Raw genomic sequence first — 288,358 nt, forward strand, 5'->3', positions numbered from 1 at the left:
TAAGACAATCGTGGTACTACTAAAAAATGATTTAAAATGAGTGAAGATACAGCATACGTTGCTGCATATAAACTAAAGTGGAAATTAAGTTCAAGTATAGAAAAAAGTTATCGAAATTGACACAAAAAGTTAACACAAGACCACCAGTTTAAAAGCAGCAACTGCTGGATTTTCCAAATTTGCGTATGGAATCATCACTTTGGTAATATTTAAATAATTTAATTTCACTTTCATTCATTCTTTCTTTTATATAATTAACTTACCTTATTCATAAAGTGTCAAAACAAAAATTCTACTGTTTGAACTTAACACTATATAAAAATGATCGCTGTAGAGATTTTTAATATAAGAGATGTCCTCATGTAGAGATGGAACGATGTGAAAATAATCTTCTGTTGAGTTGTTGCGATGGTAAAATTTATCTGTAGAGTTGATTCGAGTAGGGAAAAACTTTGTGAGGTTTTATAATGCAGAGAAATTCTCTGTAGGGAATGCAATACACCCAAATTACACGACGCCTAAAAATTTTTTTTTCTTTTTCAAAACGATAAATAATAAAAAAAAAAAATATTTTGAAAAATTGCACCTATAGTTTTTTCAATTTTCTACATATGTATATTTTTAGTTTTTTTTTTTTTTTTTTTCCATAATTGATTTGTTGAAAAAAAATCCAAAAATTTTTTATTGTCTGTCAATTTCAGTATCACAATAAGAATACAAATAAAAATAAAAAATTTTCAATAACAAAAAATAATGTTCATCAACATCAATAATGAATTATTTAATATAAATAAGTAAATATCTTTGATTATATATGTAAAATAATTTCAATGCGCATTACCACAAATAAAGAAATAGTAAACATGTTATTGACCAGCAATTACACTTACTCACAAAATTCACCATAAATGGAGAATATATTATTTATATTTCTATTCTATTGTCTTTTTAATTCTTTATCTATATCTCATTATAATTATTATTGTTACATATGCATACATAAGTGTAACATTTAATTGTTTTGTTCATGAATTTAACTATCTACAAATTTCATGCATTAGCATTTTTTTTTTAAATATTACAGTGACTTATTGAATCATGGGCGTGATATTTATAAACTTTCGTTGAAACATTTACATAAAGTATATAACTTATTTAATTATTAACTTGTTTTTATTTATTTATAATTTATTAGTATAATAGTAAAATATATATAATATAATTTACATAAATCATTCGTTGTCTACTTAAGACACTTATACAATTAAAATAATATTCACAATAAACAAATATAATTGTTAACTATTTAAATTAAATTATATATTATTTTAATAATTGAATCACTTAAATAATAATAAAAATAAAACGAAAGAAAAATATAATTATTTACATATTAATGATATTTGGTTATCAGAACCTTGTCATATTTATAATTTATATCATTGAGACATAATATAAAATATATATATATATATATATATATATATATATATATATTTACAAATAATTTTTTTATTTATTGTTATATAACATAATTATTTGAATATTGTTTAAGATAAAAATAAAATTTACTATTATTTTTATTTATCTTAAACAATTTAATAAAAGTTACGGCCCAGCCGTGACAACTAAAATTTATTTATCAATATCCGTTGATAAGATTCATATTGTAAATGTGGAGGGCTTCGGTATGAGAAAATTTATTTATTTAATTATGTAAATATTATTCTGTCAAATGACGTTAAAATACGGCAGGTATTTTTAACTATTTATTTATTTATTTTTTTTTTATTAACTGCTCTCGAAAATAATGAGAGAACACTAATTAAATTCATACGAAGATCCATTTTTTATTTAGCTATTAACAATTTAAATTTATAGTAACGGACAATAAGTGCAATTATTTTTTTAATTATTAAATTATTTTATTTTGTCTCATCCTGTTCCATTGGTTCTTCGGAAACTTCACGGGAATGTTCTGGCGTTTTTCTGCAATTTTATAAATTTACAAATTATAAATAAATAAATGAATGTAATAAAATAAGAATTTTATATTTATAATTATAATAATTACGTTAAATTTGTTGGCTGTTGCATCGACAATGAAGCCATTGCCGATACAGTATCTGTTTCATCATGTTCTTTTTGACTTGCTTGTACAGCACTCATTGCTGCTGTATGGGCGGCAAGTTTAACACATGGCCAATGTAACATCTGTAACAATACAAATAAATTTATTTATTTAAGTAATCATGATAAATAATAATAATATTTTTTTAAAACTAATTAAATAAAATTATTGATTGCCAGTATGGAAATAAAATATTTACTTTAATAAAGTAACTGATTATCAGTCTTCCGACCAGTGTCTAACTGTCCCTCTTATAGATTTTATTAATAAAATAATTTTAAGATAAATAATTAAAACAGTTTTATTTGCATATTTTTCTATTTTTATGCTATTATATATATTTAAAATTTTTATTTTATTATAATTGTCCAATTATTCTGTAAAGGATCATATTTGTTATAAACAAAAAAAAATTTTATAATAGATTTGTTATTTTGAATCGCGAAATAAGTAAAAAAATAAAATAGATTTTGCAGAAAAATAGAGTATCATTATTTTAATTTTATGATGGAATTCTACCACTTGCTATTGTTGGATATGAAACGACCCGAGTTTCGACGATAATTATTTAATTAGCTAATGTCTCATGAACTCAATCAAAATTAATAACCTATTGATTTATTTCTATTCTTATAATACAATCCTAAATATTTTATATAGTTTATCCATCAATTATTGATATAATCATCTATTATTAAGGTTTATCTACATTCATATATTAATATTTCAATATTTTCCTACTATCATATTTTTTTTTATTAATAAATCCCTATTAAATATCTGTAATTCACCTTTCAATGATCGCTTGGATTATGAGATACTTTAGACATTTTATTTTTAAAATTAATATAATTATATTTTTTGTATGCGCTGCTTGGGTGTCAAAATATTATTCAAATTATAAACTGAGTAAGATCACGGCAAGGGGACCCCCCCCCACTTTCTACTTGATCATGAAAATTAAGTCTATGTATTTTTTTCTTTTGTAGTCACTATGAAAAATTAAACCCTCAAACGATTTTTCAGAATTTTCATTTTAACAACAATTTTTTTTACAATAAAGATTTTGAGTACTTTTAATTAAAAAATAGATTCCAAAACAACCGTTAAAGATAACTTAATGAAATTTTCAGGATTTATTATCAAATATCTATAGTTCATAAAAATATTAATAGCTTAAAATTCTTTGTTTATTATTCTATTGTTAATTAACTTTTAAGTAAGCAAATGAAAATTTCATTGCCAAGTTTTTTTTCATGGTTTACATGCGTTATTTATTAAAGTTTAAGATCCCAAAAGAAAAATCGTTTGAGGGTTTAATTTTTATAGTGACTACATAAGAAAAACATACATAGACTTAATTTTCATGATCAAGTGGAAAATGGGGGGTCCCCTTGACGTGATCTTACTCAACTTATAAAATTTATTATTTAAAAAATCACTTCACGTACGAAGTAAAGAGGGAGTTTATTTTTTTTTTAGTGGAGTGATAGAACTTAATTTTGAGTTAAAATCTATAAGTTCAATTTATTTATTCATATTTAGATCCATCATATTTAATATTCCTAATTTTATGGGAAAGATGGACAAAAATATTGTCATAGTTATGTGGAAGCGACTGGAGCAATTATGCTGACCCTTTGTTTTCATATATTTCATATATTTGACTTTGATGAATATGCAAAACGTCTAATTTTGTTAAATGGTATTTTTGTTTTTACATACTTGTATATTATTAATAGTAGTATATATCTAATTGTTATCTATGTGGCTATATTAGAATTTTTTTTGAAAGATGGAATCATTGTAACAATGTGCAGCTTATGAAAAAATTTTAGAGGTCAAGTTGTTTATTTAGTATTTTTAAATAAATATTCTATCATGTCGTATCCTACACGCAGACTCGCGCATTCTAATGTGTCGTATCTCATATTCGTATAGGTTTAGTCACGCTTAACATTTGTAATTTTAAGTTAATTTTAAGGAAGCAATTCACGACATAAGTAAGAAGGTAATGATGCATAATTTTTGATTCTTCTTACAACATATATATGAAAATAAATTTGTAGGTTATACCAATGTAAGCATAATACAAATAATTTTTCTTTGCCGACCGTGAAACGTTTTTATCGCCTCCTGAAAAATTTCCCAAATGTGGAAGACGACGTATTAAAATGGGAGTATATTATACTAGATTTAATACTAACATCTGTAATAATATACATGTAGTAGTTTGTAAATTTGGTTCTCATTGTAGAGCCCTGAAGAAGTCAGCAATGTTAACGAAACGTTAACGATAAAATAAAAAAGTTTTACAAGACTTATTTGTCCATCTTTCTCATAAAATCACGAATATTTAATTCACTATAGATTCAAAGTTCAAAAATTCAATTAGACAATTTAATTTTTTTTTAAAATCAGTGTGTCAGATATTTCCAAAAAAATTTATAAATTCCCTTAAATTTGAAATTCCCCGTCAACATTTCTATAAAAAAAATTTTTTTTTTTTTCACAATTTACAAATTTTATAAGTACTAAATAAATAAATGAAGCTACTGGCTATTACGTTTTTTTTCTATCAAAAATTTATCATAAAATATTTTACTGAATTTATCAAATCCTATGTTTTTCATATTACTAAAATGATATAATAATAATTTAAAAAATTACCTGAATAGCAATAGTTTTTTGTAAAGTATCAATGGCATTTTGACATGGTACCCTCGTAAGTTCTTCATCACGTATCGGTGTTGGTTCATCACCTAACAATGCCCTGACACATTCCTGTGCAGAATCACAAATAGCAGCAAGATCATAACCACCCTCTAATGCAAGTATGACTTTGCCATCAGCAAGCTCTAATAAATACTGTGTCATTCTTCCAAAACACGCTGGACTGACGTTGTATCCACCCAATGGCGGTGGATGTCCAGTCGCAGCATCGAAACCCGCTGATACAATGACAACATCTGGATTAAATTCCTTGGCTATTGGCATAACTATTGTACGAAATGCCGCTAAATATTCAGCATCACCCATCGGCGGATTTAGTACACCAGACCATGATATATTGACATTGTAACCAAGTCCATCACCAACACCACACTCTGTTGATCCACCGGTTCCGGGAAAGAAATTTCCATCGTCATGACGATGGATTGACAAATAAAGCACGCGTGGGTCATCGTAAAACATTTGCTGCGTTCCATTACCATGATGTACGTCCTACAAATACAAATATATATATATATATATATACATATGTTATTGATAAAACTTTAACTTAAATTATAAATACAGTCCAGTGTTAAGTAACGTAAATAATGAAATAACAAATAAATATTTACCCAGTCTAAAATAAGAATTTTCCTAGTATTTAATTTTTGTTGCAAAAGTTTAGCGGCTATAGCAACCGAATTAAAAAAACAAAAGCCCATGGCCTGATTTGGCTCGGCATGATGACCTGGCGGCCTGACAACTGCGAACCCATTTTTTATGTCACCCATTGCCGCTTTGAAGGCCAAGTCAACAACACAACCGACAGCCATTCGAGCCGCGGGTGCAGTATGAAGGTCATTCCACGTAGTATCTGAGTCAACACCCACACCACCGCACGGTAATCGTACAAAATTTTTAATTGGCAGCGGTGATAACTTTGATAGATCTAATTTTTGTCGATTTAGTGGATTTGTACCTACATTATATCAATGATAATAATTAATAATTAATATTTAAAAATGTATTTTAGTGAAAAATAAAATTGTAGTACCAAATAAAAGGGTGTGAGCTTCACTATGGCAGGTTTGAATTTCTTCTAATGTGGCTTTACGCGAACGAATACGATCGCAACGTTGCAGTAATCCAGTCTCAGATAGTCTAGCCCATACACTCTGCAGTCGTCCTCCATGTTCTGGATGACCTCTTACTGTTTCGCCACACACACACGCGTGTTTAAGCATCAGTGGATCGTAGGCCAGTCCCGTGGTAGGTCGGTGAGGTGAACCACGAGCAAACACATCTCCACCAGTACCCTGAGGTCCTGTTACACACGATTAATTATTCATTAACTTGTCAAACATTAATCAATAAAATTTATATTTATACTAAAAAAATTAAATACGGTACAACATATTTCCATTTTCATCTTTCATTACAACACACATGAATAAACTTAATGCCCTCGTGACATTAAAAATTGTATACCTAAGTGAACAAGCGGACTCGACAGCGCCCTGGACAGTGGCCGAGCAGATTGTGAATTTCTGGTGCCAACATAGGCCGGACTTTCGTTAACTTGTAGCGTATGGCGCATCATAAGATCCCGTTGCTGCTGAAGAAATTGTTCGCGATCACGTTGTTGTTTAGATATTTCACTCTCCTCCTGGATTTCCTTCTTTCCCGTGAGATCTATCACCTCAGACTCCTCGGTTTCTGGCGCCTCGTCCAGCTGATTGGCTTGCCCGCCACTGCGTGATACCACTCGGGTCAGTACTGTTTGACGTATCTGTTGCTTCAAATAATTGTGAGCCTGCTGTTGATCGTGTAATTGCTTTTCAGCGAGATACTCTTCGTAGTGAGTCGTCGGAGGTGCTATTATACCGCCTTGGAGCATCGGATGACCTAGAGGTAGAGGTGCTGACTGTGTTCTACCTGTTGGACAAATGAATTATTTGAATTAATTGTTATAAATTTATGTGCATATTAATTAACGCGGGTGTAGGGTCTTGGAAGATTTATAAATGTTTTAAAAAATTTTTTTTTCTAATTTATTATAATTGCTGTTGTTGTTGTTGTTGCTGTTGTTGCTGTCTCAGTCTTAGTTGTCTGTCTTCCAAGAGTTGACACGTACGAAGGTGATAATGAAGAGTGAACATACTACCTAAAGGCCGGTGACCAGCCTTATGAAGTCTTGCGTGAGCTACTTGAGTATCCGTTATTGGGGAATTATGATAGACTGTATGCTGTCGACTTCCTTGTTGTTCCAAATTTTGCATTTGCTTATGAATATATGACGGCTCGCCCTCAATGACTGTTAGTGATGGATAAAATGGCAGGGTTCCAGGTAACATTTCTCCTGTTAATGGCATACCTAGTCGTGCTGTAAATGCTGCACGGACTTCGGCTTCTGATACTGGCGCTAGTTTTGATCCACTCTGAAGTGTTAAATTATTTATTTTTTATTTGGTATTTTTGAGGTTTATTTATTTAGTACTTACGGAAGAAGAACTAGATGATGGTACATGAGGTCTGCCTAATGATATATTCGGCATTGATGGTGAACTAAATAATGATAGATCTGAAAGACTTCCTTGTTGACTACTACTTGTTAGAGGTCCTCCGTACTGTATATTTTCATTTTCCTGGTTTAATATTATCAAGTAATTATTTATCATTATAAAAATTATAATAGGATTATTTATTAAGTACACGGTAAAAAAAAAATTATTAAAAAGTAGACATTCTCGCGCTGAAATAATATATTACACATCAAGGTAGGAAAATAGGACATTTCAACCCACGTGTATAATTGGGACATCTTACAAACACGCGAATTGAGACATTTTACCTTCTTCCGTAGTGTGTATACTATTTTTTACCAGACCTATACCTGAAAGTTTAAATTTCTGCCTCTGTTTGTGAGAAAGAACGACGCATGCGCTAATTTATATCATTTGTTTTCTCATAAAAAAATTAACGATTTTCTTCCCTCTACACAGGGCAGGAATTTAAATTTCCAGATGCAGATCTGATGAAAAATTTCATGCACACCACGGAGGAAAGTAGGACATGCCGATCCGTGTATTTGCCACCTAGCCTTTGCCTCGGGTGGGCAAATACTCATGCGGATTGGAATGTTCGATTTTCTTCCCTCGGTGTGTAATGTACTATTATTAAAAATTTTACAAGAAATACTTTATTAGCTGAAGAAAAATAATCTTAGCAAATAGAACATTAGCTTGACTCAAGTAATTTTGGTTGGAATAAAAAAATTTATTGAAAATTTAAATTAAACACTTTTTTCATCGATGAATTAATTTCTTTGAAATAAGAAACGAATAATTTATTGACCCAAGAGTAGTGTTTTTTTTTTTTCACGGTTATATTAATATAATTTATGTATTTCATATTTAAAAACTTTATTGGAGTTAAGGAAATATTTGAGATTGAAAGAAAAGTTTAAAAAATTAAACTATATCAATACATCAATTGTATATGAAATAATATAAAATTACATATATAAATTAATGAACATGTATTTGAACATGTAAAAACTGTATATAGCGCCATCGAAAATTTTACTGCGATATAATATTACATATTTTCCAATATATTTTTTATGATATATTTGTATTATCTTTTTTTCATGTGAGTATATATAGATAACAATTAATAAAGTTAATTTTATCAATAAGATAAATTACCTCTTGAATTGGAGTATTACTACCAGCAGTTGGACTCGCTTGGGAATTGTTTCCTGTTGGCGGTGAATTAGGCCCGGATTCAGAATTTGAACCTGAGTCTATTAAATAATAATATAAATTAATAATCATCATAATTTAATGACTATATATTTATTAATTAATATCAAGAGTATAATATTATAAAATATATTGTATTTAAATTCGAATAAAAAAATTTTTTAATAGATACTTTATAAAATAATTTATTAGAAAAAAAATAAAATAATTGACTTTATATAAATTATAAGTAATTTTGAAAAATTTAAGTTAAAATAAAAACTGTTAATTGATTTCGTGCAGTTATTAAAACATCAAAAAAAAAAAATTCAAATCAATCAAATTAAATTCAAACTAATGCACAATTAAAAAATGAAAAACTGTTAGTTTATAATTAAAAAATAATGAATAATTGAATGTAAATAAAAATATAATGGATAAAAAAAAGTAATGTAAAATAAATAAAATGAAAATTTATTGGGATAAAGTGATAAATAGAAAATATATATATCTATATATATAAATTTAATATTATTTATATTGTTAAAATAATAATGATTATTATATAAATAAATATTTATAGTGCTTTTGGCATGGAAGAGATGAGGATAAATTAGTATTGGGACGTACTTGCGAGGAGTGACTTCCGCTTGAGATGCGACAGGAGTCGATCCTTCCGACGTGCCGTAAGGGGTGAATTTCGTGTCGCTGCCATGTTCCGCTCCATCACACGTTGTTTAAGTCGCACCTTGAGCAAGTTTGGCTCCGAGGCTGGCCAATTCAGCCGGTGTTAGTTATAAGATTTTATAAGATTTTTTAAATGTGGGGAAAATACCGAATATTTGCTATACGTTGTGTATTCGACACACAACTAGCATTATAATTATTTTCAAAATTTTTTGTTGGATTTATATTATATTAAAATAATTTAAACAAAGTGCACAGACGCTTAACAAATACATCGTCACAACTTATAAATTTATTTTTAGTTATTGTTTACTTTCAGAAACACGTGGTTTTTTTGACAATAAAAAAAATCATAATAATAATGAATATTAATTTTTTTATGGTCAATAATTATAAAAGTAAACAATAAGTATATTTTTAATTTGTCATCAAATATATAAATTTAATTGAATTTTTATTTACTTTGCAATTTTCAAATAAATTTTATATAGTTACGAATATAAATAAATAAATAGAAAAATATTACTTTTGAATTTAAAAGTAAATTTTTTGTAAAGGAAATAATTTTTCGTTTAAATAAATAATAAAAAATTAAGTTATGACGACGTTAAGATCATGCTTTAGTAGGCAATCTACTAGCACACAAACTGCTCGACGAAAAGAAAAAAAAAAATGAAATATATATCACTCAGTAAAAACTAAGCATTTAAAATATAATAATCAATACCTGTTTTGCGTAAAGGAAAATCATCACCGAATTTTTCCTGTAGCATTTGAGGCATTCGATAAGGATGTGAAGCATTCGTTGAACTACTAGATTCAGATTGCGACTGTATCCTATTAAATAAATAAATAATTATTTATAAACTTGTGTAGTTATATAGTTAAAAAAAAAGAGAAATTAAAAATAAGTTTATAAATATTTAAACTGAGTTGTAATATAAATACAAGTTATAAAACAGTGTTGAGTTGAAGTAAAGACAGACAATTTAACGATTTAAAGCCAGTGGTTATTGCATAGGGAAGGACAGGAAAATATCCTCGACCACGAGACTGCTCGTCAGTGCTAAATGAATAACTGGGCCAGGTTGTGCTATTATCGTTACACCGACGAGGCTTACAGCCGTGCAAATACGTCCAGTAAAATAGCTGTTACTATATGGCCTCGATATAAACTAAAACTACTTTAAAATTTACCCACTTCAATTGTCCTCGATAACGATTTATTATTTATCAACACATATATTTATATATATTTATTTACTTAAGGATATAATGATAAATGTTGATATCAATCATTTCTCTCCAGCTGGTTTCAATATCTATATTTTTTATTCTTTTGAAAACTATTGATATTTAAATTATTCAACAATAATAGTAATAATAATAACGACAATAATAATGGTAATTATTATTATTATTATAATTAATTAAAATTTTTAATTTACTTTGACAGTATAGATAATATAGGATCACACCAAAAAACGGCACACCTGTGATAGATTGCGCCAAGTACACGTTCAAATTGCAATAATATATTTACTATTCTACAAAAATATTTGAAATCACTAAATAATGCCAAGTTAAGATGTAACATTCTGTGATAAAACAGTTGATAGATCGGTTCAATTGATATACAAGTACTTAATACAAAAAAGAAATTGGTAAAAAAGACAGAAATCATTAAAATATCAAGTATTTGGAATTTTTTTTAATTAAAAAAGAAAAAAAAATTTTTTAGAAAATATACAAATGAAAAAAAAAATTAGTTGAACGTACTTGGTGTGCGTTATTAAAGCGAAATAAGTAAATCATCTGATTGTAAAACATTTACAAATTATGACATAACAAGTTTTTTGCGTTAACGCACACCAAGTACGTTCAACTAATTTTTTTTTTCATTTGTATATTTCCTAAAAAATTTTTTTTTCTTTTTTAATTAAAAAAAATTCCAAATACTTGATATTTTAATGATTTCTGTCTTTTTTACCAATTTCTTTTTTGTATTAAGTACTTGTATATCAATTGAACCGATCTATCAACTGTTTTATTGCAGAATGTTACATCTTAACTTGGCATTATTTAGTGATTTAAAATATTTTTGTAGAATAGTAAATATATTATTGCAATTTGAACGTGTACTTGGCGCAATCTATTACAGCTGTGCTGTTTTTGGTGTGATTTCAAATCTTTTTGTAAAGGCATTATATATATGTATATATATATTAGGGTGTTTCAAAATAAACATTTCTTTTTTTTTTTAAAGTCTTATGGTCTTAAAAGTTAGTCTTAGGTATTAGAAAAATCCTCCCAAGAGAGTAGCTTAAAAGCTCAATCCTGCTAACAGCTCAATCAATATTAATTTTCTCTTTTGAATTACGTGTAAAAAAATTTTTTTCGAAAATCAAAGTACGTGGTCTTGTAGCAAATTAAATTCTCTTAAAAAAAGCCTTTTGAGTGTTTTCTTTGTACAACTAACAGAAAAAATGTTATGAAGCTTGAAACAATAGTGAATTGAAAAACTTAACGTAAAGATAATTTCCGGATTTTATTACGTGTACAAGTTTATATGGTGAATCTATATGCTATGTATAATCAGTAAGGTGTTTTAAAAAGATTTCTGAAATCTTACTTATTTTTCGTAATAATTTCGAAAGAAAAATATTTTTTTTAAGAATTAAAAAATTTTTTTCTTTCTGTATTTTTAATTTAAAAAAAAAAGTTCTGTTCTGAAAGTAAGGAAAATTTTTCCAATGTGTTCCAAAAAAAATTGACAGATAACATTAGTTCAGAAGAAAAAACCTAAATTTCTATTTAAAAACTGTTTAATATAATGGAAACATGAAGTAATATTATTTAATATAGTTTAAAGCTTCATAAATTTTTTTTTGTTAGCTCTCCGGAGAAAAGAATCAGAAGCTTTTTTATAGAAAATTTAATTTCCTACAGAACTGTGTGCTTCGATTTTCGAAAAAAAAAATTTTTAATACTTTTATTTTTAAAAAGCAAACAAAAAATTTTTTTTTATATGCAATTTGAATGGAAAAATAAGTATTCGTTGAGCTCTTAGTAGAATTGAGATTTCGAGCTGCTCTCTTGGGAGGATTTTTTTTATACCTAAGACTAACTTTTGAGACCATAAGAAAAAAAATTTTTTTTTCTGAAACACCCTAATATATATATACATTCGAGGATTCTAATCTAATCACGTATTAACAAAATTTCGTATTGGGAAATTACCCTTGAGTAAACGTGATTATATGTATAGACCGAGTTACTGATATTATATTTCGGATCAGTTTTTCAAACCGAGCTTATTATTAATCCGGGTTAAAATTATTGTTACTAGCATGTCTATGTATTATTAATAACATCACTTTAATTCAAACTCGGATTACAACGAACCCAGTTTGAAAAAACTGGTCCTTAATAAAGTCTGCTTAACAAATGCTAAGAACAAAGTAATTATACGTATATTCTAAAATATATATTGATGAAAATGTTTAAAATTTATTGTGTATACTCATGTGCTAAGACACAAAAATATACATACATACTAAAATATATATTGATGAAAATATACACAATTCATCAAAAATTTGAGATTTATAAATTTATCAAAATTATCAAAAACGGCGCAAGCAAAAATTTAGAAATTTAAAAATGATAACTCAAATATTAAGCTCCAAGATTTCTCATGGAATTGGTAGAGAATGATGAAAGATTTATAAAGAAATAGTTAAATAACAGATATAATTTATATTTATCTATTATTAATCAATTTAAATACGAGAGAGGTTAAACAGGCATATGACACCGGTATAGAGACACCGGTCGACTCGCGCCGCCACGTTCGCGCATATGTATATATATGTGTTTGAACGTGTACTTGGCGCGAGACACGACCGTGTCTCCGGATTTACATAAATAATGTTTGATAAACAAATTAAAAACGATGGAAAAATTTATGTATTATTCTATAAATATTATATAATAATTTTAAAAAATTGGAACGTTAATTTAATTAGTTAATTATTTGTTTACTTAATCGATAAAAAATAATAAATAATGTGGCAATGGGTAGGAAGTCACGTAGATAGCGATGAAAATTCCAGAAGCAATTCGAAGAAAATATATATCCCCTTAGAATTTGTTGAGTTGCATTTCAATCAATTTTACCAAATATATACTTGTATTGAGACAACGAATAACAATTGGAAAAAAAAAAGTAAAAAAAAAAATTTATACATTAGTCATTTACCTGAGCCCGAGGTTATTGACTTTTTATGTGTTAAAACTATAAATTTTTTTGGTATTTGCCATTAAATAAAACACCAAAGTCACGTAAAATCGTGAAAATTTTTTAGTTTTTTTTTTTGGTTTTTCAATAAAAAAAAGTTAAATATTAAAACTTACCAACTTCTGTATCCAGGTGTACCAGGGACAGCTCCATTAGCCGCTGCTGCAGCTTCTCTCTGTTTTTTATTAACGAGAAAACTCTGTAAATAAAAAAATATTAAGCCATTAATCATTTTTTTCTTTTTTTTTTTTTAAGTTAATTAATAAAATAAATAAGTGGTAATTTGATAAATAGTTACCTGCAGGCGTAATTTGACCTCCGTAGAAGCAATTGCGCTGTGATCATGTTTGTCTTTTTTTCTTAACGCCTCGATCCTCTCTTTTTCCCTCATTTGATCCTCGATCTGTTTCTGCTGCTCCCAGAGCTACGATAAAATCAATAGGTGCCTTAAAAAATATGAAATATAATATTGTTTTTATAATTACGTTTATCGCAATTAAAAACATTAAGTCGAAACCAATTTTTTTTTATCAAATAAAACGAATACTAATTTTAAATAGATTCAATCACCCGAATCATACGATATTTAATCAAATATATTTAACATTATATATTATAATATAATTATGTTTAATTAATAGATAATTAATAATTTTATTACACTTGCGCTATTATAAGTAATTGAGTTACGTATAATTTTATGAATTCATATATTAATTTAATAATAATAATTATTATAAATTATATAATAATTTAATGTATTACTAGTATAACAAATAATAAGACTGCAAGTACCACTAATACTTTTTTTTTTTCATTTATAAATTAATAATGTCTTATTTTAACATTTTTATACCATTAAAAAATTACGACAGAATTTGATAAAAATTATTAACATAAATGAAAAAAATAATTGTACGAGTAATTTATGTAATATGTTAATTAAATATCAATAAACTTAGTTCATAATATATATATATATTTAAAATTTTATTTCATTATTAACTCAATACCTATCTAAGGAATTTAGTTTCGTTAGATATTTAAACTAACAGTGAATTTTAATTACACACTTGTCTACATAAAATTTAACTGAGAAATGATAAAAATGAATGCGTAGTAATATTTAAGTTATATTATTTATTTACAATTGCTTAATAAATTTATAAATTATTATTGTTATTATAGTAAAAATATTTTTAAAAAAATAAGTGAATTTTTTTATTTGATACTGTGTTATATACTTTTATTTATTTTCTGAGTAACATAAAAAAAGAAGAATAAAGAATAATATAATTAAGTGGAGTAGTTAAATTTAGCTGTAGCGATTGTAACGAAAGTTTTGATTGGTGTGGTAAAATTTTATTAATTTAAGTAGAAAGGCTATCCGCCACTTGTAAATGGAAGTGAATACGTTGTCTGTAATAAATTAGCAAGCAAGAAGAGATCTCGAAGAACATTAACGCAGCTGGCGCCTCTCACCCATTTACACACATTCAATACATACATATGTATATATATATATATTTATATATTTATGTATATATAACACAACTACTATAATCCATTCTGTACTTTTCCACTGTAGTGTGTAACATTTGTTACGTTATGAGACTTACAAGCTTTAATTATTTATTCCTATAAAATCTCCCTATATACAATTGATCTAGTCGAAGGAAGTTACCATCTATACTTATGTACATAAGTATAAATATATATGCATGAAAGCACGAATATAGAGTAAAAGAAAAAATTTATGTATATTGTTTTACTGTTCGTACAATAAATAAAAAAAATATTTAAAATATTTATAAGTGTAAGAAAAGTTTTATATCATAAAATCAAAATCATGTCTTCAGACATGAAGACCAGATATATGAAACTATTTTTAGGTCAATGAATTCATTAAAAAACACTTGTGGGGAATGAAAATTTATGAATTATAATGATCTACCGTCAACCATATACGATGGTACTTTTCCACGTTCGCGAGAATGTTAAACGATAAAAGTGCATTAACCCTTATTTCCTCGTCTTTTGATCATTCTGTTAAATATTCATGTTTATAACTTACAAATGTCTATAAATTTTATTTTATGCCATACTTAGTTATTTAATTTTTATATTATGACATATAATTTTAAATAATAAACAATTAAATTCGCTTAAAATATTTTTTGTGTTTAAATTAATTGACATTTTAGATTAGAAGGTAAAAAAATTTTGCCGTGAAAATTTTTCGTGATTAATAAATACCACACACATATACACATAGACACTTGTATAATAACAGAATATATATGTATGAAGAGACGCAATTTGCGAATCTATAGAGTAACTATATGATACACTAGCTTAGAGACATTGATGTATGTATAATTCAACAGGCTTAATAACGAATGCACGACTTTGCACATCACCAACAATATGTGCTTTACTGTCACCATGTGCCTCCGCACCTTTGTACTTTTATTTTAATTTATATTTTTTTTCTATATAGTTTTTTATTCTCTTTTTTTTTCACATTTTTATCGGCCACGTTTTTACTTTTCCTGTTTGTTGATTCGCGTGTCGACGTGCCTACTCAATACTTTGACAGTTCTGTAGATTATTCATGAATTCTATAAATAGTTACAGAGAAAGTTCATTCGGACTATTCATTCCCATATTAAATTTTATCAATGTTTTTTCATTATTTATTTCATTTTGTGAAAGCTAAAAAAAAATTCCAATTATACTATATATATTTGTTAATACAATTTTATTATGTTTTAAAATAGTAAAATAATCATTTCTCTCCTAGTTATGTTTATTGATCTATAACATGAAATTTAAAACGCATTAAAATATAAATAGAATGTTATATAACATCATTAAAAAAAATTTTATCAACGTACAACATTTTGAAATTATTGGTAATTAAGCTAATTGGTGACAATTTTTTAGAATTATATTATTAATCTTGTAACTGATTCAATAAATTATAATACAAAAAATTATTGCTAAATTTCGATTGTACACGAAGAAAACGAGTCTTGAAAATATTATAATATTTAATATATATTTTAGTAAAAAACACTAATGCGAATGAATAGTTGCATTATTTTTATTATTTATTACCAAATATACAGTAAAAATCACAAAATGGTAATTAAGACTATGTTTTTATCGAAAAAATTGCTATATTATTACTATTTTACTGATATTTTTTATTGATAAAATATCATATTATATAATGAAGATATTCAATTATTACTAAACGATACACTGTGAAAAATTCCCATTAAATTTTACTATGGGTGCATTGTAACCCCAGACCATAAGAAAACTGATACAAAATTTACAAGTGTCCCATAGTAAACGTATGCGCATAGGTCCCAATTGTGTCGTCTGCGCATAGCGTTTACTATGGGATACTTGTAAATTTTGTACCAGTTTTCTTATGGTCCGGTGTTACAATACGCCCATAGTAAAATTTGTTGGAAATTTTTCACAGTGTAAGTAACACATTTCATTATACAATATAATGATTTACATTTTGTAAAAATACAAAAATGAATTAAAAGTTTGTGTGAAATACTATACAACATGAAAAATTTACTATTTGTATAGTAATTTCTGTAAATCAGATGAATAGTGTAGTATTAAGTATTATACAGCAAATAAAAATTACTAAAATGTTTGTAATTGTTCGAAAGTAGATCGATGAAATTAACAATTAGTAGAGATAGTGTATAAGAACATGTATACATATTCGGTGACTTTTGTTCAAAGGAGACGTTGGACCGGCAGACTGAGGACAGGATTCGTACGCGAGAGATTAGGGTTCGAATCTCGGTCAAGTCAAAATGAATTTTAAATATAGAAATTGACACTAATTCTAATACACTGGCCATAAATAATAACAATAATAATAATAATAATAATAATAATAATAATAATAATAATAATAAAAAGTTGAAAAACTCTAATCAAAATTTTATTCAATTCTAAAATAGTAAAATTTACTAAACTGAATAATAAAATCTTACTATATGTTGGATAATAAGTTTCACTAAACTTATAGTCAAGTTTACTGATTCAGTTTATATTTATTGGCATACTCAAATATAAAAAATTACTAAATACAAAGAAAAATTTAATTCTCAAGATAGTAAAAATTGCACAATGTCATTCACGTTATAATCCTAATTAAAAATTCCGATTACAACTGCTGAATTTCGATTGAATCTGATTGATTCCGATTGAGATCCGATAAACTTTCAATCGGAATTCATTGGTTTCAATCAGAGTTTTTAATCAGGGAAGTTTACAATACAAATTTAGTAATTTTAACTCATATTTTTAAGTAGAGTTCCCTGCATTTTTTTCCATGTGGAAAAATTTATGAAGTTTCTCTCACTTACCATGTGAATAATATATAGATATGGGGTGAAACTTTTTAGTTCTGTTATGAGCTTTTAAGAACTACAGTTAACTATTGGCGAAAAAATTAAAAATTTATACAGACTAAATTAGAGGAGCCTCACTACTTGAAAAATTTTGCTACGATTCATTTATGAATCGATGAGATCTGTGATTTATCACAAGGCTCAATTTTAAATATATGAGAGTCTAAATTTTACTGATACTGATACTCCGTATCTTCAATGATTGAATCGGATTTTCTTTTTATTGTTATCTAGAGAATCTCAAATTTCATTAAATTCTAAACATTTCAATTTTAATTTTAAAATCCACAACGTGCTATTTTTTATTTTAATCTTACATTAATTTCTTTTTTTAAATATCTTCTATTTAATTGAAGCTTTTTTTTTTCTTAAATGTAAATAAGAAATTTTAATATCCGATTTCTGAAGAAATAGAAGTTTAAATATTTAAACTGAGATTTAAAAATTTTCTTTAACTTCTATTTTCATACATGAATATATTAAAAAAAATATAAATTATGTTCAATAAAATCAACATAAAAAAGTAGTGTAAGTACTTGAGATATTCACTGCAAAAAATAATGCATATGTGAAAAAGCACATCAACACTCATGATAATATTATAGTCTAAGATCGATAAAACCGTTTACACGTGCTACACGCGACTCGTGATTCAATAATATAAGAGACGTACAAATTTTTTTTTTTATTTATAAACTATAAGCTAACTGTATAATAGAAATATTGATCGAAAAAAATTTCCTCGTTAAATATATTTTCGATAAAAATGTTTTTGTTTTGAATAATAAAATATATTTTAAAAATTCTATTACTACAGTAAATATTGAGTAAAAATATTTTAATTTCCATTTATGTATAAAAATATAAATTTTAATCATTAAAAATAACACGTGTCGAAAAAAAATTATCTACACCTGTGCAATTAAACATTTTGTATGCATATTAAAATAATAACATAAAATTTTATTTATTTTCATATTATTTAAGTTAATAAATTCAATTTGACACATATGTTATTTAATTATCGTGTACAATCTTTATTTATTATTATATTTTTTATTATTATTATTTTTTAAGTATATTTATAAATTATAATCGAGTAATATCAAACAGATAAAATTATTTTTTAAATTAAAATTTTATTAATTTTTCATTATTATTGTAATTGTAATATTAATAATGTATGCACAGAAAATAAAAATTCCCGACTGAAGGTAAATACTCTTGATTCAAGAAAATTTTATTGAAAACTTCAATTTTCTTGGATAAAGTTGAAATTTCTTTTCCCGTGTAAAAAAAAAATTGTTGAAAAAGGTAAAAAAAGTGTTGACTATTGTAAACATTAAAACATGATACAATGATGAACCTTTTTTAAACGAATTTCAAACCTCTGATAATACACAGAAAATAACAATTGACTCAATACTACAAATCAACATTTTTCAGTGAAAAATACGTTCAGGAAAAATTAATTTTGAACTATTTCTGAACGTTTTCCGTTTAAGCATATCTAAATAACACAAGGATATTTATTGATTTTTTTCTTGAATTTTTAAAAGTTTAAAAAAAGTTCTTCTTTGTGTCACGTTTTGAAGTTTAGAATAGTCAACACTTTTTTAACTTTTATTTAACAATTTTTTTTACCCGAGCCGATCAAAAAAAAATTTCTTGCCTCAAGAAAATCGTGATTTGATTTCCGAAAACGTTTGTTTTCCAAAATATTTTCTTGACTCAAGATAACTTTTTTTTCTGTGTAATTATTATTAACTTTTAGTAAAAAAAAAAATTTGTTAATAGATTTATCATCGTATTATTAATATATAAATATCGTGTAAGCTAAATATAATTGTTTGATAAAAGTATTTAGGTCAACATGAAAAATAGAGGCGATCATTATATAAAATTTTTAAGGATTTCACGATAACGTCCGAAAATAATAATAATAATGAGTGTGAATGTAGTGGACAACAGACAAATTTAAAATTATTAATAGAGTAAATAATTAATAAAATTAAATTAAAAAAAAAAGCGTATTTAAAAAATTTTGAAATTAATAATTGCATTTTTTATAAATATTATTTTTTTAATTATCTACTCTATTTATTGATAATTTTAAATTTGTCTTATGTTTACTATATTCACACTCATTAATAATAAGCATTATAATCAAAATAATAATAATAATTATTATGATTATTAATATTGTTATTATTAATGTTAAAAGCTTTGAAAATTAATAACTAGTTAACATTATTAATGAGCATTAAATAAAGGTAATTATTACAATTTAAATAAATATAAAAAAAAATAAAAGACTATTTTTCTAAAGCTGGTCGAAAAAATAAAACATCAATGTCCGTAAATGTAATTTTATCAACTTCCTGTTTGATTGACGTATATATATATATACGTGTCATGAATTAATTGACAACAAAGGTCCTTATTCGATTAACCAATAACCCTGACCTAATCAAATATTCAAACATATATTTAAATATTTAAAAAAATAATTATTGTGTATTGCACTTCAAGTTAAATAAATATTAAAATAAGTAGAAAAATATTTTTTGATAAAATAAATAATAATTTTTCTTCTAGATTGTATAGATCATCAGTGATAGATAAAATAATAACAATAATAAAAGTAGTCAACATGTCTAGTAGAGTTAACGTAACGGTATTAGTATTTTATAAATAGAAATATAAACGAGAAAGGTCGTACAGGATAAACATGAGTATGTATCTATTGGTAATTACGGATCGTTTTTTTTTTTTGTTATTTTATTACCATCTCTTTTTCTCATATGTCTTTTACTACCGTAATCGGTGACTTACGGAATATTCCAATGAACTTTCGACGCACGAGCTAAAATGTAATGTAATATAGTATAAGACACTGTAATTATTCTTCATTGTTCTATTAATAGACTAGAAATAAATAAAAAAATTAAGGTCAATAATAATTATAGATTTCAATCTAGATATAAGACTCATTTTATAATATTTATCTGTTTCTTTCACTATTTTCTCTATTAACGATACATTTAGTCCTGATTAATTCCATAAAATCTCCTGTGTACAATTATATAATTTGATTAAAATATCGCATCGATGAAATTGCGACCAATTTGATTAAAATTTTTTTTTTCAATAAAAAACTAAATAGTGTTGGGTAAAATATAAAAGTAATACAAATGAAACTAATACCTTCAATTGATGTAATTGATGTTCATGTACCTCAGCAAGATGTCGCTCTTGTGCTTGGTATTGCTGCCGCAGTATTTGCTGCTGGAGCTGATGATGCTGCTGTAGCTGGAACCAAACCCAGATACCTCAAGGGTAATGTTCTACCTTCACCTTCTACTTTTTTCCATTAAAGCTTTTCATTTACATATTTATCGCTCCCAATCATTTTTATGTATTTTTTTTTCCTTTTTTATCTACTCTAATCACTATCGATGTCAATTTATTAGTACGTGAATATTTTAAAGATTAATTTATTTTTTCGTTACTGTATTTATTTATACTTTTTATATAAATAGTGTCTTGGTTAAGTTACAAATCCTTAGTCTCAATTAGATATTTCTAAAGGAAGTGTGTGGGCAATGAGACGAGACGAGTGACCAAACTGTTGCTACAATTGAACACGTCCGCAGTGTAATGAGTCAAATTTATCTTGCTTTTTTTTACATTTATCTATTTGTGGGCATGGTTTTTACCGGTATAGGGCAGCTACTTAATACCCTACTCTATATATATATATATATATATATATATATATATATATATATATATATATATATATATATATAAATTTACCGAGTTGACACGTAAAAAAATGCTGGAGTTAAATTTACCACACTAAACTAGTAATAATTGAACTACACTTTGTGGTCATTGTATTGACAAATGGAGTAGCATAAAATGACACTTACAAGATTAATCTCTACTGAAATAGTTCTATTTACTATTCGACTGGGGTAAAAATTTGTAGGCTCAGTAACTACTCACTGTAGTATGGAAAACTCAACCTGTGATTTCTGTAACCACACAATTTTATAAGAATTTGTTGGTATTACTATTTTATAAGTACGCAGTATCACTCAATTTATACAATCTACTCCAATGTGGGGTATAATGACTGACAAACGAAAACAACAGCGCCACCTTCAACTCTTTTACCCCACTGTGTGGTTGTAATAGCTCCACAATTGTAGTTATAATTACTACATCTTTAACCCTTCAGCACTCCCGTGTTTTTGAGTGTCTCGCTTACACTACAGCGACATCTCATAATTTGAATAACATCCTATGAACAAAATGCTCATAACGAGAGTGCTGATGGGTTAAATGTGTGAATTATAATCTTACGTGCTTGTATTTTATATCAACAAAAATTAAATAGTCAATGAAATTATGTTAGCAATACAAGAATTAATTTATCATAAAAATAATTCTAAATGAAAAATCAATATCATGACGTATAGAAAAAAAAAATCTACTTTAGAAATTTTGTGCGTGTGTCGTTTCGAATTAATTATTTACAAATCTATTTTAATACATTCAAAGTCTTTGTACGAATAATATGGTATGAATTTAAAAATTTTTAAATACCATGAAAAATAATAAAAATCTATTAATATATATCTGATAAATAAATAAACGGTAAAAAATTTGAAACTATGATGTGGAGTAGTAAGAATCACAGCTGTCATTTACCAAGAAGTTGTTTTAATCAACGGCTAGTAGATGTTACTACAGCTTGTGTACCACAATAGGCTACTAGTAATTGCTAAATGCGTAGTGATCCTACACTGTAAAAAATTTCGATGTAAAACTGGACCCAGAGAACTTTACACGGTTGTGTAGTGTGAAATAACGGTGTAAAATTATCTCGGTGTAAATTTTCCATCCTTGTAATTTTAAAACGGTGGAATCTACTTTTTCTACACCATTCCGTGTAACTCGTAATTTTGATTAATGAGCAACAAACGATCGTTGAATATTTTTAATTACTTAATCAATAACTACATTAATTTTATTTAGATATTGAATAGTATTTTTAACATTTAAATATTTTTATGGTTCATTTGCTTAACGCAAAATTATTATGAGTTATACATTTACACATTGGGCGGTATAAAAATTTCAAATTCACATCGCTGACATTCTTATACTGAATTTGGTGTAATTTTCACACTATATTTTTTACACCGAGGCATTTACACTACACCGGGTCCAAAAATTTTTTTTACAGTGTATATATTAATAGTCAGTGTAGTATATATGTCCAAAATAGTGGTAAATTCAACTACACCTTTTTTTACATGCATTTTTATTTATTGTTGTTATTAAGAAATGCCCTGTAAAAAATTGGGAGTGAATTCGAAGCAATTACGGATTTAATTTCAATTCGAATTCACTCCGTCACTCGAAATTTTAGAAAAAATTACTTCGCAAACGAAGTAAATAGGGAGTTTATTTTTTCAGAGGAGTGTTTTGGATTTAATTAATATGCGCATTCACTCCGATTTGGAGTTTTAATATTAAAATAAACTCCCTTTAGAAGTGAATTTTACTCCAAGGGAATTAAATAAATAAACAGTCATCCGCTCCGCATTCACTCCGGATGTAATCCGCGTTCACTCCGCCAATTTTTTACAGTCTAACAATAAATTAATTACAATTAATTATTATAAAAAACAAAAGATTATTTTTATTTGTGATACTATATAGTATTAATATTTTTTTTTTAATTTAATTTTTAAAAAATGAGTTGAAGATAATTTATAAATTTTAAATATGTCTTTAATAATTATAATTATTAAAAACATGTTTATGTTTATAATTACATAATATAAATTTTTACAACATAACCGGTTTTTAAAATATTATTTAAATATCTTTACGCAATGAGAAAAAAAAATGATTAATACCTTGTTGTGATCGTTATTATTGAAAAACAAGTTAAAAATAAAATAAAATAAAACTTAATTATTTGCCACTGTAATATTTTAAATAGCCATTAAATTATTAACTTTTGTATTCATTACGTGATGGTTTTGTTGAATACAAAATATAAAAAGAAAATTAATAGATGTCCGGTTAGTTTTTCCGCTTATGACGGCATGATTAATAGGTATGACATTTGAACTATCATTAGATTTATATTAATTATATTTTAATAAGCGCGATGTTTATCTAATTTTTAAATTTGTTTATAAAATAACATATAAATTGTTTAATAATTTATTGTCTGTAATTGGAATTATTTTTTATTTATAAAAAGAAAATTAAATGAAATTTAATAAACATTAAAGCATTTGAAATAATATAACATCGTCTAGTTTAAAAGCAGAGCTTAAAATCAATGCAATTTAATCCATCGTCCTTGAACTTGGCCATGAAACTTCAGATCCACGTGTTTGGATCGAAACTCACTTGAAATTGCAGTTGAATTCCAGTAACAAAGTTAAATCGCGTGCACGAAATGCAATCTGGGACGAGCAAATATAATCTACGAGTTTTCAACTAGATTACTAATAATAAACTTTATTATTTCCTACATGATATCGTATTAATTCAAAATTTTCATCATAATTTCATTTTTTTATTATGCGTACTGTAAAAAAATTTCAGACTGAATGTGGAGCGAATGATGTTTTATTTATTTTATCCCCTCTGAGTAAAATTTACTTTGAAAGGAAATTTATTTTAACATTATAATTCCAGGTCGGAGAATGAGTGCAATATAAAATGAAATTCACATCAATCCAAAATGACTGAAAGAAAAAAAAAATTCCTATTCAACCCATAAGCGAAGTAATTTTTATCTAAACTCTGGAACTCCGAGTGAGACAGCGAATTTAAATTTAAATGAAATATCAGTATTTACCTTGAACTCACTCCCGATTTTTTACAGTGTATACTTTATTGGCTCTATAATAAATTACTTTTCTAAAAGAAATTTGATATAATTCACATGTTCATAAATAATTTTTAATATTTTAATATTAATTTTATAGTTTTAATTATTTTACTGAAAGATAAATTTTTTCGTACATATAATTAATATTTCTAATGAGAATTTAGCAATAATTCTGTTTTTCATTATCTTATTAAATTTTTAAAATTTAATTTCTAAATTATGTAATTAGTATAATGACGATTGCAATGTCCATAAAATTTCAAAATTTGATTTCTTTAAATTTTATGCTGTTGTCTAGGTTTTCAATAAAATATTTATAGCCCTATAAATTAAATTAATCCCATAAATTTCGATTATTGGACGGTCTGTAAATTAATCAGACCTCGAATTCTAATTATATAAATAGACTAGAAGACACTAAAAGTATTGATGTATTATTTTTTAAGAAAGTCCGATTGCTACTCATGGAAATGTTAAAAGAAAATTATTAGTTTGAGTGAAAAAAATTCATTTTTAAAATTACCGCCTATTTTTTAAATTTCCCGCTAAGAAAATTAACAATTTTTGAGAAATTTGGGAAGTTATTGTTTTAACTCCAATTTTAAAAAATTGAGTTTTCATCAGATGTCGATATTTGAAGGTTTTTAGGATGCTATTCTGACATTTTCAGAGAAATGCGCGCGTGTGTGTAAGCCTCTCATTTTTTAAAATAAATTAATCGATCTGGATGATCCTTGTGGTATTTGAAGGAGCCCGTTTGAACTGAGATTTCGCGCGAATTTGAAATCATTTAATCGAATAGATTCTGAAATATTTAAGAAATATGGAAAAAAAAAAATTTTTTTTTATTTTTCTTGAATATTTTGAAAACCATTCGATGGATCAATTTCAAAATCTAATCTGCTCAACGATCCTCATTGATTATTTTCCATCTATCGAATTCTCTTCTGTATTGTTGAACTCAAAGAGCTCGAGCATGTACTGACGATAATGTTTTCGAGCTCCTTAAGATCGAAAACAGCGGAAAATTTCAAGGTTGGCCCACAGAGCCAACCGTCTTTCAGATTTTTTTTATTAGTATATTATTTTATTAATCTATAAATTCTATAGAGACATATGAGAAATAAAGATATCGACTTTGGATGAATTGTAAACATGTAGTGATTACCAAAAAAAAAAAGTTAATATGATGAAATATACTCAATAAAATAAAAAATAAAGTTTATCATAAAATTTAAAATTCAAGTCCAGTAAAATCACGTCGACTGTTTGACAATATCGTCTGCGCGCGCATTAGAGTGATATTTGTTTTACACTGTTATTTATAATGGGTCAATTTTTATTTTCTTAATTTTTTTTAGGAATATATATGTTTGGTGATAAGATTGTTTCTGTAAAATAAGTAAATATTTAAGATAAATAATTTGAAAATGTCGGGAATTAATATTATGATAAAAATACAATGTTGTCAGTTTTAATCCAATTATAATAGTAAACGTCAAATTAAGCTATAAATTTAATTATTTTTTTTTTTTAATTACATTTAATTTAAGTAACTTTAGCCTATAAAAATAATACTATACGCTCCAAAAATAAGTATTTAAACATTACTTAAATAAATTTTTTTGATCCGCGTAATCAACTGACGGTTTTAAATCCAACAATAGTTGAGAAAATAAACTATAATAACTTCAGAATAAAGAAATTAATAGCAAAAGGATCAGTAATAAATACAATTTCTGTACAAATTAATTAAAAAATTATAAAAATAATTGTTTTAAACTTAAAAATATATAAAACGAAATCTGGAGCGATTTATTACTCGTTTAACTCAAATCTAACGAAATGTTCAGAAATAATTATGTATAAATTCGCTATTTGACAAGGAAATTTTATATGACCAGATCTAGATGTATATCGATAGATTTAATTTTTTTCTCATGAGTCCTGTCCAGATACAAAATTTAATGGTGAAAAAAACTCAAATGTATTTTTAAGAAGAGGTCCAATTTATCCTGTTTTGTAAAAGTTACTAATTTAAAATACAAAGAAAAATTTTATTTCCAATAAAAATAATTTTCGTTACTACTAAATTTTTTAAAGATACGTAATTTTAATTAATTCATGTGTAGTAAGTGGGCCTCTTGAGAAACGATGGCAAATTATTTTTAATTAAAATTAATTTATTAGACTCACTCAGAGTTCCAAAGTAAAGCTTAAAAATAAATAACTCCACATACGGAGTAAATAGGGAGTTTTATTTTCAGTGAAGTGATTTGGATTTTATTTCATTCCGCATCTATTCCGATCTGGAGTTTTAATCTTAAATAAACTCCCCTTTAAAGTAAATTCCATTCCGAGAGGATTAAATTGTAAATAAAAAATCAACTGCTCCAAATTCACTCCGTATTTCACCCGCGTTCATTCTGCAAATTTGATGCAATGTAAAATCATCAAATAAATTATATTTATTATTTTCTTAAAAACTATGATAATCTGACATTTAATCAAATTTTCTTATTACACTACAAGTGTTCAATTGATGCCAAAAGAATACTCAAGAATATTTTTTGTCATTTTAGAGACTAAATTTTTTTAATCAGATATTCTGTAAGTTTTAAAAAAAGGGGTACCGTCAACACTATGGCAAATTGTTCCTGAAGATCGAAACGATTTTCGCGTAACGGAAAAAAAGATTCGAAAGCAAAAAATCTAATGGCTGACTAGATTTTTTAAATGTGTTCGCAGATAGATGCTGGTATGTCAGCCGAAAATTTGAGACCACCCCCAACTTCCGAAACTGCCCTTTAAGCAGTGGAATCATATAATTTTTTTTCATTTTCGTTATGCAAAAAACGTTCCGATCTTCAGGTACATAGCAAATTATTTTTTATTCAATATTTTGTTCATCAGATTTAAGTAAAATCAATCAAATTATAATTAATTTCATTAACAATAATAATCAGGATTTAAAAATATGTAAAAAAAAAAAACATTTTAATTTAAATATTAAATACGATTAATTACAAATTTATAAGTATCGTAAATAATTATATTATTAATGTAAATATTACTTTAACAGCTTCAATTAAATGATTTAATGTTAAAGAAATCGATAAAAATTGATAAAAATATTTAAATTAAAATGATTTATTAATAAAAATATGGTATATATAGATATATGTATCATAAATATCTTTACATTACCTCAAGAATTTTTTGCTGGAGCGCGTGATTATGCAAATTCTGTGGGTCGGCGGTGGAGACATGATAAGCACCGGAAGTGAGGGTTGCCGTAGCGCCCCCAGCGGCCAGGTCACGTGGTCGCGACATCGGCGAACCCGGCGTGTCCCTCGCCATGTCTACACATACGATACACATGTCCGGTAAACCTGGTGCTATGTACACAGGTGAGGCACGCACAGTTTTAGAATTATACGGACTAAATGCACTTCCGTGATCGACTGACACCTTCATATTTTTATTATTATTTTTTTTTCTACTTTGTTTTGCTCAATTATCAATTATTAAACTTTAAACTTATTTTCTTATTGAAAAATATATCACGTGTATTTCAAACTCAACCACTAATCACAATTATTTTTTTTTTTTATTACTTTTATTATCTTATTTTTTAATTATTTTTGACGATGATATAATAAAAATATATGTATAGAATGTGTAATAAATTTTATTACTTGAAAAAAAAAAAAAAAAAAAAAAAAACGTACTAATGAAACAATAATAGTTAAATATACCCAAGTATTATATTAACTGACGATAAAATATTTTTTTATTTTCAGCCTATCATTATTTATAATTTATTTTTTTTAATTTTATTACGATAACAACAAATACGTTTTATTTATAAAAACAAAAAAAAATATTGAACCTTTGTATGTCACATTGTTATAAAAATAAATATTGATAATTAACTGATATCGATCACAAAAAATCCATATCTCGTTATCACTTAAAATTCAGTCTGTTGTTAAATAATTAAATTAAAATGTCTGAATGTATGACAGGAAATAAATTATTAAATAACTTTTGAATAAAAATATTAATGTGTCTGGGACACTGTTGGAAAATATTTAAATGTTTGTTAATGTCATTTAATTTCACTTCACTTAATAATTATCAAGATCAATAATAAAATAATAAATTTATCTATTAGTTTAACAGTGTACTTGTTTTAGTAAACAATGAACGAAGACTTTAATCTAAAAAAGTTAATTAATTCACTTAGCATAAAATTATCTTTATTCTCTTTAGTCTTTATATTTATGTAGATATGTTTAACGAAGTCATGTATAAATTTAGATCACTGGCAAAGTTGTTATGAGAGTAAATTAAGAAACAAAGAGAAGAAATAATTTAATGATATAGAAGAAAAACAACATTTTTAAAAACTACGTAATGTTTAGTTCTTTTTATGAAGACTACAACGAAGATAATTCTTGTCTCGACAACTCAAGTCATGGTTTTGAATCTTCAATCATATATACATATATATAAATATAATGTATATATCCTTATTTCATGTAAGTGTAGGTGGTTATGTTTGTTGATATCCAAGAGGAAAAGAAGAAGGGGAAGAAGAAGAAGAAAAAAGAGTGGGAGAGAAGGAAATTAAATAGATTGTGACAAGAGAATAAAGTACATTACATACAAAGCAAATTATAAAGAGTAGAGCCTCATTGCAATAATATTCGTTTACTATTATATTTTTATTGTATATTTTCGACAATTGTATTTTATATAGACAGTTAGTGATCAACTAGGCCAATTATTAAAAGATCCCCGGTGATTAAAATTTAAATTACTATTGTGCTTCACTACACTATTAGTTATCTATTAGTTAAATATCACGATTTTTGATAAAGTTTAATGATGTAATTGTTTATTATCTTTCAAATAAATTTTTTATGATGTGTATGTTGCTATAAGTCTTTATTTTTTACAATTTATTAATAAGAAAACAGCGAATTTAATGCTTACGAATCAACTGTCGAGTTGTGACTGACTGATTCTACGGCGCAACTGATAATTCTTTGTAAATAATTCTTAGAAGTTAAGCGTGAGGCGATAGTGGGGAGTTGTCAAGTAAGAGTAGGGGAGATAACAAATTTTTAATTTTAAATAATTACTGTGATAATAATAATAATATTTATGTAAACGAATAGAGAAAAATAATGGAAATAGTGATACATATTTCGTAATTTTATTTTGAAATAAATTCACATGGTTAGTTTTTTAGATAACAATTTTTTGGCTTTTTATACATTTATAGTCTTCGTTTATTGGGTTATAACTGGATTTTATGTGTTCGATGATTAAATGACCAATGTTGTTAACTAAAGATAATTAACGATAGTTTTTTGTGGTGATGAAATAAAATTGATAAAATTTATTAATAGCTACGGGATAGATTAAAAGTCTCATTTTTATTAAATTATTTTTTTCCGTAATTTAAAAGGTTTCCGTAACCAAATAAATAAAGTAATGAAAAAATTATAATTATTTATAATTTTGATTATATTTTATTGCGTAAAAATAATAAATTTATAATTGATGTTTCGTAATTTAAACAAAGTTGATAATTATCAAATACAAAAATAAAAATTAATTTAACAATCAGTCGAGTGAAAAAAATACTTAAATATATTTCTATATTGAAGTTCAATAAACTATAAGTAATTTTTATGTACATAAAAACTTATCAAAAGATATATATATATATATATATATATATATATATATATATATATATATATATATATATATATATAATGTAATTCAACATAATGATAAACTATTATATATTTTTTATTGCGTTCAAATATTTTTAGACTCCTATAAAAATAATAACATTTATTTCTTTTTATTTTCCAGTTATCTGTTTCCTAAAAACCGATTGTGCCTCAGATAGATTAAAAACTATACATTTATATATGTACACAGAAAAAATAATTGACCTGATTCAAGGGAAATATTCTTGAACCCAGAATATTACTTTGAAAAATTCCATTTTTTTTTGCTTCAATAATTTATTTCTTGGCTCAAGGAATTTCAGGATCTTAAATCAAGATTTGTATACTTGGTTCAAAAGTACATTTTGTTTCACAAAATAAATCTAGATTTAGCTTAGTTAGCTTAGTTAGCTAACTCCCAAACCAAGTAACAGATTTACTTGGGTGAAGTAAAAATTTTGACGTCAGGTGGTCCCTTGATGAGTACAGCGTATTTGTTTGTTTTTCTCGGTTAGTTGTAGTTAGTTTTGAATTGCAAGTTCACAATTTGAACATCAAAACATAAACCTTGCCGTTTCAAATTATTTTTGTTTAATGTATATAAATATGAACAAAGTTCGTTATCATAATACCTAACGTAGTAAATAATTACTGTGTTCAAACTTTGAAGATTTTCACAGTAAATGTACTTAATTGTTGATGCTTATTTACTAGGTAACCTTAAATTTACTATTATTGAAAATGTGCTCATTAAACAAAAATATTATTTAAATTTTTAGTATAAATAAATTTTTTTTTTAAATAAAAATATGCATTCAACTTCCAAATAAAAAATTATTATGAGCAACTATTGTAGTAATAAACTGGTTAATCATTTTAAAAAATATATTTGTATATTTCTGGATCGAGTAAAGAACATCCTGATTCAAAAAATGTGCCATACTCAAACTAGGTATCATCCTGAGTCAATATTATCTGCTTTAAACCAAGAGAAAGAACATTCTTGGGAGAAATAAATATGCATCTTGTTTGAAAACAAAAAACGCTTCTTTCAAGAGTAAAATTTTTGAGAGAAAAATTTTTATTGTCCATTGAAGAGTAATAATTTATTTATTCAAGATTAAATTTTTTTTTAATTAAATAGTTCAGATGTTTTGAAAGAAAAATAATATTTTGAAGAAAATATTTTACTTGAACCAAGTTAATTTTTTTTTTCTGTGTATATATTCAATTGTAATAAATTTATAAAATTTCAAATCTACTCACCCTTTTGGGGCAGGTGCGTAAAGGCAGACGTGATTTCGACGTTTCTATAGCTCACGTCTTCTGGAACAAATTTTGAAACAAATTACTTTTTGATTATTTTTCGTATACATTTATTTTTTTGGCATTATAATCATACACAATATAAAAGTCATGAACTTGAGGATTTTTCATGTGACGTAGTTGTTGTGATAAAAAATAAAGTTTGACTCATCACGAATTAATTTCGACGTTGATGACTTGTTGAATAAAATCTATATATACATATGTATACCTATAAATTTTATTTATTTTGCTGGCGTCATCTTATTGAAATCTTAATAAAAAATTTATATTCTGTAAAATTTTAATTCATAAGAAAAGTTTTTTTTGTTTAAGTAAATAACAATATCATTATTTTTTAAATTTATTGTTATTTTGATTTTGTTAATTCTAAAAAAAAATCTTAACAAAAATATAAATAAAATAATAATCACCTATCAAATAAACAATAAAATTTTTTTTCAGGTCATTAGCTTATATTATTTTTTTTCTCTCGCATACAAGCATTTACGTCATAGATATCATGCGAAACAATAATTGATTTAATCACAACATAAATTCCATTCTTTTATAACCAATAAAACAATATATATATATATATATATATATATTAGTGTAATTAATTGATTAAAAAATTGTTAAAAAACTATAGTTATATTAAATAATCAACGAACATCTTGACATCTAAATCGAGCGTTAGCTAAATCCTATCTCTTAAATTAAGTACACAAATTAAATAAAAAATCAGGAAGATTTTTTAAATTTTTATATGACGATTAAAATATTAAAAGTAAATTATAACTTTTTTTTACTTCATCTGAATTTATAAGTGTCGAAAAAATTAATTGACTTATTTTAAATATAAAATGATTGTTAGAAAATAACAAAACAATTAAATTTTTTAAATAAATAACTAATAACTATACATTTTATCAGTTATTTAATAGTAAAAAACCGGTCAGATTTATAATTCAAATCTAAAATACATATAAACGTACATATATAAATATTTAAATATATATATATATATAGATATTTATATATACACATACAAATTCTCATCTCTATTCTGTCGTATTTACAATGAGATAAACGAGCAAACTTGTGTGTCCACCTCTATATCTTTATATCATACTCTCCCATTGGTTTAAAGTCATCCGGGATCTATTTTAAGACCGAAGGTTATTTGTAGTAGTATACGATTTAAAAAAAGCATGTATCAGAATATTCATCATATGTCCTTGATATGACAATGTATTTTCTTTTAATCATTACTATTATGTCAACCATCGATTACATTTTTATATCAAACACTTATTTTTATATCAAAACACTGTCATATATCACGTGCTTTAGAAAAAAAAAAATTTTTGAAAAAATTAAATCAATTAGATCTAATAATAATAATAATTGAAATATTAAATATTGTAAACAACTACAACACGAGTATTTTTAAACTCAAGTTTATTTAAAAAATAACTTTTATGTATTTTATATAAAACATAATATAATTACTTATCATCGAGTTAACGACCAATAATAAGTATGAATAAAGAAAAATATATGATGATAACAACATCTAAGAGGAAAAATTATCTTTATATGAAATACTGTAAAGTAGTAGCTGTGTTTATAGTGAGATGCTAATTGTATATATATATATATATATATATATATATATATATATATATTTAAAATGGAAAATATATAACGAAATTTTATTGATAGTTAAGTCGTAGCCATACAGTCTGCGTTTTTTAGTTGAGATTTTTTTATTTTTGAATGCAAGATTTACAAATATCTTTAATTTAAAGTTATTTAATCTACTTAAGAGAGTGAAACAGATGATTTTCAAATGAACCGTTTTCATAGATAAAGGCCCAAATAATTAGATAAAATATGTCATTCGATGCGTAAAGTTATTATTTATTGAATGAAATGCTTCCGGTTCGGAAATTTCAGTTTATATCTGAGAACGGCTTATTTGAAATTTCCATTTGCTAATGTAAGTGCAACAAGGATCATTTCGTTTGTTCACATGTGTGTGAGAAAGAGAATAGATGGTAAACCCTCTTAAGGAAAAAAATTAGTTATTATGCGGATTTTTTTTTTTAATTCTCGCATTCTATAAGTGAATATATATGCACAATATACGTATATATTAATCACCATAAAGTTTAATTTAATTTACTCTAAAGTCCTAAAGTCAACAAATTGCAATTTTATATTCCCCCCGTGATGATTATAAAAAATTTATAATCGCCGCAGCTATAGTATTTAAAAAACATTCTTGTCGCCGCAACACCACCGCACCATAGCTGAGACACCAAAAATAATAATCATTGATTTTGGATAATATATAAAATAAAACTTCCAAATCAAACAAATACAACAATATTCTTAATTTTCATTTTTTTTTATTCTCGGAAATTTTAGTTGTAATTTTACATAAAAAAAATTTAATTTAATGAAATTTGATCAACTTTCAGAAATTTTATTTTTCAACTTTTTTAAAGGGTACCCTATTTTGCCCGCCAAAAATAAAAATTTTATTTATTAACGGCAGCTAAAAATTTTGTCTATTTACCTTGAATATCATTAAAAACAAAAAGATATGGCGTATTTTAGTCATCGAAAACTTAGTTTCCATAGGTAACCCCTTTTGCCCCTCCCTCCCCTATACATAAGTAATGAACTAATAAGTTTCACTATATTTATTATTCGCGTACTTCATTAATATTTAATTAATATTTTATGAAATATTTTTATTTATGAAATTTATTCTAGTGAAAATGAAAAATTTATTTATATTTTATTATAGAGTAAGTTGTATAAAAATTCAAATCAAAAATAAAAAATTATTCATTTAATAAATAAAAAATAAATTTTAAAAAACAGTGAACATTGACAAATAATAAAAAAAGCTTCATTTCACGTCAATGATTAATTATTAGTTAAATTACTGATTAAATTGACTTATAACATTTTATTTTAAACTAGGAAAATATTTCCAATGATTTAATATTACTACACATAGTCAGGGAATTTTCGAATTGTTTGACTGGAGTACCTGGAAAAGTCAGGGAATTTCAATCTAAAAAATATGTGGTCACCATGTAAATAGTAAATAAGACAAAAATATTATTTCCACTTATTTTTTATTAATTTTATTTGGTTAATTAAAACTATGACTTAAAAAATGAAATGAGTAAACTGAAGTGACACGTAAGCAAATGAGAGTAATAAGGCTGCAAATGATCATTAAATATAACTGACACTGGATAGAAACAATTGTGTTTCTGCCTAAAAGGGAAGAAACGCGCATGTTTCTGCCCGCTGTATGAAGGTATTTGTGAATTACGAATTCAGTAGCAGTTGTTTGCAGCATCAGCTTGAAATTATCTTGTTTCGACTGGCTGTAGACATTAAAACTTTAAGTTTCGATGCTGGTATCATAAAAAATAAATTTTACTACAAAATGACAGTATACATATGAGTATGACGAAAAATATGAATATTCTATACTCATAAAAGATTATCATTTGAATTAAGTTATTGAAATGATGGATGAGATCACCAGATTTCGAAATACATGCTTATCCATTTTATAAATCCCTTCTTTATCATTATTATCATTCAACAGACAAATAATTATCAATATACAAAATATATTCATAAATACTATTAATAAAAAATAAATGTGATAAAATACTAATGATTTTTAATAACTACAGGCAGAAAAGCATGAGATAAAAAAATAAATAAATAATAAAAATGTAAAATAATTATTACTGATAAAAATAAATGAGGATGAGTCTATTTATTTATAATTAAAAATAAATTGACCTTAATTAGTGTTACATTATTTAGATAAAAAAAAAGTTAAATTACTGAATATGAATGAATAATGAAATATTTAAATAAAAAACAATTAAAATGATTATTTAAGTTTATTATATCAGAAATATTGTCTTAACAGGATAGCTGGATAAAGAGAAAGAATAAGTCTTGATGAGACAAAAGAAAAATGAAAAAAAGGATGGGAAGATGAAATAAAGGAGGCCGCGTACCGCAGAATTGCTGAGGAACGCGACAGCGACGGCGGCGCCCACACGATGGAAGGAAATTGAGGGAGCAAGCGAGTAACCGAGTAGGTGAGTGAGTAGAGTGGAGGTCAGTGTACGGCGCATTCTTTCGAGTCAAGTCCAAGGCTACGAGATGAGAGGAGGATCCGGCTGCTTCAGTGCTTCAGTCCTCTTCTTCGATGATACCTCTTATACTTCAATTTTTAACAATTTTTTTTTTCTTTGGTATGATTCTTCCACTTCACTCTCGAAATGTACTTCTCCAACTTCCTATTATCTTAAAAGTTTCTTCGATCTCTTATAAAGTAAAATTATACTTTATCATTTATTTAAAAAAAAAAAAAAAATTTAATTATTTTAAAAACAATCATAAAGATAATTGTAAAAATAGTATAACTGATGATTAATAAAACTTATCAAAAATTTTTTAGATAAATATGTTTAAAAAAATATATATTTTATTATTTTTATTGATAAAAAATTTTTGAGGTAAAAGACCCATTATCCGCTCACTTTTCATTCGAGTGAGATTAAGCTACTCAATATAAATTGCTAATTGACATGAAAAATCATTTTCTTTTTTTTAGAATTATTTTTGGTACACTGCAAAAAATTTGCGGAGTGAATGCAGAGCGGATGACTGTTTATTTATTTAATCTCCTTAGAATGAAATTTACTCCGAAAGGAAATTTATTTTACTATTAAAACTCCGAATCGGAGTGAATGTGGACTTAAGTAAAATTCAGACCACTCCGAGATCACTCCGCTGAAAAGACAAACTTCCTATTTACTCCGTAAGCAAAGTGATTTTTTTATGAAGCTCCGAAACTCCCATTAACGGAGTGAATTTAGATTTAAATAAAATCCATAATCACTCCGAATTCAATCCCGATTTTTTACAGTGTACTTTTAAATACTAAAATAAAATTATACTTTAAAACGGTATGGTGTAAAAATAAAGCCGGACCATAGTGGTCACCTGACGGAAATTGAAATAAACACATGCAAAAGTTACTATGATAATATAGTCAAATTTACAGTGGTTTTAGTAATTTGGAGCATAATCGTTATCAATTTTACACAGAAAAAAAAAGATTTTTTGGCACAAGAAAAATTTTGCATTGTGAAAAGAAAACATAAATTTTTTTACGACTAGAAAAAATTTCTGGGCTTAAGTATTTCGTTTTTAATTCAAAATGCAAATTTTCTTAGAGCAAATAAAAATTTTCTTGAGGCGAGTAAAAAGTTTTTGCGTCATGAAATCTTTTTTCTGTGTACTATGGCCATAGTAATTTTTTGATATATTTATATTAATTTCTGCAAGTGGCCAACATAGTCCGGTTTTACTATGACAACATAAAATTTCAAACGAAAATAATATAATCTAGTATTTTTCGTGGTTAGCGTAAACAAAAGTCTGTCTAATTATTCATTCGTATAATCTGGATTTAATATCTATTTAATTAAACAAATTTTAACTCGTACGTATCCATGAAACATTTTTAAAATAAAATATTTAGAAAATTTGATTAATAATTAAGTGTAATATTAAATGTTGATGCAAAATTAGTCGATCAATTATTGGTTATGTTGTAACATGTGAAAATGTTTAAAGTCATACCACAAGTCATTACTAGGAAATGTAAAATAAAAATAAAATTAATAAAAGCTACAACGGTTAAAAGATAACTAAATAAAAAAAAAAATTTGTAAAGGGTGTATTGAAAGATAAAGTAAGAGAGAAAGAGATAGAGATGAATTGCAATGTAGAGGACCAAGATTTTCGTAGAACCCGTGGGTTTCGTCGATGATTGATATTACGGCATTCCTCGGGGCACGCAGACCTTTCAAGTCTTTTTTCTGTACTTCTTCGTGCCGAAGAAGAAGGAACAAGAAGTGGAGAAGACAGACAAGAATAAAAATATTTTTATATCTGTTCTATATTACATATAACTTTCAATGTCGATCCGCGGGAACGCGTTAAAACTTTTCTGGTACGATAACTTTATCGTAAAGTGTCATTAATAAATTGTTGAGTTTGATATAGAACTTGAGTTTAAGTGTTAAATTTATTAAATTTAAATAAGATGTTTTTGAAATGAAAATAATATAATATATTAAATAATAGTAAACAGTGTGATATATTTATTTACGTTGATAAGACGAAAAATTAAGTATTATTATTTTGGCTCTGATATCTATAGCCGCTGGTTTATATTGACGATAAATTCGAGTTATATATTTTTTTTATTTTATTTAAATTATTTATATTCACAATATTATTATAAATTTGGAATTTATGTAATTATTAAAAATATTTAATATGTATGTATGTATAAATTATTTTTTTGATATTATACTTTATCGCTAATTTAATTATTTTTGATAATAACGAATAACTATCAATATCGAATTATCTGAATAGTAAAAAAAAATGCTAGACTAGAATATAAAAAAATAATACTTAAGTCATTAGTAGAAATAATAGCTTTTAATTTTTCAATTAAAGTATTATTTGGTTGAAATAATATTATTTAATTGTCCACACATACACACACACACATATATATGCATTCATAAGGTCATATTTTCTTCTTATCTACATTTATTCCGAGCTCAAGAATATACAGACAAATTAAAACATTGTTATTTATTTAATATAAAATTTTGTTATTATATTTTGAATTATCTTTATGAAATGTCTATTTATAAAACATTAATGTTTTTGTTCATCAAAAATAAACTCAAATAAATTTTAATTTAAAATTCCAGTGGTTATAAAAATTAATTCATATAAATATTTATTTATAATTTAACGACGATTGGTTTTTAATATATAAATAAATAAATATGTAGTTTCAAATAAACATAATACTCAGGGATATTGAATAAGTATTATAATATATATATATATATAAAGAATAATTTTCAACCAAATTTGTACACGCAGCTAAGGAAAATAATAGGTATGGTTTGGAAGAAGGTATTTGAAGCTGTCGTATAAAATGGCTTGACTTTCTTCTGAGAGGCGTAGCCATCGCCAGTAATTTCGAGACACTCTCGTTCTTGCGGCTATTTTTCTATATACCTTTATTCCGGATTACTTGTTCTTCTTCTTCTTTTTCTTCTTCTTCTTCTTCTTCTTCTTCTTCTTCTTCTTCTTCTTCTTCTTCTTCTTTAGCTTCATCTTATTGTACACCTCAAACGTGAAGCGTTATGAGTGTGTTCTACACTTTTTTCAAAATTATTCACCAATTTTCTCAAAACTTGACTATTTGAGTTGTCTAGAGTTTATCGATTTAAATTATTGATATAAAAATATGATATAATAGTAAAAATAAATATTCTCATGAATAATTCAGATATTATTATGAAAATTGTGATTATTGTTCTCATCCATTTTAATTATATTTAATAATTAATTTAATATTAATATTAATATAATAATAATTAATTTAAACATTTTAAAAACTTAACATCTTGAATTTTTACGGTCCAAATTAGCGATACAATTATTCAATATTGTGAAAATTCTTGAGGGTTTCCCTTATATTTTACTACATTTATCATATAATTAGTGAGAAAATACTTAAATTTGAAAATTATAATAAATAATAATGTTAAATTATAAAGATTTCAATAATCATTTCTTTTTAATTTGATCAATTATTAGTCAATAAAAATGAATTAAGGTTAGAATAATTTTTTTGTTTCAATTTTTGTATTTATGATGATGTTATAACACCATTATTGCTGACGGAGAAAAAAAAATTTCGGGAGCACAAATACTATTATTTTAGTTGCGATGTAAAGGTCAATTTATTATAACGTGTGTGTAAAAAAAATGTAATCCGATGTTCAATTACAGTATTAACTATTGATGTGTATGTCTATATTTGTATTTAAGACAACACAATATACCAGAATCACTTTGAAACATAACATTTTTGATGACCACTATTCAAATATTATTGTGAAATCTATAAAAACTCAATAAATATTGAAAAAATTTGATTTTCATGTGAATTTTGACACACGGAGAAAAATGTAGGTCCAAATTAAATATTAATTACAATCACAATGAAAAATTTGCTATCTCAAATAAAAAATTACAATCCATATAAAAAATTACGATCACTAGTAGAAAAATAGTTTTTTATTTCAATTATTACTATCTAGATTGTAATTTTCATTTATCATAATAATTACAACAAAGCTTCGTTAAATTTTCATTTGGAAAAAATAAGTATTTATTTATTCATATAAAAATAGTTCAATGTTACAAAAAGTAGAAATTGTTTTCAGAATTATTAAAAGTTAGTACATTAGTCGCAATTTTTGTTACGTAGTTGTTAAATATTACATCTCCAATGTAATTCTGCGTAGGTTACTGTACATTTTAGAATGTCGGTAAGATAAATTGCTACTCCGAGAGATAATATTACTATTTGAGATTGTAAAAATTACTCGCCAAAATACATCTTTCACAAAACGCGTAAATTAATATTTACTAAAAACAACAGTAAAAATAATTGGTACATTTTAGATTTTATTTGTCGCAAGTAAATTTTATTTTGAATGCCGTAATTTTGATAATCAATAGAAATTATTATTCCAAATAATATGTTGTAATTTTTACTTTGAGTTTTCTACAAGTTTTGATTTTTTTTAAAGTTTCAAACTTCTCAGATTGTAATTTTTTTTTTCCAAATTGAGTAAAAATTCTTATTTTTTTTCTCCGTGCAGTCGATAAAGTAGAAAATTTTAAATATATCGACTTGAAAAACAAAATTAAATTTAAATTCATAAAATTTATATTATTATATATAAATTTGAATTTACATATAAATTATATAAGCAGTATTATTGGTTTACTAAAATTAAAATTTTTATTTTCTCATTCATTCGCAGACACTCATTTTATATTGAATTCTTTATCCCTATATCATGCGCCCTTGTTCCTTATTCTCGTTTCTCTCTACTCGTGGTCTTTTGATTCGACCTCCAACTCAAGTTGCACGTGCTTGGCTTGCTTGTCGGTTACAATCGAGCGATAGCAAACATACCGCAAATTCAAGGGCAACTTAAGAATCGACCGAATACGAACGAGACTGTTTGCCGACAACTTGTGTTATATATATATATATATATATAATTTTATACAGCAACAATTTTGTGCATAGTTGGGAAAAAAATTAAACCCATTTAATTTAAATAATCGTTAAAAGAAAATCAATAATTTTATTTAAGTTATTCATATAATGTTTTCTGTCGTAAATATATATTTATATATCAATAATATATAGTGTAGTCTCTGCATATCTACATTCAATTAATGTTATTTTTGAATTCGACGTACTTGTCTCCAGATATTGAGGCCACTAGGTTTTTTTTATGTAAACAAATAATGTGTTAAACTTGCTAAAATATCATTTTAAATAAATCGGAGTTTTAAAAAAATATTATTTTTTACCCTCATGAGGTGAACTTCAGTAAGGTGAAAAACCTAATTTCAGATTAGGGACTAGTATACTAGATCGGGTATTAGGTCTTTTATCTTGTAAGTTTTATAAATTCATTAGTTTCTCAACTTCCGTACGAAAAAATATATATCCCGGCAAAATAGTATACATATATCCGGCTTATATCTTTAGTATTGCTGTATGTATGCTATTTTGCCGGCAAAAATTCCTGGATATATCTTTTTTCGTACAGGTTCCCGCTAAGAAAATTGAAAATTTAAAAAAAAAAGGCAAATTATTGGCTTAGGTCCGATTTTCGGAAACTGTGTTTAGAACAGACCTAGTTCACGTTCATTTTATTCAATTAAGTACTATCTTGAATGTGAAAATCGACTGCGTAATGAAAAATTTGTAAACATCTTTATGAAAATTTAAATTTAAAAATAAAAGGGAAGTTATTGGTTTCGGTCCGATTTTCAAAAATCGAGTTTTCATCAGATATCGACGTTTTGAGGTCCTAGGAAGCTATTCTGACTATTCTCGGGTGGGCGTCCGTGTGTGTGTGTGACTTTTTTTTGTCCGACGATATCTTTGGAACGTCAACCGATTTGAACGTACTTGGTGGCAATCGAAAGGGTTCACCGAGACTTAGAACTGATTAGAGTATGGAGTCGATCGATCTCCGAGTTTGAAAATTGCGCAGGAAGTTTTGGGGTTGGCCAACAAAGTCAACCGTATTTTAGATTTTTTTTTTAAATCTATCAAATAATTAATGCTCAGTAATTTAATGTAATTGAATCTGAATTTTTTTCTCTTGAATACTGTATTTTTCAAATAAAAATTAAATATCCAAAATCTCAAGAGATAATTTTTATTATAAACTATTACATTAATACTTTAATACGTAATATATCTATTATTTGATTTAGAAAACCATATTTCAAACTTTGACAATAGATCAATAAAACAATAATGAATAAAAAAATTAATTATAAATTTTTACTATCATATTTATTTAGTATCATTTTATAAAATATTTAAGAAAATAAAAATTAATTTATGTAGTGTTAGTTTTGTTGAGGTCAATGAACTCAGTGATAAGATATATTTTTGATAATATCTTATAAGTGTTAAATAGCATATCTACATAATATTTTATAGAATACATACATGCATATATATAGATATATTATTCAAACAAAAAAGAGGAATGAATATGTGACAGCGGAAACTATTAAAAGAATAAAATGGAACGATCGAGTAATACTGTAAGCTATAATATGTCTGTATAAAACAATGATAAAAACGATCACTGTGATATGGATTAAATTATTCAGAAAGTATTCATGGGATGGATAGATTGGTTGATATTATTAGAGCATCGGATTCTCGGTACAAGTTTGTAGAGTAATGAAGTTACGTAAATAATAAATCACCTGACGGGTTTCAAATGACGATATTAATAAATCCAACGCTGTCATATTAAAAAAAAAAAATGTGACCTCTTACATATACGTTTTTTTTAATGTATACACATATATTTATTTAATATTAAAATAGATCGAATAAAAAAATCTGGAAAACAGTTGACCCTGTTGGCCAACCTCAAAACTTCTCACTGTTTTCGAGCTTGGAAAGCTCAAAAACGTTATTATTGGTAAGCTTTTGAGCTCTTCGAGCTCAGAAAATAGCTGGACCAAAAATATACACATTTCGCTGAAAAAAAGTAAATTTTGTTCGACGATATCTTCGAAACAAATCAACGAATTTGCATATGCTTTCCGGCAATCGAAAGAGCTTGTTGAGACTTAGATTTGATCAAAATGAGAAACGAATCAGCTGAGGGATTTGCGAATTATGCAACAAAAACTTAAAAAAAAAAATTGTTTAATTTTCATTTTTCGTATAGCTTGTGAACTATTCGATCGATCGACTCCAAAATCTACTCAGTTATAAGTCTTGGCGAGCCCTTTCGATTGCCACTATGAACGTTCAAATCGGTTAATTTGTTCTAACGATGTCTTCGAACAAAAAAAGTTTACACACATATATAGAGGGGGGGGGGGGGGCTTAAGCCATTGATTATTTTGTATGGCTTTCAATCTATAGGTCAACCAAATTTAGTCCTTTTTTAAGAAAATCCATTAAGGTTTTACTAAAACTCAAAAAGAAAAATTTTTTTTGGGGCACAACGGCTCCTCTCTAAAAAAAATCTTAAACTTTTTTTTTTCTTTTTTATTGAAAGAAAAGATTTTAACCGTAAATATACTATTTCCATACCTTTACAATCCCATGGTCATCAAATTTATTAGAAAAAAAAATTTATTTAGCTAATATAACCAGTTTTATTGAAATTTTTATTATTTTATTTTAACCAAAATATAATCTGTTGACCTAAAAGATCTTTAATCAATAAATTTTTCAAATTCATTTTACATATAGTTCAGAAGAGAAAAAAAATTCTGAAGCAAATTATTTTTTGGTGGTCCATTTTGCCCCAGATATCGCAAAATCAGCTTAAAATATCTTTAAAACATCAGGGGTATCATGATATGACTGCAAATGGGGAAAAAAAATGGTTACACAATTTTTGAGGGGGCCACCATGCCCCAGGGGGTCGTAGCGCCCCGGTCTTCCCTACACGCGGATGTCCATCCGGAAATGGAATAGCTTCCTAAGAACTCTAAACATCGAGATACGATGAAAACTCGATTTTCGAAAATCGGACCGAAACAAATAACTTCCTTTTTTGAAAATATTCAATATTCATAGCGGGAAGATAAAAATATTAAAAAATTTTTTCAATGGACTTAGCATTTTTTAATTTTATAAAATTATGATAATGGAAACAATTAGATAATAGTATTTCATTTTTAAAACAGTTATTCTTTTTAAGAATGAAGTTATATTACTAAAAAATTTTACATTTCTAACTAGTTTGTTAAATAACTATTTCAACTTGACAATTACTTTAAATTACAAATAATGACAATCAGTTAATTACTGTTTTAACAATTTAAAAAAGTTTCCTTACCTCTATAATTACTTTCTGACACGTGCATATTTTTATCATTTTAAATACTTTAATAGTCCACAAATGGAAAATTACTTTAAAAAAATATTAATGAAAAAAAAAAAAAAAGATAATAACAAATGACATAATAAATTAGATAATATTTAAGTTATCGCAATTTTGAATTCAGTAAATTCATTTCAATTATATGTAAAATTAATAAAGTTTAGAATCGTAAATAAATAAAATATATTTTGAATAAATTAAATAATATAAATCTTGTTGATAATGATAAATAAATGGTAAAAAAAAAATGGATAAAGATTGGCATTTGGATTTTATCAGAAAATATATCACAAAAAAAAACGGGATCTTGCTGCTTTACACCACTCGGAAGAGCCATTAATCAGTTGTCGACGATAACATTCCAATAAATCGGCAGTAATGCAATATATATTGCGGTCGCGCTTGTCGATTTACAACGTGTGGGCGCAATCACGTTATACACAATACAGTTGAGAGAAAACCGCATACTCGGTCGAGCCCCTATACTCCATCTCTTACTCTGTTATTGGCACTTTAACTTATTAACATGACTAAACACGATAAAAAACATAAAAACTATTTATCTATATATATGTATATACCTTGAGAAAATAGTAGCCGAGGGTTATGGGCGTTTTTATTCTTTACTTAGTGACTCAAATAAATATAACAAGATTGTTACTACATTAAAGAGATTGAGTAGCTCAATCAACGAATCATCAAGTGAGGCAAGTTAGAATGACACATATTATTATTGTTATTATTTATATTACAAATAATAAACTATTTTAAACAGTTTAAAGCTATGTTACTTTTGTTTTGTAACTTTACGAACAACATGAATCGATCCATTTTTGTAAAGAATTGAATTTCATATCAGATCTCCCTAGTCAATTTAAAAAAAAAGTTTGGAATATACAAAAGTGCATGCCTTAAGCATTCATGTCATTGATACTTAAGTGAGTTGGAAGTTTATTACATATACAACAATTTTTCATGGAAAACCTTTATATTATTTTGAATTTTAACATTTTTTTTTGTATCGACTGTTAAGGAGGTTCGACCGACACTAGTGAGTCAAAGTAGTGTTTGAATTTTTTTATTTTCTAAATTCTCCTAATACTTATGAAAATTCATTATTTTAATTTATAATAGCATAGCGAATTCATAAATTAATAATTATTAGTTATTTAATTTAAAAAAGTAATTAAATTACTTGGTTATTTTTGACTCATATGATTTGATAAAAAGATTCGGCAACAGCGCGTTCTAACTTCTTACACATCGATATTCAAATTAAAGCGGGAAAAATTTATTTCTAATCTCGTTTCTCTTATTAATGTATTTCTATCTTTGTTTTTTGTCTCAGCTGCTTCCACGACGTTGTCAAACGCTCAATAATATGTATCTCTGTTGAAGAACGAGATTAAATAATAAAGTTTAACTTGAATTATTTAAATAATTACAACGGTAACAATATATCGTTAGAATCTTATCATATTCCAAAAATATTCAAGTTTATGGCATGTGGCTTTTTATTTCTTAGACTTAGGAGTTTAATAATGAAAATAATCGAACAAGTTATGACGGAAGCTTGTCCGCCATAAGAGCCTGTGTATAAGAACTTTGAAAACGTCATTTTTAAATCTTTTTTTCTAAAAAACTAGACGGTGGATCATATTCAAATTTTGTCAATACATAGATAAAGTACTTCTTTACATGTGTACTAAGTTTCAAATCTTAAAGTTGGAAAATCCTTTTTACATTAGATTCGGTCGAACCTCCTTAATTAAAAAAAAATTAGATTATAAGTTTTTAAATAGCTTGCCATTTTACCTAAGAAATGCCAGCTGTTAGTTTGTATACTTCAGTATAGGTATATATTCCGTGTCATCTATCGATACTATCGAAAAATAATCGATACATAGAAAACGATAAGTAAAAAAAATACAAATAATCTTGGCCATCTTGGGTATATTTACTCTTGAACTAAATGTATATTTAAAAAAATAAGTAATATAGCTGCTCAAAGGGTAAAAATTGTCGTGTGATGCCTATCTGAAAATATTAATTATAATCAAACCATAAGATATTCAGTTGTCATTTTCAAAAGGGGTTATTACATTAACTATACAAAGATATTAAAAAATAAAAAAATTTCGCTGGAAAATTATAATATTCTCAGAAGTTATAGTGCTTACTATAGCCCATGGTTCCTAAGGAAATTAAAGGCTATAAGTCACTAAAAACAGATATTTTATAGAAAAATCGTAATTAGTCGACTTAAAAACGTATAAAATCTGTTCTTTAATCATTTCTCTTTGTAAGAATACATTTTTAACTTCCCGATAAGAAAATTATTAATTTTAAAAAATTCGGGAAGTTATTGGTTTCACCCCGACTTTCGAAAATTGAGTTTTCATCAGATGTCGACGTTTTGAGGTCCTAAGAAGCTATTCTGACTATTTTCAGAAGGATGTCCGATCGCCTGTATGTACGCGTGTGTGTGTGTGGTGGTGGGGGGCACTCGTGTGTGTGTATGGATGTAAATTTTTAATATCTTTTTAATGAACTGACCGATTAACATGTTTGAAGTAACAATCAAAAGAGTTTGTTTGCCGTCAATTTTTCTGAAAATTTCAAATCTGTCGATCAAATAGACTCTGAGATATGGAAGAAAAATAAAAAAAAAAAAATATTTTCAGTTTATTTCAAATTTTTTAGAAATAGCTCGATCGATCAATTCCAAAATCTAATCAGCACAAGAATTCCATGAAACACGTCGATTGCCGCCTCAACCATCTCAATTGGTTTATTCGTTCGAGAGAAATCGATCGAGAGAGAAATGGTGTAAAACAGTTTTCTTCGATTAACTTTGAAGCGATTCATCCGATCAATTCCAAAATTCGATCAGCTCTAGAACTCAATAAAACGCGTTGATTGCTGACTCAACTATCTCAATCGGTTAATTCGTTCGTAAGATATTGTAGGAAAAAGAAATGCTAACAACGGGTTTTTCCGAAAACAACGGTATACATCAGTATTTTCGAGCTCGACGAGCTCAAAAATGTATTCACAACAATATTTTCGAGCTCAAGGAACTCGAAAAATACGGGAAGTTTTGGGGCTGGCTCGCAAGGTAAGAAAAATCTTCCAATTTAATATAGTGGAAACCTGAACATGCAAACCTTCGCAATAAGACAATTTATTGATAAATTAAGAAAAATATAGATCACCCGAACTGGGAATCGAACCCAGCCTATGCCGGTATTGCGCCGAGTGCTCTACCATGTGAGCTATCCGACACTATACTATAAATTTTTTTTTTGGTCTCTAAGTAAGTTTCTCAAGTATCACCCCGGTCAAAAGTAGAACGTGATTCAGGCTTGCTTCACCTTATTTTCTTTTGAAGTTATCGATTTGTCGACGATTTTCCGATAAGATCTCGACTTTTTCAACTTAAATTTAATTTCTTCGACTTTTTGAATTTTTTTCATCTTAGTTTCAACTTACTTCAACTTATTGGTATTTTTTTGTCTTAGTTTGAACTTATTTGTCTTTACATCGAACACGATATTCATTCATCTTACTTTAGATTTGCTCAACCAAGTCAAAAGAAAGCAGTATTTATTAGTGTAAAATGTGTTTTTCGCGTTTCACTTTAGTTTCGACTTTTTCGCCTTACAATTTAAGTCGAATAAGTCTGAACCAAGTCAATTTCGACTTGATTTATACTTTTTCATCTCAAATTGTGTCTACGTAAGTCAGTTAAGTCTAAGCCAAAGCCAAAACTTAATATGTTTAATATCTTCGTAAAAAAAAGTCGAGTTTGTCTTGTGAAAAACGGCTCCAAATTTCGATTTGGTAAACCAAGTCAAAATCAAGTTCAATTTTTGACCCGAACAGATCTTAAAAAAAAAGTTTTCTTTTATTATAACACACTCTTACATATATATATAAAGATATAGACATCGATAATTTTCTATCCTCTCGAGTAGACATATCAAGCTTTAAATTATATATTAGCACTGATATATACGACAGTAACAGTAGGAACGGTCAATGACCGACAACTGAGTTTTATTTAATTCTTTGTCATACAAATATATGTGCAATGTATACAGAACATATATGTGAATTTATATTAAAAATAAAAATAATTAGGGCCTACACTAATTAAGATAATTGCGTCAAACATACCATGCGTTACATATACATATATATTATATACATAGAGTGTACAAACAGTCCGGATGTACGCACTTAGACCCTCATTTTATAAGTTATGTATGATTAAGATTAATTTTAATACCTCACGCTCTTATTTTATTTATAACTATTTAAATAAATTTTCGTGATGATTACAGTCATGAAAGCTCTATTTATTACTCGCGTTATACAAAAATAAACTATAAACAGGATACATGGTTTGTCATATAATTAAATTATAAATAAAAAAATAACCAATTTTGTATTTATTACTATTAATATGTATTAAAATTTTAAATACTTTCTTAAGTTTTAATTTTCCAAGTTTTATATACGATATTTAATTACTAAAATTTCGTTGATCGAATAAAATATATGACTAATTCAATATATATTCGATCAATATTTATTACTTGGCTTGGTGTTAATATTTAATGTAAATATAATTTTAAAAATTTTATACATCACATAAAACACATAAATGAATCACTTGAATTATAGATACTTAATAAAATTATGGAATAGTTAAATTTACAGAATATAACATTTAAATATTAATTCACAGAAAATTAAGTATCGTTTTATTCACTCAAACAATGAATCACCAGATAATATCATAAACAATTTAATCGTAATCCTATAACCTTACATATATATTATAATTATACTGCACTGATGTATTTTGCGGACTGTTTTTTAAATATTCAATTAACGTCAAAAGATAAATATCTATATAAGGATCTCAATTAATAATTATGACGTTTTTATAAATTATTTTAATGTTACGTTATAAATGAATCACATGTGTATTTATTTATAGAATAATGTGCTGGGAAATAATTAATAAGTTAATGTGTAGTATAAGCAATCATTCAAATTTTTTTAATATTTAATATTTATTAATAGATTTAATTTTTGTCTGACGGATTGAAAAATGTTTTTAGCATTGAATTTGACGTAAAAACTAAGAAAATTATATATATATATACATATATGAATTATTTTCTTATTAACATAGCATGGTAAATAAATAATAGATATGTATTATAATAACCTGATGGCTAATATATCAAGGAAATAACAATTTATATATTCAACAGTGGCTCATGTGTGTAAATACTTAAATGCAACTGGATGCTGCGTAATTGATAGCTTTAACACATACTCTACTGTTGGCTTTACTTATATAATCTGATGCTGGAATTTCAGTTAGATACCTTCGCTCTTTATTTTATTGTTGTTATTATTATAATATTCTGTCATGAATGTAATATAGATTTTTATGCTTGGTTAATACACGGAAAAAAGTATTTCTTTGTGCGAGAAATATTTTGCATTATGAATCGAAGAAAAAGTTTTTTTAGGAATAGAGAAAATTTCTTGGTATAAGAATTTCTCGCCCCAAAAATATTTTCATTTTCAATGCATAATGTAAAAATTTTTCGCGCCAAAAAATACTTTTTTCTGGGTATAAAGTAATACTGAAAAATTTATAAAATCATTCGAATAGTTTTCTGCATGTTACTAATACTTATTTATATAATTATTTCCTGATACCAGCATCGAAACTCAAAGTTTCAGTGTCTCGCCTGTGGTTCGGGCAGCCAACTTCACCCTAGTCTGGAATCGTCTTGTTTCATCTCTTGCCACACAATATACTATTAAAATTTTTTATTCGGTGTTCACTGCTCGAAATCATTGTACGTGATTTTAATAATTTTTTTAGTAAAATTTGAAAAAAATGTCCTAAATTTTGTAAAATATACTATTTAGATGAAAAATACAAATTTTTTTATATTCATCGATATTTTTTGTAATCTATTAAATTTTTCCGGCCTTTTCAATTGTACAAATTTATAAGGTATTAAATTTTTTATCAAAATCTGAATCAAGTCAAGTCTGTATGTCAAGTATCTTTTCAGTTGAAAATTCAATTTTTTTATTGAAGTACAATAAAATCATGAAATAAAACCTACACTTGAAAAAAAAATTTTTCCAATTTTTTACTGAAAGATTTAAAACAGTGTACAGGAAAAAAATGTTTTTACAAAATGGTAGTATATAAATATATGTATATATTTTTTTTTATTGTAAACTGAAACTTTTTCTGCTAGAGTAATGATGTAAGCAGAGTAATAATAAAAAGTACGTTATAATATGTACTATACAAGAAAAGTTTAACTTTAGTTTGCTTGTGATTTATAAACCAGGATCATAAGTAATGAATAATTGAATGAAAAAATCTGGGGAAAACGAAAAAGGGGTAAGCATGAACAGTCACGCAAATAATCATTGTGTTGGGTAGGGTCAAGGTAATATGAGTATAAAAGAAAAAAATGTAGTTAGAGAACAAGAGTAAAAGTTTTTTATTTAGTTTTTCTTATTCAACTCAACTCTTTATTTACCGCGCAACGAAATCACTGGTCAATATTGCTTTAAATATTTCAAGAAAAAAATTTTTTTTACCGCTAACAATTTAAAAATAGTTTAAGTCCCTTTGATATAACCTTGGCTAAATATATGAATTTATTCTATATATAATAAATTTTTTTTTAACTCTAAAATTTTATTTATAGATGTTAAAATATTTTATGAGTAATTCTGAGTAATATATTTTTATTTTTAAGTGCACATATATTTTGTGCTATATATAAGTCACTATTAACTTATAAAAATAGTATAATTTTAATGGGCTTGAAAAAAACAGTAAATAATTTTTTTTAAATTAATTGCAAAAAAAATTTTTTTGAATATTTTATAAAAAGAACTTTAAGCGTTAAGTTAATTATATTTGATTGTTAATTGTAGTGTATGAATAATCACAAAAATTAAAAATCATTATAACAAGTTCTAACAATAATAATAATGATCAAATATCATTCGACATAGATAACTGTTAAATCGTATTTCGTAACATTATCGGCAAGCGTCGTACTCCCTTTCGGTCCGGCTTTGTCTCTCTTTGTGACAGAATTAGAAACGTGGCAACTAAAAATACGATGGCTGGCGGCTAGAAGCCACCCTGCTTATTTCTGTCTTAGAACTTCCACGTGTTTAGAAACAGGCGTCGTTTTTTCTCTCATTTTCGTCTGCTAACACACTACATACTTATACTGTACAATAAATATGTATATATAACTATGCATTAACCGAGATATAAAATACATACGCATATAATTATATATACTCATGTCATGCAGTGGTAGTTTAATTTTAAAGACACCACGTTCCGAGTAATATAATAAACCCAGCACATGTTATTTTTTATAATAATAATAATAATAATAATAATAATAATAATAATAATAATAATAATAATATAAATAATTACTACAAATTATTTATAATTTTTGTGTTAGAGTTCATTTGTAAATTAACTTAAATTTTTTTAACCCAATTAAAATTTTTACCCCTTTAATGTTCAAAATTACTTTGATGATAAATTAATTTATATTACATTAAAACGTTAATTTATTTACGCGTATAAATAAAATTACCAACGTTTTAAATTTAAATAATAAAAGTTTTAAAAAAATATACGGATATATTTATAAGTAAATATTAATTAATAAAAATGAGTATTAATAAATAATTAAATAAAAAAAAAAGAATTTAGAAGCGTAGTATGGGGGTGGATAAATCTGGTGAGACAAAATCTTTTGGCTTAAGTTTGTATTTCTGGCCGGTGGCCGACTGCTAATATTAGATGGTTGGCTTCTATATATAATTTGACATTTGTGTACAGTAGCTCTTGAAACATGCTTGGGTATATCAGCGAAGGTGCTGACGGAAAACGAATTTGAAAAAGCAAAAAAAAAAAAAAAAAAAAACAAATAAATAAATAAAAATAAATTATTTATAAGAATAAGTTAAAAAAGAAAAATAAATAAAATGTAATATTTTTTAATGATAATTTTTTGATTAATATATGCAAAAATTAATGAGACAAATGATTGATTAATTAATCGTTAATCGTCATAATATTTTATATAATCTTAAGATATACTGTGTTGATAAGTATTATGTTGAATATAAATTGTACACGTGCTTAGATTCTTAAACGATTATTGTTGACATTTTCAAGTTTATATTTTGTGTATTTATACTTTAGATGATTTAATAACATGGTCAAGTGTCAAAATTTTAGACCGTATTTATAAATTTCAAATTATTAATGTTATAACTTTTGAATAGTTCAGTTTGTATTATAACTGTATTGCTATGATAATAAAGTAAAAAACAACAAAAATTATTTTCTCACGTACCTGAAGATCGCGAAGAACTGAGAGAACAATTTATTTGAGCCAAGTAAGATTTGTTTCAGGCAAAGAAATCCCATATTCAAATGAACCCAATTAGTATTTATTTGAGACAAAGATATGGTTCATTTGAATGAAATAGTGATTTGTTTATAGTTAACAAGTCTTTATTTGGAATTTTTTTCCAACCAAGATTTGTTAATTATAAACAAATATATATGAATGAAGTAAATGATTTATTCAGTCAAATAAATCTATTTATTTGGCTCAAATAAATTGTTCACTCAGTGCGGGACGTTTTTCGCGCAATGGAAAAAAAAAAGTTGGAAAGCAAAAAATCTATTGGATGACTGAATTTCTGGAATGTTTCGCATATAGATGCCGGTATATCAGCCGAAAATCTTGCCACCCCCAACCTTCGATACTACCCCTTCGTTCATATTTTTTTTGAAATCTAATAATTTTAAAACTAATAAATTTTATGACTTACTATTTGATGCAACTTATTGAAGTTTATTGATACAGTTTCAATTAAAAAAATTTTTTTTTAGCATTAAAAAAAAAACAGTCGAAATTGTATATTATTCATCTATTTATTGTTTTTAAATCAAAATATCTAAATAACTAAGCGTTAACATGAAAAAAAAAAAAAAATTACGAAAAAGTGAATTTATTTTCGAATAAAATTTGTAACAAAACTTTGGATTGTATAAAAATATATTTCAAACAAAAATTATAGCAAATTTAATTTACTACAAAAAAAGTATCTAAGATTATTAACGTATTTCTGTTAGTTTTAAAGTTACAGAGACAAATTCATTTTAAAATAACATATTATTTTCTTATTCCGAGTTGCAATTACGTTAAAATAATTAGACAACAAAAATATATATGTAAAATATATCAATGTCTAATGAAGCAACAAGGATACTGTTAGTAAAAATATACAAGAATAAGTAATTGATTTTTTTAAAAATAAATTTTATTATATAAATAAATGAATAAAAAGTTATTCATTTGCGAGATATCGATCTTCAATATTTTTTATTCCTCATATCTATTTAAAACTGATTTTATAAAATATTAAAATATCAATAATTGATTATAAAAGTTTTATTATTAAACTCAGTTAATGATAAACTTTATCCTATTGTGCAATATTTGCGTTGACATACACACACATGTTGGATAAGATTATGACTTACTCTAGAAATAGAATTTATAATCATGAATACGATTATTTATTTATTTTTTTTGTTTTTTTTTAACATTTCAAACAGCATACACTTTATGTATTCAATTTTTTTTCTTTGTTCTTTGATATTCAACGTATGTATTTTTGAAATGTCATCGTGACTTTGATAACTTTTATTTTTTTTTTATTGTCAATGCGTCAATGTTGAGTCTTCTATTAATAGCAACATTGCGCAATTATGATAAATCGAGTTTAAAAAAAAAAACCAATTAAAAAATTTTTGCATAAAAAAAAATGTATATCTACTCTTCATTATATAAATCAATAAAAACTCAATTAATTATTTTTTTTGTTTCCAAAGTTCAGTCTAAAATAAATCATAAAGTGACTGAATAATAAAAAAAAATTTTTGTTAATCACAAGATTCTGATTTATAAATCAAAAGTTATACCGTGAGCAATATGACACAGAATGGAGTACTGAGATAAAGAGAGGGAAGTGACATAGCTATTGTTATCCTTATCGATTGAGTTATTATTATCTAGACGACTGCATCTATCCTTAAGGCGTGTGGTGAAAAAATATTATACAGTAATAAACTTATGACTGTTGTCCAAGTCATAATCTAAAAAAGTTACGCAAGTTTACAACATACTACTGACGTGTAATATACAACAACTTTTACAAACATGATATATATGAGATATCAATTTATTCTTACAGGCGGTTGATTATTTTTAAACTATGACAATAACAATTAAATGCAATAGGCATTTACTTTATTAAATAAGAATTATAAAGTTTTTAATTTGATGTTTACATTAAAAATTATCATGATCACTAAATTTATTATCATAATTAATCAAAAATTAAAATACTATCGCTTGAGCTAATATAATCTTACGGCTCGAGAATTATATTAAATAATTATTTAGTTATTTAGATTTTATTAAAATTTTATTTTTTAAAAATCGGTCTATCGGTTGACCCTGCGGGCCAGCCCCAAAACTTCTCCTTGAGCTCGAAAATATTGTTGTGAATATATTTTCGAGCTCGAAAATACTGCTGTATGCTATTGTTTTAGGAAAAAACCGTTTTGTACCATTTTTTCTCTTACGATATCTTAAGAACGAATTAACCGATTGAGATAATTGAGGTGGCAATCGACGCGTTTTATTAAGTTCTAGAGCTGATCAAATTTTGAGATTGATCGGATGAGTCGCTTCAAAGTTAATCGATGAAAACCGTTTTACACCATTTCTTTCTCGATCGATTTCTCTCGAACGAATAAACCGATGGAGATAGTTGAGGCGGCAATCGACGTGTTTTATTGAATTGTTGTGCTGATTAGATTTTGGAATTGATCGATCGAGCCATTTCTGAAATATTTAAAAAAAACTGAAAAAAAAAAACATTTTTTTTTTGTTTTTCTTCCATATCTAAGAGTCTATTTGATCGACAGATTTGAAATTTACAGAAAAATTGACGGCAAACAAACTCTTTTGATTGTTACCTTAAACATGTTAATCGGTCAGTTCATTAAAAAGATATTAAAAATTTACATCCATATACACACGAGTGCCCCCCCCCCCCACACACACGCGTACATACAGGCACTCGGACATCCTTCTGAAAATAGTCAGAATAGCTTCTTAGGACCTCAAAACGTCGACATCCGATGAAAACTCGGTTTTCGAAAATCGGGGTGAAACTAATAACTTCCCGAATTTTTGAAAATGAATAGATTTCTTAGTGGGAAGTTAAAAAAAGTTGATTTCTGGTTAGAAATAAGTTCATTGAATAAAAATAATAATTTTTTAAGACAAAAATTTTTTTATTGATAATCAATGAAGTAAATTAACTAATTAAGAACATTTTTCTTGTTAAAAGTATTTTTTTTAATCATTTAGTATGTCTACTCCTAAAATATAAAAAAATTGAGTGTATTTGAATAGAATCAAATAATTTATGAAAATTATAACATTAAAAAATTTTTTAATTTTTTGATTCGAATGAAAGTACTTAATTTGTAACTCACATAATATCTAATTTGGGGAACAATATAAGGAATTTTAACATTCCAAACAATACATTTTATAATACATTTCATAAATTTTTAATGTTTAAGTTACAATTTTTAAAGTTCAAATATGAATTTTTCTTGCATAGACAAAAAAATTATAATTCTTGCATTTCTTTGCAATTCTTGCAAGTCTCTGCATTTTTTGCATAGATAAAAAATAGACAAAAAATATCTATTCTATAATTATTTACGTTTTAGTTATAAGTGAAAGAATTACTTTTTAGAATGATAGTATTTACTGAACACTTTATCATTATATAACTTTTCGTTTCTCAATTTATATAGATCATTCTTTTTCATGTACCATTAATTCAACCAGTGGAATACTTATCGCTCGTTTCCAGTGGCTATTTACTAATTTGCAGTGAATTTCGCTAATTACTTTTTTGAGAGTATGGAATAGAGTAGAGAAGTAGAATTTAAGAATTATTTTAATGTACCTGAAGATCAGAACGTTTTCCGCGCTACAAAAATGAAAAAAATTTATGTAATTCAACTGCTTAAGAGATAGTTCCAGAGCTCGGGGGTGGCCTAAGAATTGCCGCTGATATACCAGTATCTATATGCGAAACATTTCAGAAATTGAGTCATCCAGTCGATTTTTTACATTTCAATTTTTTGTTCATTGCACGAAAAATGTTCCGATCTTCAGATAATTAGTTGTAAAAATTTGAATTATTCGATTTATGCCTAATTTTCACTTACTCTCTAAACATGAATTAGTGAAAGCAAATGAATATTCACTAATTCCAAAAGCAAATCGATCTACTAATTTCAAAAAATGGTTCAATTGGCACTCAGAATTAGTGAATATTCACTTGCTTTCACTTATTCATGTTTAGAGAGTAATTATGTCAATAATTTGTGATCATTAAAGACTTGGTTTATTAAATTAACCTCTTTCTGGTTTAAAACTATACTAGGATATATTTAACAATAAATTAATGTCAAGAAAAAATACATACCTAATTGATTTGGATGGTGCATACTGGAAACACCATAGTCCAGGGCCATATGCCCTGCTTTAAATGTTTTTAACGTATTTTATAAAATTAGTGCACAAATCACATAAAATAATTATTTTTTCTTCACTAACTGTTATCTTTTGTTTCAATCTTATATTCACAACGCACTTTAATAATATTGTAAATACGACACTATAAATAAATGTTCTTTGTGAATTTAAAAATAATACTTAAGAAAAAAATTGTTTATCGATTTTTATGTAAATTGATAATAATTTATAAAAAGTTTATCCTCAATACTGTATTCTAATCACACCTTGTTTATGCATAGTAATTGCTGATATGTTTTTTTTATCCCTCGGAGCATCTATAAAAACAACAGCGAGATAAATATAACAACAAAATAATGGTAACTCTCTTCTAGAGCAGATCAAGTTTTGGAAGAAAATAAAAGATGATATGCGTGGGACTTGACGTCGTCGTCGAATTAATACATCTCGAAGGTCAGTTGTTTGTTTTTTTATAAACACATTTTTTTTTATTTTTTCATTTTTCATGTTTTTTATTTATGTTTTTATCAAGATATTTAAATTATTGATGTATGTATCCTTTATAAATATATACACGAAATGACAGAAGTAAAACGGTAAAAAGTTTATGTTAATAAAAAATAAAAGTCGTATTGAATTTATTTACCGTACAGCGGTTGTATAATACGCAAAGTTGATACAATGGAAATATCAATAATACTATTATGCAATGATATCAACATTATATTGAAAGCTATAGCTGTGATAGAGCAGTTACGACTTTACAGTTGAACACAATGAAATGAGTATTACTATACACATGGGAGCAGACCAATGACCGCGTAATAGGCGAATGTGACCAGAGACTAAGTCAATGCTTCAAGAAATTTAAAAAAAAAATACATATATATAACTTTTTTATCATTGTTATCATAAACTTTAACAGTCACTATTGATTATTAGTGATCTTTGCAGCATTCAAAATTAGAAATCCAGTAAAAGCCAAATTTTAAACAGCTGCTTTGTCATCCCACCTTTTATTAAATTATCGTTTATAGGAAAATAAATTTCTTCTCAAATTATGTTGAAAAAGTACCCGATTATCTGTCAGTATTCGACCTCACCTTTCTGTATATTGTATTTATTATTTTTACTAATTAAATTAATTATTGCATCCGTTATTCTGAACCCGTCGAATCATGAATTTATGAAAAGTAAGGGAAGGTTGATAACAGATATTTTGCTACAAGTTCACATACTTTAATTTTAACATTTTTTAAAACACTGTTTTAACAATAATTATATGCATCAAATTAAAATTTAATTATTCTAGAATCTACAAAAAAAATCATAACTTTTTACTGTCATACACTGTAATAAATTAGCGAAGAGGATATGGAGCGGATGACTGTTTATTTATTTGATCCCCTCAGAGTAAAATCTATTCCGAAGAGGAGTTTAATTTAATATTGAAAATCCGGTTCGGAGGTAAATTCATTCCTAAACGGAGTTTATTTTAATATTAAAACTCCAAATCGGAGTGAATGCAGATTGAGATAAAATCCAGATCACTCCGAAATCATTCAGTTAAAGAAAACAAATTCCTTATTTACTCCGTATACAGAGAAATTATTCTTGTTTGAAATGCTATGGTGTCAAAGAAATGTCGGATCATATTGGTCACCTATCGGAAATTGAAATAGACACATGTTAAAATTACTACGACCATACTGTAAAACTTCCAATGGTTACAGTAATTTGTGATCCCTGGTTGAAAATCCTAATTGAAAAGAATTGAAAAGCGATCAATCCATGGAAACTGTATATCTATATATACAAATGAAAGAATTGAAATTATTGAAAAGAATTCGAATTCCATCATTTTTAATGCTTTTTAATCAGTATTTTTAACCAGAGAAAATAAAAAATAATTAATAGTTGTCTCGTTAATATAAATAGAAAAAATAAAATAAATTATCGTGGAAAAGAAAAAAAATGATTTGTAGATTTAAAAAATATTAGCTGTTGAAACATATGTTCCTAAATTTACCCTTTATACTTTATACTATATATATCTTACTCTTTAAAATCTTCCTTTTGACCTCAATATTTTTATTTTTCTTGTTTAAATATAGCCAGTAATAAAAAAGTCTGCTAAAAAAAAAAGAAATAAATAAAACAGGAGATGAATAGAAAAAAATTTGAGTTAAATATTTTTATTATATAAAAAAAAAAACGAATTAATTTCGTTTTTAAATAAAAGCTACAGTATTAAAATTTATATTTTGAAATAATTATACTCATAATAGACATAATATGACAAGACAGTATGCTGGGGAATTCTATTCTTGGCTCCTAATTTCACGGTTCAATCTACATGTAATATGTGAGATATATATCTCTACGTATAACCCTTTACCTCGTCTACTCAACATCAATTCAACCCTTAATACCACGTTGAGAACATAACCTATTTGCAAGATATTGATCAGCTTTCCATATACTCGATTACCAGTTGATTATAACGTTATGTACAACACTAGTCTCTATACGTACTTGATGACGATCTAAATCACTAAATTACTCCTAGCTACTAGCCAAAATTCGTTACACATTCAAGCGATTAAACGACAATTAATGAGAACTTCTACCACTAGATGGCTCTATACATTCATAAATTATTTAGATTTCTCGCATGTGCTACTCATACAGATTAAATACTTATAAACTTTTGAAGCCGTAACTATCAGCATTGTGCTGGAACCCTGTCAGACAAAAGTTCGAGAGGGGAGAGTCTGCCTTCAGGCAACGTTCTCTTACTCATTCGGGGATGCCGGTGATTGTCTGGGAGTCTAAGGAGAAGTGGTTTCTTGCGATCAAGTCTTTAGCAGTCTATACATGTGATGATCCTCATCACATGTTTATATATGTATATAGTGCCCTAAAGCGTCTGCAAAATATTACACTCTGGAGGAGGGTCCGGGACGCGACTAGCCAATCGGTCAAGCGATATAATATTATTTTTTAGCCTTGTTAAATATTTCAGAATAATAATTTAGATAATTGGTATTTTATAAAATGTATCTCGAAAAAAAAATTTTTAATCCAAATTATTGATTGAAAAATGTTATTTTCACATCAACCATAAAATAGTCTTTAACTAAAAAAATTTTTTTATATTTTTAAATATAGATTTTAGGTCCTTCTAAATTTTTAATTCTATTCACCAACACTTTTATTAATGTGATCAGCAAATAAAATTTTTTTATGCATGATGCATTTAATCAAAATTTTAATTACGAAAACGTCTAAAAAAATTATGTATTTTAGTAATAAAAAATAATTTTATGTTTAAAATAATTTAACATACACATGAATGACAACAGCAAAAATTTTATTTTTTTATGGGAAAATTATTTATTGATTTGAGTTTAAATAAAATTTGCACAGCATTATTATTTGAAATTTCTTTGTTTAACCGTAAAATAAAAAATAATGAAAGTAATGTTCTTTAGTCACGCGTGCTTTACATTAACAATTTACTATAGTTATCTTTCTGTGATATTTAAAAAATATAAAGTAATGAATAACCATTTGAAATATTTAGTGGATAGTGAAGTAAATCTACATGTATTATATACGTGTATATTATCCATACGTTCCCTAACATAATCTTAGGGGTGAAGTTTTATATGCTTGTATGTTACTTCCAATCTGACTGACTTATGTCGTAGTTTATGTGATGTGTGACGTGGTGTATGTGTATATATGTGGATATATACTAAAGACCGATCGAACAAAACGAAACAAAAGACAGCCTTCAATTATTATATGTCGTGGTTGACTTATACGATATATATTACATATTTATAATTCATATATCACAGATATATAACCAATGGCATATATTTACAAAACCTACTTCCGCAATCACCCGATCCAATCCTCATATCAGTAATGTATATAAATACATAAATATAAATAAAATGTATAAATTTAAAGAGAATATTTTTGGTTGAAATAAATCAAGTAAACAGGAGACTTTTCGCCAATTCTTTTACCGTGTCTTATATGCAATTTTTTATCTCCACGAAATGGCACTTAACGAGCTGCTGGCGGACCACTTTTTCTACACGTATTCACCGCCCGGACGTTCCTTTACTCGTTGACTTGTTGTGCAAAAGAATACGAGGAAGACGAAAAAAATGAAAAGTAAAAAAAAAATTAAGAAACGATACTGAGATCACGAAATATTAAGAACGCAAAAAAAAAAAAAATAAGAATAATAATAATAATAATAATGGAGATGTTAATATATTCGTGGTGAAAATTTATAAATAAATTTCTCTAAACGGTTTATATTTATTGGTAAAAATTAAAAATTTCTATTTATATCTATAACTAGATTTATTAACGCGATAAAAGTGAAATCGAAATCCAAGGACGTGTATATAAAATTTTTGCCGTATATACTAAAAGATAAAAGTTAAATAAAAACAACGAATGGAAAATAACGAGGACTCTTTTATATCGGCTTTTTTTTGTTATTTTCTTTGGTATTTCAAGTTTTATATTTAGCATGATTTTGTTATTATTTATGTTATTATTATATTTTATAACGTTAAATTATATTTTTGGGATATTAAAGTCAACTTTGCGTAAAAACTTAACGCTTGGGAACCAATATATATGTTACCGCGATACTGGTCGAGTAATCAATTTTTTCTTGTTTTAATTAATCTATAAATAATTCCCCACAGTTCAGCGGTTGAGTCTTCGCCATTTACCTTCCCGCTAATTTATTCATTCGTAATTTAATTTGTATTTAATTTATTATTCATGAATATTAATTTTTCATCCAATATTTTTGATACTTGATAAAATTTTTTATTTTTTATTTCTAATTTGTTCTTACGCAAACATTATAATGCAAATGTCTTTAAATTTAATGAACAATAAGGAAAAATTAAAACACTTGTGGGTCAAAGAACGACATACAATAGGTATAACAAAATAGCTGCGACTTTAGTACAGAATTATACATGAACATCATAAATGCGCGTGACCGAATCGATATCGAAATGTTCTCCAACCGTTAAATCAAATCAAAAGAATCATACAATACTATAAAACTTGCTATCTTTTATACACATCCAATATTCTTACAGGCTTGCTGCTAAAAGACGCACATCTTTTAAAATACCAAATTTTAATAAATCCAACTTTGAGAAATCCTACATCGTAACAGTGATCAAGCTTTGGGATGAAATACCGAGTGATATTGTAAATTCTAGTAATTTAGAAGTCTTTAAAAGTAAAATGTTTAATTACTTCTTAAATCTAGAAAATTAGTTTGGACCTCACTTTGTTCTAGGTTGAGCCTTTCTATTACAATATTAAAATTATTAGTTTAATCGAATTAATCTATTGAAATCAAATCAAGTGAGCTCTGTCACGCTGTATTCCTTTGTAATATTTCAGTTTTTTACATTATTTTATATTATTTTATTGTATCTTAAATATTTACTGTTCCTTTGAAAGAAATATCCTACTATGTCCATATTATGTACTCACGTTTATAATACTATATAATTATTCGTATATAATCAATTTGTAATTGAAATTGCCATTTGGCCTGTGCTTTGGCATAAAATAAACAAAATCTAAATCTAAATCTAAATATTCATTTAGCACATATTTATCATTTACTATACACTTATTTACATCAGCTGTATCTTTAATATATTTTATCATGTACTAATATAAATGTATATATACTCCTTTTTTCTTTTGTTTATAATTAAAATGATATTGATAATTCGCGAGACTTTACATTCTCCAGAGGGCTATGACCTTATCTTTAATCACTCTACTATCTTGTAAATTAACAAAATTTAAAAATTCAAACAAGTACTAAGTAATTATAGTTCATAAAATTATCAACTAATCCTATCAACTTCAAATTTCAATAACAATTTTATATTTTTTAAAATTTATGTGATCCTGAAGTTTGCAGACAATTAATAATTAATCGATTTTTTATTTTTAACAAATTCAATTTGAGAAAAGACAAAATTAAACATATGCACATGTAAAAAATTAAAAAAACTATAGGTGCCATTTTTTAAAATAATTTTATTTCTATAATTTATCGTTTAAAAAAAAAATCCAAAAATTATTACCTCAGTTAATTTCAGTATCATAAAATTAATTAATATTTTTGAAAGAAAAAAAAGTAAAATAGTCAATTATTTTCTAGCTGATTTCATATTTTACTTCGAAATTTTTATTACAGTATATACATACACTGTAAAAAATCGGAAGGAAATTTACAGTGATTACGGTTTTTATTTTAATCCAGATTCACTCGTCACTCGGAGTTTTGAAAAAAAAAAAAAAAAAAAAAAAAATCACTCTGCTTCCGGAGTAAATAGGGAGTTTATTTTTTCATCTATAGTATATGTATTAAAAATTATCATTGAAAAGAATTTATAAATAATTATTTTACTAAATGTAAGTGGTAAAATATATAATCAATTTTGTATTTACACAGAATCCTAGTCTAAAATAATTTTTTGCGAAATTATTAGTTCAATTAATACGCGGCTGATAAAAAAAATAAATAAAAATGTATTTTTTCACTAAATATGAGTTATGTATTCACGAGTATAACAAAATAATTAGAAATAAGAAAACAAATGAACCAATGAGTATTTCAAAAGGGTAAAAAAAATCAACGGTTTGATTAGATGGGTACGCATTAGTGACATCTCGGGGAATATTGTCAACAATCAAAATTACAAGCCGTCGACACCGCGTCCTCGGCAATCCGCACAACAGGTGTTCGCGACGAAGCCATTTCCCTCAGTCCGTTTTAACGACCCACCGACGACGTTAAGCGAGGTCGCACGAGCCCCGGGACCGACGACCCCTTGTGTACTTATATTCGTTCACTCTTTATATTATTACATACTTTACTCTTACTTATGGCTACCTCATAATGTTGTATTGGTTTTTCATACATCACATAATATAATATTACATATACTTTTACAGTCAGTTCAAATATTTTTTAAATATTTAATAATTTTTCAATTAAGAAAATTGGTTTTGATATTTAATTTAAATTGAGACGAGTACTATCGATTTGAGTATAAAATATTAAAATATGTTTCTTCAACTGAATATCGCCAGAAATTTTAATAATTATTTTTTTCAGCGTAAAGCCACATGTGTTTAAAAATAGTATTTTAGAAATTAAATTCAGTCATTAGATAATTTAATTATATTGATATATTTTGTTATTTATATATTAAATATAAGTGATCCTGAAGTTAGAAGACAGTTAACAATTTTTGGAGTTTCTCTTTTCACTGAATTAATTACAAAAAAAGAAAAAAAAAAGAAAAGAATATGAATGTGTAGAAAATTAAAAAAACTACAGGTGCAATTTTTTGAAATATTTTTTTCTATAATTGATAGTTTCTAAAAAAAATCAAAAAATTATTAGACGCCAGCTAACTTGAGTATCGTACAATATGAGTGTGTATGTAACTGACAACTGGCAATTTTTTTTAATTTTAGAAAAACCAAGTAAAATGAAAGTATAGAATAAAAATTAAAAAATGCAAATTTAGATAATTGAGAAATCAGTGCATTTTTTAAAATTTCATTATTTAAATTTATTCATTTATTTGTTTAAAATTTAGAAATTGTCTCATGTTTGCTCTAAAACTATAAATAAGTAGAGTAAATAATTTAAAACGTAATATTTATAAAAAATGCACTCATTAATTTCAAAATTTTTAAATGCGCATTTTTTAAAATTTTATTTTAATAATTATTTACGCTATTTATTAATAATTTTAAATTTGTCTGATGTCTGCTACATTCACACTCATAAAATATAATATTTAGATTCATGAAAATAATTTTTTTATCATATCAATATATATATATATTAAAGAAAAGTGATTAATATATTTATTTTTTATGTATAAAAAAAAGTTAAATCGTAAATTGTTAAGAACGACCTTCCAAATATAATATTTCAACAACAAACGATGATTGCGCATGTACCGCGAGTCCCCTCATCATACAATTACTCTTTCAAAGACCAAGATTACTCTTAAGAATTCAAAGATGATGTTATAACTCGAGTATGTTAATAAATTAACGTCATTATATATTAAAACGAGGGAAATTTTACCTTGGACTCTGGTCTTGATCTAAAAAAAATAAATATCACACAGCATCCGAGTAAATAAACATAAATCTCACACAAATAAACATGAAATTATAAAATCAGCGTTTTAAATTTTTAAAATATCAACAAAACTTAAATTTTGCTATTTAAATCTCAAAACCAAAGAAAAATATATATATATATATATTCATCACTTAAGACATACGAGCACAATTGTCACGACTCGATCAATGATCAAATCACCCGATTGCAAACTGTCTTGACCAACAAAACTGTCATCAGTTGTTACATATATATATTTATATGTAAATATATATAAATATATCTTACACACTTTTACATCAACAGATACACGCGATAGTAAGATAACATATGTACGTCACATCAGTGTTAACACTTACACAAATTCACCGTACGAGTTATAAAGCGTCATTTCAAACTGACTCCGTTTTAATTTTTTATACCTTCTAATGGTAGCGACCATTAATAATCAATTAGAAATAAAATTAAATTAAATGATTGAGTGATTTATTGAATTATCGTTAAGATAATTATTGTTATTATTTATTACAATGAAAAAAAAAAATAGTAACGATAATAATAATAAAAAACGCGATATCAATAAGACGTAAATATAAACATTTCCATACGCGTGACGAACAAGAACTGAGGAGTCATATCTGTTTCTGGTAGAACTTTCGCGCCCCGACGATTAGAGCGCCACGGTACGGACGCGGTTGGTAACATTAAATATTCTATTTTTAGATGTTTCGCATTGTTGCGTCCACGTTGTGTATTATTTTGCTTGTGTATATTACATGAATCTATATAATACTACTCTACATATATGTACTACCTCTTTCCTTTCACCTCTTGCCACCTCTTACCTCTTTTCTACTCCGTTACGCCAGTATGCAATGTATGTGATGGTACTGTACAGTGGTTCTGTCGGTTACAATCAGGTCGTGTGCATGGTGTGCAAGTGGTTTTAAACAGAGGACACTATATTAAACATTATTATGATTTAACATGAAAGATTTAACAGAAATTACATAATAAGATTTTTTTAATGATAGGGGAAAACTTCTAAGAACTTGTTTTAGTATAGTTAAAGAGGCAAAACGAATCACCTAAAATTTCTTATTAATTAAAATTATGAAGGGCAGAATTTTTTTTATTTGTAAATAAAGCAACGCGAAAAAATTATCAATTAAATTAATTAGTTTAATTAGTTTAGTGTCATAATTTATAGTTAAAATAAATTTCATTTTGATAAGATTGAACCAAATAACAGATTTGTGATCGATTTTTTAACCTTTTCACCAATAATGGCAATAAATGTATCATCATGTTCTCATCTTCACATTTTTGAACGGCAAAGGTAAATTTTGTAGTTAAGTGATCTTTGTAACATATGCCTATAACATATGAAATATAGCCACCATGGTTTTTTATCATGTAGTAAGTAGATATATATATATATATATAAATAACATGCACGGCTTGAAAAATAATAAAAAATACGTGATTCACGAATCAGAGTTTTATTTTAGCATAAATATGGTCATTCTCTCTACCAGCCAAAGGGTTACAACTGCGGTTTCAAGTAACAAAATCTCAAAAATGATTGACCTTGTAAGCGAACCTCGAAACTTCCCGCTGTTTACGAGCTCAGAGAGCGCGGAAACGGTATTATAAATAAACTTTTCAGCTCTTCAAGCTCAAAAAACGCCTAGACAGAATGAACATAGATTTTGTTGAAAACAAGTAGTTTTTGTCCGACGATATATTTGAAACAAATCGACCGATTTTCACGTGCTCTAAGGGAATCAAAAGAGATTGTTGAGATTTAGATTTGATCCAACTAAGAAACAAATTGGTCGACTCACAAGTTATGTAGCAAAAAACCAAACATACACACACACGCTCGCGCGCGAGCGCGGACAAACAGATGGTCATCTCGAAATAGTGAAAATATAATACACTGTAAAAAATTTACAACAAATTTTACTATGGATGCATTGTAACACCGGACCATAAGAAAACTAATACAAAATTTACAAGTGTCCCATAGCAAACGGTATGCGCAGACGACACGATTGGGACCTATGCGCATACGTTTACTATAGTACACTTGTAAATTTTGTACCAGTTTTCTTATGGTCCGGGATTACAATGCAACCATAGTAAAATTTAATGGGAATTTTTCACAGTGTAGTTTCCTAGGACTTCAAAATGTCAACATCTGATGAAAACTCGATTTTTGAAAATTGGACTAAAACCAATAACTCCCTGTTTTAAAAAAATTTTCCATTTCCATAGCAGGAAGTTCAAAAAATATATAAGTAAATTTAATTTTATGAAATAAATTAGAATAAAAGAGATTATTTCAAGATTTATGGAGGCCGATTTCGCTCGGTGTTTAGATTTTTTTTATGATTAAGTCATATTGATACTTGATATTTATTTGGGGGCTAAAAATAAAACAGCAGAACTAGTAAAGTAATTCACACTATTGGCATTTCGTTCTCAAGATGCCCGTTTTGCTCCTCACTCCTCTCCTAATTATTATTATTATTATTATTATTATTATTATTATTATTATTATTATTATTATTATTATTATTATTCTTGTAATTATGGATAAAGTTGAAATAGAAGGTATTTTAATTATACTCGATGTTTCGTTAATGGCTTTGTTATTTTTTTTCTGAGTTAATGTTTTTGAAATTATTATTTTTCTGGTTTAATTCTGGGCACAAGTAAAGGAATCAATAATTTACTTCAGTGGTAGGAGTATAAATTTTAGAAGTCAAGATACCGAGATCAATAAAACGAAATTGTATTGAAAATATTTTAGTTAAGTTATCTATTAATAATATTTATTAATACTTTATAATAATAAAGTATCAATAAATATTATTAATAGATGTATTTATACAACAATGTAAATATGATGACGTGGTTGAAACAAAAATATATAGGTCATATAACTAATGACATTATATTTTTTTATTTGTTTATAGTGTTATCGGGCATCAATGTTTTTTTAATAATTTTTTTTCCATTTAGTCGTCATAGCTGAATATTATTACTGTGACAAAAAAATTATCAACGTTTATATTTTAAAATAATGATGAAATATATGTATTGTATGTTGTAACTTTTCATGCCTATACTGTATATCAATTATATATTTTAGATGATAAGTAATATTGTTTCAAGAGTTTGATAAATTTAAATATATGAAAATATAAAATATTTATGTTAAACCTATTATTACAATAATATTATTGTAAGCTATTATTTTCATTCAAATAAATTTTCTATAAAATGGTTTCTAATCAAATAAATTGTATTTTTATTTTTATCAAGTGTCAATTAATTAAAGGAGTTATTTTATAAATCAATTTTTCATCAATAAAAGATCACAACAAAATTTTCATCATATTCAATATAAATTTACTCAATAAAAAAATATTTAAATGTAAAGATGTTAAATGGACATAAAGTTGGTCAACAAATTTTTACGCAGTTGATAGCACCGACAGTTAACTGTTACCATTGCAAGTATAACAATTAGTTTATCGCGTTAATTTATTAATTATTTATTTTTTAATTTATAACACTTGTTAGTAAGTAAAAGAAATGTAAACTAGGCCTCTTGAAATATAAATATCAATATAATGTGAATTTTTAACTAATTTTATTTTATATCCTGAAAATATATCATAGTCATGAAAAAGATTTTAAATGGGAGTTAAAATGCGCTTTCAATTTTGTCACCTTCCTTCTCTACTTAAGAAAATAATTAAATGAAAAAAAAATTTCCATTAAGGGAGGGTGGGGGAGAGTGGGCCCCATGGGACAGATTGGGCCCCTCAAAATTTTCTATACGTCAATAAATTCAGACGGATAATAAGTTTATTGAAATTTCTTATAAAATGAGGGATAAAATAGACCACCAAAATTGATCATTAAATATAATTTATCAAGAAAGTTGAAGATAGGGGAGCCTGGGAAACGACGGCCCCTTTAAGCCGGTTTTTTCTTTTTGTGGCTTTTAACCATCATAATTGTTTATTTGCCGTCTATTTCGAATAAATCAGTCGAAATTTTGCAAAAAATCGAAAAAAAAAAACATTTTTTCTGGGTCACGACGGCCCCCTTCCTAGAAAATTATAAAAAAAAAATTTTTTTTATTTTCCGTCAAGTTATGATCTCTATAATGTTTTTATTATATTTTAGGTCAATAAGTTATATGTGGGGCAAAATGGACCATTCGAAAAAAATTGTAACAAGAAATAAACAACTTTGTAGTTACAAATTTTTTTCCGAGTGGTCCATTTTACCCCACATATCATATATTTGCCTAGAATATGATAAAAACATTACAGAGGTCATAACTTGACGGAAAATTTTAAAAAATCAATCTTTTACCTAATTTTTGAGAGGGGCCCACTCTGCCCGTGATTTTCGATTTTTTAATTTTAATCGACGCAGCATAATGAAGTGAAAATAAGTATCAAAGGTCTAAAAATAAGTAAACGCAATGAAAAAATTAATGATATTATAATTATTTATATTAAGGGGCCCACTCTGCCCCACCCCCCTACTAAATGTAATAAAAATAAATAAAAAAAAATTCTGCAATTGCTTCTATTATTCTATTGAATTCTAAAAATAATAAGTATGAAAAAATATTCCATTGTTTGGAAAAAAAGAAACATACAAAATAATATTATTGTAGTGGATTAAAAAAAAATGTTTATCGAAAAGTCTGTAGGATGTTTGCATATCCGAGATCATTACACCGGAAGTATATTTATCATAACCAGACAAGGATAAAAAACAAAGTCAAATTATTTATTCACACACATATATATCTACAATATATATATATATATATATATATATATATATATATATATATATATATATATATATATATTAGACTGAATCAAAAAAATTGATTATTTTTTTTTTCCCAAAAATTATACGGAAAATATCGTTCGAGATAACGAAAAAAAAATACTGTTAAAGTTTGAGCTCTCGATATTAATATGAACAACCACCTCATGGCAATTTTCGATTTGTCATTCAAACAACATAGGAAAATTTTTTTTTTTAAATTGGAATTTTATTACATACCAAGGAATCAGTGTATTGGAAAAATCAATAAGCCTTTTAGTTATTTGCATTTAAATGCTAATTCCTTCCGAGAAATCGTATTCTAGTCGATTTTATTTGCTTACTTTTGAATGCAAATAACGAAAAAACTTTAAAAAATTTCGGAAACTTTGTTGCAGATCATTTGTAGGAAATGAAATGATCTACAAAAAGGTCCTACAACATTTTAAGATAAGTCTGATAGTTTCGCCAAAAAAAGTCAAATAATACTCAAATATACTATGAATCCAAGTTTGACCCCGAATAACTTTTGAAAAATTAAATTTATCGAAAAATGATAAGAGACCTTTTCTGTAGGGCATCCAATTTTTAACAAAAATATTTATTAATTTTTCCGATACACTGATTCTTTGGTGAATGATAAAATTCCAAACTTTAAAAAAATTTTTTCCCTTGTTATTTAAAGAGAAATCGAAAATTGGCATGAGGTCGCGATTAATATTAATATTAAAAGCTGAAACTTTAACAAGTATTTTTTTTTTCGTCATCTTGAACAATAATTTCCATATAATTTTGAAAAAAAAATAGTCGATTTTTTTTAATCAGTCTAATATATATTATGGAGTATTAAATTGAATTGTACGACCAATTAAATAATTTATCAGTTACTAAACCCTTGTATTATAACGTAACTTATTAATTAATGATTACGCGTTATCGTATGCCATTGAAATAGAAAAGGGAGAACAACAAAAAAGGAAACAAGGAGAATAAACCATTGTCTTTGTTATTATAATGTAGGGTATAAAAATAGACTACTAACTCGATGTTTTTGCTCACGCTAACCTACGGACAATTACGTCCACGAAGAATGAACACCCCTAAAACGCCCCCTCATTGATCTGTTTTTCATGACATTGCTAAAGCTTCCTTTACTTTAGTCTACAATTTATTTAGGTTTAGTAAAGTCGACTAAGATACTTTTTTTCCATGATTTTTTTTGCAAATATGGTAATATAAATTATGACAGCCAGACTGTATTACATATTTTCATGTATATTTATATAAAAATTGTCTATGACAGTGAATATTATATAAAAATAAAGGTGCTAATGCAAAATTAAAAAAAAAAGCATTTAAGTACTTAAACAGTCTGTACACACATTAAAATTCTATTTATAACTCGCTCGATAAATAGCATTTATTTTTAGCAAGTAATTTACCTGTAGTAATTTATTCTCATGCTTCAATTCTTATAAGCCAAGAAATATTAATTTATTTTTGTTAAAACTTGTTCTGTCCTTCCTTTATTATTTTTTTAGTTATTGCTATTAACCCTATTACGCTTCCGTAACTCTTCAACATCAGACATCGGTAGAAAAACTTCACTTACCTGAAACAGAAAAAAAAATATATGGAATAATAATAAAAGAGGTTATTGTATGAGATAAAATAAATGTTGTTTGCTGGAGAGGGTAACTTTCACTTTCAGTTGTTTGAATTAAAAATGATAAATAAAATATAAATACGAGAGTTAATTTCAATAATTAATATGGATATTACTTAAATTAAGAATAATATAACATATAATTATATGTATTTATATCGTCAATAAGAATGATTGAATTATATTTAAAATAATTTTAGATATACATCTATTTTAAATCGTCAGTTAATTACGACTTTGTTATGTTACGTATCTACTATGGTTATTTAAAGGATACTATGTAAGACTATTTTAGTAAAAATAAGTTGCAAAACCGGTACATTGATAGGATAAAATTATCACATCAGTATTACGTTGGTGGTCATAATATAGTTATAAAATAAACTTGTTGTTATTTTCATTGATATTACATCATAATTTATAATTTATAAATTTAGTAAATTATGTATATTGATGTCAATATAATTTATAAATATAAATTGTTTTATTATTTATAGCGCTTTATTTATCGTATTATATTTATAGAAATTATTTTAAATCGCTTAAATTTTTTCGACGAGTTTAAAATAGTTATACAAAAAATTGTATGAACTAAAATATAGAATAAAAAAAAGTATATTATAAATGCATCAAAAGACGTCTGCTCTCAGCGTGAGGTCGTGGTAAAAATACTTAATACTCTTTGAAAAAAAATAACATAAAAAATTTCTGCGAGACTCACTTTTATGAAAAATAAGGGTGAGTTTTTATACTAAGTCGTTTAATAATGTTGAAAAAAAAATGTTTTTTTTTGCTACTGCGAATATTAAAGTAACCATCAAATTTTTACTATATTCAATATAAATCTACTCAAGAAAAAAACACTTAAGATATATATTTTTTTTAATTTCATCTAATTCAAAATGTATTTCACTACAAATCTTTTTTTTTTTTTTTTTTTTATTTTTATTTAATGCGAAGTATATAAGATATTGTTATAAATTTTTTTTTTATTTTGTTTTTTTAAGTATTAATCAATGCTTTAGTAATCAATTGTAAAATTGGAATATTAATTATAAGCATTTTAATCTAGTCATGTAATGTAGAGAAGTGCTGCGAGAAGTGCTTAGTTTCAGAAATCACCACTAAGTGGCGTATGAGCGCACAGACTTTTCCTTCTCAGACACGTCATCTACCTTTTAACAGACATTCAAATGAAAAATTTTTTAATTTTTTTTTTCTGTTTAAGCAATCCCGGTAAACATATGAGGAACTTGTATTATAAACTGCCGAATTTCATGGTGTAATTTGTTAACAGTGATTGAAAAGTACAATCCTCTAAATGCGAACCAGTGGCACACAGTTACGTGCTTGCCACCGGTGAAGCTTCGTACTTAAGCACAATGGGCCTAGACAGACCTACTCACATAGGTCTACATACATATATTAGATATTCATGATATTTGTAGTCGGTGGACGCCGAGTTATTAGCGGAAATCTACCGAGGGCCAAAATTTTAAAATTTTGTTTTAATAAAAACTTTGGTGATTTTTCAAAAATGAAATATGCAATAAGTTTTAAATATTTTTTGGCAATTATTAAATTCAAAATAACTAACTTTAAATAGAATAAAAAGATTTAGCAAAATTTATGTATGTAGATGTATATATAAATATAAAAAATGTATACGTAGACATTTTAACACACCGAAGAATATTTCAAAAATAGTGACGACCCATTCGAAAATATCAGATCTAAAAATACAGACAAAAATAAACGTCTGCACGTGTGAAAACATAAGCATTAATATTCACTGATGTTTGTGACGATGAAATTCAGGTTTTGAGTTTTTGCTACACATTAGAATAAAATCTAGTATATAATAAAAAAATTTTTATTTTATTATATAATAAATACATGTGCAAAAGTACATAAACAGTAAAAAGTATCAAGTGAGGTTTGTACTTGACAAAAATGCATATAATCTTATAATTTTTATATTAAATTATTGAAAATCGATTGAAAATTAAAAATAATTCAATAAATTATGAAATTTAAATATTGTAATTAATCATATAATATTTTTTAAAAGTGATATTTTATTATTTAGAATAAAAAAAAAATAAATGCAAAATGTTAATCTTTATTTATAGTATGCAAATACGATTAAAACCGTTCGTTACTTGATGTCTCGTTTGAAATCTAGGTCATTTGAGGTTACAGAAACTGAAATTTAAGTTTATGATTAATTTTCATTCTATTTTACATATATATATTTTTTTAATTGTTCCAGTGTACAGCTGTACGTATGGCCTTTTACACTTTTTGCCTTAATATCGCAACTGCATCCTTTTTTCTGCTTTCAATTTGCGACTGTGGCCCGACTTGTGCTTATACTATACTGTACCATTACGGTGATACCCCCCACCTTGGCTGTGGGAGTATAGGGGCAAGGTAAACCACAGAGAAAACCATTGTCAGTACAGTTCGGTTTGGGTGAGGCTCTAGTGATCGATAAAATTCTGAGTTTTACCGACCACTAGATCCTCATCCCGTGCCTAACGGTCAGAGACCTCCGTTCGAGTTTAACGCGTGGCTAAACGGTCACCCAGCTAAGTAGCAATCATGCTCGTTGCTGCTTAACTTGAGTGATCGCCCGAACCACACGAAAACCGACCGGCTGCCTCTGCCGCCATTCTATTTTATATTTATTTAATATGTATGTATATAAATATTATTTATTTAAAAATTAAATATTAAAGGACATATTCAGAGTGCTGCTGCAATTCCCGATATTAAGCTGAGAAAAGGGCGAAGTTTCAGGAGTCACCACTGAGTGGCGTATGAGCGCACAAGTTTTTTCCTCCTAAGACATATCATCTACCTTTTAACAGCCGTTCAAATAAACAATCTTTTTATTTATTTATTTTTTTTCATGTAAACAATCATGGTTAATATATGAACGAATTATATTACAAACTGCCAAGTTTCATGGTATAATTTGTTAATCGTGATTGAGAAGTACAATCCTCTAGGTGCGAACCAGTGGCACACAGTTACGTGCTCGTCACCGGTCAAGCTTCGTACTGTCTGACACTGGTTCGTACTTAAGGACAATGGGCCTAGACAGACCTACTCACATAAGTCTACATACATACATACATTAGATATTCATGATATTTGTAGTCGGTGGACGCCGAGTTATCAGCGGAAATCTACCGAGGGCCAATGCCTAGAATTGATGCACTTCTTTATTCTCCATGAGCGGGAGGTCGAACGTACGGACTCATCCGCATGAGTTCCTAGGTTTTTTGTAAATTGTCCACAACCATGGAGAATAAAAAGGCGTAATTTTCTGCTGTAGTACAGTATTGTACTAAAAGAAATTTAAATAATTAAGAGGGCTGCATAACTTGAATGGAGTATAACTGAGAGCTGCACAGTAAAACAATTTTGTAAAAATACATATAACTATGTGTTAGAACAACATTTGACAGAAATTTTTATGTAATTGTAATATTGTTTATTTGTGTAAAAAAAATTAAAAATGTTGATATTCTCTGTTACTGGTTCTAAAATTTTTACACATCCAAATGTTGCTTGAAAAACATCTAAAGTGTTAACTTAACATTTTTATTTGTGTTGTTTTGATACTTGTAAAAATGCGAAAAAATTTTTAACTGTGTGTTGTACACACTGACGACTTTAAAATTTTTAATGTTGTACTTTTAAATATTACGAGCTGCGAAAATTTGAGTGGCTTCACTATTTTATATCATACGAGATGAGACATTAGCGCTAAAGTATAAAGGGGAGGTTTGTCATGAACTTGACTTCACAGAGAGAAAGAACATCTGAGTATTAATAGTGTCACTTGCTTCGTCAAGCAACACATTTCATACAAGTTCAAATGCTTTCTTTGAGATGCGTTTAAAATTAGGATTTTCTCAAGATGTTAACATATGCACTTGTAACAGGGGTATTTATGTCATGTTTACGAATTTTATTTATTGACAGGTAAAGGCTCGAGATACTTGAATTCTAATCTGTCCGAATGTCACAGTAATAATTAAAGTAAATTATTATACTTTTTATTTTCAAATAATAGTCAACTTTTTTTTTAAATATAATATATACATTTGCTATCTTATACTAAGGAAATGAAACGCCTTTGATCACCACGATAGTGATCACAATTATTATCAGATCCTACAAAAAATTCTGTTCATTTTTATTTATTTATTTTTCATTTTGGACAATCATTTGATATGTTAAAAATGAGTAACCAATCAAAGTTTCAAAAATATGAAAAAATTCTACTTTCATAGCTTTTTTTTCTTATAAATATTTAATGTTATTAAATTATTATTCATATTTAACTTTCGACTTTACCTGTCAGATGACATTTTTAAAAAATATTTGCTGTATTGTCATAATCATTATGTGATTTGTATTAATAAGTGTAAAGTACAATATGAGAATCCAGTATTTTTTCAATTCAAAAAAAAAAAAAAAAACAAAAAAATTAAGAGTAATCATGAGTAAAATGGCAAGGAATTAATACATTTCTGTATTATGGCAGTAAAATACGCACTTTATTCCCCATGATAGCTGACGATTTAACCCTTTCCTGATAGTGTGAATCGAAATGAATCGGTGTGAGTTCTACGGGGGTAGCGCCAATCAAAGTTCGTTGTTAAGTCTGTGTGAGTGACGGTTTGATCGTAGTAGTGCATGCATGCGCCTCCTTCTACTATTTTTTCTGCTCTTTCTCTTCTCAACAGGCTAGCGCTCTCTTGCTTTAAGATGAAGACGTACGATCCAAATTGAGAGTAGAGACTCAAGGTCAACCGGGAAAGGGTAAAAAAAAACCTAGGAACTCGCCGGCATAAGATCGTACGTTTGTCCACCCGCACATGGCAAATAAAGGAAGTACATATGTCCTAGCCATTGGCCCTCGATAAATTTCCATTGATTACTTGACGTACATCCACAACAAATATCACACATATCGGTATACAGATATCATGATATCTGACGCATACCTACGTAAGGACTATTTACGTAGGTATGCCTAGGCTCATTGTAATTGTAATTACGGTTAACAAATTATAGCATGAAATTTTGCCGTTTATGATACAATTCGTGCACATGTTAACGGTGATTGTTTAAATGAGAAAAAAAAAATTGTTTATTTGAAGGGCTGTTAAAAGGTTGATGACATGTGTCTGAGGAGGAAAAGTTTGTGTGCTCATACGCCACTTAGCGGTGACTCCTAAAACTACGTTCTTTTCTCAACTCTTTTTGAGCTCAACTCTATAAAATCTTTCCTTCATTTTTAACTTCCGTATATTGGTTTCAACAACAAATGTCTTTTTTTTTGCATGCCCTGAACGCAAAGCGCTGAGGCCATGCTCTATACTCGCCTGAAAATGAAAATTTCGATTTCGTCATATTAAATTATTTCTAAATTTATAAATACACTTGAATGATACAAAAAAAAATTATACATTTTTACGTCAACTTATAACGATTTCTCTATAAATTTTCTGTTTTTAGTGACTTAGAGCGTTAAATTACTCGGTAGTCATGAGCTAGTAAACACTATAACTTCCGAAAAATATAATTTTTCAACTTAATTTTTTTTTAATATCTTCGTATAGTTGATGCGAAGATCCCTTTTGAAAATCGCAGCTAAATATCGTATGGTTTAATTATAATTCATATTTTTAGATAGGCATCACACGACAATTTTTACCCTTTGAGCAGCCATATTACTTATTTTTTTAAATATACATTTATTTCAAGAGTGAATATAGCCAAGATTATTTTTGTGTTTTTCGTTTACTTTTCGATTTTTATGTATCGATTATTTTTCGATAGTATTGATAGATGGCACGGGATATACCTATACTAAAGTATACATATTAGCAGCTGGCGTTTCTTAAGTAAAATGGCGGGCTATTTAAACACATAATCTAATTGTTTTTAATTAACAATCGATACAAAAAAATATGTTAAAATTCAAAATAATATAACGGTTTTCAATGAAAAATTGTCGTATGTGTAATAAACTTTTAACTCACTTAAGTATCATTCACATAAATGCTCAATGCATGCATTTTTGGATTTTTTAAACTTTTCACTTTAATACACAGTATATAAAATATTTAAAAAAAATTTTTTTTTTTACTTTGTCTTCTATAAGTATTAATCAATGCTGTATCAATCAATCGTCAAACTGGAATATTACTTGTAAGCGTTTTAATGTAGAGCTGAGAGTAATTAATATTAATTCCAAAAATATATCCGGCGCCAGTGAAATCGCGGGTAAGCAACGGACCAAGTAAACATCGTATAAATTGTCGACACTTTATTTCTAGCGTCAACTTAGCTCAGTTGAAGTCGTAAAATATAGATAAAAATGCTTATTTTCCCGTTGTTCTCTGCTGGTGAAAATCAATATAATGAATAAACTTATAGTTTGTATATTTTCTTATCAGTTTAATTTTTCGTAATGATAGAATCATCAAGAGTTTAAATCAATTGAGTTAGTTGTTTCTGATCAGAGTAAAAATAATAAGGTGGTAAAAATTTATTTTTACTTAATTAAATCTATATATACATAAATAAGACAAGATCAAAATAATTCATAAGAATAATTTGTTTGTGATATCTCATTTATTATATTTTCATCAATATTTGAGATTTCTTGTAAACAAAAACTTTTATCTGATTGTAAATAAAAAATAATTACAATAAAAACTTTAGTATTAAATTCTATCAAATATAAACCAAAAAAAAATTTTTTTTAATTCAATTAACCAACAGATATGAATTTATAAAGGCTATAATTAAGTAAACTCGAATAAAACTGAAGTCGCACAAAAACAAAAATGAAATTTTTAATTGATAGTCTAAACTGTCTGGTTGTCCGGAGACTTGTCAAATCCCATTTAGTTCAACAAGCAAAAAAAAAAAAAAAAAAAAATTAAAAACCTAAAAGTCAAGAGTAAGTGCAGTGACGCCCCTATATGGCGCCATTTTCTGACTCAGAGCGTCGAAGACCCTTGTTACAACTCGTTCAACCAAGAAGAGTACAAAGACAACGATGATGACAAGGACAAAAGCAATTCGCGTGGGATGAAACCACCGGAGATTATCAAGTGACTTAGGTGACTCAATTTCCTCCCGTATACTCTCTCTCTCTCTCTTTCGCACACACACACACACACGCACATTTCGAAATTTCCTTTTAATTAAAAGTTACTATTAATCTGACAGTCTTTATGCCACTCAATTACATCTGTTATTACTGTCATAAATTTAATAATATCTATTTTGGCTTTCATCCTAACAACACTTATTTGTCAATAACCGCAAAAATATTAATCGTATTTTTGTAGAAAATAAATGTTTGGAAAGTCCAAAAATGCACGCCTCAGATAATCATGTTGTAATATAAAAGCTAACCTTTAAAACAAAATAAATTTGAAAAAAAATAGAAGGAAGCTGACAACTGGTTCGGTTTTTTTCATAGGGGGCCCTAGTAGTACATACATGCGTAAAATAGATAGATGAGAGCGAGATGTATGCGAATGTAGATGTGGATAAAAAAGACAGTAAGACATATGGACGACAATTTTTAAGAAAAAATCTTATAAAATTTATCGATTTTTACTAATATGTTTTAAATGGGAAAGAGTTGGTTGCTGATATTCAATAAGGTTCATCCCAAGGATGAATGACAACTTCTACAACAAGAATTAGGTTGATTCATTGTTCTTCGCGGCTTAAATCCAGGCGACTCACAGACATACATCTTAAAAAACGTCACTATAATATACTTTTCAACTCAATTTTTCTTTAATTATGAACAATTACATTTAATAAATCGACCTTCGCATTAATCAAACTTTAAAGTTTCCACAAATCATTAATAAGTACACAATCAACTAATTTTTTGAGTTATTGAAATTACTTTATGCGAGCATTTTATGTAATGGTGGCTATTCGACTGTAAAGTGCACCTAAATGCTTCGCACTTGAGGTGTACAATATATATTATTTTTGGAACAAGAATAAACGGCAATATCATTGAATTCGACACATTAGCAATCCAATGTACTTTTGTTCAATTTAATTTGATTACATTCAGATCCATCAGAACTAGTTATCAATTAACTCATATTAGAAGAAATTGTGTGGGTATATAATAAGAAGAAATATTGAATATCGCTGTAGAATTAAACGTAATTGTAGTAGTTATACATGTATGACAGTGTACAAGTGCGCGGTAAATGCGTCAGATTCTACCACCAGCTGGTTGCCACCGAGGTTTATGAAGAATCATAAACGCGGGGTCGAGAGTTATATTTATAACTCGAGAAATTTTCGTAGGATGAACGGTAAGGAGATTTTAGAGGGTAGTTTTGATATAAATAGACTTCTCGAGTCATCTTATTGAATCTCTTTTGCTTCTCTTGCTATCGACTTTCCACTTTTTATACTTTTTCCTCATGACCTTTACGACAATTATTATTTAAGCCGATTATTGATTTTATTATTATAAATTTTACTTAAATAAACATAATCGACTTATTAAATTTTTTTTTATACACAAGTATACTATATAAAATCAATTTATTTTTTTTTACTATGAATACTTCACTCTCTTTATCGCACTAACGCCGTAAATAGCATCTGAGCCCACATTTTTACTTTAAATAAATAAATTACAATTAGATAATTAAATCATATTATTATAATAATTAATAAAATTAAATAATATAGAATTAATTTCGTAATTCTCTTTTTAACCAATTTAAACAATAAAAAAGCAGCCAGTTCCGATGGCATCCCTAACTTCATCTTTGAAAATTTACCCCCCAACATTATTCTTCACCCCATACTTTTCAATAATGCACTCGAATACTCATACTTTCCCAAACAATGGAAGGTAGCGAAAGTAGTAGCTCTGAAAAAAAATGACAAAGACAGCTCAGATCCTTCCAGCTACACGGAGAAAAAATTATAGTAACAGTTACAATATATTATGGGAATGGTTCCCATACTGCATGGTAACTGGTTTTTTTGAAATGTTGATTATAGGAACGGCACCCATATATATTATGGTAACCATTACCATATACGCTTAGGAACTGTTACAATGTGGTTATAGGATTGGTTCCTATTTGCTTATGGGAACTATTCCTATGAGTATGGTAATCATTACCATGATTCTTTCACATGCGATATGGGAACTGTTACCATAATGATAGGAATTGTTACCATATTTATGGAAACCTTCCCAAAAAGTATGGGTCTATATCCCATAATCCCAAGTAATCATTACCATAACGGTATGGGATGATATTTCATAAACGTACTAGGAACAGTTCCTTTAATTTTTTCTCTGTGTACAATCGATAAGCCTCCTACTGAACATAAATAAAATATATGTACTTATCAACAAAACAGTATTGAAGTTCTATAAGACGAGATTACGATACCTCTTTCCATACCCCCTAATAAAAACCATTTGAAACATGGTCCACTACAGATCCTTCCTAGTCTCTGATGGTAACAAAAGAGCAGTGGTCTCCCCAAATGACCCACCACTTTACATATCTGATAAAAAAAGCGGGAAGTTAACAAAATACTTGGTATAGTTCTTAGACGACACCAAATCTTTGTTTCAGCTCAAGAGATTTTTTCTTGACTCAATAACGTAACAGTCTTCACAAGAAAAAAATTTCGCGAATTATGAAAAAAATTTCTTGGTCCAAGAAAGTTTTTTCTTGGTTTAAAAAATTACTGTCTCAAACTAAGAAAATGATGTCTTCCGCAAATTAAATAATTCTTCGATTCAAATAATTTTTTGCTTCGATTATAAAATTTTGGTTGGTTCAAGAAATAAAGTTTAAAGACATTTTATTTTTTGCTTCAAGATTTTCTTTTTTTTTTGTTGTGTGGTGCGATGAAAAATTCAAGACTAAAAGCAAACTTTTATATAAACCTCTATAAACCTCTTGAGTCTTATGTCAATAATTGGCTCGGAAATTGTCTCAAAGGGATTTGCTAAATCTTCAAGAAATTGCAGTAGCTTATGTAGGGTGATCACTGAAGTTGACTTGCGCAATACTATTTTCATAAATTAATTTGAGTAAATAAATACTAAATCTTTGTTTGATAAATCTGTATCATATGAAATATGTTATTGGTCGTAATTGTATATACTGAAATTTAATTGAGGGAGTAGAGAGACTTTACACGTAATTTTTAAAAATTTAATATTAATGATGGGCTAGAATAAAACTGAGTAAAACAACCTGTCAGTTGTCAGTTAACTCCGAAATTTGGCAGAACGCATATGCTAGAAGTGATATTGTAGGATGGCTTCTGCGAGTAAATTTTGTTGTCTAACTGTGCCAAATTTTTTATTAGACTTGGTAATTGCCAGTTACTAAAAGCTCTGTTTCATTTCATAATATATAATTAATTTATGTTTACTGTAATTATTATAATTTTATTTTTACTACCTATTAATAATTTCATATAAGTATCTATCATAAATATTTTAATTGATCAATTAATTTTATGTGTTTGTTTTATTTCACAAAAATTCCAATTTCTTAATTGTACAGTTATATGATGATAATAATAATAATAACGATAATAATAATAGTGGTAGTAGTAGTATCAGTTAATTTAATTTTATTGAAATGTATTTTCAAGAAATCGATAAGAGGGTAGTTAATTGAAGATGAAGATTAAAACGAAAAAGAAATAACATAGGGTATATTAAGCAATTAAGTCTCATCAGTTGTCACCCGCTATCGTATTATACAGTAATACACTACAGACAACAAAATTAGCGCAGCACAATGAGTACCCGCCTTCGCATCAGAAAATAGATTTGGCGTATGATCAGAGTCAGGACTCGAATAGATTTTAGATATATGTTATGAATTTTATCTTTTCAATGTTGTATATTTTTTCTTTATGTCTTTTAAGACACGATAATTTCGCCCCTAAGACTGTTGCGTCATATTTTATTATATAAATATTTTAACGAAAGTGATACTTTATCTATAAATCTCAATATATACTCTTTTCTTCGTCTTTCTTTCACCGCTGTAACTTGTGGTGTGATTGTACTAGTTTAGGTGTGCTGTTAATTTAAAATGTGATTTATTAATTATAAGTTACATGTTCTTACAATATTTATATGTATATATATATTGTTTATACTCTTTATTGTTTAGATAGATATTCTACAACTTCCTGTGTCTTGTCTCGTCTCTTATTTATTCATCCTCTTCAGCTGTCGAAACAAATGCAATATCTTCTTGATAAAATTTCTCTCGGGATATTATATCATATTAATGTCAGCTCTTGAGATATTTTTATTTTTTATATTATTTTTTTTTTTAATAATAATAATAATAATAACGTCGTTTCAAAATTATAAATCGAATAAAATTCACTACGTCGCAATAATATTTTAATTTTATTTTTTATAAAAAAATATTTAGGTATATATTTGTATATTGAGTAATATTTGATGAATTAATTAAAAGAAAAAACGTAATAGACTTGTGACAAAAATTTAAACTTAAAGAATTAGTTAAGGTAATTCTTGGAAAACAGTAACTACGAAAATAAATGAGGTTGCCAAAAATATTTTCAAGGCTCATACTATTTTGTATACATTTTTATTTATTTTAATAATTCCACTGATGGCAAATCTAGAGTAGGCGTACGTGACTTAAATGAATGTGAAATATTTCAAGAAGACACTTGATTAATGGACTCTCTTAAAGAAATATCTCAAAATATTAAATAAATAATAATTAAAATTATTTTTATTTGATATTTCGTTTTATAAATATTACTTTAATAGTCAAGGTGATTTATCATCCACATATTTTTTTTGACAAATATTAACTCAACTTTTTTTTTTAAATTAACACTTCCGTGACTTTTACGTTTATTTTTTTTATTTTTCTATTACACTTTTTATTTATGGCTTCATAATTTGATCTATTTTGTTATGGTTCATTTAATCAATAATTTACTAAAGCAAAAATAATAATCAATAACAAGTTAAAAGCATATGGAATCGATATGCTGTTGATTTCAAGTCAAATAATAAATATAAATAATAATTATCGAATGTTATGTGATTTGATCTTATTCATAGATTATTTACTTCAATGAGATATAAATGGTGTATTGAAGCAAAAGACATATTGTAATTATACTTAAAATTTATAAATACTAAATAACGCATCTTATAATAAATTACAAGAAAAATTTTAGAATTTTTTGTCAAAAAAAGTTGTGATAAAATATAATTTTTAAATATTGTATTCATATATTTAAATGAAAAAAAATGCACTCTACTAATATATCGTATATATATTCCACAATAAATATTTCTATTTACTTCTCTATTCAGAAGTATAAAAAAATTTTTTTTTCCATGTCAAGATGAGTGGTTGATATTCAATTTATTCACAAGAACGAGTGTATGTAATTATCTGTACACAAAAAAAAAGAAATTCTGAGAGCAAGAAAGACTTTGCATCATGAAACGAAAACAAAAATTTCTTTAAGGCTAGAAAAAATTTTCCGTGTTAAGAAAATTTTTATTTTCAATACATATAATGCAAGAAATTTCTTAGGGTAAGTCAAAATTTTCTTGGGATGAGTAAAAATTGTTTGCTTCAAAAAATCCTTTTTTTTCTGTCTATGATTCGAAAAATACTGAAATTTAACTCAGTTGTTTTATTTATTAATATACTGAGAAGCCAAGAGATAAGGGTGATATGTATCAACATTCTTAATAAAAGAACTCGTTCATCGTGACCTGGGAGACTAGATTCTCGGCTCTTGCAGTCGGCGCGGCGACTGTGAATCCTCATTTTCTATTAATAGAGCATAATAGTGTCGTAATTTTATTACCACGTTGCTATGACATAAATATCGTAATTATTTCAATTAAATTAATTGAAACTATAGAATATTTATAACTTCCCGCTGTGAATATTGTAAATAAAAAAGTTATCGATTTTTCAAAATCGGGTTCTCAACTGATGTCTGTTTTTAAATCTTAGAAAATAAATTTTGCTATTTTAATAATGTGGGTGCGTGCACATAGAATTGAATGATGTGAACAAACATGTTTAGATGAGCTTTGCAATATTGAAAAAAGATTATTAGCCTTCAGGCGTGATCAAAATTCAAGATTAATTGATCAGATAAGTTATTAGTTTCTTTTGATTGCCGTTTAAATCATTCAAATCTGATTATTTTTTCAAGGTTTATTTTAAAAGAAAACTTAAATCGAAATTATTATTTTCTTTTTCTATTTAAAGAGTTTTAATATGCAATTATTTGATATAAATACATAATATGTTTTGAAATATCTTTGATGATAAATTATAATTTGAAAACGTCGCATATGCTATACCAGTTGCTGTATGATGTACTAAGTAACTCTTTAAATTTCCCGCTAAAATAGTACTATGCACACTCGCATACAACGTTGTCAGATTGTTTTGTTTCCAATCCACCGGCATGTATATTTTTTCATTTATTATTGAACTTTGCGTTGCTATATTTCAACATTGAGATTAGTTATTGAGATCAGTTCTACGCAAAAAACTTAAAAAAAAATTTTTTTGATTTTTATTTTTCGTATAACTTGTTAACTACATTACAAATCGACTCCAAAATCTAATCAAGTTTAAGTCTTGGCGAACCCTTTGGATTTCTACAAAAACGTTCAAATCGGTTAATTCGTTTCAAAGATATCGTCAGACAAAAAAAGTTTACACCCATACACGGACGCCCATCCGGAAATAGTCAGAATAGCTTCCTAGGACCTCAAAACATCGACATCTGATGAAAACATCAGACCGAAACTAATAACTTCCCTATTTGAAATTTTCATAGCGGGAAATTAAAAAATTTTGAATGTTTAGAACTGATTAATATAAGGAATTTTTCTTTAAATAACTAATAGGAATTCGAAAGTAGTTTGAAATTAATAGCAAATGGAAAAATCATAAAAAAAAGTAATGCTCAAAATTTTCCATATGATTTCATTTTGTTTTTTTATCATTCTATTATAATACATTCAATGAAAAAAAGAACGATCAATATCAGACTAATCTTATATTTATATATAAAATAAATATATATGTATGTATATATACATTTATAGAATTTTATGTGATTTGACAAGTGATAATACCCTGATGGGAAAAAAGTTATATTTTTGATTAAATCATCTATATATAAATAAATAATCAAATATCAACAATTCGCATATACACAGAAATCTAACAATATAAAATAAAAATAAATATTATTTGAGTCGCATGTGCATGTGTGCGTGTACTAATTCATTGGACATAAAACCTTGACCTTTAGGATCAAAAAGTTATAGTCAACTTGTAAAACTTCACTGCTAATTGTACACACTTTCATCATACTTGATAAAAGTTTTTTATTATTGAAACAAAAATTTACTGAGTATTGATTATTTAATATATTATAACTTATTAGAAATTTTAAGCTTAAGGTTTTTTTTTAATTGTTATTATTATTATTATTCGAAGGATAAATAATTTGAATCGGCTTTTATAAAATGAACGAGGTAACTTAAAAATCGTTCCGCGTCACGTCAAGAGCAAAAGTGAGGTCGACAAGGGTAGAAAAGGGGCAGTATAGTCATATAGTTATAAGTATATACGAGAGTGTTATATAAATAGAAGCGGTCAATGCTGCTATGGGAACACCGTTTTGCAGGATAGTATGAGAGTTAAACAGAGAAAAAAATTGAAATGTTGATGATAAAAAGTATGTTCAAATACGATTATATGAATTTTTGTTTATTTTATAAATTTTATTTTGTTGCTGTCATTAATTTAGGAAATTAAAAAATTTTAGTTATACAAAAAGTTTAATTTATTGACTAAAGTATTCTATAAGTAATGGAATAGTGAAAAAAATGGACAATAATGAATAATAGGTATGGAAATTCTTTAAAAAATTTAAAAAATATTTTTGATTTATATAACAATCATCATTTTGTAATTTATGTGACTGTAATAGTAATAGTCGCATTGATCAGTTAAAATAATATAGTTATAGCTTTAGGGTAATTATATTGATCGTAAGTCGAACCATATCTTTGTCGCAAAATAAATACGAATTGGGTTCATTCAAATATGAGATTTATTTGCCTGAAACAAATCTTATTTGGCTCAAATAAATTGTTCTCTCAGTGCAATCATAAGAAATAACGTGAAAAAAAAAAATTTTCCATATTTTTTTTTCTTTCAAAGGGTCCAAGGGTCATGGCAAATGTTTTCAGCTAAATCAAAATCTTGCTTTGAAATCTTTAATACATTCTCAACTGTCAATATAATAGTCTAGTATCGAATGCCGACGCTTCTACACTAATATCAGAAATCTATTGTTATCAAAGTAATCTTAAATACTTAATAATATTGAATTACGTTATCGCTAGGAGATGAAAAGACTGAGGAAAATTCGAACCGACCTCTATCATCCATACGAATACTCCCATCTATTGAAATATCGTAAGTGGCACATTCTTAAATTATGTCCTTAATTAAACTCGGATATGTCTTGATTCGAAAAGTTGACATGTTCCGTTTTTCATCAAAACCATTTACAACAATTGCAATTATTTCTTATGTAGGGTAGAAGATCTAATACCTGATCAGTGACTAGTAAAATTAGACCTTTCACCTTATATATTATAGATACATCTTTTTTTATATACTTTCAACGTTTACATAATAATAATAATTGACAAATAATTTACCAAAATGAGACGAATTTACTTATTTTGAATTAAAAGTTAATTTCATTATTATTCAATAATTGTTATAAGACTTTATTGCCTAATTTAGATTTATTCAGCTTCTTACCAATCATTACTTTCAAAATAAATAATAATTATCCAGTTTTTTTCTACTGTTTAATTGTAAGAAAGAGTTTACACACACACTCGGACATCATTCTGAAAATAGTCAGCATAGCTTCTTAGGACCTCAAAATAAAATGGACGTCTAAGAAAAAAAGTGGGATATTTAAAAACAATTTTAAATAATAAAAATTGAACTAAAAATAAAGAAATAAAATTTGGCTGTGAGAAGTAAAAGAAAAATTAGTGTACAACAAAAACGAGACAAAAAGTTTTGTTACGATAAAAAAATCTACAAGATTGAATTTACTTTGTAGCAAGCTGTCAAAAGTTATGAATAAGAAAAAAAGGTAAAAAAATATGTGCCACGTGACAAATCGCTTTCTTTCTCAATTAAACTAAAGGCCACAATATCGATCGAATCCTCATCGGAGGGTAAGATTCTCTCTTTTTCTGTAACCATGAGTCAGGTTTATTGGGTGTTAGCTAAGTTTTTTTTTTTTTACTTCCATATATATATTTATATATTTTTTATATATCAATTAATGTTTCGATTTTTCACATACCATCAATTTTTTTAATTTATTAACCAACTATCTATTTAATCATAATAAATTCATGACTTCATAATAATAATGAAAATAATAATTATACTTATGTTAAAATTAAAATATATTGTCCCTGTCTATACACTGTAAAAAAAACTGCTAACTGAACGCAGATTAAATCCAGAGTGAATGCGGAGTGGATGACTTTGTATTTATTTAATCCCCTTGGAATGAAATTTACTCCGAAGGGAAGTTTATTTTAATATTGAAAATCCGAATCGGAGTGAATGCAGATTTATGTAAAATTCAGACTCTATTCACTCCGTAACCCGACTAGAAATTCCAGTTAGGCTTGCTGAAAGACCAATTCGGACCGAATGAGGCTTTTCGAAATACGACAAGCCTGATTCGGACCTTATTCCGGCCTCATAATAAAAACCAAAATACGGCAAGCCGAATTCGAGCCTTATGGTTTGCATGAGGAAAACTAAAGCTCGAAATACCAAAAACATTCCAAACTTGGATGTTTTTGGGAAAAGGTGTGGCATGACGTCAGTTAGGAATACTTTTGGGATTCTGGACTGATATTTAATAATGATGACCAAATGCTAGCCAAATTTCGGTATGCCAAATCAGATAGTTATTAGGAAAGTGAATGGCTACGTTAACATCAGCGTTTCTGCAAAAATTGATACTGTCTTATGGTGGTTGCCAAAGGCTTGCTGAATTCTGGTTTGACAAACCAGAGCCCGACTAGAACTTCAGTGCGGCATGCCAAAGTACCAATTCGGGACAAATGAGGCTTTCTGAAATACAACAAACCTAATTTGAAAATTGTCCCATCCATACGAGGAAAACCGAAACTCGATATACCAAAACTTTTCCAAATTCGTTTGTCATTAGGAGTTTTTGGCAGGGCGTAAAAGTTCAGTGAATCTTTACAATTCCTAACCAAAATCGAATTTGGATGACTGAAGGTTTGTTAAAGTTAGGTATGCCAAATTCGGCTATTATTAGGAAAGTCTTCGTCATCGCCTACGTTAAGTATATCTTTGGAATTCCTAGCTGGGACCTAATAATATTTTAATACCATAACTAAACTTCCGAGCCACAATCGGTAGAGTAGCGTAGTAGTTAAAGTGTCGGTCTTTCGTGCGTAAGTCCCGGGTTCGAATCCCACCACAGCGGTCGTTAATAAGTTTCGCGTTTTTCCTCGAATTAAGAATTTTTAATTCGATTAGAAATTAAAGTAACATTAAATTGGAACATCTGATGATAAGCTGCTCTGTAAAAATAATTTCAAACGAAAAAAAAAAAAAAAAAAAAAAAAAATTTAAGTTAGTAGAACAAAATTAGATAATTACAGTCATACATGACAATATATTGCCAAGTTCTGTGTAGAATCATTTTTCACAGATTGATTACGTTTTTTCGGAGTGACTTCGGTTTCTGAATTTGCGCCGAATTCGGATTTCCTAATTATGCAGAGATTCGGAAGTGTGTTATTTTCGTGATGCGAGTCTCATGCAGTTGCCTCATTTGGCGCAAACTCGGAATTCGGCATGCCTAATCTGGAACTAATAAAAAACGAACTGAAATTTCTAGTCGGGAAGCGAAGTAATTTTTTCTGAAACTCCGGACACAACTATTACCATAATTTGAAAAACAAATACCAGTCATCAAGTTAGACATCAAATAATTGAAAAAAAAGAAAGCTTTTTTTAAGTCTTACATAAACTGCAACAAATTTAATACTAGTTGTTTTATTGGCTATTCTTTAATAATCCTATGAAATTATTCCATGAAAAAATTTAAAAAAAACATCAACATTCATTTATATTATTAAGTGCACGAAACATTTGTTACTACTGTATTAAAAACTGTCCTTGATTGTAATCATTTTTTTTTTTTTTAAATAAAGTACATGCTGCTGTTAAAAATACAATTATAACCTTTGAAATTTTCCAATGCAATTACTTTTATCATATTTATCTATCATAGTTGTTATATGACTAATATAAATATTGTGATGTCAGAATATCTAATGTCGGACATATCACGGATCTCACTACTCATCAGTACAGAAAAAAATAATACAACTTAAATTTAAAATTGTCTTTTTTTGAACAAATGATTGTAAAAAATATTATTAAAATTTTGATATAAAAAATTAATAATTATGAATGAGTCACAAGACATAATTACTGTTTGTTTCATTTTTCACAAGAATTTATATTGAATTTTAATACACCTAAAACGCGAAGTGTAAAACCTTGAAATATATTAAAGTGGAAATATGAAATAAATCGATGGAAAAAATTATTGATTTTCATAAATTTACATATATTTCATATGTACAGAACAGTAAATATATTCAGCTCTGCACTGGCTTTAAAATTTCCGCAATTTGTAATATAATATATTACCATAAAAAGAAGACGAGTATTAAAAAAAAAGTATACAGATACACGAAATTTGCAAGATTGGAGGTCGATATTTACTTTTATATTTATATGGAAATATTCGATTTAATTTTGAATTTTTAACGTTGATAAAATAATAATTTTCTATAAATAATTGAAAACAAAAAAAAGCCATAAATTTTGGGCTAGTTTTTATAATCCAAGTGCTTATCAGATGTCAACATTTTAAGATCTTGGAAAACTTTCTTAGATAGATTTAGACTTATATCATATTATGCAAAAGACATTGAGATGTGTAACTTATGATAAACTATGTAAACTAATCTGATTAAGCTACAAAAAAAAATAAATAAAAATTAATAATTTCTTTTTAAAGCTTTAATTGGCGTTTTAGTTGTGACTTATCGTAGGTTTTTGGAAAACTTGAGAAATTAGCTTTAAAGAACTATGCATAAAGTTTAAAAATATTCAGTAGCTTACGAGTAATTAAACTTTTAATGAAAAAACAAATTTTCACAGGTTAATTAGATGGAAAATTAAAATGAATATAACGACCTCTTAGAGTTGCTCTAGAGAGCCCGTCTTTTGGGAAGATTTTGTACTACCAACGTTTTAGGTGCTAAAAGCGGAAAAAAATTGAAATTTTTAAGAGATTTATCCAATTTCTGCAAGCGAAAATTTCTATTTTAAAAAGGCAAGTAGCAAAAATGCCATACTTGTGAGTCAAAAAGATGTTAAGTGTAATTTAATAATTTGTGTTTAGAATTTCTGCCATAAAATATTTGAACATTAATAACGTTCAAAAGTAACAGTGAAAAAATTACCTTATTGTTTTAAAAAAAAAATTCTGGAAATGCTGCGACTCGGTAATCGTCATTTTAAGCCTGTGAGTATTTATTTTAAATAATTATACGATTTGATGAGTCTAAAAAATTTTAATTCTAATAGAAAATGTTCATATTTATATAGTAAAACACACGAAAAAAAAATTTTAAATAATCACCCACTTATATATTTATTTACAGATATCAAATTTAAAGTGTATGATATTTGAAATAATAAATAGCATAAAAAAATGAATATTTATTCAAATATGGTAGTAAATTAATAATTAAGAAATATAGTAAAATGTATGAATAAACACCTGTTAAGAGTTGAAACATCTGGCAAACTTCCAAGTTAGTTCCGCCAGCTGACGAAGGTATTACTCGCTCAATTAACGATGACGACAAGAGATGAGAATTCATCTTATCTTCATAATTTCTTTTATTAAAATATGTATGTATATTTTTATAATTAATTATTTCTCCTACGTAAAATTTAAATATGACTCGTTAGCTTTTTAAATATTACCTTGTTATACACAAAAAATTACCAATGTTTTTTTAAAAACAACTATACTCAGAGAATGCAACGGTAATTTTTAAATCACAAATTCATAAAAAAATTACTGTAGCTATAGTATGCATGAAAACATTATGGAATTATGGTGAAATTTACCGATGACATGGAAACCAGAGGTTTTTAGATACCATTTGTTATTTCGTCTGGTAAACCAAGATTTGTCACTTGAGTGATGGTTGAACCTCGTCCCAAGACTGGCAAACCAAGATTTGACACTTGAGTGATGGCTGAACCTTGTCCCAAGACTGGCAAACCAAGGCTTGTCACTTGAATATTGGCTGAATCTTGGCCCGAGGCTGGCGAACCGAGGCTCGTCACTTGAACGTTGGTCGGATCTCGGACCAACCTTGGGAGGCCGAGCCTCGGTAGCCCAGTATTGTGCCAAGACCGGCCCCATTGTCAATATTTTTTTTCCTACAAGGGATGCTACATTAAAATATTTAGTAAAATATTGGTAAAACACACTGAGAACAAAAATACTTTTATTAAGAATATTTACTTGATACAAGAACATATATTCTTGATAATTTTCGAGAACATATACTTTTATCTCAAGAATTCGTAGAATTGATATAAATAATTTTTAATTCAAGTAAAGCTATTCTTTTGTTTACTCATAATATAATATCAAATTCATATAATAACAAAAATAAATTGAAATTTCTGAGTAAACTGAAACTTCTGAGTAAAAAAAAATTTATTTGTTAATGAATTATTTAAATAAAATCATTTTCAGCTAACCCAATACATTTAATACTCTCAAATCTCATGTATGTATTGGTAACATCATATTCAGTAGTACAGCTGATCTGAATAATCACGAAATTTTTGTTAACTACAGTTAGTACGTCTAATTATTCGCGTCGGTGCATTTCTAGAATATAAACTCTCGAGTAATGAGCTCTAGAACTTTAACAAACACTGATTAAACTTATCTTCCACTCTATCGCTATTTAACTCAGTATTTCTTTTACTTTTTCACTTTACAGGGCATAAAATTCAATGTTCAAACTGTATTTTCCATTAATTAAAAATATTATACTTAATCGATTTTTAAACTTTTAATGTACACAGGAAAAAAATTACTGTTGCTGAAACAGGAGGTAGCCATGTTGCAGCAACAGGATTAATACTGTTGTTGCGGCTTAATAGTAAAATATAGTTACACAGTAAAAAATTTTGCGTCATTGTGTCAAAAAACTTAGTGTTAAAAATTTTTACTGTGTGCTATACAATATACTATCGCGAACATGTAACAAAGTTTTTATGAAGAAATGTAAAGAGTAATTATGAAGTACTTATATAAATTTTTTTTCTATTCTTATAATTAATAATCATTGATAACAATTATCAAATAATTAATTAATTATCGAACAAGTAACAATTAATAATAAGAATAATAATAGTAATAAAGTTTTAATTAATTAAAATTTTGACAAATCTCTTGGCTATTTTACTGCGCATGCGCAACGGTATCCATGTGCTGCGACAGCTTAAAGCATGAATTTTTTAATTTTCCAAAGTTTTTAACTTCCCGCTAAGAAAATTATTAATATTCAAAAACTTGGGAAGTTATTGGTTTCACCGCAATTTTCGAAAATCGAGTTTTCATCAGATGTCGACGTTTCGAGGTCCTAGGAAGCTATGTTCAGATAGACATATATATATATATATATATATATATATATATATATATATATATATATATATGTGTGTGTGTGTGTGTGTGTGTGTGTAAACTTTTAATATCTTTTTAATGAACTGACCTATTAACATGTTTGAGGTGGCAATCAAAAAAGTTTGTTGGCCGTCAACTTTTCTGAAAATTTCAAATCGATCGATCAAATAGACTCTAGGATATCGAAGAAAAACAAAAAAAAAATTTTTTTTTTTATTAGCTTTTCCAAATTTTTGAGAAATGGCTCGGTCGATCAATTCCAAAATCTAATCAGTACAAGAATTCAATAAAACGCGTCGATTGCTGCCTCAATCATCTCAATCGGTTTATTCGTTCGAGAGAAATCAATCGAGAGAGAAATGGTGTAAAACAGTTTTCTTCGATTAACTTTGAAGCGATTCATCCGATCAATGCCAAAATCTGATCAGCTCTAGAACTCAATAAAACGCGTCGATTGCCGCTTTAACTATCTCAATCGGTTAATTTGTTCGTAAGATATCATGGGAGAAAGAAATGCTAAAAAACGGTTTTTTTCTAAAACAATAGCATACAACAGTATTTTCGAGCTCGAAAATGGATTCACAACAATGTTTTTGAGCTCAAGGAGCTCAAAAACTGCGGGAAGTTTTGGGGCCGGCCCGCAGGATCAACTAATAGACCGATTTTTTTTTCTTTTTTAAGCCCTTTAACATGATAATGCCACGGTTTTTGTTTTGTTTTTTTACTTACTCTCTGGCATGTAATTAATTATTATCGTTTATAGTTTAAAATTATACAAGGCTGCTCTATCTTCTTAGGGATTCCCCATTTAGATGTGTGCTACAAACAACTGCAATCAGCCACTATTGTATGATATTGGCAATACCGTAGCCAAATAGTCGTGATAGTATACATGTAATGCTACTTGCTCATTAATAAACAGTTTGAACTTTGAAAATATTAATATTCTGAGTCTCGTTATGATGGATAATATTTTTTAATATTATCGTCTATAACAGTGACTGCCAGTAGAATAAAGTACCATTGTAAGTGTTATATCACTTATTAATATATCTATTTAAAGAAGTATGAATATATTATAGACTGACGATGAACAGGTAAATGCGTAACACAACCGAGTATATACGCGGGGGTCTGCATAATCAAGTTTTTATATTAATAACTATATCGCGGATATACCTTTGTGGGCTTATATAAGAACAACATAATAAGTTGTTGTGCAACAATAATTCAATGTTTGTATCTTACATATGTATAAAATATTAAGGCTTAAGGATAATAGTAAAAATATGAACAAATTAATTAATACTGACAAGAGATCAATTAAATAATGATGGGAAGTATTGTGCATCAGTTATTAATATGGCTGTTAAAATTGAATAATAAATAATACGTGTTTATATTTATTACCTCTTTTATTAAATTATTATACATTTATTACTGCATTATACTATTGCAAGTGCTAATTATGAAAAAGTATTTTTAAAATAAATTATGATAAAAAAATTTTTATTGACTTTAATTTGAAAGCAGTAATTTCTATTTAATGATTAAATTTATGAATAATTATTTCTTGTATTTTGTTTTTTATGAAAAATAAAATTGTTTTTAATTAACAATAGAAATTTTATTCAAAATTTAGAAAAATATTTCTGAGGAAAAACTAAATATCTTAATCGGCGATTTGCACTGAAGAAGAATATGAACCTTTTTTGTGTGCTTTATTAATCATATAGACTTTTAGTCAAAAAATTGATCATTTTTCGGTTTTAAAACTGATCAAAGGTAAAATAACTGGTAAAAATGGTCAGAACACGATTATTCTCAAGAAATTGATATTTTAATGCAAATAACTAAAGATCATTGCTGAATTTCGAAAGATAGAAGATAATTTATTGGAAATAAAATGGTCTACAAAAAAAGTCCTACGACATTTTGTAATAAAACTGATATTTTCGTCAGGAACGTTAAATAATACTATTTACCATGAATTTAAATTTGACATTGAATAACTTTTGAAAGAGTAAACTTATCGAAAAATTATTAAATACCTTCTTTGTAGAGCTTTCAATTTCCAGCAAGAATATATATTGGTCTTTCAGATCTAATAATTAGCTGATGAGTTATAAAGTCCCAAATTGAAAAAAAAATTCCCCATGCTATTCAAATTCAAAATAAAAAATTTCAATCAAGGAGTACTCAATATTAATAGTAAGGGTTCAAATTGTAACAGAAGTATTCTTTTATTCTACTGAAACTTGTGAGTGTCCTTGAAGAAAAAAAAATAGTTGATTTCTTTGAATCAGTCTAATCAATATCGATGTCGGTACAAAAATCAATTATCACCGAACAAAAAAAATGTTTTTATAATAAAATTATAAAAAATCAAATTAAAATAAGATTATCGACCGACATTTAAAACTTACTTCAAAACTATCGATACAGTAACATGGGAATTCGTTATTTTATTCATCTTTTTCTTTTTTATTTTATTTAATTATTTCGTTTTTTCTAGATATTTTAAAATACGAAAACTCGATAGAAAACTAAAAATATCCAATAAATAAAAATCGAGCAAAAAATAGAGATTTACCAGCAAGTGTCTAGTTTTATTCGCTGATAGATAAACTATACTTACTTGACAGAACTTTTTTATATAATTTCAACAATTCTATTGTTATGTTTCAACTGGGAAAATAAAAATTGATTCCTTAGTATAGCATAATTAAAAATTTATAAACTAAAAATGAACATTTAGTTTCCCAAATTTTAGGCAAGGACAACCTTAATCTAATGACAACAAATATTCAGTATATTCGTCAGCATCACGAAAACTAATATTAAGGTTAAAAAAAAAAAAATAAACCATCAATCAATAACGTCTAAGAAAATAAATAGATAATTGAATAGAAGTGACAAATAAAACATGTTTTATCCTCCATTTATTCTGGGTGAGTCGCATTCGTTTTCTATTATGTTATTTTATTATACAAAACACAAAATTTATCAACAATAATTCAATTATTTTTATAATTTTTTTTTTAATTCTATTGCAAAATATTTAACCGAATCGTTCTATAGTATGATAAAACAAAGTATCAATATAAATAATAATAATAATAGATTTATACACAACAATCCGGAAACTTTGTCTTTTAAAAGAAACTACTTTACATACTTAAACAATGCCAAAAACATATGTCAGTTAGTACGGGACAAGTCGGACAGCTAATGTCTGTCAAATTATTTAAAATTAGTTGTACGCCTTATAATTGTGTAAATGAAAAATAAATATGATTCTATCCGGGTCAAAAATAAAACGATTCAGGCTCGCTTCACCCTATTTTCTTTTGAAGTTATTGATTCGCCGACAATTTTTTGATAACACCTCGAATTTTTCGACTTAAATTAAATTTTTGTCAACTTTCAGAACTTTTATCATCTTAATTTCAACTTATTCATCTCTACTTAGAGTATAACAGTCATTTACCTTACTTTAGACTTGATCAACCATCTCAAAAGCAAGCAGGATTTTTTACTGTCAAATGTGTTTTTCGCATTTTACCTTAGTTTTGACTTTTTTTCGTTTTATAATTCAAGTCGAATAAATCTAAACCAAGTCAATTTTGACTTGATTTAGGCTTTTTCGTCTTGAGCCAGTTAAGTCTAAACCGAGGCGAAAATTCGATGTATTTCATATCTCCGTCAATAAAAGTGGAGTTTGTCTTGTGAAAGAAGGCTCTAAATTTAGACTTGGTAAACTAAGTCTCAATTAAGTTTTATTTTTGACTCGGGTATCAATACAAAAAAAAATTAAAATTAAAGGATATATTTATTGCAGAGAATCAAATTCTGTGGACATTTAACCCATTTTCTGTGGTTTATATAAAAGTTCAATGTAAAAAACTACCTCTAATATGCAAAAGTTAATAAACTACCCTTTGATCGTTTAAATTAATTTTCTCTCTAATGGCCATCTTACAGCATAAAATAATTATATATCTGCTAAAAAAATATACCTCATAAAAAAAATAATAAATAAAGTATTTGGGTCAGATATATATTTGAAATATAATTTTCTAAGCTATATTAAAAACAATAAGTAAATAAATAATTTTGTTGATTTATCTAGAAAACGGTTTGCGTAATTCAGTTAAAATTTATCCTTGAGAATATTAAAAGTAGTTTATAAATAGAAAAAATGTAGGAAATAGTAACAAACATATTAATGATTTCTCTTATATGAGTCGTTAACTTCAGGATGACCACCAAGATTCAAGTTGGTTAGTAAATTCTATTTTAGTAAACAGCTCTCACGATTTTATCTGAGCAAAGGAATGTTTATTGTCGGCATAAATTAATTATATACAGTTCCAAATATATATTTCCGTAAATACGTAACTTCCTTTTCGGCGTAAAAAATAGATCAATGTCTTGAGAATATTATTTTATAATTAATTTTTTTTTCTTTGTTATTAAAATTTTTTTTTCTTGCTTATTTTTAAAGTATTTAATTACGGTAGATAGAAAAAAAAATATTTTCTTTTTTATTACAGTCTGGCTTCTTTTAAGAACAAACGGAAGTGGATTTAACGTTCAAGGACAAAATGATACAAATATATACGATACACCCACGGTAAAGCAATAAATGTCATTTAAAGAAGCCAAGATTATTTTATAAATGTTGTGTACATTACGAAGGCTAAAATTTTATTATATTCTATGTAAATGTACTGTAATAATTATTAAATAAACGTTTTTATTTATCGTAATAGTGAAATTTTTTTCTATTTTTAATATAAAAATTAAATAAGTTATAATGTACACTTTAATAATTATATATTATTTAATAAATTGCCTTGACTATTCGTTAAACAGCTAGCCAAGTCTAGACTTTTAAGACCTATGACTTTCACAATTAGTTGTCAAAACACACTAGATTCATTTACATGTCACAATCAATTGTCGTTATGGCAATTTGCCGAGGTAAGAGTTGGATTGCATATTTATTACCAAATGTGCTTTGGCTCTGGAATATCAACAAGATGAAAGTGTAGTAAAAATTTTTTAAAAGTTTAAATTCTATTTTTATTTATTTTTATCTCTATTTATATTCCGTAAATATCCGACGAAAATGAATAAATAGTTTTTCAGTGAATATAATTAAATATTACTTTTTACACGAAAAAAAGTTTTATAAAAATTCTTAAAATATATAGATATCCTAATGTATATTCAATTATGTAAAATTTATATTGGCACGGATGCTATTTTCACATTACGGATAATGTGAAGATAAAAGTTTTATTTTTACAAATCACTGATACTTTACAATGTGACATAATGATGATTTTTTATTAGAAGTTATATGAGTAATATAAAGTAAAACACGTGAATTTAAAAATGTGATGTCATTGTGACGTCAAATTTATGAGTTTTTTTTTTTTTTCGACGGAACTTTTAATTTATCTACAAGTTGAAGTACCAGAATTTTTTTTTTTTTTTTTTTCACGTTTTCACTTTCTAATCGTTCTACTGATTATAATTTTTCTCATATATATATATATATATATATATATATATATATATATATATATAAACTATTTTACTTTATAGGCACAATTGAAAAAAAAAATTATCTAGATTTGTTTTTAAAGTACTCAATTTTTCGATTTTTTAATTAAAATTTGAGTAAATTAAATTTAATTTTCAATTATATATACTTGCATAAAACCAATAACATACAGTTTGCTTTATCCATAAGAATATTTAACGATTTTTTTAGTAAACATAAATACTGAACAACTAGAAAAATTACTCAATGAAATTGTAAAAGAAAGATTATCCATTGCATAAAAAATGTACTTTTAGTTCTAAAACTGTCTTTATGTTTTGCAAATTTTTAAATAAAATTTGTAGAAAATTTACTACAGAGCAACGCGACGCTCATCCCGCATGAAAATAATGTATAGTTCTAAAGTATATTATAAAGTATAGTCATGTATACTTTCTATAAATGCGGTAAAGGATCTCATAAATGACTTATAACATGTGATACTTAGTTATTATAAATTTAAGATATAATTAATTATATAGTACACGGAGAAAAAAGTATAGTAAAAATTACAATACTACAGTAAAATTTACTAACAGATATGAAAAAATACATTCTGTATTGTAATTTTTATTAGACGTTTAGAACGAAATTTACTAGTTAGTAATAATTACATAATGAGGTATTAAAAATTACAATGCGTAATGTATTTTTTGCTATGACGATTATATTTTATACTATTTATATAGTAAATTTTACTATAAGTATTTTAAAATTTGGGTATAGTTTAGCTTATACAAAATTTATAAAATTCAAAGTATGTTAAGTTATAAATCTTACTTATACTGATAAAGTATAATCAAGTATATCAAAACGGCAAAAATAGTAGCATGGAAATATATTGAGAATTATGCATCGAAGTATATTTTATATAAACAATTATAATTTGAGGTATACTTTTCACCTATACACTTTTTTCATGCGCGATATAATTTTATCAAATAATATAACAAAAAATAATAATGGATATATTTCAAGAATTGTTCACTATTTTAACATGAAAATTTTTGTCACCGTTGCATTTTCTAAAAATGAATTCATGAATTTAAATAATATAAAAATATCACATTGAATTATCCATATATTGTTCAGAAACTTTGTTGTGTAATTTTAATCAAACTATTCCAAGTAATATTAATATCAAATAATAAAGCAAAATATATAAGTTATTTCTGGATGAATATTGAACAATTTATTTAATGAAGCAAATACGTGTAACGTTTTGATTGATAAAATTAAATATCAATTCATGTAAATAAGTATATAATTAAATGGAGATATAATAATAAATCAACATAATTCATACATTGCATTATCAAATACCATTGGACATACCAACAAAATTTAAGCTTTTAATTATTATGTCTCTTTAAACAATAGACATCAAGCTGACAATTAATGTAAATGCCAACAGATTGTCTCTCAGAAAGTCGTGCTCCAATAATCACCGAAAGGATGTTTGACTAGTCTCTTTTACAAAGCCTTTGCAAAAGGCTCAACATTGTAATTAATTATGCGTGGCATCTTCAAGCGTCAAGAGAGAATAGGCGGAGGCGTTTGATGAAATCTTAGAAGTGGTTTATTTTGAAAGCTTGGCACGACACTTCCGATTAATTATAGTTTTAGTGTATTTAGTGTGTCTTGCGCTATACCATCTCTATAGAACACTTCCCATTAAATATTTAACAATATATTTTTGTCAGCAATATGCTGAATCGTGGGAGAGTCCTGGTATACTTTCAAAATTTAACTTAAAGTTAAGTATAAAAGTATGCGCATATAACGTAATACATATGTTTAAATATATAGACATTTAGAATGTTTAAAAAAAAAATATTTTTTTTTTCTCGAAAATAGGTTCAAAAGTTTCATTGAGATTATAAAATACGTCTGTGAAAATGAGAGCTCTTAATATTAACGTTAAGAAGCTCCGTTTCGTACTTTTCTATTTTCCAGAAGAATAACATGGAAAAAAATTTGTTTGCGTCTTCTAATTTTTATAAGTAGCTAACGATGCGTCATAGAAAAATTTGCAAACATACAATGTAAGAAATCGAATGCTCTACAAAAAAAATTCCCTTATCATTTTTTGATAAATCCATCTGTTCAAAAGGTATTTGGACTTGAAGTTAAATTTATAATAAACATTAAGATCTTTTTACTTTTCCGGCGAAACTATCAGACTTATCACAAAATGTCATGAGATTTTCTTTGTAGACAATTTTATTCCTCACAAATTTTCATTTATAAAGTTTTTCCATATTCCACATTGTTTTCTAGCTCTTTTCATTTTAATGTCAAGCTATTCTAAAAAGTAGTATTCTGATCGGTTACAAGAGCTTGCCATTAAAATGAAAATAGTTAGAAAACAATGCGAATTCGAAAAAACTTTGTAGGGAGTAATTTGCAGGGAATAAAATTGTCTACAAAAAAGATGCCATGATATTTTGTGATAAGTCTGATAGTTTCGCCGGAAAAGTAAAAAGATCTCAAAATTTACTATAAATTTGACTTCAAGCCCAAAAGCTTTTGAACAGATGGATTTATCAAAAAATGGTAAGAGACTTTTTTTGGTCGAGCATTCAATTCTTTACATTGTATGTCTGCAAACTTTTCTACGACGCATCGTTAGCTACTTATAAAAATCAGAAGACGCAAAAAAAAAATCGGTCTACCGTCTTACCCTGCGGGCCAGCCCCAAAATTTCCCGCTCATTTTGAGCTCCTTGAGCTCGAAAATATTGTCAGGAAAACAGTTTCGAGCTCAAAAATATTTTTGTATGCCGTTATTTTCGAAAAAAAAAGTATTTTACCATTTCTTTCTCCCACGATATTTCATTGACAAATTATTTGATTTTCATGTTTGAAGTAGCAATCGACCCGTTTTAATAAAGTTTTAAGCCGATCATATTTTGAAATCGTTTGGTTTAGTTATTTTGAAGATATTTGCAAAAAACCGTTTTTTAACATGTCTTTTTTCCACGATTCTTTTTAGAAAAATAATCCGATTTTAATGGTTGAAGTTGCAATCGACACCTTTTACTAAATTTTTAAGCAGATCAGATTTTGGAATTGTTTTTTTCAGGTGTTTTAAAGATATTTGCAAAAAACCATTTTTTACCATTTCTATTTCCCACGATAACTCTAGAACGAATTATCCGATTGAGATGGCTAAGGGCGAAATCGACGCGTCTTATTAAGCCCGACAGCTGATCAGATTTTGAAGTCGATCGTTAGACTCGTTTCTGAGAAATCAATAAAAAACTAAAAAAAAAAAAATATTTTTTTCGTAATTCGCATAAATTTTCGAATCTACTTGATCAAATGATCTGAAATTTTCAGAAAAGTTGATGGCTAACAAGCTCACACACACACACACACACACACACACACACACACACACACACACACACACTCGGACATCATTCTGAAAATAGTCGGAATAGCTTCCTAGGACCTCAAAACATCGACATCTGATGAAATTTCGATTTTCGCAAATCGGGGTGAAAACAATTAAGCGGGAAGTTGAAAATTGTTCCATGTCATTCGTTTCGAAAATTGAAAAGTGCGAAATGAAACCTCTTAACGTTAATATTGAAAGCTCTAATTTTCACAGACGTATTTTACTATCTAAATGAAACTTTCGAACCTGTTTCCGAGAAAAAAAAAGATTTGTTTTTTTTTTCTAAACAACCCTAATAAACATAACATATGTAAGATATTGCATCAGCTTCTAAACCAGTAGTTAAATTCAATCATCTCTTTTAAGTTTAAACTTAGTCGTTACTACAAAATTCTTCTCTATCACTCTATAAACAAATTTATTTTCCCACCCAATTCCTTTCTAGTCTGTTGGCAGTGACAGGATCGTCTTCATTCATGTGAAAATACGTAAACAAAAATCCTAATTTTATCACAACTACCTACGTTTTAAACAAGCGTCATAGCCGCAACATCGGTCTTCAATTTATGTCTCACGTTATTTTATTTTAGTTTCTTATATTTTTCTCATGACGTTAAGAATTTTAAATTTGTTTATTTATATGCTTGAATACTTACGTATTAAGATTATTTATTAAACAAAAAAATTTAATATAATTTTTAAAATACTTAACAATCATGATCACTTTAACCAATAAGTTATACAACATCTCTTACGTTTGTTTTGTTGGCAGGATTTTGCACTTCTATTCATTCATGTAAAAACACGCCAACTAATGTGATATAGTTTAAGGAGCTTTTGTCTAATTTCGTCGACCAACACACTCACAAACATAATTTTGTACTTACTGATGTAGATACATATTTTACAACATACATAATTATATATGTGTTGACGATGCTCACAAAAAAAAAAAAAAAAACAAATGACAAACATATGGCTGCCACACGACCCGGCGACTTGGCCAATCCACAACACTATTTCATTCATATTATTATCTCGTCTAAATACAGAATTTTCTGGTCTCTGGTACACTAAATTTGTTATATTTATATTTGTTAGATAAATGTAGTTAATCTGCAATTATTTTGTCTGAGCTTCCAAAAATTAAAACCTTTAATTTTCATTTTATCTAATCTGAGGTAACCTATATTTAGTTATTGATATTTAAATTTCGTATATCTTTATATATGAATAGTTTGTTTTTGTACATTTCACACGCAAAACAGCGAATGTATTCTATGTACTCGCATAAAAATTTTTCACTGTCACTTTGGCTATGAAAGACATCTATAGTTAATTTGATACAATAAAATATTCCATAAAAGGTTCATTGATACACTGTAAAAAATCGAGAGTCAATTCCGAGTTATTACGGATTTTATTTAAATAAAATGACACTCAGAGTTCAAGGGAGTTTGTTTTCTAAGCGGACTAATTCTGGAATGAAGTAGATTTTATTTAAATTCGTATTCACTCCGATTTAGAGTTTCAATATTAACATAAACTCCCTTAAGTGAATTTCACTCTGAACCGGAGTTTCACAATTAAAACAATCTTTCCGTTAGAGTAAATTTCACTCCAAAGGGATGAAATAAATACACAGGCATCCACTCTGTATTCATTAGGCAAATTTTTTATAGTATATAAAAAGAACATTTTAATAAACTAGTCGGATGCAAAGTCAGGTCAATAAACTTTGATTTCCATGTAAAAAATTTAAATTAATTTTTAATTTTGACGTTGTCAGTTGGTTTATTTGTATGCACGTAAACACAATTAAGATCCAAGTCCGAAATTAACTGATTACTTAATTCTATTTGTATTGGATTTTAAGTCGCTTAATAAAATAAAACCTCAACAAAAACCAAGTAAACATTTCTCATTTAACAATAATAAATAAATTGATAAAATATTGACAGTTTCACTTGGTTACTTTACGTCTATTATTCTCTCTCTTTCTCTAACTTATATTAATGCACTCAGGATTCAAAGTAATTAAATTGATATCATTACGACAGTTATAAACAAGTTACAGTCGAAAAAATAAAACTTTTCAATTATAACATTAATTTATCGACTAAGAGAGTTTTAATATTTCATTTAATAAAATTAAATTTATGTCAAATACTTTTTATATAAATACTATATAAATTTTGAATTATTGTAGTATAAATGATTTATTTACTCACTTGGTTTTTTCAAAATTTTAAAATTAATTATAAAAAAATAATATTTAATTTTAGTTAAACCGCGGTAAATATAATTTTTATTTTTATAATTATTAAATAATTACAAAACTTTGGTTATTGTGCAAAAATATTGAAAAATTATTTTTATCTTACTTTATAACTATAAATAAATTATTGGTGCACTGTAAAAAATTTGCGGAGCGAACATCTATTAAATCCGAAGTGAATGGGAAGCAAATGACTGTTTATTTATTTAATCCCCTTGGAGTGAAATTCACTCCAAAGGGAAGTTAATTTTAATATTAAAATTCCGAATCGGAGTGAATGCGGATTAAAATAAAATCCAGACCACTTTGGAATCACTTCGCTCAAAAAACAAACTTCCTATTTACTTCGTAAGCAGAGTGATTTTTTCTGAAACTCCGAACACAACTACCATAATATAAAAAAATATATATATTCGATAACTCAATTGATTTTTACTAATTCTAAAATTTATAGTTGATATCTTTAAAAACTTTATTGTTAAATAAAATTATAGGAGATATATTTCCAGTAGTGCACTCACGCCGGTTTCATATACATACGAATATATACGTAATTTTTTTTTATCATGTTAATTTATTTAAATTTAGATCATCATTTAAAAAATATAAAATTATAAGGTTGTCGGTATTTATCACTAACATCATCAGAGTTGATCAAAAATTGTTATATAACTCATCTCAATCATATGTTGAAGAATTGGAACGCAGCAATACATTTCAGAGACCACATGCGGATATTTACGTACGACAACAATTACATTAGTGTTCTTTTTTATTTACTCACTGAAAAAAAATATACTGCTTTCAAGTACCTGAGTGTTTGAATCCTCCCGAGTAAATATTTATTTAATCATATAGTAAAAATATACTCTAACTAAGTAATATTTCCTTGATTTAAGAATTTTTATACTTATTTTAAGAAAATTCAAAAATTCGGGAAGTTATTGGTTTCACCCCGATTTTCGAAAATCGAGTTTTCATCAGATGTCGACGTTTTGAGGTCCTAGGAAGCTATTCCGACTATTTTCAGAATGATGTGTGTGTGTGTGTGTGTGTGTGTGTGTGTGTGTGTGTGTGTGTGTGTGTGTGTGTGTGTGTGTGTGTGTGTGTGTGTGTGTGTGTGTGTGTGTGTGTGTGTGTGTGTGTGTGTGTGTGTGTGTGTGTGTGTGTGTGTGTGTGTGTGTGTGTAAACTCTTTGTAACCTTTTAACTAATGAATCGATCTGGATGGTTGAGGCGACAATCGAAAGAGCTTGTTGGCCATCAACTTTCCTGAAAATTTTACATCATTTGATTCAGTAGACTCAAAAATATATGCGAATTACGAAAAAAATAAAATTTTTTTTTTTAGTTTTTTAGTGATTTCTCAGAAACGACTCAAACGATCGACTTCAAAATCTATTCAGCTCTAGAATTTGATAAAACGCGTCGATTGCCACCTTACCCATCTCAATCGGTTAATTTATTTGAGAGATATCGCGGGAGAAAGAAATGGTAAAAAACAGTTATTTGCAAATATCTTTGAAATAACTTAACCAAACAATTCCAAAATCTGATCAGTTCTAGAACTCAATAAAATACGTCGATTGCCGCCTCAACTATCTCAATCGGTTTATTCGTTCGTAAGATATCGTGTGAAAAAGAAATGCTAAAAAACAGTTTTTTCCTAAAACAAGAGCATGCAACAGTATTTTCGAGCTCAAAGAGCTCGAAAACTGCAGGAAGTTTTGGGGCTGGCCCGCAGGGTCAACCAATAGACTGATTTTTTTTTTCCGTGTAGTTAGTCTATATATATCAAAAGCAAAGTGCGGAAGATCTGAGTGCAGATATCTGCAGTAGATGTTCACATTGAACCGAGGATATATATAGTATCTATGTTATCTATGTTACTCAAGGGGATGTGTGAAGTCTAACGAAAGCCAATGGCTAAAAATCCATGTTTACTACTATTCACATGCAAGAGCGAGTGTACATCCTCGTACGTACGAGTCGTAGGTGGAAACCGGTTGTGAACAGGGACAATACAGGATATGGATCGTCTACCGTAATTAGCAATAATAATTACAAAACAATTACAAAACAAAATTGATAGAAAAATAATACATCTATAAAAATACTTTCTACAGCATAGTGCTTAACACATTTAAATACCACTCTTTGATAAGTGACAAGTAATAATAAGCGTCAAAACACTAATGAATAGTGTGAAAAGTAATTTGCTGCAATAATAATTGACTATCACATCAAAAGATGAAGAGAAAAATATAATCTTACTTCTACGTGTTGATAATGATTAATAGGAAAATAATATCTATTGATACTCTAAACATATGCAATTCAAAAGAAAAAAAAATATCAATAATAAATCCAATAAAACCTCCGAAAGAAAAAAAAATTCTTCACGACTTGACTTCTTCAATAATTATTAAATTATCTAATAATTATGCAGAACAGTTTTACCCATTTTCTGTTGTCATAAATCGAAAAATTGAGATGTAAAATTAGGAGACTCGAAAATATTTACGAATTACAAAAATAAAAATTTTGTTTTATATTTATTTTTTTAATTTCTCAGAAATGACCATAAAAGATCAACTTAAAAATTTCATCAGCTCTAGAACTCATCAAACCGCGCCGATTACATTTACCATAAAAGTTGATTGATTAGTTAAAAAGATAACGACGATGAAAAGTTTAAAAAATAACAATTCATGTCATTTTTTCCGGATAAATCATAATATAATGTACTAAAATATGTTTAAAGTCATATACAAACTCTCCATCTTTATGGTCTTTTTCGACCACCGTATATATAATGTAATGCAATTTGCTCTTTAGTGTAAATATTATTACTTATTACCAATATAAAAATTGAAAAAACATATTTTTTAACATTTATCTCGGATACTTTAGATATAAATTGATTTTGTGAACATAATCGTGAATAAAAATTGTGAGATTATTTTACACTGAGAGAACAATTTATTTGAACTAAATAGGGGAGCCTGGGGCACGAAGGCCCCCCTGGGGCATAAAGGCCCTCTTCAAAAATTAGGTAAAATTTTTTTTTTTAGTTTCCGTCAAAGTATGACCTTCATAATGTTTTTAGTATATTTTAAGTCAATACGTGATATGAGGGGCAAAACGGACAACTCGAAAAAAAAATTATAAAGAAAAAATTATTTTTTTTTTATTTTCCGTCAAGTTAATTTTTTTGTGACAATTTTTTTTTTTTAATGGTCCATTTTACCTCATACATCACATACTGGCCTAAAACGTCATAAAAACATTATAAAGGTCATAACTTAACGGAAAATAAAAAAAAAATTTTTGTTGATAATTTTTTGGAGAGGAGGCCTTCGTGCCCCAGAAAAAAAACAAATTTTTTTTTCGATTTTTTGCAAAATTTCTACTTATTCTTTCGATATCGACGGAAAATAAATGAATTTTATGGTTAAAAGCCACAAAAAGAAAAAACCGGCTTAAGTGGGCCGCTATGCCCCGGTCTCCCCTAAATAGATTTATTTGACTGAACAAAATCATTTATTTTATTGAAATATATATTTCCTTATAGTTAACAAATCTTAGTCGGAAAAAAATTTCAAATGAAGATTTGTTATTTATAAACAAATCAATATTTTTTACAAATGAACCATATATTTATCTCAAATAAATACGAATTGGGTCTATTCAAATATGGGATTTATTAGCCTAAAACAAATCTCATTTGGCTCAAATAAATTGTTCTCTCAGTATAAGTTCTATATAAAACGTACTTTTTTTAAGTTTGAAAACACCGTTGTAATGAAAGGTATTGTCAAGTGTTATAAATATTGGCTATTACGATTTTGAGCTCTTTGGGCTCGAAAACAGCGGGAAGTTTCGGGGCTGGCCCGCAGGGTCAATCGATTTACAAATTTTTTACTACTGGAAACTAGTGAATCTGTATATGAACATAATTACGAATTTTATTAGCTACTTTTATTATTTATTTTATTTTTGGTTGCTTAAATGATTTTAAATTGAATAAACTATTCAATTATATAATTTGATTATAATTATAAATGTGTCTCTATAATTGACAGTAAAGTGATTATACTATATATTCTACAGCACATTAGTCATTTTCATTATATATATATATATATATATATATATATATATATATATATATAACTCAGCATTGAATATTTAATAGACATTTAACTGACACATGGTAATGACTAAAAATAGTTCTACAATCAACGAAATGCACACATCGTCTATAGGAATATATATCTACTTGAATTATTAAATAGACCCATATCAATGTTTATTATATTATACAATTATTAATTCACGCTGCATTTCATGTCTTCGAGCTATTGCATAATAATTAAGTTTTAAAAAATATTCGTAATAGCACTTTAGATTACTGGATATTTTACTCCACTTAAAATCACTTTACTTGCACAATAAAAAATTTTTCGTATTTGTGTAAAGAAATAAGTCTGTGTTAAAAATTTTATAATAAATATTTAACATTTAAGTGTGTTAATTTAACATACTGCTGTTGTGTTGTTTGGTCAGTTCAGTTTTAACACAAGAAAAATGTTAGATGAAACAAAAGTAACATTTACTCAGTGTTACTGTCCAAACAAGTATTAACACTTTTAAAATGTAACTTTAAAATAGAGCACGTGTTAATTTATTAAAATAACACAAACAATGTTTTGAACTTACCGTAGTCACTTGTTGAGCTTATATGTGGGTCGTTCCATACCATATCACCTGGTGTCAAAAATCACATTTTTTATTTAGCTGAATTTTTGACATCTTTTTGTAAGGGAGGATGGGGCAAAGTGAGCTCCGTAAGCTGGGAATGGGATTATCTTTACTTTTTTTCACTCGTTACACTACTTTATAGGCCCTTTTTTGTTATTTAACATTGATAAGTTGTGTCCATTAAAATTGAAAAATCGAAAATTAGGGGCAAAGTGGGCCCCCATTTAAAAAAATTGTGTGAGACAAATTTATTGCTCGTTTTACTTTTTTTAAATTCTTCACTTTAAAAATGTTATGAATAAGCTGTGTTCATAATAAATTACGAATTTTAAAATATGGGGCAAAGTGGGTGAAAATGGGTGACATAAATAAGCTAATAAGTAATAAACGAATAGTCGTAAAAAAGTAAAGGTGACTTATTGTGAACCTCGTTCATAGAAAATTTCAGGGTGCTCACTTTGCTCTCAAATTTTAAGGAGGCCCACTTTGCCCCACTCTCCTCCATATATCAATAGACGCTTACCTGTAAATTTTTAGCTCTTAATGTCCAAAAGTTCTTAAGATATTAATTTTTGAAAATCAAGAAAAAATAATAGTATGGCAAGTTTCAAAAATTCGTTACTCCTGATCAATTCATCATAATCTAAAAGTCATGTAGTCTAGTCAACAAGTGCCTTTTTGACGAAAACCTGTTTAACTTCATCGAAAATTATGATTTTGGTCTCATTCGATTCGAAATGGCATCTAGAAAAAATGTTCGAGTGAAAAATTGGGGCTCGCAAAAATTGTAAAAGTTATAAGCAATTTAGTCAAAAAAAAAAGGTGGTTTGGTTTTTTGCAAATATTTCGAAAACTATTTGAGGTATCCAAAATTTAAAAAAAGATCCTTAAAGAGGAGGAAATTTCCTAAAAAAAGTATTGCCTTCCCGAATTGTACCGATAATATTTATAATTTTAATTTAACGGTGAAAATGGAACTAAAAACGGGTAGCGGCGTGAGCACGCGTGTCGACTGAATCAATAGCATGATAATTAAAATTTATTTTAACCGATTAAACATAAATATTAAGAAATAAAAAAAATTTGGTACTTTCAAAACACATGAATAAATAATAATCCGCCGAAAAAAAATTTTTACCCCGATTTTTCAATTAATTACGCTTTTGTTAATTAGTTGATTTTTACGTGTTGAACATGTACATAAAAACCATGATTATTTGTAAACTAAAAACCCAGAATTTTTTTTTACTTCTTGGAGCTATTCTTGAAAGGGTTTAAAAAGATCACCGTTGGAAAAATTAAAAAATTTTGATTTTTCACTTTTTTATTAACAATCTAAGGCATTGAAAAATGAAAAATGTAAATAAAGTAATTGAGAAAATTTTTGTTTTTTACTTTTTTCATTAATTATTTTTTTTATTGCTAAAAGCTACATAGCAATAATTTTTAAAAAATGTTTACTTGCATTGTTTAAATAATTGTTATAAACAAATACATTGTTAATAAGATTTTCGAAAATTTTTTTTTGGAAATAAATGCTTAATGAAAATAATGATTTTTAAGAAAAAAATCGTTTCTTAAAAAAATTTATTTATTGCAAAAAAACGCCTTTGCTAATTAACGATTTTTTTTGTTTCTTAAGAATAATATTAAGGAACCTTTTTTTTTCTAAACTTCGCGACACTTGTTGACTAGACTAATGGGGGCCAATTTTTTCGTCTTGAAATATAATTTTTGAAAAAAAAAAAAAAAAAATATAAAGACATCAAATTTTTATTTTTCCAACTTTTTTTTTTCACTTTTAAACTCAAATTTTGAATTTTATTGAAAAGCGAAATTTTAGATTATTTTTGAAAACATCGCTTTACTGATGCCATAAGGGCATATCCCGAGAAAAACACCCTTGAAAAGGCATAAGGGCGTATAAAAAAATTTTTCCGGGAATCGACGTAGTTATGCTTGAAACGAGCAGAAATAAAAAAAAAATTTTTGGTACGCCCTTATGGCACCCAGGGTACCAACTGGGGGCCGTAAGGGCGTACCGAAAAATCCGGGTGCCATAAGGGCGTATAATAGGCTGATACGCCCTCATGGCATTTGTAACGCGACATGTATGTTGTACTTGACTACAAAACGAATTTTTTAAGCTGCTATTCAAGATGGGATTCGACAATCGTCGATTTTTTACCTACTTTTGGTTTTTTTTTGTTTTTTTTCAAAAGTTCACGTTTTTTGATAATTTATAAATATTTCACAAAAATTTTAATTCAAAAAATCATAATTAACACCATTCTCTAGTGCCAACCGTTTAAAGTACTTAACTTACTAGATTAATTGCAAAAATATTTGTTCCGTTTCTTAAAGAGTTTTTATGAGCTTTGCTATGGTGTTTCATCTAAATATCGAAAATCGACACCCAATATTGGTCAAAAGCATCTTTCGATGCTAAATGAAAAATTATCAAAATAACACAAATAAAAAAGATAAATCAACATTCTACGTGTGTGTTGGAAATAATATTTGAAAGTGTAAAAGTTTTAGAACCAGTGACAGCGAATATTAACATTTTTTTGTTACACCTTTTAGACAAAGGAATAATGTTAAAAGAATATAAGAATTTAAGAATTTGTATTTAAAAATGTTGTTCTAACACATAGTTTTGTGTTTATTTTGACGAAATTTTTTGTGACTGTGTATACACGGAAAAAATGAACTACATAAGTTGAGAAACGACAAATAGTATAAAGTGATCCGTAAATACCAATATTCTAAATAGTAATTCTTTCGTTTATAATTAAAACGTTAATAATTATAAGATAAGTAATGAAATTTATTGTATATGCAAAAAAATTAATATTTCAACTTTAAAAATCGAAACTGAAACTTGAAAAATTTTTAACACGTGTTATAAAATTTATTGTTTGGAATATTAAAAAAAATTTTTTACATAGACTCCCAGGCTCCGGGTTATAATTTCAAACACTAGTTTTTAAAGTTTCTTCTTTTCTGTGTAGTTTTAATAAAAAGCATCATACTAAAATATATAAATCAGTATGTTAATATTTATTTTCATTATATTTATTAATAAATATTTTTTATTATTAAATACGTTTCTAAGACTCATTAAATTTATATTGGTATTGACTGGACATATTATTTATGTACTGTTTATATTTAATAACATCACTAAAATAGCAACAAAAATAACGTTCATGAAGTCTCGACGTTCATTAACGATACATTCATAATACATAAGCGCATGAATAAAAATACTTAAAATTTTATAATCAAGACATTTGAATTCAATCTTCATGAATAAATAATTACCGTTTATTACGTAAAAAAGTATTAAAAAAAAAAAAAATGATAAAAGTTTATTGAAAAAAATATTAATAATTTTGAATTAAAAAAAATTGTCCCGACTATTTTATATAAATTTTTAATTCCATTTTCAAACTCTAAATATAACAGAAACCTATTGATATGGAAAAAAAATCAATATATTTCAAAAAAATTATTTCCAACATAAAGGAAAAAAAAGGTTTATATGTAACCTCAAGGTGTTATTTTTAGTTTAAAATAAAAATTCATGAAATATATATATATATATATATATATATATATATTTTCTCTAGTGTCTGACTTGAAGCTGCTTGGATCAATGCATCTTCGATTAATTAAAAATAACTACTGGTGGGAAGCGGTAGTAGTATTCATACTATATCATAAGTAGTTGGAGTATACGATGTGATACTAATATATATATATATATATATATATATATATATATATAGAGTATAACTGACATGTACCAAAGTGCATAATCTATAAATACGCAAATTATGCGGATGGCAAGTAAAGTATCAGGAGCGGTCATGTGGGGTAGGGTGTGAATTGTAAATGTGAAGCCCATCAACTATAATATACTAACGCACCCCAAGCTATGTGTCTATTTCTGGAGATAGCGTATCCGGAATGCCTTCAAGTTACAATAAACAAAAAAATAAACTTCCCCATTTAAACTCATTACTTTAGTCCTTTGTAAGTAAATTATTAATAAGTCACAATGTCTACTAAATATATATTTGTAGAGGTAAATATATTATATATTCTGTTTTTAATAAGAAGTGTGAATTTTTTTTTAATAACCATAAAGGCAGTAAAAATAAAATATTAAAGACGCAATGATATGAATATTAAAATTATGCGAGTTTAAATATTTAAAAAATATTTAAGATAAAATAAATATAAAATAATTTAAATACTTACCATTAACAGAAATGATGTCCGCAGGCGGTGGCTCACTAGACATATTCTCACAATTACCTCAAACGTCTATCATACATTGCATTTACCACCTGCCCCCCCTAACCCGCTACGCCCCCAACACGAGCTACACGATCTTCTTTATTGGTCACATGCGTGCACACGAGCTAAAATTAAACAACCAAAAAAAAAATATTTTTAAATTAAATTTCAATGACAATCATTGCGTGAATGAATGAATAATTAAATATTCATTTACAAATTATGACGATAGCCTATTATATATTTATTTATTATTAGTATATTTTACTTATGCATTTGTGTTGTGATGTAATTCGTGTTTTGAGTCTATAAATAATATTTACGTCTTTCAATAGATTTATTAATATTAATCAAAGTCTGATGGACTTAAATATTTTTCAATTTAAAATAGATAGAAAATATTTTTTCTATGCCTTTTAAAAATTTGGAGCAGTTTGAAAAAAGTTTATTTAAACTTTAAAATATTTTATGATGAATATTAAGAATTTTAAATAAAAATTATAGCGAAAGGTCAAAAGTTCAGTATTTAACAACACAATCCTATTAAATTTAGTCGATTTTAATTATTTAACGTTATTTTATAACATTTATTTGATAAAACTTTATGATCACACGGAGAAAAATGGGCTTCAGAAATCTACGAATTTTTATTATGCTGTCGATCAAACTTGAAACAGGAAGTTGAGTTGCCAAAAAATTATTAGGCTACACTAAAAAAAATTTTATATACTAAAAACTTATTGATAAATTGTAATTAATATTATTTATCTAAATTAAGGGGGACCACTAGTGAAAAATTTTGAAAAAATAATTTTTTTTTCTCCATATTTCGATTGTCTTCACTTCATAAATAACATTCTACAATTTCAAATAGTTTTTTTGAGTTACAACCATCTGAAGAGCAGCCGCTTAATGGTTCTCGAAAATACATTTTTCAAAATTCTTGCAGTTATAACTCGAAGACAAATCGTCCGATCTATTTGATTTGAATTGCAGCTTCTTTTATACATTTTTCTACGTACCATAAATCTCCACTTTCGATCGAATTAAAAATGTAATTTTGGCAGGCCAAAAATCACCAAATTTTCGCGCAAAATTTGAATTTTTTAAACCACCATTTTGTTGTTTCAATTTTTTTTCTTAGCCCGGGGTTTATGGTACAGGATATACCTTCTAGTTTAACAAACTTTTTGGTTTTTTCGATTTCATGCACTGTGAAGGTCGCTATCACTGCAGCAGTGGAGGGACTTTCTTTTGGAGCGTAAGTACATCGAGAATAACTCGCTAAATTTTAAATTTTTTGCTCCAAAAATTTTATCTTATATTTATTATATATCCAAAAATATACACGGAGAAAAATTTGGCTCAAAACCTAGCAATTTTTATTAGGCTATCGACCAAACTTGAAACAGGAAGGGAAGCGTCCAAAAATTTATGCTCTTATAAAAAATTATTATTCCGCATCACAACTATTATAATGTATGTTAGTAATTGTTATTAAATCTTATCGATTAGTGTCTCGCGCGTAGTAAGTGTTATGATACAACATAGTAATTTTCCATATGAGCATAATTTTTTGGATGCTTCCCTTCCTATTTAAAGTTTGGTCGACAGCATAAAAAAAAACTGATAGGTTTCGAGCCAACATTTTTCTCCGTGTATTCTTGAAACATTAAAACATTCCATGCAGTAGTTTTCTTTAAAAAATTCCCAAAAACTATCTTTTTTTCAGGCTGTTATACTAGTGGTCCCCCTTAAGAATTATAGTAGAAAATAAAAAATTTTGAGAGACTCATAATAATAGTTATAGTTCAGGATAATAATTTTTTGACGATTCCAGTTTAAAATTTGGTCCACAGCATATAAAAAAAAATGTTTAAAAAAATTGCACCGATAGTTTTTTCAATTTTCTACATGTGCATATTTTTATTTTTTATTTTTTTGTAATTGATTTTTTGTAAAAAAAAAAATTTGAAAATTATTCATTTTCTGCAAACTTCAGAATCATATAAAAACTCGTAGATTATTTATGTCCATTTTTCTCCGTGCACTTATTAGATTATTGCAATTGATTTAATAATGTAATAAATAAATGATTTTAATATTTTTAATGTAAGTTGAAAGATGTATGAGCTCAACAAGTTTACTTAATAATTTACATTATAAATTAAATATCAGGTGTTAAATAAATATGTAAATAAATTTATAGTGTAAATTAAAAAGATGAGGACACGTGTTGGATCTTCCCGATGATACATCGGGGTTCCACTTGGCACAAGCTGACAGTAGGAAGTTCATGCTTGTCATTTACAGGTATTTATAGTAATGGATGTACGTTTATCTGATATCAATCTTGTTAAATAACTATTAAAATTGATAACTTAAACGTTGTTTTTTATCCGTCATTGCATAAATAAATAAAAAAATAATTAAATTATTCATTTGAAAATTCTTATAAAGATAAAATTAATTAGAAAAAATTTTTCACTATCTATTTTTACTAATATTTATTAAATTGAATAATAATTAAATTAACAAAGAACAGGATGACCCACTTTCGACGAGATTATGTTTCTTAAAATAGATTTTAGTTACGAGTTACATTTTTTTCCACTTGACAATCATCGGGATTTTATTTGTCTATTTTAATACTAAAAAAAATTGTTAGAAATTAAAAAAAAAATAGTTACAATCGGCTTTGGAGATTTATTTGGCGTTCAATAAAATGACGAGTCATAAAATAAACGTTTAAGACTTTGATATTTATTTGATAAAAAAAAAAATCTAATAATTCACTTTATTGACAACCGTAACTTGATTTATTTTACTATTTATTTTTATAATTTTATCACTAAATTATCAGTTCACGATACAATTCATGAATATTTTAGGAATAAATTTATGCAAAAATTAATTTCTATTACCAATTAATTAAACATTTATAAAATTAACTGACAAATTTTTTTTCGTGTATAAAAAAATATTTTTCATAAATAAAAAATTCGATACCAATAAATTCAATAAATCGATAATAAAAAAATTTAATAATATTATCAAATTACTGAAAAAAAACATTAATTAAGAAGAAAATGTGATAAAGTAATTACTGACTTCAATACAAAAAAAAAAATACCACGACCTATCTCGATTTTTATTTCTCACAAGTGAAGTCTCGAGGTCAATTAAATATCAAATTCTAACTCATGAAAATAAAAATATAAATAAATTTCTTTGTTATAATTAATAATGAATTTAAATTATTAAATAACAAAAAATATTAATAATTATAATAATAATAAATAATAAAAATTTAATTACCTCACTGCTAAACACCTCAAGTAAATGGCGCGAAATACCAAAACACTTAGTGATAATGACGCTTAAAACTCGACACAATTCAAAGATAACACAAACTTTAACCATGTAATAATAATTATTTAAAAATAATAATAAATTACAGCGATAACTGTATTAAATTAGGACGAATACAAAATAAAAAATCCTCTGACGCCGAGTGTTCACAAGAGTCACGAAAACAATGCGACTGCACCGCTACCTTGCCGCGATATTTAAAACTAACGAGCTACCAAAATCCGATTATTGTTATACGCGAATGAGCTGATAAACTTTCTGTTATTTTATACATTTATATTAATACGCATGCGTTTATTAATAATTTTTACTACATATATTTATCTATTATTCTGTTATTGTTATTATTATCTCTAAAAGTAATAAAATAATTATATAATAAAACCGCGATAAATAATTTAAATCTAATCTTATCTCTTACTGACGCACTTAGCGAATCACTTTTACATTTTTTTAAAATATTTTTAACAAAACTTTAATCGAAGATCAAACTAATTGAGATTTCGAGTATTAAAAGATAAAAAAAAAAAATTTAACTTGACTTACGTAGTACACATTTATAAAATATATTCTTTTCATATATTTTTATTTTTAAATATTTGAATAACTTTTTTGACTATAAATTTAATTTAATAAAATTCTTGATTAATAATTTAAAATTAATTTATTTTAAAAATAGTATTTAATTTGACTTTGTTAAATCGACTGATAGTAAAGTCGATTATCTAAAGAATCGATATGTTTTTTTTTAAATTAAATTTATTATTTTAATTGATGACATAGAAATTTTATTTTTAAATAAATATTTAATTTTTTTTGGTTTCTATTTTTCAATAATACTAATAATTATTATCATTATTATTTAGAATAATCGATTGTTGGTACAATCGATAGGTTTCCCGCAAATTATTTCGATAGTAATTATAATTTATTATTTTAAAAACTTTTTAAATAGAAAAGAATCAAATCCCCGAAAAAATAAATTTACAAATAAATTCAAATTGCAAATAAAATTTATTAAAAGAAAAAAATTACAAAAGCATACAAAAAATAAAATAAATCGTGACTTACGTTGTGACGTTAAATTATAACCTTTAAGAATATATATGTCATATATTTATATATAAATGATTACGAGTTACGAGTAACTAGACAGACATGGAGAATAATAACGTACTGGTGTCAGCTGTTTGATTTTATTTTGTCATATAGTGACAAATTAATAATTACTTGTCTGGAGCAGCTATTCAATTAATTAATTTCATACATTTTAATTAGTTAAAACCTCAAGTGTGATGTCATCATATATATTGTGATAAAATATTTTTTACTATTAAGAGTTTTTTGTTATTAATAAAAATTATTATTTTCACGTAAGTTAATTTATATTTAAACAAATAATTGCGTGTATGATTTATTATTTGAGTCATAATTTTCTTTGTACTTATCAATATCAATGCATATAAAAATTTCTTTCTTGTTCTATTTTTAGATTCAAGTGTTTAATGACAAAACAAATTGTTGTGTTTTCAATTAACTTGATTATTTTTATAAATAAGTGATTATATATATATATTTATAATTTAAATGTAATAGACAAAAAATTATTTAATCAGTTTTATATATTTTAGCATCAAACGGAATAATATTTTAAGATTATAAATTATATTTAATATTTATAAGATTTAATTTGTTTTTTTTTTTATTAAATTATAGAAATTTATAATCGATTATTCTTGATTAAAACAATTTATTTGATTAATACGAGAAACCTACAGTCCCTACGTGACTGCCAGTGTATTACTCAATAATATATAAAATATGATTTAAATTTAACTGTTTATTAAAATCCATACTCTAAAATTATCTCTAGAATCTTTTGTTTATTTCTATTATTGAAATTTAATGAGACAAATCTTATCATTAACTCGCAAACTTATTGATGTCGATGATTGTATAATTATAGGATTTATGAAAAAAAATCTACTCACGTTCAAATTTTTTTATTAGTCGTCTAATTTTTTTTTTTTCTCTGATACCAAATCAAATCTGTTTAATTTTTATTATCATAGAAGACATGGCATAGACTAAATTTTTCTTTTTTCTCTCAATTTATGTATAATAGTTATATATATTCAGTCATATTTAGTGACAGAATAATTAAAATATTAATTTATTTAAAGAAAATAAATACGATCGTCTTTTTCTCCGCATAATTTTAATGTTGTTCGAATGATATAGATAAATTTATTTATCTTGATACTTGGCAATTAAAAGGAGTTTAAACCATGAAAAGGCACAAATCCAAGTCAAGACTTTTCTAATGATATCAAATTTAATAACATTAAGTGTATATCATATAGATATGGCTGAAACAAAATTTTCCTTATTCTCTTGATAATATAGATAATTTTAAATTGAATATTTATATAAAATTATCAAATAATTAACTTTTGCTCTATGTAATTTTTAATTCAGTTATTAGTGAAAACTATAACAAAAATTATTTAATTCAATATTTGTATTCTGCAGTTAAAAATGTCGTGGTTCTTTGGAAAGAAAAAAAATAAAGAATCACCAACGGAATCAACTGAAGAAATATCACCAACAAGCCAAAATGATGATTACATATTAATTGAAAAACAGGTAAATCCATTTGCACCAAATCTTCCGGGTTCTGATAGCGGCGGTAATTTACCATCAGGATCAAGTGCATTGTATCCAGCATTGAGTGGTGATCGTATGATCAATCAACCAATACCACCTTTACCTGGATCAAGACCAACAACTTCAGCTGATAAAAATATATTAGGTGATACTCAAGCTTATTTAAGTATTATTCCATTTGAATTGAATAAAGAATTAGATAAAGATCCTGAATTAGATAGACTTCGTGTTGATGAAATTTCAAATTTTATTTCACGAATCATGAGTGAAGACTATCAGTATGATTTTAGTGTTGAAAAGGGTGTTATCAATGAAATGGAAGCTGTAACAGAATAATAATAATTATTATTAGTTATTTTTTTAACTGTATTTATTACTCTTAATATTATTTCGCGTTACTAATTTCAAAAGGACTTATATTTTTATATAGCAGAAGATCAGAACTTTTTCGCGCGACGTAAATGAAAAAAATTTATGTACTTTGACTGCTTATGGGGTAGTTCCAAAAGTTAGCGGCCTTGGCTGATGTATCAGCATCTATAAGAAACATTTCAGAAATCTAGTCATCCACTAGGTTTTTTACTTTCCAATTTTTTTTTTCATTGCGCGAAAAACGTTCTGGTCTTCAGGTACATCGTGTAAAGCCAAAAAGGCGTACAATTTTTTTTTCATTGTCAATCGTCATGTAGTTTTATTTTATAGATAAAAATTGGAAAAAAAAAAAAAATAATAAAAGCCAAAAGAGCATGTAGCTTAAATTATATGCCCTTTTGGCTTTTCAAATTTTCACTCTAGAATAAATCTACAATATAATTTGCAATTAAAAAAAAAACATTTATACACCCTTTTGGTTTTAAACTTAGTAACTAAAGCCAAAAAAACTTATAAAAATATAAGTCTTTTTGGAACTAATGACGCGATTTTTAGTTTATAATTTAAAATATTTTTTTATTTCTATAATTAGTCGACAGTAATTATCTCGTATATTTAATAATCATTTTTGCATAATTTTATCGACAAAATATAAAATTTTTATCATTTATATAAATGATATATTTAGAACTTTTAATGATCGAAAGTTTATTTTTGCTTCCATTATTGTTGAAATAACTAAAAATTATATTAAGATTATTGATTTTAAAATTTATCTGAAAAGGTATCCATAGTTAAGAATTTTTCTTAATCATATCCATTACAAAAAAAAATTTCCCACTGCTCAGTTGTCTGTAAAATAATTTAATATTATTTTATGATCTTTATAAAAGAATTTTCATAGTATCGATTTATGAAAACTATTATTTACTGCGTAATTATGAGAATATTATTATTAGAATTTATTATGACGGTACCCACGTAATTAAACAATAATCAATGACGTAAGCAATCAATATCGTTACGAGGGTATTATTGTACTATGCAATCAAATTTATACGTAAAGAATACGGCAAGCTGTTCATTTAGTATATGATTAAACAGTAAACAACTCAACGGTTGATAAGTGAAATGTTTGTATAAGTTATTTAGGAAATTGATATAACTTGTTTGAAAGATCTTGACAATTAATAATAATTATTTGACAAAATAAAAATAACTTCAAATCATAAATTTTAAAATGCAATTGAGCTTTAAAATTTTAGGTGTAATTTTTTGTTTCCGTCATTTTTCAATAAAAATGAAAAAAAATTATAAATTTATTTATATTTGAATTGTTATTAGTAACATGAAGTTATAAAATAATTGAAGATAATTAAAAATAAATTATTTATAACAAATAATACATTAGTAAATTAATCAAAAAATTTTTAATAACTAAAAGTAATTTTTTCTATATTAAATTTTAAAGAAAATTTATTTTAAGTTTACAATGTAAAAAATTGGGAGTGAATTCGGAGTGATTACAGATTTGATTTAAATCCACATTCATTCAATCCGAAGTAATAATTTACACTCCTCTCCAGAGTAAATTTCACTCTGAGGGGATTCACTCTGGATTTAATCCACGTTGACTCCACAAATTTTTCATAGTGTATTCAATAATTTTTTTCTTACTTTGAGCTTTCAAACAAAAATATTTAAAAAAATTCCATTGCCATTGATAGTAATAATACTTATTATATTAAGATTATAATTATTTCTTGCTTTATTTATTTTTGATTAATATAATTATTAAGGAATGTATTATACAACTGTAAAAAAACGCACGGATCCATACAGTAAACAATTATTTTTATAATAAATATGTAAGCTTACAAATATTTTTATTTTAATAACTAGACCTTTATAAAATGACGTAAATTATGTCTTTTTTTATAAACGAACACAATTAATGCATAATAAAATGTAAACATATTCAATTACAAATTAACGATTAATAAATAAATTTGTTTTTTCTCATTGAACAAGCAGTCAAATGAATTTTTAAATTAATGAGCTCTCTATATAGATTATTTTTATATTGATTATTTATTATTGACCAAAATTATTAATAACATTATAAAGTTTTCTAATCAACTAAATTAATATTCATTAAATAATAGAATTAAAAAAAGTCTAAGTACTTACAGTTATTAAATGTCATTGTAAATCCCAGGCAGTAAATGAAAAGCAAATTAATTGTTTAAATTTTCCTAATTGATTTATTCAAAAGACAGTGATAAATATGGTTATAATTGTTACAATAATAACAAAGGGCAGCCATGTTTTGACAAATCCTAAAAAGCTAAAAAGATAAAAATTGATATTAAACTTTATAATTATTTGTAATTGTTATTAATTATTATATGTGTTAAATTATACAAATTTTTAGTTATAATAATTTACCTAACATATTTTCCTTTTATTAAAATAAGAAATGCAAGTTTAACCATATTCCAATTACTTGAGTTGTCATAATTCATTAAATCTAAAGCAGTTGCTACATGCGAATGGCAATTATCACAAAATAAATTATGCTAAAAACAATAAGTATATAATTAAAAAATAATTAGTTTTATTCATTTTAAAATTAATATTTATTCATCATTATCCGTGTAAAAAAAATTTTCCAAAAACGTTCATGACAGAACTTTCAAAATTGAGACAGTTCTAAATTTTGAGTTAAACATTTTTGGAACTTTAAAATAATTATAAGTGAAAATAATTTTCAACTAGTGTATACTTTTCTTGCGGGTTTTTTTTCTTTTCTTTTGAAATTTTTCAAGCAAAATTGGTTTGAATTGACAATTTTGTGAGTTTATAAGATTATAATTAGTTCCAATTGCTCATTTTTTGGACTATTTTTGAACAAGTCAAAAAAACTGACCTTACCTAAAAGTTCTAATAAAAGTCAAAAAATGTTCATAAATATTTTCAAACCATTTTTAGTTTTTGTTTTTCCTCATACCTGAATAATTCTGGTAAGAGTCGTGCATGTTTATAATTCCTACTTAATTCTTTTTTTTTAATACTCTTCACACCCAAAAAAATTGTCAAATCAAATTATTTTCGAAAAAAAAAAAAAAACGCACAGGAAAAGCCGTTACCAGTTGAAAATTACTCATTTTCTAATTTTTTCAAAGTCCCGAAAATGTTCAACTTAAAGTTTAGAATTGTCTCAATTTTTTTGTAAGTTCACCGTCAGGAACATTTTTGGAACAATTTTTTTTTTCACAAGTATGATAAAAAGTATACATGCTAAAAAAGAAAGAATTGCAATTTTCAATTAATTATGTTATTTAAATAATTTAAGTCTACTTATAGATGATAGCTTAGATGTTTAGTTGAAATAATTAAGTTTGAAAATAATATTTATACACTGAGCGAAAAAAATTCTTTCAACGAAAGAAAAGTTTTCGATTCCAGAGTTGACTTTATTCGCAATCATCAATAAAAGATATTTTTGTCAAAATAATTCATTATTATTTTTAAAAAATGTATTTGCACAGAAAATTATTTTTGTACATTAGTAAAAATGACTATCAACTTGTTCTAACAAAAAATTGTTTTCCTACAGTAAAATATCCAATTGATTAGAATAATTGGTTAAGGTAATTTTTGAGTCAAGAGATTATATACTGTATTAGTTTCTTTGTTTTGCTGAGTGTATTATGTACGTTATTGAAGAGTTTTGAATAAAGAAAAATTTATTTAAAGAAGTTACCATTTTTTTTTTATAAATATCACTGGCTTCAGAAACAGCAGCATCCCATCCAGCTAAACCACCACGCGCTCGTGAATAATCTAACTGCCAATATTTTGTTGGCTCTCCAAATGCCATTTGGTTTTCAGAAACATGATATGGTCCAGCAAAATCACGTATAACTCCAGCTGATGTAGCTATTCCCATATGTCCAATAAATGGAAAAAAATATCTATAAAAAATAAACTTTTAGTTTGTTTATTTAATCAAAAAAATTATATATTAATAATTTTCGTTAATAAAATTTTATTAAAATACTTGAATAATAATAAAAACTTTTAGTTTATTTGTTCAATTTTTATAAAAATTTAGCCTTGATTACATTTGTTTATTGTCCTATATTTGATTTTTTAATATACTCTGGGCCAAGTGATCTTAATGTTAATATCTTAAATAATTAAAAACTTTCATAGAATGGAAAAAAATATGTTTTATTATTCTATAATAATAATATATTGTGCGATAAGAATTAAACAGTACAATTTCAGACAAGGGTGAAGTTGACAGACAGTTTGGGAGCCAGTTTGAGGTTTGTAATCATGAATTCAATTTTTACAGTGCTGAAATAATACCAGAAAATTATTAAGCAGACAGTAAATGAGACATTTTTTACTCATGGGAAGAAACCAATTAAATTGGAACCGCTAAATCATATTGCCTATTGATAAAAGTCTGAAATTGTCTGGACAGGAATTTAAACTCGTAGTTTGATATTAGAGCCAGCTTTTCAAACCGGATTTATTTTTAACCTCTGGGTTTAAATATGATCCTGAAGTTAGTAGACAATTAACAATTCGTTTATTTTTAACATCAATTGGAAAAAAGAAAAAAAAAACTGAAAATATGCACGTGTAGAAAATTACAAAAATTGTAGATGCAATTTTTTGAATTATTTATTTTTTATGATTTATTGTTTTTAAAAAAATTCAAATATTATTCGACGTCGGCTAATTTTAGTATTGTAGTTTAAATTATTATTGTTGGATGAGTGTGAATGTGGACGACATGAGACATTTTATAAATTTTAAATAATGAAATTTTAAAAAATGCGCGTACTGACTCTTCATTGATCTAAATACGCATTTTTTATTTGGGAGCCAGAGACGTCCCCAAATGAAATATATGCTATACGTACTTTTTATGAAACTACAAATTAAAAAGTAAAAACAATTTGAAATGAGAAAAAATTCAACAGGAGAATGCATCGGAGTTACTAATTTGAAAAGAATAGAAAGTACCGAAAAAAAACATCGAAAAAAATGTTTGAATAAGATATTGTATTAAGATAGAATAAATTTGAAGTAAAATTTAAAAAATAAAAAATTTCTGCAATACAAAATAAATTCGAAAAAAAATCCCTTAAAATACAATTTCATAGAATAAAAAAAAAATTCACATTAAAAAAACTTCGAAATGTTTAGTTTTTGAAATTATAAGCTCTTGAAAATATATAATGAAGAAATATATTTGAATCAAGAATGAATAGTATGAATATTATTTTGCATCAAAATGAAATTTGTTCGAAATCAATTTTTAATACTACAGTGGTACCAATTTAATTCTAAAAAAACTTCTTTATCGGAAGCAGTTATGTTTGACAGGTTTTTGTTTGCTAATCAAAATCTTTTTTCAAAACAGAGATCTTATAACTTTTTTCAAATCAGAGAGATTAAATATTGATTTTGAACAAATTCCATTTTGAAGCAAAATAATATTCATACAATTCATTCTCGATTCAAATATATTTCTTCATTATATTGAATGTTTTCTCCTGTTGAATTTTTTCTCATTTCAAATTATTTTAACTTTTTAATTTGTAGTTTCATAGAAATTACGTATAGCATATATTTCACTTGGGGACGTCTCTGGCTCCCTTTTATTTATTTATTCAAAAATTTAAAAAATTCCCATTAGTCAGCTACATTCACTTTTATTATTGTTGCTATATTTATATATTATTAATGTATACTAGCAATATTATTTTGAATTCGGTTTGAAAAACTGGATCTTATTGATAGAGTAAAAAGATTTGTGAAAAATAATAACTAAATATTCAATTTCAAATACAAACACTCAATAATTTTTCAAACAAATACATGAAATAATTGAGAGTATTTAAAAAATTTTTATTAAAATACTCAAGAAATTTATAAAATAAATATCAGACTGGATACTGGTGAGAAATTAACAACAAAATGTTTTCCCCTTCTAACAATAATAATAAAATAATGAACTTTAGATTAAAAATACTAACGTAAGAAATGGTATTGGTGTCCATACAATACAAAATGGAAATTTTTTTTTCGCTGGTTCAACAACAAGATCAATAATAGAAGAAGTACTTGAAGTATTTGTTGATCTTGCCAAGTAATCGCTATCTCTCATTTTAATATATTTATTTTGACAGTTACCGCGTGTATAAGTTTGTCATCAAAATATTTACAATAACAAAAATTCTTAACCTCAAAATACTGAACTGTATGTTTTCTGTCAAAGCTCTTTAAATACCCACACTTTTACACAATATACACATACACATATTTATACATATATGTAATCTTTATCAGCTGATTCATGTTTTGGTAATGGAGTTACTGTCGAAGTTTATATTTTCCATTCGAGATTATCTGTATCACTTTAATTATCTAGAAATAATTAATCAAATAAGGAAGCAAAATTAATTTTTTTTTTTAAAGATTTAAATTTAATTTTAAATTCGTACTATAAAAATTAAAAAAAAATCTTAATAATTACATATCATCAACAATAAATAATAATAATGTGTATAAAAATTAATTAAGAAACAAAAGAAAATGAGCGCTCAAAATTATACGTCATTAAAATTACAATAATTAACAAAACGGGTTAATTACAATTACTTTTTACAAGTAATGATATTTGTGACAGCTCGACAGTATTATTTTATACTACATGTGTAATGCATTTATAGATATATATATATATATATATAATATATGTATGTATAAATTTAAAATAATCGTTCCAAGATATAAAGATTAGTAACAGAATAAATTAATCATTAATAACTAATGATATTAAAATTTTTTTTTCAGTGATTTAATCAAGACACTTATGTACAGACAAGCATTTATTACATACTTTCAGCCAGTTGTCTGCTATCACCAAGTCTAGGATGTATGAACATAGACCATTTATTTCGTTTATATATTTTTATACTCATAGACAATAGATTTATTTATCTGCAACGATATTTTATAACGAAACGTACTTTAACTGTTTTATATTATTTATTTAAAAGTTATTGGATCATACAATATTTGAAGTAAGTTATTTATTTATTTGGTTATTATTAATTGCAATTTTTTAAACTGAATATAAGAATCCTTGAAAGGACTTTCTCTTTTAACACAGTTATAAAAATATGAGTATTTTATTTATTAATAAATTGATAATGAAACTAGCTCATTTACTTATTCGTGAGAAATAAGCATTTAATTGATTGATAAAATTATTTTTAGTTGATAAATTATTATTTTTGATATTGAAAATTTATGTCCGATCAATGATATATTATTAGAAAAAATAATTGAAAATGTAAATAAATATTTTCAACTTGCACAGAGACTTTTAAAAAGACAAACAAATTTTTTTTCGTCTCAAAGTCAAATTTTTTTTGCATGAATTAGACGTACAGTTGTTGGTCCTAGAGAATTTATCTTCTTTTTTTTATCTTAAAAAAGTAATTTCAATTAAAAAATCGTTTAGATGATGACTTATTTGACAATTATTTGTAATTAACTTTTTGTCGTCACTTGTATCAAGTCTTTTAAGCAGATATTTTTTTGGTGACATAAATTTCTGATCGTTTTGTCAATATTTGATGCCTTATCGATAAGTCAAAAAACTGCTGTCTTATAAATGTCACAGAGGCAAGGTTGCTGCCCAATTTCAAAACACAATAAGGGACAAATTTTACAAAATTAATTTTTTTGTATAATTAGTTCCAGTAGAATCTTGTGATCATGATTCAAATCATATTTCAAAAATATTATTTTTATCAGTTACTGTGTTTTCAAATTGGGAAGCCGACTTGGCTGTGACATTTATAAGATAGCAGTTTTGAGCCTGTTTTTTGATATTGATAAGGCACCAAGATGTTGATAAAGCGATCAAAACTTAATGTTACCGAAAAAATATCTGGTTATAAGACTTGACACAAGTGACGACAAAAAGTTAATTACAAATAATGGTGAAATAAATCATCTAAACGATTTTTCAGCATGAAAAAAAGAAGACAAACTTTCTATGATTCTTAGGGTCAAAATCTGCATGTCTTATTTATGTAAAAAAACTTGGGTGTAAGACAAAAAAAATTTTTCTTGTCCTTTTAAAAAACATCTTCATGACATCTTAAAGTTGTCTCTGTGCTACTTGGGTTAATTTTTTTTTTTTTTTTAATATTTAAGTTATCGACCATCTCCTGCTTTCACTGTCATCGTAATTATATGTTTTTTTTTTACAGAAAATGTCGTATCCAATAAATAGAAAACCATTATTGAGTGGTGTGACAAGTGACAGCGAATTTGACGAAGATAATGAAACGGAAATTGATGACTCTAGTGTCTCTGTACCAGATAGAAAACCATTTTTTAAACCACAACCTGTAGATAGGTATTTCGTGTATTTGATAATAATAATTAATGATATTAATTTCTTAATTAAAAAAAAAAATATTTATTTTTTAGATATAATTTAGCGTATATTGTTTTTTATTTACTTGGAATAAATACTTTAATACCATGGAGTTTTTTCATTACTGCCGATGATTATTGGATGTACAAATTTCGCCAAATTCATCCGAATAACAGCGGAAGTAATAATTATACGCACACAGAAATATTAGAAAATAAAACAGATTTGCAAGTTAGTTTTACATCGTACCTAAATGTATCCAGTGCATTACCTAATATGTTATTTTTAATAATCAATACATTTCTTAGTAAACGGTAATAAAAGTAAAATAATTCAATTTTAATTAAAACGTTTAAAAAATTTATTTAAAAACATAATTTTTTTAGACTGTCTCAAAAATTCCGCATGATATCGTCGCAGTTATTAATATTTATTATGTTTATTGTAACGACAGTGTTTGTTAAAATAAATACCGACGAATGTAAGTGTAAATTTTTTTTATAAACCTACTAAATTTATTAATAATTATTTTATGAATTTCGAGTATTATTTCAGGGCAAAATACATTTTTGATAATAACTTTGACAACTGTGGCATTTGTTAACGGTAAGTGTGAAAAAATTAAGAGTAATTACAATTTTACTTGAGTTATTAATAACTAATATTTATCTTTTATTATTTAGCACTAAGTGCAGTATTTGGTGGTACTTTAATGGGTATCGTCGGGCGTTTTTCACCAAAATACATAACTGCAATGTCAGGAGGACAAGCCCTAGGTGGAATATTTACAGCTCTAACTGAAATATGTTCACTGTGGATTGGTGCCAGTCCTGTAGTATCCGGTTTAGTTTATTTTATAATAGGCGATGTTGTACTTTTATTTTCATTTATCGCTTACATTATCTTGGAAGAAGAAGTAAGTTTATATGAATCATGATCTCGATTGAAAAATATGTTTACTTCAAATAAAATTTATAATTTATTTAAATCCTCAACATCTGTCGCGCGATAGTTATTTAAAATAGAATAAATTTTTCCCCATATCTGCACCGAAAGTTTAAATTTCTGCCGTATTTAGAAGGAAGGTCTTCTTTTTTTCTCTTATAAGAAAACAAATGGTAAAAATTAGCGGATGCGACTTTTTTCCCACAAACAGAGACAAAAATTTAAACCTTCAGGTACAGGTCTGGTAAAAAATTTTATAGATTCGCAAAAAATTTATAAATTTGCGTGTTTGCCATCTTCATCTTCGGTCTGGGTACGCAATTATACACGCGGATAAAAATGCCCTTCTTTTCGTCTCAGGTATTTAATATACTATTTCGTTTTAAGGAATTTTTCAAACATCATATGCTACTGAAACAACAAGAAGAGCCAAATTTTTCAGTTAACGCAGAAGTTAGTTTTGTTGATGAGCCTAGAATATCGTATAGACGAATACTAAAAAGAATACTCCCATATGGATTGACAATGTTTTTAGTATTTTTTGTAACCATGGCAGTTTATCCAGCAGTTACTGTATTAGTTGAGAGTCAAGGCAAAGGTCAAGGGTATGCTTGGAATGACATTTATTTTGTACCAGTCGTTACTTATCTCACATTTAGTTGCGGGGATTATATTGGACGGCTTTTATCCGGAATACTCTTATGGGTAAATAATAAAATTTTATTTATCATTCATCAAAACATATTAATAAGATTATTTACTCTCAATGCTCGCTTCTATTTTATAATCGTTAGAAAATACTTATAGTTAAAAATGAAATATTGGTCATTCATTTATTATCTGTGCAATTATTTCAAATAGCATGGAAAATTTTATTTGAACTACTGTTAATTTAAAATAAATTTATATTATAGTAATTAATTTTAATAACTTATTTAAATACACAAAAAAAAATTTCTTGGCGCAAAAAATGTTTACTCGTCCCAAGAAAATTTTTCTATTATTAATTAAAAACAAAAATTTTCTTGGAGCAAAAAAAAAATTCTTGCGTCAAGAAATTTTTTCGACACAGAAAAAAAGGATTTCATGGCTCAAAAAATTTTTTCTTGCTCCGGAACAATTTTTTCTTACCTCAAGAAATTTTTTGTATTATAAATTAAAAACAAAAATTTTCTTGATGCGAGAAAAAAATTTTTGCGCCGAAAATTTTTTTCCAGTCCTAAGGAAATTTTTGTCTTCAATTCATAATGCAAAATATTTCTTGCGCCAAAAAATCCTTTTTTTTCCGTAATTTATTTTATTTTGTAGATAAAAAAAAAAAAATTAATTAAGTGAATAATTATTTTCAGCCAAAAAAAAAACCGTGGGTGGTTGTGATTCTAAGTTTACTTAGAGTTCTATTTATTCCAGCATTCATGCTTTGTAATGCTCAACCACGTCATTATCTACCAGTTTATGTAAATAGTGATATTTGTTATATATTATTGACAATATTATTTGCTACTGGTAATGGATATTTGTGTAATATTGCATTTATATTAGCTCCGACGTAAGTTACTAATTAGAGCATGTACTATGATTCATTAATAAATTATTATTATATTAATTTAAATACTATTGATAATAATATATATTTATTATTTGTTATTATAGTGTTGTTGAGCCACAAGATAAAGAAGTTGCCTCGACAATGATGGGAGCTTTTCTCGGATTAGGAATTACGACTGGCTCAGCACTAAGCCTCGTACTAATTAAATGTCTTTAACGTTACATCTTAAATATAATTAATAGAACAATTTTTTTTTTAATTATTATTATTTATTAACGTTGTAATTTTTAAGGCATCAGCTACCGATCAATTTTTTTAAATGTTTTTAAAAGTTTATTAGTTTATAACTTTAAATGTTAATATAATTCCTAATTTTTTTTTATTCAACTAACGCACAATTTTAAACAGAGACAAATATAATAATTTTATTAAATTCATACACTGTAAAAAGTCATCGGGTTAAGTCCAAGAGGTGTAGGTGTTAAAATCGGCGGTGTTAAATTTCAACACCGAAAGCGATGTTAAAATAACGCCACCGCCGGTGTAGATATTCTTTACCGGTGTTAAAATATTTTACTTTGTGAATATTTTTATTTACTCGATTACTATACTAGTTAATAAATGATATTTTTTATTAAGTTTCATAAGGAACTGACATTTTTTGTGTTTTATAATCTTTAAAGTTAATACTACAAGCGGAAGCAGTGTACCCCGCTTTTATACCGCCGAATTACGCCTCTTACACCGGTGTAATTTCATTTTAACACTGAGCGACGTTAAAATGAGTCCATTTTTAACACCGCTCTTTTTACAGTGTATAATTATTTTATAGATTACGCATAAATGAATCTCATTTTATTTATTTAAATATTTTTGAAGATAAGAAAATTTAAAATGCATAATTTTTATCCTTATGGAGTAAATTAAAACATATATTTTTATAAAATATTGTCATTATATGAAATGATGAAAAAAAAAAGAAATATTTTGTCTAAATTTTAATTCATAATATCAAAGATGATTGTCTTGGTGCAAAGCTTTTATTGTCAGCACTTTAAAAATCTTCTCTTATATTTTACATTTTGGACTTGGCTATGACTGAAACAACGCAAATAGTCAAGCTCACAGTTTCCAAAATATCTTCTTTTGATCATAATAACTCATTATAATGACAATACTATTCATCTTCATACTGTAATTTCTTTTTCTTGGGTAATTTATTATTTTATTTCAACTACATCAGTTTGGACATGTGCGTCAGACCCGTTTTTTATTTTGTTTTTTTAATTAAAACAAAATTTTACCTTCATGTATATTTTATTTTTTATTTTAATTTATTTAAAATAGTTACCAATTGTTTGTACAGTTAAAAATAAAATATATATTATAACTTTGCGACCAAATCGTAAAAATATGAGATAATCATATCAATAAAAATATGTCTTAATTATTTTTATTTATGAAAAATATTTAAATAGATCCAAAATTTTATTAAATGAAGTAAATTTGTGTCTAGTCTAAGAATGTTTAAAAGAAAGTATAGGCTTCCTAAAATACCATAGCTTAAAGTGAAGTAAAAATAGTATTTATTTAATTATTAGTTAATACTAAAACTTATTACAACCGTTTAAATAATAAATATATTTTATAATAAGTTTACGCAGCTAAAAACTATAATATATGACGTTTGGGTTTAATAATAATAAAAACTTAAATATTTTTAAATTTATTAATTTATAGTTCGAACTCGAAGATTATGAAAAATGTACTTATGACAAAGTTTTTTATAAAATGAAGTTTAGTTAAATGAAAATATCAGAATAAATAAAAATTGTTTAGTTAAATATTGAGCATTAATTAAAAATATCAGTGAATAGTACAAAAAAGTAAATAATAAAATAAATAAACAAAAAAAGCTCACTGGAGCAAACACTTATTTCATGATTGATACTGTCGTTCTTTATCAGTTAAAGGTACATAAACAACACCCATTAGCGATCGTTGTTGTATTTCTCCACTCATTGTTTTATCTATTTGTACGAGTTTTTGATCAGCACCTTCTGGGCCTATCGGTACTATTAGACGACCACCTGGTGCTAGTTGATCAATTAGCTATAAAATAATTCATTTTATTAATTACATCTCTTTTTGTCAGCACAGTTACTTCATTAGACTTATGATAAAAAAAGACAGAAATGGATCATAAGTTTATTACTATCGATAAAAATGAATTAAAATTATGTAGTATTCATATCGTCAGTCTCTTTAATTCTTTTATAATTATTTGTTATAAAAGTATAAGGTAAGAGACTAAGTCCCCAATCAGGGAACTAGTATCCGATCACTCGTATATTTGTATATTTATATTTAGATATACAAATACATGGAGTGATCGGGTGGTAGTTCCCTGATCGGTACTAGGTCTTTTACTTTACTGTGGTGGTGAGAATTAATTAGTATGTAAGAATACTGATGAATGAAATTATTTAAAAATATATGTTAAACCACTCTTGACCAATCAGATTTTAATATAAAATTTTATGAGGCTGACTTAAGCCAACTAGTGGCGTATCCTTCGATATAAGTTACATAAAATAAATAAATAATAGTTACAGCGTGTGGTGTTTCTTTGGCTGCTGCTCCAACATGAATGGCATCGTAAGGTGCACCAGCTGGATATCCTTCTCTTCCATCTCCAACTATTAACAGAGAGTTATTTTCCATATATTTAACAATTCAAAACATAGGGTAGAGTTAAAGTAGAAAGAAAAAGCAGTAAGAAAAGCGAGGTTTGAAAGTATGTAAAAAAAAGAGGGAGAGTTTGAATATTGAGTCTTGTAAAACACAATAGTGATACAAGTAAAATTAAATCAATTTGTCATTTAAAACATTTAAATATAAAAAAAAAACATACCGAATAATTTAACTCGACCGCTTTCAAGTAACTCTGGATTATCTGCTTTGATGTTACGAGTAGCAAGAGCTTGGAGTTCAGAAATATGATCGATACCAATAGCAACTCCATCAGGGCTCACCATCATTCCCATACATGCTGTTAAATATCCGGAGCCTGAGCCAATGTCGAGTGCACGTTTTCCATTTTTCAATTTGTCTTCAAGATATTCCAATGCATATGCATGCTAAAAAATAACTTTCGTCTATCTCAATTGTTAATTTTCTTATTCAAATTCATTACCAGATATTTATTAAAGGCATTCTAAGTCAGTGTTACCCACTTTTTAAAAATATTTAATAAATTTCAATTGTCATATCAGTATTAAAATTTTATTAATTAATTTTAAAACAAATGAAAGCATTAATTGAAAAAAAATCAACTTTTGAAGTGAATTTGTATTCTAATTCGGGTAGTAAATTTATGTCTAATTGTTTACAAACTGTCGTCAATAACGGAAAAGCCTGAAGTTGACAGACATTTGATGAAAAATTCGACGAAACTTTTATGAGGGTTTTTTTATAGTAACAAAAATTATCTCTAAATTGAGAAATAATTATAATAAATAAAATACATAATAACCCTGTTTAAAAATATTGGTTGAAAAGAATTAAAAATGATGAAATTCGAATTCTTTTCAATAATTTAAATTCTTTTGTTTGTATATATAGATATACAGTGTGTATGGAGTGACCGCTTTTCAATTCTTTTCAATCAGTATTTTTAACCAGGGTAAAAAACCAGATAATTATCGAATATTTTTAAAAAATACCTAGAAGTATAGTCAACCTGAGTAATTTTGGCACATCGAGGGTAATTTGGATCCTTTTAAAAGTGTATTTTACTAGGCTTTTTATCCACGAAAATGACAAATAGAAAAAACTAAACGCTCTTGCTGTCTAAATAGTATCACTTAGACATTATTACCCTGATGGTCTAAAATTACCTCAATTGACTGTATATAATAAAAAAAATATTCACCATGTGTGGAGCACTTATTGTTACTCCATAACCAATACCTTGAGGTGAATCTACGTATGGGTTTCCTCTAATTACGTATTTTCCACGATCAACAGCGCACATTGCTTCAAATACACGATCTGACTTTATAATTCCAGAGCCTTTTGAATAAAATAAATAAATACAATATTGATATTAATTTAATTATATATATTTATATACAGAACTGCTGTTATAACAGATTTGAAAAATTATTTTATAATTTATTACTTACGTTTAAGATATTGAACAAGTTCTTTATTAGATCGCCCATTGTAACGTCCAAATGAAGCCATTAATAAAAATTGTAAGACAATTAAAAAAATTATAAAACTAACAATTATCAATTGATAACTTTTCCTCACAATACTGATCTGCTGAACTGCTGTACACTATAGGTTGTTTTTGTAAATATTGGATTTTTTTCCAGATTAATCGACAAAAAAAAGCAGTCTCTACAATGTTTTTTCCTCTTTCGTAAAACTTTACTACCGACTATAAATTCCATTGATATCGTAAGTAATCAAAGTAAATTTCTCTGTTATCAATTTATCAATTTTTATGTGGTAGTTCGTAGTTCACTTTATTGTTGCCGAAATCGAAGCAACTATTCGATTGTTCACAATCGAATAGAATCGACTGAAGACAATCGATTGTGGTAATTAATCGTTTCTGAACAATCGATTATTGACATAATCGATTAAAAAAAACGATTTTTTTTTCTCCCAACTTTATAGTTGCAGAATCGATAGCTTAACAATCGATTTTGTAATTTTTTGTTCAAAATAAAAAAACGAATATGGGTCCAAAATCACAAATTCAAAATTATTAATATTTACATTATTTAACAGTCGATTATTTGCTCACAACTTTAAAGTTGCACAATCGACCATCTAACAATTTATTTTGAAAAATCGATTTCGAAATTTTATTTTAAAGTTAAATATCACCGCATATAAATATAAGTTTGTACTTCGAAGTATGAAATTTTCATATGGTCATTTATATTTAAAATAATAACAAATAAAATACTTTGTTTATGTTTAAAAATTTTTTATTTAAACTTTTCAGTAAAAAACAGTTCAGAAAAAAAATATTTTCTCAATAAATGGAGTACTGTATTTAATTAATAATTTTTTTTTTTGTGAAAAATCGATCATTTCATCGGAACTTTAAAATTGTAGAATCGTTTGAATAAAAATCGATTATTTTTTTATTTTTCAAATAGCGTAGAATTTTGATCTATAAAATTATAAATAGATATCTAACTTTAATAATTTCGCTTAAGTTGTTTGTTTGCCTGTATTAGTCAAACAACGTTTATGACGTTTGAGTTAATGACTTTGAAAAACAAATTGTTTTTTTAATTGATTTTACAAAAAATTGATGTTTAAAAATCGTTTTCAAAAAAAAGAATCGATTTTTTTTAATTATTCGAAAGGCCTTCAATCGATTTAAAAAAATCGACAATCGAAGCGAAAACATTGATTGTTCGATTAATCGATTTCGATTGCGCATCACTAGTTCACTTCTTTAACAAAAGACTGCGCTTCAAATTAACAAAAACATATGACGAAATAACAAGTGCGGAATATTTACCAATTTATTACATTACTAAACTTTAATAAATAGGTATAATCTTAATTTTTAATATTATTATATAAAATATTGCATTTTATATCGCAAAATATATTTTTTCATATTTATAATCGGTATGTATTTAATTATCTGTTTATATTTTAATTTCTTATCAATTATCAGTTAACATACTTGCAAATGATATGTTATTTTAAAAATATTATTTCCCCTGATTAAAAAAAATGATTTGGAATAATTCAAAACAATTTGAATCGACTAATTATATCGACTAATATATAGATATAAACTTAAAATAGAGTAATTAATTTGATTTTAATACTTGCTATTTACTACTCTAACTTTTATTGATAAATCCATTGATGATACTGAAGTTAAGTGACATCTAATATTTTTTTTATTTTTTTCGAAAGCGATAAATTATGAAAAAAAAAAAAAAAAAAATATTTTAATAAATTGCAGCTACAGCTTTTTTTAAATTCTTTATATATGATCCTGAAGTTAACAGACAATTAAAAATTCTCGGATTTTTTTTTTTTTTTCAATAAATTAATTAAAAAAAATAAAATAAAAATATGCACATGTAAAAAATTTAAAACACTACAAGTGCAATTTCCTAAAATTTTTTTTTTTAATAATTCATTGGTTTGAAAATATTCCAAAAATTATTAGACGTCGGCTAGTTTCAGTATCATTTTTTTTTTTTTTTTTTTTTTTTTATAATTGATTTATTGGAAAAAAAAATCAGCAAAGCTGTTCAGAATTTTGTCGATTTGAATCGAGAAATTTGAAAAGTTACAAATAATTCAAAAACTTTCGGATAATCATAAAGTTGACGAATAATTCAAAAAATTTCCAGTTATGCGATTTTATCGAAGTGTTCGATTTGAACTCGATTCGCACCGCACACTCCTAATGTATAATTATATATGGATTTATAAATATTCATATATAGGCTTATATATAATTAGATGTGATCAAACCTAACAAATAAAAGTCCATAGCATTGCCGTCAATCCCTTTGATTATTGACACTTATTAATAATAAACAAATACAATGTTGACATTAAATTTATTGATAAATTAATATAAATATAAATAATTACAGACACAAAATGGGTGTATGGCAAATGGAAGTAGGAAAAATGGCGATTTACATCGCATTTCCCGTAGTATTATTCCACTGGTTCAATGCACCAGGTACATTTTCTGATCAGCTTGAACAATTTCGCGCTGAAAAGGCTCGAAATCTTGATTTTAAAGGTAAAGAACTTTACGAAGCACTTGTTGAAGAAACTAATAGAAAACAAAGCATGTTGAAGTTCAAAGAATAAGACATTAACGCAACTATTTACAAAAACTTCTACATACTCCAATAGTAATTATTATAATTACATTACATTTATCAGTTTAATTAATTTATATTATAAAAAAATAACTTTAGACTTAAAATGTAAATAAAATTAGACATTTATTGAATACTTAATTTATCAATTTATTTAATTTATATGTAAAGATATTTACAATAGCTTATTTAAAAATATAAAATATTAACAATATAATTAATATGATTAAAAAAATTTATCTATTGAGTTTTTGAATGATTTTTTTTTATATTTAATGATACTAAAATTCCAATACTTGCAATAACAGCAGCCAAGAAGTTGGCGCTGTTGGTACCCCAAGTATCTTCAAAAATTCCAGCGAGAACTGGAGTAATTAAACGCGCGAAATTTGAAACACTATTGGATGTACCAGCAACTGAACCTGTTTGTGAAGACGGACATTTACGCATCAACATGTCTGTTAATATTATGCGCATAAACATGTGACTTGTTTTTAAAACTACTGTCCATAAAAGAAATACACTTAAGCTAGTTGCAAAATAAATTCCTAAGTATCCAATCGCCATTAATATAAAACCATGAGTATTACGTTTTTTATAATCAACATCTGTTTTGTATAATTTATCATTAATGTTTGCGACGAACAAACCAGTGATAACACCAACGAAACTTTGAAAAGCTATTGTGTAGCCAGATATTTTTGGTGTTATGCCAAAACGTTCTTGTATTTTTATATTATAATTTGAGTGATAAACGCCGGCTGACACATCGAGAATGAACTTTAATGTAAAAACTTGACCAAACAAGCGCCAATTAACTTCCGCGAGGCTGCGGATTGCTTCGGAAATTTCTTCTCGCAATGATTTAGATTTTTTTTTGCGTTCATCTTTGTACTGCTTAGACGCTGCATTTTCATTCTGTACATCATCTAAGTATAAGTATCCAATTACTGAAATAAATTAGAGTTTATGAAATTCAATATGAAAAATATCAATGCAAATATTTCTAGCTGTTTTGAAAGGTAACAATTGATCCACTATTTATATATTTGTGGTATAAAATAAGGGGCCCAGTTTCTGACCTTTTTAGAGTGCCGGTTCAAGTTATACTATAATAATTAATGTAAGATTTAATCTAATGAGAAAAATAATAATTCTATCGACTAGTTTATGATTTGTCAAATAAATTCATGCGCGTAAAATAATTATTTGACTTGAATTAATAAGTTAAATTAACATTTTAAGAATATACATTCAGAGACTCACCCTGATTAAGAAAAATGATTTGCTCCATGTTAAGTGTATATCTATATATTCGTCGATTTAAATTGTTTTGAATTATTCCAAATAATATTTTTAAATTAAAGCAATTTCTGACCCTCACAGGGGCCTAGTTTCTGACCCTCAAATTACACAAACCATGATTAGGTTGTGAAGTACTTACTAAGTTTCAATAAACTAAAATTATTATTAAGATAAATAAATTAAATATTTATTATAACAAGAACATAGTTTTTCAATATTTAAAATATAAATAATTAAGATCACTTTGGCTAGCGCCCTTTAATATATTTTATAAATGAATTAAAATAAATTTTAATCAAATATTGATCTATTCATCCATTTTTAGTTAAATTTTTTCACTTAGATGATAATTAGTGCACAGATTCAATCGTCGTACCTCCTAACGTAATCTGTTTAAACTCTACTCAAAAAATGGCTTCCTCAGTCATTTATGGCTAAAATTTTTTTTTTTATTCAGTTAATATTTTCTATGTTTTTTAAAGTGCCATTAATTAAACTCGGAATAAATTACAATAAATTAGAAAAAAATTGATTTTCTTTTTAAAGTTACAGTTTTTTGAGTAAGTAAGAAAAAAGTTGAAAAGGTCAGAAACTGGGTTTTTTACTTTATGCAGAGTCAGTTTAAGACAGAGTTCGTTGAAAAATCTTATTGAAATCATTGGATAAACAAAGCCCTATGGCTCAAGTCGCTAACGTCCATAGTTTCCGAGTTATAAGAGTTTTAATAATTTAAAAAATAAAATATTAAAAAAAAAAATGACAATTTCTATTTTATTTTTCAAATCATAAAAATTCCTATAACTCGGAAACTATGGACGTTAGCGACTTGAGCCATAGGGCTTTTTTTGAAGAGAATAAAATTTCCTATAAAATTCACATTCACATTTTTTGTGTGCATTCATTGGTTTACGTTCTGCAAGCCAATAAAGGTCAATTTGATACGAAAAGTGACTTTCTCAGCGGACATCAGTGAAACAGCTAGAATTACAGCTAAGTTACTGTGGGCACTTTTGAAGAACACCAAATGCCCTATAATTTGCGACCAAAACCGCGTCGATATCATAAAACGCAGCTGAGTATTAGAGAGTTAAAAAAAAAGTAATTTAATTTACGTGTATTTCAAATAGGAAATCTTGTAAATCAAATGGAAAGTACTTAGGATTGGAATTAAGAGCTCAAATTTGGTAGGAATTTTTGTTTTAACATAAAAAACAATATTTTGCTTGATAAGCAACAAAAAAAAATACTTTCGCCGGAAACGAAGCACCCTAATGTCTACTTACAACATCTCTATTCAAGGGAAATGCTTATAACTCTACTCATTTACTTCTTTACTCAGCCTCAATTCTACTCAAATATTTTTGAACTCAGCTTCAACTAGACTCACGTATTTTAACCCATTGATAAAATAGCAATTTTTTTTTTAGTAGAGTTGTGGCTAAGTTAAAAAATATTTGAGTAGAGTTTTAACTATTTCCCTTGAATAGAGATGTTAGAAGCAGACACGTAACACTGCCTATTTTTCTGTTGCTCGAAATGATGTTATTTAGTATCTATATTGATTGATATATTATTATTTACAAACGTAAATATAAAAATGTTTAATGCTTAATGACAATAACAAACGTTTATTAAGTCAAAAATTATCAACGGATGCATCAATTGTCAAGAATATTGTATTTTTAAATTTATTCAGGCGCAATATCTTGAAAATAAGGCAGTTGATATGCTACAACATGATTATTCGTCATACTAAATTGTTATTTTAATTTTTTTAAACAAATATTGTTATGTATTCTCTAATTACTCAGTAGATTAAAGAATTTTTAATTAATTCGAAAAAATGTCTTATCGTAAAAAACTTTACCAAAGATTCTAAAGATTTTTTATGGAACTCAATATAAAATTTTCTAGAAAATTCTATAAAAAATATAATACAAACCACTATTTAATATTAACAGAAAACCAGTACAGCAAGCGACGTAACTAAATCCTTTATCTAGTTCAGACAAATGACCGCCAATTGCTGGACCAAGAGTAAAACTTACTCCTGCTATTGATTTTAAATGTCCAAATAATAAAGACTGATTATCTATCGGTATTTGATCAGTAACTATTGTCCGAATTAATACTTGTCCATGTTTAAAAATACCTATTCAAAAGAATAAAAGTATAAAATTACCCAACTCGAAATAATTAGATGAAATATTAATTAATGTTACCGATAGTAGCCCTCAATAATAAAATAATATAAAAGGAATTGATGAACCCAATTAGTGGATAGCAGCAACCAACAATTAAATAAGTTATTACGAACAGTTTTTGCCTGCCGATTTTATCACTCCAGCTGCCCTAAAGAATTTTATGTAATAAGTTTACAATAATTATTAAATATCAAGGTAATTATTAACAGGGTGGCCACAAAGGAATGATTTCAAAATTCCCTGATATTTTCCGGTTTCCCAGTAAAGTTTTTCACATTTTTCCCTGATTCAGAAATTTCATTCTTATCATTAAGATATTCAAAGTTTTTAATACGTTTTCATTGTCAATAATTAAATTTGATGATTAAGTCATGCGAGAAACCAAAAAAAAGTCAATAAAATTAAAAGTCAATGATAATTATCGAAAAAAATTTATTGAAGCCCGTAGACCCACAGTAAAAAAGGATTCGTCAAAATCAACACATATCGTCTGTAAAACGAACGTTTTACACTTATTTATATGTTATTTTAACATGTGAGTGTTAAAAAAAGTTACATACGTATACGTTAAAAGTAAAAATTTTCCAAGAATTCTTTTGTGATGGTCGAGATTATTTTTAACGTATTTTGTGTGTTGATTTGACAGCAACATATAGTCTTTCTTTCGAATAAAGTGACATTTTTGTGTGGTAAAAAATCAATCGATTGCGACAGATCAAACAAGATAAATATTGTGTATTAAATTGACACACATAAGTGTTAAAAATTCAACACTCAGAATTTTAACACGCTTGTTTTTACACTTTGACGATTCGTTTTTTACTTTGCCGTTTTTAAGGCGGACAAAAATTTTGAAAATGTTTTTTTCGATGGTTTTATTAACATTACTCTAAGGTCGCACATAATAAAAAAAATTTGAAAACCAGATAAAAAAAACTAGACACTTAAATCTACAATTTGTCTTTTTTGTTTTTGTTGTACGACCATTTTCCTTCGAGTTACACCCTACTGAAAACCACTTAAAAATTTGTAATTTATATCCCTTAATTTTTGTGACTAGTGTATTATTGAAATTTTTAAAATTTTTAACTGTCGCAATTAAATTCTTGGATACTTTTTGAAATTCCCTGACATTGCTATGATGTTTTCCGGTTTGTGGCAATCCTGTATTAATATATCATTTATATTTACAATTATCGGACCGCTTAATAGTTGAGTGGAAGCATAAATCGAAGTCATCATTCCTATCATAAAGTACGAAGCACCCAGTGATTTTAAATGAGCCGCCATTGATGGTAATATCAAACTGACTGCAAATAAATCCTGTAAAAATTATGTTTATTATTTATTTACCATCCATTGACATATATATTCATATATTTTATTTTAAATGTTTAAATTACTTACTAAAAATGCCGCCAAATAAATCCATTTTATTTTAGGGCTCATTGTGTACAGAATAAATTACAATAAAAATAATTTAATACGAAGACATGTTAAATAATTACGTGTAGTCAAAAACGTGCGCACGTTTCTGTTACGAATACAACTGAAGTAAAATCTCAGCATTTTGATATTTGTATCGTCATTCTAACAGCTGGTTGCTCAATTAATATTAAGATAGTAATAATAATAATTGTAAGTGGCTTCGTATCAAGTGAGTTTTGTTATCAATGACATAACGACAAGTTCATAAAAATCCCGGTAGATTACACTAGTGACACAATTACTGGGATTTTTTTGATTAAAAAAATTAAAATGACAGTGATAGTAGTTGGAAAAAAATTTATTATCAATGACTTTGTAAAGGCTCGATTGGTAAACAAAAAAAATAATAACAATTGCAATATTTAAATGACAAATTTGTATTCAGTAAAAATAGCAGATATTAAAAAAATCTACTGATACACTTGCGATTTTCAATTAATTGAAAATAATAATTATTTATGTATGATATAAATATGCATTTTGAAGAGTGGTATCATTTTTTCTTGGGATCTTTCAATCCAGCACCGGCGTTAAATTTAAACAGTATAATATCACCGTCGTCAACGACATAATGTCTACCCTGTTGCCTGTACTTTCCTGCTGCCTGTAACGATAAACGATAGTTATATATTTTATCTCCGTATAATATCATGTAAATATTATATTTTGTTTTTTTTTTTTTTTATAATAGAGTACCTTGACTGCAGCTTCAGAACCTTCATTTTTGAAATCTTCAAACTTCATAACTTCAGCCATGATAAAACCTTTTTCGAAGTCGGTATGGATTCTGCCGGCTGCTTGAGGCGCTTTTGTTCCTTTCTGTTAATCAATAAATTATTAAAATTAAAAAAACTTTTTTTTTGTAAGGGCATTCTCAGACAGTGCCCCTTATTTTTTAAAAATATGCAATGACTTTCAATTGTCATAACCGTGTTAAAATTTTATTAATCAATTAAAATAAAAATTGAAGCATTAATTGAAGAAAGGACAACGTAGTCGTAATTTTGTTGAGATATAGAATTTTAAAAAAATTACTTACAGTTATTATCAATTAGAAGATAATACAAATTTGGTTAATAAATTTTAGCCTACAAAACTTGAAAATTCGAATTATAAAATTGACATGAAGATTTTACTGAAATTCATTCAACAAATTTGGTTTAACTCCCAATTGATGTCAACTCTAAATAATTTTTTTTTTTAATCTACATCTCAGCGAAATTGCTTTTTATCAATCAATGCTTTAATTTTCTTTTAATTGATTGAGAAAATTTTGATACACTTATGGCAATTAAAAGTCATTGAAAATTTTTAAAAAGTGGGTACTGTCTGTGAATGGCCTTAATATTTCATGAATAATTTTAACTTTTGAAAAATGCATTGTAAAAAATTTGCGAAGTGAACGTGGATTCAATCTGGAGTGAATTCGGATTTAAATGAAATCCGTAATCACTTCGAATTCACTCCAATTTTTTTACAGTGTGTAGACGGTAACAGTACATAAATAATTAAGCTAACTAAATTTAAAAAAATTGAAAATATAATAATAATAGTAAGAATTAACATTATTATTATTGATAAATAAAAAAAAATATATATAGTACCTGAATTGACCAAGCTTTAACTTCATCATGACCAGCAGTAAAGAAGTACTGCAATTGCAAGGCTTTGTAACCCTGAACAATTATTTTTTCAAGTGCGCTGTAAAAATTAAAAGTCAGCAATCGTTTTTTCATCGAGGATGTTTTCAAAATATTAAATATCTACTAGTAAATATAAATAAAATAAAAATGTTAAAAGAAAGACCAGTTTCTCATCAGGTTAAATTTTTATTACAGTTCGCTTAGAGTAAAAGTACCAAAATTAAAAATGAAGATCAGTGGTGACGACATAAAAAATTTTATTCTAAGGCTGTTTAACTGGTAAAAGTCTATTGTAAAAGAACTGAGCAATAGTTTAAAAAGCGAACTGCGCGACCGTGAAGTATGATTGTCTGGACTAAACATCCTTTAATGACAGGGTATACACCCTACGGAGAAAGATAGTGAGAGTGAAAGGGAGCGAAAAGTAACAAAAAATAAATATCTTAAGAGAGAGAAAGAGAGTAATTGAATGCGGACCTTTAGACTTCGGGACTTCAGAGAATACACATAAAACGAACGACTTAATACTGCACAATTTTATCATTCTGACTAGACGTTTTTGAATCGCGCGGGGAATTAGTAGTATTTGAGGGTGAATGGGCAACCCAGTGATCTTGCGGTCTCTAAAATAAAATCATTTCAGTCTTATGATTACTAGTTATTGTTGTCTTAGTCATAGAATAACTTTTAAGGTCATCAGTAGGCATCTGAACTAAAAAATGATATTTATTCTTTTAGTTTTATTTTATTCCAAGACTTAAATCGAACCGTCATTGGTATCAATTTCCGTATTTTGTTTAATAAAATTTAAAATGTAAAACAAAAAACAAATAATAATAGATGACGAATATAGAAATTTAGGTTGTTAATTTGTTAAACTACTTCTTCGAATCAATTTTATAATTATTTTTAAACTTAAACTGTAATAGTATTTTGACCCATATTTTCAATCGAAATGGTCAGTTACGTTGAGAATTCGATCGACCATTTACTCATGAAAGAGATAATAATAATGGTAACAGAAAAAAAAAATTATACAAGACTTGAAAAAAGGAAAGGGGAATAAGTAAAACAAGTCGTTGTACATTACAACCCTCTAGCTATAGATGACCCAATGTGGATGATTCAGAGACGGTATTAAACTTATTATTATAGCTTTCATCGCGAACCACCCGAGGTTTTTATGCAATTTAACAAGAATTTGAATAACACGACGTTAAAAAATATAATGCTTCTTCTTGGCGAGTGAGTTAAAGATGCCGGTTTTATAGATTCTCAACGAGAGGGATATATAAGTCTAGACATCATCTGAGAACAAGAGTATAGGGGAACCCTTCCATTATTCAACTAAGCCGACAGTGTATGTACGACGAAGACGGTGCTCACTTAGAAGAAACTTTGCTTGAAAAATTTCGTGGGAACCCATATATATATGTGTTTCTATCTATTATAATTTATGGAAGAAAAATAATTTTACTGAGCATTTTGCGGCCATCAAACTTTTAAATTGTCTTGTTAATTTTTTATTTTTTACGCTTGCGTTTAAGTACTTTTAATGACTCACCTCGTAACTTTTGATTCTTCAAAGTACTTTGCGCGTTCAGCGTCGTCCATGTCGATTACTTTGTTCTCAAAAACACCGCTGAAAGGTATCAATGTTGCACCAGGATCATTTTTGTCTACCCATTCTTTTATTTTTATAAGCCTGTTTAAATATAATATTAATAATAATTAATTATTATTTGCGTTTATTATAATACAAAAATATCAATTTATCATTGTAAAAATATAAATAATTTTTTATAAGTTATTAATATAATAATTTCATAAGAGTACAAAATAACTGATATAAATCGTTTAAATGCTTAAAAATTTTATCCGCCACTAAATAGCAATAATTAGATCATATAAAGCCAGTATTTGAAGTTATCATAAATATTTTTCTACAAATTTGAAATTAAAAAGAAAAAAGATTCAACTAAAATACGTGATTGCTCACCTGAAAATAATTTATATGAATAAAACCGGAAATATGATATATTAAATATAAAACTATTAAATGACATAAAAGACCGTAACGATAACGTCATATCGAAATGTCACAATAGTATTATTATTTTTAAAAATAATCAGCTTTCAAAATACGTAATGAACAAAAAAAATTCACTGTTATAGCAACACTGATTCTGTTCTCTTATTGTTATCATTATATCAAAATAATAATAATAATAATAATAATAATAATAATAATAATAATAATAATAATAATAATAATAATATTTGCATGATGGAACAACGGCTTTACTGATCTGCTTAATTGACATCATTTAATTGATATCGTTAATGACAATTAACATCATCAGTTCTGTATCTATATAATTAATTATAACTCGAAATTAAGACTTTAGTTAAATAATCTAACGGTTAATAAAATTCATGTAATAATTGTTAAAGTATTATTATAATTGACATCAAAAAAATTATACAAGTTCTAATTAGCAAATTGTCTAACTTAACATTTTTTATTAGGTGATTCTGTGCAATTTTCAGATAATAATAGTCATAAAAATTTGTATTTGAGTAACCTAGATAAAAATATTATACATATACTAGATATGAAATTAATTTTTAGATGAAAAAAAAAAAATTTTTTTAAACTACTTTTTTTTCGCATAAATGGAGGATTTTCTGAAATGAAGTCAGACAATTTGCTAATTAGAATGTCGATATTTTTTATACTCATTTTTATATTATAATTAAATAAATTTTAATTGTAATTAATTACATAGATATGAGTCTGATGATGTTAATTACCATTAACGAAACGTTACTCGCAAAAATAATAAAATGATGTCAATTAAGCAGATCAGTAAAGTCGTTGTTTCTTCATTTAAATAATATAAAAGTTGGATCATTTTAATAAATTCAACAAAAAAAAAAAAAATTATTATTATTATTATTATATTGAGTAGACTCGTTTGAGTTTGAAATTTTACAACAAACGAGCGTGATATCAGTAGAGTGTACAGTATACAATATTATATGTACAGCTGGATAGTGTGAAACATGAATGCATGAAGAACGAAAGCACGACATATTTTTCTGTTTCGTTGGAAACCAATAACGCCAGTATTCTATGTAAAATACGACGCGAGCGTTTAAAATTGTTCCGTGAATGCATTTACAACAGTGTACTCACGCGGTTTCGGCTTACAAAGCTTTCATGACGGCAAAACGCATTTATATATGTATATAAATACTAATAGGGCAGTAAAAATATTAAATAAACCTCTGTGCGTTGCATATCGATTGCACAGAGACAACATATAAAATTTTATACACGAAAAAAAAGTAAATAGAAAAAGTATATCATATATATATATATTTTTTTTTACAAACCATTTATTTTTCTTGCGAATGTAATCCTTTTCCGAGAGATTCACTAAGTAAATTACTGGCTTGGAAGTCAAGAACAAATATTTATTGAGCACATCGATCTGAAATATTTGTTAATAAGGCAATTATGTAATTTTCGTAATAACTGAAATTAATATTTTTGTTAATTTAAAAATACATACATCGTTAACACTCCAATCAGCAAATCTGACTTGGTTTTTTTCCTCTACCAAAACTGTTTTAACTTTTAAAAGTGTATCCTATAATAAATAAATAATTATTATAATTTAATTTTATTAGTGCATTTAAATGCGAATTTATTTAAATAGTTTGGTAGTTAAAAAAAATAATAAATTGATCTCGATCGATTTTACAATTCAAGTTACATTAGCTATTATGATAATAAACTCTCGTATATATTCGTACATATATTGAGCTTATTGTCGACATGCAATTCTTCACAGTTGAGTAAGTGTCATTATCTTTATAAAGTACCGATTTAACTGAGCGTGCAAGACTGTGAGGTAGGGCAAGTTAAAAAAGCGTTAACTATCTTCAAGTACCATACATTTATATATAAATTTAAAAAAAAGTTTTGTCGAAAACTTTGATATAAATTACTAATGCAAGGTGAAAAACGTATATTCTTAAAGTTGATTGGTATGGACGCAGCACTTAGATTTTTATTTACTCGTTCCGAAAAGCGATGAATGCTACCCTTGAGCTCTTAATCCCGTAAAAAGTTATTTCGCGCGCCTTAATATCTGCAATCGATTAAGGAACTTGTTGTTTGAGAGGAAATTCGGAAACAATATACTTAGTATTTATTTGAATTTTTTTCCCCTTTTTTCATTTATTTAAGATACGATTGGATATTTTATTCGTGATATACCGACATTACATTTGAATTGGACTTTAAGACTAAAACTCTGTATTTTTTTTTTTTTTTTTAAGTCGTTTTAGAATATAATTATTTTGTTTGGTATTCAGTTTTAAAAAAAATAGAGATCTAAAAGCTAAAATAATAAACCTGTTATTAATAAATTAAATTTAAATTTTACACTGTAAAAATTGGAAGTGATTTCGGAGTGATCTGATTTTTATTTCAATCTGCATTCACTCTAATTCGAAGTTTTAATATTAAAATAAACACTTTTTAGAAGTGAATCTTACTCCAGACCGGATTTTCAGTATTAAATTAAACTCCCCTTCGGAGGGAGTTTAATAAATAAGCAATTATCCAATTCGCATCCACTTTGAATTAATTTTGCGTTCACTCTGCTAATTTTTTACAGTGTAATAAAAAAAAAGTAAAATTTGTAAATAAATCATACGATATATTTAGGTAATGAACAAATAAATTTAACATAAGCAATACATTGGATACAACGAAATTAACTTCCCCTATCAAAAAAATCCATATGGAAATCCAATCTAGATTCCTATATGGGTTGCCACATGGTGTTTTCGGATGGATTCCTATATAGTTTCCCATAGGAATATCAGTCTGTTCGAATTCTATAGAAATTACTTATACAGAAACCCAGATTCCCATATGAATTTCCTACAAAGAAATCTATATATTTAAGTTAGGAAATGGGAATCCAGGTACCCAGTTTCCTATGTGGATTTCCCATATGAAAATTTAGATACTTATGGGTTCCTATATAGATTCGTACATAAATTCATATACTTTTTTATATGAATTCCTATGGGTTTCCATGCGATTCCACATAGATTTTTTTGATAGGGTCATCAACATAAGTTACTAAATTAGAGAATTGTAACGGACATAGGGGAGAGGGTAGGGCAGAGTGGGCCCCTTAAGGAAAATAATTATAATATCGTTAATTTTTTATCGCGTTTACTTATTTTTAGACCCTTGATACTTATTCTCACTTCATTATGCTGCGTCGATTAAAATTGAAAAATCGAAAATTAGGGGCAGAGTAGGCCCCCCTCAAAAATTAGGTAAAAAATTTAATTTTTTTATTTTTCGTCAAGTTATGACCTCTGTAATGTTTTTATCATATTCTAGGCAAATATGTGATATGTGGGGCAAAATGGACCACTCGGAAAAAAAATTGTAACGAAAACATAATTTTTTCCTAAATTTTCTGTCAAGTTATGACCTCTATAATGCTTTTATTATATTTTAAGTCAACATGTAATATGTGGGGCAAAATCGACCACTCAAAAAAAAAATTGTAACGAAAAAATTTTTTATTTTATTATTTTCCGTTTTCATTTTTTTTTTCGAGTGGTCCATTTCACCCCACATATTACATATTGGCCTTAAATATGATAAAAACATTATTGAGGTCATAACTTGACGAAAAATAAATAAATTTTTTTTTTTTATAATTTTTTGGGAAGGAGGCTATCGTGCCCCAGAAAAGAAAATTTTTTTTCGATTTTTTGCAAAATTTCGACTGATTCTTTTGAAATAGACGGAAAATAAACGAATTTGATAGTAGAAAGCCACAAAAAGAACAAATCGGCTTAAGGGGGCCGTCGTGTCTCAGGCTCCCTTATCTTTAACTTTCTTGATAAATTATATTTAATGAACAGTTTTGGTGGTCTATTTTATCCCTCATTATATAAGAAATTTCAATAAGCTTATTATCCGTCCAAATTTATTGACGTATAGAAAATTTTGAGGGGCTCACTGTGCCCCCATATTTTTTGAAGTTTTTAAAATTTTAAGGGGCCCACTCTGCCCCCAGGGGCTCACTTTGCCCCACCCTCCCCTAATATTATATATGAATAAAATTCAGTAAACTTACGTATTCAGGCTTAAGTTTCTTGTCATTACCACGTACGACTAATTTTTCTAATTTTTCGAGATGACCATTCAGCATTTCGACGTCTTTGAGCCGTAACTCTTCGCAAATAATCTCTAGATCTCTTACTGGGTTTACTTCACCCTCAATATGGGTCACATCATCGTCTTCGAAAGCTCCTAAATTAATAATTTTAATAAACAAACAAACAATCGGAAATGAAATTATGGATATTTATGAATTTCTGATTGTTAAAGGAATTGAGTTTCTTGGTAGCATTTATTTATTTGAATGTGGTGTAATAAAAATAAAGTAATAGCTTTAATGAGTTATAAAATAACGTAATGAATATTTACAATAGACAAAAAATAAAAGATAAAAAAATTTACAAATGGATACAAATAACGGAGTCGAGGAGAAAACATCACGCACAAGAGACTCGATCGTGTAACCACGACAATTAGGCGTCTAAGTGACACGCAACCGTTATTGACTCTCTAATTCAATTACTCGACACGTTTTCCGTTGTCGTATTTATACTTTTTTTTTTACCCAGTATAATTCCGCGAGTAGACACTAATAACCCGTTATTTCAATAAGCAAATATATTTCCTTGTGATGTGCATTAAAGTTCATGAATGTACAGTACGGTAATACACGTAATACAAGTCGAGGGGTGAATATGTCGCGTCTAAACGTCGACGACCCTTGTGCATTGTCGACGAGGACGATCGTGCACAAAGTTTTCACATGAGAATTGTAAAGAGACAATCTTGTTATTTATGAAAACGATCAATATCGACTGTGTATGACAAATTGCAGTCTACGTTAATAATTATATGCTGTAATTGTAATATAATTGAATAATTACTACTTTACATTTTATTTCCGTAAAAAAAAAAAATATTAATTTAAAAAAAAAAAAAATTTTATTCAATTTAAACGATATTTTACGTAATTTAAAATATAATTACCAGGGATTGTATTAACTATTGATAGTCTGAAAAATATTTTCTAATTTTTTAATTATGAATAATTGAAAAATTTATTAACCCATGAAATTTTAGTTCACGCAAAGCATATATTATTACCGACTCAGAATTATTTTACTAAAAAAAAAAAAAAAAGTGGCCGCAGATTTTTTCCTGAATTTTAAAAATTATTTTGTACACTGTAAAAAATTTTCGGAGTGAACGCGGATTAGATTTGAAGTGACTGCGGTGCAAATGATTGCTGGACTCTGAATCGGAGTAAATGCAGATTTAAATAAAATCCAGTTCACTCCGAAATCACTTCGCTGAAAAGACAAATTCTCTATTCACTCCGTAAGCGAAGTGATTTTTTCTGAAACTCTGAAACTTCGATTTACGGAGTGAATTCAGAATTGAATAAAATCCAGACCACTCGGAAATGATGCCGCTGAAAAAACCAACTCCGTATGCAGAGTAATTTTTTTTTTTAAACTCCGAAACTTCGAGTGAATTTGGGTTTAAATAAAATTCGTAATCACTCCGACTTCACTCCCGATTTTTACAGTGTAGAAATTTACATAAAATTGTAATTTTGAAAAATATTTCATAATTTTTTATGAACCAAATTTTTGAAAATTCTGAATCAATTTGTTCCTTTTATTTCTCAAAAATTAGTAACTTTTTTTAAATTTATAGTTTTTCAAGTTCATCAAAAATTCAATTAAATTCATCAGAATCTCGATATTTAACCAACCATCGATTTTAAAAAATAAAATGTAATAATATACAATTGACTTAAGTGAAAATATGAAAAACAAAAAATATTTTTATACAATTTCTATCCAAGATATTTTTGGTTTTATTTCTATTGAAAATTGAAAAATAATCATTTTAAATAAAAAAAAAATAACTTACTGCATAAATGATAAATTGCATCGCAAGCATTAATATGAGAAAGAAATGCATTTCCTAAACCCTGTCCTTCAGCCGCACCTTTGACGAGCCCAGCAATATCGACGACATTTAAAAATGCCGGAACTTTGCTGCAAAAATTCCCACAGAAAAAAGTAAATTAATTAATTAATATAACACAGAAATAAAAAAAAATAATAATTATTTGACAAAGTACACAATGGGTTCAATTAATTTTCATAGTCATTAAATTTTAATGTCATCACATAAACTCATACCAGGGGTTACTTTTGAATTACGGATCAAAGGGCTGAGTTCACGTGTGGCCTAGATTAAGGGTGTTGTAAAATAAGAGAGAGTAAATGTAATGTTTAAATGCAATAAGAGAGATAAAGTGACTGGGAAATTTGCAATGACAATGCATTTAAATGCTAATGCCAACCTCATTAAACAATTAGTCTTTGAAGACTGGCTTTAGTATTGTACCTAGTAGTAGTGATATTGCATAGCAGTGGGATGATGGGTGCTGATTAGTCAGCTTTTATTACGCGCTGTTGGATTCTACAACACGTGGCTTTAAACTTAAATAACTGAGGATCGGGCGTTTAAAGTAAACTCTAAACTATCATATACATTTTGTCCTTTGATCTTTATTTTTATTCTTCAAAATAAATTTAAATATTTATAGTTTCTAGTATTTTATTTACTGACGTGATGTCTGATGTCGAATTTGAAATACCGTTTAAATGAAAATAAAAAATTATTTACGTTCAAATATTTAAATATGTCATTAAGAAATTTTTGAATGTCACAATGTCTTATGCATGACAATCTCTTGTGTTCGAACAGAATCCGGAGCGCTGTACATATATAGTAAAATTTATGTACTACTAAAGCTCTGTTTGGTGTGTCAGTATATGTATATATATTTTGAAAAGGAAATTCGGCGTAATTTACATTGCAGATCACGTTTTGTGAAAACGTGACCCTCACTCCCTTTGCTGTATCTCTACTGGGCTGGATAAAAGCAGTCGCTGCAAAGACGTATGGAAATTACGACAGTTATTCCGAATCGTTTCCTCTACAAAGTCTTTAACATACATATGCTACATATATTTATTTTATCGATTGATGAATTTATATTTTTTCTGTTAATATTTAAACTGTAAAAATTTTATTTATTTTTTTAAAGTTTAAGTTGCAATTTCTAAAGGATGACAAATCTTAAAATTTTTCAAACCCAGTGTGATAATTTTGTACACAGAAAAAAATGAACTTTAAAAATTAGTGTTTGAAATTATAACCCGAAACCTGAGTGTCAATATAGAGAGTTTTAACATTCCAAACAATAAATTTTATAATACGTCTCATAGATTTTTTATACTGTGAAAAATTTGCAGAATGAACGCGGAGTAAATCCGGAGTGAATACGGATCGGATGACTATTTATTTAATCCCCTCGGAGGGAAATTTACTCCAAACACTCAGAAATAATAAAAACTAATATCTAGTTATGGAAAAATTTCTAGCATTAATTCGATAGCAGTAAATATTATCTAGATGATCGTATAAATCCTCTAAATTGTAATATTCACCATATTTATAATAATTGTTACAATCATGTATGTTAACTAGAGTTAATTATTATGATTATTCTAAATAGTTACACGGAGAAAAATATTGGCTCAAAATCTACCAATTTTTATTGTGCTGTCGACCAAACTTGAAACAGGAAGGGAAGAATCCAAAAGATTATTTTGCTCTTATGAAAAATTATTATGCCGCATCCCAACTATTATAATGTATGGAATTAATTGTTATTAAATATTATCGATAAGTGTCTCGCGCGTAGTAAGTATTATGATAAAGCATAATAATTTTTCGTATGAGCATAACAATTTTTTGGATGCTTCCCTTCCTGTTTCAAGTTTGGTCGACAGTATAATAAAAATTGGTAGGTTTTAAGCCAACAATTTTCTCCGTGTATATTTATAATCCAGATGGTAACAGTTACCATCAGAAATTATAATTGTTACCATCCTAATAGTAACTATTACGAAATATATTGTAGAAGTTATCCAATAATTATTAATTCTAATAAAAAAAATTATAACACTAATTTTTTTTGCATTAAAAAACGTTCTAATCATTCTAGATGATTGGAATTACAAACTTAGCATAATAAACACAATTATTTAATTTTCTGAATGAAGGGGAGTTTATTTTATCAATAAAACTCCGAATTGGAGTAAATGCGGATTTAGATACAATCTAGACCACTTTGAAATCACTCTTCTGAAAAGAAAAACTCCTTATTTACTTCGTATGCCGAGTAATCTCTTTTTAAAAACTCTGAAACGTCGAGTGACGGAGTAAATTTGGATTCAAAGAAAATCCGTTATCGCTCCGAATTAACTTCCGATTTTTTACACTAAGTATCAATTACGATAGTATTTACGAAGCACTTTATCATTATACTACTACACTGATAAAAATGTTGACTTGATTCAAGAGCGAAAATTTTGAACCAAGAATTCCATTTTGAAGAAAATGATTTTCTTGAGTCAAGAGAAAAAATTCTTGAACCAAGAGAAATTTACTTGACGCAAGAAAATCATTTTCTTCAAAATGGAATTCTTGGTTCAAGATTTTTCCTCTCGAATCAAGTTAACTTTTTTATCAGTGTAGTCGTTTCTTAATTTATATAGTTCATTTTTTTTCGTGCAACAACAATTTATATCATTAATTATTTATTTCATTATAATTATTCTATAAAATTACATATTAAAACTTACCTAACTGGTTTGAAATACTCGCATAAGTAATCGAACCTTGAATCTGGAACTGGTACGCGACGTGCTCGAAAAAAATATAAAAAGTTAGAACAAGTAATTCTAAGTGTTATTTTTACCAAAGTAATAAATTTGGATTTGATACTTATTTTCATTAGGGTCAATTGTACAAAACGGAAAATTTTCAGCAGCAGCTTGACTCTTCGTCAGGACATTAAAAAACGTCGATTTCCCAACATTGGGAATCCCAACAATTCCGATCTTGAGATTCGTACCCACTCGTCCGATGAGCGGCTTCCGTTCGGGCTCCTCAACTTTCTTGGGGGGCATTCTGCGCACATTCGTCAATTATAATGCTGAGTTTATTATAGATCAGAGTTGCTATATATTATAGGGTGTTTCAGACACTATTAGAAAATACAAGATGGTTGCAAGGAACCTACGAATCAGTCCTACAAGCATTTAGACAGTACTCTATTTATCTAGGAATTCAAAACTAAAAATACGAAAATTATTGATAATTACAGCATTATAAGTATACATATATAGAAGAAAGGCAGCTCTGCATTGAAATCGTCTACTTATATCCTACTGTGTTAGTGTAAATGAATAGATGCGCCTTAGCTCTTATATGCGCCGTCACTTTATTATTACCGCCGCTTCTGCTGCCACTTGATACAATCGTTTCCGCGATCATTTTACGATTTTAAACTAATCGCCTAAGGCTTTATTTCTACCGTAACTTTTTTTTATTGTTTCAACTTCAACTTCATCTTATAGACTTACAGCATTCGCGTAAAGAACTAAAATTACCTCTTTACTTTTATCTCTATTATGCATCTTTATAATTTTTTCCAATTAAAATTTTTTTTTTTAATGACTAATGGGCTAAAAATATTTTTAAAATTCATTAAATGAAAATCATGACTCGCTTTTAATTAAATTTTCAATCAAAATTCTAAGTTACAGTTTCTTACTTACAAAAAGATAGATATAAATTAATATTTTAATTTAGTTTACTATGTATTAGGGTGCTTCGTTTCCGGCGAAAGTATTTTTTTTGTTGCTCATCAAGCAAAATATTGTTTTTTATGCTAAAACAAAAATTCCTGCCAAGTTTGAGCTCTTAATTCCAATCCTAAGTACTTTTCATTTGATTTCAAAGATTCTCTATTTAAAATACACGTAAATTAAATTACTTTTTTTGTAACTCTCTAATACTCAGCTGCGTTTTATGCTATCGGCGCGGTTTTGGTCGCAAATTGTAGGGCATTTGGTGTTCTTCAAAAGTGCCCACAGTAACTTATCTGTAATTCCAGCTGTTTCACTGATGTCCGCTGAGAAAGTCACTTTTCGTATCAAATTGACCTTTATTGGCTTGCAGAACGTAAACTAATGAATGCACACAAAAAATGTGAATGTGAATTTTATAGGGAATTTCATTCCCTTCAAAAAAAAGCCCTATGGCTCAAGTCGCTAACGTTCATAGTTTCCGAGTTATAGGAATTTTAATGATTTGAAAAATAAAATAGAAATTGTCATTTTTTTTTTATATTTTATTTTTTGAATTATGAAACCTCCTATAACTCTGAAACTATGGACGTTAGCGACTTGAGCCATAGGGCTTTTTTTTTGAAGGGAATGAAATTCCCTATAAAATTCACATTCACATTTTTTGTGTGCATTCATTGGTTTACGTTCTGCAAGCCAATAAAGGTCAATTTGATACGAAAAGTGACTTTCTCAGCGGACATCAGTGAAACAGCTGGAATTACAGATAAGTTACTTTGGGCACTTTTGAAGAACACCAAATGCACTACAATTTGCGACCAAAACCGCGTTGATATCATAAAACGCAGCTGAGCATTAGAAAATTAAAAAAAAGTAATTTAATTTACGTGTATTTAAAATGGGAAATCTTGGAAATCAAATGGAAAGTACATAGGATCGAAATTAAGAGCTCAAACTTGGCAGGAATTTTTGTTTTAGCATAAAGAACAAAATTTTTCTTGATGAGCAACAAAAAAAAATACTTTCGCCGGAAACGAAGCACCTTACTATGTATATATATTAATACATATGTATTTATATATATTCGCATTTACGCTCCTGGTTTGCGCGGCTGAAAATGAAAATGATCGCGGTCTCTGGCACGCCCCGAATCCACCCTCCCATAATCTTTAAAAGACACTGGTACCGACTACGACTTAAGAGTATTCCTTTTTTTTTCATCATCATCATCATGTTCGTCCTTTTCATATATATGTATATGGATAGATATAAGTATATGTGAAATGCCTAGAGGGTATATGAAAAAGTAAAGTTGACTGAATGCGTGGTTTTGCTTGAATATGCGCTCGCGGTGACTAATTATATTAATGCGTACGGCATCGAAGATAGCAGTGTTTACCACAAGATTACCGTTGGTATCTCTGGGGACCGCGGAGAGCAAAAGCTTGGATCTTCTCTTGGTTATATCAAACGATAAAACCGTGCAGAAAGAAGTGGAGGTTGGTTAGGTTGGCTGGTCGAGGAGAATACATAAGACTGGTGATGTTGCGGCCGCGGGCGCTGCCGCGCGAAGTATTAAATATTAAAGTAACCAGAGAAAAGGATGGCGGATCTGAAGAGCCACTGAAGAGTACACCGCCGCGATAGTATAAGAGCGTACAATAAGGATATAACTAAATAATAATAAAAATGTGAATAAGAATAAGATGACGATGAAGAAGGTTACATGGGGGAGGAATATGCCGGGCAGAGGCTTGATCACTGGGCACCGCGACCACGAATCACCGGCATCACGCCGAGAATCCGCAACTGAGCCTCAGGCCGCCAATCCGCCACCGTCTCTTGTGATTCACCGGCTTCTTCTCTCCCCACAAATCTTAAATTTTCTCTTTCTTCTCTCTATTTACCTCTTTATCGTCTTTTATTATCCTTTAAACATTCATCGGCTATTTTATATTTTATGATTCTTTATATTTTATATCTGACCACAAAATTTATCTTTATTTTTCCTTTATTTCATAATAGAATTTTTTAACTTTTAATTTTTATCGATAATTTATTTTCTTATTTTTTAGATTAAATAAATTGACTTTTTACAGATGATCCTGAAGTTAGCAGACAGTCTACAATTTTTGCATTTTTTTTTTTCTAAAATTAAATTTAAAAAAGAAAAAATAATAAAAATATGCACATGTAGAGGATTAAAAAAAACTACAGGTGAAATTTTTTGAAATATTTTTTTTTTTATAATTTATCGTTTTTCAAAAATCCAAAAATTATTAGACGTCACGTAATTTCAGTATCATTTTTTATACTTATACAGATAAATATTTCACGTAAATTTTTAACTAAAAAAAAAAAACAATTTTTTTTTTAAATTTTGAAAAAATTATTTTTAATAAAAATTTCTTGTTTATATTCAAATATTTAGTCATGAAAATTTCAAATAATTTAAATTCGCGGGCACTTGACAGTAGCGCCCACTGACGGCGAGTTTTAAAAACTAAATCTCTCTGCATTCACCCAGTATTAAATTAAAAAACATAACCTGATGTTGCAAATAAAAATTAAAAAGCCTGACAAAAAAAAACAACAAATGCACTTTACTACTTCTCAAAAATAATTGAAATATTAAAAGAATATCCTTATAAATAAAATACTAAAATTTTATTTTACAAATAATAAATACAATTTTAAAATTATAAACTGATTTATAATTTATCTTTTACTTTAAATAGTTAAGTCATCTAAATTAACAAAGTAATTTTAAGTAGTTTATTATAAAAAATACCTGATTTTTAAATCCAATCAATACCGGCGTATGTAAGTATAAATATTAAATGTTTGGCACAACGTGTGTGCTATTTCGACAGTGCAAGTACACACGGCACGAGAAAATATGACGTCAGATATAAGGTTATTTTTAATTTTTTTTTTTTACAGGATCCAGTTTTATCTACAGATATTAAAAAAGAATTGCACTTAAAAAGGTAAATGATAAAACAGATAAATATGATTTAAAAGAAAAGTTTTCATTTATTCAATAATTTTTGTTTTCAATCTACATATTTTTTTATTTATTTATTTATTAATAAGGTAAAAGCACCAATTATTGACAGGGGTTCAATTATTGACAACATATCTTATTTTAAAACATACTTAATTACCTACTATATTAACAATGATCGTAAACATTTTTAACCAATCTTTATAATTGAAGAAATTAAAAAAAAATTATTATTAGTGAAAAAAATGAAATATTTATTGATGAAAAAAATAAAGTTTATTCGTGTCTACCAAAACAGCTTGTGAGCGTCAGTTTTCTTAACTATTCTGGTTAGAAAAGCAGTCTTTTAAAATGATGATTTTTAATTATTTTTTCCATTTAATCATATCAACTTTTTTTATAAATAAACAAAATATGAAAAATTAACAATGTGACATATTTACAGTAAATTTAATGCTTTTTAATTTTAAAATTGTGGATGTCAATAATTAGTACGTAGTATTGAAGTTGTATCTCATATTGACAGGTCAGTAGACAGCGCTGTAACGTCTTTTTTTTTAAACTTAAGTCCATTACAAACCTAAACGACAACATTGGAGATTCCTTGCTGTCATGTATTACATTGTTATAAAAAAATGATAAATTAATATTTTTTCATAAATAAACAATTACCCGACAGACAAATTTAATAGAACAATATTGACCGACAAACGATTGCAATCAAAATAAATCGGATCGGTTCATATTGAGGGGTTAAGTAAGTGGAGCTATTGACTTTAATTGTTATTTAATTAATTAATATTTTGAATAATTTCGTGCTTAATTAAATAATAATTTATAAATCAGTAATTATGAGACTTGATTTTTTATATTTAGTAATTTAGTTCTATAGATTAATGACACATGCGCATTATGGGTGTCAATAATAGGGACAACACCATGTCAGTAATTAGAACAGTCGGGTTTTTAACCTGTTAATAATTGGTGTGTCCAAGTAATTTATTTTATCACTTGCAATTAATTAGTCGATTAAATTTATTATTATCAGAAAGCATGAATTTTATTAGTTAAAAGATTAATTAAGACAATGGTAAAATAAAAATTCAATAATATTCATCGTTAATATAGTAAAAAAAAAGAAATTATAATCTTGTCTCTTACAGTGTCAATAATTGGTGCTTTAATCTTAATTAAACTTTGAACGTTTTTGACTGAGAAAAGAAAAAACTCGATTAATTATTTAGAAGATTTTTAATATTTGGGTGAAAAAAACGAAAGTGATCCACCAAAAAAGTCGATATCCGAATTGAAAAGGCTGACTTAGTTAGCTATTTTATTGTACGGTCCATTAATTGCGTAGTTTTTATTGGATCTTAGCGTGTTAATTATTCGATTGCTTCTGACACACGGTTTACTACAGACTATACCAAAGCCTCTTAGTATATCAGGTGATCAATCAATCTATTGATGATTTTATAGAAGAAGGTCAGGTCAGTTGTTGGTCTTCAAGTGGATAGATTCTTGATTTAATAAAAATTTTTATAATTACGTTTAAAAGAATGATACTGGAGTAAGCCGACTTCTAATAATTTTTTTAAAACGATAAATTATAAAAAATCTATAGTTTTTTTAATTTTCAACATGTGCATATTTTTTATTTTTTTTATTTTTTTTTTTTTATTACAATCAATTTGTTGAATAAAAAAACCGAAAACTATCAATTGTTTGTAAAATTATTCAAAAAAATTGTCATTTTTTAAAAACTAATTTTTATGACGTAGAAAAACTAGTTCATTTTTACTGACATGAAGTTTGCAATAAAAAATATTTAATAAGAGTTTAATAGCAAAGATAATGATTTAAAATATAATGAGAATATATAACTATAAATATAAAATATTTTAAATATTGCTGGTAAACATTATTTAATGGATATTCCACGTAAATAACTGAGACAAATTAAATAACTTCGTGGAAGTATTAAAGTAGTGGTTTGATCTAGTAGAAAGTGGTCATCAAAAGAAGTTGATTGCGACGCGTTCACGGAAACTATAAACACGCACAATTCTTCATGTTGGTCATCGCAATATGATTGTTCTAAAATAAAAATTATTATTATTTTTATTTTAGATTTTCATCTTCAATCAATAATTATTGTTATATTTTTAAACTTTTTTTAGTAAGTTTATGCCATCAGGTAATATACAGTGACGTTGAAAATAATACATAGAAAAAAAAAGGATTTCTTGGCGCAAGAAATATTTTACATTATGAATTAAAGCCAAAAATTTTCTCAGGACTGGCAAAAATTTCTTAACTCAAAAAAATTTTTTTCTCGCCTCAAGAACATTTTTGTTTTTAATTTATAATGCAAAAAATTCCTTGGGGCGAATACAAATTTTTTGCGCCAAGATATCTTTTTTTTTGTGTATTAATTTCTGCTCATTAACATTTACATATATGATGAACATAATCGAGTAAATAATCAAGTGTCGGTAATAACGAATATAAAAAATTAAATACGCAATAAAAATTTATATATTATTTTTATTATTATTTAGTATTTATACTCGTTTCGTTTTTATAAGTGGGCTTATTTGTATTCTTTAGTTTTATTCAGTCTGCGATGAATTCCCCGAATTTACCCGCAATTATTTACAATTCGAGTGAGGGATAATATTTAAATTGCTGGTGAATTAAATAAACGAATAAAATATGTCTGATGGCATCGAGAGCGTGTTTAATGTGTGTCTTGATATAAAACTGCAGACGCGCCTTAGGTTTTTAATTTCGTCATTATTTTAACATGTACATATGTATGTATGTCTGATGTACTGTAACTGAATATTAATCTTTTTCATTTTTATATTACGAATAATAACAATAATAATTGAAATAATTATGGAAAAAAATTAGGAAAACTTTTTTTTTTAATAAATAAATTACTTCATTTTTTCTCATAAATTTAAATTTGATTATTTTGTTTGTTGAAGCCAGGGTTGTAAATGATGCATTACTTTTTTTTTAATGCACTAACGATTTCATTAGCCATTAAATTTAATTTTTGAATGATAAAAAAATCCATTAAACATTAAATTTATTTTTACAATGGTGAAAATTTCCATTAGGAATTTGACAACCCTAGTTAAAGCTTTGGATTTATTTAAATAATTCATCATTAATTTATCGCAAATTATATCTACGTCGTTATTTTACCAACTCTAGCTAATGAATTTGAGTTAACAATTTATAGACATCAGTTATGACTTTCTTTACACACTGTAAATCCAAATGCATTAATTTTTAACACTTAAAATTTTACACCCATTTATAAGTATGTGGTGTGACAAGGAATGAAAAAAAATTTACGTAAATATTTTAAATGTAATAACAAAATATTTTTCATGATACCAGCATCGAAACTTGGTTTCAGTGTCTCTACAGCCAGTCGAAACTAGATAATTTCAGTCCAAAGTCGTGAATGAATATTAGCAAACGCGTAAAATGTGAATGTCTTCAGTCAGCGGGCAGAAACAAACTTGTTTCGTCTCTTGAGAACAAACACATACTGTTCCTGCCCGCTGACTAAAGACATTCGCAATTTAAACTGTGATACTAGTCATTTGTTTGATAATAATTTCAGATCATTAATTTTATCAAAAACTCAGTACGATATCTTTAAATAGTAATAAATTTTGAAAATCAAAAACACTTGTATTTTAACATACAGTAGGTGACATTAAAGTAAATTTTTTTGAACCAGACCATAAATTTGTATTTTAATTATGATATTTAGAAGTACTGCAAATTTTTAGTATTTATTGAATATACTCATTATTCAAATTTTATAAAAGCAATAAAAAACAAAATTCCTATAAGAGTATAAAAGTTACATTTTCATCAACAGAAATTGTTAGAACCGAAATTTTAACCGCAGAAATTGATATGCAATTAATTAATAATCTGCATAATAAAATTTACTAATCGACTAAATATATACATGAAAAACTTTGGGTTGAATTATTTCAAATCAAAAGTCATTCATTTCATTTAATTGAAGAATGAATGCATAAAAACTAAAATATATTATATAGATTACAAAAGAAAGGTGTATTGAATAAGTTAAATATTTTATGGTTCGCGATTACGTTTCTCAAATGATTCTGCGGTTGGTCAGCATCAGGCTCTGCTCTGCCGGTCCCTAATGGCGCGTGAGTCGTCCTTGTGGCGTGTGATTATTTCAATTATTTTATTACGTACCTTACCAATCTTGGCCCACATAATACATATAATCATACGCCTATTCTACAGAGTGAACGACGAGTGAGTAAAGTAGTGAAGAGAGTTATTTTCTCTCACATCTTCTCTTCCTTGTATACATGATCCACAAACTCGTCGTTTTAACGATATTGTAATTTCGCGACCGCAGACTCATCCCTTTGACGTTGCTTTTGTTTATATATATATATATATATATATATATATATATATATATATATATATATATATATATATGTATATATATATATATATATATATATATATATATATGTATATATATATATGTATGTATATAGCGTCCATTGTTCAAAATAAATTTTTTTTGAGCATCATCTTGCTAGCGAGCAGCAACCTCCCAAAATTATTTTCTTAAATAATCTATATCACTAAATATAATAATTTAACATCATAAGAATATTGACCAGGAATATATTATAAACTTTTTACTTTAATATTTATAGTAAATTATTAAGTATTTAATCAATAGATCATATTACTAATAACGCATATATACAACCGTTTTATTAAAACTGTATACATTGAAAAAAATATCGCTATTATTATTTTTTATAAATATTATATTTAAACTTTATAAAATTATAAGCTTTATATGATATGTTATGGTCAGTTTATTTCAAAGAACGTTAGTAGTCATCAACACCTCAAGTATATATTTTCTTTTATATCTTTATGATTGATGTTAGTACTCATTTATTATATACATACACTTAGTTCTATCTTGATGCGTTTATTGTTTTACGGTCGTTTTTTATTTTGATTGTATCCTTGGGAATTTTTTTTATAACTTCGTTAGCGCTTGAAGGTTTACGTGGTTTGTAACAATGGTTGTGTTGTTAGAGTAAAACTTAGAGAACGATGTCAATGATGATTAGTTTAATGATTGTTATAAATTTACTAATTCAAAATTTAATTGGTGCGTGATAAAACATTTTTTTCAGTTTATACTGAACGCGATTTTGAATAGCCAGCCCAAAGAAAGTAGATGTCAAAGAAATGGTAGTCATCATATACTCATATGTGTAAAAAAATATTATGTTAGTTGAAAGTGTTACTTGTAGTTTGTGATTTACGCAAAAATGGTGAATATATTTCAAAACTGAACATAGTTCATTAGTCACATATAGTGGTAAAATTAAATAGCTGAGACAGCAAGAAACTTATTGCACTCTTTTAAATTTGAAATAGTAACTATTCATTGCTTACTAGTAAAAAGTATGTCACTAATTCAAATAATGATTATCTCGTGATTTTCACTAATTCGTTTTTATAGAGCGAAAATACTGAGACCGGACCTATAGTATTTTTTTTTCTTATTTGTCATACATATACACTGTAAAATATTAGCGAACGCGGATCAGATGATCGTTTATTCATTTAATCCTCTCGGAGTGTAATTTACTCTGAGGGGGAATTTATTTTTAAATCGAAACTTGGTCGGAGTGGAATTAACTCCTAAAAAGAGTTCATTCTAATACTAGAACTCCAAATCGAAGTGAATGCGATTTTAAATAAAATTCAAATCACTCCGGTACAAAAATAAACTCCCTATTTATTCCGTATGCGAAGTGATCTTTTTAAAAATTTCGGAACTCCGAGTGACGGATTGCATTAAAATCCATAATCACTCCGAATTTACTCAATTTTTTACAGTGTACTTACAATTAGCTTTGCGAATTATATGATTTAATGTAAAATTAGGGTAACGTAATTAATATGATTTATTGTAAAATTAGATGATCTCGTTCGAAGTACATATGCGAATTTATTTAAAAAATAAATTTTAATGACCATCTAAATAGTTTGTTGATCAAAAGACAGCTGAGACTTTTAGAACATCAATTAACAAAAATGAAATATTAGAAAATTTGTTTCAGCTTATCCATACAAAAACCTACCAAACTTAGTTATAAATAAGTATTTTTACACTAAAATTATTCGGATAAAATTTTCACACGGGTATTAAATATCAATAATCCGACGCTAAATTTTTAACGATGCAACTTTTACACTTCAATAGATATAAAAGTGTTTAATATGATAAAAGTAAAAAAAACTCACCAAACTACATTGTAATAACTTTTCACCGACTTGAAAACTATAGATATAATGAACCATCGGATGTATTAAGTGCTCCATAAACTTGAAAATGTAGCCTTGTTGTCGGCGTTTTTTAACTTTTTATAACAAATATTATGTACAACACATTATACATCCGTTGTTCCTTATTTATCAACTTTTTTAGTTCTTACAAGGATCTATCTTCCCTCTTTCTCTTCCCTATCCATAATCTTAGCTAAATAAGCATTAAAAGTATATCCGTTTTGCGTGAAACGCTCGAAGCCAGACTCCTTTTATCTTTTCGTCTTTCCATATTTAGCCAAGTACTTTCAACATATATTCCCGACTATACATATATAACTTTTTAAAATAGTTACAATAATCACCATCTCCCTAAACGATAAAAAAATTTTCACCAAAGACTAATTGTTTCTCACCAATATCTAAAGCTATAAAATTCCTTTTTCATCCATATTCGGAATTCAAAAATAATTTTCTCTATAAATATATCAACAGTCTGTCGAAAAAAATTAATTAATCAGAATTTTGTTTAAAAAATAATCTTTCAAATTATCAATCATCTTTTAAAGTTAATAAAAAATCATTTTCAATAATTTAACTAGTATCTATAAAGAAGAAAAAAAAAACAATTACAATCCACATTTTATACATCAACATTTTGAAATTTCTTGGTCGTAAACATTATGAGTAAAGTAGCGGAACCTCCACCAAGTAGTCGACTTACTCTTGGGTTCCGCCCGTCAATTGTTACCAATTGTTACCAATCAGAGTAATACGTGTGATTACTTCGCGAAGGAGAGAGAAAAGTGGTCATTGAAACTTTACTACACTTCTTTATATTTATATATATGTATATATATATACTATCTGATTATACGACACATCCTTTTAATATATTATCCCGTTAAATGTTGACATTTATTCAAGTACTTCAATACTTATCATTACTTGAATTCTTTTTTTGTTCATCCACAGCAAAAAAAACTTAGAAATTGATAATGATAAGTTTCAAGTACTAATGAAAAGTATGTAAGCATTTCAAATATGTACACAACCTCAGGTATCATTGCCTAGCCATGATGTACTTTATATTGCAAAGTGATCATCAATTTTATTCAATAAACATTATAACTTATTGACAAATAATTGTATAGAGTTAATGGAATAGCTTCCACATTTATTATATACTCTGTGATATATTATTTATAAATATTTTTTATACTTTAAATATGATTAGGTGTGCAAACCATAATTTATAAGAAAAACTATTTTAACATTTTTCAGATGGAAATTTTTCTTGCATTTAAATTTTTTTACCGTGAATACATAAGCAGCTTTGGGCTTGGGCTAATGGTTGGATATGGTGTGCATGGATGGTGTGCAACTGGTTCACGGCGTTGATGTGTGTGCCAGTAGTTGCGTTTTATGATTCAAGTACGAGACCAATTCACACAAGGTGAAAAACCTGACCAACAACTTTGGTATAAGGGTGATATGTTGTGGATGTGTGTATCGTGGTAAAAAGAAAACCTCAAATGCGTTCGTGCATCGCGTGGCTAAAACGCGAGAGTATATGCCGGAGTTGGTTATATCGTAGCCACGCCTCCTTAGACAGCCGCCAGCCAACAATTAAGATTTGATCGGCAAAAATGGTTGAGCCAAAATGGCGCTGGCCACTGCATATTTAATATGTTATTGTGATGTGTGCTACTTGAAGAAGATCATGATACAAGGATCATCATAATCATAATCATCAATGATAATGCATAATACAAGCCATCGAGTATCCAAAAATGCATGGCAATTCATACTACCAATTATTGGTGATGATGATGATCAAGAATAAAGAGGATGCTGACTTTTTTTTTTACAAACTTCTTATTTGGGTAATTAAAAGTCATAAATTATTCATTCCCATAGCTCATTTATTATTTATTATTTTAAATTTAATTCAGTGCTTATGCATAAAAAATCGTTGCCTTGCATTTTAAGAATTATTTCGTAATATTTTTTTAATGCAAGAGAATTTTGTGAGGCAGCAGATGCCTGATTATAGATTGTCTTTTACAAGTTTTGTCTTTACACTTGATTTTGATATTTTTTTTTTTTACGAAAGTGTACATCTGAATAACTTTTGTCACGCGATTATTTTCTTGTTCGTTTACGTGATTTATATACAAGCATGTAGTTTTATTTGATGCACGAATCTTCGTGTTCAATCAGCTATTCCGGATACTCGGGTGATTACCGTATAAAGCATCTTATATATAAGGGCGATTTTTCTTCGGCTATTGAACGAGAAACCCCTTATCAAATCCAAACAGTATAGACAGCTTATTCTATATAGATATATAGTGGCTTAGTGAAACTGCGGGAAGCAATCAAGCAAAAACCGAGTAATCCAGAATATATAAGACTTATTGATAATAGTGCACAAACTATTTTTTACCGAATTAAAATTGCAAGTGCACGCTACTCATAAAAGGGATAGACAGATCTGTAGATTGAGTTAACTCTTAAAAGGGTTTCACGTGTTAGGTTTATTGAAGAGAACTCAATATTGAGCTGAGTTGAAAGCACTAATCATCATCTATGGGCTCTCTACAAGGCTACTGTTCAACTCTCACTCACATATAAGTATACCGAGACTCATAATACTGCGTCTTTTATTCTCCATCATCGGTAGCATGCTAGTTAATGTACCCCTAATCATGTCTGCAATATAGCTCTCGGATGTTTGGATCCTTTAACACTCTGACTTTATTATTACTTATTTTTTATTCCATGCAAACTCTTTTAATTTTTATTTTCCTCTGATACTTTTAATCATTTACTTTTTTACACAGTAACTCTTAAATTTTTTTAGCATTTAGTGGAAAGCATTTTAATTAAATAAAAAAAGGAGATGAATCGTTTGCGATTCGATGAAGAGAAACATTAAAATAAATTAAAGACCATTGAGTAAATTTGTATCAGCATCGACAGAGCTACGAAGACTTGTATTAGTAGGGCGGTTTTTATCGTTTCAAAATAATTGATCGGAGCAATTTAAACCGATCTCGCTGAATGATTATAGGAATCGGCTTTCTCGAGACATCAGAAAGGAATGCCACAAGTTCTGATCTCTTCTGGTATATAAACTATATCTCGAGCCTGTAGAAACACATCTATGAAGGACGTAGCGAATGCCAGCGAGTCCGTTTTTTCTGGAGCCCACTTATCATTAAATGCATCTGATATCCGACGAGAGTATGGCCGAGGTAATTGTTTCCTTCAGTTTATAGTTTTATACGTATATATTCTTTTAGTCAGATTCAGATGATATCTCAAAGTCGTTTCGTATTTCTTCAGGCCAAGCTATTAAAAAAAAATTTTTTTGTCATTTTTGCTGCACTTACTTTTTAAATAAATTACCATAATTTTTAGCTACTTGAGTAATAATTTTATCGTATTACTTTATAGTTAATGATACACATTCTAAAAAAAATTCAGTAGCCAAAATAAATAAGTTTTTTTTAAATTGTAAAGTGGCGAGTTGCAAAAATGAGCCAAATACTTTAAATGACAAAGGTGTTTTTGTATAAAAAATGCTTGCAATTCAACAAACGTTACAGCTATTTATTATATTTTTAACGAGGTTGGAATATATTTAGAGAGCGAGAAAACGGGGGAATTTTAAAGAGACAGAAGTTTTCAGGGTTGTGTTGGCGCATTGAGGGATGAAATTAGCATCGTCTAGCCTTACACGATATGGAAATACGCGCGGGTAATAACAGCTCAGAGAGGTGGTTCTGTGTCTGGTGTATATAACGACGCTGAGGTCGCGATGCAAAGTATTTTTCGCGGAAACCTCTGGTCGATGGTAGTATTATGGTTATATATGTCTTATATTATTTCTCGTGGTATCATCTTAACGCATCGTCGTCTCTCTTTTTGGCATCGCTACTTTTAATGCATTTTTCGCTACTCTCTTTCTCTCTCCTCAGCTAAATTAAGAGTTCTGCAGGGCGGCACACTGCTGAACGGACCTATCGTTTAAGCCGGATCTCCATGCAAGATTGCTGCCCCCGGGGGTGGTAGTTCTTGTTCGAAGGCGTGTACCTCTTTCAATGCCCCTCCATTAAATCTCTCCGGGCGGTAGACACCACGATGATGCGAAAACTCGTTCTTTTTATGATAAATATACATATTTTTAGTGTGTGTATATATATAGCCACAAATATCTATAGCCATAACTTTGAGAGCCTAGTTTTTTATTGGTCCGTCTAAAAAATACCGAGTTACACATCACATATTATTATCTATTTATTTACGTCTAAATTTCATTCAATTATTGGCACAAAAACTTAAACTCTGAAATTTTATTGTTGCCATTAAAATTAATCCTCGAAATTGCCTCTTAAAATTCAAATAAATTTTAAGACTTACAATGTTCCAATAGTTTAAAAGTATTGCATAACATGTAATTTTTTAAAGTAACCCCCGAAAAATATCTCCATCCATTAAAAGTATTTTCGTTAAAAAAAATTGTTTCAAATAAATATAAATTTCTTCTGAAGCCAATTATGTATTTTTTGACAAAAAATATTTTCCTAAGTTTAATTTTTACAAATGATAATATTATTATTATTGTTGAGTGAGAAAAAATTTTAATGATACATAAACTTGTGTATACATGAGAAAATCTATTATTACTGAAGCAGCATCTGAAAATTAGTAGCGTACAAAAATCTTGACCCTAAGGGGTGTGTCGTAGGCGTGTGGGGTTGCCAGCTGCCCTCGTGGTCTGCACGCGTCGTGTATCTCAAAAATCTTTCTCGCGTCATATTTACAGGGCAAGAAAAAACACGGGACTTTTTTAAAATCTTTTATCTTTTATAAACAATAAACACACTTACGCACAAACATCTACTAAAAAATGTGGATCAGACTATTTATAACCGTAGTCTCACTTGCGTTTAAAACCACCGGAAGCAGTCGCGAAATCTGAGCTCTCAAATCTACTTCCTGTTAAAAACTTCTTTCCTACATTGTACTTAGCACATCTTAGAACTGATTTTTCCTAGACCCAAGGCCTACTCCTCCCACCGCCCAGTCAAAGCGGCTTTTTCTTTCTCAATAAGGGTTGTTCTGATTCTTTAGATTTGGAGACCTAACTACCAGTCTTTATATTGAATGAATGAATCCACGGTTTTTATTCAGATGCACTGCAGAATAGAAAATAAAATAAAATAGTATAAAGTAGAACCAGAGTAAAAGAGAATACAAGGCAGTGGATATAAAAGTCTTTAGACAGCAAGAGAAAGGTGGGTGTTAACGTGACGATTCTCGTTGTCACTAGCCCCGTGTGCACACACCAGTTCCCTGATTATGTGCACACGAGCCCCTTGGACTATGTGTCATTTAGTCATTGTGTCAATGACTACTGTCACGTGCTGGCTTATGAATGCTCCGTCGCCGTCACTTACAGAAGATCGCACATTGCACACCCGGTAAATTAAAGGAGGTGTGTGTGTTTTTAATATTTAAATATATTATCATTATGCACACACATTTCTCAGCGACTTAGTATTGAAAACTAGTGTAAAAGACTTATTAGATATGCTACTCTACATATATGTTAACTACATATTTTTTATTTAAATTAATCGCTGTAGATAATTTTTTTTTTTTAGCTTAAGTAATTGTTAACAATTATTTACGGTTGTTTGTTTTTACAATTTATTAGTAATTAATTAATCAAAATAGCCTAAGTAATTAATAATTAGTAATCACTGTGGGACTATAATATTAAATTAGCGTAAGGTGTATTGAAATAAAATTTTTTAATTAGTTATTTAAAATGGAATAAATTATTGAGGATCGAGTTAAAATTATAATGCGTGTGCAAAAAATACGAGTCGGAGCAATAAAATCGAGATAAATGGCTAGATCAAATTTAAACAGAATGAAATTATATAAGAGTATAGAATAAAATAAAATAAAAAAAAAAGTTTGTAATAACAGTAATCATCTACATGGATATCTGATTCGGGCGTATACGAAAATGACCGTGCAAAATTAACAGCTTTTGAAATATTTTTTCAAAATATGTGAGATTTTTGAGTTTTATTTAATTTGTAGGTACACTTGGACTTTTATTGACGATAATTACAATGACAGATGTTATATAGTATGCACTGGAATGTAGTAAAGTAGACATAATGGTATATCATTTATGTTAAAGATGCTGCGCACATCTAGGATGTGACGTTATTTTTATATCAAGTGTTCAAATTATTCGCTGGTATTTAGTGTTATAATTTATATGATTTTCTTAAAACATATAAATTTATTTAATTGCTTTCCATATACATTGGTTGCAATGGGGTCCACAGATTGGACTATTAATCAATTTACATAAAACGATTTTCTTAAAACGTTTTTATAGATAACTAGAAATTTGAATAGCGCGCTACGCGCGCGCGTAAATTTCAACCAATACTGAATCGTGGCCCGTTTTTTGCGAGTTTCGACCTTTGATTAACTTCAAGACTTTCATCTATTTTATAATATAGAATACATATAATTTTTTATTAATTTTCGTGTGCAGATCTGGTGAAAAATCGTATACACAGAAGGAAGTGGACGTCTCAATCCGCGAGTTTGCGACCCTCGCCTTCGGCATGGGTAAGCAATTATACACATGGGTTGAAATGTCTTACTCTGCTTCCTTGATGCCTAATATACAATTTAGTATACTTTTTTTTTTCACTAGTTCCACTTTATTCTAATCCTTTAATAATTTCATATACGGATGTATCAAAGTAACCAAATGATAGAAAAAAATTTTTAATGTGAGGTAAAATGAAAGTCGCCTTGAAAAATTTTTAAATTTTAATTTTTTAATTTTTACCAAATTTATTTCTGCTTTATTTCCCCTTTATCCTGGGCCGAAAAATAATTCTAATTTTAGTCTCGAATAAAAGATTTTGAAGTTTACCTCAATTTGTCTTTACCATTCAAAACTCATATAAATAAGAGCTTGTATACATGTCTTAATTTGTACTATTGTTTAACTCTTAAGAGTAAACAAGACATTATTTTATATAATATTTCAGGAAATTGTTTATACTTTATATTTTTTTTTTCATTAAGTATAGTAAAAAAGCTACACTCACTGTAAAAAATCAAGAGTGAATTCGGAGTAGATACTCTCTAAACATGAATTAGTGAAATAAGTGAATATTCACTAATTTGAAGTGCCAATTGAATCACTTTTTGAAATTAGTGGTTCGGTTTGCACTTGGAATTACTGAGTATTCATTTATTTTCACTAATTCATGTTTAGAGAGTAGAAATTTTATTTAAATTCTAATTCACTCCATGGCTCGGAGTTCCGGAGTAAAAAAAAATCACTCCGCATATAGAGTAAATAGGGAGTTTGTTTTTCCAGCAGAGTGATTTTGGAGTGAACTGAATTTTATTTCAATCCGCATTTACTTCGATTCCGAATTTTAATATTAAACTAAACTCCCTTTTGCAGTAAATTTCACTCTGAACCGGAGTTTAAATTTGAATATAAACTCCCGTTTGTAGTAAATTTTACTCCAAAAGGATTAAATAAATAAACAGCGACCCGCTCCGCACTCACTTCGCGGTCACTCCGGATCTAATTCGCGTTTCCTCCGTAAATTTTTTACAGTGCGTACAATTGACTGATTCAATTGTGAATGTTTTCATCATATATTTTACTTGTATATTCTTATTAAAATTAAAAATAAAGAAAATGACAATCAAATGTCATAAAAACCTAAAAAATAAAACTTTCAAATGATAAGTAAGAATTTTTAAATTGAGGGACATTTCTATAGACTATTTTCGGCACGTGCATAAGATCAAGATCAATAACATACAAAACGTTACATTATTCACCCAGCTATAACATATATTATATATCTTTGAATATATACGAAAATTCAATAGTACCGTAAAATTAAACGCATTTCCTGTAATAGAGAAAGATTTCCCGTGATCGGTTATGCTAGTGCATCTATATATACACACGCCCATCCCACACTTCTTAAAAAAAAAAAAAAAAAACCGACACTATGCTCTCCTTACAATATTATTGTATCGTTTCCTGTTCTATTTGACACATTAACTAGCCCTGTGGCCCATAGCGGTATGTTCTTCTTAGCAACTCGTGTTACGTTCGATGTCTACACTAGTATGTATGTATATGTATATTTTAGATGTAAGACATAGTCTAGTGTAGTTTTAAAGCCCAAAGGACCCGAAGAAATCTGTCACAATGACACGAGAAGGCGTAACCGATTCCCGCGGAAGTGCAAAGTTACAAAAGAATAAATGTCGTCGAATGAGCTACTAGTTTTTTTCTTTCCCATACATTATATTAGATTTTTGGTATAAAAGTTTAACATTTGTATATAATAAGAAAAAAACGAAAATCATAATAATGAAAAGAAAAATAAGAAAAAAAAACGGTCAGACATTTTTAAATGATGTACAAAGTGCCGGAAGAGTTTTATTGGTTTCAAATTTTAGCGAATGGATTTTCGGCGAGCTTTATAGTTGCACGGGTTCTTTATTGTTGAAAAGAAAAATGAGAATTTAATGAATACGATCATTGGAATTTATTAAGCTACTACTGACCATTGAATTGTGGATATTGTTAACTGGCTAGTATTTATTGTTACAATTCTAGAAAAATATCGTAATACATCTTATCTGATAGTATTTCAGTTCTATGTATATATTTCGTATATATAGACATAATAGTATATTTTGTGTGACATATATAACATCTGTTTTCTGAACTAATGGATACATATAGATAAATCATAATCGGTCATATTTTCTCTGTATACATATATATTATCATTATATATATATATATATATATATATATATATATATATATATATATATATATATATATTATTTTTCTTTTCACAAAACTTTTTTACAAATCAATAAGCTGGTCACTTGTTCAATTATATATGTTATATATTATACCCTGAAAGAACGATTTATTTGAGCCGAATAAGATTTGTTTTATAGGCAAATAAATCCCATGTTTGAATGGACCCAATTATTATTTATTTGAAACAGAGATATGGTTCATTTGAATTAAATAGTAATTTGTTTATAGTTTCTTAGTCAATTATTATATATAACGAACTGTTGTAATAATTGAATTTAATTTTAATAAATAATATATTTTTTTAATTAAAATGAATATATGATGACTCATATTTATTCCAAGATCAGTGTCATAAATTAAGGAAAGTGATCTTTGCAAATATATTCATCCAGCGAAACCATTGTCAGAAGATCCTAATAGGATCCTTTTCAAAAGTTTCACATGCACCGAAAAAACACTTGAGATAACATATAAGGTATCGGCAGGTAATAAGGCCTAGCTAAGGGAGGTTTTCAATAGAATCAAAAATATTGCATTTAATTATCAAAATGTATCACTAATCTTTATTTAAATACATTAGCCATAAAGTGTAATGAAGTAATGGTAATTTTTACCATAAACAAGCAAAGAATTAAACTTTTACAAAAATCATACTTATTTTACTACAGTAAGGTAATAAGACCTATGGGTTAAACAAGCTGGAATAGTTTAACTATATTTAATAAAATTAGTATTAGAGATGAATCATCACTTAAATTTAGCAACAATACTTTTTAAGAGTCAGAAGACTAGATTGCTTTGCTCAACAGCATTTAAAACTGTCAGTATCCTTTTTAAGAGTCAGAAGACTAGATTGTTTTTTATAATTTCTTTCGCGCTACGACAGCATATGACAGATGATGAAATATACAAGACAAGGAATGTGGTATCGGGACTCTATAAATTTGTTGTAACATATCTATGCAAGACTCTTCTACTAGAGTAGCCTTTAGCGGAGGTGGTTATTTTAAATATCATTTCTGTCACTCAGGTCTTATTATCCGACAGGCCTCATTACCCGCGGGTACCTTAGTTTTAAGGATCATTACAATAGTTTGATTTTTTAAAAAAGGAATAGAATTCAATAATATGCTTTAACTTGAACTGAATTCATACCATTTGAATAAAAGTATGTACTACTATCGTCATACGAAAATTATCTTTTGAAAAATTATCAAAGCATCAACGCCAGACTATTAATTTTGAATTTTAAACAATTAAAATAAAAAAAAGTGTGTCTTTAAATCCTGTAACGTACATATATATATATATATATATATATATATATATATATATATATATATATACATATATATGTACATAAATAAACGAATGATGATGCAAAGCCAGTAAGACAGCTATCAAAAGCAGAGTTGGATGATGGATGAAAAGAAAACGAGGATTCGAAAACGATAAAAAAAGCCGTCGGTGATGGTCGAATAGTGACTCCTTGACTCGTCTCATACTCATCTGCTTCTGTCCATTAGCGGCATAACGTCTTTTTGGTCCATGACCATCTGTTTTTTTTTTTATTCAACAGTAATTTTCCTCATAATCGCACTCTTAAAAGCTTCTTTAAAATATTTATTTAAAAACAAAAAAGCAATAACTACACAAGGACCTAACCTAATTTAAATATTACCATCCCGTGAGAAAATAAAAAAATACTCAACAAAAATAACATAAATTTCTATGTTTTTAAACACATATATAAAACACTGGCTAATAATTCTTGAGCGGTAGCATAGAATCGGTAAAAAAAAAAATGTCGCAAAATAAAAATGTATATGACTACTTTCATACAAATGTTAAAATATAAAAATAAAAAGTTGTAAAAAAAAAAATTCAATATTTAAAAATATATGTATATTGATAAAATGTAAAATTATAAATATGTATTGTAAAATAAGTGAATAAAAAAAAGTTCCTATAAAAATAAATCTCTAGATTTATAAATCACTAAGAAAAAATTACTATAAAAAGAAAAATTCTACAAACAAACATTTGCATAACTAAACATCTTTATAAAAAAATTATGCAAAAGTAAACATCTCTACGAACAAAATATCTATGAAAAATCGTCGATTTTAAAAATCTCAATAAATTATGACATCTATTATCAAATATCTAAATAAAGTATAACCTCTATAAATGAAAGAATTTCACCAAGTGCTCATAATATCAAATAAGTTTATGTTGTCATATATAATCATTAATAATAATAAATTAAAAATAATATTAATAATTATGATTATTATTGATCTTAAGACAAAATAATAAATAAATAATTACAAAGATAAATTCAAAATTCAAGAAAAGATAAATAAAAAATCTGAAAACCGCCTGCGAGCCATCCCCAAAACTTCCCGTTGTTTTCGAGCTCAGGGAGCTTGAAAACGTTACTACTTGTAAATTTTTGAGCTCTTCGAGCTAAGGCTTGTCAATTAAATGTTTGTTGAATCTTAGCTCAGGACTGGCAAACCGAAGCTCGTCACTTGAACGTTAATCGGATCTCGGACCAATCTTTGGAGGCCGAGCCTAAGTAGCCCAGTATTGTGCCAAAACCGGCCCATTGTCAATATTTTTTTTTCTTACAAGGGTCAGGCGGCAATCGAAAGAGCTTGCTAGCCATCAACTTTCCTGAAAATTTCAGATCATTTGATCATGTAGACTCCAAAATATTAATGAATCACGAAAAAAAAAATTTTTTTTTTAGTTTTTTAGTGATTTTTCAGAAATGACTCGAACGATCAACTTCAAAATCTAATCAGCTCTAAGATTTGATGAAAAATGCCGATTGCCGTCTTAGCCATCTCAATCGGTTAATGCGTTCAAGAGATATCGCGGGAGAAAGAAATGGTGAATAACGGGTTTTTCCAAATATTTTCGAAACGGCTGAACCGATCGATTCCAAATTCAAATCAGCCTTAGAATTAAATAAAACGCGCAGATTGCCATCTTAAACATTAAAATTGGTTCTTTAGTTTAAAAGCTATCAGCGTTGAAAAGTTTAAAAAATAACATCAATACAATACAATAACATTTTTCCGGATAAATCATAATACAATGTACTAAAATGTGTCTGAAATTATACCAACTTCCAGTTTATGGGCTCTTTATATATATATATATATATATATATATATATATATATATATATATATATATATATATATATATATATATATATATATATATATATATATATATATATATATATATATATATATATAATGATACTCATTAAAATTGATCGGGGCATAAAAACAAAATAATAGTTTTGAAGATGGTCATTAAACATTGTCAGCTCTAAGTTCAGTCCATATTAAGTATTTCGAGATTTAAATTGATGATCTTTTTGTCATTAACAATCGTGCTGCTTATATCTTAGGTAAAAAAAAAGCTTTAACCCACAAATAAAGCGCCAGAAACCAGAATTAACATTAGTAAAGTATATAAGATTAGTTCCCGCCATTAACATGATCGATGAACCTATATCCTGTTTGTTTACTTTTGTTCATAAGCCGTTTCAAGCTTGGACTGAGGTCCAGTTTCAGGTCATTGATGATTTTAAGGTTCATCTATACATTTAAAAGAGAAATCGATTTAGTAAAAACGATTGTGCTACAATTTTTACGGTTTTAAATTTACCGGAACAAAAATTTTGAACAGGTTCAACTGTACGCCCCCTGAGGACGGAAGTAATCGTTTCGTTCGATCGTTTAACTTTTAGTTTTTCTTATGATTTATGACTTGCAAGACTTGGAAAAAAACTGATGATCGGAAAAAAAAATTTATCAATTTTAAATCGCTATAAATACGATTTACTTTTTGGTCGATGCGCTTGATTGATTTTAATTTCATAGAAAGCTATCGTATAACTTCTATTTTTGGATTAACATTAAAGTATATACATATATATAATACTTTCTTGTGCAGCAGCAGGATAAGACAAAAAAGAATGTGTAGTAAACGCAGAAAAGGATTCTCTTGTCGAGTCCTTGGATTGAATCGGGCGGCGAAGAGAATCGTGTAATGAGTTGGGACAGGTCTGGCGCCGGTGGCTTCGTCACGGCCTTATTTTGTTAAACACTCATTCTTTTTTATAATTTTTTCCTCTTCAATCCTCTATCTGTCTTTTTTAGTTAACGGGTTACATTTTTCATAATATTGTATTTTGAATAAAATTCTGAATTTATAAGAATTGTATTTATTATTAATATTAATTTAAAATTAAATCTCTACCTGGGTCAAAAATGAAACTTGATTCAGGCTTGTTTCACTTTATTTTTTTTTAAGTTACCAATTTGCCGACGATTTTCCGATCTCGACTTTTTCGACTTGAATTACATTCTTGTCAACTTTTAGAACTACTTTTCATCTTAGTTTCAACTAATTCGCATTTTTTGGTCTTAGTTTGAACTTATTCGTCTTCACTTCGAGTAGGACAATCATCCACCTTAATTTTGATTTTCTGAACCCACCCGAAAAAATTATTTGCCTTCCTGTAGACTTGCTTAATCAAGTCAAAATCACACAGAGAAAAATATAATGTGATCCGCGCAAAACAGTATACTGACTGTCGCGATACTCGTTTAGCTATTTGGAGGTTAGTGCGACTATTGTTACGTACAGTGCTGACAGCATACGGATAGTGAATGGGACTAGAATGGATCGCTACGGTAGTTCTATAGATCGCTCTCTTCACGATACGCAAATCACTATTCAGTAGATCGTTTTAATCACAATATTTTTTTCACCACACCTGCGCCGAAAGTTTACATTCCTGCCCTGTTAAGAGAGAAGAAAGTCGTTCTTTATTTTTATGAGAAAACAAATGATAAAAATAAGCGTATGCGCCATTCTTTCAGAGGCAAAAATTCAAACTTTCAGGTGCAGATCTGGTGAAAAATTGTATACACACCACAGAGGACGATAGTACGTCCCAATCCGCGTGTTTGCCTTCGTTTGGACTGTCCTACTTTCCTCCCTTGGTGTGTAATGTACTATTTATAAAAAAAAAATAGAATAAATAGATAAATTTTTGACTGCCACAAAAAATTAACTTGTTTTTTTTTATAGTTACTGTTAAAAATAAAATTTTTCAACAAATTAATCCATTAGCTGATTCAATAAATTTTATCAATGGCCCTTTTAAAATTTTATATTATTTTATTATCCGGTCATTCTGGACCGGAGATTGTCCTATAAAGGGAGCCTGAGTGTTCGAGAGTACGTGTAACATCATCAAATTATACTGTATAAAAAATATAGCTGTATAGTAGCAAAGTTATATTATATATAATATATATTTTCGAACGTAACACAAAGTGCCCGACGTATCTCGATAGATGATCACGTCCAAAGACAAGGGTCTGACTGCCACTCGATTGTCGGCGGCCTCTTTCACCCGTCGCTCCTCTCACTAAATAAAAAGATACCACTAGTAATGACTTTTAATTACTTCATAATGAAATCGTGATTCGAACTCTCGGCGCCAGGTTCCAAATCACCGGACACTCGATTACAAGTTCCACATTAAAAAAAAAAAAAAAAAATAAATAATAAGTGATCAAAAAGGCATTAGATAAAAAAAATAAAATTTGATTACCGGAATGAATTATAAAATATGAACATCGTGTCAGCGTATCAAATGAATATTGAATATTTTTCTGTCAAAAAAAAAAAAAAAAAAAAAAAAAAAAAAAAAAAAAAAAAAAAAAAAAAAAAAAAAAAAAAAAAAACGAGAAATTTGTAACAAAAGATCGAAAAAGAATTTCAGTTAGACATTTAGTTTTCGTAAAATTTGACGTGCGTAACTGAAGGCAAAGTGATTACGGATTTAGAGCAACTAGCTTGTGCTCAAAAATATATAGACTGCATCAGTTTTCTGGGGTTACTATCGTTCAGCTTATTCTGAGGATCCCTTATATGTTAGGCTTAATACCTCGGTATATGGTAGCAAAATTACAAGTCAGTGGGATAGACTAGAGGAACGAATGAATAGTGAATTACACAGAGAAACTCGTCAACAAGAGAATAATAAGAGAAAGAGGAAGAGAAATAAGCAGCCACTGCAAGAGATACTTATTCATCATCTTCACTAGTTGGAGTAACACAGGCTCACTGCTGGATGACGGTGAGAAGGGAGTGACTAATGTGTCTGTGGCTACCTGAAGAAGCGGCAAGATGCGGACTAGGTTCAAAGGATTCGCTGGCGCCGTCACCCTCACCATCTCGCCACCTTTTTTCCTCTTGTGTGTGATCTTACAGCCCGTTGGCACTCTGAATACACCACCAAATGATCTACAGTTTAAAGTCCACATCCATTCTCTCGCTCTTTTTTTTTTTTTTTTTTTATGTTTCTAACGTCAAAGCCTTTTTTTTAACCACCATGACCGCAGGATCTGTTTAAGATAAGAGAAAACTAATTGGCTTACATGATTTTTATCTGCACATTTATTTTACTTATTTTTAATCCTGATTATTATCTTTACGACATTTTAAACTGTTTTAAATTTAAGTTTTACATGAATTTTCTCACTTTCAAATAATAAATTTTATAAAAACTTTTGTCGGAAATAAAAATTTGATAGATAATTTATTCAGGTAGTTGTCAAAAATTAGAATCTATTAAACTTTTTACTTAGACATGATGAACAAAAAATGGTTGCCTCTACAAATTGGTTTTGTAAATTGCATCCGTCATATGCATGAGTTGTCTATTTATATTTGCATGAAGGTAATGTAGTAAACGTAGTCATGCAAGGTACGAACCATGCAATAATTTAAAAAAAAAAATGTAATGCGTATATAATTTTATTTAAACTTTATCGCAATAAAAATTATTCGCAATTTTATTAATTATCAGGGAACCATCACTTAATTTAATTAATTAACCTTGATTGTACTTATTATAAATAATCATACTAAGAATCTCTGTATACATAAATTTATAATATTACTTTGTATATATATAGTAATATAGTATGCATTGTAAATAAAAAACAGTAGCAGAATGTTAAACATGATAATGATAAATTTTCTCGAGCATGCACGAAATAATTTCAAAGAGCCAACTAATATAAGAGTATAATGAAAAACCGGTAAAACTTATTGTTATTAATAAACATAAGCTTGATGAAAAATTTATCTCCACTCGTATATATATTTACACATATATAACATTTTTATTTGTTCCGACTCATGTATATATGATATATTACTTTCGCACTTTACCTTGAAATTAAACAATTACATTGTGGAACGAAACATTTTTCTTTATATCTCTATACATAAATAAAACAACAACTTATAAAAATGGTCAATTAGAAAATAAAACAATGGAAATAAAATGAGAATATCTCGTTGACTTAATATTAATTACTGTAATTTTTAACTCCCTGTTATGAAAATTTTAAATTTAAAACAAAGAGAAGTTATTGGTTTCGGTCCGATTTTCAAAATTTTACCTTCAAAATTTCCGGATGGACGTCCGTCCGCGCTCGCGTGTGTGCGTGTCTGTGTGGGTGTATGTAGACTAATTTTTGTTGTACGATATCTTTGGAACAAATCAACTGATTTGGACGTGCACTGAAAAAAAAATGTGATTGTTGTAACCATCTGAAGTATTGCTAATGGTAGATAGTTGTCATAACAAAATGTATCGTTAACTTGGCAATGCCAGATTGCTGCATTAACTATTTTGAATGTTAAATAAAAGTGTTGTCAATTTAACCATATTCATTGGTTATTTTTCCCATACTTGGTATTGATGTTTTAAAGATTCCTATAGATTGCTATCATATCAATCCAAATTGTTAATATAGCAATCCCAATGGTTTATATAGCAATCCGGATTGTAAATATATCAAAATAGGTATTGTTAATAAAACAATACGTATTGCCGTAGCAACCATCTTTATAGATACCCTGATAACACGAGTTGATCGTGAAAAAGTTGATCATTCATTAGTTTCCGACCAACTAGACGACAAGTTATCGACAACTTCAGCTTTTGCAACTTTTGGCTACAAGTTACCGCCAACTTTCTCAGAAAGTTGGCGCCAGTATGGAGCCGCAACTGGAATGCAGGTTTCTGAGACAATTGAAAGGAAACTTACCGTCAACTTATGATTGCCAACTTTTGCAAGCAACTTTTGCCACCAACTTCCTCAGAAAGTGACCGTCAACTTTTTGGATTTACAACTTTTGCCACCAACTTTCTCAGAAAATGTCTATCAACTATTGGAGGTACCAACTGTTGGCGGCCAACTTGGTATCCAGTTGCGACTGCAAGTTTCTCGTCAGTTTCTTACCAACTTGGCTATCAGGGTAGTTTTAACAAAATATTGTATCGATAAAATAGCAATCTAACCTTTCCGCAAATAAAGTATTGCTATATCAGCAATCTACGATTTTCAAAACTTTAGAAGGTTACTATAATCTAACGGTATTGCTATTACAGCAATATTTTTGTTTCAGTGTGCTTGGCGCTCTCTAAAAATTAATTAGTTAAATTCACTACGAATTAGTGAATATTTACTGGGAACCAGCTATAAGTATACCACTAGTTGAATTAGTGGTATACTTAGTACAGCTGGAGAAATAGTGACTATCCACTGATTCGCAGTTAATTTCACTACTTTATTTTTAGAGAGCGGTAAACGAAAGGGATTATCAAGACTTGGATCTAATTAAAATTTGAAGTCTGTTCTTTTTTGTTTAGGTTTTTTTCATATCTCATAAACTACGTCCAAATCTTTTGATTCGTTCCAAAGATATCGTACAACAAAAATTAATTTTTCTTCAGCTAATTGTATTTTTTTTGGTTGGACAAAATAAAAATTTTTTGATTTCGAAGAGCGCAAATATCCGAAAATTATAACGTTTTCGAGCTTTCTGAGCTCAAAAACTGCGGGAAGTTTTCCGGTTGTCCCATAGGGTCAACCGTTTTTCATATTTTTCTAAATAAAGTTATACATTTTTGAAATCTTAATAATATATCAAATGCATCCACTTCATTTGAAATGTATGAGAGGTTTTCGTGTCTATAGCTTTCATGTTCACCCTAAATTTATCAATTATTAAAGAGCATTTCCCATTAAAACTATCAATGACATGTATTATACATAAATGTGGTAACATATTTGATGCGCAGTCGACGAGTCTATTCTGAATATCATATGAGGGAGTAAAATGTAACGTGCGTGGTACAGAGAGATACAGATATACGGTCTTTGGTCTATTATTATATACATTGAAGACACAGTGACTTGGCCAATGGCTTGTATTGATGGATATATAGAGATGTAACATTAAATTTATGTGTATAAAGTTGTAGAGGTGTTTGTGAAGAGATAGAAACGAAGAGAGAGGGAATAACATTTACGTGATGCGAAAACGGAGCAGAAGCAAAACCGGACCGTATCATTACCACCGTAAAATTATGCGATAGAGAGCAGTGTGTATATGCAGACTGAGTATATATTCCCTCATCAATCATTTCTGCAAAGTCCGGGCTGACTGCACGTAGTATCGGGACATCGTGGTACCAGCAATCATTTATTCTAACGTATATACTACACATAGCACAAATCAAATGGTAGTATCCAGAGCGAGTAGACCAGCCAATATATGCAAACGTATATTTTAACATTGCATACAAACTGTCAACACAATAGTATATCGATAAGTCTGTAATTAAATTCCATTTCTATATTATTCATCCAAAGCCTTCAATTTAAAATATTTCTATCTATAGTATACTTTCATCTATGTTGTGTGTGCATTCAAATTACTACTAACGATGCATAATAAAAATTTTAAAAATAGTTTATATTCCATGATAACTTTCCGAATTCATTTATGCATGGTGGTTTAATAAAAGAGTGCGCATCCAACTGGACCACACCGCATGCGTAATATTTTTGTTTTCAACGCGTTTAGAATTTTAATGCCTAGCTCGTAAAGTCTTTTCGTGGTTATAATACTTAAAACGGTGAGCATTTAGTCTGTAAGCCTTTCGGCAGGCACTATAAGGCTATAAAAGACCAAAGTGATTTGGTTGATGCTATTCTGCCAGTTAATGAGCCATGTGGGTTTATGCGTCCCTGCAATCGGCTACCGGTTCTTTTGTTACGTATCCTGATATAGTAGTGTGTGCATTAATTATAATTTATTGAGCGCCGCAGGTTCATCATAAATATCGCGTTGTATGTCCAGCTTATTAGCTCAAACAAAAAATCCAAGGCTCCTTTTTTTTTCATACTATTTCTATTTTAATTTAATTTTTTACTCCTTTTCGGTTTTACTCTCTGCCTAAAAATTTTCACAGCGGCAGCTTTTGTGACTTTTTTAGAACCATAAGGCATAAGGCATCAAATTTAGAAGTAGGTTGAAACAAAATCTGTACGGGTTGCTGGTATTTATTTATTCTGATGGGTCACGGGTACACATATCTAAGGAATATGACAAGCTCGTACCACCCAACGCCGCCCTGGACCACCTAGGGGTCGTCAGGGGCGGTTGCACGGGTACCTCTGGTACGCCTTAACGCGTGCTGAGGCAGCCAACATATACACCCTGGGGGCCAGTTGGAGCACGCACGTTATCCACTCTCTCAAAGAAGATTGCACCCTCAAGTAAGAGCTACAGCAGCATACAACATCATGCATGGAACCAGTACTGAAATTATCTCGGCGGGGTCGTGGGCGTGACACGTACTGTGTACTCTCTATATAGATGCTTTGCTGATGATGTCAAAAGAACTGAATGAAAAGGACGTTGAAGGCGCGGCGAACATTAAATAGTTGTAACATGCTGTGACAAAAAAGCTTTTCGGTGTATTCAACCTATATATCTAAATATAAATATATATGGGTGTTTGATTTTACTTATAAAAGTATGTCACAAAGTGTGTGCATGATATTTACGTTAGAAAAACGTATACTGACGATCAACTTTAATGAAGCAGTTCGTTAAGAATCTAGTTTAGGATTAATTTTGGACGTTTTGATGATGCGTTCGTTAGGTAGGCGTTTACTCAATACACGTGCCAGTCAAACACTTGAGCTGCTGAACAACATCAAGACCTCGGAATAATGAGGTCTTTTATTAGGCACAGTCAAAGTACTTGTCTGTTAATAATGAGACACTTAGTGATGTTTAGTAACACTTTAGTTACTATTAGGGCGACTGAATTGGACGAGTTTTGTACGTGATATTTCGATAAAGCAGATAACAACATTAAGCACAAGAGTAATTTTCGGCGAAAATCAAAGCCAAAGACGATGGTCAAAGTTTAATAAAACAGAGAGGTGTATCCAGTAATGAGTTGATCAAACATAATATTCAAAACTGCCGTATTATATATTTTAGGGACATTTATAATACGATTGTCTTTTATTATTTGTAAATATACCGCCAGCAACCGTGTCGGTTTATGAACAAAAGAAAATTCTTCGCTGGATCCTGGATGAATATCCTCAACAGCTCCACCTCTTACCGCCGTTATTACGACCATTTTTTATTTATTTCTCTTTTGTGGGCAAAAAGAAATTTTTGGACCGCAACCTCAAAGATTATTTTCTCCTGTATTCATGATAAACATCGACTTCTTTTTTTGTTATTTTTTATTTTTTCATGAACGCGTTGGAACAAAAGAAAAATGTATGTCTTTGAGATACATAAGGCGGAGCGCCACAGTTGGTGATGAAGCCACCTGTCAGTGAACACTGTAGGAATCCCCATTGGCCTTTGATAGAATTCAAATGTTTAATTTTTCACGGCCAATGTGCTTTTTAAACTCGTAAACTATCCGGATCCACCCCTTGAGTCTGCAACAAGCTTATTAACTTCTCGTTAGTAAGAATAACTTATAACATACAAATATATAAAAACATCCAAAAAATATTTCTACATAGCCAATATACTGTTTCAACTCATCACAAGACTTAATCATAAAAAAAATGCTCGAACTCGACACTTATGAGTGCCTGATGTTTGTCCTGCTTCACAGATGTTGGATGCATTGTATGACGGATATATTCCGACCTTCTTCTACATGATGGATCCAAAAGGACCAACAAATTGGCGTCATCTGTGTGGATGTAGGTATACAGCATCATGCATATGCGTTAAAACTTTTTCGTAGAAGCATCAGTAGCAGACTCTCGACATATATAACACTCTCTTAAAAATTCACAATTTTTTTGTTTTGATCCTACGCTGGTTTCCCTCTGGATTATGGCCCATGGACGACCAACTTCCGCTCAATTAGCTCATGCAGCTCAAGCCATTCGATCATTCTTCCAACGTCTCATCAATCATACTCACGCTTGCGACACTATTTTTAAAAAAAACTAAATCTTTACACTTTTTTATGCCGGACCCTTTCGAAGACTATAAAAAATCACTCTAACTCTTGATGTATTTCAATGTGCATATGAACTTTTTCTCTGTGTATTGCTTATAGGCACCATAATAATCTGGAGAGACTCGTCGACTTAAACAAACGAAGGGTTCGGCAGCAGTTCAATGGCCCAAAACGGTCACCCATATAACGTACTTACGTATTATAAAATAAAATTCTTTTTCATATCACGCGTAATCGGATCCTTGTTCCCATATCTTGACGGAGCAATTCGTAGGCATTCATACCGGTGGCTCCCAGCTGCTTCCGGTGGGCGTTGACGTGAAAACGGGTTCGCGATTCTTTTTTCTTGGCCTACAACCAGAGGTTACTCTGCACAACTATGTACAGCGTAAACTATAACTATACACCGGAGCTACCAGTTTTTCATTGTCCTCGAAAAAAATGCCTGTCAATCTCAAACTAAATGTACACTCTATATCTTGCATTATTGCCGCCTCTTCAGTTCATTGCGATGATGTAAAAGCACTTAAAAAAGAGAGTAAAAAATTGAAATAACAAAAAAAAATAATGATTATACGGAAAGTTTTTGGTCGCGAGGCCAAAGGGTGCCGCGCGCGTCTCGGATCTCAGGGGCGTTACTCAGTCCCCTTGATGGGCCCTTTCGGCCCGCGGTGATGACGCAACAGGGGTCGCCACGGCGGCAAGACTCGGGTACTTCCACGCGAATTATCATCGCGGGTGGTACTCTCAGACCTGGGCGACAATATGACGCTGAAAAAAAAAGTAAATAATGTTATAAAATAAATTCGTGATCGTGATTGCTGATCTCAGATTTCATCTGCTGGCTGATGACGATGTCTACAGTTGTATTAGCACGTGCGCTACTGTGCCGATGAATAAACGGGTGTATTTTGATGTTGAAGGATTTACTGACGATTTTGTTGTTTGGTTCCCGCTGACTTGGACTGGGATTTGATCTGTTGCGCCTGTGCTGCCTATTGAACAACATGTCTTGTGGTTTTTTTTGTTCATATTTCGAACCGTTATCTCTGTAAACTTTAGAAATGTTCATCAATTTATTGTTCAAGGTTTATTTATCAATTGTTTTAAATTTCAATTATTCTGTTAATTAATATAAGAAATATTGTGCCAGTAATTGATTCTACGATGTAAAAAAATATAAATGTATATGTATATAAAACATTTGCCGTACAAAGGATAAGAGAGAATAAATAATAATAAGTATGGTAATAATTGTAATCTTAAAACCGTGGGAGGACAGCTGGGAGGCCCGGCAACTCTTCACTTCAACCGTATCTAATGTTTGATGTGCTACCACGAAATTAACTTCTCAGGAGGTCCATTTTTACTTAATTTATATTATTATTACGTATCTACAGTAGGCTTTATTACTTTGTAACACTTACAAATTTGTTAAAAAAAAAAAAGAAAGAAATTGTTTCATTTATTCTTTCCGTGAATTAATGAATACTTAATTTGTATTCCTCTATTTTATCCTTTTTTCAATGTGTTATAAATAGCCGCCCTCGTACGAGTTATAGAAGTGTTCAACTCACACTTTTTTTTGCAACAATGAATAAAATTAGTTGGTAAATTTATTTAACTCGAATGTATCATTAAGGATTTATGCTATTGTAGTACCTGTTAGTAGTTTTTTATTGGTAGCAGGTATTTATATCAACATATATACATTTACTGTATACAAGCATTGTAAAAAAACAAAAAAGAACAAATAAAGTAAATTTATCCACGCGGTTTGAATCTAAGAAATCGTGGTTTAAAAGCTTTTGTTCCGCCTCTCAACGTTATTGGCCGAGACGAAGAAACGCCTACTCACCTGTTATCCAGGTAAAACCTGACAGTGGGAAGGCTTTACCTGTCAGTATACAATATACATATATATATATATATATATATATTTATGTGACGTCATCCCGGTAAAGACATATATTAACGAATACACTATTCTTATAAATTGTTTACGAAAGTTTCTACAACTAAATCAATCATGTTATAAACTTCCTTATTTATCTTGCTATTGTTTCGAAAAAAAATTTTTCTACTTAAAAAAAATTTATTTCCCAATTTTTTAAAAATTAAAAAAAAACTTATTAACTATACGAAAATGACAAATATGTGTGAAAGATAAAATTAAATACTTTAACAAAAATTATGACGATGAAAAAAAAATAACTCCGTAGATGTGAAAAAAGTCGTTGTTAGATATCGACATTGAGAAAATGGCGTCGTTAATATTAAATTACTTTCATCATAAATATTATGCTGCGTGCATTGGTTGGCTGGTTGCACCATGCAGAGACCAGAGCCCAGAGTACATACAACATATGTATAATGTACCTCGGAGCTAATTTCAGCAAACCCGTAAGGGAAGTTGATGTACACATATACTGCAGTATTACAAAGTAGTTGACTTGAGTTGAGTATATAAGTTAAATATATAAATATACAAGAACATGAAAGAGACGAAAACTACGACGACGCCGAGAGGAGAGTAGTATAACGTGAGCAAAACATGTCAGCAACATTGCTGTTTGTCATGCGACCGTGCCTATCGACGACTGCTATCATTTCGAGTCATTTCATTCTAAGGGTGTGACCGTAAGGTAATTTTAAAAGACCGATTAATCAAAGATTACTGGGCGATACGGCGCCATTAGGCCTCCACAGTGAGTCTCTTGAGTGTAATGTATGCTGTTCTGTGTATATGAATGCAAGTCGCCTTCCGCGTGTAAACCATTCAGCTAAAGAGAGAGTTCAAATGGTAATACTTGTATGTATGAAAATATTTATGTATCCATATATTAACTAACCTAGAACTGATTAATGGGAAACGGAAAACTAAATTAGTTTCTTCACATTTATTACCATTCATTTATAGGTTAGGGATGGTGTGAAATCGGCGGCAAGTTAACCGCGCGAAATTTGAATTCAGAATCAATGAAAATAAGGGATGACGCGGTTTGATATTGGATTTAAACTTTTTGTCTTTGAATTTTTGTGATTCAATTCGACGCGGTTTTGCTGGGAAAGGAATAAGAGATAACGGCGATATTGAATGTCTTTTGTACAAAAGGGGAGTAATGTTTTTATCTTTTTTTTCTTCTCAACTCTTTTATTTTTAGTGTCTTTCTTGTGACTTAAATCTTCACACAGAGCCGTACCCATTGTGGCGTGTTCAGTCAAGCAAATGCACATTGTCGGCAGTTTTGTTCACGCATAAATGTGTAGATGGCTGGCGTGTATTAGTTGTAGTGCATGTAATATTCAGATCTACTGGTAGTAATGATGCTGTACATGTATATGTGTCTATCCTGCAGCGCGTGTATTTACATATCAAAGTGTCATCCCTTCGTGCAGTAGATTAAACGACGCGTTGACATAATGCTTCGCACAAAAAAAAAATCTATATATGTATGTAAAAAAAAGGAGAGAAAAAGGAGCAATAAGATTTTTTGTGCTTGCCTAATGTTGGTGAATACCTCGTTTTCAGATTTAAGACTATTTGCTCGCATTATATTATCTGCTGTCTAATGGAGTGAACTAAGTTATGGGGGTTGAAAAAAAATTAACTTAACATCTTTTTAATGATTATTTACTCGAATAATAAATTCCATTAATTTTTAGGAAAAAAAATTGATTTAATAGCTTATTAGAAAAAAATAATTAAATAAAATAAATGAGTAGCTACACAGAAAAAAAATTTCTTGGCGCAAAAAATTTTTACTAGCACCAAAAAAATTATTATTTGCCCTAAGAAATTTTTTGCATAATTAATTGAAAAAAAAATTTTTCTTGGGGTGAAAAAAAATTTGTTGCGCTAAGAAATTTTTTATAGCCATAAGAAAATTTTTGTTTTCATTTTATAATGATAAATTTTTCTTGCGCCATCCGCATGAAAAAGCTTTATATGTAAAAACATATGATAAAATATATGACTATTATAATGTGATATATTGCACAACATATAAAATAATATTAATATTTTTGCCGTATTAATATATGATAATATATTGAATAAAAATATATTGCTAGAATATATTACCAATATATTTATCAATATATGACTTTTTTATGTAAGTTTTACATATATATTTTAATATATCTTTTTTTATATTGATATATTATATTGAAAGTAGTATATTAATTAATATATAATATTTTTTTGTATTTTTGATATATGTTTTCCAGTATATTGCATAATATATGGTTTCCAGTATATTGTAAAATATATGGCACTTTTTTTACTTTTCTTAGGTAATTGCGTTAGTTATTCAGTAAATGTAAGGTCAATGAAAAGAAAAAAAAAATAATAAACTTGACTTTTTTTGTGGAATTGTGTAGAAAATGAGAAAGTATATTGAAAAAATAAAATTTTCAATATATTGCGAAAAATATAAGTTTTAATATATTGATAAAATTTGATCCCAATACACTGTGAACCATATATTTAAATATATAAACTCTTTCATATATAATCAATTACATAGATACCATATACCACTAATTATATTGGTCAAAATATATGGAAGTATATATCAAGATTATTATATTATGTTTATAAATTATATATATACTATTCACATATGGCAAGAATATATTGAGCATTATATGAGATAATATATATAGAAAAATACAAAACATTGTATATGGGTAAATATATTATTATAAATATATAATTCAAAATATATAAAAAACATATATTTTTCAATATAGATATTTTTGCCGCTATATATTTATCACATATTCACCATATATTTTTTTTATATACTTTTAACAATATGTAGCTTTTCCATGCGGGCAGGAAATGCTTCTTTCTGTGTAGATACTCTGTAAAAAATTTGCGGAGTTAACGCGGATTAAATGCGAAGTTAATTAATTTTTTTTTTATTTCATTCCCTTCAGAGTAAAATTCACTTCGAAGGGAAGTTTATTTTTATATTAAAACGTATAGGAGTAAATGCAGACTTATATAAAATCAAAATCACTCCGTTGGACAAACATACTCCCTATTTACTCCGTAAACGGAGTGATTTTTTCTTAGTCTCTGTAACTCCCGATTTTTAACAGTGTATATCAACCACAACTCAGTATGTATACAGGTCATTCCACCAAATAAAGTTATTTTTACGGGGTGACCCTCGTCGATTTGGTTCAAACTTTGTGGAGCCGTTCTATATATTAGAAAAAAAATTCTTTGAAAATTTGAGCCCTTAATATGCAGTTTCAAAGTTACAATTTTTTGAATAATTAAAAAAATTTTTGTTTTCAATTTTTTCATTAATTTTTTTGAAGCAGAAAAATTAAAAAAAAAATGAGCACATATCAGTTTTTTGGAAGAATAATTCTCAGCTTTTCAATGAAAATATCCATTTTTTATTTTAAGTTACAAAAGGCCCTTTAAAATTCAATTAAAGTAGAAAAAACGATTTTCATGACTGTGAGGCGCTTGATATATCTAATTTGATATTTTTTTTTAAAGCTGAGACTTTTTCCCACTAAATATGTAATTTTCAAAAATTACTTTATTTGGTGGAATGTTCAATACATGAAAGTTGTCAACACACCAACACAACATACGCGCCTTAAACTATATAAATTCTACTTTCCCATTACTAAGTTGTTGCTGAATCATTGATTTGTAAGTTCAAAAAATAATACATGAAAATCACATAATTTTATTACAAATTTTTTATTCTCATATAAATTGATTAAAAAAAAATATAGTGACACGTGTTTCAAAGTATTATAAATTTATAATCAATCAAAAAATCTAATCTGGCATGAATGTATCAGTTATCACAGATAAAGTAAAGGTAATTGATGCTTAAAAAAAAATAGAAAAGCTATCATCGTTCGATCATCGTGTAAATAGGACCGTCATCTCTTAAGTATCCCCCATCAAAATGTGTATATATATACTAAACAGCATACGAATACGCAAACGCATACGTATATCTATATATCATCATCTCTATTTGAAAATTTGTCAACGCGAATATATACGAGTTCTAGAGTACATGATCGACTGATTAGCTATGGGTGTTATAAGATAAAGAGAATCAAGCACAATATAGCAGAGGATAGGTATATATTATTATATATATATATATATATGTATAGGCAGACTGGGTAATATTGGTAGCTGTACAATGCTCCCCCATATTTCCCACGTCATGAGTAGGGCACGTCGTCACAATAGAACTGTATGACAACCCCAAGTGACGAACAACTTGGACATTTTGCTGTCAATGCATATTTATATATTTATATATGTACAACATGTATGGATGTGTGTTGTTTATAAATGACGACTCTACACTCGATGAATTTTTAAACCGTCAACTCTGATACACTTGATCTGTCCGATAAAACTCATAATCGCGTATGTACACAGTTAATTTTTTATTTATTACATAGAGCTACATTACGAAAATATTTTCTTTGTACTGCATTAACAATAGGCTGATTGACTTTAAAAAAAATTATTTGTACACGCTCGATAAAGAAAAGTCTTGAATTACATCGAGCTAATTTCATGTAATGTCTAATTTATAATAATACACAAAAACTCCCTGTTTGTAAATTTTTTTCTTTCGTCGAGGGCAATTTTTAAAGAATAATAATTTTTTTACAGAAGGATCGCTTGAGGAATAAAAAAAATCTGTCAACGTTTCCCGGAAAGTCGTAACTGAAATTTGTATAGCAATGCGGATGCAGCAATGACATGTCGTTAAATTTAAATATCTTGAATTAAAAAAATAAAATTTTTTTTATTGTAAAACTTCCATTGTGAGTTAAGTTGCATGCAAATGTGTCCCTGCTTATTAATAATAATTATTGTTCTACTGACATTTTTCTGTCGTTAAACGAGAGAAAAATAAAAATATTTTTATTTAATGCACTAAATTAATTCTTCAATAATTTATTTCATATAAAAAATTCATTTTTTACAAAATCACTTGAAGAAATAAAAAAAAATTTTTCAAATAATTAAATTAAAGAAAAAAAAATTTACTTAACTTTATTGATTAATAGACAAAAAAATATATATCCAGTGTTTATTATTGCTATGAGTATTTATTTATCATTTTATTAAGGACCTGTTATATTGCTGGGGTCAAGGTAGGCATTTGCCCCAATGCAGGGTTTTACGTTTAAACATTCTCGTGATCGAATAAAAAAATGTTAGAACGACTTAATAAGTCACGATTGCTCGAGAGACGATTGCCTCAGCCAGCGCACTGTCTGCTGATGTCTGACCATTTGCATATACGATTATAGACTCAGCATCAGCCAGTACTCAGCTAAATAAAAATTATAAATTCCCGCGCCAACAGGTCGCGCCGGGTGATACACCAAAAATGCAGCTTCATGGGCTTCTCTCTATCGTGAGATTATTTCCTGCAATAAAACTATCATTAATGAATCAACTACTAACCTTTAGTCTCTTACTCATTCTAACTCTCAACTCCTAACTACTATACAATATATAGATATATCATGATATTTTCATAAATAAAATTTTTGACGCATAAAATTAGTATGTTCAAAATTAAACCACAAATTTTATATATATATATATATATATATATATATATATATATATATATATATATATATAATATTATTGTAGTCATTGCGAAACCATAAAAAATAATAATGATATGTAGGTATATGATTGCATGTGTTTTAAACAGTGCAGCCAATCGTGCACCATGTTATATATATATATATATATATATATATATATATATATATATATATATTATGAAAAAAAATTGTTCGCTGTCATTGCGAATTATAACCTACGGTTTGTGAATCTAGTAAATGGTAAATGTCCTAGTCATATATTTGTAATATGTATCCGCCGGAACAATATTAATTTCTTAAATTTTCTTGCTTATTAAAATAATTGTTATATTCATATATATTATGAATTTATTATGTATTTATTATCTTTTATACAATAATTTAATTTAAGTAAAAAACATCCTCGAAAAATAGCTACCATTCATATTTTTTATTTCGCAACGAAAAAAAAAAAAAATTTATTTAACGATGAGATGCAAAAATATATAAAGGTTGAAAGACTGATTAAAAATGTAGTATATAATAGGATAGAGAAATAAACTTTAATAACAAATAATTAAAGCACTTGATTTTTATTGCACTGACTTGATATAATGATCACATTGAATAAGTGGTTATTAATTTTTCTTGAGATGGTTTTCTTGTTTTTTATTATTTTTACTGCTTCTATATGCCTATTTGTAGCCAGGATTCATGCCAAGGGTATATGATATCTAGATAACAGAGTCTGCTAAATAGTATAGGAGTAGAGAAGGCAACGCAATTTTAAATGCTAAAAAAAATGCAAGGATCGTGGTAGATAATGCAGCATATATATAAATATATAAAACATAAGGTTTAGAGTTTTGTGGTGGACTAAAAATATTATTAGAGCGTCCATCGAAAAATGTATTGGACACGCGATGAATGAATGTATGACGGTTTTTATTGTTGATGAAGTATCATGTATATAACATCTATATATATGAGATCTATAGCTAAGCATAAGGAAAAGACAGGAATAGCTAGCAAGCTGCGGTATATTTTTGTAATCCACGGTATTGAATGCAAGGGTAATGCTTTGTTTGATTTATATGATAGAGTATAAATGATATGTATGAATTTGTGTGCACACTTGGGTATATACATGACGATATTTTAGTTTTAGATCAATGTTGGATTTGGCTAGTTGTAGCTATTATATTATATTTTTAGTATCTGTATAATATATGTTATTTCGGACATTTATCATACATGTGTTTTAGTCGTAGTTCAGTGATGGGTTTGGGCAATAAATATTGTAATTACATTTCATACCTGCTATTCGCATAATACAGACATTACCATTTTCAATTGATATATTTTATTCTGTTTAAAAAAATGTTAAGATATATCATTGACTGTAATTATAAGTAAGATAATTTTAAAGATAAATTAATATGATAGGCGAGAGAGTGACAAAACGGAGTACACACAAAAAAAATATAGCAACTTTTACTTAAGAATATGAGTTGAAATTACTAAATTCATATTTTAATCTTAAAACGCTATCGAAATTATGTAACTTTTACTTTCTTGAGAATTTAATTTTTAGTTATATTTACACTGTAAAAAATTCCCAACAAATTTTATTATGGGTGCATAGTAACACCGAACTATAAGAAAACTTATATAAAATTTATAAGTGTCCCATGTAAACGTATGCGCATAGACCACAAACGTGTAGTCTGCGCATACGTTTACTATGGGACACTTGTAAATTTTGTATGTTTTCTTATAGTTCGGTGTTACTATGCACCCATAGTAAAATTTATTGGGAATTTTTTACAGTGTAGTAATTTTTATTATTTAAATATGGAATTAAATACAAGCTGTATTGATAAATTTGAGAATATATTTAGTAAATTTTACTGTCGCGTTTAATTAATTTTATTATATTAGAATGGAAATAAATAAAATTAAATTTTATTAATTTGTCAACTTTTTATTATTATTATTTTATTATATATCATCTGCATTGGTATTGATATCGATTTCTATTTTTAAAAAATCACTTATTTTAACCGCGGTTCAAACCCTGATCTCCCGCGCGAAAGTTTCTCCTAATGTCTGACGGTCCGATGTCTCATTTGAACAAAGATTTCTGAACTTGTAATACATATTTGTATATGCTATTTTAGTTTGGTAATAATTTAATATTTTCTTTATAAAATTTGCTGTTCGATTAACAAAAAGTACAAATAAATCAGTAATAAGAGTAATAATATAGAAATTTTTTAAATAAATATATAGTATTAATTATTGTTTTGTGATTTCGACTATACATTTAGGAATAAATAGTAAAAGTAATGCACTCATCGATTTGATTAGTATTTCTTACTTAAATATATTAAATATTAAAATATTTTCGAGTCTCGTTTTCTCCGTGTATTTTTTTCTAACCTCCCCCCCCCCCCCCCCCTATCAATAAAAATTAAAATTCATTAGTAAGATTTTTTTTTCGTCACAATTTATATCTGCGATAATAAAAAAATTTAGTTCGAAAACTTTTTTAAATTTTCTCGAAAAGTGTCACTGGTTTAGTTATAAATTAAATAAATTTTATATTAAAAGGAAAAAAATCAATTTGTTAAAAATAACTATTTAATACTTTCTTGGGGGTCTATATAATAATAAATTACTATTATTATGTGATCTTAGAATAAACTTTTAATTTTAATTATAAATTTCAAATTAAGTATTACAATGCGACTCATTTAACTTTTATAGGCGTTTACTGAATTAAGAAAAGAAAGAAAGAATTCTAAGTCAGTTAAACTTGGATAGTATCGTAACACGACGTAAGACGTAGCGTTCCGTGTCAACTGGACCGCAGATTGTACTAGAGAACATTGTGACCAGAGCGGCAAGATCAAAAGCATTGAGAGCGGTTCGTGCGGGTCCATCATAAGCTTTCATGAGCATTCGTTCTCGGTTGGGATCGAAACGTGACGCGGGCGAGGCGATTTATTTGCCATTGCCGCTCCTCATTTCATCGAGACGTGCGCCGCCGACATATCGCGATCATGTCCAATATATAAACCTCAATGACGACTCTCTTACATCCGTATATTTTCAATCTTCTTCACTACATACAATGCACTCACTATCATCATTAATATTCAAATTCAATCAATAAATAACACCAACAATAATAATAATAAATTATTACATCAATTTCATGCACTCTGACTCTCGTTGAAAATAAAAAAAAAATTAATTATTTTTAATACTCTGTACATAAATAAAATTCATTAATTTTATCTTTCATCGCCGCGTCTGTCGCCGTAAATAAATTTTTTTCTTTTGCTTTAATATTATTTTACAAAAACCCCAACCCTTGAATTTAAGATCCCGAAGATCAGTTCGTGTCATAATCACAACAATGACAAAGATATTTAGTCTTTTATCTTTTGTAGACTGAAGATGCTGAGCTCAAGCTTTCATCGTCTTTTCTCCGCCTATCCACGCGACTCTTCGGTACCGCGGACCGCACGAGCTCTGTAATTCACGTGATGAGGCCGCGCGCGACACTCAAGAGACAAAATGCCTCTTATTCGAATTGAGATTAAATATTTTATCTTACTTACTCTTTCTTTTTATTTCTTATAAACTTCAATGCAATTTACAATTATATTCTATTTTATTATTTAAAATTTTTAATAAACAAAATTAATTTTTTAATCAATTTATTTATTCAGTATTAATTTTATAATTAAATAATTTATTTACTGTATCTGAATAAATTTATAAATTATTTATCTGCACAGAAACTGGATTGATCGGTGCTGCCACCTATAACGGGAAAATGAAAATATTTTAACTTAATCTACGATTAAATTGTAATTTTTTGTGGTTAAGCTGCGGTATATAAATATAAAATAAATTTTGTTGTCGTAAAAAAAAAAAATTTTTTTAAAAAAATACCTTAGTCGCTTTTGATGTGGGGGTGGGCAATTGCGTTGGGAATGTTAATGACCGGCGGTAGAGAAAGAGCTGTCGGTGGTCCGGTAAACTAAAATTGTATCTTGCAAGCAGCAGGAATGTATATCTAAAAAAAAAAAAAAAGAAAAAAAAATATTTTTTTTTTTTATAATACCAAATAAATTTATATTTTTGCTCGTAACAATACTGACTGCACTTAAACACAAATTTAATCGTGTACTTTGATGCAACAAATAAATAATTGACGCAATTATTACAATGGGTGTTGAAAAGTGAACCGCAAATCGTGTCGACGTTAATCGAGATTCGATTTATCGCTTATCCAAAGGAATTTAGCGAGCTGAGGAACTTGAAGATGAGGTAAAGAGAATAAAAAAATAGTGAGGACGGAGGTGAAGGTGGAGGTGGAGATAAAAATCAGTAGATTTACGCTTAAAGAAAAAATATTGTTGAGGAAAAAAAAAATTGTTTTTTCGGCGCGTTAACGAGGATCGTTTTAACGACGATTAACTCTCACCCCGAGTGACCCTGAAGATGGTTGAGCATTTGCGAGTCTTGGTCGGAAATTGGTTCGTTGCTCTTACCAATTTCCGTAGATTGGCCTTTTTTTTTACGTATCCATCTTACACACTAAAACCTAATACAGTGTATAGCAGTGAGTGGAGAGTAGATCAAGCAAAAGCATAACACTGAGAAAGATAAAAAAATAAATGCCTTTTTTGAGCATTTACTGTTGGCAAGAAAGAGTAAAGAAATGAAATAAGAAGAAGATGATATTGAACCGGAGCCCCGTCGCGTCGCTTACCCCAAATTGTGTAAATTTGCTGGCTAACTATTTATCTTTATGGCCCCGGTCAGCATCAACCAACGACCAAACCATCACGAGAAATTCCCAAAAGACGTTAAAAGACTTTTCGCGGACTATACGAAATAAACTCAAGTCATCTTGACCACTTGGATCTTTTTAGTTTTTTTTATTTTATACTTTTATCCTCTACCTCAGCAATGGATTCACAGAAAAAATGCTGCTTGAATTCGCAATGATTCTTGGAGCTGCTAAAAGAGGCAGTAAAAATGTTGCCCAATTTTTTTTAACGATAATAGTCATCGTTTTTAATAATTCAGTTCTTCTGAAGCTAAAAACCTTAAAATTAAACGCGATTATATTTTAAAGTTAATTTTTATTTACATTAATAATGTATTAGATGCATTAAGTTAGAAATAATAAATTATATGAGGCAACTACTTTTGAAAAAATTATCTGATTTTATAACTTTTATTAGTTGCTCTCCATCTTCCGCTTTTCGTCATAAGATAGAGTGGACGTTAAGAGCCACGTGGCAAATTTGTCTGAAAAATTTTGACGATACTTAAGGTCTTTGATGAATCTGAGGGTTGAAATCGATTTGAGTTTATAGGGTACGTACAAAATTCCAAGTAAACTTTACCCTCTAAATAGGATTCCCTACGGATGTATTAGTTTTATGGCCAATCCGTGCTCTGATGAGAAACGGAAATGGACTACTGTTATTTTTTCAACTACTCTCACTTTTACTATTTTCTCTTCAAATGTTCACTTATTTATTTTTTTTTATTTTGTTCAATTCCAAACCACCAGATTTCTACTTTTTCGAAAATATATAAAGGACGGGGGGCAAAACGGGGTACTCCCAAATTTTATAAAAAAAAAAAATTGTTTTTTAAATATTTTTAAACATTCCAAAATAACTTTTGTAAATATAATTGAGCATTATTTTGACTTTTTTTTTGTTAAATTTTTTTGAAAATCAAATATCAGTCGAAAAATGTTAATGACTTTTGTTTTATGATAAAAACTATTAAAAATTTTTTTTTTTCCTAAGTATCCAATAATTATGTAAAATGTAATTTTTCTTTATGTAAATTACTTAAAAAACAAATTTAATTAAATCAAATTTATTTAATACCCAGAAATTTGTTTTGTCACTTTTTTAGGGGTCCCCATTTTGCCCGTAAAAATGAGTTTTTTTTTACTGCAACTGAAAATTTTTTCTATTTACTTTGAATACTATTGAAAAAAAATTGAACGCAGTATTTCCTTAAGTACCCCGTTTTGCCCCCCCCCCCTTCAACTTCATCAAAAAAAATTTCGGAAAGTTACCGCATGAACATCAACACGTTTGAAAATAATTATCGAAGATTAGCAAACAAAAAAAAAATGACGTATTTCATAACCTAAATATGGGGTGAAGAGGTCAGATGCATGAAAGAATAAAAGACAAGCACATGGAACAAGAGGGCAAGTAAAAGCGGCCCCTCAAGTTTAGTTACACTGAGGCAGAGGCTGGTTCTGGTGTACCCAGTAAGTATATAATATATAATGTGTAGTCTTGGTATCCTAGATGGTTGGGGTTTCAGGGAAACCCTTCGGGTATCCTTGAGTATCGGAACGAATGATATTTATCGAGCAGGAAAATCTGCAGTCAACTAGAATCCCAAGGGTGGTCTTTACGTCAATGACCCATCGTCTATCGATAAATAATATATCCTTGGGCTTGCTATGGAGTGAAAATCCTACCAAATACAACAATCTGGATCAATAAATTTTTTTTTAATATTCATAACTCTTCTCTACTGTCAGTCAATTATTTTTATTTTATTGTTTCGAATAAACATTTTTAAATAATCGATTTATAAATAGTTTCTAAAAATATACAATTGATTGCTGAGTATAATTTCTGGCATTTAAAGTATTTTAAATCCTACAAAATCCTTCAGGCGAAATTTAATTCACAAATATGTCGGCATACCGAGAAAATAACAATAATTTTCTAATAATCATCCTCGGAAAGAATAAAGTGTATAATAATAAATACAGTAGAGCATTTCGTGACGACGAAGACGAGGTCGAGGAGCCTTATGGTTTCCCATGAATTGGATACCGCACGATATAAGAAAGTACGTAAGCTTTGAATGAGAAGCTGAAAGTGCCATTAGTGTTCTGTCCTAAATACGCTGGATATATATATATATATATATATATATATATATATATTTATGAATGAATGGTCGGACTCGTCTCTTCACTGAAACTTTTTACAGGTTGCACCCTGCTGGGCTGCAGCCGCGGGCTATTTTACGCAGGTTGCTACATAGAGGACCGATCTATCGACATCTGATACTAATTGCCCTAGTTCACCTTCTCAGGTGTCTTTTATTGCCCTTTATATTTTCTTATAACGTAGTACATATAGTAAACCTTTTGACGCAAGTATATAGTTTTTTTTTCTCATGCTTATATTTCATTTTTCGATCCAGCCAATTATCACTCCTCGTAACAAAGGAATACCTGTTTGATATCCGATAGTCTTACCCCATTTTTCATATTTTTTTATCTATCTCTACTTTCTTTTTTTTTTTAGTTTCAATTTTTTATAAAGACTGCTCGATCTACTCGATTTATCTGACGATCTAATTCGACATTTTTTCTTATTTTAGATCCATATCAAATTTTTTAAGTTGGGTAATACAATAATAATAATTTTCTTGAATTTTAACAATTATCGTATTTTACAGACATTATTTAATTTTCATAAATCGTTTATTTCATTTTTTTTTAAATAAAAATAAACAATTTATTCCGTGACAACTGTCAATGAGAAATTGAATGAAAAAATATATACTTTAGACCGATAATAAAACATTTATCTAGGAAAATACCTATTTTTAGACTTTCTACAAAATTCTTTAATCCAAAAAAAGTAGAATTTAATTTTATATATAGTATAAAAAAAAATTATTATGAAATTTGATTAGAAGTTAAAAATAATTGATGATTATTATTTTGATAACTGAATTACTGATTCATGAATTACCTTCAGGCAAAAAAAAATTATCAATATTTAATTTATAGATTATATACATCTACGGTAAATATATAATGAACTACTACATGAATAATAAGCATACAAGCATATATTAAATATTAAAACTATGTATATAATAGTAGTGATTCGTATTTATGTCTTTATAATATACATTGAAGCAAAAAAAAATACATAAAATAATATTATCATACATTAGCTATAACTAATATAAGAAAAAAAAAATGGCTTCACAGTCTACTTATTTACGATTCTAGGACATTTTTTCGAACCGACATTAAACTCAAAAGATTGACGCCTCACTCATTTGCTAATAAGTATGAGCCAGATAAAAAATATTTAATGGCTCAGAAAAAAAGCATAAAAAGATACAAGCCAAGTTAATAACCGCGCAATTCACACTTCTCGAAACAATTATCTGTAGTGTGTCGTGTGTGAGACATTCCAAGTCAAGCATATATATCAGACGAAGAGTGCGGATATGCCATAAATACTCGAGCTAAGCAGTATATCTCTTTCGTTTTGGTTAACGCCCAAAGCACATGCTATTTCAAAAGTAAAGCTATCCAGCCCTGGAAAAAGATACTTAACTGTTCACCCATTGCGTCTACTAGTTACCAAAAACTAATCTCTCCTTTTTATTTTTACCACTGTACCCTTCTTCAGATGCTGATCTTCCCAAAAAATCATACCAGGCCTCACACCCAATTGTCTCATGCTAAAAACATCCCTGTTAAATGTCTCGGAATCATTATAAACTCAAATTCCACGTATTTTATTATTTCTGTACCTTCTTTATCTCAATACGTTTGTTTTTTAATAAAAATAAATTTTTTGATTTAACACTCTGACCTTTCAGTCGTCTATCACTAAATGTAACGCCTTACTCTAGTACTTTAAAAACTATTTATCTTTCTGACGAAGAAGAAAAAAAATACTTTTTGCAAGTGGCAAGATCAATTTCAAAGCTATTTTAATTTTTTTAATTGTTAAAAAATAAAACATTTATTTAAACATAAATTGATGTACTAAAAAATAAAGTCTGAAAACCGTCTTACCCTGCGGGTCAGCCCTAAAACTACCTGCTATTTTCGAGCTCTTGAGCTCTTGAACTCGAAAATACTGTGGTTAATACATTTTTGAGCTCTTCAAGCTGGAAAATAGTAATATCGCACCTCCCATAACAAAAATTCAAGTAATCAACAATAAAAAAAAAAAATAATGGAGTAACTGATTCTCCGATTAGAACCAATGAATACCGATTGAAAGTCTATCAGATTTCAATCAGAACCAATCGAAGTCAATCGGAATTCAGCGGTTTCAATCGGGGTTTTTAATCAGGGAAACCGTTGTTTTATTTTTATTTTATATTAGCAGTATCTTTTTGAAAATAATGAACTAATTTTGACATTCAAGATGACATTCGACGCTGTTTTTTAATTATTGATCTTAAAAAAAACTGTCATCGATTAGTTCAACGATTTGGATTTTATCAGGAAAAAACACTTTTTCGAAATTCTTTTGACAACAATTTTTTCTGAACAAATGAATCCATTTTGATGATTGAAGTGCCATGTGATACGGCTTATAAAGTTTTAGAGCTGCATAGATATTAGAATAAATCCATCGAGTACATTATAAGTTGTCTGAAGAAAACATTTTTGAAAAAATTTTATTTTTGGAATATTCAATTTCTCAAAAATTGTTGGAAATGAGCTGCTTCAAAACGCCAAATCGGTTCATTCGTTCAAAAGTTACATAATATTTACATACATACGTCCGTACGTACGTACACACATGCTTACAATCAGACAATATCTTGAAAATAGAATAGCTTCCTGAGACCTCAGAATTCCAAGATCTGTTGAAAACTCTCCGGGTCAAAAATAAAACTTGATTTATACTTGATTTACCAAGACGAAATTTGGAGCCGTTTTTCACAAGACAAACTCGACTTTTTTTACGGAGATATGAAATACATTGAGTTTTCGCCTTGGTTTAGACTTAACTGGGTTTGATTTAAACTATAAGGTGAAAAAGTCAAAACTAAGGTGAAATAATTTTTATATATCAAGCCGAAGGTAAGGCGAATAAATAACATTTTTACGACTTGGTTTAGCGAGTCAAAGTAAGCTGAATGAGTATTGTGCTCGAAGTAAAGACGAATAAGTTCAAACTAAGACCAAAAAATACAAATAAGTTGAAACTAAGATGAAAAAAGTTGAAAAAAATTGAATTTAAGTCGAAAAAGTCAAGATCTTATCGAAAAATAGTCGGCAAATCGATAACTTCAAAAGAAAATAAGACGAAGCGAGCCTGAATCAAGTTTTATTTTTGAGCCGGGTCGGTTTTCGAAAATTAGATCGAAACCAATAACTTCCTTTTTTTTGAAAATTTTCAATTTTCTTAGCGGGAAGTTAAAAAATTATCTTATAGATTTAGATGTATTGGTGAATGAGTTTTATAGTGGTTTGATCTGAATGGACTATTAAATTTTTTATTACAGGAAATAGAAGTATATGGCAGTAGAAATTTATAGCCGTCTTATACTTATTATAAAGGTGAGTTGTAACCATATAAAATAGTTTAAAGTATAATATAAATATATAATGATAATATAGATTTACCTTAATAGATTAGGTGTATATAGTGAATGCTATAAATGGGTAGACAAAGAGCATCGACTATTTACTTGGTAAAAGTACAATCAATCAGTTATGTTTAGGCTAAATTCCTTAAAGGGCCATAAAGTGCAGATGGACCAGAAAGAATAAGCACAAACTTCCTTCTGAACATTGGCTTCGCCATAAAACAAACTAACCGCCGACAAAATCTCTGCATTGCTCGTATCTCGCTCTTTCTTTCTCTCTCTCTCTCTGTCTCTAAATCTTTTTTATTTTTTATTTTTTTTTTTTCACTTTTATTTTTTTTTCCAGAGCGTTCTACGAGCTCAGACTTTATCGCCTGGTGAACTCGTAACTCTTGCACACAAGTTTTACGAACGAATTGTCGTCAATGAGTAAAAAGAACTTTATATTTATTTTATTTGCTTTACTTTGTTTTATATCACTCCTTTATAGTTAACAAGTACACTTTTCATTTTTTTAATAATTTTTTTAATCAACTAAAAAAAAAAAAAATAACTGACTTTTATACATCTATGATTTTTTTTTTGGTAAAAAAAATGGTATACTAAAATTTTCACAAGACACTTCGTCTTTTTCTGTTTTTCAACGACTAAAAAGTAATTTGTCATCGCAAGGTATTGTGGTCGCGCCTCTTAGACGCAAAAAAAAAATGCCATCATAGAATTCCTCCAATTCCTTTGACGCGGTAGCGCTCGAAAGAATTATATACACATCCTATCCACAACATAACACTATAGACTACAAAGTAAGAAGTAGAGGTGGTAACTACTGAAACGATCTAAAGCACACCGATATCATTGTTACCTCGCGTTCTGTATACGACGCTTTGATTTATGCATTCCTTTTTTGTGCAACAATGCTAACATAGCCCCCGAATAAAATAGAAAACCCAAGTCAAATGAAAGAGGATGACTTTACAAGGGTGTTGTACACTATTAAATCCAGTAGCTTGTAATATATAATTTCAAAAAACCCAAGTTTTATATATATAAAAAGTGAGAGAGATAAAAAAAAGATAGATATACAAGAGATTCGATACCACAACTTGAGCATCTGCTAATATTTATCATCTATTATCTCCTAACTACATAAATAAATCTTCATAAAATTATCTTCTCAGGTAGCTTTGTAAATATATATATACAGTAAAAATTTTTTCATATTTGTGTAAAGAAAAACGTCTGTTAAAAATTTTATGTTAAGTACTTAACATTTTTGTGTGTTAATTTAACATACTGTTTTTGTGTTATTTGATCAGTTCATTTTTTACACAAAAAAATGTTAATTAAACAAAAGTATCATTTACTCAGTGTTATCGTGTTATAGTCCAAACAAGTGTTAACACTTTTAAATGTAGCTTTAACATAGAACGTGTGTTAATTTCTTAAAGTAACACAAAGTATGGATGGAATTTACCGTAGTCACTAGTGGGGCACGTTGAGCAATTTAGAACGCTCGCGTATTTCCGGAAATAACTTGCAAAGTTACACTCGAATCGTTTTTGTGCCGCTAGACCTTTTGAAGAAGACTAAATTACGAACCTAACAGCACATGAATTGATTAAATCCGATGCATCATCTTAAAGTTATGGAAGGTCAAACCAAAAAGTGATCAACTAGCCCCTTCCTACCCTATTCTCTTAAAATAAGTTGAAAAATTTGTGTTAAATTTAATACAAATCACACTTCTCAAACAATCCATTCAATTTTTTGTGTTAATTTAACACATTAAATTCTGTCAAACAACAATACAGGTCTAAAATTTGTTGAGATCAGATGAAACATTCAACTTTAGTTAAATTTACACTTAATAGTGTCAAATAATTGACATAAAATTTTTAACCAATGTAATTTTTTGTAGAATATTTGAGCCTTTATATCGATATACACGAAATACAATCATTTGCAATTATTTTTTTAAAACATCCAAAAATACATTTGCTAGAAAAATTAAAATTTGTACCTTCAACACTGTAAAACCAAGTGTGTACTCAGAATTTACACACTTACCAAATAACACTGAAACACCATAAGCAATCTATAGATATTTAATGCACCGTGAAACGTGTTTTAAATGACTAGAAAAAACTATAGTTTCGCTTATGGCCTTAAACATAGAACACATTTAATATGTGTTAAAATAATACGTTTGTAACACACTTGGTTTTAGAGTGAAATCTTTTGATCTAGTGCACATTTTCTGCTAGCAACGTCTTTTTCATAAAAAAAAAATAGTGAGCATCGACTTTTTTTCATACTAACTAATATATGTCTATACATTAATATGAAAAAAAAATTATTTTTGATATAATTTATTTTTTAATAAAAAAAAGCGGATGTCCAAAAAAATACAGAAACACGGAAACTGTCAAAAAAGTGCACAACCGTTGCACGCATCATTTTTTTAACCCCCGGTGTTATTATCCCTTCGGGCATATGTGGGACATGTACTCATGAAGAAAAAGTTTCATTATTGACAAGTATTATACATATACATATATACGTGCGTATATATATAGCCCGAAGCAAGTTCCTCCATCTGTCAATACATTTTTTATTTTTCTCATTTTTCTAAGGATAAAATTTTTTCTTCCGTCACTTTTTTCTGTAGCACGAAAGCCTTAAAGGCCATAAGACGTTACAAATACAAAGTATGTGTACGTAATTGATCACTTGAGTGTAATGATCATTACAAGATCTAAGAAACACGCAAACTGTTGAATTTCATTTTTTATTCAAAAATATTTTGTATTGCTGCTTTAAATAATGGCCAATGTTTTGGTATTTTGACAAATAATCATTTATTTATTTTTTTTTTATATAATTGATACATTGAAACAAGAGTTTGGGCCGGGCTCTCGTTATTTATGCACACCGTGGCAGAATGAGGAATGCTCCGGTGCCACCCCGACCCACCTGGAGGCGGAATCGCGTACGCCTTTGCCGCCCTCGGGCGTATGGGGGCCGCACTCTCTACACCGCGACTATCGTCACTTTCTCAAAGATGTAATCCATGTGTTATAAGATTTTTTTTTTTAAATCAACCCCAGAAATTACTCAAATCTTACTCTATAAAAAAAAAAAATCGTCTTTTCAATCAAATAAAAAATACCAAGGGTAATAAAAGAAATTTTTGAATCGCAAATAAATATACAACCTTGATGACGAGACAACCGAGACTAAATATATATGATTAAATAAAAAAATACTCGAAATAATAAATTTAAAAAACAAGTTTTTTGTCCTTAAACATTTATATGCTAACACACAAGCACGTGAAGATGCGTGAGTACTTTTATTATTTGTACTTTGGCATAACCGGTTAGGTATAATACGCGGCCATATTAGTTTCTCTTGATGGTCTTGGTGCATCCGGCATCTGAACAATGCCTACAGACATATAATATATTTGAACGAGCAGTATTGTGTCTCCTAGTATGATCCGTATGTCATATAAGCGTCACCGTACCGTCTATATAGATTCTCCAGAAGACGGGGAGTACATGTAAGCGTTCTATTGCCGCAGTCCAATATACAATTGTTGAATATATATATATATATATGTAGACTGAGACCAGGAGAAGAGCAATGGAATAGGCACCTCGTGAGGGTGCTTGCTATTGCCCCCACATGATTTGGGACCTCTTACATATCAGGGCGTGGTGCTCACTCCCAGGTGCTGGTTTACTGCTTTACTGCTTTGCTGGGTTGCTCGATCTACCAGAGGACAATTGTACCAGGACACGTTCTACCTAGCGTATATAGTCCTCGTAACTAATGTGACCCGCCTAGACCTATGTCCCCGATATTCACGCGTGCTACATTATATTCTTTTAAATAATAATCATTCAGTAGCTTGTTCCTGAATGTCATTCGCACTTTTTGCTCTCGGTTTATTTTATTTTATTATTGTTATTATTGTAAGTGTATGTATATATATATATGTGTTGGGCAGATGCATTGATACACATTATATTAAATAGTATTTGAATGTTAGTGTATAATAGTAACTATAGTTACATTATTATATAGTAGTAAGAACTAGTAGTAAAGGTTTTAGTGTAACACGCCTACTATTTGGCAACCGAATCCCTCGGTTTAGTATTTAGGGTGGACATGATTTGTCAATGGTACCTAATACTCTTCTATCAGAGATTGATGATGAAAAATTTATTTTTTAATTTATAAAACTGCGTATGCTATTTTTTTCTATTATGTAGCTACTAACTATTTTTATACAAAGATACTGTAAAGTACAAATATAACTGAGGTATTATATTACAAAAACACAAAAGTTGAAGGTCCATCATAAGATCGGCGAAAAGCAGATGCATGTGGTTAGATTCCAGATGACTTGCAAGTGACTGGACAGGAAGACTTGTCGGCATATGCTATTCTCATCCTGTTGTGTATCAGTATTAGTGGATGATGTGCATGTCGATGCATCGGGACAATTGATAATAAAGGATCCAAAAAAAAAAAACTTCTTTCCGCAGTCTATTGATACTTGATGCACGTGTTTAACCACAAACACTCATCATATTCTTCAACTGACCCGGTTATTTTTTTTTCTTTGCAAACTCTTTGGTTGGGATGTTGGTTGTGCGGATAAACATAAAAAAATTTCGAGCTATTCAGCTGATTATTATAAACCGCGAAACACCTTATGCTCTAGTTGTGATCGACACTAAAGAAAGACTCGTCGACTAACTGTTGAAAATAAATATGTATAGCCAGCAAGTTTATGTATGTACGGTGGTAATACACTCTCATCGATCAGTCACTTTCGAGATAACTTTTAACGCCTTCGAGGTTACTTTAATAACAGTAATCTTTCTGTATATAAGTATATATATCTATATATACATATATGTTGTCTGTACAATTATGGCGCGTGTCCCTAGCATGTAAGTTTAATTTTAGAATTCAATGGGGGTTAGAAATCTATACTTACAGCCCTGAAAAAGTAAAATAAAGGAAGGGGTAAAGAAAATTTTAAACTTTTTTTGCGAGATAAGTACATGTTTAGTTTGAAGAAATGGATTCAAATCGTCGGAAATTACTTTTTAGCACATATACCCTTTGTATACTCCAACCCCATATGATAGTTCAATATTGCCATTATACATTTCTATTATATTTATAACGTAACCTCTTTGTTTAAAAAATAAAAAGTTTAAATCAACTTAAAGTTTGCAGGTGGCCGTACGTCAGCTAAAAAATGAAAATAAAGCAAATCCAGCAAGACAAAACCAAGTCTAGTTTAACTTCTTTTTTTTTAATAAATAAAAAACATATTTTAAGATATGAAAACACATTTAGTTTTGACTACGTTGTCTTAGTTAGTACGAATTTATTCCAACTAAGTCAAATTAAAGTCACGTGACGTACGTTGTGTTAAATTTGACTAAGCTAACTTTAATTTAAGTCATTCAAGTCAACGTGACTTTATTATTTGACAGATAACTGAAATTTTTAAGAGAGTGAAATAGGTGACTTTCAAATGGACCGTTTTCATAGATAACGACCCAAATCCTTCTATCAGTGCATCAAATAAAATATTTCATTCGATGCGTAAAGTTATTATTTATCGAATGAAATGCTTCTCGTTTGGAAGTTTCGGTTCATATCTGAGAACGACTTGTTTGAAATTCCCATTTGCTAATGTAAGTGTAACAAGGACCATTTCGTTTGTTCACATGTGTCCGTGAAGAAAAGAATGCATAGAAAAAAATAGGCGCTGCAACAGGAAGCAACTCATTGATTCCACAGGAAAAATCCTGTTGCTGCAACAGGATTTTGTCTTATTATTGCTGGCAACAGGGTTTTGTCCTGTTGCTCCCACAGGACTGCGTCATGTTGCAGTGCCTATTTTTTTTCTGTGCAGATGGCAGTCCAACTTGACTTGAATTTGATTTGTTGACTTAAATTTTTACGTTGAAAAAGTCATATTGAAGTTAAAAACAGTAAGTGTACTCAAAATCAAGTTAGCTAATTCAAAAGCTAGTCTAACAAGTCAAAAAAGTCAAAATCAAGTTATTTTTTAGACCCGGGTACAAATATTTATTTTTTACTGTTAAAATAATAAATAATAAAAACGGGTACAAGTAAAGAGCGATGAGCTTGGGAGTGAATCGTTGCCGATACAAGCGGTTACAATATTCTTCTCCACGACATCCGAAGCACTGTAGCGAAACGTGTCATTTCTAGTAACGTAACGTAAGTACGCACGTAACAATAACGTATAGACGTTTAATTATCATAGAGTAATGTCTAATAACATATATTATAAGAACGGGTCGCCATATGGGGAACCTTTGTGTCCGCCATAATAACAGTCGCGCACGAAAAGAGTTGAACACGCGCATGCGTGAAGAGTACCTCCTCTTTCCTCGTGGTTCTCCGATCCTTGCCATTGTTTCTCTCTTCTCCCTTATTTTATTATAAATTTTTCTTTATATTACTTTATTTATTTCACATACATATGTGTACAGATATACATACTTATATACATATTTTTTTTTTTACTATCATTATTTTCCTTCAGACACGTGAATCATACCATCGCGGACTGCGTGCTACTGATTACCGTAATTCTGTCGTTCCTGTTCCGGTATCGGTTGCTAATTATAATCATCGATTTCAAACGTCACTTCCGAGGTTCCGAGCCGCTTAACCGCGTGCCAATAAATTTCACCTTGCAGTTTTTAATTTTTTTTTTCAGTTACGCAAAAACTACTCACAAATGTCAGTTTATGTGAGCACTTACCCTTGGGAATTTTTTCCGCACAGTGATGTAATTTATGTACATGGGAAAATTGATAAATGGTGGCCAAGTTGTACAAAAGAAAAGTTTTAAAAAAAACACAAAGTATCAGTAAGACGTTCTTCTTATTGTACGATGAATGTATTTAAGTAATAAATTGTTTGGAGGCTTTATAAATTTTCTAGAGCAATTTTTTAAGACTTTTCATTTTCATTTATGAATAGCACTTATGCAGGTCAGAATGTGGTGTACCTCAAGCTGTTCTCAACGTGTCAACCTGGAGGGTCCTCTTGTGGAACCTATTATTATTATTATATGTATGCATGTATATAAAAGACGCAGGAAATAGAATTATGAAAAGACCAAAACAATGCTATTGACTTGTGTACGACGTCTGCGTTATTGTTGCAAGCCACTCGTATTGTCGTTGTTGTTATTTATGTGGAAATGCAAACAATTCAATGAGTGTCGTGAATGGTTTGCTGAGTAAACGATACTCAGGATTTATCGATTTTGAGTTTAGAGAGCAAACATCAGTGTCAACTTGACACAAGTCTTTTGGTAAATACTAGTAATAATAGATGATAATGATAACTTTTGTTGATAAATTTTTACACATTTTATGCTCCAGTTGCTGTCATATTTTATGTTAGAAAATCTATAGTCGCAAGTAAAAAAATTTTGCATCTGCCTAGAATTTGGTTTTCATTTCTACAGATTTTGCTTTCATACACAGAAGTAAAGAATTTCTTGGCGCAAGAAATATTTTGCAGTATGAATCGAAGACAAACATTTTTTTAGGATTAGAAAAAATTTCTTGACAGAAGAATTTTTTTTTTGGCCTCAAACAATTTTTTCTTGACCTAAGAAATTTTTTCCTTGTCCCAAGAAAATTTTTGTTTTCGATTTATAATTCAAAAAATTTTTTGCGCCAAGAAATCCCTTTTTTTCTGTGTATATAGTGACCAGAATTTTTGAACATGAAAAATTTGAAAATTTATAAATCTTAAAGTTTACAATTTTTTTTATGAGAAATCATTTTAACAGCGAAAAGAATCGTAAAAAATAATGTTAATGAATATAGGAGAAGGGGGGGGGGCAAAATGGACCCCTAAAGTTTTGGGGATCCATTTTGCCCCCAAATCATTTGAGGCAATAAAAATTTCAGCCCCCCCCCACTCTTCTCTTACTTATGAGTGTAACGATAAAAATTACAAAATTTTATATAATTTTCAAAAAAAAATTTGAGTGTGGTTATTATTTTATTTTTTTTAACGGTAAACAATCAACCAAATTTTTACTAAAAAAAAATAAGCCCTTAATAATATTCTTCTTAAACAAAATATTTTTAAAATAAATAGAAACTAAACGAAAATTAAAGTGTTAAAAAATATAAAGTTCAAATAAACTTTAATAGCAAAGAATAATATTTTTATTTGAAATACAAGCAACGGCAAGTAAACATATCGATCATTGTTTTCTTTACGAGGCTCTTGGAGTGTGAAGCTTGTATTATATTAGCTCGGCTCGAAATTGAGTAGTTTACATAGTGGTTATTACGGAGCGTATAGTCATAATACAGCAATCCCCAACCTGCTGCCTATTATTCAACAAACTTTAAATTTATTATCAGCAAACATTTAAAAACAGTTAATTTAAATAAATAACAGTTCATAATAAAAAATAACCGCATAATCATTATTTTTAAATATTTATGCACTACATTGGCTTACATTGTTGACACACATGTCAATATGTCACTCGGACATCCAACAGATTTCTCACATATCCAAGTTGTAGCTATTGTAAATAATGGATTAGAATCTATAACATAACATAACATAAATATGTTCATTTATATTTTAAATCAATAATATATAATACTGGCGGTATATAAAAGAAAGCAGACATCAGGCTTCAGGCAAATCCCAAAAGGATTTATTATGAATCAAAACAGAAATTCTTTTTTTGTATACAAGCACGAGCTCTTTTGTAATGATTTATATCCATACCGAGTTACTGGTTAAAAATATGATACTGAAGAATATATGTGATGAATATAAACCGCTGTACATATATATAGATTTTATGTTACACGCCCATAACTTTTCCTGCAAAATGTCACATTTGCTGATCATGGGAAAATCATTCTCTCTTTTTGTCTGTTATACTTTTGTAAAATGCATTATAATATCGTTTTGTTGTATGCTTATATTGCAATAATGTACAGAATATATATATGGTTACACTATGTATGTAAATATAAATGTATGGATACAGTAAAAAGCATAAAAAATTTTCAACAGAGGCAATAGCCATCGAAGAGCAATTCGAGTTTATTTAATACCAAAAAGTGGGCGTGCATGACCGCCACAGATTCGCCCCAAATGCTAAATCACTCTTGAACCGTGTTTACCGATGACAATGGATTACATACAACCGAACACATTATATAACGTCCGTGCTAAATAAGTGAGAGCAAAGATAAAAAAAAAAGCTTTTTATCCTATCTTTCATCTCTATTTTGTAATATCATATATTATCTGCATGTATATTGTCAATGTGAGCACATAAATTATTCAAACGGATTAATTTTTTCAAATATCACCCGGGTCAAAAAAAAAATTAATTTTGACTTATACTCTGTAAACATGAATAAGTGATAGGTGGAAATTCACTAATTTCAAGTACAAACCGAACCACTTATTTTAAAAAGTGGTTCGATTGGCACTCAGAAGTAGTGAATATTCACTTATTCATGTTTACAGAATATTTAACTTGATTTTAACTGCGGTAATTAAAAATTTAAGTCAACTAAGTCAAGTTCAAATCAAGTTTGACTTGGATTTGATTTACTTGACTCAAAAATGTAAGTCAACTGATTCAAATTAAAGTCACGGTGAATTAGATTTGACTTAAATCACTTAAATTTAAGCCAACTAATTCAAATCCAAGGCAATGTGACTTTGTATAATTTGACTTAATTGACGTAAATTGGTACTGAGTTAGACAACTTAGGCAAAAGCAAGTCAAAACCGAATGTGGTTTCATATCTTGAAATATGTTTTTTATGTATTAAAAAAAAATTTTAACTTGACTTAAACTTGTCTTGTAACTCTCGAAAAATGAATCAGTGAAATTCACTTCAAATAAGAGAATATCCACTGAGAACCAGCTATAAGTCGACTACTGTTTAAATCAATGGTATACTTATAGATGTAAAAATAGTGACTATCCACTGATTCGCAGTGAATTTTACTAATTCATTTTTAGAGAGTATAGACTTGCTTTATTTTTAATTTTTTTAAATTTCCTCAAAATCAAGTTATTTTTTTGACCCGGACTTGATCAACCAAGTCAAAAACAAGCAGTATTTTTTAGTGTAAAATGTGTTTTTTGCGTTTCGCCTTACTTTTGACTTTTTCGCCTTATAATTTATGTAGAATAAGTCTAAACCAAGTCAATTTCGATTCGATTTTGACATTTTCGTCTTAAATCATGACCAAGTAAGCCAGTTAAGTCTAACTAAAATGAAAACTCAATGAATTTCATATCTCCGTAAAAAAAGCCGAGTTTGACTTGTGAAAAACGGCTCTAAATTTTGAATTGGTAAACCAAGTCTAAATCAAGTTTTATTGTTGACCCGGGCACTAATAGAAAATTACACGAAAAAAAATTTCCTATTGCTGCAACAGGAGGCAGGCATGTTGCAGCGACAGGAAAAAATTCTGTTGTAGCTACAGGATTAATACTGTTGTTGCGACTTAATAGTAAAATATAGTTACGCAGTAAAAAATTTTGCGTCATTGCGTCAAAAAACTTAATGTTAAAAATTTTTGTATTAAATATTTAACACTTTTTTGTGTTGATTTAAAAGAATAAATGTTGAATGTACACATAAAACTTTTAAATATTTAACACAAAAATTTTTAACACTAAGTTTTTTGACGCAATGACTCAAAATTTTTTACTACGTAACTATATTTTACTATTAAGTCGCAACAACACCCGTATGAAAAACCAATATATGGTTAAAATATATAAAATCATATATGTTTGCAACAAAAAAAATATAATATAGTATAGTGTATATTATAAAAAATCATATAGCGATTTTGGCCGATTTAATATAAAATTATATACAGCAGCAAATATATATATTTCATATATGTAACTTATATGTTGTTTATATGAAGCTATATATACATTTATATTTACCTTATAATATATTGTATTGATATATTTCCTTTTATATTAAAAAAATATAAAATTTTTATATGAAACGAAATATATGGTAGCATATAAATTATATTATATATGGCACCATATATTTTCTTCGTTATATTTTAGCATATATCTTATTCGGTTTATGTGTATGTACATGGGTACATCATATATTCGCATCAAATTAACTAATTTTGAAAATTTTATCTGCAATTTAAAGAGTATATTAAATTTTAGATCTAATTTAATTGGAGTTGGTCATACGAATAAGAAACTTTTTTTTTCCATACACAATATAAATATATGTTTTTCTATATAATCAGAATATATTTTTCGTATATGGTAGTAATATATATTTTTATGTATAAAAAAAATATAGTTTTTGTATATGACAAGAATATATATTTTCATATATGATAAAAATATATTTTTTGTATATGATTGACATATATATTTTATACATGCTAAACATATAAGGACTCGTATATGATGAATATTATATTTTTTAATATAAAAAAAAATATATCAGAAAATATAGTTAAATTGGCCACATATATTTTCTGATATTTATCATATATTTTGACCATATATGTTATTTTCATACGGGCAGTATTAATCCTGTTGCTGCAACAGGATTTTTTCCTGTTGCTGCAACATGACTGCCTCCTGTTGTAGCAACAGAAAATTTTTTTCCGTGTATCTTCTAGTTAACTAAAATTTTTTTAAAAATATTTTTTAGTGAATGATCAGTATTAATAAATTTGAAAGCTGTAACTATATAATTTTGAATGACAAAAAAAAATTTAACATGTATTTTAGTATACATTAAACATATGACTAACGACGATATTTATATTCTTAGCATCCCTTTTCCAAAGTGTTATGTTATGACAGATGTCAAACAAAATTATGAAACACTCATAATTTGTGTAATTAATTTGTAAAAAAAAAGAGTTTTAACTAATTGGACAATTATAATTACTTAGACTGAAAAATATCATGTATGTACATAAAGTAAGTAAATATATGATAGTAATGAAAAAAGTATAACAGACGGAATGTCTATAGTATATATAGTTTAGAGTCTATACAATGAGCAAGTTAATAAAGCCGTTTGAAGTTAATAACTCGTGCGTCGAGGATCGCTGAATGAATTGCTAATTTACAGGCATCGAAAAGCGAGTCAAATTGAATAAAGAAATGAACTTCTCATTTATCTTTTATACTGCTCACCCACCATCGGGTATATAACTACTGCCGTAAAAGAATATAAAGATATAGACGTCAGCCGTGAATCATACTAATTGCCAAAGTGATTAAACGCTCTGTTCTAAGAAGTTTAACCCTCATTCAAAAGCTTCTCTTAAGCATTTTCGCACTATTAGAAACCCCAACAGTATATATAAGATATAATCCATTCAATTCTTTACTTATTTAGTCACCAATGCCATTATGCTAATTTTAATTTAAAATAATATATCAGCTTTGTCTATTTTTCTTTGTCTTTGCCACTGAAAATACAAATACTCATTTTTTCAGCGCGTAATTAAATATTTTATGTCTGAAACAGTTCTCGCTATTTATTGTCTTGTGTTGGAAATTAATTTACGTGAAATTGATTTAACACAAAAATTTTAATAAAATATTATAAAAATTCTGAATATTCATTTATAATTGAAACAAAATAGTGATGGCTGAACGTTATTCAATTTTGATGATTATGAATAACTTTATTATATAATTAAATATATCAATTGATAGCCAGATAGTTAAGTATTACTAAAAGCTTGAAAACACAATCACAAATTTAAATTTTTAGGCCGCGGAAAAATTTCATTCATTGAAAATAAAAAGCTGTTTTGCAACGATCGACAATTTTTATTAAAGAATATTGTAGACAATTCATTTTCACGGCTTGATATTATAGATTTTAAATGAGCTAACACGTAAATATTTATGAATAGGGCCAGTCAAAATCAGAGTTTTACACAGAAAAATTACTTTTTTGCTCCAGAATACGATAATATTACTTATAAATATTTTACTTTTCCATTGCATTTGAAAAAATAAATCAAATTATGAATTTCCTTACAGAAAAAAAAGTTTTCGACTAAAAAAAAATAATCTTAATTCAAGAAAATTTTTTTGAAAACCTCAATTTTCTCGGATAAGTACACAGAAAGAAATTTATTGATATAGTTCCCATAATTCTGTGAAATTTTTTCCTATACTATAGGAACTACGACCATAAATTATGGGAGCAGTTCCTATAATTATAAGAATGAACCCTATATGTTATAGGAATCGTTCCCTTAAATTACAGGATCCATTCCCATAACATTATAGGAATGGGTTATATAGTAGTATGGGAACTATTCCTATAATATTATAAGAATGGTTCCCATAATGCAGTTGGTATCATTCCTATATAATATTATGGGAATGGCTCCCATGCTATCATGAAAATATTAAATTAAAGAAAAGTGTGGAAAGCACTTCTACAATATCCAAAAATATTATTCAAGAGCATTCAAGAAAATTCAAATTTTGGAAATAAAATTTAAATTTCGATAAAATCTCAAATTTTGAAAAATTTCTACACCATTTTGCAAAAAAAAATTTTATGACATCGTAGGAATGGTTCCTATTTAATTATGGGAATACTTCCCATTTGATTATAGAAATAGCTCCCATACCATTATGGGAATAGTTCCCATATATTATAGGAACCATCCCTATAAAAGTATGGGTACAATTCCTATACGATTATGAGAACTATTCCTATAATGCATAGCAAGTTTCCATAATTTTCTTTCACTGTAGAAATCTCCTCTGACTAAGACGAATTCTTTTGGCTCAAGAAAATCTTGACTTCGTTTTCAAAAATAATTGTCTTCCAAAAAATTTTCTTGATTCAAGATAACTTTTTGTTCTGCGCACAAACTTTGTTTTTTAATTTTCGGGTAAAATAAACCACCATAAAAAAAAAAAGAGAAAAATTATCAAAATATAAAACTGTCATTTACATTCCAGTATTAAAAAATTTATTATAATTTTTAAACGCAATACCATCTAAAATAAATACCTAAAATGCATAGGTATACGTAAATCTATCGTTAATATATTTAAGCACGTGTCTAGTGTCAGATATCATTAAACGACACACCCGCTTTAGGTCGAAGCCCATATACAGACTAATGATCCTCGTTATTGAATATCTATGGTCTTTATGTATTGCCGGCACTGTCAACCCGGCCACGCCACCGCGTCAAACTTCTAGGACCTCCTTCGATGCCTACTATATAAATATATGCTTACATACTGCATTATGGATAAAAAAAACCAAACGTCAAATATCACACACGCCCACCAAACACTGATTTTGATCTTACAATATATATATACAAGCATAATGAACACGCACTTATTATTATGATATTTAAATATAGATAAAATAAATTTAATTTATCAATATCGATAAATTTTTAATGCTTATATATATTTATATATATAAAGACATAAATAAAATATCAATGCATTGTGTGATGTTTGCAAGACAATATGAAACGCTAACGGTAATTTCGAAAAGATATATATATATATATATATATATATATATATATATATATATATATATATAAAGAAAGAAAACGAAATCAGAAAACAGAAAAGAGTAAACTATATGTCCGCCAGCATCAAACACATGCGAGACATCTGGCATTTTACGTGAATATATATGAAAGAGAGTTGTATATATGGCATATATAGAGAGAAAGAGTCCAAAAGACGACGAATTTCTGCAATACCTACCACGCCCTCCTGTCACGCTTTATGTATATATATATATTTATACATATACGATGCAAAAGGTTATATAAAAAAAATAAACGGTAAATTTGTAGTTTATTGTTTTATTGGGGAAACAATTATTAAGGCGATTGTTTTTTAATTTTGATGTTAATTAAGAATCAATGTAATCACTCGGCTGAGAAATGTGTTGTGATTCGCGAGAAAACACACGCCGAGAGGAACAAAAGCCATCAGAGCGTGTCAGGCATCCTGTTTGTGCGTTAGCAAAAAAAAAAAAAGGATAAACTTCTTTTTATTCTCTGTTGAGATAAAAATAAATTTTTTTTTTTTTAAATATTATTTATCTAGATTTCGCGGTCAATTTTTCATGGCAGTCATATTATAAAATACTAATAAGTTGTTTGTTTTGTGAAAGTGATTACTATTGTAATGTGATAAGATATGAATATATTTTAATATGAGTAGAGTATATAAATTAACATTTTTATTCAAATATTAATTTTGATTTAAAAGTATGATTTTATTATGAGGAAATGTTTTGAATTATGAAGAATTTTAAGGAGGTGTGGCTGTGTATTAAAACGTGTATTGTTTAGTAATTAAAAAGAAGCATTTGTTGTATTGTTTAACGCCACCTGCTTGTTTTATTTTTCTCTGTTTACGCGCGTATAGATGTTTATGTTTTGTGTGCGTATTGACCACGTGCGATTTTACAACTCGGTGAATATGTCAGGGGACATTTCGTCAGGTCATGAATAAAATTCAGTGTGACATTTAGTGCGAAAACGGTTTACTCCCAACCCTTGAACGACAGTTATATTAAATTGTTTTGATTTTTTTTAGTCATTGTAATCTTTGCTTTTATCTTTTACTTTTTTTGCCAATAAATTTTTGGAAAAATTTTTTTACGACTCAGTTTGAATATAATTAAGTTGAGAGCGAAATATTTTAATAGAAAATTTTTCAAATTAAATTAATAATTATTCGATTATATATTTTTTTTCATTTTCACTGATTTTATATTCACATCACGTTCTTGATGACTTTAATATTGTCTACAAAAATTCATCCCACCTTTTAGTTCCTCGGAACATCATCTTTCATGAAAATACATAGTAAATCGGGGTTTGTGGGTCTACTATGCCCAATTTGAAAATTTTTTTCCAATACTATCCTAACATAATTTTTTTAAGCGTGAATTGTTAACCTGACAGACCAAGTTTCTCAGTCTGACTCTACTATATTTAAAGTTAGTGATAGAATCAACTATCATGTACAAATCTGTAAAAATAAATTTATCGAAGCGCTCGGCTTACAATAAATATAATAAGCATTGAAGGGGGACCACTAGTGTGAAATTTTGAAAAAATCTTTTTTTTTTTTTGCATATTTCGATAGTCTATACCTTGAAAAATAACATACGAAAATTTCAAGTGCATATCTAAAATAGTTTTTTTGAGTTACAGCCATCTGAAGAGCAGCCGCTTATCGGTTTTCAAAAATACTTTATTCAAAATTGCTGCAATTATAACTTGAAGACAAATCATCCGAACGATTTTATTCTTATTGCAGCTCCTTTGTATGTTTCTACGTACCATGAATTTCCAGTTTTCCACTCGTATCAAAAATTTAATTTTGGCAGGCAAAAAATCATTAAATTTTCGCACGAAATTTGACACTTTTTTTTTTTTCAAATTCCGCCATTTTGTTAAATTTAAATTTTTCTTTTCGATTGAGGGTCATAGTACAGGCAATACCTTCTAGTTTAATACAATTTTTAGTTTCTTTGATTTGATGCACTGTGAAGCTATCAATGCAGCAGTAAGGATACTTTTTTTTTTGGAGCCTTCATGTATTTATTATATATCCACAAATATATCTTCAAAACGGTAAAGCACTCTATGCAGTAATTTTTTTTTTTAATTTCTAGAAATCATGTCTTTTTCAGGCGATCACACTAGTGGTCCCCCTTAACAGTAAAAATATTTTATTACTACAGATTAATTTGAAAAAAGACAGACTGCGTCGAATAGGATCTGAAAGTGCTGATAGAGTTCTGTGCCTACATTAAAAAAAAAAAAAAACAATAAATAAATGATGTAATCCATAAAATTATGAATTCAATTAAATTTACTAGATAGATTTATTGTTAATCATTCTAACATTTCAACCAAATAAATAGCTATTACAAACTCATGACTCATGAGAGTATATTATAATAGTGTATCATGATGAATATTGAAATATTATTATTGGATAACACATGTATTCATACGTATCAATGTATAGACAGATGAAGATAGAATTAGATATAGATATGATATATAGTATATGGACGGATCAATATCCGCTGATTCAAATATAAATGAGTATTTTATCATATTATCATACAGTAATTGAATTACATGTAACAAAAAATATAAGTTAACGTCATTTGATTGATAAAAAATATATTCAATTATTTACGCGATGAAATTGTAATTGAGCAATTCAATTTACTAAAAACTTTTATCTATTGAACATAAAGACTAAAGAAAAATTTGTTAAGTGTTTATACAAGTCGTGACATTAATTTGACAAGTTAAAACATACGGTAGTCATATATGATATTTATATATTTATGTCGTCGAAGAATAAGCATGATTATGAGTTCATGTCAGTAGGCTTTGAATTATTTCCATCAGAGGCTTAATATTGATTTAATACGATATTATATTAATGCACTTTGTCTTGTTGGTTTGTCATTTGTTAGCTTTGAGTCTTTTTGTTACCACCACTACTGTCATTGCTACCAATATTACCACAATGTTTAATGCTGTATACTATATATATCATGAGAATAAGGCAATATTGTTAACATATGGAATGTAAAGATGGTAAATGAACTTTTATTTAAATCTGTATGAGTATATTTATATATCTATATGCTTACATACATATGAGCATCGATGAAATTATAACTAAATTGAATTTAGTACACTTATGTACTCGTTTGTAAAACTGTAATTTAACTTTCCCCAGATAACTATTGACAACAATTATACATTTATCTATATATATATTTATTTTAAATAAAAGTTTTTAGTTTTAAATCGGTTTCTATATTTATTAGTTATTTAGCTCTGGCATAAAGGTCTTAGCATTTATGTTAATGTTATAAATTTGTCAACGTTTACTGCGTATTTATAAAAATAATCAATATGTCAACTTTGTGATATTTTAATTTTTTCTTTAAGTTTGTAATTTATTCTATAATTATTTATTGATCGTACAAAGTTAAACAAAGGAAATTATAACTTTATTTTAGTTTCTAGTTCACTTTAATCATTAATCAATAGTTATTATTAATAAACTAATTAGTAGTTAAGTATTTCGATAAGGTATTCTTTTCGTGACGAATCCGTCGAATTTTTGAATTTTATTATGAATAATTTTAATTTATTCAGATTTATGTAAATTTACTAAAATCTAGATCTAGATCTCAATTTTTTTTTTCTTATTAAATTTGAAAGTCTTTTGAAAATTGGAATTTATATTGTTGTATTGAAAAACGTTTCAATCATTCTAGATGATTGGAATTAAAAATTTACCATAGTAAACACAATTACTTAATTTTCTGAGCGTAACTTATCAATTTTTGAACCATTTTTTTCAGATATCATTAAATCTTTATAGCATAATTTCTTAAAAGTGCTCGAGCTATCAGCTTATGTTATACTTTTAGGCAGCGAATTTAAAAATTTAATGCCTGTTATAGGAAATGACTTTTGATAATAATTACTATGATATGGTGGTATCCATAATGAGTTAGTTTTATTTGGGTCTCCTCTCAATAAATACATCTCATTTTCTAATATTAGTTTATTCTGTATAGATACTTATAAATTAAGGGACCAAGTAGGTATAACCTCCTTTTCGCAATCAGGGTGGTCACAAACCGGAAATTATCAGGGAATTTAATGCGACCGGGAAATATCATGGAAATGTCAGGGAGTTTCGAAAAGTATCTGGGAATTAAATTGTGACAGTTCAAAATTTAAAAAATTTTTCAATGATACGCTACAAAAATTGTGGGATATGAAAAAAAATTTCAAATTTTCAATTGATTTTCAACAGGTTGTAACTCGAAGGAAAATTGTCATACGATAAAAATAAAAACGGCAAATTGTAGCTTCAAGTATCTAGTTTTCTGATCTGGTCTTTGAATTTTTTTATTTACTGCGGTGCAGATTAATCCTAAAAAAACATCAAAAATGACATTCACCAAATTTTTGCTCGTCTTAAAAACTGTCTTAGAGCTTGAACCAATTTTTTTCGATAATTATGATTGATTTGTATTTCTCCGGAACCGTGCATAATAAAAAAAATTCAAAGACCAGATTAGAAACTAGACACTTGAGGCTACAGTTTTCCTTTTTATTTTTGTTGTATGACAATTTTCCTTAGAATTACATTCTGTTGAAAATAACTAAAAAATTTGAATTTTTTTTTAGTATCCCTTAATTTTTGTAATCAGTGTATTTTGAATTTATTTGAATCATAAAATTTCTTATTAAATGTTCTAACTTACACATTTTTAACATGGAATAATCCAAAGTAGGCAATATTAATTTATTTTATTGTCATTTTTTATGGTTTCTCGCACGATTCAATTATCAAATTTATTTATTGAAAATGAAAACATAATAAAAACTTTGAATATCTAAATGATGCGAATAAAATTTTTAAATCAGGGAAAAATGTGAGAAACTTAACTGGAAAACCGGGAAATATCAGGGAATTTTGAAATCATTTCTTTGTGGCCACCCTGTCAATAGATAGCCGGCCTACTTATCGCCTACAATTTGATATATGTTCATGTTTGCTTATACCTATAAAATGTACCTAACACATGCATTAAAAGAACGCTGTATTGCATATCTAACACATTAGGCATACACCCAGAGAATTTCATGGTATTTTTTTACATAAAAAATTTATAGAAAAATTACTATGTCATACAGTAACATGAAGACGGTATGGATTTATTATATAAACTACCGATAACGAAAAAATTTTTAAAATACATCGAACAGAATTTACAAGATGCATTGTAATTTTGGGAAAGCAACAGATTAAGAAATTTTAATTTCTTGGATAGAATTTAATCTGTTGCTTTTTCAAAATTACAATGCACTTTGTAAATTCTATTCGATGTTTTTTAAAAATTTCTACGCTATGTATCTGTGAAAGCAACTGCACAATAATCATAGAAAGGCAATATTAAAAGCAATACTTATTGTCTTTTCATTAATACCGAAAAAATTTTTCAATTCATTTTTAATCTTTTTTCTATTTTCAATTTTGATGATTTCTAAACAAAAGTTAAGACAATAATATACTAAAAGTACTTTGAAAAAGTTATTAGAAAAAAAAAGTTTGAACTAGATAAGTACTAGTCTACATTAGCTATTAGACTATTGGACATTTAACTCACAAAAAAAAACTTTTGTAATTCCAAAATCGATTTAACTATATAGTAACTAACTATGTAGTTATTTATTGCCCTGGAAATAATTCGTAAACTTCTCAATGTAATTTAAAGTATTAATAACTTAAATCTTAACAATAAAAAGACTTGGTGATTTATATTTATAATTTGAAAATAGCAAGTAAATGAATTTATTTTTATTATAAATGTTTTTCGGAAATAGGTAACAATTTTTTATAAAGTTAAAGAAGCATTACATGTAGTAAAGGGTGTCGAGTATTTCGTTTTGGCGAGTTCATATAACGATCTCCAAGATGTCTACGTCGTACAGCGGAAGTTGTGGGCTCCTTAGCTTATATTTATTTTCTTTGCATTCTCTAACACACTTAACTTTTATGCTTACATGCATACATACATATTAACAAAATTCATCCAGAGTTTCATTCATCATATCACCTTCTCTTCATATTCTTTTTATTTTCTTATTCTAAGATTATTAAATTAGATATACAAGAATTATTGAATTGATTTCTGTTGGTCATTCTTGTCGACAATTTTTCATACACATATATATACATTCAAAGACTTTATATGCATGACGAATTATGTATTCATGTTATCATTATTGTAATAAGTAAAAAAAAATTTTTTTTATAATTTTTCATTATATTAATACACGAGATATCAATCCTTCTACGTCATGTTTTATATTTTAATATATATTTGATATTATGAAGTGACTTTTAGTAATTATAAATACGATAGACTATAGTTATTATCATATAAATATGAATTATGAGTTGAAATTTTTGTTTAATATGAATTATCCTCTATTCTTATCGTGAGCAATATTAAATTACTTTAGTATATGAATTATTGTAAATATATACATATATATGCATGAAAACATACATATATATTTATCATTCATATTTATAAGATCGAAAGCAAAGGAATTTAATTTATAAATGTTTGAATTAAATATTTTTATTTAATTATAATTTGTGTCTTACTCATAAAAATTACATCACTGGTTTTTTTTTGGGACAAGTAATGTTGAGTTAATAAAATAATTATAGTAAAAAGTAAATAACAGTTAAGCAAAAACTTTTTTTTGGATTAGTGTGGTTTAGTTGCAAGTGTTCGTTTGATCTTGTTCGCTGATGACGGTTGACGTACGACGATAAATCGACGTCAGTTATATGCCGGGACACTTTTACTTACCAGAAATATGATGTAGTGACGTTAACACGTCTTTTAAAACCATATACTTTTTTTTGTGCTTTTAAAATATTTGTCTAAATTTATAACTTTTTTGCAGGTTTTATTATTATTGTTGTTGTAACCATTATTTATATTCATTGGAGTAAAAATTTTTTTTATTAAATACTGTGTTTTTATTTTTACTTGAATTTGAATTTCGATATAAACCCATATAAAAAAATTCGTTCCAAAAATGTTCCTGACAGCGAATTTCCAAAATTGCGACAATTCTAAACTTTGAGTTGAACATTTTTGAAACTTTAAAATAATTACAAGTGTGAAAAATTTCTGATTAGTGTGGCCTTTTCTTGCGGGTTTCTATTTTCTTTTTCTTTCTTTTTTTTTTTTTTAATTTTTTAATCAACAATGATTTGAATTGACAATTTTGTGGGTTTAAAAAAATATCAGAATTAGTTTCAATCCCTTACTTTTTGGGCTATTTTTGAACGAGTACGAAAGTGAAAAAAAAAACTGACTGCCCCGAAAAATTCTAACAAAAGTCAAATAATGTTTTCACATATTTTCAAGCCATTTTTATTTTTTGCCTCATATCTAAATAATTCTGGTAAGAGTCGTATATTTTCATACTTCCTCGTTTTTTTAATGTTCTTCAAATCCAAAAAATTGTCAAATCAAACTATTTTTGCTTAAAAAATTAAAAAAAAAGAACGCATAGGAAAAATCTACACTATTTAAAAATTGTTGACTTTCTAATTTTTTCAAAATTCCAAAAATGTTCAACTTAAAGTTCAGAATTGTCTCAATTTTGGAAATTCACTGTCAGGAACAGTTTTGAAGCGAATTTTTTTTTGCACGGAAATGCATTAATTTGAGAAAAACTGGGGTACGACGAAATGTCTCAATGAGTCATTAATTGTTTCTACTTTTTGAATAAATCTGTCATCATTGTAAAATTTAAATATTAACGAAGTTTTCCAGGGTGTGACGGAATACTGAAATTTTTTTTATTTCGGATTTTAATTACTATGTATATTTTTATATTAATTATATCTAACGAATTTATAATATATCAATATTTTTAATAAAAACTTTTTTTCAGTCAAAATAAAAAATTTTTTTTATTTCCTTGAATTCTGTAAGTGCCTCTTTATGCCTTCAGTATTTCCATATCACCTCGAAATTACTAATATTCGCATAATAATAAAAAAATTTTCAAAAACATTTTTTTGTCGCCAAATTTCGATGCATTCAATCTTATCCCAAAATTTCTTATTCTTAATATAAAAATTTTCAAATTTTAACTAGAAAAAATTATTTAACTGATTAATAAATTAATTTTTTAATAAAAAATAAAAAAAAATAAAAATTGACTTGTATCGAAATGAATATAAGTGAGCTTTAATAATGAATAACGAGGCAATCAGAATGTGTATAGAATATATATAATAGAGTGTCTAAAGAAGTTATTTGAACTTGTAGATCGATTGATGTGTCCTGAGGGCGAGTGAGTATAATTTAGTCAAGGGATGTGACCCTCTCCCATGCGACGTGTATGTGAACAACCAGATACTTTAATGACCCTTAACGATCATCAATTAGTTTCTAGTGGCAGTAATGATATCAGCTTTGTGTTACACCACTGACCAGTCACTCGACTACGTCTATAGAATTAAGACCACCGGGTTGTCATTTACGGTGTTGGATGGCCATTAGCCTGGTTAGAATTCTTCAGCTCGCTATCCTCAGCATATAATGTTCCCTCGATTAATTATTTTATAACCTAATGACATTTTTTATCCACATAATACAACCGTAGATAAACTTAAACACAATCTTATCAGCTATAATTACTAACTAAAGAAATTAATCAAACCAACAATAAATTATGTAATAAAATGACACAGTAATTAATCGTGTTGAATAATTCATATTGTTTTTATTTAGTTACAGTAAAAGGATCATTACAAATTTAAATTGATGCATCGTTAAAAAAAAATAACTGAGATGTCATAAGAGATTGTAAAGTAGACACTTGAGCTTCTGCTAATCGGAATGATAATTTACGCGAGTCCTAGTTCTTCATCTGCTCGTTTGCTTTAAATTATACTCCATTTCCAAGTGGATCAGCATCAGTAAACAGAATACCCATGGCTGTGTGTGGTAGGTATACTTATCCAGAGTGGAGAGTCAAGAGTGGTAAGAATGGTTCAAGTGCGGGCAGGCATCAGATCACTTGGCTGTTGGCTTCCTTATACTAATCTTCGTCTGTGATGAAGCCGCCTCTGCTCATCTCCATACAGGACTTAAGCTTGTGGTCCACCCAAGTATCCTATACTATCCGAGTCTAATATGTATGCCAAGTAAAATATATAGTTTAGTTATATTAGTTAACATAAGTAGGCCTATACAAACTCAGCTGAATCCTCTAACTCCTAAGCAAACTTTTTGAGGGCGGCACTTTGGTAACAGGACGCGTGTGCCAGACTCAACGTTTGTATTTGCTTTACGCGTGTCAGTTGACGACAACTTTTCGTTGTTTTTCTTATTATGTACTAACGAGAGAAAACTAACTGACTATATTTGTAAAGTTAATTTACTGCACGTGGGACATTATTGAGTCTAAAACATATACATTTTATTTATGTGTTTTATATATAAAGATATACCTTTAATAAGTATATCAAATTATCAAACAGATGCTATCTTGTAAATATAAATTCTATTAATTTTTATTTTTGTAAATAATAGGGTTGAAAATACTATTGGGTCAACTAAAGTTGGCTATTTATTTATTAATAAATTTTTACGGCAATTTTTTTTTCTTTATACCCGGGTCGAAAAAAATGATCTGATTTTTAGTTGAGAAAAAAAATTAATATTTTAAAACAATGAAATAGAATATTTGGCTTTGTTAAGATTGCAATAGCAATAGCGTGATATGGATAAAAGGGAGTAATCATAGAATTTCATGACCAATTCCATGATTATTTTCCGATACCGAAATTTTTTCTGATATCAAGCTTTTGAAAACTGCTACTAATAGCAAGTAGCAAGTAGCTTTGGTCTTAGATTGTATTTGAACTAATTGGACTGTCTTTAAATTTTTATAAAAATTTTAAGATGTTTTTGGTCTAAAAACAACCAAAAACAGAGTAATAAAAATAATAAACAGTAAAAGTCGGACTTTGGTCTGGATAAAAATAAAAGAAGGCAATATATTATGAGAAAAAAATCTGAGTTAGATCTAGAGGTGACCAAAACCAGACCAAAAATTATTGAAAACAAGTCTGAAAATAGTCTAAATAAGGAATAGTACGAACAAAACTTGATTAAATTTCACATGTTAATTAAATACAAATACAAAAAAAAAAGTAAAATTAAGTAGAAATAATATAAAATGTTTATTTATTGATTTAAAACAGATCAAATTTTTCGACTAGAGTATAAAACTTATACTACGCGGAGAAAAATGTCAAGTGAATATGCCTATGCAGCGCAGTAATATTTACATTACTCTATAGTTTGTGCCCTGTCGCTCTTATACACAAACTATAGGGTAATGTAATTATTACTGTGCTGCATAGGCATATTTACTTGACATTTTTATCTGTGAACAAAACTGCTCTCTTAAAATTAATCAATCGAATGTACTGCAAATTAGTAAATATTCACTGCAAATCAGTCCCAAGTACATCGCTGAGGGAATAAATGATATATTTGGGACTATTTGTGCAGTGAATATTTACTGATTGGAGTATTTTTCACTGATTCATTTTAAGAGAATGGAGGACATGACTAAATTTTATTTTCAGGAGTAGTCTAGAGAATAAAATCTCAAATTTAAGCCTCTTTGTTTGTTTTAATTAAAAAGATCAAAATTTTATTTATAAAAAATTTATGACGTATAGTTTTTGGAAGAAAATTACTGACAGATTTAAAAAAAATATGTACATAAGACATTAATATTAAATTCAACCAGAAATTTATGAGTTATAAAAATTTGACTTTACTAAGAGAAATTAAGTGTATCATAGATTGCTATCTATATATGATTTATTATATCATTTTTTTTTTATATTATCTGAACATGTCTCTGTCTCCTGGCAGAAATTTTTAGTCGACGTTAAATATTATAAGTTAATTTAAATAAAAATAAAATATGATTCGCTATGACTAATAATAATAAATTTTACAATTAGTAAAAATTATAAAATTTTCAATTCATTACAGTGCCTTTTTCAAAATATAATTATTTCTTGAAAATATAACAATTATTCTATTATTAATGCAAAAACAATGAATTATAGTCGAATAAATAATGTTATTAATAATTGAGTACAAATTGTTATAAGGATATTTTGATATAATATTAATTTTAGAAAATTATTAAAGTTTATATAAATATTTCACTAATATACTAAAATTTACTTCATTTGTAAAATTAACATTTTCTTTATTTATTGCTACTTAACGCAGTAAGATATTATTTATGTAATTTTTACTATTATGAACAAATTAGCTTATGCTCATACGGAGAAAAAATCACGGGACTAACTGCTAGTAGTTTTCTGAGTCAACGTAGTTATTGTTCCTTATTTTATTTATTTATTTATTTTTTTTCATGTATGTACACAGTAAAAAAGGATTCGTCAAAATTGACACTTTCGTGTGTAAAACGATCAATTGACACTTATTTATATGTTATTTCAACGTACGTCGTTTGTTTTGAAAAAATTGCACTCGTGTATATTAAAAGTAGTGATGTAGAGCTAAGCATGTGCTCGTCAAATGCTCGTCATTTGACGTCAATTGAACAACTAAAAAAAATGACCACCGGTCATTTTTTGAATTTAATGTCGATTCCCGCGAAATGATAATAAAAAATTATTAAAAATTTGACCAAAAAATGACCGAAAAATTTTTTATGGTCATTGTCCATCTAAATAGTTGAGCAAGCCAAATTTGTTTATTATCGTCAGAATTTTTGGATAAATTTTATTTTGAATATTTAAAATATTTAGGTTGGTTTTTTTTTTTTAGAGGAATTTTCGTAAAAAGAAAAAAAAATGCTCATGAATTTTTGTGACTGACCAGAAAAAAAATGACGTCAATTGACGAGCATTTGCTCGTGATTTGACCAAAGTTAAAAATGACCGTCATTTCGCATCACTAGTTAAAAGTAGCACGTCATGAGTGTCAAAATTCTCGAAAACGTAACCTTCAGTTTTAACACACTCATATGTTATTTGCAACATTTGAAGTGTTATATATATATACATGTTATATATATATACAATCATTTATTATTATTTTCTTAAAATGTTCTTAAAATTAATCCAATAAAATTATAAAATGAAATGAATAATAAAAAATTCCAGCTGATCATTACAATAGTGTGGTTACACGATGGGTAGCACGTCGTACTTCCCCTCCAGAAAAACAACCGAGGCAATAGTTTTAACTTTTTACTGGAAATTATCCGAGAATTCTTTTGTTTCGGTCGAGATTATTTTTAACACATTTTGTGTGTTAATTTCACAGTAACATATAAAAAGTGTTACTTTCGTATAAAATAACATTTTTGTGTGTTAAAAAATCAATCGATTGTGACAGTTGAAACAAGATAAATATTCTATGTTAAATTGACACACAAAAGTGTCGAAAATTCAACACTCAGAATTTTAACATACGCTTTTTTTTACACTTTGACGATTCGTTTTTTACTGTGTAAAAATGAATTTTTTTTATCAATCGCAGTTTTTTTTTAAATATTAATACTTCTAAAATTGATGTATACTTAAAATTTTATTTTTGACTTCTTCGAGTATTCTGTTGTACTGTTATTCAAAAGTAATTTTTTTTTTTTGTCAATTATGTAACTATTTCATGCTATAATCATCATCAAATGTATATGTTATTTAATAATATACATCAACAAATATTAACTATGAACAAATTTTTAGTTAAAAAAAATTTTTAAATTCTAATGGGGTAAAAATAAAATATTTTTACCTTCTTTTACGGTAAACATCTTTAAGATATTTAGAAAAAAAAAAAGTTAAACCTTGTCTAATATATTTAGACAGCCGTTACTGATGACGAAAAATTAAAACACAGGGGTTGTTTAACCCTCATAACCGTACATCCTGTATCATCAACATCGTTTGTACCTACTCGTTAAATTCCATATCTAGCTACAGTTAAATTTTTTCATATTCTATTCAACAAAAAATAAAAGGGTTGACATAATAATACCCTGTACGTAAATTAATTTAGTTAAAAAATTTAATGTGGTTTCACTGTAAAGGATTTTTTTTCTTTTACATTTTATAAATTATTTTTTTGTTTTAATGGTAGGTATGGTTTTCAAAACAATGGTAATAAATAAGAATTGTTCCTGACATTTGTATCCGGTAAGCAGATTATCTGGGTCACTCGGGTGGCGTAAGAAAAATACGTAAGCGAAAAAAAAAAAAACTAAAAAATAAAATTAAAATTAGTTTCTTCTGTCGGTTTGTGCGAGAAAGAGGACCTGTGCCAGAGCTTAGATGAGTATTGAAAGTGAGAGTGTGATATCTCGATGTGAGGTGGAGAAAGAGATGGGAAATGTTAGAAAAGAGGCGAGTTAATAAAAAAGGCATGCGGTGTCGGTACGACTTTGGTAAAATGAGAGCTAAGTATTCGGAGTGTATATCGTGAGATGTGGGGTATGAAAGATATATATCCCCAGAAGAGTGTTGTAGGGTTTGTTAACTATACCCAAGGGTCTTTCATCATCATGTGGCGATCCTGCGGTACACGTATGCGCTTTGTCACACGCCGACATCACACACTCCTCATACACACAAATCCTCATAATATTACACAGCCTTGACTAAGATAGGATACACAACACAACTCAAACGCCACCCACGTCTTTTTAGTTTTACTCATTCATTCGTATCTTTTATATATCTCTCGTTAACTTTTAAAAGTCTATCTGCGGTAACTAGTTAGTGGCTGTGATTGTCACTTTTTATTTTTTTTTAAACCAACAAATCTAAATAAATTTTATATAATTTTATCCATTTTTTAAATAAAAATTTTTTATTAGTACACAGAAAAAAAAATTTCATGGCACAAAAAATTTTTACTCCAAAAAAAATTTTTAAATTTTAAATTGAAAATAAAAATTTTCTTGGGGCGAAAAAAATTTTTTCAAGCGACAAAAAAAATTCTTGCGCCAAGAAATACTTTTTTTCTGTAAATACTATAGTATTTATTAAAAATGAATTTTAAAAGTTTATTTTTTAAATAAATTTTGAATTTTAATTAACTTTATTATAAAATTTATTTGATAAGTTTGAAATTAATTGAATTAAATTTAAAAGTGTGAGAATTAACAGGAGCTGAAAGACAAAAAAAGAATAAACAGTAAGCTCAGTTTTTTATTTTGACAAGAGAAAAAAAAAGTAAAAGAAAAGAAAAGATTGAAAGGTGAATAAGAGTGATGGTAGATGATTTAAAACCAGTGAGGGGTAATAATATCAGGAGTGCGATGCGAAAACGACACAGACTCACAGCTCGCAGTTAGTTGTAGACTGATGTGCATTATATATATCTATATATATATATATTTATATGACGAACAGTGACTGGTACGATGTAGTGCGCATGGGGCTGCAAATTGAATAACAAACGTGTTCACCCTCCTGAGTTAAATCACCGAATGGGCACCCTGCCTAGCGAGCTGCTCGACATTAACCGCACCCCCCGCGAGTAGTTGCGGCGCGACCCCTCAGTCGTTTAAAACCTCCAAACTGCTACTGCTGCTTTGCATAATGATCTTATTCTGTAATCTCTGGCATATTGATCCGAATCCCTGAAGAAATACAATCCATGCATGATATGACAGAAGAGTTGCGTCCATTACAACCATTTCCAATATCCTAAATTAATAAAAGTTCCTAAATAATTTAAAACTTAAAAAATATAATAAAGTAATTAATAAATTATTGATAAAATAAAAATAAGTCTTAGAGTTAAATTTATTGTATAACTATTATTATATATACTATTTATTTGCTAATTAAATTAATGGCTATGAAAAGTATTATTAATTGCGGAAGTGGTGTGTAACTGTTCTCGAGATGCAATGTAGTTATAAATATATTTACATGTGGGATTTTTGGAGCATCGGATTAACGTGTCGGTAAGCTTTCGAGCGGATCAGAAAAATAAAGAAGAGGAGATTATGAGATAGAGTTGTGCTGAGAGCCAAGTCATCCCCACTAATAATGCCGAGTTAGAAATATTATTTAGTTTAAGCCTCACTGAATCTATCTATAATCATTATCATCATTATTATCATAATAATAATCGAAATTTAATAGTGAGAATGATTAGTAAAAGAGTGATAGAATAAAGTCACCGTGACTGAACACTATTTAGCGATCGGTGATTTTTTTTTTGTTTTTTTTTTTGTTTTTTCAATTTAAACTGATAGATAAATAAAATTAATCAGAGTAAGGATTTAAACCCAAGTAAAAATACACTGTAAAAAAAACGGAATATGTCCAGGCGGTGTAGGTGTTAAAATTTTCGGTGTTAAATTTCGATACTGCCTCCGGCGTAAATATTTTTTACCAGTGTTACAAAAATTTCCGGGTGTTACTTACTCGATCACTACAGTTAGACAGTATTTTTATTAATTAAATGAATTATTGGTGATTGGAATGGTAGCCGTAAAATTGTGTAATTTCTAAATAAATTACGTAAAACATAAATATTTATTTAAATAAGTACACAGTAAAAAACGAATCGTCAAAGTGTAAAAAAAAGCGTCTGCTAAAATTGGGAGTGTTAAATTTTCAACACTTTTGTGTGTCAATTTAACACACAGTATTTATCTTGTTTGATCTGTCGCAATCGATTGATTTTTTAACACACAAAAATGTTATTTTATTCGAAAATAACACTTTTTATATGTTACTGTCAAATCAACACACGAAATATGTTAAAAATAATCTCGATCATCATTAAAGAATTCTTGAAAAATTTTTGCTTTTAACGTATACGTGTGTAACATTTTTTAACACTTACAACATGTTAAAATAACATACAAATGTGAAACGTTCTTTTACATACGATATGTGTTGATTCTGACGAATCCTTTTTTACTGTGTACATAGTAATATTTAAATTTCCTCCAAATATTCATTAAATTTTCATATTTTTTCATATGTAATGCATTTTTTTTCTAATTTCTATATGTGCAATTTTTTTTTGCACCGATTTAACACCGGTATTTTAACACTGCCAAATTACACTGTTTACACCGGCGTCATTTTATTTTAACACCGCGCGATGTTAAATTGCATCCATCATTAACACCGTTCTTTTTATAATATACAAAAATTTTTTTTTAAAATACTGTATTCAAGCTTATAAATATTTTTACTTTGCAAATGAATCTTGAGATGCTTTTCATATTTTCAAGCTTTTAGTAAATTTTGTAATGAATTTTTTTACGAGTTAAAAAGTAGATTCATCACCCAGTTAGCGTATGTTAGATTCACGGTCATGTCATGATATCCCAGATCCGAGATCCCAGTACCAGTAGAGACAGAAAAAAAAGAAAAAGTTTAGGGTAAATTGAAAGGGGAAGACAAGTTGCATCATGGGAAATGAAAGGGGGCTTATGTTATGATGGGACATTTCATGGCTCGTAGAGTTCAGAAGCTAACGGCCCATGTGATATTAACCACCGCAAAAGCTCCCCCTCTTTTCGTTTCTCTTCCACTTATTTTATTTATTTGCTTTTTTTTATGCTTATTGTTCACCCGCGAATTCGTTGCATGAGTTTATGTATAAGTTTATGTATGAGTTTATGTGTGTGTGTAAAAGCTTGGATAGTAGAAAAGATAATTTATTAATACCAATGCATCACGAGTTCCGGAAAAATTTAGGGATTGATGTACGATGATAATGGTGGGAAACACGTGATCGAAATAATGATAAAAGCTCGATTCGTACTCACAAAAAGCATCATTTATTTTTTTTTGTCTCTCTCAAATGAATTTTCATAATTATCTATAATACTTCAATAATAATTATTTAATTCATTAATCAATAATTAATAATAATAATAATCAATAATCCATAATAGTTAACTAATAATAATAATAATTAATTAATTAATAATAATTATGATAATAATAATAATAATAATTGTAAGATACTTTTTAGATTTATATACGGGTGGGCGTGATATGAAGCTCCATCCGAGTACAAATTCCACGTTCATCTGAAATATGACAACAACGGGGAGTCTAATACGAAATTAAAATTCGTCTAACAAAAATTATTTTAAAAACCGTCCACCCGGTCGAGAGCCCATCGAAGATCGACCCTCGACGCGTTATATACTTTTATATGTATTTATATATTTATATTTATATTATATACATATATATTTATATAGTGTTATGATTTATATAAATATATGTGTATTTGATTAATTATACATTCGCGTCGAATCGACCGAACACGTATATCATATCGACAATGACAATTATTGTACAACTATATATATGTACTTTTGCATTTACTTTAGATTTTAAATATATAATAATATGTAATATTTAAATTTATAACTTTTCAAGTTTTCTAAATATCGTGTGTGTCTTTATACAATATTATATCACTATAAATATAATATTATTTTATTTCACGCGCTATGTATAATATTTACAATTAGAACAATTAATTAATAAACAATGACGTGTGCATAGGGACGTGCCAGCAATGGCGATAAGTATTTTGTGATTAAAGTGCAATATATATATTATTATTATTATTACTATTATTTTATCATATTAGAATAGTGTATGTAGGATACTTAGATATTATGTACAGGTGCTGGAGATGCAGGGGAGGGGGTCTGAGGAGTGCCAGGATTCTGTGTAAGAGTGTAAGAGTTGTTTTGACGTTGTTGTTGCTGTTGCTGTTGCTGTTGTTGTTGTTGTTGTTGTTGGTAGTGATTGTGGCGTTGTTGAGCTTGTTGTTGTTGTTGTTGTTGTTGCTGCTGTTGTTGTTGCTGTTGTAAGTGGTGTTGATTGATTTGGTGATGTGTGAGGACATTGACAGTGTGATGTTGCTGGTGCATGAGGTTTAGGTTGAGTGGGTAGGATAATGGGGAGCCCAGGGCCGTTGTGGTACCGTTATTGCAGCCACCGGCTCCGGGCCCCACCGGGCTCAGTGCATGCTCATCCCCGCGTGCGGATGATGATGCACTGCCGCTGTTACAGAGGTTGCGTGATGATGAGGATGATGCATTAGTGGCGGGAGATGCGGGTGGTGGGGATGGTGTGGGGTCAAGGGTGGAGGTGTCATCTGCATTGGGGTCATGGGAGCTGTTGGTTGTTGGTGACCGGTGGTGGTCTGGGAGGTGACGTTGGCGTCCTGACCCACCTGGGGTCCCACCACCGCCAGGCCCTGCTGCTGTTGCTGCTGCTGAGAGCCCGGCGGTTGTTGTTGTGGACCCCCCTGTGATTGAACTACCTGGCCCACTCCCGGTACCACCACCGAGGTGGTGCTGCTGTTGGAAGTGGGACTCTGCTGGCTCCCGTTGTCCTCGCTGTCTGAGCAGGACTCGGCTGAGGAGCTCCCCGCTCCCCCCTTGCCCTTGCTGCCGCTGCTGCTGCTGCTGCTGCTGTGGGTCTTGACGTGCTTCGCGAGATGGTCGCTGCGCATGAACCGCTTGTTGCAGACCGGACAGGCGAATCTCTTTTCTCCGGTGTGGGTTCGAAGGTGCCGCTGCAACTCATCCGAACGTGTGAACCGCTTGCCACAGAAAAGCCAGTTGCAAACAAACGGTCGCTCACCAGTGTGCCACCGTAAGTGGGCCTTCAGATGTGATGTCTTCCCGTAGACCTTGCCGCAACCAGGTATATGACAGCTGTGGATGTTCTTCTTCCTTAGGTGGACACCGGCGGGACCGAGTCTCTCAGCTTCCTGGCAATTCGGGCAGTCACAGGTTGCTCTGCCGGTGTATCGTCTTTGCGAGCGTGGCGAAGGTGCTTGTGTTACTGCACCAGCGCCACCTTGAGGACTGCCGGCGCCCCCGGCGCCGGTTGTCGCTGCGTGATGTGCGTGCAGCCCAAAACCAGGTGGACCACCAGGTAGCATTGACTTGTACGTATCTTGTAGTAGATTGTGACTGGCTGTGGTGGCAGATGTCAGTAAATGATTGCCAGCCAAAGCAAGACTGGTTGAGTAGTCTGCTGAATAATTTGCCATTTGAGCGTGAACGCCAACGGTACCGCTTACGTCGAGCCAACCTCCTGTTGCGGCACCGTGTACGTCCCACCAGCCATCACTGGCTTTTATACCACCATGAGTTGCACCAGGCATTGTATTGAATGGCCATGATTCATACGGATGTCTTCCGTATACTGAACCAAGCGTTGCCCCCTCGACTTTGCCGAGGAGACTGCTCTGGTGGTGGTGCGGGTCACTGGCTGGTTGTGCTGACGCCGTGCCCGGAAAGTACAAGTCGCTACCATACTGGGGTGCCGTGGATGCACAAGATGTGACTGGTGCTCTCGCATACCCGCCGCCGCCACCTCCGCCGCCGGTGCTCCCTGCGCTGCTAGTCGCTGTTGGCCTTTGGGTGACTCCTGTTGTGGTACAACCGCCGCCTCCAGGGTGTTGCGGTGAACTCCCGCTGCTCTGCGGGCTCTTTTTCCATGGATGAAAACCTTTCCCCACTGCGGCATCCGCCAAAGGCGGAGGGCTCTTGTTGCTCAATTTGTTACATTGTGCAGCGAGCATCGCCAGTGGGGTGCCACGAAGCCCGGGATGTTCCTGTAACATCAGAAATTATATTCACATTAGTATACATCATCGTTCACTATTTTTTTTTTATTATATATTAAATTTTATGTACACATATATTTATTTACTATTAAATTACATACATACATATGTATGTATATATCCTTGATTTCCTGGTTTATACTAATCCTAATTTCAACATCCGTGACGAAAAATGAGGTTAATGTTAAAACCGGTAAAACGAGCGGTTAAAGCTCAACCATAGATCCGCTATCCGTAATCACGTCGTCTAAATTGTCGATCTTAAAATAAGTTGTCGCTTCCGTTCTGCCACCGATAGTATAATCGAAAAAAATGATTTAAAAAGCAACGAGTAAAAACGTATCAGAGCAAGTGCAACGAGCCAAAAAAAAACCTCACCTATTTAATGACACTAAATTGGTCTATGCTAGTCTAGAGAAGAACTGTTATCCGTTATATAGACTAATAGTAAACTACCTCTTGGAAATCGACTCGCTGAAAAGTAATCATGTGTAGAACAGTCGACTACATCCAAATCAATTTATACTTTTATGTTAATTCACCGGAGCTTAAAATTTACCAAAAACGCTTATCAAAAAAGAAAAAAAAAAGTGCAGCAGACTTCATAAAAAAAAATACAATTCTTAAACTAAAAATTATGAATATGCTATTATCAAAATAGAGGGTTTCACAATTTCAAATTACTCATTCGATTATAAAATTTAACGTTTTATAAATTTGGTTAAATTTTTTCATACGATCATGCCTATGTATGCTACTGACAATAATAATAATAACAAAACTCAATGAGATGAAAGATGACTATAACAACGGATGGTAACCGAGAGATACTATACGAAGAAGAAATTACGAATAAGTTAAAGCTCATCATCCCTACGACAGTTTCAGAAGGTAATGAGGCCGGAGGCAAATCGAGCGGTCTCATCAAGCCCAGTTTCATGCAAATCATTCTACTGCTGATGTTCTCTTATTCTCTCTGGCTCCTGAACTTGGTCGCATCGGTAGAAACATAACGGAGGCGAGGTTGTCTACTACTACTACCACGACTATTATTACTGCAGCGAAGGTAAAATGAGCCGGCAAAAGCAACCAGACTGATCAGAGCAAGCGAGAAAGTACCCTAAAGAGCTAGATGAAGATGAGAGAACCTACACCAAATTCACGGTGTGTGTTAGTGCCGTGATCCTGGTATATAAGAAAGAACAAGGGCAACTGTGATTCCGTGATGTATATAGCAATGGACCAGAGGCTGCGCGATAAGTTAGAGCTGAAGAGAGATACCTATAGAGGAAACCCGTCGAGTGTAGTATATTCGGACAGAAAGGTACAGTAGAAAGCCAAAGGGTCCGCGCGGAAGCAGCAGGAAATTAAAGTCTGGCGGCCCGCGGCCATTAGTAGCCGGCGCCATCGAGGCGACACGCCCCCCACGCGGATCCAACCATCCACACCAATACACACACATACACGTTAAGTTACCTTCGGACACTCTCATCATCATGTAAACCCACAACCCCAACCTGAGAATGGTACAAACGAAATGAGGTTACAAAAAGCATCAGCTCTTCATCATCATCTCATCTTCCATTCACCAGTTTTTATAATTCGTTACATGTTATGTCATTTATCACAAAAACTATGAATATAATTTTCGTTTCGTTTTTACAGTTTTATAGATCTTTCTTTTATCATAATTATTTTAATGACATAAAAAGTTTAAACACTGAAGAGAACTTGAGCAGGATCAAGTTTCTTTGTTTAAGGAAAATATATGTGTAACAACTCAACAAAACTCAAATAGTATAGCTTGAAATGACTGGATGTAAAGAAGCGAAAGTCACCCTATTGGGGTTGACGACAGAGAATAGGGTGAAACAAGCACGATGAGGATAGGAAAGCGCATACGACGTTCAACGTATCTCCGCTGATGGTGTACGAGAACCACGCCCTCTTCAAGCTCGGTCGTAGGTTATAGGTAGGGTAGGTATTGATCCAGTCGAACTACTACAATACGACGTGCCCTTCGGAGACAACGACATCTCTCAATTAGCTATCGAGGAGCTAGATCCACCCCTCAACGACGAATTCTCTGGCTCTCTGTGTCCACGAATTGTTTGGCATGCCCAGGATAAAGAGCGAGAGTGAGAAGGCTGTCCAATAAATCTAGTCAATGCTACTCCAGTTGGACATATGAATAATTGGCTCTAGATCTGGTGAGTGATTCAAAGCTCAAAGTTCAGTACATAGATAAGTGGGTGGCGAAGGTGATGATTGAATGCTGATGATATTGATGGTTCTAGTAATTTGACTATACTTTTATTAAAGAATTTCTTAAATTACCACCAAATTTACGACCTATCGAGCGTATGTTAATCGGACTATGATTAGTGTGGCTTGTAATTATTTTTAAAAGAACGGAACGCCGTTGTTCTTTGTTCCAGTTACCGAAGAACCAGATAGATTACTAATGTTTATTAACGTGGTTGCAGATCTTTGGTGCTGATTAACTTGTGCTAAAAGAATTACATGATTACTTGGCCGCCTCAAAGTCGCCGTTAACTTTTCTCGGGTTATTTAGTTCGCAATTCTCTGGTTGCTTGATTGTTCCACTCAACTTTTCTTATCTCGTTGATGGTTGATGAGCACACGTCAATTACTGGCTACAATGTAACATGTATTATAACGCTTATGAATTACAACTGCGTATAGACACGCAAACATTTCTTATTATCGAGTTTCACTTTTGCTGCATCTGTGATCTTCATAAAAATGATTAAAGTAATTTTTTTTACTTCTTATTCTTACTTTGAAGCATCAAGTAAAATATGATGAAGTTAAATACAATGTTTGCTAATTTTAAAAATGAACACGTAACTTTTTTTTAATTTGATGGAGATTACGATATCGCTAAATTAGTATACCGTGAATAAGTGTAAACTAATTCATGAATGAATTGAAGTTATAATTAATGCGAAAAATATGTAAATGGATTAGATAATTTTAAATCTGTTGGCGGCAGGATTTAAAGAAAACTAATGCTGGAAAACGTGCCGTTCGGAATCTTTTGTCTCAGCACAGCAGTAGAGCTGAATATTGAGTATAGAAAGAGCCGCGTGACGTCACGCCCATCATAGAGAGACCGACTAGGACTAATAATAACGCCTGAGGGCGATGCCGCGCATAAATTAAAACCATCAGAAAACTACTCGTCTGTCCTTCTCACTTCTAGATACATCACACATAGTCGCGTCTTTTTGCCTTCTGAGAAACCTACCGACCAGCAAGTAAAGCGGATACGCCTTAAGAGAATGCTGGTGTTTAAGATTTTTAGCTAGAGTTTGCTATGAACTAGGCCCAGCTAGACCTTCAAAATTAAATAACTGCCATACAACTGGAGAATTAGTCAATTAATAATACTATCTTTCTCTCTTGTCTCATTATCTAACCAAACTTTATTTTTGTTTTTTTTTTTTTTTCATATTTAATAATTCTAAAAATTTAATGTGCTTGCTCTTTTAATCAATGCCGCAACCAGACCATGTTTTTTTCCCCGTTCACGCGACTTTTCGTATCAGCTATCGAACCAACAAAATGGTATCCACGATAACGTCGTTAGATTGATGCCAAAAAGTTAACAAAAAAAAACATACACACACACATATTCAATATTATCTTTATCTCTATTCCGCATTGTAACGCTTTTTGTTACATTGATTGTAATAATCCTATTCTCTAAACATGAATTAGTAAATTAAGTAAATATTCACTAATTAACTTGATTTTGACTGCTATGATTTTTTTGATACGCTCTCTAAAAATGAATTAGTGAAATTCTCAGCGAATCAGGGGATAGTCACTATTTATACAGCTATAAGTATACCACTAATTCAACTAGCGGTATACTTATAGCTGATTCCCAATGAATATTCACTAATTCGAAGTGAATTTCACTCATTCATTTTTAGACAGTGCATTTGACTTTGTTGACTACACTTACTTTTTTAAACTTCAATATGATTTTTTTAGCTCAAAAATTTAAGTCAACTAAGTCAAATTCAACTCTCTAAATCTGAAACAGTGAAATCAACTGTAAAACAGTGAATAGTCACTGTTTCAGATTCAGAGAGGACAAGTCGGATTTGTGTTTAACTTATTTGACTCAAAAATTCAAGTTTCGTTGACTTTGATTTGACTTAAATGACTTAAATTTACGCCAACTCAGTCAAATCCAAGACAACGTGACATTAATTTGACTTAGTTGGTGTAAATCCGTCTTGGTAAATAAGACAACTAAGTCAAAAGCAAGTCAAAACCAAATGTGTTTTCAAACCTTAAAATATGTTTTTTATTTATTAAAAGAAGAGCCTAAACTTGACGATTTTGTCCTTCTAGACTTGCTTTTATTTTCAATTTTAAAAATTACGCCAAAATCGTAACTTTTTTGTCCCGGGAAATCCTTCTGCTACTGCTACTTCTGTTACCGCTGTTAGAATAAGTTATTTTATGAAAATATATATGATTATAAATGTAATTAAAATAGTAATAAAGAAGACAGGATAAAGTGTTGGCATCGGTGGGCAAACGTCGGGTTACCGCAAACACGTAAAGTGACAGCTGGTGATGAAAAGACTACCAGCAATGTAAAGTATAAATGTGATGGAGAAATAGTATAAGCTTGTCGTGTATAGTATAGGGTATGGTTTAGAATTATATATATATATACATATACTAAAGCACTCTTCACTCCCTCTTTACTTGATAGAATACACGACACGGCTGACAGCTCGATGGACAGCGTGTGAGGGTGCGAACAAGGTGGAAAACTAGAAGGTAAGTTTAGTAAAACCCTGATAGCTAGGTTGTAGTGGCAAACCACAGCTGACGTGTCTTTCGTAAAAATTGCTAAAGGGAAAAGTATTAATCGTTTTCACTATCACTGGTTGACTTTGTTCTTTGATATTCATTTATATTTAACAATATACATATATATTAAACTGTAGTATAGTATAGTATCTGACGGCATGCAGTTAGCTATAGCTTTTTATTACTGCGGCTTTCGTGATATAAGCGAGTATGTTGTAAAAGAGTGTGTACAGAGTATATAAAATTTATAATCTACACGCTATGTCCACAAGTCGTCACACCCTTTTGCTTGTATCTTCATAACGCTAATGCGAGTCTTGCGAGTCTACAAAAGGACGCGCTCGGCTGTAAATTGATCTCGACGCATGATGAACACAGTATATCATGCACTTGAGGAATTATAAAAATTAAAAAAACGCCTAGATCGCAAGGAGATGTAAAAATGTTTTATGGCAAACAGAAATTAGCTCTACGTAGACTGGGTAATTTTTTTTTTTTGGTTCTGGGGATTAAAAATATATATGAATTGAGGGAGATGTAGATGATGAGAGAAAAAAGGCGAAGGTGAAGGAGGTGAAAAAGAGTAAAGAGATAAAGGGATCGAAGCACCTGCCGCAGAGTTGGGCGAGCTTTTGATTGAATTCACCTGCGCCGTTACGAATCCACGCAGTCAATTGTACGCGCAACTCAAGAAATCATTTTTTAAATTAGTTTATTTTTATGTTTAATCCCTTAATTTTATTTGTACGGACAATTTATCGCTTTCTAATTTCTGGTAGAAGACTTAAGTAAAAATTTAATTGAGACTTGAATTAATTGTCAATAAATGTTTAAAATAAAATATAATTACACAGTAATTATTGCGCTGACATAAAAAATATCTCATTAATGGTTGATAATTAAAATGAACTGAATGCCAGAGATTTTTAACAATAATATGGTGTTCTTTTTCTGATAAAATATATGCGGGTAATTTAAATACTAATTATTTGTTTATCGGCTCGGTTATGCACGTAAAACCTATCGATAATCTCACTATACTAAGAATATATATAGTATATATTAACACATATATTAGTTATACATGTATCGATAAGCCGGCTTCGATGTACTCGTCAACACGCTCGACATTTTTTTATAACTTTTTTATCACATCTTCTTCCTTCAAGTTGAAATTTTTTTTTTATGTGTTGTTTATTTCGTGTTTTACTTTCTTTCGTGAAAGATAATTGCCAGAGCGATTGCAGAGGGTATGAGTTTATATACCGTACGTTCTTTGCTCGTCCTCTGCACCAGCCGTCGCTCAACGTTAATGACTTTGGCGAGGATGTCGAGTGACCAGGCAAGGTTATAAAGTGTAGTGCACTTAGATACACATATATGTTATATATAAACATCAAACATTATAAATATCTATACATATTTATCTAACGAGTTCACATCGGATGACTAGTGTAAGCTTAAAGATTTACTTAATGTACATTGTAAAAAATTTGCGAAGTGAACGCGAAGGAAATCCGGAGTGAATGCGGAGCGGATGGCTGTTTACTCATTTAATCCCTTGAAGTTAAATTTACTCCGAAGGGAAGTTTATTTTAATATTAAAATTCCGAATCGGAGTGAATTCGAATTTAAACGAAATTCGAGATCACTTCCGATTTTTTAAAGAGTAGGTGTGGGTGTATACAGGGAAAGGGGGGGGGGGGGGTATCCCAAAAATTAAAAAAAAATATTTTGTAAACGTTCCAATATTACTTTTGTAAATATAAGCGAGCATGATTATGAATTGTTTTTTGTTAAACTTTTTCATAAATCAATTGTCCGTCGAAAAATATTTATGACTTTTGTTTTATGATAAAAACTATTAAAAAATTTTTTTTCTTTTTTTGCATCTAGTAATTGTGTAAAATGTAATTTTTCTTTATGTAATATTACATAACATCAAGGACTTTGAATCATAAGGATGTAGGTTCGAGCCCAGCAGTCATGGGAATTTTTTCATCAATAAATAACATTTTAACTTTCTTTAAGTAATACTCTTAATACAATAGATCACATTCCGTATCGAATTAGAGTTTTATTTTTTTTTTTCGCAATTTAATAATTTTTTAAAAATAATTACTAATAAAGAAACCCTGATAAAGATTTGATGAGGATATCCTGATAAGGACCTGGGAAGGTAATCCTAATGAGAATTTGATGAGGATATCCTGGTAAGGAACTGATAAGGTAATCTTGATAAGGACCTCATGGGTCTTAAGCGTTACATCCATATCAGTTTCTCGTCAGGATATTCTGATCCGAACCTTATTTGAAATAAGGTTAGCCTGATAAGGCTTGTCAGGTCCTTATGAAAAATTATAGTCGGGAAATTGCTAACAAAAAAACTTAATTTAATCAACTTTATTTAACATTCAGATTTTTTTTTCATTTTTTTTTTAAGGGGTATCCCATTTTGCCCGCAAAAATAAAAATTTTTTTTTTAACGACAGCTAAAAATTTTGTCTATTTACTTTGAATATCATTAAAAACAAAAAGATTTAGCGTATTTGAGTTCTCGAAAACTTAGTATTCCCTTAAGTACCCCGTTTTGCCCCTCCCTTTCCTATATAAATATATGTGTATAGTTTTTTGCAGAGCACACATGATCAGAAAATGAAAATTTTTAGCAGCAAAAAAATTCTAAGAAAAGACGAAGGACACCCGAATTTCTTGAAAGTGGATTTTAAAACTGGTAGTTACTGGGATTAATAACGTTATTCATGAGAGAGTGACCCCGGGGGCTAGTCTGCATCAACACCAATACACCTTTTTAAAAAAGAGAGTATATAGAATATAAGCCGAGCGGATCAGTGCGGCAGTAGTGTTGGCCATCGGATCGACGCTGTTAGTTCCCACCATGAAACGCGGCTACCTGTTACCCTTCTTCTAAATTATCTTTTTTAATTAAATCCATCGTGAGAGCTGAAACACTACACACTGAATATACAGAACAAGAAGATGATGAACAAGAACAAGACCAAGAACAAAAAGAAATAAAAAGAACCGAACGAAGCTGGACTAGCAGAAGCAATTCTTAATTCATCCTCAGGTCTTTTTATCAGTTGATGCAGCAAAAGACTCTGTTGATGATGAGTGTGCAGTGCATTACCAAAACAACGGCTTTGGTCGTCATCCTAAGTATATCCCGAGTGAATTTTGCCGCATGGCCCCCGGCCAACGGGAGCTCAAGAGATTTATTCAGTCATTTCATCTCAGGCGCCGCTATTCTTCTAATCGACGACGAGCTTTCTACTTTACTCTCACCATCACCAGCTTATTCCTTTACTATTTTTGATCCGAGTTTTAATTTAAACAATTCTTTATATACATCTATTCTAACTTTTTTTTTCTCTGAGCATGCGTACTTCGACGTGAGAAATTCTGATAAGACCGGGAGCTATAAGAACAGAATGAGAGTAAAATAAACTTTGTTGTATATAGAGTTGAGACTATACTACATATATATAAATATGTAGGAGAGAGAACAAGCCTGCCAATTCATTAGCACTCGTAAATCTGTCGCCCTGGCAAACGTTGAATATTAAGCGGGTTATTTTACTTACTGACCGCTATAACTCCTTGCCAGTTAACGTGGTTACACCCTTGTCTCTCCCTTTCACTCTTTATTATTACCAGAGTACTCGCCGCTTATAAGTCGTTAGAAATATAACTTTACTGTTTTTTTTTTATTATTTATTTTTTTGGCTCGCAGTCGCATTTTCATTAACTCGTTCATATGAGGCTTGTCGTATCGATCGATGTATCTAGGTGATTGGTTATCATGTATATTAGAATTTATATTAATTAATCGAATATTACATAGTCATTGATTATTTATTTTTACTTGATTGCAATTAATTTTTTTTTTTTTTTTTTTTTTTTTTTTTTTTTTTGTTAATGAACTTAAGATATTTTTTTTTAAGTATTGAATATTTTAATTAAAATAGAATTATACACGGAGAAAAATGCAGATCAAAATTAAATAATAATTACAATTACAATGAAAAATTTGCTATCTCAAAAAAAAAATTACAATCTATAAAAAAAATTACGATGATTTGTAGAAAATTAATTTTTTATTTCAATTATTACTAACTAGATTGTAATTTTCACTTATCATAATAATTACAATACAGCTTCGTTAAATTTTCACTTGAAAAAAATAAATATGTTTCGTATGTATCTTTCACAAAGCGCATTAACTAATTTTTACTAAGTACAAATTATTGGTACATTACAATATTTATTTGTCGCTAGTAAATTTTATTTTGAATGTAGTAATTTTTATTATTCTAAATAATATGTTGTAATTTTTACTTCGAATTTTGTACGTTTTGAATTTTTTTTAACGTTTCAAACTTACTTCTCAGATTGTAATTTTTTTTTTTCAAATTTAGTAAAAATAACTTAATTTTTTTCTCCGTGTATGTATTTTTACATACATTTTTATATTTCCTATTTATTTAATACTTGATAGACACATGTTGCATTAAAAAAAAAAAAAAAGAAAAAACGAATGTGTAAGTAATTAATGGCCAAATATAAAACATAACAGTGAAGTAAAAAAATATAAATTAGGGCATTTAAAAATTAAAATACTTGAATTTACTAGCTGATTGGTGTTCAAAAAATTCTTTTGAAAAAATGACTTCGAAGTAATATCTCATTACAGTAAACGAGTAAATATACAAGTGCGACGAACGGCGACTAATACTACTCCCAGTAAAACAATTTCAGATTTTTTTTTCCACGCGTTACGTCTTCATTAGGATAATGAGAGCGATATAAATCTTGTGCAGAATATGGTTCTCTAGAGCGTACTGAGCACGAGAAGTATTAACTAACTATATATATATATATATATATATATATATATATATATAAGTAGCAACGTAATGGTACCGGTGTTTCTCAGATAACTTAGATGGCTATGCCATGCGTCGGTTGTATAAGTTTGAGGTTTGAGTAGTGAATGGAAGCTAAACACAGAAAGAAGGATATATATTTAAAACATATGGAGGGTGAGACGGAAGCGGCTGTGCATTTGCATGAGATAATTTAGTGGTACATAAAATTCTGCGGCAAATTAGCGCCCGAGTGTCCAACCTATCGCCCGGCATGTGTTTTATTATAATCTCTCAAATAAATATAAATATATATATACTAGCTATATATTTATTACCTCATCTCGGATTAATTCTTCTAAAACACCGACAATAAAATCGTCAACATTCCACACTAGGAATTTGAGATTCAATAATAATAATTAATAAATATTATTTAATATTTTATTAAATTCATAAAAAATTTAACAAATTTTACTCTCTTTAATTAAATAATAAATAAATTTTTTTTAATATTTTAATTAAAGTTTAACAAAAAATGTTATTCTTAATAAAATGTCATTTTTAAAATAAAAATATAATATATTTTAATAAGGTAGTATAAAAAATAATTTATGTAAAAGAAGTGTAAAATATTAAAATTAAAAAAAAAAATCTAATCGATTGCTAATAATCGAAAATTAAAAAAATAAAATATTGATAAAAAAATAAACTGCACCCATGTAGTTACTGTGAGAGTATTAGGTGAAGGCGTAAAGGAGTATATCGGTAGCTTTATGCATTAGCATATAGAGGGAATAGCCCTGGGGCCGTGTTCTCTGTGTTATAAACCCAGCACTCGACGGCCATAGCAAAAGGGCTCGCGTCCTTGTATATTTATTAACCAAAAATACATTTAAACCCGTCACATTTAACCTCTCTTCGTCTTGTTAAAAATCCACGGTCTAATTTACACGACAATTTTTTTACTTCCATTTTCATTTCCCACCGCAAAATATCCTGAAATATTTTCAGCTCCGGAGACGTTAAAATAAAATAATCAACACTTAATATTCAATTGATTTTTTGATAACTTGGTAAATCTATTGTTCGAATATATATTAAGTATTTTATTGCATTTGCATTTTCTCAAGTCACGGTGGTCTCCTGAACCGGCGGTCCTCTTTCAATTATCAAGAATTTTTAACGGGTCATCGACGTGTAAATAGCACCAGGCTAGGAACCACTCATATATTTATATACATATATATATTTATAAATAGAAAAGACTTGACTGAAGAACGGAATTCTGAGGCATCAAAAAAATATTATAACGAGTTAAATTGAGCAGTATTAGCATTTAAACGAAGGTGCTATCGAACAAAAAATGTTAACATATGATGGTAAATGTATTTTTAAAATGTATAAGGAAGGGAGGGGGGGCTAAACGGGGTACTTAAGGAAATACTAAGTTTTCGAGGACTCAAATACGCTAAAACTTTTTTTCTTTAATGATATTCAAAGTAAATAAAAAAAAAATTCAATTGCCGTTAAAACAAAAAAATTTTCACTTTTGCGGGCAAAATGGAGTACCCCCTAAAAAAAGTAATTATAAAAATTTCTGCATATTAAATAAATTTGATTGAATTAAATTTTTTGTAAGTAATTTACCTAAAGAAATTACATTTCACATAACTATCGGATCCAAAGGAAGAAAAAACAATTTTTTAATTGTAGTTTTTGGACTGGAAAAACATTCAACTTTTGTAAAAACAATATTTTCTTAAGTAGTAAATATTATTGCATCATTAATTTTGTATTTAAGCTGAAAAATAATTTTCGATAGAAACAAATTTAAATTAATTTACAGAACTCGAAAAAAAAAAAAAAAAATAAGATCAGAATATCTCAAGCTGAGCTCAGATTTCTTCAATTAAGAAAATGATTTCGAATAAAGCCATCAAATTTTTGAACTGAAAATATATTATATTGAAAATTTTTAATTGCATAATTTTTTATAAGAAAAAAATGCAATATTTTTAAAATTTAGTTTTTCTCTCAGTGTATCATAAAACAAAAGTCATAAACATTTTTCGACTGACACTTGATTTTTGAAAAAATTTAACAAAAAACATTCAAAATAATGCTTAATTATATTTACAAAAGTCATTTTGAAATGTTTGAAAAACATTTAGAAAAAAATTTTTTTTACCAAATTTTGGGGGTATCCTGTTTTGCCCCCTCCCCCCTACCTCAATATATAAAAAATTGAGGTATTTAAAGTCCTGTATATGCCAGATTTCTCATATGCTGCATCGTCACGCGTATCACAGTGCAAAATAATTATGCGTCTTAAGTCTAATTTATTTCTTAGAACACAACTGCAACGAACTAAATTAATGTTTCAAAGAAAATTCTGCCTTTTATATCTCCTGCAATAATGAATCAATTAATTGACTTTATTTGCACAATTTATTACGCTATAATTATTAATGTGCAATATATTTATTTTTATTTATATATAATAAAATGTATTTCTTACTTTAATTGTGAATTGTATACGATTGTAATAAGTGTTATTGTTTCAATATTAAACAAGGTTATTTCAAATTATCTAATAATAAACATTGTCAGATATTCTATATATAAATATCTATATATTCATTATATATTTACTTGTATAAAATATAATTTGATGATGGATAGTTCCTGGTTTCACACGCAATGCACCTATTTTCTCATAAAGAGAATTATTATCTTACCGAGTTTTATCTGATCTATAATTGTCACTCATGACATCCCAGCTTTCTATACTAAAATTACCTTGTGCATTGACATTTTTGTTGTGGTTTTTATTTTATAAATTTTTCTTTTTTAGTTGACTATATCATTTTACTTTTTTTAGTCGATTAAATGTATGAGATAGACAGCAGATTAATAGATAGGGTTGGAATATTTAATTTAAAAAAAATACTATATTTATGACATTAATGTTGGGGAGTTTGATTTTTATTAAAACCTTAATGATTTAATGGACCTTGACAGAACCGCGCCTGTGATCGTTAATAAGATTTCAATTATACGTTGACATGTGACTTTCAATTGGTATATTTTTGTCAATATTATTCTTTAATTAATATAACCGTATTTTAAAATCAGAGAAAAAAATAATAATAAAAATGAGAATTTAAAAAATAAGTATTTATAAAATATGACAATAAATATACATATATGAATTTAAAATTAAATATTATTAGAAATAAATTTGAATAAAAATATTATAATGCCGGCTTCTTTAAACAGTTAAATATAAAATTTAAAAAAGGATTCCATGGTTATAATTTAACCGGCTGTGTATATTTTATGTGAGGTAAGAAAGAACCAGCTAAACCTCAAAGAGACCATAAAAAAAATTCTTCTGAGCTTTAAAAAGTTTTTTTTTATTTTTTTTAATGAAATATTAAGTTTTAATAATGATATTTAACAATCTTAAATGATACATTTATCTTAAATTATATGAATTGATATTTTTTTGAGCAAGGTGCTAAGTGAAGGTCACTTTGCGGCGAGATAAACGTGCATGTATATTGCAGGGCAATGAGGGTTAACTCAGTTGAGTAAAGTAATTTGTTGAGATAAATTGTCTGTAGTCTTTGCGTGAACAGAAATATTTATATACGTACGTAAATGCTCATAATAATAATAATAACAATAATATATATGTATAAGTAAGAAATAACGTAAATTTACAATTTCTATCCAGCCAACTGTTACAAATAGCATTAACAATAAAACCGCTACTAAATCATCCTCATTTAGTTAATTTCAGTGGTCTATTCGTCTACAAATACTACGTCTATTATGAAGATATATATATATATATATATATATATGGTTTACAACCGCAGAATATATTAAAGAAATAATACTTATTAAAAATCGAAGATAAATCAGTTTTTTTTCTCGATTAAAGGTCCTATGAATGGTTAATTAGTATTTTGCAGTAACCAAAAAAAAAAAAAAATTCATGAACGACAGGCTGTAATTAAAGTGTTAATAGCTCATACTTCAAAATTTATGAATATTTTTCATTACAGCACTAAAATAATTATTGTAATTCATTTATTATTATTATAAAATATTTTTTCGTTCTTGTTGATTATTTTAACGCAAAATTGCAAGGTAGACTGTAAAATTATTATCTTTGACAAAAAAAATTTTTTGTTAAGATCTTAAATCAAAAAAATTTTTGATTTATCACCCAAGTAGCACACTTGCCTTTGAGAAATTATTAAATTTATAAGATATCAGTTTTTAGGCTACTTTTTGACATATCGAGACACCAATATGTTGACAAAATTATCAGAAATTTATATCACTGAAAAAATATCTACTTAAGCCACAACATCTTAATGACCTTTTAATCGAAATTAGATAAAAAAAAAAAAACAATACATCTCGGCTCTGTCTCCGGAATCAACATTTGCATATCGTATTTATATAAGAAAAAAGGTAATTTTAAGACAAAAGAAAATTTGTCTTGTCCTTTTAAAAGACATCGTAAAGTTGACTCTGTACTACTTGGGCGATGGGTTGTAATACGTGATCATTTTCAGAGGCAATGTGATTTTTTATAAAAGTACTATTTGAACAGTATTGTAAAAAGTATTATAATCTGTAAAAAATTGGCGAAGTAAATGCGGAGTGAATGCAGAGCAGATAACTGTCTATTTATCGACTTCCCTTGGAGTGAAATTTCAAGTGAAATATCAAAACATCCAAATCAAAGTGAATTCAGATTTAAATAACATCCGTAATTACTTCCAATTTTTTACAATGTTAGCATGGAAAAAAATTTCCTACAAAATACACAGCCTAATTTAGATACATATAACTATTTTTTCTATTTTAAATAAATTAATAAAATATTTGATGTAACACCTATCTAATAGATTCTTTTGGCTTTATAGAGTTTGAGTGGCGAATACTTTTGCAAACAATCATCAGGAGTTCGTTCACGCTAAGGCAGCTAACGAGACGAAAAGTGCATGCTTACCGCGACTATGAATTATACTCTCATGATTATAGGGATTATGTACATGTAGCGCAGTAAACGGCTTTTGAAGCTAAGTGCATCATGGATTCACGTGCACTACAGTGTCATTTATTTTTGTCTCGTCACTTTAATCTAAAAAAATTTGTATTCGTAATATTAAATTTATGTATACATCTAATTATTGTTTGTATGTATTTTAATCGTTGTTATTATTATTATCATTATTATTATTACGATCAATTGAAATTTAATGTTTTTAGATTTTAAAAGTAACCGTAAAATTAGGTAACTCAAAATCATATAATTATAGATCATACGTCTTAATTATAAGTATAGTTCATGTTTATTTAAACAGGAAACGCCATTTCCTTTTGTTAAATTATTTTTATTTTGGTTGAATTGTAATGATATAATTATTTAATTATTATTACTATTTTCTAATAGAAACAAAAAGATTAAATAGCCAGACAAATATTTTAAAAACTCCAAAAAATTTTTGTCGAATTTAATTAAAAATTTATATAAATTGTGTAATAATATATATGTGTAATATCTAGATAAATGAAGTAACAGTAAATCAATTTTCCAATTATCAACAAAACCTAAACCGATAATTTGTATACACTAGTCTTGACAATTTATTAGTGATGTGGTAGTTTCTCGCGACAGGTATCAGCTAAAGCGATATACTCTACACTCGTATCAGTGCTTTAGCTTCAGCTAACTCTCTGAAATGAATCGGTTCGCGTGTCTTCGTCGGTGTTGTTGAATTTATAGCTTCATCCCATCCGCGTTTTACACTCTGACTATCAGGGCTGTACACCCACATTGGACACATACATACATGCATGTATAAATATATTCTCACACATTGACACTATAGGGGTTTATATTGGTCGGTATGAACCATAGTGCGTCAATTGAATAGCTATATCACGTCTCTTAGTAGTATCTCGCGGTGGGATGGAGAATAACTCATACGGTGATTCCTGTACACGACACGTACACACCAGAGTGTGTATATCGAATTGTTGGTTCACCAGATCCTCCATACATATGTGAGTTATCGATAGTCATATATATAAATATATATATCTATAGGTATTGTATGTGTATCTATAGTTAGTTTAGTGTGTAGACAATCGATGGTAGCTGATTGTGATGCTAGTATTGCTGATGCTAATGCTCTCTATTTATTTCGCTGGTGGCTGTAAAAGCCTGTACTGTACTGAGAGTAAAGACCGTTTTCAATCTATACATTTCGTCACGTACATTGCATAAGCATATAATTTGTTGATGATGGATTTGATGACTGAATTCCAATTATGTATTGACGATTAAATTTAATTTTATAATTATAAGCAATAAAAATTTTAGTCAATAGAAATTATTTGAAAATTTCCTTAAGGAATTATACAGAGAAAGAGAGGCTGCGTTTATTGAAAGAGATAATCCGGCAATTTTCGAATAGAGTAAATAATTTATTTATTAGTTTTAAGTTTATCAGATCATCGGTATTGAATCAGTCCATTAGGAGATCCCCATAAACCAGAGTATCAACCCCTGGACGAGCAATTGTAACCCCACACACACGCTTTTACTATTTCGGAGATCACTGCAACAGACTGTGACATATTAGGCCACCCCTCGAGGACATCATCACCGTATAAGAGACTCGAGGGTGACTCCACGGGTGAATTTATTGTTCCGTTAGCTATCTAGTGGCCGAGTGTGTATATAGGCTACAATCGTGGGAGACAAGAACTACGACCCTTAATCTTCAAGAGAAACATATCGCGTTGGAGTATAAATACGTATAAATTTCTCGTTTTTACCCAAAAAGACCCCAAGTAAATAAAAACTCGTAAATAAATTTAACTTGAAATGCTTTCGTACACTTGATAGTACATTCTTGTGAATTTTCATCATTTATGTTATCATAAATAAATTTATTTTAAGGATTTTATGAATCAGTAAAAAAAATGAGCAATGAATTTTATCTTTACACCGAAAAAAATTTGCGGATTAAATCCGGATGGAAATAAGATCCGAATTCACTCCCGATTTTTTTCAGTGTAGATAAAATCGTCAACCGACACTGAGTCATTTATTTCATTTTAATCGTGTACTAACAATCTATAGCATGTTTACTCATGTGTTTTAAAATACGTCGCGATATCGCGGTAAGACTTGAGTCTCGAAAGCGCGCGTAGTCTACTAAAGTGAGGTAATTTATCTTTAGCAGCGTTATAAGTAACATACGCAATTATGATGAATTATTATACGCAGTGAATCGTTGGCAAGCTAGGCAATAATGTGGATATTAGATGCTAAGATCAGGCTGGGATTACTAAATGAAAAATAGGCGCTTATAACTGTTTAATCTTTGATGCGTTGCTAAAAAAATAAACGAGGAAATTATTTAATAAAAAAAGCTTTGAATAAAATAAAATAATAAATAAATAAGTATGAATAGTATCGCATCAATTTCATAACGGTGTCGAGATAGATTAAAAGTGAATAACTGAAATGTGTAGCAGTGCAGGCGAGCGACCGTTGCGCAACTTGCAGCTGCATAATTTTTAGCCTAAAGGCTTTTAAAAGGCATCCACCCAGAGTAAGTATTGGATGTACTAAAGTCTGCACTACGAAGTTGTCAACACACTAAATGCAAATTAACTTATGAGCAAGTTGTTGCTGCTGCTGTTGAGCAAGGACGACTAATTTTTAATGACAATTATTTATTTTCATTTAGTTTTGTGTCAACAGTTTACTTTTATTTATTTTGTCAATTGATTGATTAATTGTTTTTATTAGTGTCTATTATAAGGATCATAAGTTAATTGATTTTATGGAGAGTCAAGATGATTAAAAATTATTGAATGCTAATAATAATAATGATAATAATAAAATGTTTGAGAAAATTGGCCGTAAAATAAAATGATCGTTGTGTAAAAGAAAATAAATATGTAAGTAATTGTTGACAATAGAAAATCAGTTGGGTTTTCGGCTTCCACTTTTCATAGATGAGATTTCAATCGATAAACCCATCTCGCGGACACAAAACGGTAGATAATGATACTTTCCACTACCAGCCGGTTATCGTAAAGGTCGTGCAATTATTTATACGAACCGGTCTTATTATATATCAGATACATCGTAGGTACATAGATACGTATATGTGTGTACTTATCAATATTATTATTATTATTATTATATTTATTATTATAAATAAGTGTGTGGTTGTATAGACGTGCATGACTCTTGTTCTCATCTTTGGTTAAAAAGCTTCGAGCAATCACGACTTTACTAATATAAGTTTTTAATGCAAAACAACATCATGCGCTGCATAAAGTTAAACAATAAATTTTGTACAAATAAACACCTTTTTTTTTTAAATTCAATTTGATAAAAATCAAAATCGAATTTTTCATTGCCGTGATTCCTTCCGTCAAATAAATTATTTAATTTTGACTTCTTTGACTTAGTAGACTTGCTTTTGACTTTAACTTGATTTTGGCTACACTTATTTTTTTTTAACGCCAAAATGATTGTTTTAACTTAAAATTTAAGTCAAATTTTAAATTCCAAGTCAAATTTTACAGAGATTTGATTTAAAAATTTCAGTCCATTACATAGAGAGAAGTTTTTGATAAAATTTACCCTAAAATTTAGAGTAATTCTGGGCCAAATCAAAATAAAAACAGAAAGAATAAGAACTGATTCGCTTTGTTTTACTTTTTACTCTTTTTTATTTAAAAATTACTCGAAATTGGGTTTTTCTACCCGATAATTGAACACTATCTATAGAAACAAAAAAGTAATTATTAATCCAGACCCAGTTTTACTCACAGTTAACGAGTAAAATTCATTAGATAATTTTTTCCGTATAAGTCAAACTAAAGTCACGATGACTTGGATTTGACTCAAATACTTAAATTTAAGTCAACCAAGTCATTCCCTGAGTTTAATTTGAGTTAGTTCGGATAAATCGGTACTAAATAAGACAACTTAGTCAAAAGCAAGTCAAAACCAAATGTGTTTTCATACTTTAAAATGTTTTTCATTTATTAAAAAAAGAACTTAAATTCGTCTTTGTTAAACTTGCTTTATTTTCAATTTTTAAAAATTACGTCAAAATGAAGTTATTTTTTTGACCTGGGTTTTGATGTCAACAATATTAATATTGTGTGATGGATTAGATCTGATGAAATAAATTTATTTGGCACGCGTATACATAAATAAAATAAATATAACTGTTTGCTTTAACTTGAAATGCATTGATCCGACAATGACGGCAGAAGTATAGAGAAAAAAAAGAGAAATGTATCGTCTGTCACACCCGATCAGACACATCATCGAGTCGATAAATCATATACGTCTGTTATAAACGGTATTATGTATGAATGTTATGTATAAGCGTATAGTGTTGGTGATGTTTTGGCTCGCGCCACAGGGATTTGGCACCCCTGCAGGGACTCCCGACGTCGTGGCACCTCAAACCGCGTCGCGGCAAACTCGTGATAAGGCTGTACACGGCAACGCTCATCGTACGTTCGTACTCGTGCGGGCATAAGTCGTCGCCTGGAGCTTTACGGGACTTGTTTTGTTCAAGCCTTTAAAATACACTCAACAAACTGATCGCAGCTCTCATCTTAAGTTTTTTTTTCTTCACAAGAATCATCCCTGCAACATGTTCCCGTTCTCGTTCCCTAGCTATGCTATACTTGTATGTTAAGAGAATAACAATAATCTTGATTCTCTTAAGAAAACACTCGACTATGACGATCCGAGATGATGCCGCGTCCTGATGATAATGCACGGTAATTCAATGTACGTACCCACGTGCGAGATATATTGTTGTTTGTTAAACCCCTCGAGTCTTTTACAATTATCGTTGATCGCTGAGGTGCCGCGATTGACGCTCTATACTCATAGAGAAATAAAAATTGTTTTCTTCAAATGATACCTTTGTATTTTATAAAAAAGTATATAAATAAAAAAAAATCCTAGCAATCGTTTATTAAAATGTTTTTAAAAAATATAAAATAATTTTTCTTCATTGATTGACATCATAATAATTTAATTACATCTGTAATTTTTTTTAAGTGTATTATTAGAATGCAACAACAAAAAAATAAATAACTGTGGGATTGCTAAGTGGAAAAATAGTTACACTCAGACATTGATGAATTGACAATGACATATGTAAAGCATTTACGGTTTCAAATCGCAAGAAGACTTGTTGTATGTTTTTCCTGCGATCTGTCTCAAAGCTATCATTTTAGCGCACGTTAGAAATTTATATATATATTTCCTGAACACGGTGCGTGTATACAACACCAGTGCGTTGTCGATCAATCATATCTCTATGGAACATGGCTCATGCAAGTCGCAAAAGACTCAAGTAGAAGAACGAGTGGCAAAAGAGCTTCAACTCAACTACTGTACATAACTTATATACTACTGTATAGTAGTAACAACAACTTCTGGCAGCCATGGCTTTATACATTTCGAACATCTGGCATTTGGTAATTTGATTCACTACACCGGAAGTCGGAAAATCAGTATAGGTGTTAAAGTAACGTAAATATGACAAATTTTGTATTAATCTATTATGTCAAATATTGAAATGTCCACGTGTCAAATACAAATTTATCAAATAATTCTGTTGAATTATTGATCGAATAACTTCAGGATATAAATTCGGTGTTAAGAGCACATATTTTAAGATATGGAAGTCTTAAGATTTAAATGTCTGAGTGCAGAAAGTGCGGCGGTTTAAATTTTCAGGTAAATCTTTTACTTTATGGGAAACGAATAATTCATGAATTTTAGAAGCTCTAGTAGACTTTAGTATAGAGTACACTCACAGTTTGGAGTTTTGATTGTTTGAAAAAAAAAAAAAAAAAAAAAAAAAAAAAAAGGACATGCGGTCCTTTTATCCCCCGTGACGAACGACGGACGGGGCACGTTACAACAAATGTTCACTCGGGCCGTTCGCAGTCCATTGTTGCACTTGAAAATGTCAACGGGGCGACGGCAGTGACGACGTCGGGTTTATAAGCATAGAGAGGTACAGTAAAGCATGAACAAGAGGATAGTCGAACGTTTAGTTTAGGTTGAGTATGTATATAAAGGCACACTACTCCACGCTATGCCACTGAATCGGATTATGGGATCAGCCGCTTTAAGGTTTATACTTATTTGTATGTCATGTTGTGTGTCCTAGTCTCTGAACTCTCTGTGTTTGCTTGATACGATGAAAAGTGAAGTGGAGCGAAGATATTTCGATAGGCCACTTTTATTAGTTCTTTCTTTAATATTATTATTATTTTTTTTTTTACTTTTCTTTTCTTTTATCGATACATCATGCAAACAAGGCTTTTACGCAATGTAACCGGTGGTCTGTCATCATTATGGTTTATTGGTTTGACAAATTAGTCTTCTATTCATACGTAATCGGATAGTATATTGACAACAAATTTAAAATTTAATCCAAATAAATTTTTTTAACATTTTAATTATTTTTATTTCACAAGCTGTTACACTGTCAAAAATTTTCGGAATGAACGCGAATTAAATCTGGAGTTAATTCGGGTTGAAGTAAAATCCGTAATCACTCTGAATTCAGCCGCAATTTTTCAGTGTAAAAAAAATCGAACTAAATTTAAAAAACAAAATAATTAATTATTTAATAACATAAATAAATAATAGGATTTTTAAACGATATTAATTTTTTTAAATGTCAAACAACGAGGCAATGACTGCTTTATATATTTATACATCTATATGGATAAATATATAAGGTATATAAGTTAAAGTTGTCGGTTATAGTTGTTGCGAGGTATTATTGGTGATTAATAATTAAATGAATACGTGTATGTACCATCGAATGTAGAGACAGGTAAATTATTACAAATAGGCATGAGCAATCGATTGTAATAATGACAAGGATATTGTACATCATACATTATTATTTATTTATATTTATATTTATATTTATTCCACTATCTGACAGCCGCACATTTAAAACTCATTAATCCCATCAACTCACATTTAATAAATGAACATATTCATTTTATGATTCATTTATTTTTAATCTGAGGTTTGAGATAAAATATTATATATATATATATATATATGTATATATATTTGAACAATTTAAAAAATTTTACTATAAATTTACTGTTAAAAGTGTCAAGTGTCACATCAAGAGGAAGTGTAAGTATCGTATTACACATCCCACGCATCCTATCAAGTGAATCCTGTGTCACACAAAAGAATCTCAGATAAATAATTGGCTCACCCTTAGCGGCACAGGTAGTCTATAGTCTACATGTTCCACTCTGTCTACACTTTCATACAATTCTTTTTCTTATACTTTTTATTGCTTTGTTCTCAAAAAAAAATAAAAAAAAAAAAAAAAACTTGCATCAAACATTTAAAACTCCAAAAAAAAGACACTCGATACATTATATCCATTTATATATTTTTATTCTCATATATATGACACTAATTTTTTTTTTTCAATACTTGTATGTTTATTTTAGAACAGCCAAAAAAAAATATATATATATATTTAGTTATAAATTTAATAGAATGGATGAAAATATAAAAATTTATGAGGAATATGGATATTGATGTGTATAAAAAGTTGCAGTTCGTGCATTAAGGAAAAAAAAATAATAGCAACTAATACTTTAAAACACCACGGGAACTCTGTCTTTATGTATTATATATAAATAAAAATATAAAAATGGATCGATGCTTGTATATTCAGAGTAAAAAAGTTGAAGTACCCGTGGAACGGGTTATAAGTATATTCGTGACTTTAAATGTCAAATATATGTAAAAATATAATAAATATACAAAGAAATATAAAGAACCAAGAAAAAGAACTGCTCCGATAAAACGGCATTTTACTTTAGGTTGAATATATATAAATTTATACGTATGTTCTTCAATATAAAAATAATAAAACGCACGTGTGATATCGCCGTCGATTAATTCAACGTTTCTAAATAAATATATTTGCTACAAAAGCTCAAAAATTATTTTAGCCCAAGTGGCGAATTCGTATTTCACTATTGCTTGTAATTAATATTTCGCATATATGTATGTATTTTTTTTTTGATAATTTTTGTTTTTTTTTAAATGCTGTGGATTTAATTACTTTTTTACCGTCGTCTCGTAAATCATCCGGCGAGACTGGCGGCACTCTTTACAGTCGAGTCATAAAGTCAATTTCTAGTGTACGTACATATTCAGGAAGGAAAAGAGTTGAGTATATATTTAAAATAATATATAATATAAAACTGATGTTATGTTGAGAGCGTAAGAGATCAAGTATCGGGTGCGAGTTGGCGACGGATAAAAAATTTAAAAGAAATATTTTTTTGGAGAAACACGTGTCGTGAATGAACAAAAAATTATAAAAATATATGTATATATATGTCTATATCATAAGAAAAAATATAAAGTAATAGATTATTATACGTTGAGTGTGGACATTATAATGTACATAAGAGTATTTTGTCTGTCAAAACAGAAACCAGAAAATCCCGGATGATCCGCCGGCTAATCCTTGACAATGGGCGATTACCAGGATCTTTAAATTCTAACATTACAAAATGTTATTTAAATGGTATAAATACCCGGAAATAGCTCTATTTGTTAAACTAAATGTATTAATGTGAATATGCTAAGAAATATAATTTTTAAATAAATGAATAGACGGTTAATATTTCAAAGATTATAACAATAATGAGCAATAAATAAATGAAATAAGTAAAGATAAAATTTGTTGACTTTGCCGATGACGATCTAGAGATACAGAACAAAGGACCGAAGTGAATTGTCAAAACGAGCACTAATTTAGTCGTTTAAATGACAAGATCTTATGATGTTATCTGGTGATGACAACGCGGGTGTAAGGTCTTTCTGACTACCAACCACTACCGTTACTCTATATATATATATATATATATACTAGTATATATTTTAGGACTTTACGACTTTACTAACTTAACTTTGCCTGAAGTTACTTAACATCTGAAATAGGAGGACAAAATAACCTGGCACTGGCAGTAGCACTTAATGATCAAAGATTAGAAAATCCAAAGTGGCTAATGTACTTGCCGGTGAAGATTTTTATCGCGTGAGACTGACAATTGACAATTTGGATTTAAATTTTTCTATTCAATACAAATACCGACGGCAATATTTTCTACTCCAATTTGAAAAAAAAAAAAAAAAAAAAAAATGAATATTTTTGCCACTCAATGGACAACATTTGAGTACAAAGCAAAGATCTAAGGACTTATCTATGGAGACACTCACCATATGATGAGCGGGCGATTTAGTGATGGACTGAAGCTGCGGATAAAGCTGACCAGCCGCAGCTGGTGTCATGTCCGTCAGCATCTCGACAGTATCTGTGCGCTCTTGTTTCACACAGACCCCGACGAACTCGCTTTTTACGTTAATTATTGTCAAATAATTAATAAACACTCGTTAAAAAAAAAAACACCTTTGAGTTTTCGTACTAAATTATATTTAAATAATTTTCACTCCAATCACGTCACCGTTACCGTTACTATAAATAAACAAATAAATAATAATTAAAAATACTAATTAATGATATACTGTTAAGTAAATCGCGGTATAAATAACGCGGAGCCGATACGCTCAGCCAGTTTGGCTGCGATCGGTCCGTAGTGCTCGCGATTTAAAACGCGACAACGTTTTTGTTATATGATGTATATATATAGTGTGTATATATAATACAATAGTAGATTGTAAAGAAAGGTGAGAACCGGTTAAACAAGCAAACGTGTGGTTCTCGTTCTTCGCGCGGTGACAGACTGGCCGGCGAACCGATCAGGGTTTAGAGTCGATGGCGATACGCTACAAGAGCTGGAGAATGCCAAGCTACCAGAGTAGGGAATACTATACACACTGTACACAATACACTATACACTTTACTATACTGTATAAACTGTAGACTGGTGTGTAGTTTAGTTTTGTGTAGAGTTGAGTAGTAAGGGTATACCGTGGAACGGCACACCCGACTATGCATGTTATCCCCTTCATATTCGCCCCGGGCAAAAAAGGGGCAGTACTCAGAGGGCGGAATTTACGTGGATGTGGTTCCCGCCTTCGACCGCCTACGAGCTGAATCCACTTTAACTTTTATACTGGTGGGGTGCAGTAGTATACAATAGCACATTCTCTTTCTCTTATACCCGTGGATGTTGATAACGCTGTATTTACTCCACTCGTTTATATAGTGTCTATGTGTAATGTTATGTATATGTGTATATATATACATATATGAATATGTGTAGTATGATGGTATAGGGATAGGCTGATAGGGATAGGTTATCGGTGGATTGTCGCCGCGGTAATCCCCACTCTTATATTACACATTGTGGGGATTATATCAACGGTTTTGTGTGCTGAGTATAGAGTAAGAGGGGGTAGATATGCTTAATAAAAGGGATTGAGGGCGACAGAGAGTGGAGGAGATGTTAACCGTGAAATGCGCGCGCAGAAAGTCCAACTCGCGGTTACAGCTGTGAGAAGGAGTTAGTGTGCTATATGATGTCTTACAATGTATTTCCCTTTCTACCTGCGCGGCGATAGGTAGACCCTACTACTAAATAACATTTGCAATACTACTGCCTAAAGTATGCTTTTTATACTTTATGATCTGGAGATTTTTTGTTATTGATGTTGATGGCATTATTGTTTTTGGGATTTTTAAAACTAAAAAGTTTGGGGGATTTATTGCTCAGTAGAGTTTGGATCTTTAATGGTTACAAGAACGATAACTTGAGGATACAAGAAAATATGCGAGAACTTACTTTGGAGCTATGGTGTTTTGTTATGTTAATTATTTTTTTTTATGCTCGGAAGTTTGAAGCCAACGACTGAAAATTTTTTATTAACTCTAAAATCTCTCATGTTTTTCAAGTTTATATTAAAAATTTTTTCTTACTTTTAAATTAAATTTTAAATTTAATACTATTTTTTTATTATAATTAATATAATTTTGTACATACAGCAAAAAATTTATTTTGTTTTAATTTTTATTACGAATTTGTAAAAAATATTTTTAAGTCAATAAATTTGAAGGATTAATTTTTAAATGGAAACAAAAATATTTTAAGGAGGGTATGTACACAGAAAGACAATCTTAAATCAAGAAAATATTTAGGACAAGTAACTTTGAAGATCAACTCAAGATTTATTTGAGTCAAGAGAATTTGTCTTGGTCAGAAGAGACTTCTACACAGAAAAAAAAAATTTTCTTGGTGCAAGAAATTTTTTGCATTATAAACTAAAAACAAAAATTTTCTTAGGGCGAGAAAAAATTTCTTGGTTCAAAAAATTTTTTAAGGAGAGTCTATACACAGAAAGAAAATCTTGAGTCTAGTAAATATTTTGGAACAAAAACAGCTTCGGAAACCCTCTCGATATTTTCTTGAGTCAAGAGAATTTGTCTTGATTAAAGAAAATTCGTCTTGGTCAGAAGAAATTTCTACACAGAAAAAAAGAATTTCTTGGTGCAAGAAATTTTTTGTGTTATAAACTGAAAAGAAAAATTTTCTTGGAACGAGAAAAAATTTCTTGATTCAAAAAATTTTTCGTTACTCAGAAAATTTTTTCTTACTCCAAGAAATTTTTCGTTTTCAATTTATCGTACAAAAAATTTCTTGAAGTAAGTAAACATTTTTTCGGGACAAGCAAAATTTTCTTGCACCAAGAAATTCTTTTTTTCTGCGTACTTAATCCGAGATAATCGAGGCTTTGAAAAGCATTTTTTTGAATAAAGAATATTTAATTTCAGTTGAGAATTTTTTTTTTCTATGAAGTAATTTTTGTCCAAATTTTTCTTTCAAAAACCTCTAAACGCAAAATTAAGAATGAAGCTCGATGCACTATTTTATGATCTAGTAATCTACTTTTCATTTTTCAAAAATGTTTATTTGTTGAAGAGAAAAACGTGGTCAAAGTTTCCACTCATTGCGCAAGTACAACAAGGACAGTACTGTTCAACGACTTGAGTGTGATAGAGAAAAAAGTCCAGACCCCTCATAAGAGAATTAATTTTATAAGTTTTATTTTTAGCTAAATGATATAAAATTGTAAAACTAGCGTTTCGAAATGATAATGACGACAAATGAATTTATATTTAATTTGATTTTTTATTTAAAATTATATACAAAAGTACTCGAAGGCTATTATGACAAAATAATTTCAGCAAAATTTCAAACGGTCGCCGGCTAAAAAAATGATGAATAAAGAGTGTGTTAACGATATTTATGTACATAATAATATGTATATATGTTATAGAAGTCGCCCGAGAGATTGCATGAGCTCACATGTATGCTAGCATCCTAATGCGATTTTAATCGGAGAGTTTGAATTTCAAATATTATCGACTTGGACTAATAAAACGGAACAGACGGCGATATATGCCAGAGGAAAGGTAAGGGGTCAATTATAAACTCTCTTGTGCCATAATATAGCGTCAGTATTGACTACTTCTGGCGTAACCCGCATGCCTTGAATATATTTAATATGTGTAATCTATAAATTATTTATTACACTAGTTATTTTCAACAAATCACTCCGATTGATTTATCAATAAATATCTAATTAATTCATTTTTTTTATTTTTGATAAAAAATTATTATTATTTTTTTATGCATCGTGAGGAAAAAATAAAAAAGTGAGTCTCGTTAGATATTTTAAGGCTTTAAGGCTGCATTAATCACATTATCCAGCCACCCCCGAATAGAGCGACGGTGCCAAAGGCGATGATGTGGACATCGCGTGCCATCCTGCCACAAAAGGTGTAGAGTGTACGATAGTCGGTCGAGCGGAGCTTGTTCCCGGTATATATAGCCGCCGTCGGATACAAGGGGCGGCGTACACGAGGCGTCGTAGCGCGCGAGAAAAGGGATGTTTTACAATGACTCGCGCGATCTTCTCTCTCTGATAGATATTAACCCACGCACTTATTCAGTTCACGCTAAATTTGTGATCCCGACTGCGTGCCGAGATGCGTGACAGGATCAACAGATAAACGTTGCTTTTCAATGTTAAAAAAAATATAACATAAAAGAGCTCTTTTGGGTAACATATATCTCTGCTCCTGATTTGAAAGGCTAAGAATATATAGTAGCTTGTTTTTTATGATTTATTAGCTATACTTTTCTATTAATGAAATATTTTTTACTTCACGCTTTTATTTTCATATTATACAGATTTATTACCTACGCCTATGGTTATTATCAATGAAAAATTATTTTTATTATTTATTGCAATAATTTATTGAAAAAAAATATTTTAATTAAAAATTATTCGTATTTTTTTTTTTAATATTTAAAAACAAAATAATGAGGAAAGAAGTCTTTAAGAGATTTGAAAAAAAAAAACTATTTTAAGAATTTAATTAATAATAATTATTATTGAGGATGTAATGGTTATTTTTACTTCTAAGTATAAAATTAAAACTAGTAGTTAGTTAAGATTTAAAAAAAAAATTTAAGTGTAAAATAATGACATGGAACAAGTAACTAATTAGTGGCGAAGATAAAAATTGTCTATAATAGAAAGGCAAATGACGTGACGAAAAAAAAATGCATGGAAGTAGCTGACAGGTTTACACAGTTAATGTGTCTCCCTCGATCACTTTTTTTCTCTCCTCCATCATCCATTCAATAATTTTTTAACTTTTTTTTCTTTATTATTATTATTCTCATATACATGTATATTCTTCCGGACCTTTCCGATTCTCGCCGATTCACTCACTCGACGACGACGTAATCTATACTTATCGGCTTCTGTGGGTAAGGATCGAGCGCCGATCGACTTTCAATGATGGATCGTTGATTGGCAGACAGAGACTTCGGGGTTGAAAGGGAAATGGGCTACGGGGGCGGATAATAACAGAGCGGTGACGAGAGGACGCGTATAGGACCAAATCCGAGTGTAAGACAAAGATGTCCGAAATTTATCTCTGCACTGACGAAAAAGACAGAGAGAAAACATCCCGCCGCTGAGGATCAATGCTGAGCATCAAAGAGCTCTATGCCAGTGGGATATATAAAGACTCTGGTGTACCTTTTGCTCTTATGCTTCTTCATTGCCATGTGGTCATCGGCTGAGATGCTGATCTGCTCTCATAATTAACTGAAAATCGTTGCTCTCAAGATCCAATATAAAGATCCATCATCCAACGTATCCAACTTTTTTATACTAAAAGCTTATAAGCTCTTATAAATATGAATAAACTCTTGGGTCTTAATTATATTATAAAATTTTTTATAAATATATATACTGAGAAAATATGTATCAAGGAAAGTTATTAAAAACGCTCGGAAAAATATTATTACTTGAACATGTGCAGTAGTTGACAACAAATAAAATCAAAAAAGAAAAACTCGTTCGCGGTTGATTTACGTCCTCATAACAACGCCCAGCTATGATTTCGTCAGCTATGTATGTACGTACACTTGAGTCTTGAGTCTCGGCCCAACTAACTGCGGATATATACACGTTTATTCCCAAGATGACGGTCGTGCAGTAATGGGGATGGGACACTAGGCGCCCAGATTTATGAGATGTTCTCGAGGAATACTCCATAACTCATTGTCACTTTTTTGCACTAAGATTTATTCAACTCTCATCCTTCTATCTTATTATTTTATTTTTCATTTAATATATATGATGCACAGTTAAGAAATACTAACCACGGTTTTATGCGTTACTGCACTTATTTACACACTTTATGTTGAAAGACACTAATCAAATTTTAAAGTGTGATGACATATTTTTAGATTAGCTTTCAGCAGCTATATGTTAATGCTCTTAAATATATTAATAGTCATTAACAGTTAATTAAATTTAATAATTTAAAAATAAAATCGATATAAAATTTGATGGTCGTGATTTAGCCATGTGATGAGATGTGGGGCGATAAATTGAATGGTAATATTTGCGGTGCGATAGTGACACGAGCCGCTAATAATAATTATTTATGAATATAATGTGTCCTTAAAATTGAGTAAATGACGGTTAAAATCAAAAACCGGCGTTAAATTAACGCGCATGTACCTAGGCCTGGCGAATAAGTTGAGATTGCAGAATGACGTGCAAACTGAGGGACGCCCTCGTCCGCCCCCTGGCAATGCGGTAATCACTATAATTACGTATCGAGCCCTTATATTAATATCCCCCAGCAACATCTCTTTTCCTTGTCGATTTCGTCCTCATCGTCGTTCATTCGCCTTTCTTCGTGAAAGCTACTTCTTCACAACCTTTCACGCGAACCTATCAACCCAGATTTACTGGTTCATGTATATATATATTCATACGTTCTTATATCTACAACATTTCTCGGCATTTATGACCGACATTTCCACACCGCAACATCCATTTCACGTAAACGTACTGGTTGTATATTTTTTTATGGTCCATTTTACTCTTTACAACATTGTAAAATATTATTTTTTAAATATATATTGATCAATATTAAAGAGCTGTTATCCTTTAACTATATAATATCTTCAGGAAAATATAAAACTTAAGTGGATATCATTGAAAAGTTTACTTTTAACACCAAAAAGTTTGGCCAATGACCTACAGCCATAAAATGAATTTTTTCTTACAGGATTCATTACATAATTTTTTTTTTTTTCAACCCAGGTCCAAAAAGTAACTTGATTTCGTAATTTTAAAAATTCAAAGTGACAAAAGCAAGTCAAGTTCTTTTATTAATAAATGAAAAACATATTTTAAAATATGAAAACACATTTGATTTTGGCTTGCTAAGTAGCACACTTGACTTTCATGACATTTATAATATATCAGTTTTAGTCTGTTTTCTGACTTATCAATAAGGCACCAAAATATTGAAAAAACGATCAGAAATTAATGTCATCAAAAAAATATCTGATTAAAAAACTTGACACATGGGACGACGAAAAATAAGTTACAAATAATGGTCAAATAAGTCATCTAAATGATTTTTTAAATTGAAATGTCTTTTTGAAGGTAGGAAAAATAACAAATTTTCTATGTTTCCTAGAACTAACATCCGCATGTCTTATTTATACCAAAAAAGGCGACTTTGAGAATAAAAAAAATTTGTTTGTCTTTTTAAATCACATCTTTATGACATCTAAAAGTTGTTTCTGTGCTACTTAGGTTGCTTTTGATTTTTCACGGAAAAAGTACACGGAAGTACACGGAAAAAAATGTTGGCTGAAAACCTAGTAATTTTTATTATGCTGTCGACCAAAGTTGAAACAGGAAGTGAAGCATCCAAAAAATGATCATGCATGCTCTTATAAAAAATTATTATGCCGCATCAAAACTATTATAATGTATGAAAGTAATTGTTTTTAAAGCTTATCGAAAAGTTTTTCGCGCGTAGTGAGTATTGTGATACAGCATGATAATTTTTTGGATGCTTCACTCCCTGTTTCAAATTTGGTCGACAGCATAATAAAAATTCCTAGGTTTCAGCCAACATTTTTCCCCGTGTACCGAATTACGCCAACTATGTCTAATCTAAGTCAACGTGACTTTCATTTGACTTAGGGTAGAGGTACCATTTTGTGGCCACTGTTTCATTTTTGGACATTTGATACTTTATTTTAATTAATGAAAAAGTGTAAAATAAAATTACCATTTTAATAGCGGGTTACAAGTATCTTTGAATACATTTTAAAAATTAATTTTGTCATTGCGTTTTTTACAAACTGTTTTATTTAAATTTGTCAAGGTTCCAAAACTGGCCCTAAAGTGGTCCTTCTACCCTAGTTGACTTAAATTTTTAAGTTAAAAGAGTCATATTGAAGTTAAAAAAAGTAAGTGTGGCCATAATTTAGTGAACTAAATAATAATTTAAAAAAATTATAGCAGTAAAAATCAAGTTAATGAAGTCAAAAGCAAGTCCAATATTAGTCAAAAAAGTCAAAACAAATTTTTGACCCAGGAAATTAAATTAAAAATTTTTTTTATCAATTTTTAGGTTAAAAAAAAAGTAACTGAATCAATTGATTGAATACAAGTGTAAAAGGCATATAAAAGCACAGTTGTAGAAGTTTCCGGCAGTTAGAAATATAAGCTATTGCGTGTTTTAGTGGTGGTATGAGAGACCAAGGCAGCGATGAGTACAGAGCTACAAAATTGCCCGATAAATTGAATTTCCATTGGAAAATTGGCAGAATGCGTAGTTTAAATAAAACGAAGGCTACAGCTAGTTCGATACGACCTTTAGGGCAAATTTACGATCGCAACAAGCAGACTATAGTCTGCTATATACGACGACGACAAAGATGACGAAAAGAGTATGAGAATTAGATGATATAGTTATGAATGTCGTATTGGCCGTTATGGATGCTGGGAGATGAACAATTAATGAAGGGGTGGCACTGTAACGCCCAGGACGCAGTCGACGCAGGACTCATTCAGTCGATCATAGGTTGATCTTGTCAAATATCGTTAGGGAATCACGCTTTACAACTTTAAATTGCGGAAGGCGTCTATCGACACCATCCCCAAAACCCACTCAAATTGGTGTGCGTAGGAGAATATACATATATGTACATAGTATCGGAGTTTGTCTCTAAAACAGAGGGTAAAACTCTTAGGAATATTTTGATGTTGGATGACTTTGACGTGTAAATTATTTTCCGCTATTTTTCTTTTTATTTCAAGGATTTGTGTCGTTCGTCTAAAATAATAACAGTATATACATTGTGTGCATTATATCTTACTCAAGATGACTACATGGTATTTTGTAAAAGAGTCGTATGTGATTAGAGTCACACGCAAAGCTCGTAAATTTTCTATAAACAACAATATCAGGAGAATTTGCGTCATGATGATGAGGAAAAAAAAAATATTTAAACATAAAAAACAAAAACTGGAATAAGTGCAGTAGTGTTAACAGCAATTTAGTCGAGTAGAAAATTGGATCATAATCTACTTTTGAAGTTAAATTTTCTTGAAAACCTCTTTCTCGACTACTCATTGACCGCACGTCCTGTGCCCTATATACGATATACGGCATTGAATGTGTGTTCTATTATGTACATACGCGGGCTGTAGAGACTTTATAACGCGTGATAAAATCATTTGCATGGCTCGTACAGCTCATCGTGCTACTAATTACCAGGTGCAGTGAAAAATGTTTTACAGCATGCGAGAATTTAAATATACTTGGGCCACTCTCTCTTCTCCGATAACACTGGGTCTTAAGTAAATCTTGACGGTTTCATTGCGAAACTCTTGAGCTAAATTATTTTTTCAAGATTTTTAACTGGCATATAATTTGTTTCAGACTTTTTTTTACTGTAAACATTTAAGGTTATTACTTATCAAAAAATTACATTTAATTATTAATTTTTTTTTTAAAATGTTAAACTAATTTACCTCAAGATATTCCGTATCTGTTGATGAGAGATGACTCGATTGTGACATTTGGGTCATTACTACACTCTGGGGGTGAGCTTGTTGTGGATATTGATATGCACAATTCATTTTCAAAATTTTTTATTCACTATTTTTTTCAGTCAAAAAATTTTATTTGTGATTTTTAATTTATATTTAAATATTCAATTTATTTTTTTTATTTTTCTATATTATCATTAGTCATTATTCATAAATAAATAAATTAATTATTATTTCAGTTCACTTCTTACATTCAACTCACAAACACTTGAATAATTAATGATTTTTTTTTTAAATATATTACATGATAAAATGAGTAATATTAAATAATAATATAAAAATCACTCTTCATATTTAAATAAAGTTTAATTTAAAAAAAAAATTGACTTGACCGTAGCACGTGTGTTAAACATAATAAAGTGTATGAGAGTTTAATGATACGTGGATTTAATAATCGTGATTACAGAAGTAATGGGTTATTATATTATAATATTACGAGAGAGCAAGTAGAGATATCGATGCGGCACTCATCAGGGAACAATTATAACTGAGGTTTTTCGAACGGCGCCGGGTGTCGGGGGCTACAGAGTTGAGTAGAGAAAGAGAGAGAGAGAGAGAGACCAGAGAGCTGAGCGCTCGTTCGCTCGCGCGGAGGCGGATCATTCCCGCGACTCGCGTGTGTAGTTCACTACTCAGCGATTTAACTCTCTCTTACTAAACTCTTTTTCTCTTTCACTCTATCAGTATTTCTCATTCGCGGTTGCGTGTGCGCGGGACACTTGCCGATTCCTCAGCGCGTGTATTCATACGCGATGTGATGCGTGGGCCCGGTACGACTGGTTGATGCGCACTAATACTTGCTAAGATTTAACAAATGTCTACATATGTAAATACATACATATATGTTTAAAGAATGAGGATTATACATATGAACATTTATGCATGGGGAAGGAAGTGTTGTTGTTGTATTCTGGTGGGGTCTCAGACCGCCCTCTAAACCGTCTTCGTCTTCCCTTTTTATACCCCTTTCATCTCCTCAATCCCCCTTTTACCTCCAACTATCTCAACCGTGAGTCTGATCTCCACCAATTAAAAATCTCTGTAAATCACGTGAGATGTTTACTTTTTTTTTTTCTACTGGATTTTTTTATTTTAGATCAAGTATTCATATATAATGCGTTTATTAGAAGTTTTTAAAAGTTTCAAATTTTAGTTTTATATTTTGTAGAAATTAACTTTGACATTTGATAGATAAAAAAGTTTAACGTACAGTAATTTGTAGAGCTATAGATTAAAATCATGAGGAAATTGATTTATGAAAGATAAATGGTATTATATTTGTTACGCTGTATATTAAATTCTCAAATGGACAAACTACATCTCGTTTATGCATCAAAGACATATTATATATAATAATATTATTATTATTATTAAAAACATTTGATATTTCATAATTTATTTAATCAGGCATTAAATGTCAGGTACTAGTATAAAATGACACGCATGATTAGTCGAGACATTTCAAATAAAGGTGTATCCTATACATAATTTATTAACATGAAAATAAATAAGTAACCTCGGGTTTAAAAGGTTTCATATAAAAATGTAAAACATTGTTATATAGATCAGTAACGATTTAAGCTTTCAAACTCACTAATAGCAGACTTTATGATCACAACTTGATCCCGTCGAGATCTAATGCAGAATTTTAACCTAAATGAGTATGCCGTGAAATGCTCTCAAATGCATTGAAAACCTACATTAGACTTTGTACGACATCATTATACAAGCTTGAAATAATTCAGCTTAGACTTATAATGAGGCCTGAATTAGACCTAAAAAGACATATATCGTAAAACGAACGAATTCAGAATTTTTGAAATCGACTCTCTGTTGGTTCCAGGCTGCTTCTAGGCCCTACTCCACTTCTAGGTGTTATTAATTGACTGATAAAATTGCTGGATCACTTGCAGCAGTTTCTTACTTAACAGAAAAAAAATAGGCGCTGCAACAGGACAAAATCCTGTTGCAGCACCTATTTTTTTTCCATGTAGCCTTAGAATTTTTTTCAATAGACCCTCTATTAGTTCTGGGCTGCCTGTGGGAACCAATCTACCATTGAGTGTCATTAGCTTACTGCTCTCTAAACATGAATACGTGAAATAAGTGAATATTCACTAATTCTGAGTGCCAATTAAACCACTTTTAGAAGTTAGTAGTTCGATTTGCACTTGGAATTAGTGAATATTTACACGGAAAAAAAAATAGGCGATGCAACAGGACAAAACCCTGTTTCCGCAACAGGATTCTCATGTTACATCAACAGGACACATCCTGTGGGAGCAACAGGATTTTGTCCTGTTGCAGCACCTATTATTTTTCCGTGCACTTATTTTCACTGATTCATGTTTGGAGAGTGGAGAGATGACTGGATCACTTGCTTCAATTCTCCAGTAGGCCGCGAATTTCAAAATTTTACCATTTTATAGTATTCCTTGCAAGTCTTCTCTGCTGCTAAGTCTAGTTACGTTCGTTTTACGATTTAAATGTAGGTCTAATTCAAGCCTTTGTAAGTCTAAGTAGGTTTTCAATATTTATTTAGGTTCAAAGTATGCCTTAGATCTCGACAGGATTGTTACAAAAATATCATACATAACAGTCTGCATATATGATAAATTGCACATCTATCATATGATACTTATATTACTTGTTAAGTTAATACATAATAAAAGATTGTTAAATTTACATATGACTACAATGTGTGTAGGAGTACTCATAATTCATATATCGCGTTTTACGCATTATCATTTAATGTTTATATTTATATATTCTTATAATAATTAGTTAGTTAAAATAACAGTGAGATAATTATGATGAGGACGAAGATGATGATGCTTGCCTGATGGAAGGTATTTAATTAGTTCACCGTGAAAATGAGCAGCCATTATATGAGTATTATCTGATTGGAGTTGTCCGGTGTGACATGAGTATTATACATACGTATATACAATAGAATATATAAGTACTCGTATGAGTAAATAAGTGTAGAGTATTCTCAGGTATCGACGTGGAAAATCTAACGACCTTAAAGTACACCATATACGCGTGCCTGCTACGCGCAAGGACGCATAATTAAGTTATTAATTATATTACTTCTAATTACGTATTTTTTAACAATTTTCTTATTTATTTATTCATACTCGCTTGAATAATTTATTTTTCTAACTTCCCGCCATAAAAATTGAAATTTTCATTTCAATTAGTTATCAAAGAAAATAATCAATGGATGTAAAGTGATTGTATTATTTTTTATTGTTATTTGTAAAAAAAAAAAAAAAAAAAAAGAATAATGTGGATTTTATAATCCACTCTCTTTATTATTTCTTAATAAATTAAATAATGATTAAAATCTAATTTTAAATGTTCCAATGTCGCAAGTGGTAACGCCCACGATTACGGTGCTCTAGAGAGCTCCATGTTTGATGATGATGGTGATGGTTCATAGAAAACAATTCGTCTTTTATGATTCGTCAGTGAGGCGATGAATGAACGCACGAGTTTAAGAACAAACTAGACGTTTCTACGTGATCTTATTTCTTGTGTGTGTGTCTGTATGAATGTGGGTTTAAGAATTTAGTTTTAGTAGAGAGTGAACGGGTAAACGAATGAATGGGATTTGAATTGTTATTAGAAACGAACGTATAATAGTTAAGCTTTCTTCAAATAGACTGTAACTCGATGCACTGGGAACCTACGCAACCCATTCTCATTCATCTATTTTAATTTGTTGTGTATGAGGTTTAATATATTTTCGAGATTATTATTAATCATTTTTTTTTTTTTTTTTCATTTATTTCTACAGGAAATGATTTTAAATTCTTTTATTTTTTTGTCCGCTACCTTTAAATTTAATATCAATCATTAGGCAATTATAAGAATAAATATTTTCATAGTTGAAACAAAAAAGTTACGTTTTTTTTTACTCAAATATTTAGAATGCACATTAAAAAAAAAAGTGGAATGTTTGTTAATGATGGATGAACTTAAAAAAAAAATAATTATTCAATTTATTAAACGACACGGAACGAAAAAGTAAAACGACAAGAAAAATTTCTTGCCGTCAAACTAAAATAAACTCATTAAAATTTATTTTAAATTAATTTCCATCCTCAAAAAAAGACTTTTGAATTTACGCCCTAAAATTATCATAATTTAAGTAATACTAATGCACGTCCAACTAAAAAATAATTTTTTTTCAGACTCTGCATCGTTAATTGCATTCTCATTAGATCTCATCGCCAGTCGGTGCCAGCCAGAGCAGTTGTTATATATATATACGTATATATTTAGCACATAGAACTGGACTTAGTGTTCATATTGTGCCGGCCCGATGACCGATGATGAGATCAATCTGCTGATAAACACCTTACTCTACTAAGAAGCCAGGTGCAGATGAAAAGACGCTTTTTTTTTTTCTTTAAAGGAAAATTTTTAGGAAAAGTGGGTGGATATAGCGCACGTGACTGGTTAACGTGAAGATAAATGACTTGGGGTCTAATTGTTAGCCAAAGCTGTGGGTTATATATATACAGACAAGAACTGCAACTAGGCGCGATTAAAAATCATGATGAGGAGGCGGATAATTTCGTATAATAAGTGAAACGAATAGAAGAAAAAAAAGTATGGGTAATAAGATAAATAAATTTGTAGTGTGGCTCGTGTTTTGTAAATGTGAGAACTTCAGAACTCTGGCGCTCAAAAAAATAATGGACGACGGCTGCGAATGAGATGGTCAGCGGCATCAGAAATGTTAAGAACAGAACTAAAAGAAGAAGAAGAACGGCCGTTTTCTTTGAGCTCGCAGACGAACGCGCTCTGTTATTATACATACATCTTTCTCATATTCCGTCTCTCTTACTTGTGTTATTTCACGTCGAGAGAAGTTGGAAGTTGGTAATACACAACATCTTATATATATGTATATAGATATGTTGTGTATAAGAATTAAACGTAAGATAGTTGGAGAGAAGTCCAGCGGTTACGCGTTATACCGCGCGAGAGAAGAGAAAGAATAATAGCCTCCCCCTACGCAGTCTGCAATTAAAACTTTAAAGTTCTATACTCTTTCTGATGGCATGGGGTTCTCTCGATGAGTACGCCGCCATCATGTTATGTCGGGGTTTTGCTCAAGAGCCAAAGAAGAAGTGCCCAAAGGAAGCCGTGCTATTCGCCGTTTTGTTTCACTTGAGTGTATTCTGTCTAATCGATTTAACTCGCGAGAAAAATATATAATAAAGAAAAAGAGATAAGATGCTGAAGGTCTAGAGATACTTTTGCTAAGAGCACGAGAAAATGGTGATGAAGAAGAAGAAGAAGTTGCTATAAAAGCAAGTGAAAAAGCTGTTGAGAAAATGGTGGTCTTTAAAATAAAATAAAAACTATAGAACAAAGTGTCATAAATTCAGTTGCTCTGCAAATTCTTACCAGCACTCTTTATACTCTTGCTGTATATATAATAATACTTGAGAGAGTTCTTCATTCGCGCCTTCACTTCGGCACGTGCCGATAATCTTCGCCGAGACTTGAGAGAATAAGCGAGAGTGTTTAAGTGCCCCCAGGATCCAACATCTCGAGCAGATTGTTTCCCTTCGTTTTTTTATTTTCTCGCTCTACTTTTTTTTTTTTTTTTTTTTTTACTACTTCTTATACAATTGCTTATACAAAATAGTCCCTTTTCCGGCCGGACAAGGAAATGTTTTTTTTTTTTTTTTTTATATATATTTTGCGGAAATGTATACAAGAAAAATTTGTGACCGGGCGAGTGTATACGAAAAGGGTAAGCTGCAAAGCACAATGTGCGGACGTAATGCTCGATAAACGATGTTTTATCATATATTTAAGCTGTTTTTATTTATTACTTTTCATCTTCATTCAAAATTATTCTGTTGGGTTTGTAACTTCAAGCTTCGAGCGATTTTTTCATGTGGGGTCTTTATTGTTTATTGCATCACACTCTCAAATTAATAATTGACTTTCATTATTTATAATTAATATAATTATTTATAATTTAATGTTTTTTGAGTTATATTTTTGTTAATTTGATCACATTGTTGAATAATATTCTGTTTTAATTTGTACAGTTTGCCTGATGAAATTGAAATACAACGAAGCGTTGCAACATTTAAAAATCTAGCCATGAATTTTTTCCTGTCCAAGTTCCTGATACTTATACTATTATATTTAACATCATGGATGAGAACTTAAATCTTAATTTCTAATTAAATTTTGTTTATTCATAGAAAAAAAGGATTTCTTGGTGTAAATAATTTTTACTCGTTTCAAGAAAATTTTTACTTGTCCCAATAAATTTTTTGTATTCTGAATTGAAATTAAAGATTTTCTTGGGGCAAAAAAAATTTTTTGGAGCGAGAAAAAATTTTGCGCTAAGAAATATTTTCTAGTCCTAAAAAAATTTTTGTTTTCAACGTAATGCAAAATATTTCTCGCGCAAAAAAATCCTTTTTTTTGCACAGAAAAAAAAATTTTCGACTGAAAGGTAATAATCTTGATTCAAAAAATTTTTTTTGGAAACCTAAATTTTCTCGGATTAAGTAGAGATCTCCTCTGACAGACAAATTCTCTTGGCTCAAGAAAATCTTGACTTGATTTTCGAAAACGTTTGTCTTAAAAAATATATTTTTGACTCAAGAACTTTTTTTTCTGTGTGTTAATAAAATTTTATTTAAAAGCTTTCAATCGAAAATTTTAGAAATAATTGTCACGTTAAAAAAAAAATAACAATCATTTAACTGAAGGAATGCTGAGATGTGATTAATAAAGATAAAAAAAAAATAAACGTGTCACACAGTTACACGGGAATTATCATGAGCAAACTATTAATTAAACGGGGAATGCATAAATGTTTTCATCTGATATAAAAATTGTAGGTTTTAACAACACACTATTAGTAATGTGTATGTACAATGTATAGTATATGTATAAATATATAAGGGCAGAATAAGATGAGGGTGCGATGCCAACGGTGGCAGTGGCTGAACTGGCATTACGGGTTACGCAGGCGGGGTAATCACGATGATTCAAACTCTTCAGATGGGTCATCATCTCGTCAGTACGTCACCTAAGGCTAAAGGCGTACGGACCATGGGATTACACCCTGACCCTGTCATACACAAGCATAAATATATACATTTAAACTTATAAATACATACATATAATTCAAAGTCAAAACATTACAAATGTGTATGAAAACAAGAAAAAAAATAAGGAAATTAACAAAAAGTCAAATAAACATTTGACTTGAGGACTTGACGTTGAAACTATTTTTCATGGGTATCTTTGACTCTCATATTGTTTATATATATATATATATATATATACATATACATATATATACCAACAGTGTAAGAGTCGATGATGCGGATGCCCGCCAAAAAAGGAACGAATGGTTTATGGACTTATCAATCATTTGGTAGCCGCTTTTGAGACCGTGGTACGTTCTTACCGATGCAGCCTGTTATTAGCGACGATTAAAAGATTCCGAGAGACGTGAGAGGACTGTAGTGGGCAAGAACACTCTCTAAGAGGGGCTAGGAATGAGCTTTACTGCTTGAGGGGGAGGCTGAGCTTGTGAGTTTATTCATATACATATATATCTATACATAATGCATAAATATATACGAGAAAGACAGAAACAGAGACACTATTTATATTTGTGTGTACATCAGAACAGACTGTAGGTATTTGTGTGCGAGGATTTTAAAAAATAAAAAAATCTCCATGTAAGCAAGGAATCAAGTTTCCTTGATTCGTTTCATTGTCAAGATTTACGATCACTGGAAATAAACCGTGAGGTATGGATAAGCCAGGAGAAGATCGAGGGTGGAAGGGGAGAGGGGTGGGCTTGAGGAGATTCGCGATGCGAGATTATTATCGCGGGCCTTGCGTTGAGATGCGCATGCTCAGTAATAAATAGTGATAATGAACACACTGGTAAGATTACATTATATTATATATGCATCCTGGTTATATGATGGAAATAGTAATAAAAGTAATAAGTTTTATTGAGTTTATTTATAAGTCACCTTTGACTTAGTGAATTTAGCGAACGTAAACATTGATGAAAATGATTTATTAATTCATTTTGTATTGATATGTATGTTTTTAAATGATTGTTTTTTATTTTATAATTGTTATTAATGTGCGTATGAATAGATAATTATGGGTATGTATGTGTGTGTTGTGTGTGCGTGTGGAGGTTAGTATGAGTAAATGATTTATTTTACAATGTTTTACGGAAGATGCATTTTGATTTTTAAGATAAGATTATCGAGGTACCAACATGGTGGACTGCAGTCGCCGGAGATCGGAGAAGGTGGGCTGCAGCCTACCAAGGTGATATATGCTTCGTTTGTACCTTTATATACTGCATACTACGAGCATATGTGTGTTAGCCGTGAAGAAGTTGAGTGGGAGAAACACGTAAAATATTGCGTGGGTGAGAAATAAAATGGTGGGTATTCGCGACATCTATGTTGTATAAGTATAAAATATATTCTTGTATGCATTGTGATAGAAATAAAAGTTAACATGCTTTAATTAAATTGATAAAGGTACAACTGATATAATAAAAAAGATTTATTCTAAAAAAATTTTATTGTGAGTTTGATTGACCAGTTGTACTTTTTTTTCTTTTTGAGAAAATTATTTTTATTAAAAATAATAAATTAAATTTAATTAATGCATTAAAATATACAAAATTTATGTAAAATAAAATTGGCAAAGTAACAACGAGATGAAAGAAGAAATATTGCGTTATAAAAGTGTATGAACGTAGCTGCGTTATGTATATTATGTACTTGCATTTGATTTTTGTATGTATATATACATGTATGTATGTATGTATGTATATATGAATGTATAAAATATGTGTAGAAAGAGGAGCGGGTAAAGAGTCTCTGGTCTCTGGTCTCTGGCGAAGAGAAGAGAGAAAAGAAGAACTGCGAGGACGTAGAGAGGGCTCTCAAACCCGGTAATTAAATAGCTCAACCCTGCAATTAGGGCCACTAAATCGTGGCGGGCCCTGGACCCAGAGAAGGGCCCGCCAGACACAAAAAACAACGTCCGAACGCTGCTTATATCTCCCAACTCACAGTTTTACTCACTGCTACAAGAACTGAGTAGGTCTTAGACTCTACTCATATATATATATATATTTTTTTTTTTTTTTGGTTAATGACGAGAACGTCTAATGCATTTCGATCAGGTTCCCACATGTAACTAAGCCACCCCCGCGATATATATATATATATATTGTATTTTGTATTTTTAATCTCTTTTAATCCATCTCGAATCTGAAACGATTGATCCTTTTTATTTTTTGATTTCATCTGCCGAATGTATTTTTTTTATTATTTTTACTTTCTCGAAATTATTTATACATATATGTATGTATATTTTTAAATAAATCAAAGCTAAAATATTAATGGATAAATTACAATGTGAGAATTAAATAATATTGAATGTAGTGAGAGTTAAAAGTCTAAAGGAGTCTTAAAGAGTTGAATGGCCGGTGTTTTCGTGTACAACACAAATGCATATGTAAGGAAGAAACAACTGTGGATTTAGCTTACTCGAGCAAGCAGTCTTACGGTCAAATGGTTGAAGGTATATGCATGTAGCGGCGGACACGATTGAAGATAATGGTAACAAACCGTCTTCCTTCCTGAACAGAACGTCTGAGCAGAGGGGCCTGTTACGTTGATTTCTTGTACGCGGAAGGGAGGCTTACTCGGTCGCGATGCATCGTGATTTCCGTATGCAAAATTGAACGTGCGCACGCATCGAGAGATAGCAAGACGAGAACGAGGATGAGGGCGAAGGTGAGGGTGGTGGTAAGTAGAACGAGTCAGTGAAATAAGAGGGTTTTTAGGAGGTTTCGCTGTATATATAAGGCGGCAGAGAGGGAAAAAAAGGGACAAGCAAAGGGAGCGAGATGGATGGCCGAGCATCACGCTCCTTGGCGTATTAAAATATCAGCCCCTTGCTCCCCACACTCTCTTTGCCTTTATTCCGCTTTTGCACTAAATCACCCACCCACCTACTCTTGCGGCTATTTTTTAGGCTCTTCAATGTACTAAAGATATTAACAACTAGATCTAATTTTTTACCAAATTTCTTGTAAACGTTTTTTTTTCTTCACAATAAATTTATTTTTCGTGCATTATTTTTTTTTAGAGTCGACGAATAATTTTTTTTTAAATTCACGTTTACTAATCGCATCAAAATCATTTGAAATATAATCAATTTTTTGTTATTGAATTTTAAAGTTCTAAATATTTAAGTAGAATCCGTAGAGAAAAAGAACCACCCGGGTCAGAAATAAAACTTGATTTAGACTTGGTTAACCGAGTCAAAATTTGGAGCCGTTTTTCACAAGACAAACTCAACATTTTTTACGGAGACATGAAAAGCACTGAGTTTTTGCTTTAGTTTAGACTTAACTAGCTTACTTAGTCACGATTTAAGACGAAAAAGTTTAAATCAAGTCGAAATTAACTTGGTTTAGACTCATTCGACTTAAAATGTAAGACGAAAAAGTCTAAATCAAGTTGAAACTGACTTGATGTAGACTTATTTGACTTTAATTGTAAGGCGATAAACTCAAAATTAAGGTGAAATAATTTTCATATATTAAGGCAAAAGTAAGGCGAATAAATAACATTTTTACGACTTGGTTTAGCGAGTCAAAGTAAGGTGAATGAGTATCGTGCTCGAAGTAAAGACGAATAAGTTCAAACTACGACCAAAAAATACAAATAAGTTGAAACTAAGATGAAAAAAGTTGAAAGAGTTGAAAATTGAATTTAAGTCGAAAAAGTCGAGATCTTATCGAAAAATCGTCGGCAAATCGATAACTTCAAAAGAAAATAAGGCGAAGCGAGTCTGAATTAAGTTTTATTTTTGACCCGGGCAATGAAAAAAAAAAACAATACCCATGCAGGAGTTGCCAGAGTTGAACGACAGGCCCCTCCTTGGCCCAGCACTGGGGAACCTAGCTTTGGCACACTTATATTGGCCCATGTTTGGCTCAAGATTGGGTATTCAGTCCTAGCCGTTACAATGATTACCCGGGCTTCGGCCAAGACTGGGTTTCTCTTCTGATCATATAAATGTATCAGTTCAACATTAGCAGTTCGTGCCCAGAGTCCAGCAGAATTTTCACCGAGTATTTTTCACATCATTTACCTCCCTTAGATAGTTTAAACGTTAATCATCATGAACTCTACAAGGTTAATAAAAATAAAATTTTTTTAAAATTAAATTTATTCGTTTTCTCGATGTATGGGTCAGGTCTGGCAACTAAGCATGGCCCAGGTTTAGTAACCAAGCATGGGTCAAGACTGGCTTACAAGCCTAACCCAAGATTCTACAAAGTTGGGCCAAGTCTGGACCCGTGGTATTGTCCTCTCTGGGGAGGGGATTAAATAAATGAACAGTCATCCACTACGCATTCACTCCGCAGTCACTCTGAATTTACTCCGGATTAAATCCTCGTTCTCTCCGCAAATTTTTACAATGAAACCACCAGAAAGAAAAAACAGTAACTATTGCTGTGCAGAACAGTAATCCAGTCAATGTAATAAATATGTGCATAGTAAAATATGCTTTAACTATACTTAATTGTTCACCTAAACACGCTCATTGACTGGATTACTGTTACACGCACCAATAGTTATACTGTTTATCCTTCCCGTGCAGATGATCGTGAAAGTAGGTAATTACCATAATTTTTAAAATAGATAACAATTTAAAGGCTAATTTTGAATTATGTTAACTAAATAGCAGATTTATTTCTTACTATATTATATAAATGAATTTGTTACTGCTAAATATAATACCGTCAGCCATTTACTACAAATGCAAACTTATTTTCAAGGCCCATAATGATATATTTAAATAGATAAATATTCATAAATAACGTTTTTTTTTTTATTTTTTTTATTTTATTTTTTTTTTTATTTTAAGGATTAATTGTGACACTTTGCATAATGTGATTAATGATAAAATGCTTCCGATAAACATATGTTATTAAATGAATATTAATAATAAAGACATAAATTTAAATTACAAAAAAAAAAAAAAAATAAAGTATTTCATAAAGATAAATCTTTTCATCTGTGCATTTAATTTTATTTTTTTAAACATTTAAAAAAATTCAGCAATTGAATAAAAAAAAAAGTTTTAACCTTCTTGCAACTGATAATTACAGATAATATTTAAAATATAAAATGTGTATAATTTAAAATTAAATAACTAATAGCTACTTATAAATTACATAAAAATTTTTTATTTTACACTATTCGCAATAAATATTGAAAGAGATGATTAGAGGCAAAAAATTTAATTTTATAATTAACGTAACGTGTCTTCAATAACCAATTATCTAAAAGTAACATCTGTAACTCTAATATATGTATACATATATATGCTGTAACCTACTCTTACACCGGCATATCATGATATTCACATAAACACTAATGGATCTCGCTCGCGGCAGCTCCGATCTAAACTAATCTGCAATTTTTCATATTTTACGATCCACACTATACTAGAGTTATACTCAACCTTTAAAGACAATCTACCATACTCCCAATCAATAAAAAAATAAATAAAAGTTCCGTAGGGTTAAAAGAGAACGCGTATGTGGACATGATGCAAGAGCCATCTTACTCTCTCTTTATCGCGTATGCTGCAGTACAGAAAATTAATTGATTCTCTCTTATACGTCGGGGCAATAATGCGTGCAGCAGCGTATAAGATGTCTGCATGTAATTTAAAAAGCCAAGAGAAATTAAGGGAGGCATGCCGAGGGTTTAACATCATCCTTATAACCTACAGACTGAAAACCATTTACAGAATAAAGTGTTGGAACTTTTATGACGTAAGTTATAAAGGTCTATATATATATAAAATTCACATCACATCAAATTTATATATATTTCTATACTATACTTCATACTTATACGTTTATAAAGGTATGATATCACAGAAATAATTCACATTTAAAAAGATAACCTATCGCGTTTGCCTCGCGGTTATAAGCAGAGCCAGCTTGGATGCTACTACTTTAATTCACTCAATGATTAAATATATATATATGTATGTATATATAATCAAGCATTATCGCTTCCTATCACGTTTACTCGACGGTTATAAACTACGTTAATTACAAAGTTAATTGCAAAAAGTTTTAACATGCTTCCTCTCTATATGATACAACCAAGCAACTCTCGTGCTGCGATAAAACCCTTTATTTTAAATTAAACACTTTTATTATGGCGGTGGTTGTGATTAAAAAATGTTAAATTAAATACACAATTTTTATTTTAATTAATAATGTTAATAAAGTCATGTAGCTAAGTATCATATTTTTATTTGTGTACTTAAAGTTTATAAAGCTTTATTATGATGGTACTGAGGCAAATTGTTTGAAGTTTGCGAGTGTCTTTTTTAGTAAGTCTATATATATATATATATAAATGTGTAAGTCTGTGGATAATATACCCTGGGGTGAAACAGCGGGATTTTTTTTGCGGGGGGTTAAGGATCCACTCGAGTGGATTTTTTGTGAACGTTGTGCTTTTATCCGTCGTCTTGGTCTCGGGATTTCGACGTCACGAGTCTTGAACGCGCCACGGGGTCGCTGTAGTATAGAGTGAGAGATGAGGAGGGTAAGGAAAATAAAAAGTCCCGTGTGGAGAGTTGCCCGCTGCGATCGCACGCTGGGAGATAACCTTCGCCACACACCTCCGTGACATATTATTGAGCTCCGGGTGTTAACGACTTTACAAATAGGCTAACTAATAATCTATTCCACGTGTGTTAACGCCGATGGCGTGCGTACTTATACAAGTGTGAAAAAAAAATTTTTTACCCGACACCGTTCGGAGAAAAATTTTCAGACATTTGTTACAAATATTTAAACCCCGCGTCGTTTAAGAAAATAAGTAAAAAAAATCTATTTCGAGACTTGGATGTCCAAGAAAAAAAATATTTTAAACTATTTGCGGTCCTGAATATTAAAAAAAAATGATTCCGTATGAAAAAAAAGAACAGTTTAATGCTGTGTAATGACGACGAATGAAGTTGAATATGGTCCTTGGAGAGAGAGAAAATGAAGATAATGGTTGCGATAAGCAACTCAAGTATCAGGGTGTTAACGATGTGGTACTTATAATCCACACACAAGTAAGCTTTATTCCTCATTCCCAGAACGTGCATCATCGTCTTAAAATATATCCAGAGACTTCTCTCCTTGTCCATCTGGTGGGATCATAAGCCATACATGTTGCTTGAACGCGGACCAAAGAGTGTGGTACAGGCAGTTAGAGTCTACACTCGCGGTTACCACGTGGTTATCAAGTTAACCCTTTGGTTGTTGGATATCCCGCGAGCAAGAAGTCTGTGGCTGCACTGCTGACCAAGTCAGCGGAGCCATCCAGCCGTAAGGTGTGAAACCACTCGAAAGCAAAGAGCCCAGAAATTGCGTCCCATTATCCGGTAATGCCTCGGCGTGCAATCGCTTCTACACTCGCTCATCCTCTTCCTCT

General features: G+C 28.6%; 8 protein-coding genes across 18 annotated transcripts; 2 read left to right on the forward strand and 6 right to left on the reverse strand.

Moving 5' to 3' along the window:
• Positions 1–1,830: 1,830 nt before the first annotated feature.
• Positions 1,831–118,313, reverse strand: LOC103571873 (histone deacetylase 4). 10 transcript variants are annotated; one of them, XM_014441308.2, is made up of 18 exons: positions 117,824–118,313; positions 114,467–114,630; positions 31,975–32,031; positions 28,163–28,317; positions 21,235–21,339; positions 13,875–14,000; positions 13,693–13,775; positions 10,004–10,113; positions 9,220–9,360; positions 8,554–8,651; positions 7,348–7,491; positions 7,008–7,284; positions 6,335–6,781; positions 5,901–6,170; positions 5,479–5,825; positions 4,802–5,356; positions 2,075–2,214; positions 1,831–1,989 (listed from the first exon to the last, which is right to left on the reverse strand). In XM_014441308.2, exons 2-18 carry the CDS (start codon positions 114,507–114,509, stop codon positions 1,926–1,928), a joined length of 3,162 nt encoding a protein of 1,053 aa, XP_014296794.1. In that variant the 5' UTR covers positions 114,510–114,630; positions 117,824–118,313; the 3' UTR covers positions 1,831–1,925. The 10 variants fall into 10 exon arrangements, with proteins under 10 accessions (XP_014296794.1, XP_014296790.1, XP_014296786.1 ...); XM_014441304.2 differs by having other exon boundaries at positions 31,975–32,034; XM_014441300.2 differs by lacking the exons at positions 114,467–114,630; positions 117,824–118,313 and adding exons at positions 57,330–57,696; positions 65,568–66,211.
• A 561-nt stretch (positions 118,314–118,874) lies between these two features.
• Positions 118,875–123,096, forward strand: LOC103571941 (uncharacterized). The gene is made up of 2 exons (XM_008550298.3): positions 118,875–119,250; positions 120,410–123,096. Exon 2 carries the CDS (start codon positions 120,416–120,418, stop codon positions 120,878–120,880), a length of 465 nt encoding a protein of 154 aa, XP_008548520.1. The 5' UTR covers positions 118,875–119,250; positions 120,410–120,415; the 3' UTR covers positions 120,881–123,096.
• Positions 120,777–127,526, reverse strand: LOC103571932 (transmembrane protein 222). The gene is made up of 6 exons (XM_008550288.3): positions 127,476–127,526; positions 126,976–127,366; positions 124,683–124,893; positions 123,365–123,495; positions 123,107–123,263; positions 120,777–120,866 (listed from the first exon to the last, which is right to left on the reverse strand). The coding sequence occupies exons 2-5, from the start codon at positions 127,104–127,106 to the stop codon at positions 123,185–123,187; spliced, it is 552 nt and encodes a 183-aa protein (XP_008548510.1). The 5' UTR covers positions 127,107–127,366; positions 127,476–127,526; the 3' UTR covers positions 120,777–120,866; positions 123,107–123,184.
• A 408-nt stretch (positions 127,527–127,934) lies between these two features.
• Positions 127,935–133,520, forward strand: LOC103571918 (equilibrative nucleoside transporter 1). The gene is made up of 9 exons (XM_014441271.2): positions 127,935–128,025; positions 129,226–129,374; positions 129,449–129,709; positions 129,782–129,876; positions 129,951–130,001; positions 130,079–130,311; positions 130,728–131,045; positions 131,690–131,889; positions 131,994–133,520. Exons 2-9 carry the CDS (start codon positions 129,229–129,231, stop codon positions 132,103–132,105), a joined length of 1,416 nt encoding a protein of 471 aa, XP_014296757.1. The 5' UTR covers positions 127,935–128,025; positions 129,226–129,228; the 3' UTR covers positions 132,106–133,520.
• An 84-nt stretch (positions 133,521–133,604) lies between these two features.
• LOC103577040 (protein-L-isoaspartate(D-aspartate) O-methyltransferase) lies at positions 133,605–136,437 on the reverse strand. The gene is made up of 5 exons (XM_014441275.2): positions 136,077–136,437; positions 135,824–135,963; positions 134,804–135,029; positions 134,503–134,588; positions 133,605–134,001 (listed from the first exon to the last, which is right to left on the reverse strand). The coding sequence occupies exons 1-5, from the start codon at positions 136,135–136,137 to the stop codon at positions 133,828–133,830; spliced, it is 687 nt and encodes a 228-aa protein (XP_014296761.1). The 5' UTR covers positions 136,138–136,437; the 3' UTR covers positions 133,605–133,827.
• Positions 136,438–138,775: 2,338 nt separating this feature from the next.
• Positions 138,776–143,982, reverse strand: LOC103571977 (major facilitator superfamily domain-containing protein 9). Its single transcript, XM_008550346.3, has 5 exons — positions 143,699–143,982; positions 143,483–143,614; positions 142,310–142,439; positions 142,030–142,239; positions 138,776–139,732 (listed from the first exon to the last, which is right to left on the reverse strand). The coding sequence occupies exons 1-5, from the start codon at positions 143,738–143,740 to the stop codon at positions 139,023–139,025; spliced, it is 1,224 nt and encodes a 407-aa protein (XP_008548568.1). The 5' UTR covers positions 143,741–143,982; the 3' UTR covers positions 138,776–139,022.
• Positions 143,983–144,140: 158 nt separating this feature from the next.
• LOC103572358 (obg-like ATPase 1) lies at positions 144,141–160,180 on the reverse strand. Its single transcript, XM_014441220.2, has 11 exons — positions 160,079–160,180; positions 156,426–156,607; positions 156,280–156,340; positions 153,488–153,615; positions 151,605–151,780; positions 149,001–149,078; positions 148,822–148,919; positions 146,987–147,127; positions 145,384–145,480; positions 144,476–144,598; positions 144,141–144,383 (listed from the first exon to the last, which is right to left on the reverse strand). The coding sequence occupies exons 2-11, from the start codon at positions 156,604–156,606 to the stop codon at positions 144,273–144,275; spliced, it is 1,194 nt and encodes a 397-aa protein (XP_014296706.1). The 5' UTR covers position 156,607; positions 160,079–160,180; the 3' UTR covers positions 144,141–144,272.
• Positions 160,181–237,832: 77,652 nt separating this feature from the next.
• Positions 237,833–273,793, reverse strand: LOC103571985 (transcription factor Sp8). 2 transcript variants are annotated; one of them, XM_008550368.2, is made up of 3 exons: positions 273,711–273,793; positions 239,480–240,461; positions 237,833–239,411 (listed from the first exon to the last, which is right to left on the reverse strand). In XM_008550368.2, the coding sequence occupies exons 1-3, from the start codon at positions 273,765–273,767 to the stop codon at positions 238,495–238,497; spliced, it is 1,956 nt and encodes a 651-aa protein (XP_008548590.1). In that variant the 5' UTR covers positions 273,768–273,793; the 3' UTR covers positions 237,833–238,494. The 2 variants fall into 2 exon arrangements, with proteins under 2 accessions (XP_008548590.1, XP_008548581.1); XM_008550359.2 differs by lacking the exon at positions 273,711–273,793 and adding an exon at positions 264,597–265,102.
• Positions 273,794–288,358: the final 14,565 nt, after the last annotated feature.

This window comes from Microplitis demolitor, chromosome 3 (assembly GCF_026212275.2).
Source record: "Microplitis demolitor isolate Queensland-Clemson2020A chromosome 3, iyMicDemo2.1a, whole genome shotgun sequence".
Lineage (NCBI taxonomy): Eukaryota > Metazoa > Arthropoda > Insecta > Hymenoptera > Braconidae > Microplitis > Microplitis demolitor.

Coding starts and splice junctions, on each gene's coding strand:
- LOC103571873 (XM_014441297.2), bottom strand. CDS start 28,432: ATGAAGGTGTCAGTCGATCACGGAAGTGCATTTAGTCCGTATAATTCT. Junction 8,652..9,219: donor GCGGAAGTCACTCCTCGCAA/GTACGTCCCAAT, acceptor ATTATTTAATAG/ACTCAGGTTCAAATTCTGAA. Junction 7,285..7,347: donor CATCATCTAGTTCTTCTTCC/GTAAGTACTAAA, acceptor TTAACACTTCAG/AGTGGATCAAAACTAGCGCC.
- LOC103571941 (XM_008550298.3), top strand. CDS start 120,416: ATGTCGTGGTTCTTTGGAAAGAAAAAAAATAAAGAATCACCAACGGAA.
- LOC103571932 (XM_008550288.3), bottom strand. CDS start 127,106: ATGAGAGATAGCGATTACTTGGCAAGATCAACAAATACTTCAAGTACT. Junction 124,894..126,975: donor ACACCAATACCATTTCTTAC/GTTAGTATTTTT, acceptor TATTTTTTATAG/ATATTTTTTTCCATTTATTG. Junction 123,264..123,364: donor ATAAAAGGAAAATATGTTAG/GTAAATTATTAT, acceptor TTATCTTTTTAG/CTTTTTAGGATTTGTCAAAA.
- LOC103571918 (XM_014441271.2), top strand. CDS start 129,229: ATGTCGTATCCAATAAATAGAAAACCATTATTGAGTGGTGTGACAAGT. Junction 129,375..129,448: donor AAACCACAACCTGTAGATAG/GTATTTCGTGTA, acceptor TTTATTTTTTAG/ATATAATTTAGCGTATATTG. Junction 131,046..131,689: donor TATCCGGAATACTCTTATGG/GTAAATAATAAA, acceptor AATTATTTTCAG/CCAAAAAAAAAACCGTGGGT.
- LOC103577040 (XM_014441275.2), bottom strand. CDS start 136,137: ATGGCTTCATTTGGACGTTACAATGGGCGATCTAATAAAGAACTTGTT. Junction 135,964..136,076: donor ACTTGTTCAATATCTTAAAC/GTAAGTAATAAA, acceptor TTTATTCAAAAG/GCTCTGGAATTATAAAGTCA. Junction 134,589..134,803: donor CGGTCGAGTTAAATTATTCG/GTATGTTTTTTT, acceptor CTCTGTTAATAG/TTGGAGATGGAAGAGAAGGA.
- LOC103571977 (XM_008550346.3), bottom strand. CDS start 143,740: ATGAGCCCTAAAATAAAATGGATTTATTTGGCGGCATTTTTA. Junction 142,440..143,482: donor TATTAAGCGGTCCGATAATT/GTAAATATAAAT, acceptor AAAATTCTTTAG/GGCAGCTGGAGTGATAAAAT. Junction 142,240..142,309: donor ATTATTGAGGGCTACTATCG/GTAACATTAATT, acceptor TCTTTTGAATAG/GTATTTTTAAACATGGACAA.
- LOC103572358 (XM_014441220.2), bottom strand. CDS start 156,606: ATGCCCCCCAAGAAAGTTGAGGAGCCCGAACGGAAGCCGCTCATCGGA. Junction 156,341..156,425: donor TACAATTGACCCTAATGAAA/ATAAGTATCAAA, acceptor TTTTTCGAGCAC/GTCGCGTACCAGTTCCAGAT. Junction 147,128..148,821: donor ATTCGCAAGAAAAATAAATG/GTTTGTAAAAAA, acceptor ATATTTAAACAG/GCTTATAAAAATAAAAGAAT.
- LOC103571985 (XM_008550359.2), bottom strand. CDS start 264,680: ATGCTGACGGACATGACACCAGCTGCGGCTGGTCAGCTTTATCCGCAG. Junction 240,462..264,596: donor AATCGCCCGCTCATCATATG/GTGAGTGTCTCC, acceptor CTGATGTTACAG/GAACATCCCGGGCTTCGTGG. Junction 239,412..239,479: donor CCACTTACGGTGGCACACTG/GTGAGCGACCGT, acceptor GATGAGTTGCAG/CGGCACCTTCGAACCCACAC.